The following is a 288,358-nucleotide window of genomic DNA, read 5'->3' on the forward strand; positions in this document are numbered from 1 at the left end:
GTATGCAGGTCAGGAAGCAACAGTTAGAACTGGACATGGAACAACAGACTGGTTCCAAATAGGAAAAGGAGTACGTCAACGCTGTATATTGTCACCCTGTTTATTTAACTTCTATGCAGAGTACATCATGAGAAATGCTGGACTGGAAGAAACACAAGCTAGAATCAAGATTGCTGGGAGAAATATCAATAACCTCAGATATGCAGATGACACCACCCTTATGGCAGAAAGTGAAGAGGAACTAAAAAGCCTCTTGATGAAAGTGAAAGTGGAGAGTGAAAAAGTTGGCTTAAAGCTCAACATTCAGAAAACAAAGATCATGGCATCTGGTCCCACCACTTCATGGGAAATAGATGGGGAAACAGTGGAAACAGTGTCAGACTTTATTTTTGGGGGCTCCAAAATAACTGCAGATGGTGACTGCAGCCATGAAATTAAAAGACACTTACTCCTTGGAAGGAAAGTTATGACCAACCTAGATAGCATATTCAAAAGCAGAGACATTACTTTGCCAACAAAGGTTTGTCTAGTCAAGGCTATGGTTTTTCCTGTGGTCATGTATGGATGTGAGAATTTGACTGTGAAGAAAGCTGAGTGCCGAAGAATTGATGCTTTTGAAATGTGGTGTTGGAGAAGACTCTTGAGAGTCCCTTGGACTGCAAGGAGATCCAACCAGTCCATTCTGAAGGAGATCAGCCCTGGGATTTCTTTGGAAGGACTGATGCTAAAGCTGAAACTCCAGTCCTTTGGCCACCTCATGTGAAGAGTTGACTCACTGGAAAAGACTCTGATGCTGGGAGGGATTGGGGGCAGGAGAGGAAGGGAAGGACAGAGGATGAGATGGCTGGATGGCATCACTGACTTGATGGACGTGAGTCTGTGATGGACTTCAACTCTCTCCGGGAGTTGGTGATGGACAGGGAGGCCTGGTTTGCTGCAATTCATGGGGTCGCAAAGAGTCAGACACGACTGAGCGACTGATCTGATCTGAACCAAACTGATCACATGGACCATGGCCTTGTCTGACTCAATGAGCCATGCTGTGTAGGGCCACCTAAGATGGACGGGTCATGGTGGAGAGTTCTGACAAAATGTGGTCTGCTGGAGAAGGGAATGACAAATCACTTCAGTGTTCTTGCCTTGAGAATCCCATGAACACTAAGTATGAAAAGGCAAAAAGATATGACAATGAAAGATGAACTCCCCAGGTTGGTAGGTCACAGTCTTTAAAGGGATGAAAATCAAACATTAACAATAATATTGAATGGTCATTGCACCCAGTTATGTGCCCATTATAGAGGTGGCAGAGAGGGAAGAGAGATTGTGCCTGTATTATGGGTACTGGAAAGGCATCATAGAGTAGGAAACTTCCAGGCTGTGTTTTCAAAGACTAATTCAAAATTTCAGATTCAGCAGAAGGCAATATGGGGAGATTGGAAGTAGGTATTCCAGGTGGAAGGACAAAAAAAGACATGAAAAAGTTAAAATTGGCACACATCTTATAACTAGACCTCTGTATTAGTTCCTTTTCCCAAGTCCCTATTCTTAAAACTTGCTGAAGTCCCATTTTCCTCCTAAAGAATTGACTTCTGCCTCTGAATATCAGTCCTTCCTGATAGTGGCCTTTAGAGTTCTCTGCTGCTGCCTTTCAGTCCTAGATCCTGATCTGAACGTCACTTGCCCCAGATTTCTGCATCTGCTTTCTATCTTGGATACTGATTTGCCTGAACTGAGATACTTTGTAAGTATTGAATACCAAGCCATGCCTGCTTTGTAGATCAAGCTCTCTCCAAAGTAGAAAGTTTAATTAAGGATTCAGGTGCAAGTGATTTATAAAAGAAGGCTCCCTGGAGAATCAAGTCGGGGAAGTGGGGAGTGGAGAAGGGGAAAGAAGAAGAAACCATGCAGTCGTGTGATTTCAAGTGTAGCTCAACCTGATCCCACAAGGAGCTCTGGAGTATGAATTTCAGAGGCTGTCTTATTTGGAGGCAAAGGAGTAGGGATTTTGTACCCTTCAAGCAATCAGTTATTGTCTATGGGTAGACCTGGCACTCTGTATGTTTGTGGGGACCTAACCATTAAATTAAAAGACGCTTACTCCTTGGAAGGAAAGTTATGACCAACCTAGATAGCATATTCAAAAGCAGAGACATTACTTTGCCAAAAAAGGTCCGTCTAGTCAAGGCTATGGTTTTTCCATTGGTCATGTATGGATGTGAGAGTTGGACTGTGAAGAAAGCTGAGTACCGAAGAATTGATGCTTTTAAACTGTGGTGTTGGAGAAGACTCTAGAGAGTCCCTTGGACTGCAAGGAGATCCAACCAGTTCATTCTAAAGGAGATCAGCCCTAGGTGTTCTTTGGAAGGAATGATGCTAAAGCTGAAACTCCAATACTTTGGCCACCTCATGCGAAGAGTTGACTCATTGGAAAAGACTCTGATGCTGGGAGGGATTGGGGGCAGGAGGAGACAGGGACGACAGAGGATGAGATGGCTGGATGGCATCACCGACTCGATGGATGTGAGTTTGAGTGAACTCTGGGAGTTGGTGATGGACAGGGAGGCCTGGCGTGCTGCGATTCATGGGGTCAAGAGGAGTCAGACACGACTGAGCGACTGAACTGAACTGAACTGAACCTACCAGTTACTTGCAAGTGAGGTAACTCCAGTAAACAAAGGTGAGCCTCTGAAAGTCATAGGTTCAGCAGTCAGAAGATGGTGAATGCTGGGATAAGGTGGCTCAGTGGTAAAGAATCTGCCTGCCAAGGCAGAAGAAGTGGGTTCAATCCTTGAGTCAGGAAGATCCCCTGGAGGGGAAATGGCAACCCACTCTAGTATTCTTGCTTGGGAAATCCTACGGCAAAGCCTGGTGGTCTACAGTCCATGGGGTCACAGAGGAATCAGACATGACTTAGTAATTGAACAGCAGCAAGGGAAGTACTGCAGCCTCAATTGAAGCTTCCCCAAGTGCATGCCTGTTATGCCTAGTGGGCAAGGATGCTTCAGGTATGTGAATCTCCTGGGATTTTTCCTTTCTCCTGGAATTAGCTAGGGTGTGCTGTGCCATGAGATGCCTGCATTCCTGGAAAGTTCTAGACCCTTCCAAGACGACAAAACTGAAGATGTTTTTACTGCTTCGGAGGCTAGTAAAATTTCAGATGAGCAGAGAGCTTTTGGTTTATATCAAAATACAATTCAGTGTTGAATACAGAATTTGAAACTTTAATATGCACAAAATAAAGGTAAGATTGATCTTTGGATTTGAAAAGCATAGGCTACTTCCTTATAGGTATCCAAAAGCAGGGTAAAGTATTTCCAGGAAATCTTTTTTTTTTTTTTTTTCAATTTTATTTTATTTTTAAACTTTACATAATTGTATTAGTTTTGCCAAATATCAAAATGAATCCGCCACAGGTATACATGTGTTCCCCATCCCGAACCCTCCTCCCTCCTCCCTCCCCATACCATCCCTCTGGGCCGTCCCAGTGCACCAGCCCCAAGCATCCAGCATCGTGCATCGAACCTGGACTGGCAACTCGTTTCCTACATGATATTTTACATGTTTCATTGCCATTCTCCCAAATCTTCCCACCCTCTCCCTCTCCCACAGAGTCCATAAGACTGTTCGATACATCAGTGTCTCTTTTGCTGTCTCGTACACCGGGTTATTGTTACCATCTTTCTAAATTCCATATATGTGCGTTAGTATACTGTATTTATGTTTTTCCTTCTGGCTTACTTCACTCTGTATAATAGGCTCCAGTTTCATCCACCTCATTAGAACTGATTCAAATGTATTCTTTTTAATGGCTGAGTAATACTCCATTGTGTATATGTACCACAGCTTTCTTATCCATTCATCTGCTGATGGACATCTAGGTTGCTTCCATGTCTTGGCTATTATAAACAGTGCTGCGATGAACATTGGGGTACACGTGTCTCTTTCCCTTCTGGTTTCCTCAGTGTGTATGCCCAGCAGTGGGGTTGCTGGATCATAAGGCAGTTCTATTTCCAGTTTTTTAAGGAATCTCCACACTGTTCTCCATAGTGGCTGTACTAGTTTGCATTCCCACCAACAGTGTAAGAGGGTTCCCTTTTCTCCACACCCTCTCCAGCATTTATTATTTGTAGACTTTTGGATCGCAGCCATTCTGACTGGTGTGAAATGGTACCTCATAGTGGTTTTGATTTGCATTTCTCTGATAATGAGTGATGTTGAGCATCTTTTCATGTGTTTGTTAGCCATCTGTATGTCTTTTTTGGAGAAATGTCTATTTAGTTCTTTGGCCCATTTTTTGATTGGGTCGTTTATTGTTCTGGAGTTGAGCTGTAGGAGTTGCTTGTATATTTTTGAGATTAGTTGTTTGTCGGTTGCTTCATTTGCTATTATTTTCTCCCATTCTGAAGGCTGTCTTTTCACCTTGCTAATAGTTTCCTTTGATGTGCAGAAGCTTTTAAGGTTAATTAGGTCCCATTTGTTTATTTTTGCTTTTATTTCCAATATTCTGGGAGGTGGGTCATAGAGGATCCTGCTGTGATGTATGTCGGAGAGTGTTTTGCCTATGTTCTCCTCTAGGAGTTTTATAGTTTCTGGTCTTACGTTTAGATCTTTAATCCATTTTGAGTTTATTTTTGTGTATGGTGTTAGAAAGTGGTCCAGTTTCATTCTTTTACAAGTGGTTGACCAGATTTCCCAGCACCACTTGTTAAAGAGATTGTCTTTAATCCATTGTATATTCTTGCCTCCTTTGTCGAAGATAAGGTGTCCATATGTGCGTGGATTTATCTCTGGGCTTTCTATTTTATTCCATTGATCAATATTTCTGTCTTTGTGCCAGTACCATACTGTCTTGATAACTGTGGCTTTGTAGTAGAGCCTGAAGTCAGGTAGGTTGATTCCTCCAGTTCCATTCTTCTTTCTCAAGATCGCTTTGGCTATTCGAGGTTTTTTGTATTTCCATACAAATTGTGAAATTATTTGTTCTAGCTCTGTGAAGAATACTGTTGGTAGCTTGATAGGGATTGCGTTGAATCTATAAATTGCTTTGGGTAGTATACTCATTTTCACTATATTGATTCTTCCAATCCATGAACATGGTATATTTCTCCATCTATTAGTGTCCTCTTTGATTTCTTTCACCAGTGTTTTATAGTTTTCTATATATAGGTCTTTAGTTTCTTTAGGTAGATATATTCCTAAGTATTTTATTCTTTCCGTTGCAATGGTGAATGGAATTGTTTCCTTAATTTCTCTTTCTGTTTTCTCATTATTAGTGTATAGGAATGCCAGGGATTTCTGTGTGTTGATTTTATATCCTGCAACTTTACTGTAGTCATTGATTATTTCTAGTAATTTTCTGGTGGAGTCTTTAGGGTTTTCTATGTAGAGGATCATGTCATCTGCAAATAGTGAGAGTTTTACTTCTTCTTTTCCAATTTGGATTCCTTTTATTTCTTTTTCTGCTCTGATTGCTGTGGCCAAAACTTCCAAAACTATGTTGAATAATAATGGTGAAAGTGGGCACCCTTGTCTTGTTCCTGACTTTAGAGGAAATGCTTTCAATTTTTCACCATTGAGGATAATGTTTGCAGTGGGTTTGTCATATATAGCTTTTATTATGTTGAGGTATGTTCCTTCTATTCCTGCTTTCTGGAGAGTTTTTATCATAAATGGATGTTGAATTTTGTCAAAGGCTTTCTCTGCATCTATTGAGATAATCATATGGTTTTTATTTTTCAATTTGTTAATGTGGTGTATTACATTGATTGATTTGCGGATATTGAAGAATCCTTGCATCCCTGGGATAAAGCCCACTTGATCATGGTGTATGATCTTTTTAATGTATTGTTGGATTCTGATTGCTAGAATTTTGTTAAGGATTTTTGCATCTATGTTCATCAGTGATATTGGCCTGTAGTTTTCTTTTTTTGTGGGATCTTTGTCAGGTTTTGGTATTAGGGTGATGGTGGCCTCATAGAATGAGTTTGGGAGTTTACCTTCCTCTGCAATTTTCTGGAAGAGTTTGAGCAGGATAGGTGTTAGCTCTTCTCTAAATTTTTGGTAGAATTCAGCTGTGAAGCCGTCTGGACCGGGGCTTTTGTTTGCTGGAAGATTTTTGATTACAGTTTCAATTTCCATGCTTGTGATGGGTCTGTTAAGATTTTCTATTTCTTCCTGGTCCAGTTTTGGAAAGTTGTACTTTTCTAAGAATTTGTCCATTTCTTCCACGTTGTCCATTTTATTGGCATATAATTGTTGATAGTAGTCTCTTATGATCCTTTGTATTTCTGTGTTGTCTGTTGTGATCTCTCCATTTTCGTTTCTAATTTTGTTGATTTGATTTTTCTCCCTTTGTTTCTTGATGAGTCTGGCTAATGGTTTGTCAATTTTATTTATCCTTTCAAAGAACCAGCTTTTGGTTTTGTTGATTTTTGCTATGGTCTCTTTTGTTTCTTTTGCATTTATTTCTGCTCTAATTTTTAAGATTTCTTTCCTTCTACTAACCCTGGGGTTCTTCATTTCTTCCTTTTCTAGTTGCTTTAGGTGTAGAGTTAGGTTATTTATTTGACTTTTTTCTTGTTTCTTGAGGTGTGCCTGTATTGCTATGAACTTTCCCCTTAGGACTGCTTTTACCGTGTCCCACAGGTTTTGGGTTGTTGTGTTTTCATTTTCATTCGTTTCTATGCAAATTTTGATTTCTTTTTTGATTTCTTCTGTGATTTGTTGGTTATTCAGCAGCGTGTTGTTCAGCCTCCATATGTTGGAATTTTTAATAGTTTTTCTCCTGTAATTGAGATCTAATCTTACTGCATTGTGGTCAGAAAAAATGCTTGGAATGATTTCTATTTTTTTGAATTTACCAAGGCTAGCTTTATGGCCCAGGATGTGATCTATCCTGGAGAAGGTTCCATGTGCGCTTGAGAAAAAGGTGAAATTCATTGTTTTGGGATGAAATGATCTATAGATATCAATTAGGTCTAACTGGTCTATTGTATCGTTTAAAGTTTGTGTTTCCTTGTTAATTTTCTGTTTAGTTGATCTATCCATAGGTGTGAGTGGGGTATTAAAGTCTCCCACTATTATTGTGTTATTGTTAATGTCTCCTTTCATACTTGTTAGCATTTGTCTTACGTACTGTGGTGCTCCCGTGTTGGGTGCATATATATTTATAATTGTTATATCTTCTTCTTGGATTGATCCTTTGATCATTATGTAGTGACCTTCTTTGTCTCTTTTCACAGCCTTTGTTTTAAAGTCTATTTTATCTGATATGAGTATTGCTACTCCTGCTTTCTTTTGGTCCCTATTTGCATGGAAAATCTTTTTCCAGCCCTTCACTTTCAGTCTGTATGTGTCCCCTGTTTTGAGGTGGGTCTCTTGTAGACAACATATGTAGGGGTCTTGTTTTTGTATCCATTCAGCCAGTCTTTGTCTTTTGGTTGGGGCATTCAACCCATTTACATTTAAGGTAATTACTGATAAGTATGTTCCCGTTGCCATTTACTTTATTGTTTTGGGTTCGAGTTTATACACCGTTTTTGTGTTTCCTGTCTAGAGAATATCCTTTAGTATTTGTTGGAGAGCTGGTTTGGTGGTGCAGAATTCTCTCAGCTTTTGCTTGTCTGAAAAGCTTTTGATTTCTCCTTCATACTTGAATGAGATCCTTGCTGGGTACAATAATCTGGGCTGTAGGTTATTTTCTTTCATCATTTTAAGTATGTCTTGCCATTCCCTCCTGGCTTGAAGAGTTTCTATTGAAAGATCAGCTGTTATCCTTATGGGAATTCCCTTGTGTGTTATTTGTTGTTTTTCCCTTGCTGCTTTTAATATTTGTTCTTTGTGTTTGATCTTTGTTAATTTGATTAATATGTGTCTTGGGGTGTTTCTCCTTGGGTTTATCCTGTTTGGTACTCTCTGGGTTTCTTGGACTTGGGTAATTATTTCCTTCCCCAGTTTAGGGAAGTTTTCCACTATTATCTCCTCAAGTATTTTCTCATGGTCTTTCTTTTTGTCTTCTTCTTCTGGAACCCCTATGATTCGAATGTTGTAGCGTTTAATATTGTCCTGGAGGTCTCTGAGATTGTCCTCATTTCTTTTAATTCGTTTTTCTTTTATCCTCTCTGATTCATTTATTTCTACCATTCTATCTTCTAATTCACTAATCCTGTCTTCTGCCTCTGTTATTCTACTATTTGTTGCCTCCAGAGTGTTTTTAATTTCACTTATTGTATTATTCATTATATATTGACTCTTTTTTATTTCTTCTAGGTCCTTGTTAAACCTTTCTTGCATCTTCTCAATCCTTGTCTCCAGGCTATTTATCTGTGATTCCATTTTAGTTTCAAGATTTTGGATCAATTTCACTATCATTATTCGGAATTCTTTATCAGGTAGATTCCCTATCTCTTCCTCTTTTGTTTGGTTTGGTGGGCATTTATCCTGTTCCTTTATCTGCTGAGTATTCCTCTGTCTCTTCATCTTGTTTAAATTGCTGAGTTTGGGGTGTCCTTTCTGTATTCTGGCAGTTTGTGGAGTTCTCTTTATTATGGCGTTTCCTCACTCTCTGTGGGTTTGTACAGGTGGCTTGTCAAGGTTTCCTGGTTAGGGAAGCTTGTGTCGGTGTTCTGGTGGGTGGAGCTGTATTTCTTCTCTCTGGAGTGCAATGAAATGTCCAGTAATGAGTTATGAGATGTCTATAGTTTTGGGGTGACTTTGGGCAGCCTGTATCTTGAAGCTCAGGGCTGTGTTCCTTTGTTGCTGGAGAATTTGCTTGGTATGTCTTGCCCTGAATTTATTGGCCCTTGTGTGGTGCTTGGTTTCAGTGTCAGTATGGAGGCATTTGATGAGCTCCTGTCAATGAATGTTCCTTGGAGTCAGGAGTTCCCTGGAGTCAGGGTTTGGACTTAAGTCTCCTGCTTCCGATTATCGGTCTTATTTTTACAGTAGTTTCAAAACTTCTCCTTCTCTACAGCACCATTGATAAAACATCTACATTAAAGATGATAAGTTTCTCTACAGTGAGGGTCACTCAGAGAGGTTCACGGGGTTACATGGAGAAGAGAAGAGGGAGGAGGGAGTTAGAGGTGACCCAAATGAGATGAGGTGAATCAATAGTGGAGAGAGTGGGCTAGCCAGTAGTCACTTCCTTATGTGCACTCCACAACTGGACCACTCAGAGATGTTCACGGGGTTATACAGAGAAGAGAAGAAGGAGGAAGGTAACAGAGGTGGCCAGAAGGATAAAAGGGGGGAATGAAAAGGAGGGAGACAGATCCAGCCAGTAATCAGTTCCCTAAGTGTTCTCCACCATCTGGAACACACAGAAATTCACAGAGTTGGGTAGAGTAGAGAGGGGTTAGGGAGGAGACACAGGCGACCTGGTGGAGAAAAAGGAGGGTCCAAAGGGAGAGAGAGCAGTCAAGCCAGTAATCTCACTCCCTAGTGAAAAATGGGTCCTGAAGATTGGGTCCTTAAAGGTACAAAATTGGTAACAAATACATAAAAGCAAAAATCAAAAATCTAGAGTAGAGTTTGGAATTTCAAAAATACGATGTTAAAGAAAAGAAGAAGGAAAAGAAAGAGAGAAAGAACGAACAAACAAAAACAAACAAGGTCGCGAAAATTATAAAGAAAGTACAGGTACAAAACTGATAACTAATACCAGAAAGCGAAAATTAAAAATCTAGAGTAGAGTTTGGAATTTCAAAAATACGATGTTAAAGAAAAGAAGAAGGAAAAGAAAGAGAGAAAAAACGAACAAACAAAAACAAACAAGGTCGCGAAAATTATAAAGAAAGTACAGGTACAAAATTGATAACTAATACCAGAAAGCAAAAATTAAAAATCTAGAGTACAGTTTGGAATTTCAAAAATACAATGTTAAAAAAAAAAAAAAAGAAGAAGAAAAATAAAGAGAGAAAACAAACAAACAAATACGAACAATGTCACAAAAATTATAAAGAAAATACAGGTACAAAATTGATATCAAATACCAAAAAGCATAAATTAAAAATCTAGAGTAAAGTTTGGAATTTCAGATATACAATGTTATATAAAAGAAGAAGAGAAAGAAACAGAGAAGAAGAAAAAAAAAAAGAAAAAAAAAAGTCACAGATATTATATAAAAAAAAACTATAGGTACAAAATTGATAACATATACCAAAAAGCGAAAATTAAAAATCTAGAGTAGAGTTTGGAATTTCAAAAATACAATGTTAAAGAAAAGAAGAAAAAAACAAAAACAAAAACAACAACAACAAAAAAAAACAAGGTCAAAAAATTATAAAATATATATATGTGAAGTTTGCTGAAGAAGAAAAAAATAGGGTCTTTTTTTTTTTTTTTTTGCAAAGTAATAGGTTATAAAAGTGAAAATTAAAGGAACAATAGAGGACTTAAATTTTTTTTTTTTTTTAGTTAAAAAAAAGAAAGAATGATCGTAAAAATAATAAAAATATATCTAGGAATTTTTTTTTTTTTTTTTTTTGTGGGTGTTGTGGGTTCAGTTCATTTTTGGCTAGTTCCTTGGTCAGATTTATGTTTCTCAAGATCTATAGGCCCCTTCCTATGTAGTCCGTAGTAACCACAGGGTTTTGATCTATTGCCTGTAGCTTCCAAGGCGTTTCCCTCTGTTATATCTTCTTCTGTTTGCTAGTCTCTTCAGTATCTGGTTTCCGCCCTGACTCAAAGGGCACGGTGGAGGACACTTTTTTTTTTTTTTTTAGGCTTACTTGTTCAGTCGCGCTGTGGGGATGGAGGGAGGGATGCTGCAAACAAATAACACTGGCGTGGGCTCGCAGTGCCTCAGCCACCCTGGGTCTGCCCCCGCTCACGGCGCGTGTAGCCTCCCTGTCCACACTGCTCGGACTCTAGGTTGTTCTGCCGGGAACAATCCGAGGCTGGCCCTGGGCTGCATGCACCTCCCGGGTCCAAGCCGCTCAGGTTCAGGCACTCGGGTAGTCCTCAGAGGCGCAGACTCTGTTGGGCCTGCGTTTTGTGCTCTTCCCAGGTCCGAGCGCCAATTTGCTCTTCCCAGGCGAGCGCCAATGCTGCGACTTATCGCCTCCCCGCCACTCGGTTATCTGGATGTAAAACCGGCGCACCTTCTCAGGCAGATGTTGACCGTCCAGACCCCCAAGAAGTTTTAGTTAGCAAAGAAGCCTACTTACAATTTTATAGATAATGTCTCTCTGGGGCTGCGATTGCCCCCTTCCAGCTCTGGCTGCCTGTCACCGGAGGGGGAAGGTCTGCAGCCGGCTATCTCTGTTCAGTCCTTTGTTCCGTGTGCGGGCCTGGCGGTCTTAGGTTAGGGCTGGCTTTTCGCGTGGTAGGTATCCCACAGTCTGGTTTGCTAGCCCAAATTATTTCGCTCAGATAGCGCTCAGGGTATTCAGGCCAGATTCTTACTCTCAGCGATGCAGCCCACGCCGCGCCTCCCTGCCCAGCCCCGGTTTGCTAATGGCGGATGCAGGCGTCTGCGCTGCTTCTCTGCTGGGGGAGTTACCGTAGGGCTCGCAATCTGCGAGTTTTAAATTGTTTATTTATTTTTTCTCCCTGTTATGTTGCCCTCTGTGCTTCCAAAGCTCGGCACAGATTCGGCAGTGAGAAGGTTTCCTGATGTTTGGAAACTTCTCTCTTTTTAAGATTCCCTTCCCGGGACGGAACTCCGTCCCTCCCTCTTTTGTCTCTTTTTTTTTGTTTTTAATATTTTTTCCTACCTCCTTTCGAAGAGTTGGGTTGCTTTTCTGGGTGCCTGATGTCCTCTGCCGGCATTCAGAAGTTGTTTTGTGGAATTTACTCGACGTTTAAATGCTCTTTTGATGAATTTGTGGGGGAGAAAGTGTTCTCCCCGTCCTACTCCTCCGCCATCTTGGCTCCTCCCCTCCAGGAAATCTTGTATTCAGATTTATTATGCTTCAAATTCAATCTTTCTGATTAGATGGTTTATTCTTGCTATAGTATAAAAGCAAGTATAATACAAGGGTATACAGCTCAAATAACTTTTTGCAACTTCATCCAGAATTTTAAAATATTTTAAAGCATTAGGCTTGTACTACAGAAGTGCACCAGCAGTGACAGACCGTGCAGAAGCCTGGGCTGAGAGGAGCCACCCCTCGCCCAAGGTCAGGGGTGGCGACTGAGAGGAGCTGCGGCGGCCGGGAGGAGCTACCCCACATCCACGGAGCTGTGGCTGCGACAGCGCAGGAGGGCCTAGAGGATCTACTCCACGTTCAAGGTCAGGAGGGGTGGCTATGAGGAGATACCTCTTGCCTAAGGTAAGGAGCAGCGGCTGCTCTTTGCTGGAGTAGCCGTGAAGAGATAACCCACATCCAAGGTAAGAGAAACCCAAGTAAGAAGGTAGGTGTTGCAAGAGGGCATCAGAGGGCAGACACACTGAAACCATAATCACAGAAAACTAGTCAATCTAATCACACGGACCACAGCCTTGTCTAACTCAGTGAAACTAAGCCATGCCTTGTGGGGCCACCCAAGATGGGCGAGTCATGGTGGAGAGGTCTGACAGAATGTGGTCCACTGGAGAAAGGAATGGCAAACCACTTCAATATTCTTGCCTTGAGAACCCCATGAACAGTATGAAAGGCAAAATGATAGGATACTGAAAGGGGAACTCCCCAGGTCAGTAGATGCCCAATATGCTACTGGAGCTCAGTGGAGAAATAACTCCAGAAAGAATGAAGGGATGGGGCGAAAGCAAAAACAATACCCAGCTGTGGATGTGACTGGTGATAGATGCTGGTCCAATGCTGTAAAGAGCAATATGGCATGGGAACCTGGAATGTTAGGTCCATGAATCAAAGCAAATTGGAAGTGGTCAAACAGGAGATGGCAAGAGTGAACGTTGACATTCTAGGAATCAACAAACTAAAATGGACTGGAACGGGTGAATTTAACTCAGATGACCATTATATCTACTACTGTGGGGAGGAATCCCTTAGAAGATATGGAGTAGCCATCATGGTCAACAAAAGAGTCTGAAATGCAGTCCTTGGATGCAATCGCAAAAACAACAGAAGGATCTCTGTTCATTTCCAAGGCAAATCATTCAATGTCACGGTGATCCAAGCCTATGCCCCAACCAGTAATGCTGAAGAAGCTGAAGTTGAACAGTTCTATGAAGACCTCCAAGACCTTTTAGAACTAACACTCCCAAAAGATGTCCTTTTCATTATAGGGGACTGGAATGCAAAATAGGAAGTCAAGAAACACTGGGAGTAACAGGCAAATTTGGCCTTCAAATACAGAATGAAGCACAGCAAAGGTTAATAGAGTTTTGCTAAGAATGCACTAGTCATAGCAAACACCCTCTTCCAACAACACAAGAGAAGACTCTACACATGGACATCACTAGATGGTCAACACCGAAATCAGATTGATTATATTCTTTGCAGCCAAAGATGGAGAAGCTCTATAAGTCAGCAAAACACAAGACCAGGAGCTAACTGTGGCTCAGACCATGAACTCATTGCCAAATTCAGACTTAAATTGAAGAAAGTAGGCAAAACCACTAGACCATTCAGGTATGACCTAAATCAAATCCCTTGTGATTATACAGTGGAAGTGAGAAATAGATTTAAGGGACTAGATCTGATAGACAGAGTTCCTGATGAACTATGGACTGAAGTTCGTGACATTGTACAGGAGACAGGGATCAAGACCATCCCCATGGAAAAGAAATGCAAAAAAGCAAAATGGCTGTCTGGGGAGGCCTTACAAATAGCTGTGGAAAGAAGAGAAGCAAAAAGCAAAAGAGAAAAGGCAAGATATAAGCATCTGAATGCAGAGTTCCAAAGAATAGCAAGGAGAGATAAGAAAGCCTTCCTCAGCTATCAATGCAAAGAAATAGAGGAAAACAACAGAATGGGAAAGACTAGAGATCTCTTCAAGAAAATTAAGATACCAAGGGAACACTTCAATCAAAGATGGGCTCGAAAAAGGACAAAAATGGTATGGACCTAACAGAAGCAGAAGATATTAAGAAGAGGTGGTGAGAATACACAGAAGAACTGTACAAAAAAGATCTTCGCACCTAGATAATCATGATGGTGTGATCACTGACCTAGAGCCAGATATCCTGGAATGTGAAGTCAAGTGGGCCTTAGAAAGCTTCGCTATGAACAAAGCTAGTGGAGGTGATAGCATTCCAGTTGAGCTATTTCAAATCCTGGAAGATGATGCTGTGAAAGTGCTGCACTCATTATGCCAGCAAATTTGGAAAACTCAGCAGTGGCCACAGGACTGCAAAAGTTCAGTTTTCATTCCAATCCCAAAGAAAGGCAATGCCAAAGAATGCTCAAACTACTACACAATTGCACTCATCTCACGTGCTAGTAAAGTAATGCTCAAAATTCTCCATGCCAGGCTTCAGCAGTACATGAACCATGAACTTCCAGATGTTCAAGCTGGTTTTAGAAAAGGCAGAGGAACCAGAGATCAAATTGCCAACATCCACTGGATCATGGAAGAAGCAAGAGAATTCCAGAAAATCATCTATTTCTGTTTTATTGACTATGCCAAAGCCTTTGACTGTGTGGATCACAATAAACTGTGGAAAATTCTGAAAGAGATGGGAATACCAGACCACCTGACCTGCCTCTTGAAAAATCTGTATGCAGGTCAGGAAGCAACAGTTAGAACTGGACATGGAACAACAGACTGGTTCCAAATAGGAAAAGGAGTACATCAAGGCTGTATATTGTCACCCTGCTTATTTAACTTATATGCAGAGTACATCATGAGAAATGCTGGACTGGAAGAAGCACAAGCTGGAATCAAGATTGCTGGGAGAAATATCAATAACCTCAGATATGCAGATGACACCACCCTTATGGCAGAAAGTGAAGAGGAACTAAAAAGCCTCTTGATGAAAGTGAAAGAGGAGAGTGAAAAAGTTGGCTTAAAGCTCAACATTCAGAAAACTAACATCATGGCATCTGGTGCCATCACTTCATGGGAAAAAGATGGGGAAACAGTGGAAACAGTGTCAACAGTGTCAGACTTTATTTTTGGGGCTCCAAAATCACTGCAGATGGTGATTGCAGCCACGAAATTAAAAGACACTTACTCCTTGGGAGGAAAGTTATGACCAACCTAGATAGCATATTAAAAAGCAGAGACATTACTTTGCCAACAAAGGTCCATCTAGTCAAGGCTATGGTTTTTCCAGGGGTCACGTATGGATGTGAGAGTTGGACTGTGAAGAAAGCTGAGAGCAGAAGAATTGATACTTTTGAACTCTGGTGTTGGAGAAGACTCTTGAGAGTCCCTTGGACTGCAAGGAGATCCAACCAGTCCATCCTAAAGGAGATCAGTCCTGGGTGTTCATTGGAAGGACTGATGCTAAAGCTGAAACTCCAGTACTTTGGCCACCTGATGCAAAGAGTTGACTCATTGGAAAAGACCCTGATGCTGGGAGGGATTGGGGGCAGAGGGAGAAGGGGATGACAGAGGATGAGATGTTTGGATGGCATCACCAACTCGATGATGTGAATTTGAGTGAACTCTGGGAGTTGGTGATGGACAGGGAGGCCTGGCATGCTGCAATTCATGGGGTCACAAAGAGTCAGACACGACTGAGTGACTGAACTGAACTGACATGGTAAGTAGAAAATGTGTAAAATACATGCCTAATTTTCTCTATTATATTTGTGTGAGGATTATACTAGTGATTTTCTCTCCTTTCTCTTTCTCTGAAATATTAGAAAAGTTCAAATTATGGGAGTTATAAAAATGTACACTTGTACAGCTCTATAAGATAGACAAATGATAACAATGTATTCATATGGCAGATATTTGTTGAAATCAACAACTTTCAGGCCAAATTAGAAAGCTACCATTGATTCAACCCAGTATCTGGCAGGCTAAAATGATATTCAAAATTACTAGCATGGTATGGTTACTGCTATGAACCAAATGGGTTAATTTGTGCTTCAGTTCAGTTCAGTTCAGTGGCTCATTCCTGTCTGACTCTTTGTGACCCCATGAATCGCAGCAGGCCAGTCCTCCCTGTCCATCACTATCTCCCAGAGTTCACTCAAACTCATGTCCATCGAGTCAGTGATGCCATCCAGCCATCTCATCCTTTGTCATCCCCATCTCCTCCTGCCCCCAGTCCCTCCCAGCATCAGGGTCTTTTCCAATGAGTCAACTCTTCGCATGAGGTAGCCAAAGTACTGGAGTTTCAGCTTTAGCATCATTCCTTCCAAAGAACACCCTGGACTGATCTCCTTTAGAATGGACTCGTTGGATCTCCTTGCAGTCCAAGGGACTCTCAAGAGTCTTCTCCAACACCACAGTTCAAAAGCACCAATTCTTCGGTGTTCAGCTTTCTTCACTGTCCAACTCTTGTATCCATACATGACCACTGGAAAAACCATAGCCTTGACTAGACGGACCTTTTTTGGCAAAGTAATGTCTCTGCTTTTGAATATGCTATCTAGATTGGTCATAACTTTCCTTCCAAGGAGTAAGTGTCTTTTAATTTCATGGCTGCAATCACCATCTGCGTTGATTTTGGAGCCCCAAAAGATAAAATCTGATGCTGTTTCCCCATCTGCTGCTGCTGCTAAGTCGCTTCAGTCGTGTCCGACTCTGTGTGACCCCATAGATGGCAGCCCACCAGGCTCCGCTGTCCCTGGGATTCTCCAGGCAAGAACACTGGAGTGGGTTGCCATTTCCTTCTCCAATTCATGAAAGAAAAAAAGTGAAAGTGAAGTCGCTCAGTCATGTCCGACTCTTCACGACCCCATGGACTGCAACCTACCAGGCTCCTCCATCCATGGGATTTTCCAGGCAAGAGTATTGGAGTGGGGTGCCATTGCCTTCTCCGTTTCCCCATCTATTTCCCATGAAATGATGGGACCAGATGCCATGATCTTCATTTTCTGAATGTTGAGCTTTAAGCCAACTTTTTCACTCTCCTCTCTCACTTTCATCAAGAGGCTTTTTAGTTCCTCTTCTTACCATGGTTTAAATATATTCTGTTTTTACTCTATTTCTTGGAAAATTGGTAATTTATGTACAATAATTCTTACCTAATGAGACTATTCAATTATCCAGTTTCCTGTCATTCTGGATAAGTGGGCACTGGCTATAACTTTGTTTCCATCATACCATTTGTGATGACGTCGTACTCCAATTTTGAAGATAATTTTATTTATCACACCGGAATTAGCCAATGCCTGGAAAGGTTACATCTGTAAAGTAAACATACAACACTATGGAGCCCAGTGGAGTCCACATGATTTGTTTACATTTAACATTGATTTTTTTAAAACCTCATTTCCCTGTTTTGTTACAGATGGCAGTGGAAAAAACAATAGAATCTCTGAATGAAAAAAATCCCCAGATTACTATGTTGTAAAAACGGGTCTTTGACATTTTTCCTGTTCATCTAGGGAGATGGTGACATCTACTTTGTTATCATTGCCTCTGGTGGTGGGAGTGCAGGTCATTCATGTCTTGATGCTTAGATGTTTCTTCAAACACAGAAAGGTGGCAGATAAAAGGAAGGGACACGTGGCATTGGCATGGACAGCAGCTGTCAACGGGGGGAGTGATTATACTATTTACACACGTTGGTGACTATAGACTGTTTTCCTTCATGTTCTAATTTTGATAACTTTATGCAAATAGCAGGGAATCATTAGTATTTTCCTTCTGTTCCCAACAAATGTTTGTGATACTGCTGTGAGGACAATGCTGCTTTTTGACTTACCTTGTTACATTTGGATGATACTAAAGAAAAATATTGACAATTGGTCAAACCTTTTATTACTTACCTTGGTACACTGATAGTTTTACAAGCTTACTTCAGATAGCAGAGTATGAGCAAGTTTCTAGAAATGTCTCTGGAGTTTTATTTCATAATCTTGAAATCATTTGTGGGTTGAGTTCATCAAGTCATACTTGACTTAAATGGTCTGTAATTTAAAAAAAAAACAAAAAACTTTAATATGTTCTACTTATTGGTTGGATCTTTGTTTGGTCTTTTATGCAAAGGCTAGAAAAGATTTTTCCCATTACTCCTAAAAGATATAAAGATTTAAATTAGGATTTCACAAAATATCAGATGCATTGTCACCTTTTAATAGACTCTAAATGTGGTACATAGGAGATGTTCTTTTAGCAGTTACTATGAGATATGAGGTTGGATATTGACTTATTGATACATTTTCTTATTAAAGCTGTATGTTTTATATATTTATATACACGATGTATTCTTACAAGTGTTTGCTGATATCAGAGAGCAAGCATTTTAATTTCTCTACCAAGTGAAATGTTGAAGTGAGTGAGTTCTTCTAGACCAGATTTCACTTCCCAGTTACACTGGGAGTAACTTGAGTTGCAAAAGCTACATTTTAAAGTGTTGAAATATGATGCCTAGAAGCAGGGATCACTGATGGACTTTATGAGGCTTATTCAGTATCTCTTAAGAGGCACTTGCCTTGGGAAGTAGTTAATAGCACAGGCTGTCATATCCAACTGCCTGTTCATCAGGAATTCCTCTTGGCTCCATCTATAAAATATATCCAGAATCTGACACCTTTTACCATTTCTGCCAGCACTCTTCCTGGACACCATCACCTCTCACTTGGATCGTTGCCATAATCTGCTAACTGATTACCCTGTCTCTATACTGCTCCCTGTAGGTTCATTCTCAATATAGCAGCAAGAGAAATCCCTTGAAAACATGTCAGGCAATGTCATTCCTTTGTTTAAATCCTGCACTAACAGCCCACATCACCCTGAATGAAAGCTCAAATCATTACTACGGCCTTCACGGTTCTACATGACTTGTTCTCTCTCCCCATTACCTCTTTGACCTCCTGTCCCATGAACTCTGCCTCTCCTTCCTTGTAGTCCTTCTCCATCCCCACTGACCTCCTCACTCTTCCTGCCTCATAGCTGAGATCTCTCCATCAACTACTCTCTCACTTCTATCCATTCTTTGTGCAATGCTTCAGATGTTTTATTCTCACTGAGATTGCCCTTGACCTCCTTATCTTATCCCACCCTTGATCTCTTCAACCTATTTTTTCCCCATAGCACTTATTCTGTTGACCAAAAGCTCATTTGGGTTTTTCTGTAGTTTCTTATAAATGTTAAGATGTTACACAAAAACCCAAATGAAAGTTTTGGCCAACCCAATATTATTTTTGTATCTTCCTTTATTTCTCTTCCACTAGAATATGAACTTCATGAAGAAAGGGGTTTTGACTGTTTTGTTCACTGAGCTACCCTCAGGAACTAGCACATTACAGATGTTCGATAGATGTTTGTTGAATGAATTGCTATTTTATGACAGTGGCAGAAATGAGTGCTTGGATCACTGTAATATGTGCTACCACCTTCTGTTGAAGTGTGTTAGTATCTTTGGGGGGGGGCATCAATAAATAGCTCCCCGTGCTTGGTTTAGGTCTAAAGCAATTGATAAATAAAGCTTAATTTCAGGGGAAAGAGGGCAAAAATATCACCTTATTACTGAAAGGACAGTGAAAGAACATGCATATGTCTGTAGGCAAGTCAGTTAAGTCAGTGATCTAATACTGAATCCCCCAATTAGGTGTATATATATATATATAGCTACATAGCAATACTGGACCATGGAAAATCTCTCCCAACAGGAGCAGAATAAGTTCATGGAGAGAAGAATTCCCACTCCTCAGAATAAGGAGACAGAAGGAGCTGGGCTATTCATCCAGTTTCTTTCTCCAAAGTAAAAAATAGCATGTTTTCCTTCTTGGAGGTGAGTATGAGATGGAGCAGTTGAAGTGGATATAGAAGAATGTGTGGTGAGAGTATGGAGAGAGGCTGGAAGTGTTACTCTCTTCATCCAGAAGAAAACATCAAGTATGGCAAAGAAGAATTTTCCCTGAATGATACCTGTATTATTCTTCTCTTAAAATTGTTTTTGGCTAAAAGTAATAGATTTAAGATATTTGGAATGTTACTGTTGCTTTCAGAAAACCCATGGAGATAGAAAAAAGTCAGTCAATATGCTTGGAATGGAAAGAACTGTTCAAAATGTAAAACTGGGATCTAACCCATCAACTGTCAAAGAAAAGTTAGGAGAAGGCTGTGCTGTTAAAATAAGGATCCATCAATCGTGCCACAGTTCTAGTAATATTGCCAGTGTTTTCGAATCACAGACCATTCCTTTGGGTTTTCTTCAAGGTAATGAGAGGCACATCATAAAGAAAACACAGATATATATGGGTGTTATGTCCCAAACATAGGAAATATAATAGTGCACAAAATAAATATAGTTCTTACCCTTATATGGGGAAGGTGTATAAGTAGATGTCAAGTGAAAATAAAATTATCAATAGTACCAGACAGGTATGCATATTGAAGTTAAAAGTGAGAAATAATCAATGTTTACAGATTGTTCCTCATGTTATAGGCACAGTAGCAAGTACAGGGGGTATAAAAATAAAAAACAGTCTTGCCCTTAACAAATAGAAAATTTGAAATGGAAGAGAAAAATAAGCAGAAAGTTAAAATAAAGTTTTAAATGTACTATATGTTGGCCTGTACATGGACCTTTAGTGACCCAGAGAAAGAAAACTTAATTCAGGTTTAGCTTTCAAGAAGGCTTCTTAGAGAGGCGAGTTTAAGCAATTGTATAGAAATAGCAGATGAAAAAAGAAAGTAAATTGAAAGATTTGAGATGCCCACTCACAATATAAAGATAAAGAGATGAAAACATGGAGAAAGCTAAGAGATAGATAGGATAATATGATCAATTTCCACATACGTGTAATTAGAGTAAAAGGAGGAGAGAATAGAAAGGATGAAGGAAAAGATGAAAGTGAAGACTTTTCCAGGAAAAAGTGATTGGTGCCCTCAGATTTTAAAAAGTCATATTTATTTTTGCCTCCAAGAGAATGAAATAAAGCCATGTTAAGACACACAAAGACCAAGTGTTTATCACCCACAGACTTCTGAAGAATGTACTCTCAACAATGAAGTTCAACACAGAAGAAAAGAGTGGTTGCAAAAATCATTGATAACAAAGGAGCAAGGACAAGCCAGAAAGTTTGTGTGTGAAGATCTCGGGAAAGAGAGAAGTGGAGAGAGACCCAGGGGAGAGGTAAGCGGAGGCCTGTGATGGGCTACTCTTGTCTTTCCTATGGGCTTTATCTAAAGGTTCAGGGAATGATGGAATGGTCTTAGCAAGGTAGTGACATGGTTAGATGTGCCCTAGTAAGATCCCTGCCAGGAGGGTTGAGAATGTTGGAAGGAAAGAAGGCCAATGTCATGAGGTCAGTTAGAGGTTGTAGGTGTAATTTAGATGAGAAGAAATGAGGACCTGAGTGAAAATGAGACAAGGAGGAAAGCAAGCAGATTCTGGAACTATTAAAGAGATAGAACCTCAGGACACAGGAATGATGCTATTGGGAGAAAGATAGGAAGCATCAAGGATGTAACTGTCTTGTTACAGCCATTTCAGTTGAGTCCAACTGTATTGGAGGAGCCATGGGAGGTGACAATAGGAGCACAGATAACATGAGAGTTCTTACATAATAATAAGAACTCATCAATGAATGGGTGATGAGACTTAGGACTTAGTCCTAAGCTTAGGAGAATCACTAGAGGAAGACCAGAGTGAAGGAAGATTTTAGGATGGGAGCCTTATTAGCAAGTTTACAAGGTAATGTTGTGAAGTTGCTCAGTCGTGTCTGACTCTTTGTGACCCCATGGACTATAGCCTATCAGGCTTCTCCATCCATGGGATTTTCCAGGCAAGAGTGCTGGAGTGGATTGCCATTTCCTTCTCCAGGGGATCTTCCAGAACCAGGAATTGAACTCAGGTCTCCCACATTGCAGGCAGACGCTTTACCGTCTGAGCCGCCAGGGAAGACTACAAGGTAATAAGTGGAGACCAAAGAAGAAGGCAAGTGTTAAAGGTAGAGAGAGGATGCGAGATGCCTGGTAGAATAAGGGCCTGGGGAGCCAGGAGGTAGAGTATTATATACAAGGAAGGATAGGGAAAAAGGCAGATGTAAGAAACTCACAACTCTCTCCTCCTCTGAAAGTAGCATCAGAACAATGATGAATAGATTAGTGATTCAGTGTGTGAAAATATGGGTAAATAGTGGACACATTCAGGCAAGTCCTAAACAGCATAACTAACAAAAATAAGCATTTTTTTCAAGATAGGTGCAGTAGACCTCTAGTGGTCATAAAGAATATCCAGAAATCTAATGGCCGAGAACAAAATTGGAATAAAATGTCTAGGGAAAATTTATTTACAAAAGAACAAACAAGATAAAAGCATTGCTCTACAACACTGTAGGTCCTGTTGTATGTAATCTTTGTTGTGTTCAGTTTCTTATCAATATGGTTTAATGGCATATGCTTTATGAATTCACTTTTATAATTTACTACTAAGAGTGAATGGCTTATGAAAATTAAACTAGTAATCTTTTAATTATGATTAAAACTTTAAAAATAAACCTGCAGGAATTGACTGATTACTTATGTGCAGAATTTCATGTACAAACTAGATAAGATAAAAGTATTTATTCATTTTTAAATAGAGAAAAGGAGAGACAAATATAAACAAATCAGCTCTTGATTGCCTAAGTCACAGATATGACAAAAAGAGTGAATTTAAAAACAACAGTAGAAACAGGGTTTTTAAAAAATTGAATAAAAATATACAACTATAAAAAGAAGAATAGAAAACTATTTAAATCCTTAATTTTCATAATGATATCCTGTTGGCAGATTACTTTGAGTAGGCTCAGGGAAAAATTGCTTGTTGATGTAAAATATGATTCTTTTAGGAGCCTGAGTGTTTTCTTTTCACTTTTGTAAGAATAGTTGATTTACAAAGTTTTGTTAATTTCTGCTGTACAGCTGAGTGTTTTCCAAAGGAGATCAAATTGAGTGTGTTCTCAAGTTAGGCACAATCAAATAAGATGTTTTGCACCTCCTCCAAGTTAATTAAGCTGCAAAAGATTCCAGTTTGTGAATCAGGGAAGTACTTTAGATGCCTTCTTAGATGTACTTCAGCTTTTCCATTACAATACTTTTAATCAACAATATACAGTGTCTTGGGTAGATGAAAACTATTTAAGAGTATAATTATTTGGGGGAATTGTAATCAACTGATAAGTGGTAGTGTGAGAAAGTAAGGAAATATTGAGGGTATAGATGGGTAAACTTGTCTAATCCACCTTTGCAGAACATACAAATCCAAGTTAGCAGAATTGAAAGCCTCTTAGTTCTTTGGAATTTCTTGTTTGATATGTTCAGTTCATACCACTATACTTGAGAATAACATTAATGATGTTATAATTATCTTCACACTACTTAAAGGTACCATATACAGTTGTTGGCATTCTTTACTGACTGTAAACTGCCTCAGATTTAGTCATCAGGCATCACCATCTATTAAATGTTTTGAATTTGACAGGAATAGAAGCAGTAATCTGGAAGCAAGTAAAAATGATTTCCAAGCAATACATAGACACCTACAGTATAAGTATCTTTTAAATATACAGCCGTCCACCAGACTTTTTTTTGGATATGACTCTATTTTAATCCTTGCAGTATTCTTAGGAAATAACAATGTTTTCTGTTAGATTTATTTCTTCTGCCTAGCTTTCTGCTACAAATGAAAAGATGATTCTTTCCTGTTCTAAAAAAGTTTAAATAACAAAAAAATAAAAAAGTTAAAATGTGCATTAAGAAAATTTGGCCAATGATCTTTAATTTCTGATAAAGCAAAACCATAATTGTAGGCATGCAGTTCTTTTCCTGATCATTTGTGAGACTCTGGTTTAACAAGAACCTTAACTTTAGTAGAACGAGGGGCTCAGTGCTACCTTCACCTCATGCAGAAGAGGCTGCATTGCTGCTTGCTAGTGGCGGGTGCAGGCGTCTGCGCTGCTTCTCCGCTGGGGGAGTTACCGTTGGGCTCGTAATCTATGGGTTTTAATTTTTTATTTTTTTTCCTCCCGGGTATGTTGCCCTCTGAGGTTCCAAGGCTCACCACAGACTTGCCAGTGAGAGTGTTTCCTGGTGTTTGGAAACTTCTCTCTTTTTTAAGACTCCCTTCCCAGGACAGATCTTTGTCCCTACCTCTTTTATCTCTCTTTTTATCTTTTATATTTTTTCCTATCTCCTTTCGAAGACAATGGGCTGCTTTTCTGGGTGCCTGATGTCCTCTGCCAGTATTCAGAAGTTGTTTTGTGGAATTTACTCAGCGTTCAAATGTTCTTTTGATGACTTTGTGGGGGAGAAAGTGGTCTCCCCCATCCTACACTCCTCCATCTTAGGTCCACCATCCATAGGGTGGTTTTATCCCTAGCTGTTTAAGGAATCTCCATTGTGTCTTCCATCATGGCTATTTCAATTTACATTCCCAAACAACAGTGCAAGGGTGTTCCCTTTTCTCCACACCCTCTCCAGCATTTATTGTTTGTATACTTGTTGATGATGGCCGCTCTGACCAGTGTGAGGTGATATCTCATTGTAGTTTTGATTTCTCTAATGATGACCAATATTGAGCTTCTTTTCATGTGTTCAAGGTTCTTTTATGTCACAGACTCCTCTGAAGCTCAGGAGCCCCTGGGAGGCTGCTGTACCTCCCTTGCCTGAATCCCTCTACTGCTTATCAACTGTATCGAGTGAATGACAGTCATTTTATTTTTGGCTGCATTGGGTCTTCATTGCTGCATTTGAGTTTTGTCTAGTTGCAGAGAGTAGGGGCTACTCTGTAGTTGAAATGCACAGGCTTCTCAGCACAGTGGCATCTCCTACTGTGGAGCAAGGGCTCTATGACATGCGGGCTTCAGTAGTTGCGGCGCTTAGGCTCAGTAGTTGTGGCGCACTGGCTTAGTTGCTCCGAGGCATGTGTGACCAAGGATGGAACCAGTGTCCCATATCAGATGTGTTGCCATCCAAGTCTCTGTGTCCCCTTCCTTAATGTCTACATCCAGGCTGACTGGAGGACCAAGAGAGGGGTTAGTTCAGGGCTGCAAGCTCAAAGATATGCACCATGAGGTGCCAGACGCTCATCCAGGGCTGTCCGACTCCAGGCTGCTGGAGCTTGCCGAGTCCCAACAGCAGGTGGCATGGTCAGAGAAGCAGGCTGAGGCAGAGCAGTGAACTCAGGCAGCAGCAGTGCATGAGCCCTGGGCATACTGGTTTTTTTTTTTTTTTTGATAGGTGGTTTTATTCTGTTTTTCTTCTTATGCATGTGTATTTAAAGTTCTCCATGTTGTGCCTGCAATCATATATTACATTTGTCCTTTTTTTTCTTTTTTTCCCCCAGCTTTACTGAAGCATAAATGATTAAAAAAAAAAAACTATATACTTAATGGGTACAACACAATAATTTGATATATGTGTACATTGTGATTACCAAAATCAAGCTAATTAACACTTCTGTCACTTCATGTACTTGCCTTTTCTGTATGAGAACACTTAAGATCTATTCCCTCAGCAAATTTCAAGTATAAAATATATTGTTATTAACCACAGTCACCATGCTGTATATTAGACCCCTCCAGATCTTATTCATCTTATAAATGAAAGCTTGTACCCTATGACCAACATCTCTCCATTTCTTGACTCCATATGCCCCCAAACTTGCAATAGTTCTATTCTCCTGTGAGTTTGACTTTTTCAGATTTCACACATAAGTGAGATGATGCATTATTTATCTTTCTGTATTTGACTTATCTCACTTATCATAATGTTCATCTATCTTGTAAATGGCAGGATTTTCTTCTGTTTTAAAGCTAATAATATTAATTCATATGTATTATCTCACATTTTTTTTCATCTATTCATCTGTTGACAGACACTTAAGTTTTCCCATATCTTGGCTATTGTGAACAATGCTGTGAAAACATGGAAGTGCTGATATCTCTTTGAGATACTAACTTTATTTCTTTTGGATACATACACAGAAGTAGGGTTATTAGATCATACATAGTTCTATTTTTAATTTTTTTGGAGGTTCCCATACTATTTTTCAGTGGTTGTACCACTTTATATTCCTACCAACAGTGCACAAGAGTTCTCTTTTCTTCATACCTTCACCAACACTTGTTATTGCTTACCTTATTGATAATAGCCATTCTGACCGGTATGAGGTGGTATCTCACTATGGCTTTGATTTGTGTTTCCCTACTGATTAGTGATATACCTATTCATGTACCTGTGGACAATTTGTAGGTCTTCTTTGGAAAAATGTCTACTGAGGTCCTTCACCCACTTTTTAATTGGGTTATAAGTGTGCGTGTGTGTGTGTTTTGTTTTGCTGTAGGGTTGTATAAGTTTCTTATATGTTTTGAAGATTAACCCCTATCAGATACGATTTGAAAATATTTTCTTTCATTCCATAGATTGCCTTCTCATTTTGTTGTTGTTTCCTTTCCTGTGCAGAGGGCTTCCCTTGTGGCTCAGCTGGTAAAGAATCTGCCTGCAATGTGGGAGACCTGGGTTCAATCCCTGGGTTGGGAAGATCCCCTGGAGAAGGGAAAGGCTATTCACTCCAGTATTCTGGCCTGGAGAATTCCATGGACTGCATAGTCCATGGGTTTGCAAAGAGTCGGACACAACTGAGAGACTTTAACTTCCTGTGCAGAAGCTTTTTTAGTTTGCCATAGACCCATTTGTTTATTTTTGCTTTGATTGCCTTGTTTTTGGAACATTTCCAAAAAGACATTGCCAAGGGTAATGTCATGGGTATTTTATTCCTGTGTTTTCTTATAGGATTTTTATGGTTCATATATAATATTTAAGGCTTTAACCCATTTTGAGTTATTTATTGTGTATATTGTAACAAAAGGATCCAGTATCATTTTGTTATATGTGGATACACAGTTTCCGAACACTGTTTATTAAAGAAACTACTATCCTGCGTTTCAGGCAGATTCTTGGCAGCCTTGTAAAAGATTAGTTGACTGTATATGAATGGGTTTATTTCTGGTCTTGATTCTATTCCATTGGTCTATGTATCTGCTTTTATACCAATACTATACTGTTTTGTTTATAATAGCCCACATCACCAGATGGTCAATACCAAAATCAGATTGATTATATTCTTTGCAGCCAAAGATGGAGAAGCTCTATACAGTCAACAAAAACAAGACCAGGAGCTGACTGTGGCTCAGATCATGAACTCCTTATTACCAAATTCAGACTTAAATTGAAGAAAGTAGGGAAAACCACTAGACCATTCAGGTATGACCTAAATCAAATCCCTTATGATTATACAGTGGAAGTGAGAAATAGATTTAAGGGCCTAGATCTGATAGATAGAGTGCCTGATGAACTATGGAATGAGGTTCATGACATTGTATAGGAGACAGGGATCAAGACCATCCCTAAGAAAAAGAAATGCAAAAAAGCCAAATGGCTGTTTAGGGAGGCCTTACAGATAGCTGTGAAAAGAAGAGACGTGAAAAACAAAGGAGAAAAGGAAAGATATAAGCATCTGAATGCAGAGCTCCAAAGAATAGCAAGAAGAGATAAGAAAGCCTTCCTCAGCGATCAATACAAAGAAATAGAGCAAAACAACAGAATGGGAAAGACTAGAGATCTCTTCAAGAAAATTAGAGATACAAAGGGAACATTTCATGCAAAGATGGGCTCGATAAAGGACAGAAATGGTATGGACCTAACAGAAGCAGAAGATATTAAGAAAAGGTGGCAAGAATACACAGAAGAACTGTACAAAACAGGTCTTCATGACCAAGATAATCACGATGGTGTGATCACTGACCTACAGCCAGACATCCTGGAATGTGAAGTCAAGTGAGTCTTAGACATAATCACAAACAAAGCTAGTGGAGGTGATGGAATTCCAGTTGAGCTCTTTCAAATCCTGAAAGATGATGCTGTGAAAGTGCTGCACTCAATATGCCAGCAAATTTGGATAACTCAGCAGTGGCCACAGGACTGGAAAAGGACAGTTTTCATTCCAATCCCCAAAAAAGGCAATGCCAAAGAATGCTCAAACTACCGCACAACTGCACTCATCTCACACGCTAGTAAAGTAATGCTCAAAATTCTCCAAGCCAGGCTTCAGCAATACATGAACCGTGAACTTCCTGATGTTCAAGCTGGTTTTAGAAAAGGAAGAGGAACCAGAGATCAAATTGGCAACATCCACTGGATCATGGAAAAAGCAAGAGAGTTCCAGAAAAACATCTTTCTGCTTTATTGACTATGCCAAAGCCTTTGACTGTGTGGATCACAATAAACTGTGGGAAATTCTGAAAGAGAAGGGAATACCAGACCACCTGACCTGGTTCGTGAGAAACCTATACGCAGGTCAGGAAGCAACAGTTAGACCTGGACATGGAACAACAGACTGGTTCCAAATAGGAAAAGGAGTACATCAAGGCTGTATATTGTCACCCTGCTTATTTAACTTATATGCAGAGTACATCACGAGAAACATTGGACTGGAAGAAACACAAGCTGGAATCAAGATTGCCGGGAGAAATGTCAATAACCTCAGATATGCAGATGATACCACCCTTATGACAGAAAGTGAAGAGGAACTAAAAAGCCTCTTGATGAAACTGAAAGTGGAGAGTGAAAAAGTTGGCTTAAAGCTCAACATTCAGAAAACGAACATCATGGCATCTGGTCCCATCACTTCATGGGAAATAGATGGGGAAACAGTGGAAACAGTGTCAGACCTTATTTTGGGGGGGCTCCAAAATCACTACAGATGGGGACTGCAGCCATGAAATTAAAAGACGCTTACTCCTTGGAAGGAAAGTTATGACCAACCTAGACAGCATATAAAAATCAGAGACATTACTTTGCCAACAAAGGTTTGTCTAGTCAAGGCTATGGTTTTTCCTGTGGTCATGTATGGATGTGACAGTTGGACTGTGAAGAAGGCTGAGCACTGAAGAACTGATGCTTTTGAACTGTGGTGTTGGAGAAGACTCTTGAGAATCCCTTGGACTGCAAGGAGATCCAACCAGTCCATTCTGAAGAGGATCAGCCCTGGGATTTCTTTGGAAGGAATGATGCTAAAGCTGAAACTCCAGTCCTTTGGCCACCTCATGCGAAGAGTTGACTCATTGGAAAAGACTCTGATGCTGGGAGGGATTAGGGGCAGGAGGAGAAGGGGACTACAGAGGATGAAATGGCTGGATGGCATCACTCACTCGATGGACATGAGTCTGAGTGAACTCCGGGACTTGGTGATGGACAGGGAGGCCTGGCGTGCTGCGACTCATGGGGTCGCAAAGAGTCGGACACGACTGAGTGACTGAACTGAACTGAACTGATAGTTTGAAAACATGAAATTGATGCTTCCACATCTATCATTTTCTGAATGTGATTTTAAAGGATTCATTCTCCCTTGTTGATTAGAACCATAGCAGGGCCACTATAGAAGCTATTATGTCTTTGGGCAAGTCTGCAGCATTTCTTAACATTCTGAGGACTGTCTAGAACTGACATACATGCAGCTCCAGACAACAATACATATTCTCTGGAACAATGTGATGATGTCAGCCTTTTGTTAATTATTTTTTCAATTATGAAAAACTTAGGTGAAAGTAAGAAATTCCAAGGATAGCTATTGAGGAGCTGCAGGAGATATGGATTCAATTGCTGGGCGGGGAAGATCCCCTGGAGGAGAGAATGGCAACCCACTCCAGTATTCTTGCCTGGAGAATCCCCATGGATGGAGGAGCCTGGTGGGCTGCAGTCCATAGGGCTGCAGAGTCAGACAGGATTGAAGCGACTTAACACACACACACACACACACACACACACACTGTGAGATTTCACAATGAGTAGCTGTGCATACCAGGAATAGGGAAGATAGGGAGGGCCTGGAGCAAGTTTCATGTTCGACTCAGCAGATTTCTGACCTTAGAAAAGTCAGACACTTGCAAGCAAATATCTGTTTCAGTATACAAGCATATTCATATTTGGAAATATGATGCTGTGGTCCTGTTTCTCCCTAACACTCTTTATTCTGGCAACACCTAGTTTCCTGGACCCATACTTTCATTCATGCTCTTGGTTTTGTCTTTCTCTTACTTCCTCTTCTCTCTTTCTTCTCCTTCTCCTTGTCCCTAAATAATTATGTGCTATTCCCAAAATAAGAGCAGATGGTGAGTTCAGATTTATAACTACCAGACATGGGACGTTTTTGTGTTGTTTCTTTAGCCAGCTCTCAATCTATTCACTTAACAAGCATTTGTTTGCTAATAAATGTTAATACATAGCTATTGTTCTAGAGAGGGAATGGTTAGTAAATAGTAATTTAAAAAAAGAGAGAAGAAAAAAATTCAGATACAGTCTCTACCTTCAGGAACTTTACATCAAAGTTTACAGCAAACTTTACATCCCTTCAGGAAGGGACCATTAATAATCATAATTAATAATCCCCCAATAGTTTTTATTACAAATTGATATGGGTGCTATGACAGAAGAACTCAAGTAAATGAGTGAGGGTGAGGGTGCCAAGAAAGGATTCCTTGCGAATGTGACACTTAACCTGAGTCCTAAAGTAGGGATTCTCAACCGCAATTTTGAAAATGTCTGGAGGCATTTTTGGTTGTCCCAGTTGGGTCAGTTCAGTTCTGTTCAGTCGCTCAGTCGTGTCCAACTCTGCGACTGACTCCATGAACCTCAGCACGCCAGGCCTCCCTGTCCATCACCAACTGCCAGAGTCCACCCAAACCCATGTCCATTGAGTCCGTGATGCCATCCAAGCATCTCATCCTCTGTCATCCCCTTCTCCTCCTGCCCTCAATCTTTCCCAGCAACAGGGTCTTTTCCAATGAGTCAGCTCTTTACTTCAGATGGCCAAAGTATTGGAGTTTCAGTTTCAACATCAGTCCTTCCAATGAACACCCAGGACTGATCTCCTTTGGGATGGACTGGTTGGATCTCCTTGCAGTCTAAGGGACTCTCAAGAGTCTTCTCCAACACCACAGTTCAAAAGAGTCAATTCTTCGGTGCTCAGCTTTCTTCACAGTCCAACTCTCACATCCACACATGACCACTGGAAAAACCATAGCCTTGACTAGATGGACCTTTGCAGACAAAGTAATGTCTCTGCTTTTTATATGCTATCTAGGTTGGTTATTACTTTCCTTCCAAGGAGTAAGCGTCTTTTAATTTCATGGCTGCAGTCACCACCTGCAGTGATTTTGGAGCCCGCCCCCCCCCAAAATAAAGTCTGACACTGTTTCCACTGTTTCCCCATCTATTTCCTATGAAGTTATGGGACCAGATGCCATGATGTTCGTTTTCTGAATGTTGAGCTTTAAGCCAACTTTTTCACTCTCCACTTTCACTTTCATCAAGAGGCTCTTTAGTTCTTCTTCACTTTCTGCCATAAGGGTGGTGTCATCTGTGTATCTGAGGTTATTGATATTTCTCCCAGCAATCTTGATTCCAGCTTGTCTCTTCCAGCCCAGCATTTCTCATGATGTACTCTGCATATAAGTTAAATAAGCAGGGTGACAATATACAGCCTTGATGTACTCCTTTTCCTATTTGGAACCAGTCTGTTGTTCCATGTCCATTTCTAACTGTTGCTTCCTGACCTGCATACAGGTTTCTCAAGAGGCAGGTCAGATGGTCTGGTATTCCTGTCTCCTTCAGAATTTTCCACAGTTTATTGTGATCCACACAGTCAAAGGCTTTGGCATAGTCAATAAAGCAGAAATAGATATTTTTCTGGAACTCTCTTGCTTTTTCGATGTTCCAGCAGATATTGGCAATTTGATCTCTGGTTCCTCTGCCTTTTCTAAAACCAGCTTGAAAATCTGGAAGTTCACAATTCACATATTGTTGAAGCCTGGCTTGGAGAATTTTGAGCATTACTTTACTAGCGTGGAGGTTTATATTTTTTGTCATGTGGTGTGAGTTTGGTTTATGCCTATAACAAGGACATTTTCAAAATAAAGAAAAGAATCTATTCTAAAAAAACAAATAGGTAAGGGAGTTTAAGAGGCACAAACTTCTGGTTGCAAAGTCAATGGGTCATGGGTATGAGATGTGTAGTGTGGGGACTATAATCAATAACCATGTAATGTCTTTATGTCCGGGGAGTTTGTAACTTCCTGAGTTCTGTCTTGCCACAGCAAAAGTTTGAAGTGATGGATGGACCAGTGTAACAGCTCCGTGTTACAGCTCAGTTTTATTTGTCAAGCAAAGAATACATCCTTGAGGCATGCGGGTGGGCCGACTCAAAAGACGTGAAGAGAAGAGAAAACAGAGGCCCAATATTGGCTACTCCTTTTGTATGTCCCTCCGCCAACCCCCCATCCCCAGCCTGCCCTATGTAAATTTATCTAGCCAGGAGGGCTGTTGGTTTTGCCTGAGATTTTCACTCTTGTCCTTGGACCTTGGTTTGTTCTATTTTTGCAGACTTTTCCCTTTGTTTTTTAGCCACCACCATTCTGGACTCCTTTCTTCCTATTCTAATTACCTAACATTCTCCCCTCAAGAGATGGGAGGCCCAATTCTTTGGGAATAGGGGCGTTGAGCTGTCTCTGGTGACTTCCTGATGAACTGGGGTGGCGTTGGCATTGGGCCTCCCCCTCTTGCTAGTCTCAAGCCTCAGAGTCCTTATAGCCGTGTCCATCTAAGGGTGAGTGACATTTTCAGTGGTCGGCTGTAGTTTTATATATCCTTGTTGAACTGGCACTGCATGTTGTAGCTTGTTGACCTGGGCAGAGACAAAATGGGTTAGACAATTGATAATACATGGAACAATTATAAGTAGCATCAATATGGTGATAACAAGGATTCATAGGGGCATTCAGTTCAGTTCAATTCAGTCGCTCAGTCGTGTCCAACTCTTTGTGACCCCATGACTCACAGCACGCCAGGCTTCCCTGTCCATCACCATCTCCTGGAGTTCACTCAAACTCACGTCCATCGAGTTGGTGATGCCATCCAGCCATCTCATCCTCTCTCGTCCCCTTTTCCTCCTGCCCCCAATCCCTCCCCACATCAGAGTCTTTTCCAATGAGTCAACTCTTCACATGAGGTGGCCAAAGCAAACTCCAAATTCCCCATTGCCAAGAGAAGGATCCCCAAAGAGAGATTGTAACCACCCCCAAGAACTCTCTAGCTCATTCTTTGAGATATTGTCAGATCTGAATGTTTTTCTTGAAAATGGTGAGACTTTCCTTAACTTAAGTGGAGGTATTCACCCAGAAACAACACGTCTCATTCAAGATGGCTCAAGTCCCTCCTTGTTCAGGGATCAGGAGAGCTGTCTCCTGTCTATTTTGGAGTACCACCCCTGCCAAGCTGTGTTGGCTCTTTACAGCTATCCTGAGAAATCTTATCCCCAGAAACTTAATTTTTGGGGTATTCATTAGAACTGCACTCATTTGTAGTCCTCAACAGGTATCTGAGATCTCCCAGGGGCTCACAGGTGTATTGAGTTTTCTCTTCTGTTTTCTTCCATGGCTTGACTTGTGAGTAGTGAGTCCAGGAGTCATGTCCTGGTACCTTGACTGCTATGGGGGTAGAAAGTATTACAGGGTAGGGGCCCTTCCATATGGGCTGGAGTTGAGCCTTTGGGGACCCATCTTTCCAGACTTTAATTAGGACTTGATTTCCTGGAGCATATAGTGGTGGCTCTTTAGAATCTTTTGGGTCCTGGTTGACACCCCAAAAGTGTATATCTTGTTGGAATTTCCCAGTGGCCATGGTATAAGGCCAGAGGGTTTGACCCTCTGGTCATTGACATAAATAAAAGGTCCCCATATAGCATCTCATAAGGACTAAGACCAACTTGTTCCTTAAGGGCAATATGACTGAGTGGGAGAGCTATTGGTAAAGCCTTCCGTCCCAGGGAGGTCTCCTGGGTTATCTTTTTTAATGCTGATTTTAAGAATTGGTTGGCTTTTTCTACTTTTCCTAAAGACTGAGGCCTCCAGGCACAATGGAGATAAGTAATGCCCAATGCTTTAGAGACCCCTTGGGTGACCTTAGAAGTAAATGATATCCCATTTTCACTTTGTAGTGACAAGTCTCAGAATGATTTCATGGGGCAGATTTTTTTTTTTTTTTTTTTTTAACCACCTCCTCACCCTTCTCTGCAATGTGGGAGACCTGGGTTTGATCCCTGGGTTGGGAAAGTCCCCTGGAGAAGGGAAAGGCTACCAACTCCAATATTCTGGCCTGGAGAATTCCATGGACTGTATAGTCTATGGGGTCACAAAGAGTCAGACACGACTGAGCAACTTTCACTTTTAGCCTTTTCAGTCCAGGTGGGATAGCCTCCAGTCCATCCTGTGAATGTATCTATCATGACTAATAGGTAATTATACCCTTGAGAAACAGGCATCTGGGTGAAGTCCATCTACCAGTCCTCTCCTGGGTAGGTCCCATGTTTTTGGACGGGCTGGGCCAGCTTGGGTCTTCGAGATCCTTGGGGGTTGTTTAACTGGCAAGTGGGACAAGAGGAGACCACTTCCTTATAGTCATTTGGAGGCCTGTTCCTCTGAACGACCTTTCTAGTAATCTTTGGAGGGCCTTTCGCCCTAAATGAGTGGTGGCATGTAAGGAGCTAACCAACTTCCCTTTGAGGTTCCCAGGCAGAAAAAGGAGTCCCTCCTTTTGGAACCACCCCATATGATCTTGAAAGCCCTCACTGTTAGCTTTAAGAATCTCACCTTCAGGATATGAAGGAGTTTCTGGCAAATTAGTCTGAGGAACTAAGGTGACAATCCATATTAGGTCACTGTTCTGTAATGCTGCTCTCTTAGCTGCCTGACCAGCTGTTTGGTTCCCTCGTGCCACTTCCGTGCTCCCTTTTTGGTGTCCTTTATAATGGGAGAACTGAAACCTCAGTGGGCAGATGGACTGCCTCCAAGAGTCTTAGACCAAGAGTCTAAGAATTTGATCACCATATTTGATTGGGGACCCTCAGGTGGTCAAGTGGCCCCTTTTCTTTCCAAGTAGCAGCATGTGCATGTAGCACCAGAAAGGCATAATTGGAGTCAGTGTAAATGGCTACTCTTTTTTCCTTTTCACAGCTCTAAAACTTGAGTCAGGGCTATGAGCTCAGCTAATTGGGCTGAAGTAACTGGAGGCAAAGGTTTAGACTCTATGGTCTCAAAATTGGAGACTACTACATATCTGGCTCTTTTTTCATCCAAGACAAAGCTGCTTCCATCAGTGTACCAGATTTCCCCAGGATTGGTCAGATGATCTTTTGACAATCCGTCTTGGGGTTTTGTCCAGTGGTCCAAGGTTTCTAGGCAAGAGTGAAAAGGGAGAGAGCCCTCGGGGGTAGGCAGGAGGGTAAAGAACCTCACAAGGGGATATAGTCAGGCCTGGATTTTCCATCAGCTCTACTAGATATCTGAGGATCCTTTGATCAGACATCCATAAATGGCCTCTCCCATTCAGGAGTTGTTTCACTTAGTGGCTGGTAAAAGTAGTTAGTTTGCCCCCAAAAGAGAATTTTAAAGCATCTTCTATCAGGATTGCAGTAGCTGCAAGATTTTGAAGGCAGGGAGGCCAGCCTCAGGTGGTTGGGTCGAGCCTCTTGGATAAGTAAGCTACGGACTGGGGCTCAGGTCCTAACCTTTGAGTTAACACTCCCAAGACTATTCCTTTATTTTCATGGACATAAAGTTGGAATGCCTTTTCTGGATCTGGCAACCTCAAGGCAGATGCTTGAGTTAAGGCTTGTTTTAGTATAGCCTCTGCCTTCTTTTGAGGAGTTCCCCACATCAGTGGGATTGAATCATCCTGTCCCTTCAAACTTTCATATAAGGGCTGGGCAATTAGACCATAGTTCAGTTCAGTTCAGTTCAGTCACTCAGTCGTGTCCGACTCTTGAGGTATCCAGATTCTACAATACCCAGTTAGCCCCAGGAAAGCTTGTAATTGTTTTTGAGTTGTGGGGGAGAGTAACTGGAGGATTCCTTGTACTCAGTCAGAGGACAGCCTCCTGGACCGGTGTGTAATCTGAACTCCCAGGTAAATGACCTTTGTCTCGACCATCTGTGCCTTAGCACAGGAGACTTTATATCCCCTATCTGCCAAAAAGTTTAGAACCTGAATTGCATGTTGTTGGGAACTTTTATCATCTGGAGAGCAGATTAGTAGGTCATCTACGTATTGTAATATTCTCCCATTAGGTCCCAGGTCCATATCTAGGAGATCCTGGCTAAAAGCCTTCCCTCACAGGTGGGGGCTATCTCTGAACCCTTGAGGTAATACTGTCCAAGTCATCTGTTGGTGTTTTTCTCCTGGAGCCTCCCACTCAAAGGCAAAAAGATATTGAGATTCTTTAGCCAGTGGTATGCAAAAGAATGCATCTTTGAGATCGAGGGCTATAAACCACTTGGCACTGGGCAGAATTTCTCCCAAGATTACATAGGGATTGGGTACTGTGGGATGGAGGAGAACTACAACTTCATTTATGATCCAGAGATCTTGAACCATTCGCCAGGTCCTGTCCTTTTTCTTTGCAGGGAGGGGCAGGGTGTTACATGGCAAATTGGTGGGGACCAATAGCCCACAGGCAAGGAATTTATTTATTAAAGGCTGTAGTCTTTCCTGAGCCTCTCTTCTGAAAGGGTATCGTTTCCAGTTTGGAAACCCAGTGGGATCTCGGAGGACAATGACGACTGGTTCAGCTTGGTGGGCTTGTCCAGGAGTCCCCTGGTCCCATACCTGGGGGTTAATTTTTTCTTCCCATAATTTTTGGTCCCTCCCTATTGGAGTGGGTGTAATGGGTTCCTCAGTAGTAACCAGAAGCTGTAGGGCTCCAGGGGCTAAAAGCTTCCCATCACAAGGGTGGTCCTCTGTTCAGTGAGTATATCTCTTCCCAGTAAGGGAGTAGGACACGCGGAACCACCAGAATCTGATGGGAAATTATTTGTCCATGGCAGCAACAGAGAACTGCTCAGGTGAATCTTTTTGTAATCGTTTTTCCTGTAGCACCCAAAATGGTACGGGTTTGGGAGGAGAAGGCTCCAGAATAGGAGGCCAGGACACAGTAGGTATCCCCTGTGTCAACCAAGAAATTCTTGGACCTAACTGCCACATCCAGTTGCACCCTTGGCTCCAGCCCTGTGATGGTTATCTGTGACAGAGAGGCTGGCTGGAGCGGGCTGCTTCAGTCCTGTTGAATCATCATGAAGGAAGGCTTGGTGCTTGACCTTGAGGCTCTTGAGTCCCGAGGGCAGAGTGCCAGCCAATGGCCCAGTTGATAGCATTTGTAGCAAGCCATTTTAGAAGACTTGTCGTGGTTTGGACACTCTTTGGCCCAGTGTCCCGCCTGTCTACAGATTAGGCATCTGCCTCGTGTCTTGTCCTTCAAGGACTCAGGGTTTGCCATAGGGCTTCCTTGGAGGGGGACCAGCATCTGGGCATGCCTTGTCTCTTTCCTTTTCTCAGTTTCCTGGGCCTTGGCTCCCTTTTCCTGTTCTCTGTTATAAAAGGTATTGGTAGCTGTCTGGACCATCTCATCTAAAGAGGGAGCAGGGTCCTGCTGCTGTAGGTATTGTAACTTTATCCTGATGTCTGATGCACATTGGGACAGGAATTTGTCCTTTAAAATCATCTGTCCCTTGTAAGAGTCTAAATCCAGATTGGTAAACTTTTGGAGGGCCTCTTTTAGCTTTTCCAGAAAGGCAATGGGGTTCTCATTGGGCTCATGAGTTATTGCTGAGACCCAGGTATAGCTGATTACTTTTTGCTGGGCTGCTTTTAGTCCTGCCTTTACACAGATCCAAAAATGATCCCTTTCCCAGATGTGCTGAGGGTCATTATAATTCCAATTAGGATCTGAGGAGGGGACCACAGTTTCCCCTACTGGATGTTTATTGGGTGACATGTGAAGCCCCGTAGCATACTTTCTGTTGTTTAATCGCTAAGTTGTGTTTGACTTTTTTGTGACCCCATGGACTGTAGCCCACCAGGCTCCTTCTGTCCGTGGGATTTCCCAGGCAAGAATACTGGAGTGGGTTGCCACTTCCTTTTCCAGGGGATCTTCCCAACCTAGGGATCGAACCCAGGTCTCTAGCATCGCAGGTGAATTCTTTACCAGCTGAGCCACAAGGGAAGCCCAACATAGCATACCTTCGGGCTTCCTTTAAGACCCTAGCATGCTCAGGGTCAGATAAAGTTTGATTAAATATGACCATGATGTCCTTCCACGTCAAGTCAAAGGCCAAGGTAATATGTTGGAATGTTTGCCTGGGTCATCTGTATAGCTTCTCGGGTCTTATTTGATCTGTCTTAGTTCTAAGAGGCTTATGGATCTCCTTGGTCTGAATTCTCCTCCAGTTTCAACCAAAGGACATACTAAAGTTGGCTTTTGTGGAGGGGTTGCTCCTGGATATGGGGGCATGTTTGGTTACAAGAAAGGAACACCAGGCAACTCGGGAGCCATAGGAGGTGAGCCTTCACAGGGGGCTTCCTTCTCTTGGTTGTCTGTGCCTAACACCATTTGCCTAGTAGGCGCACTTTTAGGGCATACAACAATCCCATACTTAAGACAGAGTTCCTTCATATCTTAGTCAGAAGAAATTTGGACATAGAGGATCTCCATCCATTTCCCTTGTCTTTTGCAGAATAAATCTGGCTGCAGGATGGTATTATAATTTAAACGCACATCCTCAGGCCAGTGTCCCTTGTCCCCCATAGGATACTGTGGCCATGCAGTGGCACAAAAGAATTTTAAGTGACTTCTCCTTAGGGTTAGAGGACTGAACAGCTTCTAGTTATCAAGGATGCATCTCAAGGGTGTCTGTTGGGAAGTGGATTGGTTATTTGCCATCTGAAAGACAGTGATGACAGGGAGGAAAAGAAAAAAAAAAAAACTAACAGGCCTCCTTCTATTTCCAGGGGTGGACTTCCTTAGGGATGAGTCTTTTTGATGATTATCCTACCCAGTACTGTTGCAACCTGAGAGCCAGGCATCCCCAGATCAGGGTGCAGATCCCCAGGCAGGCTGAGGCATGACAGCCTCCTGGAGACTGAATCCCAGGGCAGGTCGAGGCAGGTTGGCCTCCTGAGATTTGGGTCCCTGGGAAGGTTCAGTCATGTCAACTCCTGGGACCCCTGGACTGGCAGATCCCCAAGCATGTTGAGGTAGGACAACCTTTTGAGGACCAGATCTCTAGGCAGTTCGGGCAGGTCGACCTCCTGGGACCCCCGGGCTGGAGTTGAGTGTCCCGAAGGTCTCCAGTGTGACCAGAGCTGGATAGGATTAAGGGATTGTGACCTTAACTCATTGCTGGTTTGTCCACCATGGATGGGAATAGATATCATGATGTAAAGCAATCCAAGTCAGTGCCCTAAAACTGGGAACTTGGTGAAATAGCCATCAGACTTATCCTTTTATTGTTCTAGGGAATGTAAGTCACTGATTTCCTCCCCCAGTCTTTCATAAGAATAGTTTAGTGTGTCTCCAATGGTAAACATTTCATATCTTAGACCTACAGTAATGACAAAGGAGTAGGTTATCTGGTCCTATCAGGGGCATTCAGTTCAGTTCAGTCACTCGGTCCTGTCCAACTCTTTGTGACCCCATGAATCACAGCTCGCAGGTCTCCCTGTCCATCACCAACTCCTGGAGTTCACTCAAACTCACGTCCATCGAGTCAGTGATGCCATCCAGCCATTTCATCTCTGTTTTCCCCTTCTCCTCCTGCCCCCAATCCTTCCCAGCATCAGAGTATTTTCCAATCAGTCAACTCTTCCCATAAGGTGGCCAAAGGACTGGAGTTTCAGCTTTAGCATCATTCCTTCCAAAGAAATCCCAGGGCTGATCTTCAGAATGGACTGGTTGGATCTCCTTGCAGTCCAAGGGACTCTCAAGAGTCTTCTCCAACACCACAGTTCAAAAGCATCAATTCTTCGGTGCTCAGCTTTCTTCACAGTCCAACTCTCACATCCATACAGGACCACTGGAAGAACCATAGCCTTGACTAGACGGACCTTTGTTGGCAAAGTAATGTCTCTGCTTTTCAATATGCTATCTAGGTTGGTCATAATTTTTCTTCCAAGGAGTAAGCGTCTTTTAATTTCATGGCTGCAGTCACCATCTGCCGTGATTTTGAAGCCCCAGAAGATAAAGTCTGACACTGTTTCCACTGTTTCCCCATCTATTTCCCATGAAGTGATGGGACCAGATGCCATGATCTTTGTTTTCTGAATGTTGAGCTTTAAGCCAACTTTTTCACTCTCCACTTTCACTTTCATCAAAAGGCTTTTTAGTTCCTCTTCACTTTCTGCCCTAAGGGTGGTGTCATCTGCATATCTGAGGTTATTGATATTTCTCCCGGCAATCTTGATTCCAGCTTGTGCTTCTTCCAGCCCAGTGTTTCTCATGATGTACTCTGCATATAAGTTAAATAAGCAGGGTGACAATATACAGCCTTGATGTACTCCTTTTCCTATTTGGAACCAGTCTGTCCCAAGTTCTAACTGTTGCTTTCTGACCTGCATATAGGTTTCTCAAGAGGCAGGTCAGGTGGTCTGGTATTCCCATCTATTTCAGAATTTTCCACAGTTTATTGTGATCCACACAGTCAAAGGCTTTGGCATAGTCAATAAAGCATAAATAGATGTTTTTCTAGAACTCTCTTGCTTTTTCCATGACCCAGTGGATGATGACAATTTGATCTCTGGTTCCTCTGCCTTTTCTAAAACCTACTTGAACATCTGGAAGTTTACGGTTCATGTATTGCTAAAGCCTGGTTTGGAGAATTTTGAGCATTACTTTACTAGCGTGTGAGATGAGTGCAATTGTGCGGTAGTTTGAGCATTCTTTGGCAATTCCTTTCTTTGGGATTGGAATGATATCTGACCTTTTCCAGTCCTGCAGCCACTGCTGAGTTTTCCAAATTTGCTGGCATATTGAGTGCAGCACTTTCACAGCATCATCTTTTAGGATTTGAAATAGCTCCACTGGAATTCCATCACCTCCACTAGCTTTGTTCGTAGTGATGCTTTCTAAGACCCACTTGACTTCACATTCCAGGATGTCTGGCTCTAGGTCAGTGATCACACCATCGTGGTTATCTGGGTCGTGAAGATCTTTTTTGTACAGTTCTTCTGTGTATTCTTGCCACCTCTTCTTAATATCTTCTGCTTCTGTTAGTTCCATACCATTTCTGTCCTTTATCGAGCCCATCTTTGCATGAAATATTCCCTTGGTATCTCTAATTTTCTTGAAGAGATCTCTAATCTTCCCCATTCAGTTATTTCCCTCTATTTCTTTGCATTGATCACTGAGGAAGGCTTTCTTATCTCTCTGTGCCTTTCTTTGGAACTCTGCATTCAGATGCTTATATCTTTCCTTTTCTCCTTTGCTTTTCACTTCTTTTCTTTTCTCAGCTCTTTGTAAGGCCTCCCCAGACAGCCATTTTGCTTTTTTGCATTTCTTTTCCATGGGGATGATCTTGATCCCTGTCTCCTATACAATGTCACGAACCTCCATCCATAGTTCATCAGGCAGTCTGTCTATCAGATCTAGGCCCTTAAATCTATTTCTCACTTCCACTGTATAATCATAAGGGATTTGATTTAGGTCATACCTGAATGGTCTAGTGGTTTCCCCTACTTTCTTCAATTTAAGTCTGAATTTGGTAATAAGGAGTTCATGATCTGAGCCACAGTTAGCTCCTGGTCTTGTGTTTTGCTGACTTATAGAGCTTCTCCATCTTTGGCTGCAAAGAATGTAATCAATCTGATTTCGGTGTTGACCATCTGGTGATGTCCATGTGTAGAGTTTTCTCTTGTGTTATTGGAAGAAGGTGTTTGCTATGACCAGTGCATTTTCTTGGCAAAACTCCATTAGTCTTTGCCCTGCTTCATTCCATATTCCAAGGCCAAATTTGCCTGTTACTCCAGGTGTTTCTTGACTTCCTACTTTAGCATTCCAGTCCCCTGTAATGAAAAGGACATCTTTTTTGGGTGTTAGTTCTAAAAGGTCTTGGAGGTCTTCATAGAACTGTTCAACTTCAGTTTCTTCAGCATTACTGGTTGGGGCATAGACTTGGATTACTGTGATATTGAATAGTTTGCCTTGGAAATGAACAGAGGTCATTCTGTCATTTTTGAGATTGCATCCAAGTACTGCATTTCAGACTCTTTTGTTGACCATGATGGCTACTCTATTTCTTCTAAGGAATTCCTGCCTGTAGTAGTAGGTATAATGGTCATCTGATTTAAATTCACCCATTCCAGTCCATTTTAGTTCTCTGATTCCTAGAATGTCAACGTTCACTCTTGCCATCTCTTGTTTGACCACTTCCAATTTGTCTTGATTCATGGACCTGACATTCCAGGTTCCTATGCAATATTGCTCTTTAGAGCATTGGACCTTTCTTCTATCACAGGTCACATCCACAACTTGGTATTGTTTTTGCTTTGGCTCCATCCCTTCATTCTTTCTGGAGTTATTTCTCCACTGATCTCCAGTAGCATATTGGGCACCTACTGACCTGGGGAGTTTCTCTTTCAGTATCCTATCATTTTGCCTTTTCATACTGTTCATGGGGTTCTCAAGGCAAGAATACTGAAGTGGTTTGCCATTCCCTTCTCCAGTGGACCACATTCTGTCAGACCTCTCCACCATGACCCACCCGTCTTGGGTGGCCCCACAGGCATGGCTTAGTTTCATTGAGTTAGACAAGGCTGTGGTCCATGTGATCAGACTGACTAGTTTTCTGTGATTATGGTTTCAGTGTGTCTGCCCTCTGATGCCCTCTCTCAACACCTACCTTCTTACTTGGGTTTCTCTTACCTTGGACATGGGATATCTCTTCACAGTTGCTCCAGCAAAGCGCAGCTGCTGCTCCTTACCTTGAACGAGGGGTATCTCCTCACCGCCGCCCCTCCTGACCTTGAACGTGGAATAGCTCCTCTCAGCCCTCCTGTGCCCGCGCAGCCACCACTCCTTGGACGTGGGGTTGCTTGTCTCGGCTGCCGCCCCTGGACTTGGGCGAGGGTAGCTCCTCCCGGCCGCTGTCCCTGACCTCGGACGTGGGGTAGCTCCTCTTGGCTGCTCCTGCACTGTTGCAGCCTGGCAGTCTCGGCCACCGCCCCTGACCTCGGACGTGGGGTAGCTCCTCCACATAGCGTGGGCGGCTGCGACGGCACACATAGCATGGCTGAGAGGAGCTACCCCACGTCCGAGGTCAGGGGCAGAAGCTGGGTGGACCCCATGCCCAAGGGGCGGCAGCCAAGAAGAGTTACCCCATGTCTGAGTTCAGGGGCAGTGGCTGAGAGTGCCAGGCTGCGATGGCACAGGAACGGCTGCGAGGAGCTACCTCACGTCCAAGGTCAGGGGCAGCAGCCAGGAGGAGCTACCCCACGTCGGGCGCATTAGGAGTATTTTAATAATAAGCAGAGTTGAGCAATGTTGCCTACAACAGGGTCCTGGTGTAGGAGCTGGTAAGTGGCTTAAGAAAAAACTGATAAGAGGCAAAAGACCAGATGTTCCATAAAAGTGGAGTGGAGATTTGACCTGGGCTATGTTTATAGGTTTAAGAGAAGGGTAGCAAGGGTTTGGGCCTAAATGGCCTGCAGGGCTAATTCCCAAAGTGGCAAACATTATCCCTGGAAGCCCAATTGCCCTTGAAGGGATGCCACCAACAGATGGACTTCTAGCAGGCTTTGTGTGCCTGTCACCTACCTTAGTGGGTTCTCTGAGAGATGCTGTTGTTGCACATGTTGTAGGAAACTTAGAAGATGAAGGCCTGAATACCTAGAAGGATTGGATACTATACAGTATTTCCCTCCCAAGGGCCAGACATTTTCTGGTTGTCCCTCCAGAAGATTGTAAAGGCAACACTGTGGGCCCAGATGAGGCTCAGGAGAAGAGTATGAAACAGGAGGGAAGGCGGGCAGGGCACAACTTTTGAAAGAATGAATTAGCCCAAGGGCATAACATAAACCAATTAAAATCAAATGGGTCCAAGATAACAAGTCAAATTCAGCTAAACCTTGATCCTCAAAATCTGCAAGCTAAATGACACACCCAGAAGTGCCAGGACAGTTCCAAAGCACTGTCAAAAGGAATGGGTGCTTCCCAAATTGTTGGAATGATCCTCCTACTCATTAGCATATGAAATAACCCAGCCTTCAAAAACTGACCACACCACATTCCATGGCCACTGCACTCGCCCTCTGTGATGGCCCACAATCTTGGAATGTGCTTCTCTCTGAATCTGAACAAATCCACCTCTTACCTATCACTGTGTCTCTCACTGAATTTTTTGCAATGAGATATCAAAAGCCTAAGATTTATCATGTCCTGAAACAAGGCACCGTGGGTTTCGGCTGGGCTCGAGTCCCGGGAGAGAGGAGCTAAAGGACGAGAGGAAAAAGCAGTGGGAAAAAAGTACCAAGGAATCCCCTTCATAACCTGCCAGAAAATCTGCTAAATACCTGACCTGTTCTCAGAGTTTTCATTGGCTGGATGCTTGGCACAAAGAAGATTAAAGAAGATTAAGGACAGAAAAACCCCCATGCATTTGGGCAACAACTACTAAGTAGCCCCTCCCAGAGCCCCTCAATTGCACCCACTACCACTTGCCTATTCACGGTGGGGTGGAGTGCGGGGGATTTGAGGAAACAAGAAACCAGAGACTGGAAAGAAATTAAGATTTTGTTAGCCATATGTCCTTCCAGCCATAGGAATGAGGATCTCCTACCTTAACCAGAGGTCTTCTGAAATCTGAGACTGAGCCATGTAAGCTTTCTGCCGAGTTTATTTTTGCTGTCCCGGTTTCCAGCACACTGGGCTTCTTGTCATTTCCCCAGTGCTGGGTTTTCTTCTCATTCAGTTTCCACCACAGAAGCTTTCACTGAGTTGGGCTTCTGCTGTGCTTGGCTTCTGCCTCATGGGGGCTGAGCTGAGGTTGTTTCAACCAGGTTAAATATGAGTCACGGCACCATATACATCAGGGGAGTTTGTAATTTTCTCAGTTTTGTCTTGCTGTAGCAAAAATTTGAAACGGTGGACAGACCACTGTTACAGCTCCATGTTACAGCTCAGTTTTATTTGGCAAGCAAAGGAAAATACATCCTCGAGGCATGAGGGCGGGTTGACCCAAAAGACACGAAGAGAAGAGAAGACAGAGGCCCAATTTTGGCTCCTCTTTTTATGTTTTTTCTCCCCCCACTGAGCCTGCCCTATGTAAATTGGTCTAGCCAGGAGGGCTGTTTGTTTTACCTGAGGTTGTCACTCTGGTCCTTGGACCTTTGTTCTATTTTCACAGGTTTTTCCCTTCTTTGTTTTTTAGCCATCACCATTCTGGACTTCTTTTTCATATTCTAACTACCTAATATATACATGGTGACAGATGGTAACTAGACTAATCATGTTGATCATGTTGAAATGTACAGAATTATTGAATTGCTATGTTGTGTAACACCAGTGAACACAGCATTGTTGGTAAAATATGCCTCAATAACAGGCAAACGGACTCAGAAAAAGATCAAATTTGTGGTTACCAGAGGTGCGGGTAGTGGGGTAAAGGGGAATCGGATGAAGGTATAATAAAAATAGAATCATTTTGGATTCTCAAAATGTATATTGTCCTGGATATTCCCGTGCATTGACTAGGCTTCAATTGTTTCAGGGTGATAGCCGACAGCACCTGACAGAGAATCATTGCTCAACTTCGAATGTTGCATTAGACATTTTTTGAACACCTGGTAAAATAATTGTCTTGAATACCAGAGTTTTAAAAGAAAGAAAAAAATTCTTGGAATTTAGACACATTTCACATATCGAGATACCTACCTATCTATGACTTGGGTCATGGTGGCAGGGGAAACACACTCACTGAAACCACTCAGCTTGGCCAGGCACAATAGTAAACCATTTGCGTGAGTTATTTTATGACAGAAGGACTAGTGAGGAATACAGAACAAGCCACGATCAACTGGAAGAGTTCAGGAACGGTCAGAAGGAGATGCCATGTGTTCTACCACCTCCCCAAATCCTTCTCTCTGGCATCCATTCCTCCATCAATGCGTGTAGCACCAGGAAGCCCCCTGAGTCAGGATGATGGGCCAGAGGCAACCTGGAAACTAATCTCAAATGGAAATCAGGCACTACTAAAAAGGGACATGGATTCTGGAGACAAACAGAAATGCCCACTTTAGCCTACTCCTCAGGCTTCTCAATAGCTGGACACACACTTCTTTCAACACATGGCTTAAAACATGCTCGAGTTTACACAGAACAAGCAGACACCACACAAATAGCCCTTAAAAGCACACACGTCATCTCAGAAAACGCAATCCAAAGATTAAGTTACTGAATTCAGATTCTAAGAGCTCTGATAAAAATAAAAATCATATATAATCACACAGCTTAATGTCTACATTAACATGCTTTGTATTTGATTGACTGCAATCCCAGTGAGTCTGGTGTTTGGAAGATGAAGTAGCAAATAACTTTTCTGAACTTCCCCTTGCAGGGTATCTCAGTAGATCACTCAACTATGATCATTAGACTGTTTATTCTTCAAAGGCTTGCTTTAAAACTTTTCTTTCACTGTGTCCACTAACCCTAAACTGTTACATAATAAACTTGGCCCAATCTTCATCTGCCTGTCACATGGAAATATCCCCAGATATAGTAAATCAGAACAAAACCCTAGTCTTTGATCTTGTTATTCTGAAATGCTACTAATGTCCCACCAGTGGTTTCCTTTACAGTGGTAAGCAATAAACTTAACTTTGTTTTAGCAGCAAGTTATTTTGAGGAACTCTTTAGAGAGTGAGTGGTCGACCCCGGGTGAGGTACATTCCTTTTCTTGGGTCCAAATATAGGTTCTCATGATTCAGTAATTTATGGCTAAATAGACAGTTATCTATATGGTGCACATGTAAGAATAGAGTGGTGCAGAAGGAAAAGAGTGACTGAAGTGAAAACTTCCATTTGGAAAAGAGGAAACATCACATAGGGATGACTGGTCCCGACATCCATGGTATGGACTCTCTGACCTGTGAGTTCTTCAGTTTGCCAATCTGCTTACCTCTGGCTTGCTTATGATGTTTCTGGATGTTTCTTTTCTACAGTCCTTCACCACCATCTCTGAGAAGGGCACTGGGTTTGTTACCCCTTTCCCTTTGCTGCTTAGAGACTTACTTCCTATTAGTTAAGGAGCTTAGAGATTATATTCAGGACCTAAGAAATCCCAGGTGTGGAGCTTATTTGGCAGTAAAGTTCATTAAATGTATAGAGGCTTCCACGAAGTTTCATAGGCCAGCAGCCAAAGACAGAGATCCTGATGAGTTGAAGTCTTGACGTTCAGTTCTAGCTACCAGAGTTTTTGTGTTAACGAGCCTCCGTTTCTCTGCTTTGCTCATTTATCAGGCACTGTGGTTCTCAAAGTGGTTCCTAGGTCAGCAGCAACATCACCTGAGGAGTGGTTAGACATGCAATTTCTTGGGTCCAGACCTACTCAGAAACTCTGAGGGTAGAGCCTAGAAATCTGATGGAAAAGGCACTGGAGGTAAGATAAAGTTTGAGGCAACAGCTTTAGTGATGCTGTTTGGGGGCAATTTGAAACAATAAGATGGGAGATAAAAATGCCATTAAAATCCTCTCTTCCTGCTTCATGTGAGGGCTTCTTTTCAAGGGGAGGAAAGAGACTTTTTCTTTCTTATTAGTAGGAGCTAATTATTAATACCAGAGGCCTGGGTGGGGAACAGGAAGCAACAGCATTTTCCTGAGTCACAAAGATAACAGCTCTTTCAATCTTTCTGGATTCCAGGTATTAGACTCTCTGGCAACTGAACAGGTATCAGTTATAGTGTTTCACCAGTCAAGGTCTTATTTTCACCCTTCTGCTTTCCAATGGCAGTATCAAAACTATTGTACCTCTTTTATGTAGGAATTTATTGAAGGCCATTAAAAATAGTCAATACACTCTAACATCTTAATTTTTTCTCCATAGTTCCTTCATGCAAAAGCTTCAATACACACATAATCTGGTTCTCCAGGGTACGAATGGACAAAAACGATTATTTCCATTACCATGTATTAATAACTAGAATCTTCCAGCCACTGAATAGATGTGTCCCACTGACTTCTACCCAATCTCCTTGGCTCTGCTAAGACCACATTTTAGAGTCTCTTAATGTTAACCTGACTTCTGGTCCTAATTTCTGTTTCAAGGATCTGAGTTGCAAGCAACAGAAACCAAGTATGGCTACCTTACATGAAAAAAAAAAAAAAACAAAAAAACACAAAAACAATTGTAGAGAGAGAGAAAAGAGTTATTGAAATTAAATGGTACCACCCCCTGCTCCCTTAGTTTCACCTGGAAGCTGGGGGAAGAGAGAAGGGAATGGGCAGGATACAAGGATGATGAAGATGAATCACTGGGAAGAACAACCACTGCAGGATGGGTCAGGTCAAGGTTTTACCACCAGCAATGTGACACTAAGTCATGGCTGCTGAGATGTCCTGACATCTGCCTATAGGAACATATTCTAATGTCAGACACCTAAAATCTAAGTGCAAGGGTGAGCTTGGGGTTGAGCTAAGTGGCTCAATTTAGGTTATGTGCTGATCAATCCCTGACCAATAGGAGAAGATAAAAGAGGATCTGGGCCCTTTCATCTTTCATAATGAGTGGTGAATACACCAGAGATCATAAGATGATAAGAATAACATTAAGGAGGAGAATGAAAGCTAGGGGATAGGGGTGAAAATAATAAGTTGCCTCTGGGAGCTGAAGTGGGGCTTATAGCGCTACCCCAGAGTTTGTGTAGGAGTTAAATGACTTTATAAAATACTTAGAACAGGAACTGGCACATAATAAGCACTAGACAAAAGTCCCTGCTTGCTGTTTTATACTTTTTTTCCCCAAGGCACCATTACTGCCTTGACCATATGTTAAAGTTTTAAAAAATGATTCCATCCCACCTCACCTCCCCCCAAAAAAGTAGAGAAAGTAAATAAAACACAGTAAAAATATTTATATCCTTCCTTTCCACCGAGTAATGTAATATTAGTGGTTCAGTTCAGTTCAGTCGCTCAGTCGTGTCCGACTCTTTGCGACTCCATGAATCACAGCACACCAGGCCTCCATGTCCATCACCAATTCCCGGATTTCACTCAGACTCACGTCCATCGAGTCAGTGATGCCATCCAGCCATCTCACCCTCTGTCGTCCCCTTCTCCTCTTGCCCCCAATCCCTCCCAGCATCAGAGTCTTTTCCAATGAGTCAACTCTTTGCATGAGGTGGCCAAAGTACTGGAGTTTCAGCTTTAGCATCACTCCTTCCAAAGAAATCCCAGGGCTGATCTCCTTCAGAATGGACTGGTTGGATCTCCTTGCAGTCCAAGGGACTCTCAAGGGTCTTCTGCAACACCACAGTTCAAAAGCATCAATTCTTCTGCGCTCAGCTTTCTTCACAGTCCAACTCTCACATCCATATATGACCAATGGAAAAACCATAGCCTTGACTAGACGGACCTTTGTTGGCAAAGTAATGTCTCTGCTTTTCAATATGCTATCTAGGTTGGTCACCAAGGAGTAAGCATCTTTTAATTTCATGTCTGCAGTCACTATCTGCAGTGATTTTGGAGCCCCCAAAAAATAAAGTCTGACACTGTTTCCACATCTATTTCCCATGACGTGATGGGACCAGATGCCATGATCTTAGTTTTCTGAATGTTGAGTTTTAAGCCAACTTTTTCACTCTCCTCTTTCACCTTCATCAAGTGGCTTTTTAGTTCCTCTTCACTTTCTTAGCTAATAAATATTGTTTACAATTAAAAATGTTTTTCAGTATCAGGATTGCATATTCATAGTTCTATTGTGATAGCTTGACATGGAGGCCTGATACAGTCATCACTGGTTAATATAAAATGTCAGCAATCAGGAAGAGAAAATGATCAGAAAAGTTTTCTGGCTTTTATCTCTGCAGAATAAAATCTGTAAATGCTATCATATTAAAGAATTATTTCTTAAAACGATTTTTGGGGGAGGTTTTTTTCAGTATAAAATATTTCTATTTTGTTTACATGTAAAAGTATTATTTGAGACATGGTAATATACATGAGAGAAGGCTGGAAGAAGGGGGAAGAGGAGTGTGGAATGAGAAAGATAAAGGGAGAAATAAAGAGAGGTAACATTTGCTGACTATTGTACAACTTTCCTTTATATGAATTATCTCATTTTATCTTCCAAATAACTGGACCATTTAAATCTGAAGCACATTCTTTAAATGCAATTTTACCTGGAAGCCATTATAGCAATAAGGTAACTGTTGAGTGAATAAACAGCTTGGGATGAGCAGTTGAGGCGGTAGGTACCCTCTTCATCTTCCTTCCTAACACTCAACATTATTTAAAAATATATTATCAATTGTATATTTTAAAAAATGCTAAGCCCTGGTTTGTGTAGTTTTGGTAGAATACAGCATAACTGACTTAACTAACTCTTCAGAGATTTGTAACACATAAACTAAGTTTAAGTTCACGCGTAACTTCCATAACTGTATGGATTTTAACTTTTATCTTTGAGCTTCCCTGGTGATTCAGATGTAAACAATATGCCTGCAATGTGGGAGACCTGGGCTTGATCCCTGGATTGACAAGATTGACAAGACAACCTGGAGAAGGGTGTGGCAACCCAGTCCAGTATTCTTGCCTGGAGAATTCCATGGAGAGAGGAGCCTGGAAGGCTACAGTGAATGGGATCACAAAGAGTCAGATACTTTCACATAGAATCAAAGACTGTCTGTATCTAGTAAAGAAATTTGAAACGTGTGTGCACATGTGCACATGCACACACACATAAACACACATGCACACAGATTCAGAAACCAAAATATTGTATTTAATAGAAATTTTTAGCCTTAGCTATTATTCATGTAGCTTGGCATGCTATAGTCCATGGGGTTGCAAAGAGTTGGACATGACTTAGCAACTGAACAACAACAACATTATATATAAAAGGAATTTCATGTGTAGTTATAAATTTAACATGTGAAAATAGACTAGGTATAAGGTAAAAATGCAACTAATTTCTAAGTCCAAACACCCTTGATTTAAGATTACATGATAAATTCCTAACCATATGAAACTGCTTACTAGTTGAGATAGTTACTGATTCAGCTATTATGAACCAGTCCCTGGCAGATGTTCTCTGGTTATTATATGGTTTTAAAAATGACAGAACTAAGGTCAAACTCAGTGGCTAAAAGAGGCACCTATGAGGTTGAAAATAGCAAAGAGAATCTATACATATTACAGAAGGAGCTGCCAGTTCAAAGCACTAGAGTTTATATCATCAAGGACATAAGATTATGTTGTTACTTTCATTTGTAAAAGTAAATGAATGGAAACATGCACAAATGTTTGTTTGGTTATAGAGATATCCCACTGGGACTCCATCTCATGGACATCATTATCTTGTAAAAGAAAATTATTCCATTTGTGAATTGCAGACATGAATATATTCACAGCAAAATGTGTACAATTTGAAATTTATGCTCGGTTTTCCTGGTTGTGTGAATGTTGAGTTTTAAGCCATATTTTTCACTCTCCTCTTTCACTCTCAACAAGAGGCTCTTTAGTTCCTATTTGCTTTCTGCCATTAGAGTAGTATCATCTACATATCTGAGGTTATTGATATTTCTCCTGGAAATCTTGTTTCCAGCTTGTGCTTCATCCAGCCTGATATTTCACATGATGCACTCTGCATATAAGTTAAATAAGCAGGGTGACAATATACGTCCTTGTCACGCTCCTTTCCCAATTTTGAGTCAGTCAACTGTTCCATGTTGTTTCTTGATCTGCATACAGGTTTCTCAGGAGGCACGTAAGGTGGTCTTGTATTTCCATCTTTTGAAGAATTTCCCACAGTTTGTTGTGATCCACTCAGTGAAAGGCTTTAGCATAGTCAATGCAGCAGCAGATGTTTTTCTGGAATTCCCTTGCTATTTTCCTATGATCCAGGGGACTTTGGCAGTTTGATCTCTGGTTCCTCTGCCTTTTCTAAACCCAGCTTGTACATATGGAAGCTCTTGGTTCATGTATTATTGAAGCCTAGCTTGAAGGATTTTGAACATGACCTTGCTAGCATGTGAAATGAGCACAGTTGTATGGTAGTTTGAACATTCTTTTCACTGCCCTTCCTTGAGATTAGAATCAAAACTGACCTTTTCCAGTCCTGTGGCCACTGCTGAGTTTTCCAAATTTGCTGGCTTATTGAGTGTAGTACTTTAACAGCATCATCTTCTAGGATTTTAAATAGCTTAGCTGGAGTTCCATCACCTCCACTAACTTTGTTAATAGTAATGCTTCCTAAGACCCACTTGACTTCACACTCCAGGATGCATGGCTCTAGGTGAGTGACTATACCACTGTGGTTATATGGGTTATTAAGACCTGTTTTGGACAGTTCTTCTGTGTATTCTTGCCACTTCTTAATCTCTTATGCTTCTGTTAGGTCCTTACCATTTCTGTCCTTCATTGTGCCCAACTTTGCATGAAATATTCCCTTGGTATCTCTAATTTTCTTGATGAGATCTCTAGTCTTTTCCATTCTATTGTTTTCCTCTCTTTCTTTTCATTGTTCACTGAGGAAGGCTTTCTTATCTCTCCTTGCTATTCTTTGGAACTCTGCATTCATTTGGGTATATCTTTCCTTCTCCTTTGCTTTTCACTTCTCTTCTTTTCTCAGCTATTTGTAAGGCCTCTTCAGACAACCATTTTGCCTTCTTCTATTTCTGTTTCTCAGGGGTGGTTTTTACACCACCTCCTGTACAATGTTATGAATCTTTGTCCAGAGTTCTTCAGGTACTCTGTCTATCAGATCTAATACCTTGAATCTATTTGTCACTTCCACTGTATAATCAAGGGATTTGATTTAGGTCCTTCCTTCCTGGCCTAGTGATTTTCCCTGCTTTCTTCAATTTAAGTCCAAAATTTACAATAATGAGCTCATGATCTGAGCCACAGTCAGCTCCAGGTCTTCAAACCAAGGGACAATATAACCATCTCGAAATAAATTAAAGGAGAGATTTGGACCAAGAGGCTGCAAGAGATTCATGGTTAATACTGTAGAAGATGAACCTCAGAAGCCATCCCATGAAACACCTACATCTACCATTGAAAGAGCCTCTCACTGACTTTCCTAAGCCTCCTTATCCTCCACTGAATCCATCTTTTCTTGAAACAGCTAAAAGCATCACCTCAAAATGAAATTCTTATCATAAAATCCTACTCCTTAAATCTTTCATTGTGCTTGAGCTAAAAGGCAAACTCCTTAGTATGATTTACATTGTCCTTTTACAATACAGTTACTTCTGTGCCTGCCTTTTCTAGATCCAGGGCCTTATTATTTCTAACCCCTTTACCTGAATGTGCTTCTTCCCATTTCTTGGTGGTTTATTCCTACTTATGACTCAGCTGAATCACCACTTCGTCAGGAAATCTTTTCTTCAGTCCTCAGACCTATGAGGGAAGGGCGGGAAATAAATAAGTGCATATTTTTGTGATACTGTTTTATTAGAGAAATATGCAGAGTGATAGTGGGCTGTTATTTTACATAGAATAAGTAAAAAGTCCTTCCTGATCAAGTAGTATTTGAGCAGAGACCTGACGGGATTGGGAATAAGACTTGTGCTTGCAGCCATCTGGGGAAGAGCAGTCTAGGCTGAGGGGAAGTTGGTGCAAAGCCCATAAGATAGGACGGACTATTTGAGAAAGAACAAGAAGACACCACGTGAGGGGATCAGGCAGGTTGAGCACTAAAAGCAGACTCAGAGAACATGTGTATCATGGTGAGCAATTTGGATATTGATCTAAAAAAAGATGAAAAGTTAGATTTGAGTGAGTGAAGGGGTGAACACTGGGAGATAAGTTTAGAGAGGGAATGGGTTAGGAGTTTGGACACAATGTGGGCACGTAGAGCATTGTAAAGGTCTTGGCTGTTCCTCTGAGTACAGTGATGGCTTTGGATGGTTTAAGCAGAATAACATGATCTGGTACGTATTCTGGATGATCACTAAGCTGCTATGTTAGAATCGAGTGGGGAAGAGTAGTGTCAAGGAACCTCATCAAGTGCCTCTTGTCGCCTTCCTGAGGAGTGCTGATTGTGACTGCACAAGTGTTGTAGAGGTGCTGGTGAGTGCCTGGGAGCTGGTGTCCCATTTTCATTAGGAGGTGGTCAAGAAAGATTGCTGTGACTTATGTCAGAGTGTTCTGCCTGTATTTTTCTCTAAGAATTTTATAGTGTCCAGCCTTACATTTAGCTCTTTGATCCATTTTGAGTTTATTTTGCCTGTGATATTAGAGAATAAAGACAATTATTAAACAATTGAATTGAACCATGTCAGCAGCTAGTTTCTTACAGAAATATATGAGTCAATATGTTCCCTTATTTTCTTAAACTGAGCAGATTTGGTATTTTCTTACTTGAAACTGGAAGAGCCCTTACTCATAGGCACAAGATTTTTCATCTTTTCCCTTCAACACGAGAATCTTTTGATACTGTTTCTGGTGTTACTGCTTTAGTCACTGAGCAGTCATCGAAAGGTGACTAACTCCGATGGAATGTTTGTAAGGCTTATATTTATTTAAATTGTTTACAGGATATCCTCTTAGGACATCAGGTGCTCTAAATGTGAGTGTGGAGCTCAAGAGAAATGTCAGGTTTGAGATATAAATTTGGGTAGCACAATCATATTGGTAAGAGAAAGTTTTGGCCTTGTATGATTAAGAAGAAATAACTGAGCATGAGATATAAGGGAACTAAAATTTAATAGGGAGCTGGAAGAGAGGAATCAATGAAAAAGAGAGGCTAGTTTCAGAAGTAGGAGAAAATCCAGGAGTGAACAATAAAGAAAAAGAAACAAGAACAGAGTTCTAAGACTTAGGTACATATGATAAAAGCAGAAGATGAATGACATGGGGCTTTTTAATTAGCATTTAAATACTGGATTTGGCAACTTGGGTTAACTAATGACCTTTAAGAGAGGAGTTTTGTTAGAGCAAAGAGATAAGAAAAAAATTCAGAGGTTGAGGATAGCACAAGTGTTATCAACTGAAGTTAGATTTGGCTCAAAAATAATGTTTTACATATGGGTAAAATTTTAAAATATCATATTTCTCTGATGAATTTTAAATGTCAACAGTGATTATATTCTGCTTTAAGATCAAATTGAGATTAATTGCTATTTGATTTTGAGACCTTAAAAATAAATAGTGAATAATTTCTGTTCATCTAAAAAGTTTCTTAGCTGATTCATATAAATCAGAAAACCACTGAACTTTCAAACAATCATTTTACTTATATTCTTGCCTCTCTGTGCACACATATAAAATATCAACTAATTAAAGTCAGTGTAGTTTATGGACTGAACTACATTATGTTAAAATATTTATATATTAAAACTAAAATTTACAGCCTTAAATAATACCATTTAAGGTTATATAGTTTACTATATATGTTATTATTTACATATATGCATCCAACACTACATCAATAAATAAAAGGAGATAAAGAGTAGTTTAATGGAGAGGACTGATAATTTAGAAAGTCATAATGAAACACAGAAAAGTTAAAGATACATTTCCTTCATGAGGAAGTCAGAAAGAAGATCTCCCAGATCTGGTATGAAACTCCTTATCTTCCTACTCTACTGTGGTTGGCCATGACTTCCATCCCAAGGGTTTCTTCTCATTGTCCAGATGATTGCTGGGACTTCAGACACCAGCTGTGTATTGCAGACAAGAGGAAGGAGAAAGAACTAATAGCAAGAAAAACAAGAACATATTTAAAACCCTCTATTAAACACTATTTTTTTTTGGAAGTCCATGTAACTTATGCTTAGAACCCATTGAACTCCCCTAGCTGCCAGAAAAGACTGGGGAATGAAATATTCTAGCTGGGTGCATTGATCAGTGTCCTATTAGAGACAAAGAACAGGAGTGTGGATACTGGATAGGCAGCTGACAGTTTCTGTCTCAATGGATTATGAGAGAAAAAGGTAAAGGCACTGTATTTTCCAAAATATTCAGTAAAGATATGGAGAAGTATGTTAATAGAATTTGAAAGAATGGGAATTTTTAGGATGGGAGAGATTTGAGTGTTTTGCAGGTTGAAGAGCAGAATGCAAAACAGTAGAAAAAATCCAAACGACTCTCAAGTGATGAATGGATAGATAAAATGTGGCATATCCATAAAATGGAAAGTTATTTAGCAAAAAAAATAAAAAAGAGAGAGAAAGGAATGAAGTACTATTAAATGCTGCAACATGGATAAACCTTGAAAAAATTATGCTAACTGAAATAATCCAGCCACAAAACCCCCATATTGTCCTAATAAAGGTATATGAAATGCGGAATAGGCGAATCTATGGAAACAAACTAGATTAGGATGCTAGCAGCTGGGTGAAGGTGGAATGGAGCATGACTCACAATGGGTGCTGGGTTCCTTTTGGGGTGATGAAAGTGCTCTAAAATTGATATTGGTGATGATTGCACAGAACTGTTAATTAACTAAAACCTATTGAATTGTACTTTAAAGCAGTTAATTTTATTTAATGTCAATTATATCCCAATAAAGTTGTTGTTAAAAACAGTAATTCAAATCAAGACATTTAAGATACTTCCCTGGTTATTGCTTAGAGTTCAGTTTCTAGTTTATAAGAGTTCAGTTTCTAGTTTGTTTATACCTACATATAATAAGGTTTATATGTAAAACAAAGAAATAGATGATTTCTAAGGTTGCTTCCAGCAGTATAATTTGAATTTTATGATTATATAATTTTATCCTGAAATCTGAAGGAAATCCACTCTAATTGTGATCATTATGTGCCCAGAACTGAAGTTCTCTCTCCCTCTCTCTCTTTGCTCCTCTCTTACTATTTTGGGATAGATATTTTTGATTCATTGAGAATAAGAAGATTCAAATGGTGAAAAAAGTTGTCAAATTAGCCTTTTAATAACACTTAAAGCTCAGTACTTATTACATGAATGCAATACATTTTAATAAAGTAGGTAGAGGAATTCAAATGAAAAACACAAAAGACTTGCTCAGAGAATCTAACCTAAAGTATCAATAGATTACATCATTATTAAACTTGCATGTGTGTAAATCAAAAAAAGCAAAAAAAGTCAGTTTACTTGTATGTTTATCCATGATCACTATTTGATTTGATCTTATGGCAGGTAATTTCATAAATAAATCTCATCACACAGGGCTACTGTAGTGATCAATTTAGCTTACAAAAAGCATTCTAAGGAACATCATCAGGTGGAAGTATGTTTTAGGCAATGGCAATTTCTTTTGACTAATGGATTACAAACTGAAACTCAAATCAAATTAGTGCATTTACTGAGTATCTCTTACTGTGCTGGTGCTCAGAGAAAATAGTAAGTATAAAATCAATGGTTTTAACCTCAGGAAAATTTTTGAGTTTCTGTCTAGTTCAGAAAATCCTTGTCAAGCCCTTTTTTAATCCTTCAGGATCTATACCCCTCCTCTCTGGAGTCTTTTTTGCCCCTCACAGACAGAGATTAGTGAGTTGTATCATACCTTTATTAGTGTTTATTTTAAGTATCCATTTACATGTCTGCCTGCTTTTCCAAGTCTTCAGTTCCAGAACAGTACCTTATTATTCATTCATTTATATGACAAATATTTATCAAATACCTCTTACCATGCTAGATATACAATGGTTTAAAAAAAAGATGCAGTTCATGTTTCTATAGAACTTTCAATCTAATGGTACCTCAAAGTAAACAAGTATTGTAAATTCACTGATTTAGTAATTGCTTACACATATGCAAATAAAATGCAAATTTTTATTTTCTACAAAATATCCCACTTTTGAAATTCCTTGGCAGTCTAGTGGTTAAGGCTCTAGGCTTTCACTGCTTTCAGTCCCTGGGAACTAAGATCCCACCAGCTGCATGGAGAGGCCAACAATTCAGTTTCAAAAAAGAATCATTACACATCTGTATGTATGTATTCAATAAGCTAACATTAACATCAATGAAATTTCATAATATTTTCCATGATTTCATACAGATAGTCCCTTTAAAGGTGTATTTATTAAACAAACAAACAAACCTCACTTTAGAATATAATGATCGCTCCCTCTCTTCCTGCATAAATAACCTCTTTGACTTGTTTCAGGCTTTTTGGTATAAGTTTTCAGTCTTTAATTTTTCATCTTCTCACCCCTGCTCTAATTCTAGATAATTTCTGGGTATTTAAGAGGATGAAGTGACCTTGTGGGAACCTTATGGAGGCATATAGCGTTGTGTGAATCCTTGCTGGTTTTCTATGAAGTGTGGAATCTTATCTAGCCCCTGGCTGGTATCCACTGGCATGTGACCACTTCAGTGTGGTGTTTTTGAGACATTGTGCTGGCACCTGATCTGAAGTCAATGGTCCCAGTCATTTGCCTGCAGTGTTGAAATCCCGAAATATTTCCACATGATCCCCAGGCCTTCGTCAGCTTATTGGTCCTCTCATACTCTTTATCTTGGGTTACGTGGACACTCTGGATCCATAGATGTAGCACATGGAGATCTGGGTTTTATTTAGGTTTACCTAGCTGAGAGCCTCCTTGAGGTAATGTTGTTACTGCTTTTGGGTTGAGGTGGATGTTAAGTCAAACAATGGGCTCCTCACAGAGGCTGAGTACTCCACTAATCTACACCAGGGGGAACAGGCTGTTATCTAAGTTCCTGTATCTATCTAATTTCTTCAGAACCAGACCCTAAAGACAGTTGTCATATGTTCTTCTACCCTAAACCCAAAATAGCAAATGGATTGCACTTAGAAAAAATATCTTACCTATAAGGTAGTATCTTAACTATAATTTCAATTACATAAGTATTATGAACCAGTGTGGTAGGTTTTAACTTGTTGTGTCTGAGACAGTTATTGGTGTGGTACTCAAATAGTAATTCTCCTCATTCCTTCTACATCTTTGATTGTAAATCTTTTGTAAAGAAGATTAGTTTCTTTCCCCCATTTATTTATCTATTCACTTTGGGGGTGTTTATATCCATGTGGATGTTTATTTCATTCTTGGGTTATAATACAGTATCTTTGTTACTTATTTTATTTTTGAAAATGTTCTCATATTGACTTTGGGAACTTTTTGTTTATGCCCCTTCATTAAGGGGTGATCTTTTATTATTTACTTTTAATCAATTCCTTACTTTCTGGCATCAGAAACTGTTCCAAGATAATCCAATGTTTGCCCTGCCCCAGCCCTGGTGTCAACCAATTTTATAAGGAGCCCTGGTTCCTTTTATTAAAGAATGATAACTAGAAACCACAGTCATTGCTGCTGGGGTGACACTTCTAGTACATCTTAATGAATAGAATTCGGTAATACGTGTATTTACCTAACTCATGCCTGTAGACATATCTCTATTCTATCTATATATGTAGATATTAAAAAATCATGAATCCATTGACTACTCCCATGTCCAATCCAGTTCCACATGATTCATTCTAGCATTTCCTCTTTCCTTATTTATAACTTCTTTTGATGGTGAGAAACCCAAATCTCAGTTTCTACAATATATTTACTTATTAGTTCAACATTAGTATAAAAATAAAGTACTTTCAGAGTTGCTAAGTTGTAGAAGATACCCCTCGTCCAAGGTAAGGAGCAGCAGCTGTGCTTTGCTGGAGCAGCTGTGAAGAGATACCCCATGTCCAAGGTAAGAGAAACCCAAGTAAAATGGTAGGTGTTGCAAGAGGCATCAGAGGGCAGACAAACTGAAACCATACTCACAGAAAACTAGTCAACCTAATTACATGGACCACAGCCTTGTCTAACTCAATGAAACTAAGCCATGCTGTGTGGGGCCACCCAAGACAGGCGGGTCAAGGTGGAGAGGTCTGACAGAATGTGGTCCACTGGAGAAGGGAATGGCAAACCACTTCAGTATTCTTGCTTGAGAACCCCATGAACAGTATGAAAAGGCAAAATGATAGGATACTGAAAGAGAAACTCCCTAGGTTGGTAGGTACCCAATAAGCTACTGGAGATCAGTGGAGAAATAACTCCAGAAAGAATGAAGGGATGGAGCCAAAGCAAAAACAATACCAAGTTGTGGATGTGACTGGTGATAGAAGTAAGGTCTGATGCTATAAAGAGCAATATTGCATAGGAACCTGGAATGTCAGGTCCATGAATCAAGGCAAATTGGAAGTGGTCAAACAGGAGATGGCAAGAGTGAACACTGACATTCTAGGAATCAGCAAACTAAAATGGACTGGAATGGGTGAATTTAACTCAGATGACCATTATATCTACTACTGTGGGCAGGAATCCCTTAGAAGAAATGGAGTAGCCATTATGGTCAACAGAAGAGTCCGAAATGCAGTACTTGGATGCAATCTCAAAAACGACAGAATGATGTCTGTTCGTTTCCAAGGCAAACCATTCAATATCACAGTAATCCAAGTCTATGCCCCAACCAGTAACGCTGAAAAAGCTGAAGTTGAATGGTTCTATGAAGACTTACAAGACCTTTTAGAACTAACACCCATAAAAGATGTCCTTTTCATTACAGGGGACTGGAATGCTAAAGTAGGAAGTCAAGAAACACCTGGGGTAACAGGCAAATGTGGCCTTGGAGTACAGAATGAAACAGGGCAAAGAATAATATAGTTTCGCCAAAAGAATGCACTGGTCATAGCAAACACCCTCTTCCAGCAACACGAGAGAAGACTCTACACATGGACATCACCAGATGGTCAACACCAAAATCAGATTGATTATATTCTTTGCAGCCAAAGATGGAGAAGCTCTATACAGTCAGCAAAAACAAGACTGGGAGCTGACTGTGGCTCAGATCATGGACTCCTTCTTGCCAAATTCAGACTTAAATTGAAGAAGGTAGGGAAAACCACATTCAGGTAAGACCTAAATCAAATTCCTTATGATTATACAGTGGAAGTGAGAAATAGATTTAAGGGACTAGATCTGATAGATAGAGTGCCTGATGAACTATGGACTGAGGTTCGTGACATTGTACAGGAGACACAGATCAAGACCATCCCCATGGAAAAGAAATGCAAAAAGCAAAATGGCTGTCTGGGGAGGCCTTACAAATAGCTGTGGAAAGAAGAGAAGCAAAAAGCAAAGGAGAAAATAAAAGATATAAGCATATGAATGCAGAGTTCCAAAGAATAGCAAGGAGAGATAAGAAAGCCTTCCTCAGTGATCAATGCAAAGAAATAGAGGAAAACAACAGAATGGGAAAGACTAGAGATCTCTTCAAGAAAATTAAAGATACCAAGGGAATACCAAGATACCAAGGGGACATTTCATGCAAAGATGGGCTCAATAAAGGACAGAAATGGTATGGACCTAACAGAAGTAGAAGATATTAAGAAGAGGTGGCAAGAATACACAGAAGAACTGTACCAAAAAGATCTTCATGACCAAGATAATTACTATGGTGTGAACACTCACCTAGAGCCAGACATCATGGAATGTGAAGGCAAGTGGGCCTTAAAAAGAATCACTATGAACAAAGCTAGTGGAAGTGATGGAATTCCAGTTGAGTTATTTCAAATCCTGGAAGATGATGCTGTGAAAGTGCTGCACTCAATATGCCAGCAAATTTGGAAAACTCAGCAGTGGCCACAGGACTGTAAAAGGTCAGTTTTCATTCCAATCCCAAGGAAAGGAATTGCCAAAGAATTCTCAAACCACTGCACAAAGGCACTCATCTCACACACTAGTAAAGTAATGCTCAAAATTCTCCAAGCCAGGCTTCAGCAATACGTGAACCGTGAACTTCCAGATGTTCAAGCAGATTTTAGAAAAGGCAGAGGAACCAGAAATCAAATTGCCAACATCTGCTGGATCATTGAAAAAGGAAGAGAATTCCAGAAAAACATCTATTTCTGCTTTATTGACTATGCCAAAGCCTTTGACTGTGTGGATCACAATAAAGTGTGGAAAATTCTTCAAGAGATGGGAATATCAGACCACCTGACCTGCTTCTTGAGAAACCTATATGCAGGTCAGGAAGCAACAGTTAGAACTGGACATGGAACAACAGACTGGTTCCAAATAGGAAAAGGAGTATGTGAAGGCTGTATATTGTCACCCTGCTTATTTAACTTATATGCAGAGTACACCATGAGAAACGCTGGGCTGGAAGAAGCACAAGCTGGAATCAGGATTGCCGGGAGAAATATCAATAACCTCAGATAAGCAGATGACACCACCCTTAGGACAGAAAGTGAAGAAGAACTAAAAAGCCTCTTGATGAAAGTGAAAGAGGAGAGTGAAAAAGTTGGCTTAAAGCTCAACATTCACAACACTAAGATCATGGCATCTGGTCCCATCACTTCATGGGAAATAGATGGGGAAACAGTGTTAGACTTTATTTTTTGGGGCTCCAAAATCCCTGAAGATGGTGATTGCAGCCATGAAATTAAAGACACTTACTCCTTGGAAGGAAAGTTATGACTAAACTAGATAGCATATTCAAAAGCAGAGACATTACTTTGCCAACAAAGGTCCATCTAGTCAAGGCTATGGTTTTTCCAGTGGTCATGTATGGAAGTGAGAGTTGGACTGTGAAGAAAGCTGAGCACTGAAGAATTGATGCTTTTGAACTGTGGTGCTGGAGAAGACTCTTGTGAGTCCCTTGGACTGCAAGGAGATCCAACCAGTCCATCCTAAAGGAGACTATTCCTGGGTGTTCATTGGAAGGACTGATCCTGAGGCTGAAACTCCAATACTTTGGCCACCTCATGTGAAGAGTTGACTCACTGGAAAAGAGTCTGATGCTGGGAGGGATTGGGGGAAGGAGGAGAAGGGGACGACAAAGATTGAGATGGCTGGATGGCACCACCCACTCGATGGACATGAGTTTGAGTGAACTCCGAGAGTTGGTGATGGACAGGGAGGCCTGGCATGCTGTGATTCATGGGGTCACAAAGAGTCGGACACGACTGAGTGACTGAACTGAACTGAACCCTTGCAAGGACCCAATTTACCAGCTTTAGCAGAGACTGGCCAAGTACAGCTTACATGCAAACTCCAACTGAGCACCTGTTTAATAAATAAAATTTTATTGAAACACAGCTGTGGTCATTTGTTTATGTATTGTGTTCCAACTGCATGGTTAAGTTGTTATGACAGAGACTACTGCTTGTAAAGCCTAACATATTTACTATCAAGTCTTTATTGAAAAAGTTTGCTCAAGTCCTAAGTTAAAGCATAGTGTTAATGTACATTTTTGTGTGTGTTTAATGTTGAAGTATACAATAAAATAACGCTTTACTAAAATTACTTGGTCATCAACTTTTTGTAATTATGTAATTCCTTTGAAATACAACTAGATTTGTCACAGCCTGCATTCCTCCCCACATCTTGTTTGGTCTGACTTTTGAAAGTTAACATGCAGTAAAATTGACTCTGTGATGCTGAGGTCTTTGAGTTTTGACAAATGCAATGGCTTATGTATTTACCACCACATTTCTGTCTGGAAGTTTTTCTCCCTCCTGCCCCCAAATTCCTTGTGTTGCTTGTTTCTATTCAGCTCTTCTTTTTATCCCTTTATCACTGGCATCCACAAATCTGCTTTCTGTCCCTTCAGTTTTGCCTTTTCCAGAGTGGTGTATAAATTGAATTGTGCAAAATGAGCCTTTTTATGTCTGGCTTCTTTCACTTAGCAAAGTGTATTTAAAATCTAAACATGTTGTTGTGCTAAGATATTTACTACCCAGTCGTTTATAGAAACAGTTTGCTGACTCCTGTTGTAAAGAATAGAAATGAAAGGGAAAATATGGATAGTTTTGTTAGAGATTTGATGTAATAAGCAAAGAAAAAATTAAAGATGACTCTCTAATTTTGAATTTGGGTGATAGAATGTTTTACTTTAATAAAAATAGTAAAGCCTTATTTGATGGTTTTTCTCAAATGGCAAGATAACTTTGTATAATTTGTCATTATTCGAAGCTAGAAAAATGAGCCTTAAGTGGTCATGAGTTGGCCAAAAAACAAACCCCATAAAAATGGCAAGTGTATCTGTTCTTATTATAGTTGCTGGGGGATGGGAGGTATTCAGTAGTAGGAATCAAGATACAACCATAGAAGAAGGAGTTTTTATATCATATTGCCTTATATGATTTTCTCTGTCTAAAGAAGTGTTGTCTAGAAAGCACCTCATAAGACAACAGTGAAAGTTCTTTCATAATATATTCTATTTTTCAAATAACATATTGTCATTCTAAAATTTCAGATAGTAGTGAGGAAGTGAAAGAAATATATAATACCATATCCTTTAATATTACTACTATTAACCTGTTGGGTAATTTCTTTCTGAATTCCTTACGCATATAGATAGGAATGCATGTCATAATACTCTCCTATTAGATGATTTTCAATGTAATAATATATGGTCTAAGTATTTTTTTAATAATACTTTGTTTTACTTTACAAGTTTTTAATGATGGCATAATATTCTATTGTATACTTATGCTATTATTATATAACCAAACCATTTTTGACATTAATATTGGTGATGACTATGTTTCCACTGTTAAAACTCAAAGAGAACCCAATGTTATGTGGCAGCCTGGATTGGAGGGGAGTTTGGGGGAGAATGGATCCTTTTTTATGTTTGGCTGATTCCCTTTGCTATTCACCCAAAAATATCACAAAATTGTAAATTGGCTATTGTTCATTCACCAAGTTCTGTCCAACTTTTTGTGACCTCGTGGACTGCAGCAGGGCAGGCCTCCCTGTCTCCCACCATCTCCTGGGGTTTGCTCAAACTCATGTGATGCATCAGTGATGCCATCCAACCGTCTCATCCTCTGTCACCCTCTTCTCCTTCTGCCTTCAATCTTTCCCAGCATCAGGGTCTATTCCAGTGAGTTGGCTCTTCATTTCAGGTGGCCAAACTACTGGAGCTTCAGCTTCAGCATCAGTCCTTTCAATGAATATTCAGGGTTGATTTCTTTAAGATTGACTGGTTTGATCTCCTTGTAGTCCAAAGGACTCTCAAGAGTCTTCTCCAGCACTATAGTTTGAAAGCATCAATTCTGTGGCACTCTTACCCCAATACAAATAAAAAGTTCAAAAGAAAAATAAAAAACTCAAAGAGCACCATTCTAGGCACACATAATCATAATTTCTTCACTGTGTCACTAACATAAATTTCTAGAAGCAGAACTTCTAAGTAAAAAGATGACTTTTTTAATCATTTGTGTTTTTAAGGTTCTATCCAAAAGTAAACATATTTTTTGAACCTTTTAAACTTAGGAAGTCTGTCACTGATAATTAAAGGGATACAACAAGGTTGTTTTTGAAAAGCAGGAGAAGTAGACTAGAAGTGAGTTTGTTCACCAAAAAACTCAGTATTGAAGAAAAACAGCAAGGAAGGCATAGGCAATTAAAGATACCACTGTCAGCCTGTTTTCATTCTTTTCTGTATTTTGCATAGATTTCAGCCCTACAGGATGAAGTAAAAAGAAAGAGGAGGCATTGATGGAAACATATCAACTAATTGGGTCTTTTGTTTAATCTTTTGTTTAAAGAGGGGCGCTCTTTTGATCTCAAGAATGCTCAAAAAGAAGATTGCGCATTGTACCCATAAGCAAAAACTTTAGAGAAAGCATTAACTTCACTGTTTATCACTTATTTTGTCTCACATTTTTTATTTACATGTCTTTACCATTTTCCTGGCATATAGTTCTACTTAGCAAATACCACAATGTGCTACCAGTTTTGATTTTTTTTAATTTGGTCTCAAGATGCTCAACTAGTAAAAATTCTTTGAGAATACTATCTTTAATACTATCTTTACTATTTAGTGGGTATGTTGAAAGTTTGTTGATTGATTCATATTACCTAGATATTGAGTCTACTGTGTTCTATTTTAACAATTAAACACAGGAAGTGGAAAAACCTACCATTTAAATATATACACATGACTCTAATCTTCCTACTGTATGATTAATTTATCATCATTTTGTGGACAGAACATTTCCATTTCAAAATTGTGCCTATTTTTTAAAACTATAGTTCAAGACATATCATTTATCTAATTTCTAAATCCAGAAAGCTTACTTATTCCTTCTGCTTAAATATCTGAGATCCATCCATATCTTTCTATTCCTAAAATTATTTTTGGTACTTCTGGTATATTTTACTCTACTAGGTACTCCAACAGCCTTCTAATTTGTCTGCCAACTTCTGGCCATGCCCTTCTCCCACACATTGACTTAATTATAGCTAGAGAGACTTCCAAACAAAAATCAAATCTCATGATGTTACTCTTTTTAAGAATCTTTAATGCTTTCCCTTTGCCCTTAGAGGAAAAAGCTTTGTAGCAGGGCATTTGAGACTCATGATTCTGGTCCCTGCTTATTTTTCCACTCTCTTCAGACCTTGCTCTTTCTGTGCTCCACATTCCAGACATTCTAAAATATTGGTTAGACCCTAAATATACAGTGTCTTTTCTCTGGTGCTTTTACATTGCGGTGTATGGCTGAAATTAAGATTCAATATCAATGTTACCTTGACAACTGTAAAATTGGGAGAACCTGAAATGACCTAACCGCACAGTCCCTTCCTCTTGCCCCTACCCCTGAGTTTACTGAAACTCATGTCTGTTGAGTCGGTGATGCCATCCAACCATCTCATCCTATATCACCCCCTTCTCCTCTTGCCCCTCCTCTGACTTTTTGCTCTGTGATTCAGGCCTTCAACAGATGGTTGATGCCCCCTGCATTGGTAAGGGTGATCCTCACTCAATTTGATTCAAATGCTAGTAATCTCTTTTGGAAACAACCTCACAGATACAGCCTGAAACAATGTGTACCAGCTATCTGGGCATCCCTTAGTCCAGCCAAACTGACACATAAAATTAAGTATCAGAGGAGAGGAAGAGAGTGTGGCCACTTCCGCACCTTGTTCCAGTCCTTCTCAACATCACTTCCCCAGTAGGCTGCCAACTGTCACATCCTGAGTTGGTTCTGGAGGAAGCAAAGGAGGCATGAAAAAAAAAAAACCCAGTTGGCAGAGGCATATGTAACTTGATGTTTGGTGCCCTCTCAGTATGGCAGATTTCCCAAAGTCCATTCTTTTTCTCCTAAAATATTTTTGTGGGTTTCTTAGGTATTATCCCTTTGAAGGAGAATGAACATATCAAACTCAGCTCTTACGCTGTGAGGAATGTTCCTCCTGTAGTTGTTCTCTATGTTCCCTTGGTCTCCCAGCTACTTCTTCTTTGGACCGTATCTTTGCTCTCTTCCTGCTAAAGGCTCCTTGTTCCTTCTTGAAGATGATGTTCCCCTTAAATGATCCTTGTGTGGCTCCTTTCTCCAAAATCTGCATCTGACTTACCAGTTATGGAAAGCGTAGACTTCTGTCTTTACTCTGTGGGCTCAGGTTCAGACTTTTCCTTTGGAATTTCTGAGGTGGGAGTCAAATACCAGATGTTTACGCTCTCCAAACTTTAGTAGACAAACATTCAATTTGCCCAGCAGTACCTTGTTTAATTCATTCAGTAGCTTTGAAGTGAGGAAGAGGCACTTTTCCTCCCTACCTCAAGAGTAGGGGATAGGTAAACTGCCACTGTATTTGGATAACTTGTGCTAAAGAAATTATCTCATTTATTAGGTTTTTCCAACTACTTACATATCCCTATATTAGATAATAAACCAACAAATGCAAAAATATTTTGAACTGCCTCCTTTGCATACCCTGCATACATCATTTCACAAGATGGCTTGAAATGGAGGGCAGGTAGCATCAGTGGCTCTGTTTTCCCTTTGGGCCTGATGTCAAACTAAAGCAGATGAAGTGCCATTTTAACATCGTTTAACATTTTGTATCTAATTTTTATTTTCCATGACATTACTGTACAGTCTGTATAATCTGGCTAAGCTTTTATCTATGAAGAAATTTAATTGCAATTGACTTGCTACATTAACCAAAGATTTTAAATGTAAGTCAATCATCTGTTTAAAACTGTATTGAGTATATACTTGCTGAGCACATTCATATTCCTGTTTGGAAATAGTAATATTTTAGGTTGAATCATATATACCATGATTATTTAAAAATAAATAACCACTTATATAATATTTGTGATGTTTATTAAAATAATTCCTATCTTGTTTGGTATTTTAATTTCCACGCTTTGGTGGTAACATCAAAGGCAAGTTTTTCTTCTTTATCCTAAATGATTTTGTATTGTGAATATAAGACTCTCACATTCAGCTTCCTTCTTAATCTCAAAACAGGTCATGCAAGCATTAGGAGTCCTGATGAGTTCTCTGAACTTTTTGAAATTGATACAAAAGTTCGTGCATAAATCTACATTGTTGTAGTGCAACTTAATTTTAAAAGGACAAAGCCTTAAAACAGATAATTGAAAAAAAAATCAACCTGTATTTTGATCAAAGGAAACTGAGTGTTGTTTTTAAAAAAACCTTGTAACTATATATCAAAATAATTGTGTTTATACATTTATATTGTCATTCTACAAAGGATTTGACTTGATTTATAGAAATACATTGAGTTGAATAAAATTTTTTTAAAAAGGACTTTCAGTTTAAAATTGGAAGCATATAGTATTATTTCTCCTTCTCTAAGAAATCATAAGAAGTACATAAGAAAGATAAAATTAAACACAAATTTTTTCCTCAATAAAACTAGAAGACAGGTGAAACTCCACACTCAAAAATTGTTGCAAAGAGCTCTAAAACAGTTCTAACTGGTTCTATATTAAATTTTCTAGTCTCTTGTTAAAAATCTCAGTATGTTCATCTATTCTTGCCCCTAATTCAGTTAGCATTCTCATTACTAATGCTTTGAACTCTATCTGGTGAATTGTTTCTTTTTTATTAGTTTTTTCCCAAGAGGGTCTCTTGTGCTTTCCATTGAGACAAATTCCTCTGTCTCTTCATTTGACTTTTCTTTCTGTCTCTATGAAGTGAGGTGAAGCGGTTACCTATGTCGATGTTTATAAGGTGTCCTTATGTCAGAGCATTCCTGTAGAATCTGCATGTGCCCAGTGACTTTGGTGAGAGAGCTGGATTTGCTGTGAACACAAGTCACTTCCTTCCTCAGGTATGCTGGCAGCTGTCACCGTGGTAGGATGAGGGGCTGAGGCCTGAGCCAGTCATGAGACAGGGCTTCCCCTCTGTTCAGTGGCCATCACTACCCCAGTGGGGCCAGAATCAGGTCGTAAGTTGCTAGAGAAGAAGCCCTTGGTTCAGGACCGAGCTGATTCGGCTTCATTTACGTGTGTGCTCTTCCTCTAGCACCTCTGCCCTAGAGCAGTGCTGGAGCAAGAGGGGCTGGTGTGGGTATTCAGTGGGGGTTGGTGTACGGGCTGTGGTGGTCTGGCTGCTGTTCGAGATCCATTCTGCCTCTGATGCTCTCCCTAAGCAACAGCAGTAATGGCTGCCCGCCTCCCTGTTCAGACCTCACATAGGGTATGAGCCTCTTTAGTGTTTCAGAAGTAAGATTTTTCCTCTCTGTGGCAGCCCTTGCTGTCATGTGGAGCTGCAACATGAGACAAGCAGTGCTGGAGCATTTGCTTGGCTCAGGTTGGGGCATACCCTGTGGTGGTCCTGGAAAATCACTCAGCCACCTTCATGGTTTCAATCTGCCCTCTCTGCCCTGCTTTAGGAGAAAGAAAGCATTTATGTGCATCTCATGAGCTGAGTCCAGGCTTCCCTCAGCTCTCCTGTTAGTCCCACCAGCCCCCCAACCAGCCAAGAGGGCAGTTGGGGGAACCCAGGATTGGGGCACCCAGTATGTGGCTTGAACTTCTCACCCCCCAGGGCAGATCTCCACCTGTGTGATCTCTTCCTCTGAGTTTGTCCCTTCCCCGGGGGCCAGGTTCCGACCTGATCATTTCTCTTCCCTTCCTACCTGATTCTGTGTGGATCTTTCTTATAGCCTTGACTGTACAGGATTCTTTTTGCTTGTCTCCAGTTAGTTTTCAGTGAGAATTGTTCAATATGTAGGTATATTTTTAATGTGCTTGTAGGAGGTGGTGAGTTCTGCATCCTTCTATTCTGCCATCTTGATTCTAGTCTGGTCACACATAGATTATGTGTTTAAATCGATATAATGCAATCAAATCTTTTAATGTTTAGATAATGAATATGAAGTTTTAAAATGTTTATCTTAGATTATACAGATATGTAGTTTTTATTTAAAAAATTTTGTAGAGTTTTGAGAACAATATGAAAAAGATATATAGATTTTACTCTCAAAGGTGGCCTAATCTGGATGAAGTACATGGTCTTTCTTAAATCATCACACTGAGGTGTAGCTGCTCTGTCAGTACATGGCAGTCCTGACAGCCTTATTTAAGGAACAATCATGCCTGTGGGGAAAACCAGTTTAGTGCATGTGTATGCTTATAGAGAATATAGTTTGACTGTAGAGAGAACTGTGGCTTCCTTGTAGCCATTTCATCTACTTACCACAGATTTGTACAGAGTTGAATTTAAGCTGCTCAGTTCATGCAGACATTTAAAAATTAGTATAGAAGTGTAAATTATTTTTATAATTCTTTCTGTCATTTGAATTTGTCCCATTTTTCTTCTATAGGTTGTGTGAAGTTAGACTGAAACTGCAAATGAAAAATAAAGAATGATGTTTTAATTTTACCAATATGCTGAGGTTAGTGAGTGAAAGTCACTCAGTTATGTCCGACTCTTTGCGACCCCATGGACTGTAGCCCGCCAGGATCCTCTGTCCATGGAATTCTCCAGGCCAGAATATTGGAGTGGGTAGCCGTTCTCTTCTCAGGGGATATTCCCAATCCAGGGGTAGAACTGAGGTCTACCACATTGCAAGTGGATTCTTTACCATTTGAGCCACTAGAGAAAAGAAAGGATGATGTTTTAATTTTGCCAATATGCTGAGGTTAGTAGAAAGTGATAATTGATTAAAAAGAAACTATGAACTCATTCATGGACTGGAAACTCAAAATCTTACTTGACTAGGGTAGAGTTGAGAACCTCAAACTTGATGTAGTAGAAAAATGTTTTGTTACTTCTAGAATTAGGATGAAAATAAAATTCTAGGCAGAATCTCAATGTGTATGTATTTATGATTTGCAGTTGAGTTGTCAACTGAATTTAATTATCTCTGAGTATATTTGTACTTATATATTAGGCATTTCAAACATGCTGTTTAATTGACAGGTCAGAAAATTTCAGACTTTAAGATAAAGTAAAGCAAGGTTTGTTTGTTTTTTTTTTTTGGAAGGTGGAGGAAGGCAACTAATTGGGTGAGGTTTCCTCCTGTATCTCTGCCTTTTTCTAGGCTATTACTTTCCTACCTTCTGTGGTCAGAGGAGATGATGGTATGTTCCTGGACCATGCTTTTACTTACCAGATGTGGTAAGGGACATTCTAGGGCTGACTATGATAAAATGTATTTGGAGAGGAAAATCAAAAATATTTAAAAATTTATAGCATAAAAGTAATTTCCCAGGGAAAGATGGTGATTGTAATTTGTAATTTTAAGAGGAAGTGGGGGAAACAACAATTTTTTCAGAATGGAAAGTATAGACTAATCTGTGTGGAAGATCTATGGCAACTTGCCAAAAAGCCATAGTCTTAGATCAGAAAGAATTTAAAAGTATAAGAAGAATGAAGCTGGGGAAAACCCAGCCTGGCACAATAGCATTGAGATGCAACTAAAAGGAAATTGACTTAAAACTCAGGAGTTGAAGATATTTCTCTTCCATGATCTAGGGCACTAGGGTAAGGCACTCAGCATTCCTGGTAAATATCTCAAACTTTTTAGTTTGCAAGTCAGGGTCATTTGTGAGTTGTCTCAGCCTCTGTTTCTTGTTATTCCTTTATCAGCCAATGTGTATTCAATGAGTAGACATCCAGGGCTGCTCAGTGTCAGACCTTTGTCTAGCCCTTCCTGGCTCAGTGATGATGGTCCAGGCTCTTGAATTCCTCCTTAGACCATCCACACCAGCACTCAGAAAATGCACATACTCCTCTTATTTGATCACATGGATCACTTTGTCTATATATCTCCCCCTGATTCCTTCAGCTGGAAGTACTTGTGAAGTGAGGTGAAAGTGAAAGTGTTAGTAGCTCAACCATGTTCAACTCTTTGCGACTCCATGGACAGTATCCTGCCAGGTTTCTCTGTTCACAGAATTCTCCAGGCAAGAATACTGGAGTGGGTTGCCATTCCCTTCTCCAGGGTATCGAACCTGGGTCTCCTGCATTGTAGGCAGATTTTTTGCTGTCTGAGCCAATCCTAATCTCATTAGTATATAGACCTCATTTGGTCACTTAGGGCCCTCTGATTGAATGTTGATGCATCCCTTTTCCAGGCTATGATCTCTTGAGGAACAGTCTGTATTTTATTTTTCACAGGGTGAGCCAGCCTTGCCAATAAATACACGCAGAATAATTAACTCATAATTTAATATGTGATTATTAAATTAGTGTAATTATAAAGATAATAGCATAATTAAAATGATTAATCAAAATGGGTTATTTTTTCATGCAGATTATTGGGCCTTGAGGTCATTAATTTTAAAAAAGATACTGAGAACTGGAGAGGAAATCACAATGGGGAAGGAATTGCTCAATAATGTAAATCTGTTCATAGAAAATTATGTGAAACTCTAGGCTTGTTTACTTCTATCATATCTAGTTTTTATACTATAACCAACTTTAAATAGGTATCTGTATACTGGAATACAATAAGCAGGTTGAAAAAATAGTATTTTCTTTTTTTTTAAGACCTGGAGAACCATAGCCAATGAGAGACGTATCTTCTCATTGCTTACCAGAGTGGGTGAGAATAGCTCCTTCTATGGAACACGGGGCTCCCGTATTTTGAGGTTTTCTTTGGGAGCTGTACCATTTCATTGGCTTCCCTGGTGGCTCAGTGGCAAAGAATCCACCTGCAATGCAGAACATGTGGGTTTGATCTCTGGGTGGGGAAGATCCCCTGGAAGAGGGCATGGTAACCCATTCCAGTATTCTTTCCTGGAGAATCCCATGGACAGAGGAGCCTGATGGGCTATAGCCCATGGAGTTGCAAAGAGTCAGATACAACTGAATTGACTGAGCATGGCACAGCATACCATTTCCTCACATGTTACATTGGTGAAAGCATCTAGTATATTACTATAATATATACTCAGTAAAAAATTATTTACTTTGCTGTTGAATTACCAAATACCTCTGAAAGAATATCCTGGTTATAATCATGAGCTGTGATATAGTTTGAGTCTTGCAACCCACCTGTTGTGAACAGGTTGTGCTTAATTTAGGAGTGCAAATTATGCTATACATACCAGATAAGTCTTCTATTTTTATAGCTAGAGAAATGACAAGTCAAGTTGACAGATTTAGAATTTTTATTTCCTTTAAAAGTCAAGTTCTACTGTAAATATTGGGTGGTGGTTTTAGTTGCTAAGTCATGTCTGACTCTTTTGCAACCCCATGGCCTGTAGCCTGCTGGGCTCTGGTGTCCATGGGATTTTCCAGGAAAGAATACTGGAGTGGGTTGCCATTTTCTTCTCCAAGACAGAAAAGAAAATCTTCCAGACCCAGAGATTGAACCCACATTTCCTGCATCGCAGGCAGATTCTTTAATTGCTGAGCCACCAGGAGTTATTTGAATAATACATTATTTAATTAAATACATGACATTTAAATAATGATATTTAATTGAGCCCTTAGAAATAAGAGAAGGCTTTTAAATATTCACTTTAATATTTTTCCTAAAATTTAAACAGAAATTTAGCAAAATCTTTAAATTGATATTTTTAAACAATCTACCAGAGAATTAAGTTGGGATTTGTCAGCACAGAATGATATATCTATGTTTCTATGGGTGGCTCAGAGGTTAAAGTGTCTGTCTGCAATGCGGGAGACCTGGGTTCAATTCCTGGGTCGGGAAGATCCCCGGAGAAGGAAATGGCAACCCACTCCAGTATTCTTGCCTGGAGAATCTCATGGACAGAGGAGCCTGGTAGGCTACAGTGCACGGGGTCGCAAAGAGTCAGGCATGACTGAGCGACTTCACTTTCACTTTCATGCAGTAATACAGGATTCCCAGGTGGTTCAGTGGTAAAGAATCTGGCTGCCAATGCAGAAGACTCAAGTTTGATCCCTGGGTCGGGAAGATCCCCTGGAGGAGGAAATGGCAACCCATTTCAGTATTCTTGCTGAAAAAAAATCCCATGACAGAGGAGCCTGGCAGGCTATAGTCCATGGGGGTCACAAAGAGTTGGACATGACTGAGCACACACTCGCATGCATGCAATAATAGATAGGGAAATTACTTAAATATATTAAATTTTAAAAAAGAGGCCTGCTTATACTGAAGGAAAGAATAAAAAAGGCTGTAGTGTTTAAGTTAAAAATAAAATAATTTCTAGACTATCTCTGGGTTCAGAATGATTCCGCAGCATTTTCCCATTTGTACAGCAGATGTCGCCAAAAAGTTAAAGATGCCTGAGTAGCAAATGTTCTTTATTACACAGAAGCGGTGATCATGTATTACTTGAATCTTAGTTGTGAAAAAAAATGCTAGCAGAAAAAAACGTGTTTTTTCATAGACTATGCCCAACTTTATCAATTAAATGCAATGTTTCTTCCTATTGGATGGATTTAAAGCCCCTGAAAGAACAATGTATTGTATTTCTATTTTTCTTTTTTTTTTTTCACATCTTAAAAAATTCCAGCAATTTTTTTATATGTAGTTTGTAGGCTGTAAGAATAAAAATACCTCATTCAGTAAAGGTTAACCATCTAATAGCTATTAACCTCTGAGATTCTTAGGTGAAAGATATTAAATGAAATTTATGGCTAATTGCAATATGTTCCAATCATTGCATTTTTTTTTAATACAGTAAAAGATTCTCCCTGTACTATCAATAATGCCACATCATCATGTTAGAATATTTTTGCTGTGCAGTCAATTAAGGGTGGTTGAGAGCTGCTTCTCTCGGTTGGAGGCAGAGAAAGAGGATAAGGGCCTCCCAACTGCTTTCTCAGAGGCATTTGAGGTTACACAGTTGACACCTGCATTAGATACATATGTTTGGATCCAAAACTAGTGGGAAAATGAATGTGGACTAAAAAGTCTTTATGAATAGGCCCCTGCTCAATTTTACCATCAAGGCATGGGGCTGTAGCTACTGATGTTGATTTCCTGAAAGCATTGAGGTTGCTGAAGTTTGGGAAGTGGCATGACCTCAATCCTGCTCTTTGTTCCCTTTTTGGAGCTGTTGTCTTGGGGTCAAACAATCAGTGCAAGGTTGGAATCAGTCAGCCTCTGGTAAGTTGAGAAAGCAGCTGCTGCTGCTGCTGTTGCTAAGTCGCTTCAGTCATGTCCAACTCTGTGCAACCCCATAGACAGCAGCCCACCAGGCTCCCCCGTCCCTGGGATTCTCCAGGCAAGAACACTGGAGTGGGTTGCCATTTCCTTTTTCAATGCATGAAAGTGAAAAGTGAAAATGAAGTCGCTCAGTCGTGTCCGACTCTTTGCGACCCCATGCACTGCAGCCTACCAGGCTCCTCCGTCCATGGGATTTTCCAGGCAAGAGTACTGGAGTGGGTTGCCATGGTCTTCTCCTGAGAAAGCAGCTGGGAGGCCCTCATCCTCTTTTCTACCTCCTACCGAGAAAAGTAGCTCTCAGTCACCCTTAATTGTAAGGCAAAAATATTCTAACTTGATGATGTTGGCATTATTGATAAGGTGTCAACTGTGTAAGCTCAAATGCCTCTGGGATCCAGACAAATGACAAAAAATATTTGAATTGGTCCAGACTATTTGTTCTACCATACTACACTCCAACTCAAACCTTTGTCAACATTGTGTCTACCTGAACATAAATCTGTAAGTCAGTTTTAGCCTCCAGGTCCTTAGCTTTTGACTCTCTGATCTAATGCTTGGTTTATGTATATTTATATATATCTAGAGAGACAAATGGGAGAAGGCAGTGGCACCCCACTCCAGTACTCTTGCCTGGAAAATCCCATGGACGGAGGAGCCTGGTAGGCTGCAGTCCATGGGGTCGTGAAGAGTCAGACACGACTGAGCGACTTCACTTTCACTTTTCACTTTTCACTTTCACGCATTGGAAAAGGAATTGGCGACCCACTCCAGCGTTCTTGCCTGGAGAATCCCAGGGACGGGGGAGCCCAGTGGGCTGCCCTCTATGGGGTCGCACAGAGTCGGACACGACTAAAGTGACTTAGCAGCAGCAGCAGCAGAGAGACAAATCATTAACTTAGGTCTTTATGAAAGCAACCAAAGGATTTGTGCAGGCAGATTGAGCATTCTCATGAAGTCCATGAAGCAATTTTTAACATAATCATACAGGTAAAATTGTAAAGGATGTTATATATACAGGATAAAATTATAAAGGATATTGAGGGGAGGTCTTGTGTCTCTTTCACTTTCTCCTCTCTAAGCACCTTGAAATGATTTCTAGTTAGAACATTCCTGGTTCTGTCTATATTGCCTTTTCTGTTGTCATCAGCCTGCACTGAACTTCAGTCTCTTGTTTTAGAATCCAAAACATTGCCAATTAATTCAGTGAAATATCTCATCAAACCTTCCATACCTGAATTGATAGCACTGACCAGATATTGTATTGAATGTAATTCCATAGCACAAATGTAATTTAAGGATATGGTTTCTGAAATAAATGGCAAAATAGATTTAACTTGAAGAGCTATGTTTAACTATCTTGAGATTATTGAATTCCAATAGAACCCTGAGAAATCTTTTACTCTATTTCTCTCCCCAAATAAGTTATAACAAAATGTGGATAAAAATTAGGTTCAAAATTAGCAATATTTTCTCTCAAAGCTTTTTTTCCTTTTCCACATTTTTCTCTATTCTCTACATCTATGCAGTTTTTTCAATAGCTATTTGCACTTAATATTTACGATATGTAGCTAGAGTTGGACTATAAAGAAAGCTGCAGAGAAGGCAATGGCAACCCACTCCAGTAGTCTTGTCTGGAGAATCCCATGGACGGAGGAGCCTGGTGGGCTACAGTCCATGGGGTCGTGAAGAGTCAGACACGACTGACGCGACTTAGCAGCAGCAGCATAAAGAAAGCTGAGCACCAAAGAATTGATGATTTTGAATTGTGGTGTTGCAGAAGATTTTTGAGAGTCCCTTGGACTACAGGGAGATCAAACCAGTCAATCCTAAAGGAAATCATTCCTGAATATTCATTGGAAGGACTGATGGTGAAGCTGAAACTCCAATATTTTGGCCACCTGATGCAAAGAACTGATTCATTGGAAAAGACCCTGATGCTGGGAAAGATTGAAGGCAGGAGGAGAAGGGGACAACAGAGGATGAGATGGTTGGATGGCATTATGACTTTATGGACATGAGTTTGAGTAAGCTCTGGGAGTTGGTGATGGACAGGGAATCCTAGTGTGTTGCAGTCCATGGGGTCACAAAGAGTCAGACATGGCTGAGTGACTGAACTGAACTGAATAGAATCTTTATAAATAGCATTTGAATTATTGCCCAGTACTATTCCATCAAGTTGATAGGCCAAAATGTAGTTAATTATTTCCTATTGATAAATATATAGTTTTTTGTTTGCTACCATAAATAAATTTGCAATGAATATAGATAATCTTTCCTTTAGATTATCCTTAGGAAAATGAGATTACTGCAGATGAGATTACTGTATCAAAGGATACTACCATTGATATACTTTTTGGAATACATAGTAAAAATGACTTCTAAAATATTTATCAGTTTCTATATACACATTACCAGCATAGATAATTACCTTATTTTTATTTTGCACTCATTAAGTATAACATGCTTTCAAAATTTTCATTTTCTATCTCTTTTTTCATTTATTTGTTTCCTAATTTTTCCTTATGTTTCTTATCAATTTCATCTTTTCCTGAATACATTTTATTAGTTTTTCCTCTTTATTTATGATATATTTTATAATAAAGAAATAATAGTTCATAGGATAATCTGTTTATCTTTTCCTCTGTGGTATCTTCTCTTCTTTTTATTAAGATTGTAAATGAGACCACTTTCCTCCAAGGTCTTTTGTTAATTAGCACATATAATTCTTCCTGGCAGCTAAACTGTGGGTAATGTCCCTATTTAGTCATAAATCTCCTGGTTTTGTAGAGAAGGCATGTGATAAAAATTATCTTTAATAATTCTCATTAACTTTGAAACACTTGCTACAAATACACTATTATTTACTGTCTTAACTAATTTCATTGGGAATAACTAAAAATAAAAACTTGCTAGTAATTGGAACAATTAAAAATGCAGTAAATTTTGATATGTGCTGTGTGTATTAGTCATTCAGTCATGTCCAGCACTTTATGTCTCCATGTACTGCAGCCCGCCAGCTTCCTCTGTCCATGAAGTTCTCCAGACAAGAATATTAGAGTGGGTAACCTTTCCCTTCGCCAGGGCATCTTCCTGAATCAGGGATGGAACCTGAGTCTCCTGCATTGCAAGCAGATTCTTTACTGTCTGATGCCACCAGGAAAGCCCAAATTTTGATTTAGTGCTGCACAGTTCTGTGAATTTTAGGCTATTTTTTTCCCCTTCAACTTATTTACTTAATATTCAACTCTAAGCACCAAGGAACCACTTCTGAAAATTTTTTTTTTCTCAAAGATATAATGAAATCAATTATTGTTTTATAGAACATACAACTTGTTTTAACCAAACAGGTAGTTTTCAACCAAACAGCTAACCAGTTTCTAACTGGTTATTTAAAATGTTAACATTTGCTTTCAAGTTAATTTTCTCTTTTTTCAAAAAAGGGGCCACATGATTTAAGAATTTTTTGTTTTGTTTTTCTGGACATGGCTATCTTTAAAATATTCCAATTTATTGATGAAAGAGTGACCTATTCTTTTTTATGTAAGAATTTGGGAAGATGAGATGATATCATCAACTTCTTAAATATGAAATGTATCTACTGTACTACTCAGAATTTGGTTCAGGAAATGCTTTAAGCTGATAGGGATTTACTATAATTTGCTGAGTGTCCCCATACAACCCTTCCAACAACAGTTATTAATCTCTTAGGCTTAGTGTACTCATTCAAATAGACAAAATAAACTGAATATTTGTTTAGGTCTTCACACATTTCAGATGCAGTAAGGTTCTCTGATAGCTCAGGGAACTGCCTGCAATGCAGGACACCCCAGTTTGATTCCTGGGTTGGGGAGGTCTGCTGGAGAAGGGATAGGCTACCACTCCAGTATTCTTGGGCTTCCCTTGTGGCTCAGCTGGGAAAGAATCCACCTGCAATGCAGGAGACCTGGGTTAGAACCCTGGGTTGGCAAGATCCCCTGGAGAAGGGAAAAGTTACCCACTCCAGTATTTTGGCCTGGAGAATTCCATGGACTGTATGGTCCACGGGGTCGCAAAGAGTTGGACACGACTGAGTGACTTGCAGTGCGCTGCAGTTCATTCTTCTTGGTCTTTGTAACATCTAACTGATCTCCAAATCAAGAGATAAGAGAGCATGTATCTGGAAGAGATTTCTTAAACCTCATGATAAATCAATATCACAGACAGCAAACCACAAATTAATGGAAAGGCAAGACAGAAATCATTGTATTTCTCATTAGATCCTCTGCCTTCCACCTATTAGGATTGCTGACCCCTGTTTCACAAACCTTGATGTATTCTGAGCCCCAGATCCCATCAGCTTATTATCATGTCATTATAAGCTATTATTATTCATTCCTAGAGTGCAAATGAGTCCTCTCATTTGGACTCCAAGGGAATGACAATTTGCAAAAAATGAACACATGATTTATTTTTGCCTCATGAGTTTAAGTTTAATTTTAGGTTTTAAAAAGGAAAAGCTAAAGGGACTGGAGACTTGCTATGGTTAATTCTAATGGAACATTTCATAGTCATAGATGACAGAACCTCAGGGTCAGAAGGCATCTGAGAGTCTCCTACTCAAGTCACACTGGTCTCAGACTGTCGTGTGTGTGAGAGAGAGATCTTGTAAGGAAAACAAGGGACCAGTCTATGGGAAAGGCGGCAAACAGGAAAGGAGGATGGCAGAAAGGAATGGAGACATTCCAGCATACTGGGATCAATTTCAGTATCTTTTACTCAGGAAATCTTTGCAAAAATGTATTCCTTTGTGAGGCTCTTGTGAGACTTCTTTCTTTGGTACTGTAGTGAAATTCTTAGTGCAGTGAAAGTATTGAAGAAAACCCAGGTGATCAGAGCTTACTGGAAATACTGCACTCCTTAGATTGTCATAGAGAAGAGTGCAGGGTTAAGGGTGAAGTGACAGCTGTTTCATGCTGGCAACTTTGTTTTATTATGAAATTGCTTCTTTTTGTTTCCTGAGTGAGAGCTTCATTTGCAAGAGCTGATTCTTACAAAATGGCATTACTCCAATATTTTTCTTCAAAAATTGAAATCACTTATATCCTTTTTCCATGAGGAAGTCTTCTTAAAATGTGAAATTCATATTAAAGTAATTGTCAGTAATGTCTGCAGAATTCTTGGTAGTTCGTTGATGAAATATTCTAGGTCCATAGGAATTAAGCATTATTGTCTTTCAGGTTTTATTATACAGGAAATTCAGGGAAAAGTAGGAATGCTTTGTTTCTTTAGCAGGTACATACTTGGCCTCTCATGAATGTGACTAATAATGTATTTTCAATATAAAGCATTTTTTTTTCCAGGAAAGTGGTTTAGGGAATATACAGTCAGAAGATTTAATTCTTTGCTGGCTGTTCTTCCCATTGCAGTGTTTTAGGATAATCACTCATTTTTGCCTGTGACCTAATACTCTGTTCCTTCAAGCAACTGAACAAAATAGAACCTGGACACAATCCCCATACTTAAAAAGAATCTTGTCTTGCTTTGTTTAATTGCTTGTATGTGAAAAATCTCTTTATTTCTCTTTGGTTTTATTTACTTTCTAGATTATTCAGTTCAGTCACTCAGTCATGTCTGAATCTTTGCAACCCCATGGACTTTAGCAGGCCAGGCCTCCCTGTCCATCACCAACTGTTGGAGCTTGCTCAAACTCATGTCCATCGCGTTGGTGATGCCATCCAACCATCTCATCCTCTATTGTTCCCTGTTGTCTGTATTATTAGCCAGTAGGAAAGTTATGACCAACCTAGATAGCATATTCAAAAGCAGAGACATTACTTTGCCAACAAAGGTCCTTCTAGTCAAGGCTATGGTTTTTCCTGTGGTCATGTATGGATGTGAGAGTTGGACTGTGAAGAAGGCTGAGTGCCGAAGAATTGACGCTTTTGAACTGTGGTGTTGGAGAAGACTCTTGAGAGTCCCTTGGACTGCAAGGAGATCCAACCAGTCCATTCTGAAGGAGATCAGCCCTGGGATTTCTTTGGAAGGAATGATGCTCAAGCTGAAACTCCAGTACTTTGGCCACCTCATGCGAAGAGTTGACTCATTGGAAAAGACTCTGATGCTGGGAGGGATTGGGGGCAAGAGGAGAAGGGGACGACAGAGGATGAGATGGCTGGATGGCATCACTGACTCGATGGACGTGAATCTGAGTGAACTTCTGGAGTTGGTGATGGACAGGGAGGCCTGGCGTGCTGCGATTCATGGCGTCGCAAAGAGTCGGACATGACTGAGTGACTGATCTGATCTGAAATAGAGCAGGGCTAGGTTTCTATACTTCCAATTACTATAATCTGAATTTCTTCTACACTCTTTCCCATGGATCATTAAATTGCATTCCCAAATTTACATTCAAGCAAACTTATATCTTCTTTTTGGATCTCCATCTTTCTTTCTTGTTTATTGAAAAAAAATCTTTATCTACCTTTGTTTTTTTTTTTTTTTTTATTCTTTTTTTATTTTTTTTAATTTCAGATATACGCATGCTCCCCATCCTGAACCCTCCTCCCTCCCAACCTCCCCATACCATCCCCCTGGGCCTTCCCAGCGCACCAGCCCCAAGCATCCAGCATCGTGCACTGAACCTGGACTGGCATCTCGTTTCATACATGACATTTCACATGTTTCAATGCCATTCTCCCAAATCTTCCCACCCTCTCCCACAGAGTCCATAAGACTGTTCTATACATCAGTGTCTCTTTTGCTGTCTCGTATACAGGGTTATCGTTACCATCTTTCTAAATTCCATATATATGCGTTAGTATACTGTATTTATGTTTTTCCTTCTGGCTTACTTCACTCTGTATAATAGGCTCCAGTTTCATCCACCTCATTAGAACTGATTCAAATGTATTCTTATCTACCTTTGAACTGCTGACTTCTGCTGACCTTGAAAGATCCAGCTCATGTACAATGTCTATGAACTTATCTCTAACTGTTCCAGTCTTAAGTGATTGAACTCTCATCACTAGATGTATTTTGAGCACAAACTATGTATGAGGCATTACTCTAGGCTCTGATAGAAAATTTCATGAATGGGATGTCATTTAGGAAATGCCTTCAAGGATAAGTAGAATTTGACAGATTCTTGTTTTCTGGAAAGTTTCTGGGGTGGAGGTAAGGCAAAAGTCATATTAGTGGGGAAGTCTGCGGGCTGTTATGTTAGGATGTAGCTGATAAGCTAGTTTAACTGGAGTACAGGATTTATGAAGGGGAATAATGGGTAAAAATGCTAGAATGGCAGATTTAGGCAAGGTCATGGAGAGTGCTATGGGCTTCCCAGTGGTTCAGTGGTAAAGAATCTGCCTGCCAATGCAGTAGACACAGGTTTCATTCTTTGGTCGGGAAGAGCCCCTGGACAAAGAAATGGCAACCCACTCCAGTATTCTTGCCTGGGAAATCCCATGGACAGAGGAGCCTGGTGGGATACAGTCCATGGGATTGCAAAAGAATCAGTCAAGACTTAGCAACTAAACAATAAGAACATATATAATTATATATATTATGCTATATATAATATATATAATTATATATATAAATATAATTTTTAAAGCAATCTTAAACTTACAAACTCACAAAAAGTTGCAAGTTTGGTGCCAAGAACTTCTATTTTCCTCCACCATTTGAGAGTAACTTGTTGGCTTGAAGTCTTATCACATCAACTACTTTAGTATATATTTCATATAAATGGAGACATTTTCCTGTACAACCATCCAACATCCAAATGTAGAGGAACCATCCAAATGTGGAAATAATAACTTATCCTTAGACATCATTGTATTTTCTCCAATTTTTCCAGTAATATCCTATATAGGACAAAGACTTTGGTAAAAATCATATTTGAAGGGTATTTCTGAGTATTTCAAATACCCATGTAGTCCTGTTAAGGGGCTGTGTGCAGTGCTCCAGGAAAGACATATTTATCAGGGCCCTGAGAACCTTAGTTGGTCTCAAACCACTCAGTATTGTGTTCCCAGTGTTATCACAATATTTTCTCAGTAAAATCTATTTTATTTTTTTTGTAGGAGTTCTATCCTGATGACGTTTATAGGACACCATGTGGTTTTGACTAGACAGTGAAGCCAGGGCAAACCCGAGTGTTCTCTCTTCTCCACAGCCAGGTGATGACACCTTCCCCAAGAGGCTGTGCAGGTGAGGTGGCCTCTTGGTCAGCTCCAGCAGTCCTCCAGTGAGTCCCCATGTCTGAACTCTCATGAAGACAACACTGAAAATCCCTGCCCCCATTTAAACTGTCTGAACTCAAGGTTTGAAATTTAAAGCTCTCTGGTTTAGAATTTCTATTTAATTGAAAGTACAGAATGCTGCTGCTGCTGCTAAGTTGCTTCAGTCGTGTCCGACTCTGTGCGACCCCATAGATAGCGGCCCACCAGGCTCCCCTGTCCCTGGGATTCTCCAGGCAAGAACACTGGAGTGGGTTGCCATTTCCCTCTCCAATGCATGAAAGTGAAAAGTGAAAATGAAGTCGCTCAGTCGTGTCTGACTCTTCACAACCCCATGGTCTGCAGCCTACCAGGCTCCTCCGTCCATGGGATTTTCCAGGCAAGAGTACTAGAGTGGGGTGCCATTGCCTTCTCCAAGTACAGAATAGATATATAATAATAAAATTTTTAAAAAATGGTAAAGGGATGCTCTATATCGCCTTCATTACCACCACCCACCCCAGGCTGGCCACAGACCTATGATTCAGTATTAGTCTTCACTGATCTGTGTTCTACCCACAGGTGGGTGCTTACCTTGCAGCACCCCAAACAGATGTGTGCTTCTCCCCACTGCAGTACCTGTATTCACAGTAGGTTCTCCTCAGGGTGTTTGTCAGCCTGAAGTCATTCTGTCATTCTGTGTGTTCCGGTGGGACTTCAGATCATCCAGTTTTCTGTTTCAGTTAGAATATTTTCATCTTGTTAGTAATGAATCTTTAGGTCAGAAAGTGATTTTCATTTGGTTTTTAAGGCAAATTTTTGGAAAATTCAAGTAACGGCCATCATAGTTTAAAATGTTAACTCTGTCACAACATTGGAGTACTAACTGTATCAAGCCCCATCAGTTCCAAATCTGTGTCTCCACATTGTGATTACACTTGGCTATGATAGTTCTATTGTATTATTCTTCATGATCTTATATATTTCCTTACTTTCATCAGATTCGAGCAGAAAACGTACCTGGAAGCATCAAAAGATTCTGAGCAGAATTTCATCTGACTCTGTGGCTGTCTCCTCTCAGGGCCTCATTAGTGAAGATGTGGCCTCTGCAAAGTGGCTGCCAGGCGTCCTGCTGATTTCATTCCCTGCTGGTGTAGTTGGATCTTGATGAGGACTAGAGGGAAAACAAAGGAAAACAATCTGTGACCCAAAGCCCTTGTGTCGTTTGGGAGAAAAATGTTCCCAGTGGGACCTTCAGGACTGAGCTCCAAGGTTTGTACACATATGTTTAAATACCACTGGATTCACGTTTCAAATAATACCATTATTTTTGAAATACAAATGTGAAACATAAACTTCTGCATGTGTTTATGTAATGTGTCATGGTTGATGCAGAAAGAATAATAGGAATATTCTCATTTTACCTATATTGTAAGGGAATGATGTGCTGAACTGGGATTTATAAAGGGAAATTTAAGAAGGAAAATTTCCAGTGTAGTTGACCATTTCTTTTTCAGGATGATGGCCTTCTTATCATCCCAAACAAGTATTCCCCATCTTTTGACACTTACTAGTAGAATATTTGTCATAGCAATGAAAAATGTTGTTTGTTGTTAAAAGGAAATTTATTCCATATTGTATAAGTTCTGGTTGTAGCTTAGAGGATATCAGGCAATTTCTGGTAAGAGAGTTAACAATGTATTTCCACGGTCACTTAACGTGTGCTTAGTTGCTCAGTTATGTCCGACTCTTTGTGACCCCCATGGACTGTAGCCTTCCAGGATACTCTGTCCATGGGGATTCTCCAAGCAAGAACACTGGAGTGGGTTGCCATGCCCTCCTCCAGGGGATTCCCAATCCAGGGTTCAAATCCAGGTATCCTGTACTGCAGGCTGATTCTTTACCATCTGAGTCACCAGGGAAGCCCCACTTAATAATAGTTTGATCTTAAATTGAATATAAAATATTCATACTAAATTCTTTTGACTTATTCACTTTTTTAGTTATACCAAAAATTAAGTTGTACCTTAAGTAGATTAAAACCTTTTAGGGTAGACATTGCTATTATTGGATTTCTGGTTAGATTATTGAATTCTTTTGCTTCATATCACTGAATATAGCCAAAGTAGGAGATAACATATGGCTTAAAAATATGGGTTCTCATCCATCAAAGGATCACCTTGAATTTTACAGAAGGAATCTCTAAGAGATGAATGACTGGTTCTTCTAAGCATTATTGAATGCACTTGCTGTTAAAACATTTACTTGTAACAAATTGTGCGTGTGTATGCTCAGTCACTGAGTCATGTCCAACTCTTTGCAACAAGTTAAACCTCCTCTAAGTCAGAGTTCCATTTGCTGCCCAGTGAAGATAATAACTGGAAGGTCTTCTTTAGTGATTATACACGATCATATGAGAAAGAAAGAGAAAAAAAGGAAGAAAGTGAAGTCACTCAGTTGTGTCCCACTCTTTGTGACCCCATGGACTGTAGCCTACCAGGCTCCTCCGACCATGGGATTTTCCAGGCAAGAGTACTGAAGTGGGTTGCCATGTCCTTCTCCAGGGGATCTTCCCGACCCAGGGATCAAACCTAGGTCTCCTGCATTGCAGGCAGACGCTTTACCATCTGAGTTACCAGGGAAGCCAGATTATATGAGAAAATACCTGTAAAATTAATTTATAAATGAAACACTATACATATTTGCATGACTGTTTAGGTTTAAAATCACTGTCTACTTTTTTTCTATTAAAAAATTGAAACTAAGTACTATGCGCACAGTAACTCAGTCATGAATTTGGGACAGTGCTCTCTTGTGTGCTCACAGCCCCACCAATAGGAAGGATGCCCACCAGTAGGAAGGGATGCCTGCTGATAGGAAGGAGACTCAGAGAGCACTGAGGCCCAGAGCACTGTGGGTCGAGGGGCAAGGCAGCTGAGGGGTAGCTCATCATCTTTGTCTTCCACATAGCAATTGAAACTAGTAGCTGAAAATTAAGTGGGACATCAAACCTACTTTTGGAAGAGACATTTTTATCCCAGGGGGAAAAAAAAAAAACCCTCAGCACATTACATTGTTCTATTTCCCTTTCCTATCTTCATTTTAAAGAAAATCTGTCAGAGGATTTTGAATTTTCCTTTTAAATCCTTAACCTTTTTGATAGCTCTGTTAACAACTGCCTTTAAGACTTTCCTGGTTGTAAAACTATTCAGTAAGAAGGACACTTGAAAAAAATCAATTTGGGGAGGTATGAACATATATCTCTTGCAGAGGAGAAAAAAGTTTTCCTCTGCTCCCCTAATACCAATGGCTGGGTCTGAAAGTTAAACTGACAAAGAGAGAGGAACAGGAGAAAAGCATACACATTAATTAAAATAAGTTTTACTTGACACAGGAGCCCTCATAAGCAAACAAAGACCCAAAGAAAATCTGAGTATCATTTTGCTAGCTTTGATGAAGGGTGGGGCAGTGTGGAGAAATAGGCTAAGGAGTATGAGTTAAGTGTAGTTCCCCCCAAGTCCCAAGGGGGGAACTTGGCAAGGGATGTTCAGATTCTTCTTGGTTGTCCCCTTGTCTTCCCAGATATGAATGCTCCTTTCCCTGAGTACAGGGAGGATACCTCTCACAGGAGGGTTTTACGACATGTCAGAGGAGAAGGGTTGGAGAAATGTCAGGATGATCTTCCTGCTTTTGCTGTTTCCTCAAATTCTTTCAGCTTAAAATGTTCAACATGCCAAGGTGCCATACTTTTGTATGGCATGTGCTGAATCCCATCATTCTATTAGTAGAAGCAAGGAATTCAAGATGAAAAGGTACCTTTCTACTCAATCTTTAAGAAGGTCAGTCTCATTCCTGTCTGTTTTTACTTCTTGTCTTTGGAACATTTATTAGTTTCCTGCTGGTTACCTGTGGAGGGAGGGCTGGGAAGATGGGAGAAAAATATATATGCTTTGGTCCTCAAGGACCTCAGTTTTAGTAGAGATTGATAACAGCAGTATGAAACAGAGGACCATTAGAAAGTAGTATGTATAGTGTATTTAATTGAATTTAAGGAAGTCCTATTTTATATTTTATGGGCAATTAGTGTTAAAACACTATAAATGCAGGATTTTTTTAAATCTAAATCATAAAATAATTGAAACTTGATTTTCATATCTCTTCCTTCTATCAATAGTTTGCATATTTACTTTTTGCTATTTCCTCCCTACTCTTAACTTTTACTTGGATCTTTCAGTGATAAGAATGAACTATGCTAAAATTCCAGTGTAACCACATTTTGTTTTTCCCTTCTCCTCTTCCTCATTTTGTGTCAGAGATTTTTATTCTTTATAACCTCAAAATTGGAAAATAGGAAATGAAAACTTTTATATATCTAAGTAAATTTGATAATTTTAAATGGAGTGATAGTTCTGGATATTTCCAACACTCTTCAGTGAACTATGGAAAGGCTACTACGAAGATTTGTTTTCATTAAACCTTTGTGAAGTTTGCTTCTATAGTACTATGAAATAAAATTGTCCTTCATTGTATAAAAAGGCAAATTAATATGGGCAGAATTTAAGGCTTGTATTTCCAATTTTTAAATTAGAAAGAAAAAAAATTCCTCTTGCATTTGTAATGAATGCATACCCTTATTCTTCAAGTTCCATTTCTTTCCTCATTTATCCTAGGACCTCTAGAGAATCCCTCAGATTCTCACTTTTCCTTTTTAGCTATTGTAAAACAGCATGCCCTGTTTTTTTTTTTTTTTTTTAAACTTTACACTATTGTATTGGTTTTGCCAAATATGGAAATGAATCCGCCACAGGTATACATGTGTTCCCCATCCTGAACCCTCCTCCCTCCTCCCTCTCCATACTATCCCTCTGGGTCGTCCCAGTGCACCAGCCCCAAGCATCCCTATCGTGCATGGAACCTGGACTGGCGACTCATTCCATATATGATATTATATGTATTTCAATGCCATTCTCCCAAATCATCCCACCCTCTCCCTCTCCCACAGAGTCCAAAAGACTGTTCTATACATCAGTGTCTCTTTTGCTGTCTCGTATACAGGGTTATTGTTACCATCTTTCTAAATTCCATATATATGCGTTAGTATACCGTATTGGTGTTTTTCTTTCTGGCCCTGTTTTTGAAAAGCCTCTTTGTACAATAATTTCAAACCTGTTTTTTCCAATGGAACAGTGAATGCATTTGTGCTTTTTCTGTTCAGTTTATCTCTTGTTTACAGGTTTATGGAAAGTGAGATTATCACCATTTTCAACCCTTTCTATATTATAGTTTCCTTGATGACCAGCAGAAATCCTTACCTGATGTAGTGAATGGTGAATAGCAAGATTGGGCTGAATTAAAGTTGGGAGAAACCAAGCAGTTTCTAGCTCATTCTTGAATTCACTATTAAGATGGAAAAAAATTTTTCCACATATTTAATGTGTCAGTATAAAATATTAATCTCACAATGAAAAACTGATTTCTGGAATTTTCTTGAATTACTCGAAATTCCCTTTTCAATTAATTTAAAGAATATAATTTTCTAAAGAATCACAGGAAGTTAGGAACTTCACACTGTTGTAGTAGAGTATCAGTTCAGTTCAGTTCAGTCACTCAGTCGTGTCCGACTCTGCGACCCCATGAATTGCAGCACGCCAGGCCTCCCTGTCCATCACCAACTCCCGGAGTTCACCCAGATTCACGTCCATTGAGTCAGTGATGCCATCCAGCCATCTCATCCTCTGTCGTCCCCTTCTCCTCCTGCCCCCAATCCCTCCCAGCATCAGAGTCTTTTCCAATGAGTCAACTCTTCGCATCAGGTGGCCAAAGTACTGGACTTTCAGCTTTAGCATCATTCCTTCCAAAGAAATCCCAGGGCTGATCTCCTTCAGAATGGACTGGTTGGATCTCCTTGCAGTCCAAGGGACTCTCAAGTCTTCTCCAACACCACAGTTCAAAAGCATCAATTCTTCGGTGCTCAGCTTTTCATAAGAGGTAGTTTTTCTTACTTATATCACTCCACTTACTTATATCACTATTTACAGGAAAGGAAGAATTCTTGAAACTTCTGGGATCAGGATTAACCTCTTTTCCCAAAAGAGAAATTAATTTGGCAGGGGTTGGGGCTGAGTGCAGTTTGTAGCGTAGAATTAGCATCCTCTCAGGTACTTTTCTGTTTTCTAATGTACCATATATTTAACTGAATTATATCATAAATGCAATGATTGCAAATTCTGTAAAACCCATAATACCTTGATCACATAATTATTTTATGTGTAATGTGTGACTTACTTTCCTACAATGTTTAAAATTCCCTATTTGTTTTATTGTATTGTTGAAACAGTAACAATTAGGTACTATAAAATCTAATTGATTAATATGAGGTGAGTCCAACTAGCATGCAGTTGACAAAAAGTCCTTATATTTTTAGGAATAAAATAGTAGCACTAATTTTCAAGCTCCATAAGAGCAGGGAACATGTCTGCCTTATTCACATTTGTTCTCAGTGGATTTGGTATAGTGCCTGACGTACAAAAGCGTTGAGATAATTTTTTTGAATAATTAATAGAAGAAATTTTACTTAAAAATCATAACTAGATTTCTGTATGCTCTATAACTGGAAGGCTTTCTAACTATATATAGTCAAATAGAGCCAATATCACGCACACACATATATCTTCCAGCAGGAGTAAAATGTTGGAAGTGTTTTTGAATATGAAGAGTTTTTGTCTGCCGCCGCCGCTAAGTCTCTTCAGTTGTGTCCGACTCTGTGTGACCCTATGGACACAGCCCTCAGGCTCCTCCATCCACAGGATTCTCTAGGCAAGAATACTGGAGTGGGTTGCCATTTCCTTCTGCAGTTCTTTTCTAGAGGAGTTTATTAATCATTTTAACCTAGTTGAGATTGTTACTTCTGAATCAAAATATTAAATGAATGAATTACTTGCTTTAAAAATCACTTGTATGTATGAGATCATTAAATTTGATATTTCAGTAGCCATCATCAGCTTTTTGCATGTCATTTCCTTAGGAAATATAGAATCCATGCACAAAAATATATGTATAGTTCTCACAGCATTTGGTTAGAAACATCAATAGTGATGTTTTAGGTTTGTTTTGTCAGAAGATCTAATCAGCATTAATTTCTTTTCTTAAGATATTCCTGAGTGAACAATTTAGAAACTGATTAAAATGGATGTGTGTTTAAACTACAAGAGCAACCTTAGGAAAATTTTATGGCAAAGATATCATTAAGTTTAGCTAAAGAACCTTGGTTTTCAGGACATTTTACACTACTTTTTAAATGAGTGACCCATTAAGATTTAATTTATACCAGCTCTGCTGTGCTGTAACAAGCAGCCATTATGTCTCCAAAGCATGAAGCTAATGAAATAATGGCTATTTGGAGTTGGATATTACACGCACAGAGATATTTTTTCATGTTTAAAGCTAATTAACATGAAAGACAACTTGATAATTTTAAATGAAATGAGAAAAAAATGCAAATAATGGGTCACAATGAGGCAGACAATGGAAATTTCAAGTCATGAAGGAAAAGGAGAACAAGTATAAACCACATACACTTTTCACACTATTCTAACTTTGAGAAAAGAAACATTTTTTTAGGAAATGTTTTAACCAAGTGTTGTTAGCTGAAATGATTTATTCATCAGATAAATTCAGCATAATTCACTGTCTATTATATTATGTATGTGACTCTTGGTATTGCATTATTAGTCTAGAAATGATGCAAGAAATCCATCAAGAAAAGTGAAGAAAGTGAATTGAAATAACATTTAAGAACATTTCTCAGTATAGCCTTTTGTAGCTGGATTTTGGAAGGGGCCTTATTTGGAAAGAGCCCCTGGAAATACTGAAACTGAGAAAAAATCACAAGAAGTTTTATTTCAAACTTCTTTGCTGTAGAACTGATAGACTCATCCAAATAAAGAGTCAAGAACAAAGGTTGGAGTACCCCCGTATTCACTTATGGCAGAAAGTGAGGAGGAACTAAAGAGCCTCTTGATGAAGGTGAAAGAGGAGAGTGAAAAGCTGGCTTAAAACTCAACATTTAAAAAACTAAGATTATGGCATCTGGTCTCATCACTTCATGGCAAATAGATGGGGAAACAATGGAAACAGTGAGAGACTTTATTTCCTTGGGCTCCAGAATCACTGCAGATGATGACTGCACCATGAAATTAAGACGATGCTCCTTGGAAGAAAAGCTATGACAAGCCTAGATAGCATATTAAAAAGCAGAGACATTACTTTGCTGACAAAGGTCCACCTAGTCAAAAGTATGGTTTTTTCAGTAGTCAGGTATGGATGTGTGTTCGACCATGAAGAAGACTGAATGGTGAAAAACGGATGCTTTTGAACTGTGGTGTTGGAGAAGATTCTTGAGAGAGTCCAAAGGTGGATAGCAAGGAGATCAAACCAGTCAATCCTCCAGGAAATCAATCCTGAATATTCATTGGAAGGACTGATGCTGAAGCTGAAGCTCCAATGCTCTGGTCACCTGATGCAAAGAGCCAACTCATTAGAAAAGACCCTGATGCTGGGAAAGATTGAAGGCAGGAGGAGAAGGGGATGACAGAGGATGAGATGGTTGGATGGCATCACTGACACTATGGATATGAGTTTGATCAAGCTCCAGGAGATGGTGAAGGACAGGGAAACCTGGCATGCTGCAGTCACTGGGGCCGCAAAGAGTCAGACACGACTGAGCAACTGAACAACAACCAGTATTTACTTGGAATTTTGACACTGCTAAAGAGTTTCAAGTTCTTCTATAAATGGAAGAGAAAACTAACCATGTCCAGAAACTTGTAGCTTTCTATACTGTGCTGTACTTAGTCTCTCAGTCATGTCCAGGTCTTTGTGACCCCCCACCAGGCTTCTCTGTCCATGTATTCTCCAGGCAAGAATACCAGAGTGGGTTGCCATATCCCGCTCCAGGGGATTTTCCCAACCCAGGGATTGAACCTAGGTCTACCACACTGCAGGCAGATTCTTTACTGTCTGAGCCACTAGGGAACAGCGGTGGACAAAAGTTACCCTGGAGCCTCTGTTAAAATCAGGTTTGTGGGCTCCACCCCAGAGATTCTAAGTCTGTAGGTATAGGCCAAGAATCAATATCCCAGGTATTTCTGATGTAGCTAGTCTTCACACCACTCTTTAAGAAACACTGACCTAGAAACAAGACTAAAGTGATCAAAATAACTTTGAAGACTACCGACACTGATCAAAATGTATAAAATGAATGAGGGAAATAAAAGCCCTGTTCCAAATTCTTTTGTTGTGTCCAAGCAACAGAGGAAAGAAAAGGCAGCCATGGTGGGGAAACAGAAGCAGTTAATGAGTTTGCAAGACCTTACCTGGGACTGAAGCATACACCAGTGAAGAGAGAGTGCACAGAACACTACGAGTTAACTGGAAGAGTAGGGATACCTTGGGTGAATTAGAGATAATAATGAATATCAAGTGAGAGTGAGTGTTTGCTAAGTCACTTCAGTTGTATCCAATCTTGGCCAAACTATGGACTGTAGCCCATCAGGCTCCTTTTACCCTGGGATTCTCCTGGCAAGAATACTGGATTGGGTTGCCATGTCTTCCTCCAGCAGAGCTTCCCAACCCAGGGATCGAGCCCGTGTCTCTGCATCTCCTGCATTGCAGGCAGATTCTTTGCCACTGAGCACCAGGGAAGCCCTTGTCAGGTAAGTACTGGGAGCAAAATCTTTGATGCTTTTAACCTATTGCATGATGATCTCAGGTTTGATATAACTTATAGAAAATTTACTCTTAAAAACACTTAACTGACACTAATTTTTGTTTTAAGAAAAGGAAGTAAGTTGATATAGGGAAAGCCTTCCTGAATTGTCACCAAAAAATGTGGAAACATTTAAATTTTATGCCTAAAAATTTCATCATGTATCTTTGGCTTATTTCTTCTAAAACACACATAAATCACACATTTAAAAAAACTTACCTGCATAACATGCATAAAATAAATGCTTTTTTGACAGTTTCATTCCACATGCTTTTATAATGTTTACTTGTCTTATTTTTTTCAATACAGTATTTATTTTGAGACACAATTTTTATTTCGGGACATACAACTCACCTAGTTTCTCTTATCATTCACATCTTACATTACCAGGGCACATTTGTCAAAACTAAGAAACCAGCATGGGTATATTAGTATTAACTGGAATGGCAGGATTTTACTGGTTTTTCCATCATTATCGTATTCTGACCCAGGATCCAATCCAGGATACCATATAGTATTTAGTTGTCTTGCTTCTTCACTCTGCTCTAGTCTGTGATAGTTTCTCAGTCTTTCTTTGTTGTTCACAACTTTGATGGTTTTGAGGTGCATTGGTTAGGTATTTTGTAGAGTGTCCTTGAATTTTTGTATAATGTTTTTCTCCTGTGTAGACTGGGGTCATTGGTTTTGGCAAGGAAGATCCTGTGATGAAATGCTCTTATCATCACATCATATTGGGGGCGTGCATGCTATCAACATGATTTACCACTGATGATGTTAACCTTGATCCTCATCCAAGGTAGCATATGGCACATTGCTCCACTGTAAAGTTATTATTTCTTTCTTTCTCTATTTTATCTTTGGAAGCAAGTCACCAAGTCCACACTACATTCAAACAGTAAGGGAGCTTAAGCTCCATCTCTTGGAGGGGAGCATCCTCCCATAAATTATTTGGAATCTTTCTTGAAGAAAGATTTGTCTCTTCTTCTCTATTTGTTTATTCAGTCATTTATTTATATCTGCATGGACTCAGGGATGTTTCTTATATACTTTGGATTATAACCCAGTATTCCATTAATTATTTTTTGTCTGAGTTATTCTATCTTTCATCAGTGAAATCTCTTGCAGGTGGGTCCCTCATCCCTTTGACATGCCCCATTTTAAAAAATCTTTCCTTCCTTTTTGATCCAAGATGTTACAGGCTAACTGTGTATTTGCCTGGCTCCACCGTAGAATTAGTTGGTTTTGATTTTTAATGCCATGAAAATAAGGAGTAAATGCATTTGGTTTCCTATATATAGTACATTGTGCAAAAGCACAATTGCTTTTGGTGATAGGGATGGTAAAGGGCCAAGAACAAAATAGGATCATTTTAGGTTCATTTCCTGTCAGGACAAAATGTAATGAATACTCATTTCTGGCCTCTAGACATTGTTTGGAAAGTGACAAAAGAGAGACTTTAGGATGGATTGCACATTTTCCTTTCCCCTTCCTGTCATTAAGTAGAAATAGTTTGGAGAGAGCAAAGTGGGGAAGGGCTGTGGCTTCACCACTCAACCATCCACAGAATCAGGCATGATCTTGGTCTTTGTTCAGGAACCTCCGTTTCCACACTAAATAACACTGGCTCTAAACTCCAAAGAGCTGAGAACTATTTTCAGCAAAAGATAAAGAAGAATAACTTAATGCTTTCTTTTCCTCTCATCTCTCATTATTTCTTGATTAACATGTGCTAAAATTTCTGGGACTTTCATTATTTCAACCAGCAAATGAGTAGAATTGTCCTCTAACATCCATCTTTCTGATGTTCTTATCTTTCTCACCATTGTTGTACCCCAAACAGGTAGAGAATAATGAACAGATTCTTACTACCTTCTGGTAAGCTGGAAATTAAATTAGTGACTGAGTTTGCCTCCTTCCTTCTTCTCAAAAGTTGGGGCACGTACTGCCTAATAGGTAGTGACTATACACTACAGGCATTAGAGGTAGGGGTACATTTAAAAAGAACTGTCCTGCAATGGCTTCACTATAAATGAGGGCTATAGGGAGGTAATGCTCCCAATAGGAATTAGGAAAAAGAAGCAAGTAAATAAATGAGATAAAATAGCTCTGTATGGCAAAGGAAACCATCAATAAAATGAAAGGGAAACTTACAGAATAGGAGCCAATATTAGCAAATCATACAGTTGATAAAGGGTCAATATCAGAAAAAATATAAAGAATTAACCCAACTCAATAGCAAACAAATAAACAGTATGATTAAAAATTAGGCTGAGGAATGAAATAGACATTTTTTCCAAGATGTACAAATGACCAACAGATACATGAAAAGTGAACAACACCACTAATCATCAGGGAGATACAATTCAAAACCAAAATTAGCTATTACCTCACCCCTGTAAGAATGGTTATCATCAAAAATGACAGTAAATAAGTGTTGGTGAGGATGTGGAAAAAAGGGAACACTTGTGCACTGTTAGTGAGGATGAAAATCATGCAACCACTATGGAAAACAGCATGGAGTTTCCTCAAAAAAAAAAAAAAATAGAATAACATTATTGTTCAGTTACTGATTCCTTTCTGACTCTTTGTGACCCCATAGACTGTAGCATGCCATACTTCCCTGTACTTACTATTTCCTGGAACTTGCTCAAACTCATGTCCATTGAGTTGGTAATGTCATCCAACCATCTCATCCTCTGTCACTCCCTTATCCTCCTGCTCTCAATCTTTCCCAGCATCAGGGTCTTTTCCAATGAGTCAACTCTTCACATCAGGTGGCCAAAGTACTGGAGCCACAGCTTCAGCATCCGTCCCTTCCAATGAACAATCCAAGGAATCTTCTCCAGCATCACAGTTCGAAAGCATCAATTCTTTGGCACTCAGACTTCTTTGTGGTCCAACTCTAACATCCATAAATGACTACTGGAAAAACCATAGTTTTGACTATATGGACCTTTTTGGCAAAGTAATGTCTGCTTTTTAATATGCTGTCTATGTTTGTCATAGCTTTTCTTCTAAGTAATAAGCATCTTTTAATTTCATGGCTGCAGTCACCATCTACAGTGATCTTGGAGCCCCAAAAAACAAAATCTGTCACTGTGTCCATTGTTTCCCCATCTATTTGCCATGAAGTGATGGAACTGGAGGCCATGATCTTCTGTTTTTGGATGTTGAGTTTTAAGCCAGCATTTTCACTTTCCTCTTTCACCCTCATCCAGAGGCTTTTTAGTTCCTCTTCAACTTCTGCCATTAGAGTGGTATAATCTGCATATATGACATTGCTGATATTTCTCCCAGCAATTTTGATTCCAGCTTATGATTCATCCATCCTGGTATTTCATGTAATGTACTCTGCATATAAGTTAAATTAGCAGGGTGACAGTATACAGCCTTGTCATACTCCTTTCCCAATTTTGAACCAGTTCATTGTTCCATATCTGGTTTTAATGTTGCTTCTTGACCCGCATACAGGTTTCTCAGGAGACAGGTAAGGTGGTCTGATATTTTTGTCTCTTTAAGAATTTTCCATAGTTTGTTGTGATCCACACAGTCAAAGGCTTTCACGTAGTCAGTGAAGCAAAGTAGATGTTTTTCTGGATTTCTCTTGCTTTCTCCATGATCCAACGAATTTTGGCAATTTGATCTCTGGTTCCTCTGTCTTTTCTAAACCCACCTTGCACATCTGGAAGTTCTTGGTTCACATACTGCTGAAGTCTAGCTTGAAGTATTTTGAGCATAACCTTACTAGCATGTGAAATGAGTGCAATTGTGCGGTAGTTTGAACATTCTTTGGCATTGCCCTCCTTTGGAATTGGAATTAAAAACTGACCTTTTCCAGTCCTGTGGCCACCGCTGAGTTTTCCAAATTTGCTGACATATTGAGTGCAACACTTTAACAGCATCATTTTTTAGGATTTTTAAATAGTTCAGCTGGAATTCGATTGCCTCCACTATTATATGAACTACTATATTATCCAGTAATTTTACTTCTGGGTATATGTCCAAAGGAAGGAAAATTGCTATCTGGAATAGATATCTGCACCCCTATGTTCATTACAGCATTGTTTGTAATAACCAAGACATGGAAACAATATAGTGTGTATATGCATAAATTAATAAGTTCAAATTATTCACTCATAGCAAAGAAGGGAATCCTGTCATTTGTGACAGCATGGAAGGACCTCAGCATGGTATTAAAATAAATCAGAGAGAAAGATTTTAACTAAACTTAATGTGGTCATTATTTCAAAACATATATACATATATCTAATCATTTTGTTGTATAACTTAATCTAATGCAATGTTATAGGTCAATTATATATTGATAAAACAGGAAAACAATTTAAGAAATGCTCTGAATGTGTCCCTTAATTTATCTTACAAGAAATTTCTGTCCATGAAAGAAGCCATTTATAGTGGAAACCTCACAATGATTAGTTGGTATATTCACATGTGTAGAAAGATACATTTCAATGTCAAAATACATTTCTGAAGGTAAGGTTCTGGAGCTGCCTGAAATACAGCTCCTGGAACATTTAATTTCAATACACAGTACTTGAGACTACCAGATACTTTACCTCTAAAGATGTTGTGTCCTCTAATACTCTTTCAGTTATTCTGCTTGTGTATTAGATAAAGGCATAGTTAGGTGTTTATACTATTCTACAAAATCTGTTTCAAATTGTGGCAAACACAAACATAGAAACCAGATGGTCATTACTATGGTGCTAGTAAAAGTGACCTTTAGGACCTAAAGAAATGGACTTTAGTCTAAAATATCCCTGGGGAGATATGTCAGCAAAAAAGGAATAACAATGCACTGATAATTCCTTTAGACAAGTGATTTCCACACTTGATTCTACATTAGAGTCACCAGGGAAAGTGTGAAAAATGATGATGCCCAGTTTAAAATATCTGAGATGGGTCTAGACATTGGCATCTTTTAAGGCTTCCTAGGCGATTATAATGTATATCTAATGTCATAGAACAATAATTATTAAATTTTAGTTAACATTTTAAAATATCTGGATAATTTGTTAACAAGGCAGATTCTTGGGGCCAACTGTAGTACTCACATCTATTGATCAGCCCTGGGATTTCTTTGGACGGAATGATGCTCAAGCTGAAACTCCAGTACTTTGGCCACCTCATGTGAAGAGTTGACTCATTGGAAAAGACTGATGCTGGGAGAGATTGGGGGCAGGAGGAGAAGGGGACGACAGAGGATGAGATGGCTGGATGGCATCACTGACTCGATGGACGTGAGTCTGAGTGAACTCTGGGAGTTGGTGATGGACAGGGAGGCCTGGCATGCTGTGATTCATGGGATTGCAAAGAGTCAGACACGACTGAGTGACTGAACTGAACTGAACTCACTGATAGTGTCCAAAAATCTGCACCTCTAAAAAATAAGTCCTTAAGTGCTTGGGGTCATTGCATTATACTTAGATCTTGATTGCTATAGCTGCTTGTGATGCCAGTCAAGTCGTGATAGCAGCCAAGCCCAGGTGTCCCCTGCTGCCTGGAGCTGGCCAAACCTCCATGGAACTGCTTGGTTTTCTTTGCAAGCTCTGAACTCTTCTTATTTCACTTATGCCCTTTCACAACTGTCTAGATAACTCATCATCTGACATTCAGCTTGCTAACTTACCCATGGAATTTCTCAAATCCTCCAAGCTCCCTCTGTCCCTGTGTTTCCATGTGATTTTGTTACTGTTTTGTAAATCTTAGTATTCTTATCTATGTTTTCCATGAAACACTAAATTCCTTGAGATGACCAGCTGTGAGTTGCTCATTTTTATAGTTCTCACACCTGCCTCAATTCCTTATCATTGGGTGCTCTCAAAACTCCAAGTGTAATAGACAAAATCTTTTAAATAATTATAATATGTTGTGAAATATTCTCTCTCAATGATAAATGCAATATGCCATAGCAATCCAGATTTTTTCATCTGTAAATTAATTTACTCATGACATTTCTTCTTCCCCACAATTAGCATGAATAATTCAGAGGAGGCTATATTCTGACTAGTTGTGAATAAGAAGTTCACATGCAGTTGACTCAATTTTCCAAGCTATTGGAGAGGAACACAAGCAGATAATCCAAAAATCACTTATGTTTGTGTTTGGAATACGTTTGGCATTTCCTGGGGAATAATAAATGTGGCTTATGATCTAGGAATTTCTAATATTTCATACAAAAATTTGAAACCATATCTGTAAGATCTGATTCTCCAGAAGCCAGAAATTGCCCTCCTGTTTAGTCCTCCACACACTACCCATATGGCCTGCTTTCCTGAGAATTTCTCTAGGCGTAAGGGAACCTATTTATTGAAATAAAAAGGAACAAAAATAGGGTTAGTATTTGTGGTGTGCTTTGTGTTTTAATGTAGGACTCCTACCCCTCAAAGGTAGTGCTCTTTTCTTTCCACACATAAAAGAATATCCTGTTTATAGAAAGCCCAGAGATAAATCCACGCACATATGGACACCTTATCTTTGACAAAGGAGGCAAGAATATACAATGGATTAAAGACAATCTCTTTAACAAGTGGTGCTGGGAAATCTGGTCAACCACTTGTAAAAGAATGAAACTAGAACACTTTCTAACACCATATACAAAAATAAACTCAAAATGGATTAAAGATCTCAATGTAAGACCAGAAACTATAAAACTCCTAGAGGAGAACATAGGCAAAACACTCTCTGACATACATCACAGCAGGATCCTCTATGACCCACCTCCCAGAATATTGGAAATAAAAGCAAAAATAAACAAATGGGACCTAATTAAACTTAAAAGCTTCTGTACATCAAAGGAAACTATTAGCAAGGTGAAAAGACAGCCTTCAGAATGGGAGAAAATAATAGCAAATGAAGCAACCGACAAACAACTAATCTCAAAAATATACAAGCAACTCCTACAGCTCAACTCCAGAAAAATAAATGACCCAATCAAAAAATGGGCCAAAGATCTAAATAGACATTTCTCCAAAGAAGACATACAGATGGCTAACAAACACATGAAAAGATGCTCAACATCACTCATTATCAGAGAAATGCAAATCACAACCACTATGAGATACCATTTCACACCAGTCAGAATGGCTGCGATCCAAAAGTCTACAAATAATAAATGCTGGAGAGGGTGTGGAGAAAAGGGAACCCTCTTACACTGTTGGTGGGAATGCAAACTAGTACAGCCACTATGGAGAACAGTGTGGAGATTCCTTAAAAAACTGGAAATAGAACTGCCTTATGATCCAGCAATCCCATTGCTGGGCATACACACTGAGGAAACCAGAAGGGAAAGAGACACGTGTACCCCAATGTTCATCGCAGCACTGTTTATAATAGCCAGGACATGGAAACAACCTAGATGTCCATCAGCAGATGAATGGATAAGAAAGCAGTGGTACATATACACAATGGAGTATTACTCAGCCATGAAAAAGAATACATTTGAATCAGTTCTAATGAGGTGGATGAAACTGGAGCCTATTATACAGAGTGAAGTAAGTCAGAAAGAAAAACACCAATACAGTATACTAACGCATATATATGGAATTTAGAAAGATGGTAACGATAACCCTGTATACGAGACAGCAAAAGAGACACTGATGTATAGAACAGGCTTATGGACTCTGTGGGAGAGGGAGAGGGTGGGAAGATTTGGGAGAATGGCATTGAAACATGTGAAATGTCATGTATGAAACGAGATGCCAGTCCAGGTTCAATGCACGATGCTGGATGCTTGGGGCTGGTGCACTGGGACGACCCAGAGGGATGGTATGGGGAGGGAGGAGGGAGGAGGGTTCAGGATGGGGAACACATGTATAATTTTTTTTAAATTAAAATTGAATAAAAAAAATAGAAAAAAATAAAATAAAATAAAATCATGAAAAAAAAAAAAAGAATATCCTGTTTATGTCAACAAAAGAGTTAATGAAGCAAAATAGTTTGTGATACACTTAAGACCTTGAATGCAAGCTAAAAGAATCAGGGGTAATTTCTTGAAATGATATAGTGGATTTATATTTTTACCCATAAATATTTAGCCATTTATAAAAATATATATGTTTTTTTTTTTTTCAAAAAGAATTTTAGGAGCTCTTACAAATTGGGCAGTTTAACTTTCTTCAACATAAGTACTCAGTAGAAAAACACTGTAAATTTACAACAACATCCAGATTAGAATTAGTTACCATAGTTTCTACTAGAAGCATAAAAAAAAAAAAAATTCTTTTTTTTTATAAATGGCTAAATATTTATGGGTAAAAATATAAATCCACTATATCATTTCATGAAATTACCCCTGATTCTTTTACCTTGCATTCAAGGTCTTAAGTGTATCACAAACTATTTTGCTTCATTAACTCTTTTGTTGACATAAACAGGATATTCTTTTACGTGTGGAAAGAAAAGAGCACTACCTTTGAGGGGTAGGAGTCCTACATTAAAACACAAAGCACACCACAAATACTAACCCTATTTTTTTCCTTTTTATTTCAATAAATAGCTTCCCTTCTCTCATCTCTTTATATATGACTTCCCTGGTGGCTCAGATGGTAAAGCGTCTGTCTACAATGCGGGAGACCTGAGTTCGATCCCTGGGTTGGGAAGATCCCCTGGAGAAGGAAATGGCAATCCACTCCAGGACTATTGCCTGGAAAATCCCATGGACAGAGGAGCCTGGTAGGCTACAGTCCATGGGGTCGCCAAGAGTCAGACACGACTGAGCGACTTCACTTTCTTTCTTCTTTTTTTCATCTCTTTATATGATAGTGATATATTTTTAAAAATTTATAAAGTCTACAAAGAAGTAACTAAAATATCTTCCTTAAATCTCTGACTTTCATTGTGGATATGATCAGGCGTCTCTCTGGCAGTTACTTTCTCTCCCTTATTGGGCATATATAGGGTTCTGGGTACACAGAAGCCAAGTAGCAAAATCATATCTTGTAATTGGTTTGGAGAACTTAAAAAAAAGTTGATCTACTCAGAGGAAAACTGGGAATTTTTAGTCAATACCTAAGATGGCAAACACTCTCCCTTTGGAGTAACAGGAAAAGCACACGTGTATCCAGTTGCAGTTGGCAACCATCTGGTTACCTCAAACTGACAGATTCTTGGTGAAATCTTTTAGTCATCAAATCAAGCTATCCTTGAAGGCAGTCCTCCTCTAGGCTTTTTAGTTGTGTTAACTACTATCTATTTTGTACAACAGTTCAGTCAGTTCAGTTGCTCAGTCGTATCTGACTCTTTCGACCCCATGGACTGCAGCATGCCAGACTTCCCTATCGGTCACCAACTCCTGGAGCTTGCTCAAATTCATGCCCATCAAGTTGGCAATGCCATCCAACCATCTCATTCCTCTGTCGTCCCCTTCTCCTCCTGCTTTCAATCTTTCCCAGCATCAGGGTCTTTTCCAATAAGTCAGTTCTTTGCATCAGGTGGCCAAAGTATTGGAGTTTCAGCCTCAGCATCAGTCCTTCATATGAATATTCAGGACTGAGTTCCTTTAGGACTGACTTTGTACAACAGGCGACTTTCAGCACTTCCCTGAACTTCCTACTCCATCCAGTAGCCTGACCACATGACTCATGAGGTAAAATGAGTGATGTGGCAGAATCATGGAGTGCACTTAGGTAGGGCAGCTTGTGCTTGTACCATTACAGCTAGTCTCAGAGGGTACCGTTATTCCATCCCTGGTCCTGGAATCAGAGGACCCATGGAAAAGTTCCTCTGCCTAGAGTAAGAATGCAGATACAGTTAACATTAATGAGGAAGAAACACTTGTTATAGTAAGTCATTGAAAGTTGGGGTGGTTTGTTATTTTAGTAAAGCTGACTAATACTCTGAGGCACAGGAGCAAGTGTTGTTGTAAAATGTGTTGTAGAATAAAGAAAAGAAAAAAGTCCTGTGCCATTTAGAAAACATTTTCTGCATTTCTCTGGCTGTATAAAGGACATAATACTGGTTGTTTTTTTCCTTATGTGACTAACATCTTACAGAACCTGGGTTACCTTGTATCTTCATTTTTGCTAACTGTGGGGAAGAAGAAATCACATGAACAAATCAAATTACAGATAAGTAACAAAATCTATATTAATATGGCACTTTAAGTCCATCCTGTGGTAGGAGAAACCCTACTGTATATTATTTAATGAATCTCAAACTGGACTGTTGATTTCTTAGAAACAGGTACTATTCTAGGGACTAAACCTGTAGAGATTAAGATGACATACTTGTTGACATCAAAGAGGTCAGAGTAGGTTGTCTTATTGTTGTTTAGACATTGGGACCTGCAGTGAGACTACTGTGATGTACGAGATTGAAACACCTGTGAAAGAATATGGCATACTATATCTGTTTAGAAAAGCCAGGAAATTCCAAGAGAATCCAAATGCTAAACAATAAAAGAAAAGCTATCAAAACAGGGGCAGGGGCCAGCCTATGCAAAGTTAGGCAGTCATTAAATAATTCCACAGGCAAATGTGGGATGACAGGGAGGAACAGACATGAGCCCAACCATAGCAGACTTTATAATACTAAGGAACTGGCCTTTGTTCTTTACATAATAACATATCACTGAAGGAATATTATCAAAATGCTGACATGGACAGAATTTAGTTTTGCAAATATCTCTTTTTTGGGGGGGGAGAATGAAGAAAAAAATCTAGTATCACTAGTAAGAGGACTTTGAAAGTTATCTGTATTAGTGTGGGTAAGAAAGGCTAAGACATTGCATTAAAAGCGACAGCTGTGGGACAGAAGAGTAAACTTTTTTTAAAGGTATACTGCTGAGTTTTGTGAGAGTTGAGGTAGAAGTCACTTTCCTTAGCCAAGTAGGTATACAGAAAGTTATGTCAGATATTTTGATTAAAAAAGTGTGAAATAGCCCAAGGCAATGATTTTGGACTTGAGACTAAGAGAGGATATCATTTATTATCTCTCTGGTCTTAACTGTTAATTTTTTATGTCTTAGCTTCTCCCTTATAAAATAGATACAATAAAGTATCTTTCTTATAAGGCTGTAGTGACAGTGAAATAATATGGAGGATAAAAATATTTTAACCTTCTGATCCATATAAGGGATTTATAATATTTTGGTCATATCTTTCCTCCACTAATTCTTATTAATTCTAGAACATCAGGTACAAGAGGAAATATGGGAGATTTGGGATGAAAAATGGGGAGAGAGACAATTTCAATTTGAAAATCTAGACTCTGATTTTTTGTAAGATACTCATATGGAAGTATCTAGTAGGTAGCTAGCAATTCAAGGATATATCTAGCAGGTGATAATTTAAAAGAGACATAAAAGAAGGTACTGATGGGAAGTAGGGCATATTAAAATTGATGTCATAGTTGTACATGACATTGCCAGAGACAGTGTATAGAAATAAGAAGGGAAGAGGGACCCCAGTAAAGAAGGGACCCCCAAAAAGGATACTGAGAAGGAGCAACCTGGCAGTGAGTGAGTGAGTGGGTAACCAGCATTAAATAGTGTTTTATAAAGCAAGGAAGGTGTTTTTAAAAGAAAGGATTTAATTATAGATAAATAGGTAGAAGGATATAATATGTTGAAAGGATCAGATGTAGACAATTACAGAGACGTTAGATTGAAAGATGTTCCATGAATTAAGCAGTGAATTAAAAGTGATCAAATAGGGAAGAGTAATTTAAGATTGTTCTTTTCAGACCATCAAGGGTAAAGGGAAGGAGACTGTAAAGACTCCTGCTTGCCTGCTCAGTCGCCTCAGTCGTGTCCAACTCTTTGCGACCCCATGGGCTGTTGCCTGTCAGGCTCCTCTGTTGCCTGTCCACGGGGATGCTCCAGGCAAGAATACTGGAGTAGGTTGCCAAGACCTTTTCCAGGGGATCTTCCCCACCCCAGGATCCAACGGATGTCTCATATCTCCTGCATTGGCAGACGGGTCCTTTATCACTTTATGGCCTCGGAAGAAGCCCATAAAGATGCCTAGTTGCATCCTTTATATCAGCTTTGTCCTTTTCATTGAGGCACAGAACTCTTATATGATTGATCACAGTATCATGCCCAGTTTAATACCGGACATAAAAAAAAATTCAAGCTTCTCCGCTTCCCCTCACCGATTGGGTGGCTAGTGAGTATGATTACACGCCATTGGGCGGGGCTTCCAGGGAGCCACTTAAAAAGGCTGCCTCAGCTGGGAGTCACGTCTTTTCCCCTTTCCGGTTCTACCCTCCTGAGATGGAGGTGAGATGGCAGAAGTCAGAGCAAGCACTGTGGGACCTTGGGAAAAAAAGTCAAGAGAATCTCAGGTACGTAAGCACTAGTATTCTTGAAATCCTGAATCAATGTCACCAATGGGTTACTACTGTTATGTGAGAAGAATAATTAAGTCCTGTGGTTGTAACTCTGTTTTTAGCAGCTAGATGCAATTGTAATTGTAAAATGACCAAGTATAATATCTAGGTGACATAAGGTGAAAAGAATATGTGTATATTCGAAGCAGTGACTTAAAATCCTCTTGAGATTATTTCCTTTATATTTTTACTATTCTTCCTTCAGTAAGGAACACTGAAAAATCATGATCTGCACTTAACAGATTACACCTGGTAACCTCATGAACACCTGGACCTGATTTAAATGACTTTAACCTGGTGATCTAATGGGAGTCCCTTTGGGAGGGATGGTCGAACGTAGGAGTAGATGCTCCTCATCACTAGGAAAGGCAAATTAAAACCAAAATGAAATATGTTAGGTATTCACTAGAAGGGCTAAAATTAAAAATACTGATAGTACCATAGGTTGGAGAGGATGGGGGCAACTGGACATCTTGTAAAATATGCAGTGACTCTAACACTTGGGAATAAAGTTTGGCAGATTTTTACAAAGTTAAACTACACTTACCATCAGTTCAGTTCAGTCACTCAGTTGTGTCCGACTCTTTGCAACCCCATGAATTGCAGCACGCCAAGCCTCCCTGTCCATTACCAACTCCCGGAGTTCACTCAGGCTCACGTCCATTGAGTCAGTGATGCCATCCAGCCATCTCATCCTCTGTCGTCCCCTTCTCCTCCTGCCCCCAATCCCTCCCAGCATCAGGGTCTTTTCCAATGAGTCAACTCTTCGCATCAGGTGGCCAAAGTACTGGAGTTTCAGCTTTAGCATCATTCCCTCCAAAGAAATCCCAGGGCTGATCTCCTTTAGAATGGACTGGTTGGATCTCCTTGCAGTCCAAGGGACTCTCAAGAGTCTTCTCCAACACCACAGTTCAAAAGCATCAATTCTTCGGCACTCAGCCTTCTTCACAGTCCAACTCTCACATCCATACATGACCACAGGAAAAACCATAGCCTTGATGAGATGGACTTTTGTTGGCAAAGTAATGTCTCTGCTTTTGAATATGCTATGTAGGTTGGTCATAACTTTCCTTCCAAGGAGTAAGCGTCTTTTAATTTCATGGCTGCAGTCACCATCTGCAGTGGTTTTGGAGCCCCCCAAAATAAAGTTTGACACTGTTTCCACTGTTTCCCCATCATAGGACCAAACAATTCTAGTTTTACGTATTTACCCAAGATACATGAGTGCATGTGTTTACACAAAGAGTTGTCCATAAACATACAGCTCTATTTATAATAGCCCCAAACAGGAAACAGTGCAAGTGTCCAGCACTAGGTAATGCATACATAATGGTGGTCCATCCTACAATGGGATACCCCTACACAATGCCCGAACACAGAGGAGGTGCTGATTCCAGCCCACTCCTAAGAGATGCAGGACTCTTCTATGGGAGACTGACTGGAGGATGCCCCTTTGACCTGGCCAAGGCTTTCTTGGGGTTGCACTGCGCTGTCTGAGTATTTCTCTACCCTCTCCTCCTGCCTTCTCATTTTATTCGCTTGTATCAGAGCTGCATTGGTCTACAGGTTCTCCACACCCTGGTTTCTTCCCTTTATCCTTCACATTATTTCCCCTAGATCTATTTAATGAGGAATTATCTCTTGGCATCTACTTCCTCTGGGATACAAATTAACATAATGAGTGCCTGAATCAGAGAGTAGAGGCATGAAGGAACTTTTGGGCGTGATGGAAAAATGTTTTAGGATTTATCACTGTGGTGGTTACATGGGTATATTCATTTGTTGAAAAGTGAGTTTATTTTATTCCTAAATAAAATTGACTTAGAAAAAATAATCCCAGTGGTACCATGGCTTACTGGTCAGGTCTGGTAGTGGTTAGATAACATGTTTTATACAGACTATAAGGCAAAGGGGATAAACAAAGACCCTGGTGTTGACAAAACACATTCCTCACTTATTTAGGAGTTGCCTTTGTAAATCTTTAGGAATCATAAATCTTTTAAAGTAAAGCCTATACCATTAGGTCATGTTGGTGACTTGCTCATATGTGGGTGTAAAAAATATTAAAAGCCCAAATGGCTATAGCAGGGGCAATATTTGAATGCAATAGAGAAATTACCATGAAGTAATGGCTTTATTAAAAAAAAAAAAAAGATAATGGTTCTAGAGGTAGCTTTTTAATCTGATAATTATTTTTCCTCGTAAATCTGGAATGGCTCCTGCATTTGTAACCACTCATGGTGCAGGGTGAGAGGATGTTCTGAGATAGCATCCAGCATATGTTACAAAACACAGATATTGGAGAGAAAAGGCAGCTCTAGCAGTCTTCAGGGTATTTAAATGCCCCTTCCCTGTGCATCTTTATCCCTCAGATTGTGATTTCAAGGAGCATGATGACAGGGCTTTATCCATTCTGTTTCTGGAATCACTAGGTCACTATGGGCAAGCAATACTTTTTCATTGAATAAATTATTAAAGAATAAATAACTTTTCATCACAACCCTCCTTCTCATGGGACAGTCTTTCAAGACATAAATTGCTCATTTTCTTCCAGAGAAACTCAGTGACAGAAACTATAATGACAGGGTTGTTTTATTGGTTGTATTTTTCTTCATTTTGTCATCTATTTATTTTACTGTCTATTTTGCCATCTATATATTTATTTTATTTGTCATCTATTCTAGCAAAGGTTTAGCCTTTGCTGGAAACTAAGGATCAAAAGAGGATACCCTATTGTATTTGAGGTCAGAAAGCTTTGTCTTCCAAAATCCTGAGTGGGCATGGTTTGATGTTTCATATAATTGAATTGCTGTGTTGCTCAATCTGAATGCAATCTTTTCAAGGTGACTTTACTATAGAAGAACAATTAGAGATGTCAAAATCCATCTGATGTAGAATTTTTCATTACATAGCTTTTAAAAAATCCATAGTGCCACAGTATGAAGAAAACAATAGTTCTCTTTTTTAAAAATAACCTTTAATTTTCAAGTACATTTTGACTTAGAGAAAAGTTGCAAAGATAATATAGAATTCTAGCTCCCCTGATGTTGACATCTTTCATTACTCTGGTATATTTATCACACTAAGATGACAACCTTGGTTTGTTACTATTAACTGAGCTACATACTTTATTCAGATTTCACTAGTTTTTTCCCTAAGGTCTGTTTTCTGCTCACTACATTTTGTCATCATATTGCCTCAGTTTCCTCCATATGTGATAGTTTCTCCAGCTTTCTTTTTTTTATTTTTTAATGAACTTGTCAGTTTTGAGGAGTACTTTGTAGAGCATCCTCCAGTATGGGTTTGTCTAATGTTTTTCTCTTTGTTAGACTAGGGTCACGGGCTTTTGGGAGCAAGACCAGAGAGGTGAATTCTCATCACATCATATCAGGCTACATGTTATTACCATGATTTATTAGTGATGATGCTAATCTTAATCATCTTGTTGAGGCAGTGCTCGCAAGGTTTTTCCACTTTGAGGTTAATTCCTCTCTTTGTTTTCCTTGCTCTAAGGACGCCAGTCACTCTGGGTAGCTCACACTTAAAAGTAGGGCATTTACACCCATGGCGGATTCATGTTGATGTACGGCAAAACCAATACCATATTGTAAAGTAATTAGCCTCCAATTAAAATAAATAAATTTAAATTAAAAAAAGAGAAAAAAAAAAAAAAGTAGGGCATGATTTAAGCTCCATTTCCTGGAAATGGGAGCATTCAAATAAATTATTTGAAATTCTTCATAAGACAGAATTGTCTCTTCCCCCTCCTTTGTTCATTACATCATTTATTGATATCTGTATGGACCTGAGATATGTATTGTATGCTTTGGATTATCATCCAATACTATTGTTTTTTTGTTTTTCAAATTATTGCAGTTCTGGCCATTTGGAACTCTTTCACTCCAGCTCCATTGACAGGCCCCAATCTTTTGTTCTCTGAGCACTTTTCTTATTTTCTGACCCTTTAAGATGCTCCTGATTCATCATGTCTGTTCCCTTCCTTGGCTCTAGAAACAGCCAGCTATTTCTCTGGTGAACTCTGGTCCTTTTCACTGGAGAATGGTATCAGAATCCAAGATCTGGACATGGGATAACTGGTATTTTTTTTAAGAGCACAATTATTGAAGTTCCAACAGCTACCAATATACCGTTATCTTTATTTATGCATAGTAGCATTGTATCTATTTATATCTAATATTTAGCTAAGGGAAGAATTTTGTTTTATGTATTAGATTATTGGGGTTCTATCTTACATTATTTTTCTTTTAGTTCAGTTTATTGTTTTATTTCCTTCTAACTTCTTATAAAATGTATGGAATTATGGATTATGGTAGGCATAGTTTTGGCAGCAAGAAATGTCTTATTTTGAAAATGAAGTTATTCTGGATTAATTTTCTCCCAGTAGAGTTACACTATGGCTGTTGTGCAGAGTTCATTGGTTTGAAGAGGCTTTTTACCTAGGTCTGTTTTATATTTTTGATATATAAAGATATTTTCATTTGGTGGATTAAACATATTTGGAGTTTTGTCCTCTTTTGTTCCTGCTGTTTTATCAGAGAAAGAGCTGATCTATTGCTCAGGAGTGGACTCGTGTTATTCAAGCTCGTAGAAAATGGATAAATTCCATAATTCTGTTTTATTTACAGTAAGAAATGCAGTGATAAGTGAACTGGGATGCTTGTATCAGATTCTTTCCTATCTAATGTCTATTTAGGAAGCAATAGTACATTCAGAAGCCTTTCTGGTGAGCATGGTTCAAAATAAGGGGAGTGTCACAATTTGCTCAGTTCTTTGAAGAACAGTTGCTTGTTTTCAACCCCCAAGTTTAAATTCTTCTCCGATTTAGACTTATTTCTCCTGGTGTTTTTGTGTGTTTTTGGTCTGATTTAAATCCTGAATCCAGGCTGGGGTATCTTGTCATACTCTGCTCTGCCCCTTGCCTAGTTAGGTTCTCTCAACATTGACCACAATCTTTGACTCTTTAAGTATATTTTTGGCCTCATGTAGGTTTGAATAGCAGCTCTGTCCTTCACTCTTTCAATGGAAATGAGTTTGAGCAAACTTGGGGAGATGGTAAAAGACGTAAGCCTGGCATGCTGCAGTCCATGCGGTTGTAAAGAGTCAGACACGACATAGTGACTGAACTTCCGAAATGTAACTTTGGCCTCCTACTGAGAAATGATCCTTGTCTATGTGCCTGGTTTTGACCTCATTAACTTGGAAAACAATGCCAGGATCCACAATCCTGGCTGTTGCAGCCATACCCCAACTTGGATCACTGAGTGTCATGCTGACCTCAGACAAATGATGTTTCTCATATTATATGTGATACAGGTAATGGAGTTAACTCTTCTTATTTTTGGAGGATCATAAGCACTTCTTGCCTGAAAAATCAGTAAAAAAAAAATTAGAAATTATGTTATTGTCAAGTTTATTTTTACATCTTAGAGATTTTGTGAAAAAAATTGAATATGGGTAAACCCAATAGTTACATTTATTAATTTTTAAAACAAGACAGTTATCTTCAATTCCTTTCCTTTTCATCTTTTCCAAGCTCACATAACTTCCAAAATGTTTGAGGTGATACTCTGGTTTCAGTTTTTATAGTTTGAAGATATTCAAGTGGGAAATGTGAAAATGTGTATTTTTAAATCAATGAACCATAGTAATAAGATCTACCCTTCAGGAATTGCCATAAGTATCAATGAGTTTATACATGTAAAGTGCTTCACTCAGTGCCTTGTACACAAAGGGTGTTATTAATTATCTGTTATTATTATTAAATTTCATATTTATAAAATGAATAGTTTGTACCATATGACCTACAATGTCCTTCAGTTCAGTCACTCAGTCATGTCCGACTCCTTGTAACCCCATGGACTGCAGCACGCCAGGCTTCCCTGTCCATCACCAACTCCCAGAGCCTACTCAAACTCATGTCCATTGAGTCAGTGATGCCATCCAATCATCTCATCCTCTGTCATCCCCTTCTCTTCACAACTTCAATCTTTCCCAGCATCAGGGTCTTTTCAAAAGGGTCAGTTCTTCACATCAGATGGCCAAAATATTGGAGTTTCAGCTTCACCATCAGTCCTTCCAATGAATATTCAGGACTGATTTTCTTCAGGATGGACTGGTTGGATCTCCTTGCTTTCCAAGGGACTCTCAAGAGTCTTCTCCAACACCACAGTTCAAAAGCATCAATTCTTCGGTTCTCAGCTTTCTTTATAGTCCAACTCTCACATGCATACATGCTGCTGCTAAGTCGCTTCAGTCGTGTCCGAGTCTGTGCGACCCCATAGACAGCAGCCCACCAGGCTCCCCTGTCCCTGGGATTCTCCAGGCAAGAGCACTGGAGTGGGTTGCCATTTCCTTCTCCAATGCATGAAAGTGAAAAGTGAAAGTGAATTCGCTCAGTTGTGTCCGACCCTCAGCGACCCCATGGACTGCAGCCCTTCAGGCTCCTCCGTCCATGGGATTTTCCAGGCAAGAGTACTGGAGTGGGGTGCCATTGCCTTCTCCAATGCATACATGACTACTGGAAAAAACCATAGCCTTGACTAGACAGACCTTTGTTGGCAAAGTAATGCCTCTGCTTTTTAATATGCTGTCTAGGTTGGTCATAACTTTCCTTCCAAGGAGTATCTTTTAATTTCATGGCTGCAGTCACCAACTGCAGTGATTTTGGAGCCCTCCCCCAAAAAAGTCAGCCACTGTTTCTACTGTTTCCCCATCTATTTGCCATGAAGTGATGGAACCGAATGCCATGATCTTAGTTTTCTGAATGGTGAGCTTTAAGCCAACTTTTTCACTCTCCTTTTTGACTTTCATCAAGAGACTCATTAGTTCTTTACTTTCTGCCATGAGGGTGGTGTCATCTGCGTATCTGAGGTTATTGATATTTCTCCCGGTAATCTTGATTCCAGCTTGTGTTTCATCCAGCCCAGCGTTTCTCATGATGTACTCTGCATATAAATTAAATAAGCAGGGTGAAAATATATAGCCTTGATGCACTCCTTTCTCAATTTGGAACTCGTCTATTGGTCCATGTCCAGTTCTAACTGTTGCTTCTTGACCTGCATACAGATTTTTCAGGAAGCAGGTCAGGTGGTCTAGAATTCCCATCTCTTCAAGAATTTTGCATAGTTTGTTGTGATCCACACAGTCAAAGGCTTTGGCATAGTCAGTAAAGCAGAAGTAGATATTTTTGTGGCACTCTCTTGCTTTTTTAATGATCCAGTGGATGTTGGCAATTTGATATCTGGTTCCTCTACCTTTTCTAAAATCATCTTGAACGTCTAAAAGTTCACAGTTCTCCAAGCTTGGCTTGTAGAATTTTGAGTGTTACTTTGCTAGTGTGTGAGATGATTGTGCAATAGTTTGAGAATTCTTTGGCATTGCCTTTCTTTGGTATTGGAATGAAAACTGACCTTTTCCAGTCCTGAGGCCACTGCTGAGTTTTCCAAATTTGCTGGCATATTGAGTACAGCACTTTAATAGCATCATCTTTTAGGATTTGAAATAGCTCAACTGGAATTCCATCACCTCCACTAGCTTTGTTCTTAGTGATGCTTTCTAAGGCCCACTTGACTTCGCATTCCAGGATGTCTGGCTCTAGGTGAGTGATCACATCATCGTGATTATCTGGGTCATGAAGATCTTTTTTGTATAGTTCTTCCATGTATTCTTGCCACCTCTTCTCCTCTTCTTAATATCTTCTGCTTCTATTAGGTCCATACCACTTCTTTCCTTTATTGTGCCCATATTTGCGTGAAATATTCCCTTGGTATGTCTAATTTTTTGAAGAGATCTCTAGTCTTTACCATTCTATTGTTTTCCTCTGTTTCTTCGCACTGATCACTGAGGAAGGCTTTTTTTAAATCTCTCCTTGTCATTCTTTGGAACTCTGCATTCAAATGGGTATATCTTTCCGTTTCTCGTTTGACTTTCACTTGTCTTCTTTTCTCAGCTATTTGTAAGGCCTCGTCAGACAACCATTTTGCCTTTTTGCGTTTATTTTTCTTGCGGATAGTCTTCATCACTGCCTCCTGTACAATGTCAATAACCTCAGTCCATAGTTCTGAGGCACTCTGTCTATCAGAATTAATACCTTGAATCTATTTGTCACTTCCACTGTATAATCATAAGGGATTTGATTTAGGTCATAGGAAGGACGGATGCTGAAGCTGAAACTCCAATACTTTGGCCCCCTGATGCAAAGAGCTGACTCATTTGAAAAGACCCTGATGCTGGGAAAGATTGAGGGCAGGAGGAGAAGGAGACTACAGAGGATGAGATGGTTGGATGGCATCACTGACTCAATAGACATGAGTTTGGGTATGTTCTGGGAGTTGGTGATGGACAGGCATGCCTGGAGTGCTGCAGTTCATGGGGTCACAAAAAGTCGGACACAACTAGGCGACTGAACTGAACTGAATGGTCTAGTGGTTTTCCCTACTTTCTTCAATTTAAGTCTGAATTTGGCAATAAGGAGTTCATGATCTGAGCCACAGTCAGCTCCTGGTCTTGTTTTTGCTGACTGTATAGAGCTTCTTCATATCTGGCTGCAAAAAATATAATCAATCTGATTTCAGTATTGACCATCTGATAATGTCCACGAGTACAGTCTTCTCTTGTGTTGTTGGAAGACTTTGTTTGCTATGACCAGTGCCTTCTCTTTGCTAAACTCTGTTAGCCTTTGCCCTTCTATACTTCAAGGCCCAATTTGCCTGTTAGTCCGGGTATCTGTTGACTTCCTACTTTTGCATTCCAGTCCCCTATAATGAAAAGGACATCTTTTTTGCATGTTAGTTCTAGAAAGTCTTGTAGGTCTTCATAAAACCATTCAACTTCAGCTTCTTCAGCCTTACTGTTTGGGGCATAGACTTGGATTACTGTAATATTGAGTGGTCTACCTTGGAAATGAACAGAGGTCATTCTGTCATTTTTGAGATTGCATCCAAGTACTGCATTTTGGACTCTCTTGTTGACTATGAGGGCTACTCCATTTCTTCTAAGGGATTCTTGCCCACAGTAGTATATATAAATTCACCCATTCCAGTCCATTTTAGTTCACTGATTCCTAAAATGTCGATGTTTGCTCTTGCCATCTCCTGTTTGACCACTTTCAGTTTGCCTTGATTCATTTACCTAACATTCCAGGTTCCTATGCAGTATTCTCTTTACAGCATCGGACTTTACTTTCATCACCAGTCACATTCACAACTGGGTATTGTTTTTGCTTTTGCTCCGTCTCTTCATTCTTTCCAGAGTTATTTCTCCACTGTTCTTCAGTAGTGTATTGGGCACCTACTGACCTGGGGAGTTCATCTTTCAGTGTTCTATATATTTGCCTTTTCATATTGTTCATGGGGTTCTCAAGGCAAGAATAATGAAGTGGTTTGCCATTCCCTTCCCCAGTGGACCACATTTTGTCAGAACTTTCCACCATGACCTGTCCGCCTTGGGTGGCCCCACCCAGCATGGCTCATAGTTTCATTGAGTTAGACAAGGCTGTGGTTCATGTGATCTTGGTTAGTTTTCTGTGATTGTGGTCTTCAGTCTGTCTGCCCTCTGATCAAGAAGGATAAGAGGCTTATGGAAGCTTCCTGATGGGAGAGACTCACTGAGGTGGGGACCTGGGTCTTGTTTTGATGGGCAGGGCCATGCTCAGTAAATCTATAATCCAATTTTCTGTTGATGGGCAGGGCTGTGTTCCCTCCCTGTTATTTGACCCGAGGCCAAACTATGGTGGAGGTAATGAAGATGATGAAGACCTCCTTCAGAAGGTCCCATGCACACACTGCTCCACTCAGTGCCCCCAGCCCTGCAGAAGGCCACCGCCAACCCACACCTCTGCCAGAGACTCCTGGACACTCACAGGCAAGTCTGGGTCAGTCTCTTGTGGGGTCACTGCTCCTTTCTCCTGGTTTCTGGTGCACACAGTGTTCTGTTGTATCCTCCAAGAGTCTGTTTCCCCAGTTCTGTTTTGGATTATGTTAAAGTCATTATGCTAAAAGTAGTGTATTTGAATTCTAGCCTGAGTACTGTTATTGAGCTGTGTAATCTCTGAACACAGCTTTCCTCTGGGCTTCATGTTTCTCACCAGTTCAGAAACATGTATTTATTAAGCCCACACTGTGTGTGAGGCTTTGTGCTTGGTATTAGGAACAGAAAAATGAATAAGACAACCTCATAAGAGAGATAGGTATGGAAACAACTAAAGCATATGTATTAAGATACATCCACATTTTCTGTTTAAATAAAACAGAGTGCTAGTGATTAATCTGCCAGGGAAATAGGTGTAGGAAAAACTTAAGAGAAGAGACATTTAAGAGTTATTAGGAGTCAGACAAAAAAGTGGAAGAAAGTCATTTTGCAGTTTATTAAGGACAGCTTAAAATTTCATGGTTTTAGCCATATAACTTTTGGAGCCTTTGGAAATGGACATGGGACAAGATGCTAACAATATCAATGAACCATTAAAAGTGATATTCAGATGCTTTGAAAATGTTGAAAACTTCATAAATAAAACTTCTCACCATATAGATATTTAAAAATGCTGCTTGGGAATTTTCTTGGCCTGCAAAGAGTTGACTCATTGGAAAAGACTCTGATGCTGGGAGGGATTGGGGGCAGGAGGAGAAGGGGACGACAGAGGATGAGATGGCTGGATGGCATCACTGGCTCAATGGACGTGAGTCTGAGTGAACTCCAGGAGTTGGTGATGGACAGGGAGGCCTGGTGTGCTGCGGTTCATGGGGTCACAAAGAGTTGGACACGACTGAGTGATTGAACTGAACTGATACATTCCCAACTAGGAATATTTTTTTCTGAAATGTGGAACTCCCTTTATCATAAAGTAGCTTACCTCCACTAAGTCATTTGACTGATAGTCAAGAATAATATCTTGATTTTATCTTACACATGCATATAGCTATTAAGATACAAAAATTTTGCATCATTGTATGTAGATTCACTATACATATATGTTTCTCTCACTGTATAGATTTTTGTAAAACACAGAGCTAATATCAATATATAGTTTATCCCTCAATGATTGCTGCTTTTGTTTCAGATACTACAGAATTCACGTTTTAAAAATATAAATCTTCCTAAACCATACTTCCCCCAACCCCCCCTACCAAGTTAACCACAAAGACATCTGGATTCACAGAGATTCTAACAAAAGATAACCCAACATTTTCTCTTATCTTAGCATTGGATGTATTACCTTGGGATAGGACCTTGTCCAGTACTAAGACTGCTCAATCAAATGGATTTTTTTGGCTGGCTGAACTCACAGTCACTAAGCCGCATCAACAGAAGAAGAGACTTTGCTTCATCCAGTGACTGTATCAAATAGCTATTGTTAGGATGTAAAGGTCTCAGTCGATCAGGACTTGAGGGTCTAAAAGAATTTGATTTCTCTTTATGAGTTTTTTAGAACAGTCAGGAGAACACAGAGCCACCCTTGTTAAATAAAAGATGAAGATGACTGTAAGATCAAAGGGGCTTTTACCTCAATGGAATATGAGAGGAAGAATGGGAGTAGATCTCAGACTAATAGAATTTTAGTGTAGGAAGGGCTCTTAGAAATAGCTCAGCAAATGCCCTCAATGCACATATGAGAAAACTGAAGTGCAGACTGTTAGATGCCTTCCAAAAACCATGCATCCAGTTTTCCTCCAAAGAGTCAGAAAGTATATTTAGTGTAGGATTCAAATTCAGACATTTGACAATATTTACACATTGATTTATATAAGTACATACCAAGCTACAATAATATCACTGACATATATTCATTCCACAAATTTTAATGTGCCACAATATTTTTTTTTTTTGATCATGAAAGTATGATAGTGCATTTACAGGAGACTTGGAAAATACAGAACAAGATTACATATTGTTACACTATATATATTACAATTTTTTAAGTAGATAAATTAAGATTTTTAGTTGGAGTTTCAATATCCAACCCTCAAAAGTGAATAGAAAAAACATACAGAGAAGTAGAAGGATACAGCAGGCCTAAAAAACACTATGAACCAATTCAACATCATTAAGATTTACACAATTTTCACACAACAGTAGGATATAAATTCTACTCAAGTTCTCATACTGCGAACTAGGAGCTACTGGAACATATTCAGGGATATAAAATAAGGCGCAAAAATTTTTCATAGTCTAAAGCTATTGAGTCTGTTATCAGACTCAACAGATCATACAGAGTCTGTTCTCTTATCAATATAGAATTATGTTAGAAATCAGTATCAAAAGGTATTTGAAAATAACCCACATATTTTCAAGTGCAGTGTGACATTTACCAGGAGAGATCTTTGACTTAGCCATTGAAAGCCTCAGTAAAGTTAGAAGGCTAAAAAAACACAGAGGGTGATTGCAGAGAAGAAAGCATTTAAATGAGAAGTTAACATCAAAGATAATTTCTATAATCCTGTTCCCTTCACAGTTTAAGTAGGCTCCCAACCCCTATGCTTTTCAATATCCTTTCCCAATATCCTAGAAATTTACAGGTGTACATTTTAATCATCATTTTGGTCACTATCCATTTCAAAATAAACTGTATGATGCAGTTTAAAAATTATGGATTTTGGAGGAAATATATACATAAAATATAAGGGAAAACAGAGCTTTAGGCAAACTGGAACCAAAAAGCCTTTGGAGCTCTAAAAAATAAGTTCAGTGTATATCAATGAGAAAATAATTTTATCAGATACATTTTCAACTCCCTTCTCTCTCTCTCTCTTCCTTCTGGGACCACTATCACATGAAGATTGATATGCTTGATGTTCCAGAAAATTTCCTTAAACTTTTCTCATTTTTGAAAATTTGTGGGTCTTTCTGTGTATGTTCCAATAGAGCCATATCTATTTTTCTATCATCAGATCACTTAGCATTCTTCTGTATAACGTAGTCTACAGTTCATTCCTTCTAGTGTGTTTTCCATTTCAGTTATTGTATTCTACTGTTATGACTGGTTCTTTTTTTCATATTTTCTAGTTACTTATTAAAATTCTCAGTGTGTTTATCTATTTTCCCTAATTCAGTAAGAATTCTTGTTACTAATGCTCTTAACCCTATCTGGTAAACTGTTTCATTACTTGGTTGAAACAGTTGCCCGTGGTGGTCTTGAAGTGGTGTTGCTTACATAGGAGCATTCCTATGCAGTTTGTGTGTGCCCAGTGGCTTTGGTGTGAGAGCTGGATTCCAGGTGAACATAAGTCACATCTTTCCTCAGGGTATCTGGCGGCTGCCACCTTGGTAGGAGGTAAGACTGAAGATGAAGGAACTAGGGCCAGAGTCAGGTGTGACCTCATGCTCCTTGTCTGCTTAGTGGCTGTTACCATGCTGTCGCAGGCAGGGCTCGTCCCAAGTTGCTGGAGCAGAAGTCCTGATTGTTGGGTCCGAGCTGACTCCGTTCCCTTTAAGTGCATCATCTCCTTGCTCCCAGTACTAGCACCCTTGCTTTTGACCCTGCTTCAGGAGCAAGTACTGGTGTGCACTCCTCACATGTAGAGCTAGAGCTTCCAGCAGCCCTCCTGCTAGTCCCACCAGCCCTACAGCCAGCCATGGGAGCTATCGGAGCTATCTTCCCGTGTTGGACCCCAGGACAGGGGAGCCCAATAGGTGGCTTGTAATGCTTATTCCCCAGGGTGGATCTTCTCCCATGTAATCTCCTTTTTCCTCTGTGTCCCCTCCAAGAGGCACAGGTCCCGACCTGATTGCTTCTCTTTCCTTCCTACCCAATTCCGTGTGGCTCTTTCTTATACCCTTCTTTGTACAAGTGACTTCCTGCCAGTTTCTAGTTAGAACTATTCTACATGTAGGTGTCTTTTTAATGTGTCTGTGGAGGGAGGTGAGTTCCATGTCCTCCTATTCCGCCATCTTGATTTCCTCCCAAATTTAGATTTTGTTCTTTTAATTAGATCTCCCATGACATTAAGCTTTCTCCAAAAACGGAGTTCTGATTTAGGTGACTCTTTTCCTTCTAAACCATGATTATGAAATATTAATTATTTTCATAATTACATTCTATTTAAAGAGTCTAAGAAAAAGAAGACTGATAGTCATTGAATATGGTGGTGACAATATAAGTTCAATTGCAGTTATTAACTGAACTTTACTAATTCTGTTTTACTGTCTTTACATCTGAATAATGCTGATGAGTTCCCTTACTTCAAACGTCCTTCAAGATATTTGTATTTGTTTCTTGGGGAAAGAAATCTCAATACACTGACAGTTAAACTTGTAAAACCAAATAGTAGAAGATAATAAGTTTTCTTGAAATACTGAATTATTGAAACATTTTTTTTTTTCAGTTCACACAAAGAGTGATCATAATGTTCTATTTAAACCAACCATCTCTAGGACATAAAACATGCTCAGTTCAGTTGCTCAGTTATGTCCAACTCTTTGTGACCCCGTGGACTGTAGCATGCCAGGCTTCCCTGTACATCGCCAACTCCCAGAGCTTACTCACTCATGTTCACTGAGTTTGTGATGACATTCAACCATCTCATCCTCTGTCGTCTCCTTCTCCTCCCACCTTCAATCTTTCCCAGCATCAGGGTCTTTTCAAATGAGTCAGCACTTCAGGTGGCCAGCAGTATCAGGTGGCCAAAGTACTGGAGTTTCAGCTTCAATATCAGTTCTTCCAATGAACACCCAGGACTGATGTCCTTCAGGATGGACTGGTTGGATCTCCTTGCAGTCCAAGGGACTCTCGAGTCTTCTCCAACATCACAGTTCAAAAGCATCGATTCTTCGGTGCTCAGCCTTCTTTACACTCCAAGTCTCATATACATACATGACTACTGGAAAAACCATAGCTTTGACTAGACAGACCTTAGCATGAGATGGGAATACCAGACCATGACTTCTCTTTGACTAGACATGACTTGGTAGTAATGACTATGCTTTTTAATAGAGAAAAACATCTGGGTTGGTCATAGCTTTTCTTCCAAGGAGCAAGCATCTTTTAATTTCATGGCTGCAGTCAACATCTGCAGTGATTTTTGAGCCGCCCCCCAAAATAAAGTCTCTCACTGTTTCCATTGTCTCCTCATCTATTTGCCAGGAAGTGATGGGACCAGATGCCATGATCTTACTTTTCTGAATGTTGAGTTTTAAGCCAACTTTTTCACTCTCCTCTTTCACTTTCATCAAGAGGCTCTTTAATTCTTCTTTGCTTTCTGCCATAAGGGTGGTGGCATTTGTGTATCTGAGGTTATTCATATTTCTCCCAGAAATCTTGATTCCAGCTTGTGCTTCATCCAGCTCAGCATTTTGCATGATGTACTCTGCATATATGTTAAATAAGCAGGGTGACAAAATACAGCCTTGATGTACTCCTTTACCTATTTGGATCCAGTCTGTTGTTCCATGTCCAGTTGTAACTGTTGCTTCCTGACCTGCATACAGATTTCTCAGGAGATAGGTCAGGTGGTCTGGTATTCCCATCTCTTTGAGAATCTTCCACAGTTTTTGTGATCCACACAGTCAAAGGCTTTGGCGTAGTCAATAAAGCAAATGTAGATGTTTTTCTGGAACTCTATTGCTTATGCCATGATCCAGCGGATGTTGACAATTTGATCTCTGGTTCCTCTGTCTTTTCCAAATCCACCTTGAACATCTGGAAGTTCATTGTTCATGTACTGTTGAAACCTGACTTGGAGAATTTTGAGCATTACTTTGCTAGTTTGCAAGATGAGTGCAGCTGTGAGGTAGTTTAAACATTCTTTGGCATTGCCTTTCTTTGGGATTGGAATGAAAACTGACCTTTTCCAGTCCTGAGGCCGCTGCTGAGTTTTCTAAATTTGCTGGCATATTGAGTGTGGCTGTTTCACAGTATCATATTTTAGGATTTGAAATAGCTCAACTGGAATTCCATCACTTTCACTAGCTTTGTTCGTACTGATGCTTCCTAAGGCCCACTTGACTTCGCATTCCAGGATGTCTGGCTCTAGGTGATTGATCACACCATCGTGATTATCTGGGTCATGAAGATCTTCTTTGTATAGTAATTCCATGTTCTTGCCACCTCTGCTTAATATCTTCTGCTTCTGTTAGGTCCATACCATTTCTGTCCTTAATTGTGCCCATCTTTGCATGAAATGTTCCCTTGGTATCTCTAATTTTCTTGAAAGATCTCCAGTCTTTCCAATTCTATTGTTTTCCTCTCTTTCTAGCACTGATGAAGGCTTTCTTATCTCTCTTTGCTATTCTTTGGAACTCTGGATTCAAATGAGTTTATCTTTCCTTTTCTCCTTTGTCTTTCACTTCTCTTGTTTCTCAGCTATTTTTGAGGCCTCGTCAGACAACCTTTTTGCATTTCATTTTCTTGGGGACGGTATTGATCACTGCCTCTTGTACAATGTCACAAACCTCCATTCCTAGTTCTTCAGGCACTCTGTATATCAGATCTAATCCCTTGAATCTATTTGTCACTTCCACTGTATAATAATAAGGGATTTGATTTAGGTCATACCTGAATGGTCTAGTGGTTTTCCCTACTTTCTTCAATTTAAGTCTGAATTTGGAAATAAGGAGTTCATGTCTGGTCCACTCCTATTCTTGGTTTTTCTGACTGTATAGAGCGTCTCTCTCTTCAGCTGCAAAGAGTATAATCAATCTGATTTTGGTATTGACCATCTGGTGATGTCCATGTGTAGAGTCTTCTCTTGTGTTGTTGGAAGAGGGTGTTTGCTATGACCAGTGCATTCTCTTGGTAAAGCTCTATTAGCCTTTTCCCTGCTTCATTCTGTACTCCAAGGCCAGATTTGCCTGTTAGTCCAGGTATCTGTTGACTTCCTACTTTTGCATTCCAGTCCCCTATAATGAAAAGGACACCTTTTTTGGGTGTTGGTTATGGAAAGTCTTGCAGGTCTTCATAGAACCGTCCAGCCTCTTTAGCCTTACTGTTTGGGGCGTAGACTTGGATTAATGTGATATTGAGTGGTTTACCTTGGAAATGAACAGAGATCATTCTGTAATTTTTGAGATTGCATCCAAGTACTACATTTTAGACTCTTTTGTTGCCTATGATGGCTGCTCCATTTCTTCTAAGGGATTCATGCCCACGGTAGTAGATATAATGGTCATCTGAATTTAATTCACCCATTCCAGTCCATTTTAGTTCACTGATTCCTAAAGTGTTGATGTTCACTCTTGTCATCTCCTGTTTAACCACTTCCAATTTACCTTGATTCATGGACCTATCATTCCAGGTTCCTATGCAATATTGGTCTTTACGGCATTCAACTTTATTTTAATCAACAATCACATCCCAAACTGTGTGTTGTTTTTACTTTTGCTCCATCTCTTCATTCTCTCTCGAGTTATTTCTCCACTGTTCTTCAGTAGCGTATTGGGCACCTACCGGCCTGAGGAGTTGATCTTTCAGTGTCCTATCTTTTGCCTTTTCATACTGTTTATGGTGTTCTCAAGGCAAGAACACTGAAGTGGTTTGCCATTCCTTTCTCCAATAGACCAGTTTTTGTCAGAACTCCCCACCATGAACCGTCCTTGGGTGGCCCTACATGTGGCATGGCTCATAGTTTCATTGAGTTAGACAAGGCTGTGGTCCATGTGGTAAGCTTAATTAGTTTTCTGTGATTGTGGTTTTCAATAAAACATATTGAATGCTTTCAACGTTTCAAGCAAATTTTAGGAGCATTTCTATAATTTGATGATTATGTATAATTTTAAATGTTGCCACAATCTCTGTCTGCCCTTTTAGTGTGCCTGCTTTCTTAATATGACTAAGCTTACTGAGGTTTACAGTGAAATATCTGACATGTATCCTTTGCAAGATAGTTTTCTAATGTCCTTGGGTTCTCTGCTATGTTGAATTTTGCAGAGACAGCCTTCCACTGTTAGTGCTTATGAATCCCTCTGGAATTAGAAAGGTGGTGGGGAGAAAAAAAGAGCCAGAACTAGTTCCCTTCTGCTAAGCTTTCTTTTCAGCCCCATTACACTGCACAGTTATGTGTAGGTTTCTGAAGAATATGGGCCATTTCAGAAGGAAATTACAGAAAATCCTTCATGGTCAGGATCCTCCGTATTCTGATGTGATAGTTCTTCCTTCTTTCAAGGACAGATAGAGTTAATGGCTAGTAGTTAGTGTCCCCCAGTAAAGAAGTGTGAGGCTGTGTGACTAAACCCAGCTCATAGTTTATCCATTCCGCAAGAAAGAACATGTAATATTTATGAATTTCCAGGAAAGACTCTTTGTATGAAAGATAATATTTTATTTTTTTTTTAGTATTTCTACTAGATATTAGAATGAAAATTTCCTTGTAATGTCTCTAATGAAGTACAGGATGCACCCCCCCCCCCAAAGACTCTTGATTTCTGCTTAGACAGTCATTACGAAAAAGTGTTAGAGCATCTCCCACTTCTTTCAAAACAGTTGTCTTTCCTGCCCACAGAGATGACCCCAGGAGTGCCCCTAAGTCCAAAGTGAGCCATGCCAACTAAGAGTTCTGGGATTTTATGGATATTCTAAAGACCTTTGGCAGAAGTCAATTAGTAGCTGAACACTGCTTAGCACTCCCTTATACAGGGATTTGGAAGAGGAAATGGCAACCAAATCCAATATTCTTGCCCAGAGAATTTCATGGGCAGAGGAGCCTGGAAGGCTACAGTCCATGAAGTTGCAAAGATTTGGACAAAACTGAGCATGCCTGCATACAGGGATTCAATGAATACTGATGATGAAGCAGGTCTGTCTCTTAGCCTGGTAATGTTCATTCTATTATTACTATAATTAAAAAATTCTATCTAACTTGTATTTTCTCTTGGAAGTGCAAAGAAAAAGCATCTAAATACTTTGGTCTCCATGGAGGGCAAGGGAGTCCATCATTAATATCTTCCCCCTTCTTCTGACATAAGCACCATGTACCTTTACCCCTGCCTTCAGGTAATGTTCCTTATCCACCTTTTGTTATTGTTGTGTGAATGTCTACAGAGTATCCGGCCCACTCAGTCCCTCTTCTAATCACCAGGATGCTCATATGATCCAGTCTGACTAATCGTAACACTCCATCCCTAGAATTAGACTTGTTTATTAAAGGGTGTGTGATCAGTTCTGTTCTGTGCTAAGCCAGTACAATTCAGTTTCCTCTCTGGGATTTTATGTGACCAGGAAGAAAGAGAGAAGCCCTCTTTTCTCTGAGTAATTAACCTGGGAAAAGGTAAACCCAGAACATATCCATGATTTTTCTTCCTTTATCCTTAACTTTGGGCAAAATTGTCTACAATGTGAGCAATGAAATCAGCCCACAGAAGGGAGGATAGACAAGAGTATAGCATAAATTCCCAGTTCTACTTCATATTCCTGGCCCTGTTTGGGTTCCCTTGTGAGGCTCAATCACTCAGTGGTGCCCGACTCTTTGTGACCCTGTGGACTCTTAGCCCACCAGGCTCCTCTGTCCATGGAGTTTTCCAGGCAAGAATACTGGAGTGGGTTGCCAATCCACTTTACTCGTGCTATTAGCCTACTTGGGCTGCCATAGCAAGATACAACAGACTGGGTTGCTTAAACTACTGAAATTAATTTTCTTAAAGTTCTGCAGGCTGAAAGTCCAAGGTCAAAGTTCTGAGAGGTTTGGTTTCAGCTGAGGTCTCTCCACCTGGCTTGTAGAAGGCCACCTTCTTGCTGTGTCGTCACATGGCTTTCTCCCTCTGCATGGGCACCTGTGGTATCTCTCTCCCTCTAAGGATACCAGTCATACTGGATTGGGCCCCATCTTTATGACCTCATGTGACTTTCATTACCTCCCTATCAGCTCCATTTCCAAATATGATCATGTTAGGAGTTAGGGCTTAAACATATGACATTTTAGTTGAGTTCAGTTGCTCAGTCATGACTGACTGTTTACGACCCCATGGACTGCAGCATGCCAGGCTTCCCTGTACATCAGCAACTCCTAGAGCTTGCTCAAACTCATGTCCATCGAGTCAGTGATGCCATCCTACCATCTCATCCTCTGTTATCCCCTTCTCCTCCCACCTGAAATCTTTCCCAGCATCAGGGTCTTTTCCAATGAGTCAATTTTTCACATCAGCTGGCCAAAGTATTGGAGCTTCAGCATCAGTCCTTCAAATGAATATTCAGGACTAATATCCTTTAGGATTGACTGATTGGACCTCCTTGCAGTCCAAGGGACTCTCAAGAGTCTTATCCAACACCATAATTCAAAAGCATCAATTCTTCGGTGCTCAACTTTCTTCAGAGTCCAACTCTCACATCCATATATGACTACTGGAAAAGACATAGCTTTGACTAGATGGACTTTTGTTGGTAAAGTAATGTTTCTGCTTTTTAATATGCTATCTAGGTTGGTCATAGCTTTTCTTCCAACGAGCAAGCAGCTTTTAATTTCATGGCTGCAGTCACCATCTGCAGTGATTTTGGAGCCCCCCAAAATAAAGTTTCTCACTGTTTCCATTGTTTTCCCATCTATTTTCCGTGAAATGATGGGGCCAGATGCCTTGATCTTAGTTTTTTAAATGTTGTTTTAAGCCAGCTTCTTCACTCTCCTCTTTCACGTTCATCAAGAGGCTCTTTAGTTCTTTTTTACTTTCTGCCATAAGGGTGGTGTCATCTGCATATTTGAGGTTATTGATATTTCTTCTGGCAGTTTTGACTCCAGCTTGTATTTCATCCAGCCCAGCATTTCTCATGATGTACTCTGCATGGAAGTTAAATAAGCAGAGCAGCAATATACAGCCTTGACATACACCTTTCCCAATTTGGAACCAGTCCTTTGTTCCATGTCCAGTTCTAACTGCTGCTTCTTGACTTGCATACAGATTTCTCATGAGGCAGGTAAGGTGGTCTGGTATTCCCATCTTTTTAAGAATTTTCCACAATTTTGTGTGATCCACACAGTCAAAGGCTTTGGTTTAGTCGATAAATCAGAAGTAGATGTTTTTTAGGAACTCTCTTGGCTTTTTCTGTGATCCAACGAATGGCCATTTGATCTCTGGTTCCTCTCCCTTTCTAAATACACGTTGAACATCTGGAAGTTCTTGGATGATGAAGTATTGCTGAAGCCTAGCTTGGAGAATTTTGAGCATTACTTTGCTAACATGTGAGATGAGTGCAATTGTGCGGTAGTTTGAGCATTCTTTGGCATTGCCTTTCTTTGGGATTGGAATGAAAACAAACCTTTTCCAGTCCTATGGCCACTGCTGAGTTTTCCAGATTTGCTGGCATAATGAGTGCAGCACTTTTACAGCATCATCTTTTAGGATTTGAAATAGCTCAACTGGAATTCCATCACGTCCATTAGCTTTGTTCATAGTGATGCTTCCCTAAGGCCCACTTGACTTCACACTCCAGGATGTCTGGCTCTAGGAGAGTGATCACACCATCGTGGTTATCTGGGTTATGAAAATCTTTTTTGTATAGTTTTTCTGTGTATTCTTGCCACCTCTTCTGAATATCTTCTTCTTCTCTTAGGTCCTTCCCGTTTCTGTCCTTTATTGAGCCCATCTTTGCATGAAATATTCCTTTAGTATCTCTAATTTTTTGAAGAGATCTCTAGTCTTTCCCATTCTATTGTTTTCTTCTATTTCTTTGCATTGCTCACTGAGGAAGGCCTTTGTATCTCTCATTGCTATTCTTTGGAACTCTACATATATCTTTCCTTTTCTTCTTTGCCTTTTGCATCTCTTCTTTTCTCAGCTCTTTGTCAGGCCTCCTCAGACAACCATTTTGCCTTTTTGCATTTCTTTTTCGTGGGGATGGTCGATCATTGCCTCCAGTACAATGTCACTAACCTCTGTCTTTAGTTCTTCAGGCACTCTATCAGATCTAATCCCTTTAATCATTTGTCACTTCCACTGTATAATTGTAAGGAGTTTGATTTAGGTCAAATATGACTTTTAGGAGGATACATCTCAATCTATAACATCCCCAACACAGGAAAGTCAGTTTTTTTAATCAGGAATAAAAACCTTGTGTTTTGGGTTCTAGCTCCCACCCACACAATGAAATGCCCTGGCCTGAGTCCTGTGGCCTACTCTTTGAAGCTCTGCACTCCACTGGCCATCACTGGACAGTTTCACAAACTGTGAAGGGAGCATGGCTGGGAATGCTTCCACAGTGTCCTTTTTGATGTTTCTGCTAGTTCCCTAGTTTCTCTACCAATTCATCTATTCAAGATAGCACATCTCCCAAGGACAAGCATCATCATCATCGTTATTATCATTATATTACTACTTCTACTATTATTATTTTCTAAGAGTAAATGTAGCCCCAAAATTCTGGGGGAAAACATTTCTTCTTTTATATAGGTGCTTGCTCTGCACTTGGTATTAATGAGACCTTATTTTTAACAGTTCATTTAATTCCAGCTGGGCCTGTCAGAGTCTTGAAGACTTGCATAAGCCTTAACCTGAGTTCCTTTTATTTTCTTTGAGAAGCTTTCCAAACATTATTACATTTCAATTCCTTCCACCTTCAGCCACACATTCAAACCAGCAGGCTGTTACAAGCTAGCTTGTCATGTGGCTGTGTGCCTTTCCTCCAGCTACCGTCATCTCTTTAGGGGAAGGCACAGAATAGGCAGACAGTTAAACTTAACTAGGGGTATGGTTATGATCACAAGAGGCTCAAATGATAGAAAAAATGGGGGCATGGATGTTGCGTACATGTGCGAGGGAGTGAATACACTGCTGGACTGTGGAATCCAACCTGGAGAGAGAAGAGAAGTGAGGTGGGAAAAAAGTGATGACTGCATCAGGAGGATGGGTGGTTAAAGATTATTCAAGCAAACCACAAGGAGTAGAGGCTGGCAGGCAGAGAGGAAACTTTTAAAACTGTGTTTTTGAAAGTGTTGCAGTTATTGGTAATGAGACAGTCTAGGGCAGGGGTAAGTCAGCTTAGGTAGACAGTAAATATTTTCAGCTGTGTGGGCCAGTGCAGGAGACATAAGAGACACAGGTTTGATCCCTGGGTCAGGAAGATCCCCTGGAGGAGGGCATGGCTACCCACTCCAGTACTGTTGCCTGGAGAATTCCATGGACAGAGGAGCCTGGTAGGCTACAGTCCAAAGGGTCGCAAAGAATCAGACATGACTGAAGCGATTTAGCACGCATACACACAGGCCATAGGTATGTCTTGACAACTCAGTTCATTGTTACAGGGAACTGTTATTGTTCACTGTGAACTGTGAACCATTCACTGAAATACAGGGAACTGTTACTGAACTGTTATTGTTACTGCAAAGAAGGTAATCATAGATGATATAAACATGAATGAACATGGATGCACTCCACTTAAAAAAGATAAAATCCATCCTTAGTTTGCAGGCTGGACAAAAGCATGCAGTGGTCTGGATTTGGCTGCAGGCCAGTTTGCCAACTGTTCGCTCTAGGTTATATCCATTATATGGATATAGGTTTCATCCATTATATGGATGAAAGCGGCAGCAAGTGAAGTGTAAAACACTGGATATGAAAAGATTTGAGGATTGAAGAGTTAGAAGCCTGAATGGATCATCAGCATAGATGTTAAGCTCACTGTGCAAAATGACAGGGATTCTGTAGGAATAAACACTTGAAGCGGAGTGCTAAAATCTTCAATGAATATAGGGAGTAACCAGGTGAATGGCAGATACCTATGAAAATGAAAGGTGGTATTATGATGGCATATACTTCAAGTAGGTTTGGTTTTTTATTTGTTTTGTGTTTCTTTTTATGGCAAGGAAAGGAACATTGATCTGGAAACCATGATGGAGAGGCTGCCAACCCACTTGCCTCTCATATGAGAAGAGGGGGGACATTCCTCACCTGTGAGGCCTGTAGGAAAGGTAATGTCTTCCAGAGCATAGTCTGATTCCAACAGAAGAGAAAGTTACAGGAACATTCAGAGGACTTGAGGTTGCAAGCTTCGTGTAGATGCTGTCATGGGGGGCACGGTGAGTGAAAAGGCAGCTGCAGTGAGGGGCTGAGTAAGCGAAGGGGCTTATACGGAAGGAGGGGAGAGTCTGAGAGACTAGGAGTTCTTGTGTCAAAGGAAGAAGGTTGTAAATGCAGTGAGGCTAATATGCATGATTTCTTATGAGGAAAAGTAATAGTTAATAATTGATTCTAATTTTGGTATCCTTCTAGAGACTGTTCTCTTTGGCTGTGAGACAGGCAACATTTTGAAATGAGGTGGGGAAGCTGAGGGGCTGTTTATCCAGGAAGGTGAGGATCCCTGAGGATTTCTCTCAGCTCCTGCTCAGGTCCTGGGCATCCTTTATCATTATATTCCCAGTGGCTACTATAATTTGTGGCAATCCATCTTCATAATAAAGACAAATTCACAAACCACAATAATAAAAGGCACAATAAAGAATGATATAAGAAATGTCCAGACAAAGCAATTGAGGAAAAAAAGAGGGTGAAGTTTATTGGATTAAAAATTCAGAAAAATATATCAGAAGGTGATGCCTTTACTGAGGGCCCTGGCAGATGAATTTTTGACACGTCACCAATGGTGACTCTGATGCTGCGGGTGTAGTGACTGAGGGCATCCATGTGGTTTCATGACCGTCTAACAATAATTGCTTCCAGGGATCCCAGTTATGTCTATATGTTTTCAGTGATCAAAATGAAAAGATTTGGCCATTCCAAATTTTTGTGTGTTCTTTTGTTACATTTCCCAAGAGATAAGGTGCTAGAAATGGCCAAACAGGTAGCAACAAATTGCAAACTGTAATGATCTCATCTGCTGTCTGCTTTAAAAGGATGCTGGGGCCCCCTTGGAAAGATACGAAGGGTGGAGACAAAAAAAAAAAAAAGGAATTGAAAGATTATTTCTATTATTTCTTGAGGAAATAATTGGTATATAAAAAAAACTGCCTTCACTGTCTAGATAAGTTTTGGTGAAATGTCAGTATTGTGTAAAATGCCATGTTCGGTCAGCCTCTTCATATGTCCAATTTAGTCAGTAGAGAGCCTGAGGGCTCTTATAGATATAGAATGATTTCCTTGTGCTGTCAGAGCAGGAAAGTAATAACTCAATGCTTTCAATTTGGATTTGCTCCTTTGGTCTAGTTTTCAATAAAATTATAGCCATAGGCTATTTTTATAAAATTCCCAAGTTGGTACAAAATTACTTTAACCTTAAGAGTTCTTTTCCACACTTGGATTCACTTTACCTCAAATTTTTCTATCAGTCTAGGTATAATCTGTGATGGAAAATATTTCCTCTTCACAGATATGAACATAAATGAAGAAAGAGTTCTGAAGTCCTTCTTACAATTGACTTTTCACTTTAGAAGAATTGTTCCAAACCTGGAGTCTTCATGAAAAAAACTGAGTAATACTCACTTCACTCCTCACAAGAGTCGATGCATAAATCACCTGAAAGAAAAACAAAACAAAACTTTACCTACCTGGTTATTTATCTTCAGTATTATAGAAAAATGTTTAACTATTGTTGAGTAATACATCATCCCAAAATGTAACAGCATGAAATAATGAATATTCATTATCACACAGTTTTGAGGGTCAAGAAACTAAGACAGTGAGACATCGGGCTGGTTCTGGCTTAGAGTCTCTGGTGAGGTTGCAGATGCACTTGTGGTGGGACCTTCAGGTTTGTTGGCAGGCTTCAGGTCCTTATTGGCTGTTAGCTGGAGACTTCTATTCCTTGACACGTGGGCTGCTTCATAGGCTGCTTGAGAGTCCTTATAACATGGCAATGGCTTCCCTCAGATCAAGTGATGAGAAAGAAGAGAACCCAAGACAGAAACTAGAGTCTGCTATAATCTAATTTTGGAAGTGACCTCTGCTGTAATCTCATGGGTCACACAGCCCAACCCTGATACAGCCTGGGGGCAGTCTATACAAACGTGAGTGTCATTAGGGACCATCCTGGAGACTAGCTGTCACTAATATTAATTCAACTGAATGTTCTCTTATAAAAGAATTGCATATTTTGGTAACTACAGAAATGGAAACCTAGAGAAAAAAATAACTGAGATAATCACTGTGACCATGTTGGCCTATGCACATCTGTCCAGGGGTTTGCTTTGCATGTGTTGATCACATAATACTTACGAAACTGGTTTTTCTGATTTAATGTTTCAAATGAACTCATTCCTTCCATTACAGACAATTGTTTTATTATAAAATTTTTACTTTTTGTTCAGAAATAAGACTCCTTCCTTTCTTTATGTATAAATTACTCCCTTGTCCCATGGCACATTTTGCAACTTTAGTTCCCAAACCTGCGTTAAAAAGGGCCTGGCATGTTCCTCTGATGTCAGGGGGCTGTGTAGGCAGCAGCACACTCTGTCCCTTCAACAGTTGTTTTCCATTTTGGCAGGAAACCTTTGGTTGAGCAATAGCGACAGGATAAAGCTTTCTCACCTCTAGCCTTGGACTGGGGGTGGGGCGCTGAGGGAGTAGAAACTAAGAGGAAGGACAAGCCTAGAACAGGATAAAAAATCGGTCCGGAAATGCTGTAATGGGTCCACAGCTAAGGTGAGAGGCAGAACACACTGACCTGTGTCCTTCCCATAAGGCAGAATTAATGTCGTCCTTTGGTCTGCAGTACTGTTTCTTTGAAACCTCTGAAAGAGCCTCCCTAGGTGGCAGCTAATGTGGGGAGGGGATAGCTCTAATTCTCACCCTCTGAGTGTTAAACTTTGGTGAGTCCCTGTCTCTGCAGGTCAGGACAGGGGTGGAGTTAGTGGAGAAGCTATGGGGTATTTTGTCATTTCCCATGGATATTTGATTTTGCTCTTTGTTTCTGTTTCTGAAAAAAAATTTTTTTTCTTCCTAAAAACTCTGTTTTTTAAAAAATAACAGATATTAATACTAACCATTGACTTGATGGTGAGTTATAAGAGCTAACTTTTATTGTGTGAAGTTATTAAATGTATTTAAAATGTTAATTTAATGCAACCAACTTGGTAATACCATTATTATCACACTTGTACAGATGAGAAAAGAGGGACATAGCATATTAAGTGTCCTACCCTGAGAAACTAAGCTGGTGAGTGTCAGAGTGTGGCTCCCATGAGTATCAGAGTTTGACTCCGGAGCACGCTCACTGGCCAAGCATGATCACTTCCCCACGTGTCCTAGGTTCTGTGCTAAGCACCATGCATATATTCTCTCAGTTCAGTTCAGTTGCATCAGACTCTTTGTGACCCCATGGACTGCAACATGCCAGGCCTCCTGTCCATTACCAACTCCTGGAGCCTACTCAAACTCGTGTCCATCGCATTGGTGATGCCATCCAACCATCTCATCCTCTGTTGTCCCCTTCTCCTCTTGCCTTCAATCTTTCCCAGCGTCAGGGTCTTTTCAGATGAGTTAATTCTTCACATCAGGTGGCCAAAGTATTGGAGTTTCAGCATCAGTCCTTCCAATGAATATTCAGGACTGATTTCCTTTAGGATTGACTGGTTGGATCTCCTTGATTTCCAAGGGACTCTTGAGTCTTCTCCAACACCACATTTCAAAAGCATCACTTCTTTGGCACTCAGCTTTCTTTATAGTCCAACTCTCACATCCATACGTGACTACTGGAAAATCCATAGCTTTGACTAGATGGACATTCGTTGGCAAAGTAATGTCTCTGTTTTTAATATGCTGTCTAGGTTGGTCATAGCTTTTCTTCCAAGGAGCAAGCATCTTTTAATTTCATGGCTACAGTCACCATCTGCAGTGATTTTGGAGCCCCCCAAAATAGTCTCTCACTGTTTCCATTGTCTCCCCATCTATTTGCCATGAAGTGCTGGGACCGGATGTAATTATCTTAGTTTTCTGAATGTTGAGCTTTAAGCCAACCTTTTCACTCTCCTCTTTCACTTTCATCAAGAGGATCTTTAGTTCTTTGCTCTCTGCCACAAGGGTGGTGTCATCTGTGTATCTGAGGTTATTGATACTTCTCCCATCAATCTTGATTCCAGCTTGTGCTTCATCCAGCCTGGCGTTTAGCATGATGTACTCTGTGCAGAAGTTAAATAAGCAGGGTGACAATATACAGCCTTGATGTACTCCTTTCCTGATTTGGAATCAGTCTGTTGTTCCATGTCCAGTTCTAACTGTTGCTTCTTGACCTTCATACAGATTTCTCAGGATACAGGTCAGATGGTCTGGTATTCCCATCTCTTTGAGAATTTTCCACAGTTTTTGTGATCCACACAGTCAAAGGCTTTGGCATAGTCAATAAAGAAAAAGTAGATGTTTTTCAGGAACTCTATTGCTTTTGCAATGATCCAACAGATATTGGCAGTTTGATCTCTGGTTCTTCTGTCTTTTCCAAATCCAGCTTGAACATCTGGCAGTTCATTGTTCATGTACTGTTGAAGCCTGACTTGGAGAATTTTGAGCATTACTTTGCTAGTTTGTGAGATGAGTGCAACTGTGCAATAGTTTAAACATTCTTTGGCATTGCCTTTCTTTGGGATTGGAATGAAAGTTGATCTTTTCCACCTGTGGCCAGTGCTGAGTTTTCCAAATTTGCTGGCATATTGAGTGCAGCACTTTCACAGCATCATCTTTTAGGATTTGAAATAGCTCGACTGGAATTCCATCACCTCCACTAGCTTTGTTCATAGTGATGCTTCCTAAGGCCCACTTGACTTCACATTCCAGGATGTCTGGCTCTAGGTGAGTGACCACACCATTGTGGGTCATGAAGATTTTTTTTGTATAGATCTTTTTTCTTGTGGGTATTCTTGCCACCTCTTCTTATCTTCTGCTTCTGTTAGGTCCATACCATTTCTGTCCTTTATTGTGACCATTTTTGCATGAAATATTCCCTTGGTATCTCTAATTTTCTTGAAGGAATCTCTAGTCCTTCCCATTCTGTAGTTTGCCTCTATTTCTTTGCATTGATCACTGAGGAAGACCTTCTTATATCTCTTTGTTATTCTTTGGAACTCTGCATTCAAATGGATATATATTTCCTTTCTCCTTTGCATTTCACTTCTCTTCTTTTCACAGCTATTTGTAAGGCCTCCTCAGACAACCATTTTGCTTTTTTGCATTTCTATTTCTTGGAAATGGTCTTGATCCCTGCCTCCTGTACAATGTCACAAACTTCTGTCCATAGTTCTTCAGACACTCTATCAGATCTAATCCTTTGAATCTATTTGTCACTTTCACTGTAAAATACTAAGGGATTTGTTTTAGGTCATACCTGAATGGTCAAGTGGTTTTCCCTACTTTCTTCATTTTAAGTTTGAATTTGGCAATAAGGAGTTCATGATCTGAGCCACAGTCACCTCCCAGTCTTGTTTTTGCTGACTGTATAGAGCTTCTTCATCTTTGGCTGCAAAGAATATAATTAGTCTGATTTTGGAATTGACCATTTGGTGATATTCATGTGTAGAGTCTTCTCTTGTGTTGTTGGAAGAGGGTGTTTGCCAGACCAGTGTGTTCTTTTGGCAAAACTGTATTAGCCTTTGCCCTGCTTCATTCTGTACTCAAGGCCAAACTACTGTATTTTGGACTCTCTTGTTTCTGTGATGGCTACTCCATTTCTTGTAAGGGATTTGTGCCCGAAGTAGTAGATATAATAGTCATCTGAGTTAAATTCACCCATTCCAGTGCGTTTTAGTTTGCTAATTCCTAAAATGTTGACGTTCACTCTTGTCATTTCCTGTTTGACCACTTCCAATTTGCCTTGATTCATGGAACTAGCATTCTAGGTTCCTATGCAGTATTGCTCTTTACAGCATTGGACTTCACTTCCATCACCAGTCACATCCACAACTGGGTGTTGTTTTTGCTTTGGCTCCATCTCTTCATTCTTTCTGGAGTGATTTCCCTACTGTTCTCCAGTAGATATTGGGCACCCTCTGACCTGGGGAGTTCATCTTTCAGTGTCCTATCTTTTTGCCTTTTCATCCTGTTCATAGGGTTCTCAAGGCAAGAATAATGAAGTAGTTTGCCATTCCCTTCTCCAGTGGACCACGTTTTGTCAGAACTCTCCACCATGACCTATCCATCTTGGGTGGCCCCACACAGCATGGCTCATAGTTTCATTGAGTTAGACAAGACAGTGGTCCATGTGATCAGATTGGTTAGTTTTCTGTGATTGTGGTTGTCAGTCTGTCTGCCGTCTAATGGAGAAGGATAAGAGGCTTATGGAAGCTTCCTGATGGGAGAGACTGACTAAGGGGGAACTTAGGTCTTGTTCCAATGGGCAGTGCCATGCTCAGTAAACCTTTATTCCAATTTTCTGTTGATGGGCAGGGTTGTGTTCCCTCCCTGTTATTTACCTGGGGCCAAACTATGGTGGTGTTTGCTATGACCAGTGTGTTCTCTTGTCAAAAACTCTACCTACTTTTGCATTTCAGTCCCCTATTATGAAAAGAACAATTTTTTTGGTGTTAGTTCTAGAAGGTCTTGTAGGTCTTCATAGAACCATTCAACTTCAGCTTCTTCAGCATTTCTGGTGGTGCATAGAGTTGGATTACTGTGATATTGAATGGTTTGCCTTGGAAACAAACAGAGATCATTCTGTCTCAATGTACATATATAACACTGTGACATAGATCTTATTTTCCACAGTTTATTGATGGAGAAACCGAGGCACAGGGAAGTTAGTTATCTTGGCCAAGTTCCCTTGACTGATATGGACAGAGCTTGTATTCAAACCAAGGTTTATCTATTCTTCTTCTACTACGCATGTTCCCAGGGTAAGGGAATGATTCGTTTTATGGCGAGCAGCAGATAGATGGAGAGTACTTCACATTACTTCCATATAATACATTGCATAGAAAAAAAGGATCTTGAGCAGATTGTATCTTCTCTGTGTTGGACCTTTTGTTTAGTTGTCACATGATTTCTTGATTTTCTTATGGTTCAGTTTTAGTCATTTCAGGTCTCAGATTTATTAGTAGAAGCAATGCTTGTTTATAGAGAAGCTCTGAAGTGGGATTTTGACAGAGCAAATGTTACTTCTGATATGATGTCTAGATTTATCTGCCTAACTCAGTAAATAGTAGTATATACTGCTCTTGATACAGAATTTTTCACAGGTATGAAAATACACATGTACATACATGCAAATACATACATACGCACACAGTGAGAGCACACGGTCTTTGACTTGACTGGTAAATATGAAATAAACTCACTGACAGGAAAATCTAATTGTAAATTCTGTTTGCCTATGGATATTCAGGGGGAGGTTAGGCCCCAGAGAGAGAATAATGTTATTTTTATATTTTTAATGTCATAAAAAGGACTTTAAATAGTTGCCTGTGATTTCATTAATGAAAGAAAACATTAAGTTTCTTTGTAACAGTGTAAATTCTACAATGTATTTTGCTGAGTGGTGTGTTTTTGTGGTCATACTTACTGTCATGTCTGATGTTTGGCAACATAATACTTGAAATGAACCCAAATGACAGGAAGGACTTTCTGCACTTTTGTATATAGAGTGTATAACCTACTCTGTATGACCAAAAGTAGGCTGATGGAGGAAAAGCACTAAGAGTGTTATGTGTTTTTAAGCCACTACTTTTGTTTTCCGTGGATAAACGACATGAGGTTGAATACTTCAAGTTAGTCCTCATGGTAATTAGAAAGTTAGAAAGTGTTTCTCAGCATATTCCTGCTTTTCCTTTCTGTTTTCCTTTTCTTCTCTGGGTTCCTGACCTTTTCTTTTTTCCCCCATCACTACCATCCCCCAAATACTCCTGCCCTCCTCCCCTCTAGAGGTATATATGACTACAGATTAACCCTTGTAATGAAACCCTCTACGTTCAAGCCCTAACACTGGATCCTTTACTTGAGATGATCAACTTGACTTCTCTGATGTGCTGTCTATATTTTCAAGTTGGGAAGGATAATAATTAGTTGACAAAGTTGTAAAGATTCCCAAAAGATGCTTATGAAATGCCTGATACATAATAGCTGATTGTTAAGATTATCATTACCAAACTGTCTCCCTAAAACTACATTTCTATTTCAGAGTTATTTCTGTTCTCTTCCTTCATCAGTACTCGCATTTAATCTGTGACTTTATGTCGGATTATTGAGGAAAGAATTAGACAAACTAATTAAAATATGAACTACCAATAACAATGTGTAAATAAATTAATGAACAGTGTGAATTTGATGGGACACAGATATAAAGTTGTTAATATCTTTCTCTTACAAAATCACTTCCTTCAACCATTCTTTGTAGAATTGCCATTTCTATTCCTTAGTGTTATCTTGGGACAAATTCTATAGCTTTCCTGTCAACCTCAGTTATTAAATATCAGTTTATCTTCAGTCTAAATCTTTCTCTTCCGTGCATCAGCGCAAGACTTTTGGCTCTAAGGAGTTGGAATTGGAAAGGGATAAGTTCTGTTTTAGGGATTTTTCCTTATCCTCCCTTTTCTGAAGCTCTTTTTGTATATTGAGGACAGAGAACTGAGATGGGAGAAACAACCTGTTGAATGATTTTTAATTAGAGTTGGTTGGTCTTTTCCTCTTTTGACTGTAACAGTTGCCTTGGTGATGACTTCTGAGTGAAAAGTACCAAATACAATTCTCTCTTGGGGTGCGCCTGTGAATGCTCAGGAGACCCTGCAGCTGGCTTCTTGCTCTATTCTCTGCCATAGGAGATCTGCTGGGCATTGAACTCTTCCATCCAATTAATCTTTATGAGTTTAACTTCAGACGGGGCGGTTGTCCAAGGTGATGTAGGTTGGGAGCTGTTTTGCTACTGTCTCCCAAGGTATAGCACTTGAGTAGGCATTGTCTCATCTAGGTGTCCATTCCTGAATCCATCACTGTTTAAGAGAATTGTATTTGCGTTCTCTTTGTGTGCTTTCCCTACTTCAAAAAATGTGGCATCAGAGTTAGTTATTTGAAAAGTAAAGGAATTAAAATGACCATAACATGGATGGGAAAAACTGGAAAAATTTGGAATCAACAAAAGCTAAAATATATTTTGTATAAGTAAACCAAAATCTTAGGGACTATGTACTCTTAGAATTACTAATTGTGTCTACTCTGACAGCATGAATGCTTTGCGCAGAGAAGGAGAATTTTCCTCTTGTGGTCTTTGGGATCCTCATATTTGTGCTACCAGAAAGGTGACACTCATATTTGACATCTGGGCTACTAGAAATGCCCTAGCCATTTTACACTCCTGTCATATAGCCGAGTAAGTTTATTGGTGAAACCTTGATACCAATTATTACCACTCTAAAACAAACTGTGAGCCAGTACTCACTACCAGAAAGTTGTTATGAGAAAGTGCAATTGTACCACAATAGAACTAAAAGTATTCCATTTGTTTATTTTGTTCTTAAGAAATTAAATGTTCAGATTTCTTTTGTACAAAGTAGAATTTATTGTTATTTTGAAGAGCCAATATACCTTACTCAGAAAATGGATTACATCTCCATTACGTCAAGGGCAAGATGGAACCGTCTTTCTCCCATTAGCTAAAACTAAGAGATTTTGTTTAAAAGCAAAAGAGATTTTTGTACACTTAGTAGTCTGTGTGTGCACTGATGCTCTGACAAAGTGCAAGCACTCTCATTAAGCCTTTTTGACTCCCTTCAGTATCAACAGCTTCTTTGAAAACCACCTATCAAGCGTAGTCAGGACTTGTGATTTCCTTCGGAGTCAATAAAACTGTTAGACTTAGGGTCAGCTAGCTCTAACTACTAACCACTTTTTCACTTAGAAGATGAGTCTCCTTGTGGACAACAAAGTCTCTCTTCATGTCAGGAAGCATTACCTTCCCTTTCTCTGTTTCCTGTTTAAACTGGCAATTTTCCCTATGTCTGTACTTTTGTCAAATTCCCTTTGTCCTCTGTATAATTTATTTCCATCAGGCATTCTCTTCCAGTTGCTTTCCTGAGATTCATAAGGTATTAATGTTTGTCCAGCTGTTTTTAATAACAGCCTCAGAAATGGACACAAGCTGCTGTCCAAATGTACACCTGCTCCAAATAAGAGAGTGAGTCAGGGCTCATTGTGCAAACAGTCCTCACAGCAGCATCTTTCCTGTTGTGCAAACATCCCGTTTTTCTTACAAGTACTCTGTGGTTCATTCTTTTTCATTTTCCACACTTGGTGAGTATTGGATATTTAATTGGTAAATCTATACATTTAAAAGCTAATTTTTGACTTGTCTGAATTAACAAAATAAAAAATAGAGCTGTATACAAATCATGAGGTCTACAAAAGGTAGGAAAAATATAATTTCATCAAGTTTCAAAACCAAAAATTATTCCACATAAGCTATAAAATCAGTGTACGTATTCTCAAAAATATTAATAAAACAAAAATGTGGTTGACTTTTTCATTGTTGTTGAAGTTTTATAGATCCTTACTCTAACTCTAAAAGGGATAATTGAGAGTGTGTACATGCTCAGTTTCTCAGTTATTTCTGACTCTGGGACCCTCCAGACTGTAGACCACCAGGCTCCTATGTGCATGGGATTCTCCAGACAATAATACTGGAATGGGTTACCATTTCCTCCTCTGGGGTATCTTCCTGACTCAGGGATTGAACCCATGACTCCTGCATCAGCAGGTGGATTCTTTACGGGAAGCCCTTAATTGAGAGAATGAACTTTAATAGTGCTTTTCAAAAGTATTTGAAGGTTCTTAGTAAAATAGCTTAGGTTTCTCTAGGAATATTAAATAATTTTTAAATATAAAAATTTAGAGTTTTTCAACATAGAAACAGTCTGACATCTTAACTAGGGGAAAACAGTCTATAAAAATTCACTGGAGGTGTACTGAATACCCATTTCGGCTGAAGGTTGAGTGGTCAAATGTTAAAATCACCAAATGGCCAAGATAGATAACATACTATAGAAAAAACATGTCAAATGCAAAAATAAATCTGAAATATTATAAAAGTAAAATAATTGAAATCTTGTTATAATTTACTTAGTAGTTGTGCTTTAAGGCTTGACATTCTAAAACAAACATTTTTTCCGCAATGGCAGCTGGTAAATTGCTCCTGTGCTAATTATGTTGCATATTAGTGAGGCAGGCTTAGTAGATATTCATTTTTCTTTTCATAAATTAGGGTAGAGTTGCTTTACAGTATTGTATAACAAAGGAAATTAGCTATATGTGTACACATATCCCCTCCCTCTTGGACCTCCCTCTCACCCCTCCCCAGTCCCAGCCACCTAGGTCACCACAGAACACAGAGCTGGGCTTCCTGAGTATCCAGCAGGTTCCCACTGGCTATCTGTTCTACACCAGGCAGTGCACATACATCAATCCCAACCTCCCGATTCATCCCCCACCCTCTGTACCCAGATGTCCATTCTCTACATCTCCCTGATTTTTTTGATCATTCTTACAATTATTACCTTTAAGTCTTTCTTGGGTAGGTTGCCTGTCTCCATTTCACTTATTTCTTCTGGAACTTTATCTAGCTTCTTCTTTGCAACATGTTTCTGTCACCTCATTTTGCTTAACTTGCTTTTTTTATTTTGTAGAAGTTGTCCTTTACCTCCCAGCAGTACACTCCCCTTGTGTCACCAGACCTAAATGCTGCAATGTTTGCTCCTGTGAGGGTCTCTTTTTTGCGGCATGCTATGTGGGTGGTCTGGTAAGCTTGGCTGGCCACCTGTGTGGAGGCTGCCGGCTGCTGGTTGGTGGGACAGGGTCATGAAGTGGCTGACTGTGGAACCCATAGGGATCCTGGGGATAGTACTGGTTACTATTGGGTAGAGGCAGGGTCCAGGAGTCTCCAAACCTGTTGCTCACCCACTGATGGGTGAAGCCAGGTCCTTGAGTTAGTGCTAGACTACAGCAGGTAGAGACAGGTCCTGGAGTCTGGTTGTAGGGCCCAGTGGTCCCAAAGCAGGGTTCGATTACTGGAGGGTGGGCTGGTTCTTGAAATGGTTGGCTGCAGGGCCCAGGGTGTCTTGAAGCATGTCTTGGCTGAACATCTTATATAAGATAAGGCAGTTTATATAAGATAAGGCAACATCTTATATAAGATAAGGCAAGATAAAGCACACATGTTATCTTGATAACATGTAGCTGATTTTTGCTGAGGTCGATTTTCATTGATTTTATGAAATCGAATTTATGATTTTATGATGATTGCTAGTATCTTAAATATTCAGCTATTCACAATGAATTTAAAACAGAGGGATAGACATGTTATAAAACAACAGTAAAATATAAATATAGAATCTAGGTAGTAGATACATGGTGTCATTGTAGTGTTTTTTCTCAACTTTTTCCTTATGTTTAAATTTTTTTATAGTTAGGAAAAATAATAATTCTAAACCAATATGCCTTATACTGTATGTCAGGATCTCTGGGAAAGATACTGAGATTTGCAAACAAAAATTCATTGGGAGTGCTGAGCTACAATGCCTGGAAGGGATGGAGAAAACAAAACTGGGCACAGGGAGAAGTTGCAAAAGAGGCTTCAGCTGATCCTAAGGGGTGTTTGGAAGCTGGCATGACTCTTTAGAATACCAGTTGAGTCAAAGGGGCCAAGACCTTTGCAACCCAGTTCAACCAGTTATAAACGCATTCTGCCTGCAGGAAGTGGATATAACCTTGGATAAGACAACTTCCTTCAGTGGGGGCAACTCATGGGGAAGGACCCAGCAATGAGCCTCAGCAGTCAGTGCCTCTGGCTGCATGAAGAATGAACCACAGTATTCACTGTACCATATTCATATTTTGATGATGTTAAAATGAATGTTTATAAAGATTACCTACGTAATCAAACATTGTATGCCTTGGCTTTTGTGAACAATGCTGCAAAGAACATGGGGATGCAGATACCAATTGTTTTTTTCTTCCTTTCTTTAACTTCTCTGGATACTCAGAAGTAGGGTTGCTGGATCATATGAGTTTTATTTTTAACTTTTTGAGGAATCTTCATACTGTTTCCCATTGTAGCGCTGCCATTTTACACTGCCAACAGCAATGCACAGGAATTCCAATTTCTCTACAACAGATGATTTCTTACAACATTTTTTTTTTGTATTTGTGGTTCAGTGAACACAGATATTAATTGGGTAGCATAATTGGTAGATGCCTGGACATCCATTCTAATATATGGCTGCACTAAAAATCTCCAAGTGAACAAATATGATGGCTTTCCTTTGTACCAGAGTGTGTGTTGAGGAGCTATGGAGTTATAATTGCTACTCCAGAATCACTAATAGAAAGCTCAAAAATGTTGTAGTGATCTGTTTATGTTTTTTTAAAATTATGATGAAAAAACAGAAGCAGAACCTTGGCCTTGTATGTGAAACCTTAAAGTGAAGAGATTTGTGTGTCAGGAAATTCTGTTAATATTGTTGCTAATAGCAGGAAAAGGACATACAGTATTCCCTGATGAGACTGTCAACTGGCGCGTCCATCAAAAATAAGAGGTTTTTCTTGAGCACAGAAACAGCCCTAAGCATCATTTAAATCACTGTAGAGTAGTATGACTCAGAAGTCAGTGACTTCTGAAAGCACACGTGTTATTCCTTCGCTTCATGATTGAGTCATTGCCTAACAGAAAAGTCCAGTTAAACAAGCTGATGTTCTTGGGTGTTGCTTTTGTCTGGGAATCTCATTTGGAAATAAGTACAGGGTCACTGCTAATGAACATCACCTACTATACAATGTCCCATGTAAGATCTTTCTATCAGCACTGCTGACATTTAAACGTGGGATATCACAGTATTGGTGACCCTGGAATACACTAGAATTGAATACACTAGTTTGAAAACAGGATGCTAAAACTCAGGAGACTATGTCAACTGATAATTGCCAATTGAGATGTAGTGTTGACCTGTTGATAAAAAAGATTGCCCAAGGCACAATGAAATTACATTGGACCTTCTACCTCTCATGATGGAATAAACACTAATACATGAGTATAGCATCTCTTTGAGTATGGGAGTTATTCTTACTCTGAAATAGGGGTAAAGGAAGAGCTATTTGAAATGATGTTAATGCTAAAGTGTGAGGATGTGAATTTCCATCCCATGGCCATAATTAGTGACTGTAGAAATGGATAATCAGAAGGGACAATCAGGAACAGAGGAGGGTAGCTGCTTAGCATGAATGTTCAGGCTGAAGCCAGTTTTCAATGGGATAAATCTGAAGAACTGAGAATGACCAGGAAAGGTCAAATGCAGGAAAAATGCAATAATCATCACATGGGGAAATGTTTTTTAACTGCCTGAACATAATCAAAAGTGGGGGGTGAAAGTTTATAGGCAAGTATGGAGCTGACCACTACATGCTAAATAGTGGTTAGATGATTAGGATCTGCTTAAGATACCTCAGAAATGAGGGACGGAGGGAAAAAATTCTGTAATGGAACCTGGTGATATTGCTTATCTAAATCCTGGTTTGATAAATGCAGGGCTCATATTTAGAGTAATTTCCTTTTAATTATTGGGGAAATATAATTAAATGTAAGATCTTCTCGCAACCTAGAAACCTCTCACAAAGGTAGTAAAGAAAACAATTATTGAATAAGCATAAGAATGTAATGTACGTCATAGGCAGTCCACTAAATGGCAAAGACAGAAAGAAATATCACCCTTTTATAGAGTTAAGCAGTCAGGGCCCATTACATACATGTTCTCAAGATAAACAGTAATTAATCCTCAGGTGAGAGGCGTGACAGCACTGTTTATCACACATGGTTCTTCCTAGATTCATCTGGTAATTGGGGTGATCATCTGCACTAAATAATTGGATTCACCCAGAGGAAAAATAACTTCTCATATCTTTATTTCAGGAGATACTTTTACAGCTTGGAATTAGGCACTCACTGCAATGAGGCTCCTACCCTGCCAAAGAAACTGGGAGTTGGGCTTTATATCTTTTTATGTTTCCATTTCAAAGAGATGTCTTGCAGGTCCTCAAGGGAGACATTCTTGGTCATAAAGTTGGCAGAAGTCTTGTTCTAATTTTCAAAAGGTTTATGTACATTTTAAAGAAGAGAGAAAGTACTTACAAATGCACATTTTCTAAAGAAAATGCTCTGAGAAAAAGAAGTGAATGTAAATCTGTTCCCTTATTTTTAACAGGGAGAATTAAGCCTCTTAATTTGTATTTGTCTTTATACTACTCATCTCCAGTACCTTGCCTGGAAAATCCCATGGATGGAGGAGCCTAGTGGGCTGCAGTCCATGGGGTCGCTAAGAGTCGGACACGACTGAGTGACTTCCCTCTCACTTTTCACTTTCATGCATTGGAGAAGGAAATGGCAACCCACTCCAGTGTTCTTGCCTGGAGAGTCCCAGGGATGGAGGAGCCTGGTGGGCTGCCGTCTCTGGGGTCGCACAGAGTCGGACACGACTGAAGTGACTTAGCAGTAGCAGTTATACTACTCATAAGACACATTTCTGGCAAACTCCATCCTCTGATACAAAAGCTCTTGACATTTCTGAGTATTAGGATTACTTCTCATCATGAAAAAATTCTATAAACCATATCTCTGTGATGCTGTTTTATTCATTAAGTTGTGTCCAACTCTTTGTGACCCCATGGGCTGTAGCCCTCTAGGCTCCTCCATCCATGGGATTTTCCAGGCAAGAATACTGGAGCAGGTTGCCATTTCCTTCTTCAGGGGATCTTCCCTGATTCAGGGATCAAGCCCAGGCAATCAAACAGACTATGAATCTGGATACTCTTTTAGATCAACTTGTATTTTTTACTCTAAGTATTATCTACACTCATTTTAAAATGAACAGTATCTCTGTATACAAAGCATAATGGTTTGTCTAATTGTCGAGATATATTTCTTGGAGGGTTGTGGAGGACATTTTAGGAGCCTCTATTGGAAATGGTATACATGGTTACCTCCAATATCCCATCGTTCAGAATTTAATCCCATGGCCCTACTCAACTGTAAAAGAAGCTAGAAAATAGAAGTTAGCTGTGTTCCCAGGAGGAAATATAACTGTATTAACTCTGTCACAATAGACATATGGATGATCTTCCATAATCCTCCCTGAGAGATAAGTACTCTATCCTCATTTAGAGATTAAAAAAAAAAAAAATCTGACCCTCAGAGAGATTGAGCTACACAACCAAGATCACAAAGCTAATGATTATGTGGCATATCTAGCTTGACCACAGGTACTGTATGATTTTCTCTGTCATTTTAGGTACTGGAAATTCTAGACAGCAGCAGTCACTTCGATGAGGCTGACTTTGCTCATGATTTTATCTGTGCTTACACGTCAGTTAAGGGTGCATGTGGACCTTGGATTTGAATATTTTTTAATAGTTTGTTAACATAGTGCGAGTTTTCTTTATAGTCCAGTCCCAAAAGGAAACAGCTACCCACTCCAGTATTCTGGCCTAGAGAATTCCATGGACTGGATAGTCCATGGTGTTGCAAAGAGTTGGACATGACTGAACGACTTTCACTCACTCACTCCCAATCACTCTGTCTTCTTGGATCTTACCAATAACAGTATTTCAGTACTTTTCAATAATAAGAATAATACAACCAAACCCTTTTCTGCTTTTCCATAAACTTGGTTAACAATTAAAATCTTAGCTTATTAACTGAAGCACAATCTTGTTGATTAATGTTTCTAATTTGTTTCACTTGTGCTGCTCATTTTAATGGAGACATGAATTGTACTTGATTGTTTTCAGTTGCCAAATGCTGATTCTTCAGAATGAATTATGTCTATCAATTAAGGATAATTAAGCAGAGTATCAAAATAATAGACTCAACTTAAATCAGTGAAAGTATAAGACAGAGTTCAAAGTCTAGTCAGAATATTCATAGAAAACACAAGCAGGGGAGTATTATTTATGTGGAATCTTGGTTATCTGGTCCTCAGCTTTGTAAATCTAGAAACTGTATGAATTGGTCCCTAAAAAAAACTCATTCACCAAGTAAATTCATTAGATATTGATGAGTAAAATAATCCTAATTCTTTATTTATAATAAACTATGCTACCTTCAGTGACTGGAGCACCAATTTCCTTTATCTGGAACATTCCTTCTTCTTGCTAACACATTGAGGAAACACAGCTATAATTTTTCCATAAAATTTTAATAATTTTATGGAAAATAAAAAAAAATATGAAATGTTACTTGGTAGTTTCAAAGGGACATTTTGTCTAGGGATTAAGACCTAATAGTTCTTCCACATCACATCTAAAAACAGTAATTATTCTCTTGGGAATGGGAAGCACTTGTACATTAAGTATAAATTTCTATGCCTTGGAAAGAGTTGGATAATACGTGGCCAAATTCACGCTAACTCTTTCCACATTTTCTGAGATTTGTGTATGCCATCCAGGTCTGTCTGTTAATATAATCTTTCTTCAGAGAGGTCACAAATATTGATGAGATTAAAATATTCTGCAACCAAATTTGTTAAGAGTAGCAGTATTTTTAGTGGAAAGAATAGAATTTGAAATTAGGCAAATCTAGGATTAGGTCCGTTTAACAGTCATTCATCTGATGATTTATTGTGATGAGAACACAACATGAAATTATTTGCCTTTTGTGACTGACCACTTTCACTATACAAAACTATACAAAAAAGATCTTCATGAACCAGATAACCATGATGGTGTGATCACTCACCTAGAGCCAGACATCCTGGAATGTGAAGTCAATTGGGCCTTAGGAAACATCACTATGAACAAAGCTAGTGCAGGTGATGGAATTCCAGTTGAGCTATTTCAAATCCTAAAAGATGATGCTGTGAAAATGCTGCACTCAACATGCCAGCAAATTTGGAAAACTCAGCAGTGGCCACAGGACTGGAAAAGGTCAGTTTTCATTCCAATCCCAAAGAAAGGCAATGCCAAAGAATGTTCAAATTACTGCACAAATTGTACTCATCTCACACTCTAGCAAAGTAATGCTCAAAATTCTCCAAGCTAGGCTTCAACAGTACGTGAACCGTGAACTGTTCCAGATGTCCAAGCTGGATTTAGAAAAGGCAGAGGAACCAGAGACCAAATTGCCAACATCCACTGGATCATCAAAAAAGCAAGAGAGTTCCAGAAAAACATTTACTTTTGCTTTATTGACTACACCAAAGCCTTTGACTGTGTGGATCAAAACAAACTGTGGCAAATTCTTAAAGAGATGGAAATACCAGACCACCTGACCTGTATCCTGAGAAATCTGTATGCAGGTCAAGAAGCAACGGTTAGAACCGGACATGGAACAACAGACTGGTTCCAAATACGGAGAGGAATATATCAAGGCTGCATTTTGTCACCCTGCTTATTTAACTTACATGCAGAGTTCAGTTCAGTTCATTCACTCAATCGTGTCCGACTCTTTGCGACCCCATGAACTGTAGCAAGCCAGGCCTCCCTGTCCATCACCAACTCCTGGAGTTCACTCAAACTCATGTCTGTCGAGTTGGTGATGCCATCCAGCCATCTCATCCTCTGTTGTCCCCTTCTCCTCCTGCCCCCAATTCCTCCCAGCATCAGAGTCTTTTCCAATGAGTCAACTCTTCACATGAGGTGGCCAAAGTACTGGACTTTCAGCTTTAGCATCATTCCTTCCAAAGAACACTCAGGGCTGATATCCTTTAGAATGGACTGGTTGGATCTCCTTGCAATCTAAGGGACTGTCAAGAGTCTTCTCCAACACCACAGTTAAAAAGCATAGATTCTTTGGTGCTCAGGTTTCTTCACAGTATGCAGAGTACATCATGCTAAATACCAGGCTGGATGAAGCACAAGCTGGAATGAAGATTGCTGGGAGAAATATCAGTAACCTCAGATACGCAGATGACACCACCCTTATGGCAGAAAGTGAAGAAGAACTAAAGAGCCTCTTGATGAAACTGAAAAAGGAGAGTGAAAATGTTGGCTTAAAACTCAACATTCAGAAAATGAAGGTCATGGCATCTGATTCCACCACTTCATGGCAAGTAGATGGGGAAACAATGGAAACTGTGAGAGACTTTATTTTGGGGGGCTCCAAAATCACTGCAGATGGTGACTACAGTCATGAAATTAAGACACTTGCTCCTTGGAAAAAAAGCTATGACCAACCTAGACATCATATTAAGAGGCAGAGACATTACTTTGCCAACAAAGGTCCATCTAGTCAAAGCTATGGTTTTTCCAGTAGTCATGTATGGATGTGAGAGTTGGACTATATAGAAAGCTGAGCACTGAAGAATTTATGCTTTTGAACTGTGGTGTTGGAGAAGACTTTTGAGAGTCCCTTGGACTGCAAGCAGGTCCACCCAGTCCATCTTAAAGGAAATCAGTCCTGAATATTCATTAGAAGGACTGATGCTAAAGCTGAAAGTCCAGTACTTTGGCCACCTGATGCAAAGAACAGACTCATTGGAAAAGACCCTGATGCTGGGAAAGATTGAAGGCAGGAGGAGAAGGGGATGACAGAGGATGAGATGGTTGGCTGGCATCACCGACGCTATGGACATGAGTTTGAGGAGGCTCCAGGAGTTGGTGATGGTCAGGGGAGCCTGGAGTGCTACAGTCCATGGGGTTGCAAAGAGTCTAATATGACTGAACAACTGAACTAGTTGACTAACTTTCACTTAGCATAATGTCCTCAAGGTTCATCCATATTATTACATATTGCAGAATTTTACTTCTTTTTAAATTGATAAATAGTATTCTACTATACATATGTACTACATATTCTTTATATCTTCAGCTGTGGAACATTTAAGTTGTTTCCACACATTGGCTACTGTGATATACCTATTAGTGTAGGAGTACTAGTATCTCTCTCAGATCCTGATTTCAATTTTTCTGGATAAATACCTAGAAGTGTGACTGCTGTATCATATGGCAGTTTAATTTCTAATGCTTTGTGGAATTTCCCTATTGTTTTCAACAGCGATTGCACCATTTTTCATTTTCATCAACAGTGTGCAAGTGTTCCAGTTTCTCTGTATGTTCATCAGTATTTAATGTCTTTTTTGGTAATAGTCATCCTGACAGATGTGTGCTCATTGTGGTTTTGCTCACATTTCATGGTGACTACCCACTCCAGTATTCTTGCCTGGAGAATCCCAGGGACGGGGGAGCCTGGGGGGCTGCCATCTATGGGGTCACACAGAGTTGGACACGACTGAAGCGACTTAGAAGCAGCAGCAGCAGTGGTGTTTAGCATTCTTTCATATACCTGTTGGCCATATGTTTGTCTTTATTTAAGAGATGTATATTCAAACCCTTTGCCCATTTAAAACTTGGATTATTTGTATTCTGCTATTGAGTTGTAGGAGTTATTCATATATTACAGATATTAACCTCTTATCAGATATATAGTTTGGAGATATTTTTTCCCATTCTGTCCACTGCCTTTTAATTTTGTTGTTTCCTTTGCTGTGTATAAATATTTTAGTTTGAGGTAGTCCAACTTGCCTATTTTTGCTTTTTATTGTCTGTCCTTTCAGTATCAGATCTATGAAACTAATGCCAACCAGCGTTCATGGCCTTCTCCAATCGATAGAAATTGACTAGAGACAAGACAAGAAATTCAGGCAAAGCTTACCAGGGCCCCTGCTATAGCTGGGAGGGAATGAAAATGAACAACAGCATCCCTTGCTTGCTCACTCCCTGAGGGGGCAAGCTTGTTGCTTATATGGGTGAGGGTAGGAGTGTGTCCAGGGGTTGAGTTGGAGGAGTGGCTTAGGTGTTGTGCCCCCTCTGAAGGTGAGGGGGGCATGCATAGTACCCTGCTTTTGCTCCCAGCTTTTTAGAAGTAGCATCTGGGTTTTTTTTGTCTTTTTGTATCTTTTGTCCAAAATTTGCCCCATATGTGCATGTTGACAGTTGTTTTCAGTCTCATAGTTTCTTTGTAGGGCTTCTCTGGTGGCTCAGTGGAGAGAACCTGCAGGAGATGCAGGTTCAGTCAGTGTGCCTGGAAGTTCCCCTGGAGAAGGAAATGGCAACTTACTCTAGTACTCTTGCCTGGGAAATACCATGGATAGAGGAGCCTGGTGGGCTGTAGTACCTGGGGTTGCAAAAGAATTGGACACAACTTAGTGACTGAACAATAACATAGTTTCTTTGTATTTTTGTTGTTGGAGGAAAGGTTTGTCCAGGTGCAATCATGACAGCATTTGCAGCAAAGTGTCCCAGGTCCCAGCCTATCTCATCACCATTGCTGAGACCAATATCATGAAGATTTTCACCTATGCTTCTTCTAGTAAATTTCATGGTTTCAGGTCTTACTTTCAAATATATAACCCATTGGGGTTAACTTTTGCATATGGCATTAGATAGGAGTTCAATTTATTTCCTTCACATGTGGCTATCAAGTTTTCCCAGCACTGGAGAAAGGGACTGCCCTTTCTATGCTGTAGATATATAGCACTTCTCTAGAACCCTCAGAATTTTCTGTTGTTGGAACTTACTATAAACTCCTCATGCCTTCTTTTCCTTTTCTAGTTATCTCAAGGACCAAAGCTATTTGAATCACAACTGGAAACTACCGAGGGATTGTTCCTTCTCTGGGCTCCAGTGAAAGGCAGTGGTCATCCTTGTCATTCAGTAAGTAAGTCAGAGTAGTCTTCTTAATGTAGAATATGCTGTTTCCAGAATCTGAAAATGTGAACCAGACATTGTGTGCCTCTCTTTGGAGGATCTGAGATGCAAAATTTTCTTCTTTATTTTGAGAGGATGGCACAGCACGCCACAGACTACGAGGTGCCTGAAAACTTCAAGAGGCATAATGTTGAATATTTGCAGAGTGCATTTTCTACTCCTGGAGCACTTTTGTCTTACCTGAGCCTCTATTTTTTGTTTAATCCAGTTAACGTAATGTCATTGATACAATCGCTGATGTAATATAGTGTGGCATGTTTACATGGCTCTAGTCACTTTGGACTGTATTTTGAAAGAAACCAGATAAATTTGCGCCAGCCTTGGGGTACATGTACAGTGTTGTCCGTTCTGTTTGAATACGAACTATTTCTGATCCTACTTACTGATAGGGATGAAAAATAATGCATTCATTAAATCAGTAGCCACTTAACATGTACTGGAGGCTGTGTTAATTTGCGGTTGTATAAATTCTGTATTTGACACAGAAGTTGAAATTTGGACCTTCACTTGATTTGAGTTTCTGGATTTATTTTTGGGAGTCAGACTTTTGAATTAAGTGAAATATTATGGGGACCAGTATCTCTGCATATTTTATGTCATAAGTGTGGCACTACTCTCTTTGATTCCGTTGACAATATATTATTAATTACTATATTTACTATCTTGACCAGAGGTATAAGGGCAGTTTTAGAGGCTTCAACTTCATTTTTTCCTTTGTTATTTGTCTTATTACACAGTTTAAGGAACTAATGTAAGCATTCTACCATTTATTAACTATGTCTAGTACAATTATACATTTAGGGACTGGAGAGTAACTGTTGGGTATGACCACAAATATGAGCTGAATATGCTCCAAGATAAAGTTTATATCCTAGATAACATTATTCATATTCTACTAGGGGAGCAATAGTAGCACTTCGGTCCCCAATACCAAAGCCCATATACAAATATCTTTCAAGGTTTGGAGGTGTTTTCTTTTCTCCAGTGCATGCTTAACTAAGTTAATGGCTTTTGATTTCTTTCGGGAAGAATGGAGGAAATTACTAGTGAATATACTTATCATAGTTTTGGGTGATCCTTCCTCATAGGAATCCAGATTTTTCTTTAGTCATGAATTCTGACTCTGAGAACTGGCTTATGTCCAAAAAATAGGAATGGGATCGACTATATTTTTTCACTGAATTTTTTCTACATTAATTATGAATATTATCCAAAATACAGAGAAGTTGAAAGAGTTATACATGTACACTCTTAAGCTCATCACCTAGATTCTACAATTGATATTTTTCTATAGTTATTTATCAACTAACCATTCTGTATTCATTTCTTTATCAATGTATCAAATAATTACTTATGCTTTCACAGTAATTGGCTTTATCAGTTCCGTTAAACATTTCAGAATGTATATTCTCATCTAGGACTTATCATCTGTGTCAAGGTTGTTTTCCCAGGTATAGTTCTAAGCACTTCCATACAGTAGGAAAATAACTGTCACATTCTTTTCATTTCACCCTCTTTTTTTGTGAATGTCTACACTGTTTGAATTGTTTGACAAAGAATTTTTAAATCTTTGTACCTAGAGAACAAGAGGGGACAACAGAGTGCCGAAAACAAGTGCTGCTTTTGGTGGAGAACAAAACTTCTGGTTTAAAAGAAGATAATAGAACAATTAAGCTATTTTTTTAACTTACATTGACCAGCTTGACAAGCAAAGATCTTTTCTAGGATGAAAAAAATGTGTCTTTGTTTTCACTTGTGTTAGATCCTATTTTCTTTGATACTTGAAACATTGTTTTGGTCTATTTATTTTCTGTTTGTCAAATTATGAGAAGTAGTGAATATTAAAAAGGAAATAGTTGTGTTTCAGATCAAGCCATTTATTGATCATCCAAAGCTTGGCAATAATAAGTAAGACAGAGTAGGTCTTGATGAATTTGGGGAATTTGTCCTTTGAAGATTTTGCTTTCAGTGTAGCTTGTTAAGAGACAGGCAGCTCCTTTCTCTAAATAATATAAACCAATAGGAAAGAAACAACAGTAATATGAATAGAAAGAAAGAGATTTGTGGTGGCCTAAGTTTTATCTTTTTTCCTCCATTACCTATCATAATACTTACTCTTTCCATACACAGTTTGCTTGGGGATTTGGATACCATGGCATAGAGTAAGGATGTGGGCTTTGTACTCACTTGGACATAGATTAGCAAATGGTTTTGCTGTTTCCCAGCTGTGTATTTAAGGAACTGTCTCTCTAAAATTCTTTTTGTTTTTCCTGAAAATTGTGGGAAATAATGCATAGTTTAGAGTGTACTTTTGAAAATATTACACAGTCAGTAGCTTCTATTGTCATTAATTACATTATTTAATAGACATTGAGGAGTTATTATATTCAGACACTCTGATGTAGCTCAAAAATACAAAGTTGATAAGTCCCTAACCTAAAGATGCATGTTGTCTAAAAAAATTAAGAAAATCAATAGTTAATATACTTTTCAATAATGCCATCAGAGAAGATACTGAATAGTAAAGTACCAAAGGGACAAAATTGTGATAAGGAATAACACTCAGTCTATCTATGGGGTTGAGAAGATGTGAGAGAAATCAGTGAAATCTTTTAAGAGGAAGTAAGATTTGAGTTACTTCCTGAAAAATGACATATAGTAGGTGTGGACAAGAGAATGTTGCAGGAAAAACATCTGATATATAAAGACAAAAAAGTCAGAAGAAGTATGGCTTGTTGGGGAATTTTATGTGATTGATATAAAAGTACTATCAGATCAGATCAGATCAGTCGATCAGTTGTGTCCGACTCTTTGCAACCCCATGAATCGCAGCACGCCAGGCCTCCCTGTCCATCACCAACTCCCGGAGTTCACTCAGACTCACGTCCATTGAGTCAGTGATGCCATCCAGCCATCTCATCCTCTGGCGTCCCCTTCTCCTCCTGCCCCCAATCCCTCCCAGCATCAGAGTCTTTTCCAATGAGTCAACTCTTTGCATGAGGTGGCCAAAGTACTGGAGTTTCAGCTTTAGCATCATTCCTTCCAAAGAAATCCCAGGGCTGATCTCCTTCAGAATGGACTGGTTGGATCTCCTTGCAGTCCAAGGGCCTCTCAAGAGTCTTCTCCAACAATAGGAACAGTAATAAAGAGTGTAAGAAGTAGGCAGGATCCATGTGATCAAGGACCTTGAAACCTTGGTTAAGAAATTTCAGCTTTAAACTAGAGGCTATGAGGTACCACTAAGGAGTTAAAACAATAAAATTAGAATAATTTTAGGAAATTCACTATATGAGGATACAGGCTTGAGAAGGAACTTGGAGAAACTACTTATGATATTATTGCAGCAGTACAAACATTCTAATTTAAGGAAGTAGTATTATAAGTGTTAATTGGGGAGAAATTTACATTATATTAAAGAGAATAGATAGGACTTTATAACTAATTGAATATTGGTAATGATGGATTAGAATAAAGAAAGATTTTAATTTCTGACTTGTGGAGTAGAGTCGATGGTACCACCATTCCTTCACATAGAGAACCTAGAAGATGGCTAGATTTCAGGAGGAAGATAATGATTTTTTCTTGAAATATATTGAATTTGAAGTGTTTATGGGGCACTTAAGTGGAAAAACAAGGAAATTATATGTGTATATATATTTGCTGTATATTGATGTGCTCATGCACATAGTTCCAGAGTTTCTGAAAGGGTACAGGGTAAGAGATAAAGTCAGAATGGTGGTAAGTTACAGCCTTGCTGTATATGGGAATGCTCAGAGTAAGTTTATTTGCCTAGAAGGAGAGTGAAAGAAGTCTGGAGAATACTAACATATTAAGGCTGAACAAAGAAATAGTAGGAAGAAAGATGAACTGTTAAGGGAATTTGGAGACTAATATTTATTGTTTGTTCATTTGTTTATTCAGTGAATGTATACTGAACTCTTTCCTAGTCTGGGTTGACCCCAACTCAGAGTCTGAGATGAAAATGTGCATTCTGCAATCTAAATATTAATGGAAGTGAACCCAGAGAGCAGCAGTGAGGAAGTAGTGGAGTCAAATAACTCCAAGTCCCAAGAGTACGTTTTGAGATGGCTATTATTGCCTGTATCCAGTGCTTAATCCTCTGAGACCATTTGAGGAACCCTATGAATGTTTCCTGGAACTGTGCACTCCAGAGATGAAAAGGAGAAACATTTATCTATCGAATTCTGCCTTCCATTGGCAAGGTTTTCAACAGCTCATACTTCTGGTTTGTGGGTGTTTGAGTGTGCTCACCTGATAAACCCATATTATGGCATTAGAAAGGCCTTCAGGCAGGAATTAAGAAATAGGCCATCATGACCAAGATGAATACTGGCAAATTAAACCTGTACAAATTTGGTTTCTTGAATGGAACAGGAACTGGAATAAGAGATAGAACTGAGAGGAGAGTGGTAAGGAAAGGATTCAGTATAATCTGCTCTCTGCAGAACTCATATCCTCACTCTTGGGAGGGTTTGTCCAGTTTATCAAAATTTCCTTCAGGGTGAGGACCAGCTGTAGCTTGGTGCAGAGAAGCCCTGGGTCAGAAAGGTATGTGGCACTGGCCACTGTGGATGTTAACACATTACAGGCAGGGGAAGCTGATGGAATCTTGTGGCTGGAATGAAGGAGAGGCTGAAAGGACATGAAGTAGTACAAAGAATTTTCTGATATAAACATCTTCTATCTATATTCAGTTCCATGGTGAGCAAGATAAGAGTGTCCCTACCCTCATGTACTATGTATTCTACTGGGTGAGAGAGACAGAACATATAAAATAATTGCAGGTGCTGAGATCAGAGAACTAGAGGAATAGAGATCTTGGACCAGAAAAGTGTTTTCCTTACTCTCCATCTCCTTCACCTTTGTCTTTTCCAAACAAACACTTTTGGCAACTAGCCAAGTTTTTGTCATTCCCTTTGAATCTGCATTTCTATTATGAATCTAGCAGAGGGCTCTGGAAAAGAATTGCTTGAAACTTGAAACTGTAAAGCTATTAAATGTTGTGAATAGCTCTGAACCTTCTGGTTTTCCTCCAAAATAATCTCCTCCTACTAACAGGAAAAAAAGAAAAACAAAGCAAATAAAATGACAGAAGGAAGAGTGTCTATTTTCTTGATCACTGATGTTTTTCATTCATTTGTATTCCCAAAATAACAAAATATATATATTTAATACTATAGTGTATGTTTTATAAGGATATAAAATATATTTTATAGATATAAATGTTATATATTTATGTAACATATGTTGAGTTGACCAAAAAGTTCATTCAGGTTTTTGTAAGATGTTGTGAAAAATCCAAGTGAAATTTTTGGATTCACATCTATAACAATACATACATATATATATATATATATAATACATATACATAAAATACACATATATAACAAAATTTTCTACTGCCCTTTTACAGATTTAAACTTAGCATGCTACACACTTGGTTATGTTCATACCTTATGTCTTTAGAATTCTCAACTAATCATTAAAGTTAGTACTTCAGGTAAAATTGTTACATCACAATTGGGTTTCTAATCATTGAAGGACAACAGTGGCAGATGGAATCTGGTTTTGTGTCACTTGGTGACCCTCCCTAGTAAGCACATTTAATTATAACCCTCCTCATTTTGATTACAGTACTTTGCTAATTTGAAATTCTGCCTTGTCAATTAATGTAGCTTATGGTGTCTGTAGAAAATCATGAACCCCTGGTTATAATTTTAATTATAGCATGCATGTTGCAGATCTCAGCCAAACATCTCTGAGGATCTTCTCCTTTATGTAAAGTGTCAGGAAATTGGTCTCTTTCTTTGATTTCATATTGCCTTCTTGAGATACAATGAATACCTTTTGGTGACAGCATCCCTTTCCCAGTCTGCACAGTGAGATTCATGAACTGTACTAAGAGGTATTTTGCTAAATGCAGGCATTGAAGCAAATGTGCCATTTATAAAATGTTGTCATGACGTGGCATTTTTGAAACACTGAAAAACCTTAGTCTCTAACAAGCTAACAGAAAGGCATAAAGGCTTTTGGGAAAGAGAAAATACTTAGAATAAAATAATAAGGTTATCATTCAAAAATGTATGCAGTTACTTCTGAGATTTTCACAAGTTTAAAATTCTTTGGGAAATTACCACTGCCTTTGGATCATTAACCACCCCCCTGCCAAAAAAAAAATAATGGCAGAAAGGAAAATGGTGAGAAATCTAATATTCTTCAAATTTGAGTTTTCATGGTATTGTGATTTGATAAAAATAATATAATTTATAATGTCTTACAAACAAAATCATTTGAATATTTATCTCCAAATTTCATTTCCTACTTATTTCTTTCTAGAAGATATTTAATATATTTCAGTAGCATATTCAAGAGGCTCATAAGAGAAGTCTCACTTCAGGGATTACATATGTATGAGGCAATTATAAAGTTATGAAAGAATATTGAGAGCTAGTATTTCTGTGGTCAAACCAGAAGACACATATCATAGCATCTTGTATGAGCCCAAATGTGTTTACCAATTAAAATGTCTCTGTCATAATATTCTTTACCTGGGCTTCCCTGGTGGCTCAGCTAGGAAAGAATCCACCTGCAAAGCGGGCGAACTGGGTTTGATCCCTGGGTTGGAGAAGGGAAAGGCTACCCACTTCAGTATTCTGGTCTAGAGAATTCCATGGGCTGTATAGTCCATGGAGTCGCAAAGAGTCGGACACGACTGGGTGACTTTCACTTTCATGTTTCATGTTTCATTTGATGGCTCAGAATAAATGATGCTAGCCAGGAGTTTCACGGTATCGTGTTTAGCATCTCAGGCCCTTTAGCCAGACTCTTCTAGTCCAAATCCCAGCCCTGTCACTTATTGGCTGTGTGACCTTGGGCAATTCATTCAACCTTTTTGTGTCTCGGGTGTAATAAATAGGTATAAAAATGATACCTACGTCAAAGGTTTGTAGTGAATGTTAAACAAAACATAGTAAGCACTAAGAACAGTATAAATTCTCGAGTATTGTCTTTTACTATTTTTATTATTATTACTCATAGGCATTACTTGCAACAACTAGGTCTTTATCCCAAATACTCTTGTATCCTGTCGTGCTATGTTAGTGTGTGCTGTTGTAACACAGAGAAGGAAAGGGGGAGGGGGAGGAAGGTAGGCTGAGAACTGTGGAAATTAACATTTTCATATCAAATACGATAAATGATGTTGCTGCACCCAGCAGTCATCCACTGAGAATGCTTTCCTATGTGCCTGTATTAATTCTCTCAGTTATTGACTGATGCTTCACCTAAGTATTCATGTCATTATTTGGGAAACATGATTTTTCAGCCTTAGTAATGAGGCAGGAGACTGAGAACTCCAGGGACATGCTCACCACTGTTTTTCCTGTGCCTGAACATGTACACCAGTGACTCTTCCTGAGCGCTTAGTAATGAATCGGGCTCTAGATTAAGGGACATATTCTTGTGTACCTCCCCAGTCTCTCCCCCCAAATCTCCTTCTTCCTCAGCCTGGTTGGAAGTACAAAGAGAATCATTATTCTCACATGTCATTCACCTCCCCCACCAGCCTTCCTTAACAAGTAGGAGTTTGAAGCCTTAGGAAAGAAAAAGAAATTATTACTTAGGAAGCTGGCATTGGCAAGAAAACAAAATAATCAAAACTATAAATCACAAACAGATATGTTTAGGCTGTTATGCCTAAAACCAAATTATTCATTCAGCAGGAGCAGCAGGTTTTTATAGATAAATCATGAATTGTTCTTTGGGGTATATTGATTTAAGGGATCTGGGGGTACTTCATCTTCTCCTACCCTCTTATTCACTTGAATATACTTAACACTCTGCTCTCAGGCACCCTGAAGTTCTCACACTGCTGAAAGCTGCCACACCCATATCTTCTCCCTGATATTCCAGGCCTCTGTCTAATGAGGTTCCAAACCATCCCTCAGGATGCTATTCAGATTGTACTTCTTTGAAACTTCGTATCCTTGCCCCTGGCAAATGGAGTTCCTCTTACTCTGTGCTCTCTCTGCATTAATTAAGATATCATGGTATTTATTTCATTACACTGTAGTTTTCTGTTCACATTTATCTTTCCCCAGGAAAGTGTGTCTTGATAGTAGAGGTTGTGTGTGGTCATCTCTGTATTCCCAATGCTAGATTAGTGTCTGGCAACACAATATAGGGGTTCAATGAATATTTGAGGGATGAATCTATAGACATAGAGAGTTTCCTTTATTATTTATTCATAATAATTAAGGGGTTGGCAATATCTCTGTCAACTAGACCTCAAAATTTAAAGTTGTCTTTGTGGTTTCATTTCTTTATTCCTTATGTCAAATAAATGTTTATGTATTCATGGGTATTATTTGAATTTTTATTATGTATTCATTATATTAAATATTTCTTTATGTCTAAGTTCTCAATTTTATTTCCAGTGCCAGAGCTTTTGTTCAGATACCAACTGTCACACATGTGTAACATCAAAACAGTCACTGAACTGGTATCATTAACTCTGTCTTTCCCCATCCTGTTGATCACATGTGTTTGTGACCATTTGATATTTCTTAAATATTTACTAATCTATTGACAAAAGTCTCTAATTTCATATCTGTTTTTTAAATATGTGACAGTTGGTAAGTAAAGTTGGTATGTGTTAAGTAAACTCAAAATCTATTGTAAATCACCCTCCCATTTCATCCTTCACCTCATAGGAGACAAGTATCCATTTCTTGAATGTCTTCCTAGAGAATCTCTTTGTTTACATTTATGTGCATGTGTGTGTGTGCAGCTGTGTGTGTGTAGCTGTTTGTCGGAATTCTCTTTTTTTTTTTTCTTTAAAAATGGTAGCCTTTACACATCATTCTGCCTCTTGCTTTCTATTTTTGTTTTTTTTTACTGGTTCATATTTATTTTATTTTATTTATTTATTTTGAGAACATCTTTTCTTTTTTTTTTAACAATATTTAATTGGTTTTGCCATATATCAAAATGAATCCGTCACAGGTATACATGTGTTTCCCATCCTGAACCCTCCTCCCTCCCCGTACCATCCCTCTGGGTCATCCCAGTGCACCAGCCCCAAGCATCCAGTATCATGCATTGAACCTAGACTGGCGACTCATTTCATATATGATATTATACATGTTTCAATGCCATTCTCCCAAATCATCCAACCCTCTCCCTCTCCCACAGAGTCCAAAAGACTGTTCTATACATCAGTGTCTCTTTGGCTGTCTCGTATACAGGGTTATTGTTACCATCTTTCTAAATTCCATATATATGTGTTAGTATACTGTATTGGTCGGAGAAGGCAATGGCACCCCACTCCAGCACTCTTGCCTGGAAAATCCCATGGACAGAGGAGCCTGGTGGGCTGCAGTCCATGGGGTCGTGAAGAGTCGGACACGACTGAGTGACTTCCCTTTCACTTTTCACTTTCATGCATTGGAGAAGGAAATGGCAACCCACTCCAGTGTTCTTGCCTAGAGAATCCCAGGGACAGGGGAGCCTCGTGGGCTGCCATCTATGGGGTCGCACAGAGTCAGACACGACTGAAGCGACTTAGCAGCAGCAGTATACTGTGTTGGTGTTTTTCTTTCTGGCTTACTTCACTCTGTATAATAGGCTCCAGTTTCATCCACCTCATTAGAACTGATTCAAATGTATTCTTTTTAATGGCTGAGTAATACTCCATTGTGTATATGTACCACTGCTTTCTTATCCATTCATCTGCTGATGGGCATCTAGGTTGCTTCCATGTCCTGGCTATTATAAACAGTGCTGCGATGAACATTGGGGTACACGTGTCTCTTTCCCTTCTGGTTTCCTCAGTGTGTATGCCCAGCAGTGGGATTGCTGGATCATAAGGCAGTTCTATTTCCAGTTTTTTAAGGAATCTCCACACTGTTCTCCATAGTGGTTGTACTAGTTTGCATTCCCACCAACAGTGTAGACATTTGGATCGCAGCCATTCTGACGGGCATGCAATGGTACCTCATAGTGGTTTTGATTTGCATTTCTCTGATAATGAGTGATGTTGAGCATCTTTTCATGTGTTTGTTAGCCATATGTATGTCTTCTTTGGAGAAATGTCTATTTAGTTCTTTGGCCCATTTTTTGATAGGGTCATTTATTTTTCTGGAGTTGAGCTGTAGGAGTTGCTTGTATATTTTTGAGATTAGTTTTTGTCCATTGCTTCATTTGCTATTATTTTCTCCCATTCTGAAGGCTGTCTTTTCACCTTGCTAATAGTTTCCTTTGATGTGCAGAAGCTTTTAAGTTTAATTAGGTCCCATTTGTTTATTTTTGCTTTTATTTCCAATATTCTGGGAGGTGGGTCATAGAGGATCCTACTGTGATGTATGTCAGAGAGTGTTTTGCCTATGTTCTCCTCTAGGAGTTTTACAGTTTCTGGTCTTACATTGAGATCTTTAATCCATTTTGACTTTATTTTTGTGTATGGTGTTAGAAAGTGTTCTATTTTCATTCTTTTACAAGCGGTTGACCAGTTTTCCCAGCACCACTTGTTAAAGAGATTGTCTTTAATCCAGTGTATATTCTTGCCTCCTTTGTCAAAGATAAGGTGTCCATAGGTATGTGATTTATCTCTGGGCTTTCTATTTTGTTCCATTGATCTATATTTCTGTCTTTGTGCCAGTACCATACTGTCTTGATGACTGTGGCTTTGTAGTAGAGCCTGAAGTCAGGCAGGTTGATTCCTCCAGTTCCATTCTTCTTTCTCAAGATTGCTTTGGCTATTTGAGGTTTTTTGTATTTCCATACAAATTGTGAAATTATTTATTCTAGCTCTGTGAAGAATACCGTTGGTAGCTTGATGGGGATTGCATTGAATCTATAAATTGCTTTGGGTAGTATACTCATTTTCACTATATTGATTCTTCCAATCCATGAACATGATATATTTCTCCATCTATTAGTGTCCTCTTTGATTTCTTTCACCAGTGTTTTATAGTTTTCTATATATAGGTCTTTAGTTTCTTTAGGTAGATATATTCCTAAGTATTTTATTCTTTTCATTGCAATGGTGAATGGAATTGTTTCCTTAATTTCTCTTTCTATTTTCTCATTATTAGTGTATAGGAATGCAAGGGATTTCTGTGTGTTGATTTCATATCCTGCAAGTTTACTATAATCATTGATTAGTTCTAGTAATTTTCTGGTGGAGGCTTTAGGGTTTTCTATGTAGAGGATCATGTCATCTGCAAATAGTGAGAGTTTTACTTCTTCTTTTCCAATTTGGATTCCTTTTATTTCTTTTTCTGCTCTGATTGCTGTGGCCAAAACTTCCAAAACTATGTTGAATAGTAATGGTGAAAGTGGGCACCCTTGTCTTGTTCCTGACTTTAGAGGAAATGCTTTCAATTTTTCACCATTGAGGATAATGTTTGCTGTGGGTTTGTCATATATAGCTTTTATTATGTTGAGGTATGTTCCTTCTATTCCTGCTTTCTGGAGGGTTTTTATCATAAATGGATGTTGAATTTTGTCAAAGGCTTTCTCTGCATCTATTGAGATAATCATATGGTTTTTATTTTTCAATTTGTTAATGTGGTGTATTACATTGATTGATTTGCAGATATTGAAGAATCCTTGCATCCCTGGGATAAAGCCCACTTGGTCATGGTGTATGGTCTTTTTAATGTGTTGTTGGATTCTGATTGCTAGAATTTTGTTAAGGATTTTTGCATCTATGTTCATCAGTGATATTAGCCTGTAGTTTTCTTTTTTTGTGGGATCTTTGTCAGGTTTTGGTATTAGGGTGATGGTGGCCTCATAGAATGAGTTTGGAAGTTTACCTTCCTCTGCAATTTTCTAGAAGAGTTTGAGCAGGGTAGGTGTTAGCTCTTCTCTAAATTTTTGGTAGAATTCAGCTGTGAAGCCGTCTGGACCTGGGCTTTTGTTTGCTGGAAGATTGCTGATTACAGTTTCAGTTTCTGTGCTTGTGATGGGTCTGTTAAGATTTTCTATTTCTTTCTGGTCCAGTTTTGGAAAGCTGTACTTTTCTAATAATTTGTCCATTTCTTCCACATTGTCCATTTTACTGGCATATAATTGTTGATAGTAGTCTCTTATGATCCTTTGTATTTCTGTGTTGTCTATTGTGATCTCTCCATTTTCATTTCTAATTTTATTGATTTGATTTTTCTCCCTTTGTTTCTTGATGAGTCTGGCTAATGGTTTGTCAATTTTATTTATCCTTTCAAAGAACCAGCTTTTGGCTTTGTTGATTTTTGCTATGGTCTCTTTTGTTTCTTTTGCATTTATTTCTGCTCTAATTTTTAAGATTTCTTTCCTTCTACTACCCCTGGGGTTCTTCATTTCTTCCTTTCCTAGTTGTTTTAAGTGTAGAGTTAGGTTATTTATTTGACTTTTTTCTTGTTTGTTGAGGTATGCCTGTATTGCTATGAACTTTCCCCTTAGGACTGCTTTTACAGTGTCCCACAGGTTTTGGGTTGTTGTGTTTTCATTTTCATTCATTTCTATGCAAATTTTGATTTCTTTTTTGATTTCTTCTGTGATTTGTTGGTTATTCAGCAGCATGTTGTTCAGCCTCCATATGTTGGAATTTTTAATAGTTTTTCTCCTGTAATTGAGATCTAATCTTACTGCACTGTGGTCAGAAAAGATGCTTGGAATGATTTAAATTAACAATCTGGAGGGCTTCCCTTGTGGCCCAGCTGGTAACTAATCCGCCTGAATGCAGGAGACCTAGGTTAGATCCCTGGGTTGGGAAGATGCCCTGGAGAAGGAAAAGGCTCCCCACTCCAGTATTCTGGTCTAGAGAATTCCATGAACTGTATAGCCCTTGGGGTCCCAAAGAGTTGGATATGACTGAGCAACTTTCACTCTCTTATTCAACATGTCTGGAAGATTATTCCCTGTCAATATTTCTGGATCTGAACCATTCCTTTTTTATGAAGAAACTTATATTTTCACCCTCTTTCCAATTTTTATTGTGTTTCAACATATGTAACTGAAAATTTATCATTTTAGTCAATTCTGAGTATACATCTCAATGATATTAGGCACATTCTCCATCTTGTGAAACTATCATCATTATCTGTTTCCAGAAATTTTCATTACCACAAACAGAAACCCTGTATCCATTAGCTAGTGACTCCACATTTCCTCTTTCCCTCAGTCCCTTTATTCTACTTTCTTTCTTTATGAACTTGCCTATTCCAGGTACCTCACAAAAGTAAAACCATACAGAATTTGTCTGTCTTTGTTTGGCTTATTTCACTTAACATGTTTTCAAACCTCATCTGTGTTATAGCATGTATCAGAATTCCATTCCTTTTGATGACTAAATAATATTCCATTGTATGTAGACACCACACTATGTTTATCCATTCATCGATTGATGAACAATTGGGTTTCTACCTTTCAACTATCGTAAGTAATGTTGCTGTGATATTGGTATGCAGGTATCTGTTGGAATCCCTGCTTTCAATTATTTTGGATGTATACATAAGAGTGGAACTTCTGGATTATATAATTCTATGTTTAACTTTTTGAGCTTTCTCCTCTCCTCTCTTCCCTTCTTTCCTCCTTCCATATCTCCCACCCTCCCTCCTATCCTTTCCTACTTTTCTTCCTTCCTTCCCTCCCTCTCTCTCTTTCTCCCTCTCTCTCTTTTTTCTCTCTTTAGTCATCTAAATAGGTGTGAAGTGGTATCCCACTGTGGTTTTGATTTGCATTTCCTTAATGACACTGAATGTCTTTTCATGTTCTTATTGGCTATTTGCATTTATTTAATCATTTCAAAATTATGAAATATAATATGTATATAAAATTCTATATCACAAACTCTGTGAACCTCTATCCCCAGAAGAAACTTCTTACCTGAACTTTATGTTTATTAGTTTTCTTTTCTTTCCAGTTTTAACACATATATGTATCTCCACATATATGTATCTAATAATATCATATATAGATAATGTTTTGATTTTTATGAATTTTTTCATACTGCCTGTACTTTTTTTCTGATGTTGCATTATTTATTTGACATTATCTTCTAAAATTCATCCTTGTGGATTGCTCTAATGATGACTTATTCATTTCACTGCTCTATAGTATCCCATTGCCTAACTATACCATGATCTGTTTATCTGTTCTTTTGCCAGTTGACATTTGGGTTCTTTCTAATTTTCTTGTTATTAAAAATTATGCTACTACAAACAGTTTGTATGCAAGTCTTCAGGTACATATGTATAAAGTATATATAGGAAGGTAATTGTTATATCATGAGGCATGTTTATCTTCAAATTTAGTAGACAATGCCAAATAACTTTCAGAGTCCTTATACAAGGTTATGATTCCATCACTACCTCACATGACTTGTACTATACAGATTATAAAATACAGATGATAAGAAACACCACATATTCAATATTATATATATTACTTAAGCTGTGGTACATATACACAATGGAGTGTTACTCAGCTATTAAAAAGAATACATTTGAATCAGTTCTAATGAAGTGGATGAAACTGGAGCCTATTATACAGAGTGAAGTAAGCCAGAAAGAAAAACACCAATACAGTATACTAACGCATATATATGGAATTTAGAAAGAAGGTAATGATAACCCTGTATGCGAGACAGCAGAAGAGACACAGATGTATAGAACAGTCTTTTGGACTCTGTGGGAGAGGGCGAGGGTGGGATGATTTGGGAGAATGGCATTGAAACATGTATAATATCATAAAAGAAATGAATCGCCAGTCCAGGTTCGATGCAGGATACAGGATGCTTGGGGCTGGTGCACTGGGACGACCCAGAGGGATGGTACAGGGAGGGAGGTGGGAGGGGGGTTCAGGATGGGGAGCACGTGTACACCCGTGGTGGATTCATGTTGATGTATGGCAAAACCAACAGAATACTGTAAAGTAATTAACCTTCAATTAAAATAAATAAATTAAAAAAAAAAGAAAATCTTTAAACTTTTCTTTATGTGGTGGTTGTTCTCATGTTTTCTTGGTTTCTGTAAATATTCCAGAAATAAGTTTGGAGATACTGTGGGACTCCATATTTGTTGTGTGAAGGGTTCTAGATGTATCCATATAAACAATTAGTTACAGATGCTGAAATGTGCCAATACAAAATGGATTGGCTGATTTTTCAGTTTTCGAAGCTAAGTTGTTAGGTGCATAATGATTTTAAGTTGTTATTTTTGCTTGGTGGACTGAAGTGTCTATTAAAATGACTCTCAATCTCTGGCATTGTTTTCCGTTTTAAAGTCTAGTTTTTAATATTACGTCTTTGTCAGTTTTTAAATAGTAATTGCAATGATTAATTTTATGTGTTACCTTTTCTGGATTAAGGGATGATCAAATAGCTGGTAAAACAGTATTTCTGACTGTGTCTGTGAGAGTTTATTTAGGAGAGATTGGCATTAGTTTTAGTAGGCTGAGTAAAGACATCCACCCTCACCAGCGTGGGCAGATATTACCCTCTCTGTTGGGAGCTCAAGTGGAAGAAAAAGGAAAGGAACAGCACATTCTTGCTTTCTCTTCATGAGCTGCAGTGTCCACGTCCTACTCCTAAGAGCTCCTGGTCTAGGGTCTTTGACGTCCAACTGAGATTCATGCCATCAGGTCAGTTCAGCTGCACTGTATATACCACACACATATAAACTTCTTTGTAGTTTTAATTTCAAACTCCTTGTGGTCTTATGATATAGATATTTTTCATAAATAACACATAGCTGGATTTATTTGGCTGGATTAATTTTTACCCAGTCTTTTAACTGGAGAGTCACTGCACTTACATTTATTATTATTACTAATATATGGATTTGTTTATTTTCTGGTTACTTTACTTACATTGAATAATCAGTTTCAGTCTACATGCTAATCAGTTTTCATCTAATTCCCCTATAACTAAGGTAACATTTTCTCCAAATGATTTTAAGATCCTATTTTTATTTTTGGTATTTTGTATGATGTCACACAATGTCTAAATGTGAATTTCTTTTTTATTTATCCTGCTTGAATTTTATGCTGTCTCAATATCCTGGTTTTTGTTTTGCAACAATTCTGGAAAGCTTTCAGCATTATCTCTTCCAATATTACTACTTTTACATTGTTTCCAATATTTTCTTTTTAACATTCCAGTTAGAGGTTCATTGGAACTTGTATCACAATTCTCCATGTCTTGTAATCTCTCATTATTCTCCATTTCTTTGTTTCTCTGTGGTTTTATTTTCTAATATTCTTAGTCCTGAGCCTGTCTACAAATAATGTCAAATCACCTAGGTTAAGATGGAGTAAAGATATGATATCTAATTTTCTTCCTTCCAGTAGTTTCAATTTTCATTTTTGTTTTTTTCTCCCAGTGTAAACATTCTTAGATTTTATTCAGTATCCAAACACAGCAATATCAGATGTCTTTGTGGTTGTAGGTTTGTTGTTTTTTTTCTACTGTTATTATACATGGTGACATATTTCCTTGTGTTTTCTGTGATTTTCTTCTTTTAAATTGTGACCTCTTGTTGCAACTCTATTGGTGTGGATTCCTTTAGATTGTCATTGAGAGAGTTCTCCTAAGAGCAGTGGTTTCTCTTTATACCAGTCTGAAAGCTCTGCCACCTAGAGTATTCCTGTATCAAGTTGCATTCTCACCTGTTAAAAATGGATGGGGTTATTGAAACATCATTTTAAATTAAACTCAAGCAGATTATTATTGTTTTGTTTAAATGATAAAAATCCTCTTTTAGCTAAATAATTACAGTTATTTTAGCAGAACAGATATGGTTTAAATGTCACATAGCAAGTCTTAGATGAGGTATGGAACATCTCTAAAAATTTAAAAGATGCTTTCATAAATGTTCAGTTCAGTTCGGTCACTCATTCGTGTCCGACTCTTTGCGACCCCATGAATCGCAGCACGCCAGGCCTCCCTGTCCATTACCAGCTCCCGGAGTTCACTCAGACTCACTTCCACGAGTCAGTGATGCCACAAATGTTACATAGGTAATATTCTAACCATTTTTTACTTTCAGGAAAAAGTGCAATTTTTCCCCTATGAAATTTTTATAATTTTATAATAATTTCTACACTCTTTAAAGCCTATTCTTAATTACTCTCTTTGTATATCTGTTTATCTAGTAATTTATGATATTCAAACTAAAAGTAATTTTTATACCTTTTCAGTATAGTCAGCCAGTCTTTCACTCTGTATAGCCTGAATATAGTCCCTAGGCTGAAAAACAGATGGATTTTGTTGATTTGAAGAGAACTGCAATCTAGTGAGGGGGAAGTGACTCCAGGTTATTAAGAATAAAGACTTCAAGGGAAGCTCTAGGTGACCCCTATCCTAGTACAAAGGGAAAAGGAGAGACAGAGAACATGTGGTAGCATCTTATAAAGAAAATTGATTATAATGTGTCTACTTTGCCTAGCAAACTATTCACTGACCCATATCACAGATCATGGATTTGTCTATGGATTTTGAAATTCAAAAAAGTGGTGGCCAAATTTCAACCTCAGGAGAAAACCAGAAAACAGAAGCATTAAATGAAAAAGTGATCAGTGACTGCCAATAAGTGATGTGACCCCAAAAGAAACTCAGCTCTTTTAGCCAGCAGGCAGTGAGAGGCATCCCCAGCTGGGGGTGTCTGCAGCTGTGTTAGTTGGAGCCCTTCTGCACTCGGCTTTATTGTTTATCCTATCTGTACTGTTTCTTATTTCTTGGGGCTGACCTCTGCAGGCTCCATTTCACAAGCTCCTGAGTGGACTGCCTTCCACCTGAATTGGCTAATGCATGGTACTCATGGGTGATTGGAGGGCAGGAGAGGAGGAAGCAACTGGGCTATTTTTTTGTTTTTTTTCTCTCTCTTTGCCTTGAAGCATTTTTCTGGCAGTGGCTGCTTCTCCTTATCATTTCCAGCTCCCTCCGTACAGGCCTGCCATTTATTCAGCTACTGTTATTTGACTCTAACCTTTGTGATCTGATAATACCACCTCTTCCCTTCTCTACAGTCTAGGAAAGATAGAGGCTTTCTGATAGTAACTTCTAATTTCCTCAAAAGTTTGAATTCCAATTGTTAGCCTATTAAGATTATGCTGATCTTTTTTTTTTTCCTCTGAGAGTAATACCAGTTTATCCTTTTTTTAAACTTTTAATTTTGTATTATGATATAGCTGATTAACAATAATGTGATAGTTTCAGGTGAACAGTGAAAGGACTCAGCCATATATACACACACACACACACACACACACACACACACACACACACACACATACACATGTATCCTTTTTCTCACAAACTCCCTCCCATCCAGATTGCCATATAACATTGAGCAGAATTCCATGTGCTGTACAGTAGGCCCTTGTTGAATACCAGTATATTCTATAACATTGTTTTCTTATATCAAAACTTCTGAATTCTCAGTCCCTCCACATTTACTCTGTTCTTAGAAAAAAATAAGAGAAATTTTTGTTTGATTCTTTGATAGGATAGTGTATTTAAAACCGGGGAATATCTCCTGGAGTCCAAAAGAGAATACCATTCATGGGTACCAAAGAAGAGAGTAGAAGTAGCCAGAGAATAACTAGATCTATCGGGAATCAGAAGTTATATAGGATGAATATGAAACGAGTGGCCTGATGCTATGAAAATGATTCCAAGTACTGAGTTTGGAATCAAATGTGGGAGAATGTCATGAATGATTGCCTGGAAGAGATTTAGAAACTTTTTAATACAATTGTTAAAGGCTTCACTCCATTTACAATTATTACAAAAATATTCCCTATATTCCTTATGTTGTATTATATATCCTTGTAAGCTTGTTTTACATATTAGTTTGTCCCTTTTAATCCCTTACCTTATCCCTATATTGCTCCTCTACCACTACTTGTAGTCACTAGTTTGTTCTTGCTCTGAATTTGCTTCTTTTCTATTTACTAGTTTATTGCATGTTTTAGATTCCACATATAATTGATATTATACAGTATTTGTCTTTCTTTAGCTGACTTCTTTCACTTAGCATAGAGCCCTCCAACTCCATCTGTGTTGCTATAAATGGCAAAATTTCATACTTTTTATGGCTGAGTAGTATTCCAGTATATCTATTCATCTGTTTATGGGTACTTGGGTTGCTTCCATATCTTGATAATTGTAAATAATACTGCTATGAATATTGGGATGCATGTATCTTTTCGAATTAGTTTTTTATTTTTTTCAGATATATACCAAGAAGTGGAATCACTGGGCCATATGGTAGTTCTGTTCTCTAACACCATATACAAAACTAAACACCAAATAGATTAAAGACCTAAATGTAAGACCAGATACTATAAAACTCCTAGAAGAAAACATAAGCTTTTTGACATAAATTGCAGTTATCTTTTTTGGATCTGTCTCCAGTATTCTTGCCTAGAGAATCCCATGGACAAAGGAGCCTGGTGGGCTGCTGTCCATAGGGTTACACACAGTTGGACACGACTGAAGCGACTTAGCATGCATGCATGCATTGAAGAAGGAAATGGCAACCCACTCCAGTATTCTTGCCTGGAGAATTCCAGGGACAGAGGAACCTGGTGGGCTGCTGTCTATGGGGTCACACAGACTCGGACATGATCGAAGCGACTTAGCAGCAGCAGCAGCCTAAGGTAAAAGAAAAGAAAAAATAAACAGTGGGCCTAATTAAACTTGAATGCCTTTGCACAACACATGAAACCATCAACAAAATGAAAAGACAACCTACTGAATGGGAGGAAATATTTGCAAATGAAATGACCAAATGCCAAATGATATGATCAGCATTGGGGCTTCCCACATGGTTCAGTGGGTGAAGAATCTGTCTAGAATGCAGGAGACACAGGAGACATGGGTTTGATTCCTAAGTTGGGAAGATTCCCTGGAGGAGGGCATGGCAACCCACTCCAATATTCTTGCCTGGAGAATCCCATGGATAGAGGAGCCTGGTGGGCTACCGTCTATAGAGTCACAAGAGTCAGACATGACTAAAGCGAATGGGCATGAGCACAAGCATGATCAATATTTGCCAAATAATATGACCAGTATAATATGACTAATCATATGACCAAGTTATATATGCTAGATATTATATAAATACATGTTATATCTATCATATATAAATAGCTCATACAACTCAACATAAAAAAAAAAAGCAAACAACCCAGTTAAAAAATGGGCCGAAGAGGGAATGCAAATGGACAAGAGGCACATGAAAAGATGTTCAACATTGCTAATTATCGGGGAAATGCAAATGAAAACCACAATGAGATAGCACCTCACACCAGTCAGAATCGCTATCAAAAAGAACACAAATAACGAATTGAAAAAGGGAACTACACCCTCTCCAACATTTGTTATTTGTGTTCTTTTTGATAGCCATTCTGACAAATGTAAGGCAATGTGTAAATTGGTGGGGATATGAATTGAGGGAATGTAAATTGGTGCTGCTACTGTGGGAAACAGTATAGAGGCTTCTCAAAAAGATTCTTAAAGCAATATTTTTAAAAATTGTGGCCTATTTATAAACTAAGACAAACTGAGGCTTGATATGTTGGTGAGAGCTCAATTTAAACACCTCTCCATTATTCTGTTGAGACCCTATTCTGGTTCTACCAGGCTCTAGCATGTGATGAGTTTTAAGACAGGTCTTGGGTAAAAGACAAAGTTATCCTTGGTAAGAGTAAGACACATGGTCACATCTGACTACAAAATGGATTGGAGATTGTAACTCTATATGAGAAGCTGCATCCTGGTAACAACTCTGTATTACGGACAGGAAACCATACATTTTTGGTGTTCAGCAAATATCTTTACCACAAATTGTTATGTTACTAAGGTAGCACTGCTGAAGAATCAAAAAAGAATAATTTCATTTGGAAAATAAAGTTTTAATGTCAAATAATGACACTTCTAAAGTCATGAGTCACATGTCCAGTCTCAGAATGATTTTGAGATCAAAGGAACAATTCCCCTCACCCACAATAAACACAGAGCATCTCTATGTCTCTTCCCTTCACTCGATTTCTGTTCCAAATTAGATGGACCATGTCATGACTCAAACAGTATTGCTTCTTTTGCTTTTCTCTTCCCTTTTAAATCAGTATACACCGAGCTTCCATCTGGACAAGAAGTAAACAAAAACTATGCAGAACAAAAGTAAGAAATCCTATAAAATATGTGTGTAGTATATTAAATAGAATGGAACTTGCTATACTGTGCTAAGTTGCTCAGTCGTGTCTGACTCTCTGCGACCCCATCAACTGTCAGCCTGTCAAGCTCCTCTGTCCTTGGGGGTTCTCCAGGCAAGAATACTGGAGTGGGTTGCCATGCCTTCCTCCAGGGGATCTTCCCAACCCAGGCATCGAACCCAGGTCTCCTGCATTGCAGGGAGATTCTTTACCATCTGAGCTACCAGGAAGTATATTAAATAGAATGAAACTTACTCTAATTCTATTCGAAGTTGTGCTTTTAGATACTGCACTGATAGACTTCAAATCTGACCCACCATGCCATTTACGGCTTGGATTGTTGACTCTCTTTTTAGGAGGCAAACCAAATCAGTACCCTAGTTTTCTTCTCTACTGGTCATAGCAAGAGTTCTAATGTACCATATAGCCAAATTCTTCCAGGTTATCCTGTTCGGTACAAGTCTGAGGAAGCGGCTCTTACGTGCACATTGAATTTTCCCAATGTATTTATCTGATAGAGATAACAGTCTAGTCCCAGACGTGGGGACCAGGATATAGATCAGAAAAATCACAACAAAATTATGGTTGTGGACATATGGAGAAAGCCTAGTGGGCTTAACAGAAAGCCTAAGGTTAGTGGAAATCAGGCACACCACTAACCCTGGGTAGTTTAAACTGGGCTAAAGACAGCAAAAATTAACCCCAAGATCCTACCAGCCCGCAGAGCTAAACCTTCTGATGAAAGCATGGCCTGTCCAAGCTGGCACTGGCAAAGAACACACAGGGTAGTGCCTGGAGAATGAAGGTCTTTAAAGGCATCAATTAACATTCTAGGAATTGCTTAACATAATGCCAAATAATTTTGACATAATTGATATCTTTATCTTTTATGAAATTCTATACAACCAGGTTAGAGTAATGCATAGAAACAAAAAGTGTCAAACTCAAACAATGCTTGGGTGCAAGATAAGCTGCTTAGTTGAATTGTTGAATGTTTCAACAATTCTTACAACTACTGGTTGTGTCCAGACAAAGCCTGAGAGACCTCTGCTAATGCTTCCCTCTAAGATAAAGACCCAAAGATACTTGTAATCTTTGACATTATAGAGGAAAAATTAGTTCCTTCCCCTTCCCAAATGAACAGGCTGATTAATCATATCTTAGCATTATGGTATATGGATAAGGAAATAGCAACCTACTCCAGTATTCTTGCCTGGAGAATCCCATGGACGGAGGAGCCTGGTAGGCTACAGTCCATGGGGTCGCTAAGAGTCAGACATGACTGAGTGACTTCACTTTCACTTTCATGCATTGGAGAAGGAAATGGCAACCCACTCCAGTGTTCTTGCCTGGAGAATCCCAGGGACTGGGAAGCGTGGTGGGCTGCTGTCTATGGGGTCGCACAGAGTCAGACACGACTGAAGTGACTTAGCAGCAGCACCAGCATTATAGTAAAAGTCCTCATAAATATAAGGCCACTTTTAAAATTGTCATCTGAGTGTATATAATTGACAATTGCACATTTACCTTTATATCTTTATATCATTTTTAATTGTTATTTCAACTTACTCCCAATCTATTTTATGTACTATATACACCTTATAGCTTTTCTTGCTTTAGTTTTGGATAGGCTTTGCTTAGCTTCTTGCTACAGAAATAAACAGAAATTTACAGAAATAAAATTAATCTTTCTTCCATCATTTTATACTTCTGCTCATACTTTCTTCTGCTATTTGGTGATATACTATTTATAGAAGCATCACCAAACAACACACACATGTTTTCACCCAATTACATTTTTCTGAGATGTTAGAAATGCTAACAGTAAGTGCAAGTAAGTTGAGTTTTTATGTCTTCAAGTTATTCTAGTTCTCAGGGATTCAGTATGAAAAATTATGTTTAATTTATTCATTTATCTACTCACCCTGTTACCCCATAGAATTTAAGTGAACACTTTGCTTTATAAATGACCTAGTGCTTTATGCTTTTTTGATATGTTTGCCTCTATCTAGCAAACATTTAACATTTTTAGACACACTGACATTTCCTGATGAAATTAGTGATCCCTTACTTATTGTGGAGTAAATACTCTATGTTCCTAAAATTCAGAGTACCGATATTTACAAAAAGGTGCATAGATGTATGGACTTGTTTGTTTAGTTGCTAAGTCATGTCTGACTCTCTGCAATCCCATGGACTGTAGCCCACCGGGATCCTCTGTTCATGAGATTTCCCCAGCAAGAATATTGGAATGGGATACCATTTCCCTCTCCAGATCTTTATGACCCAGGTACTGAACCTGCATCTCCGGCATTGTCAGGCAGATTCTTTACACTGAGCTGCCTGGGAAGCCACAGATGTAAATATAGATATATGTTAATAAGACGGATATTACTCATGTTACAAAGGGGGGAGGGCACCAATTCAAGCTACATGGGTTTTACTTTCTCCATTTATAGTGATAGAAAGTGAATTAGTATACCACAATATTATGTAGGGTCTTATATAAATTTTTAATGTCCTAAATCTTATCATTAGTTAGTGCAGATAATGAAATATGCAAAATCATTTAAAAACTGATGCATAGATGAATTAATTATGTTATTCTAGAGTAAAATCTTACCCAACTTGGCAGTGTTTGTGTTTATGTTGCAAGGCAGTGGCAGAATTGAAAACCTCTGGTGAGTTTATTTTTAGGAATTCTTCATCATTCATGTCTCTAAGGAAATTTGATGGAAGATTCTAAGTATTATTGTCACTGCTATTTACTACAATGTCTTTTAAAATCTGCTTTTGAGAAATAGGATCTAAATGGTAGTTAAAAAAAAAACAAAACTGTATTTTAGAATTACTTTAGGTTTACAAATTGCAAAGGTAGTACAGAGTTCCCATATACTCCATACTGAATTTCCTCTATGGTTTACATCTGACATTGTAGTCCATAATTTATTTAGACTTCTGTAGCTTTTATCTAATGCTTTTTTGTCTATTCCAGGATCCTAAAGGATCCTACATTACCTTATCATGTCTTTTTAGGTTCCTCTTGGCTATGTTAGTGACCTCCCTTGTTTTTGATGATCTTGACAGTCATCAGAAGTACTGGTCTTATATTTGGTAGAATGTTGGAATTTGTCTATTTTTCTTACTAATAGGCTGGAATTAGGCTTTTTCAGAGGAGTAAAACAGAAGTCAAATGCAATTCCTGTCTCGTCAAGGGTACCGCATATCCACATAACTTGTCACCTTGATTTCCTGGCTGAGGTAGTATTTGTTAGGTTTCTCCACTGTGAAGTTACTCTTCTCCCCCTTTTCATATTGTAATCTTCAGAAGGAAGTCACCATGGACAGCATACACATAAGGAGTGGGGAATTGTCCTCTCTCTTCTAGAGAGTTAAGTATCTGTTATGTATGTACATAAATTATTAACAGCAGTTCTACATGGGTGATTTGTCCATTCTTCCCCATTTATATATTTATTCAATTGTTTGTTTATACCAATATGAATTCATGGATATTTATTTTATCCTTTGGGTCATAATCCAATATGATTTTACTCTTTTTGTTGCTCAGAATCTCATCTTGTATATTTCCTGCCCCATTGCTAGAATTATCCATCTCTCCAAGAAACCCTGGTTGTTTTTATAGAGAAATGGGATGAGAACCCAAGATCTGGGTACTATCATATTTTCATTGCTACTAGGGTGTCATTTCTTTCAGATCCTCTCAGCTGACAAAACAAAATATATGTGTGTATATACACATATCTAAAAATGGTTACTGTATGTAACCACATGTTTTCAGAGTAAGCTAAATAAGAACTCATACTGATTTCTAGAACTTTAAATCATTACCACATGCCTCATTCTAGCCTCTCTCATTGTATGTCTATAACCTTCCACTCCAGCCCTGAGAAAACTGGCTCCCACATTGCCATTCATTTCACTGTGAATTCCACTATATATTTGTAAACAATTAAGAAATCTTATGAGACCAGAGGGGAAGTTCTCAGGCCCTGAACTATCTGTTTATTTCAGGTCAACACATTGTGGATTGCGGTTTCAGAGTTATTAGCAGGCACCCGCCATGGGGAAAATTCCTCAGCTCAAGAACAATGCTTATGTACAATTCCTTGTCTTTAGTTTTGTCAGTGGTAAATATTTATTTACTGGGAGGTTTGTAAGCAAAGTGTTGCATATGTGGTTTGGTTTCTTTCTACTGCTTACATTAATGTGAGAGGAGAGAGAGAAATTGTAGGAATTGCTAAGCAAAAAGGAACTAAAACTTAAAGGTTGGGAAAAATCTCAGAAATGAGAAAGCAGGTTCTGGAGAGAACACCAAGAGTGTGGCAAGACGATCACTCCATAAAGAAATTACCTGTGATTCTAATCAACAATCTCAGCAGAAGCCAGAAATAGAGATGGGATTATTGTACAACAGAGACACTGCTAGTTTGAATTGAAGGGGACAAAGTTAGGAAGAAATAAAGGATGATTTTGAGACTTCTGGTATTCTCCAGGATGGGACAGTAGGGTCATCCAACTGCCAGCATGCTATATATCCTGCAAGAGAAGAGAAAAAAAATCCTATAGGCAATTCAGAAATCATCAGGGCTACCACCCGTACCACAGGCTCAAGACCAAGGACATCTCCTCTCCTTAGTTTTAAAGGAGGTGGCCCTGCAAAGAGCTGAAGCAGGTGGGGTCACTTCCTTAGGGCCCTGGGAATGACGCTGCCAGCCCCATGGTTCTGGGCGGCAAATCACTGAAACAAAGAGGTTTATTCTGAAGCGTTAAGATCTATTGGAATTTTTGCTAGGTTTTGGACCTCCTTGGGGCCCATATCCCCTTTTTTCTTTCCTATTTCTCCCTTTTGGGATGGAAATGCCTATCCTATGCGTGTGCCACCACTGTATTTTAGAAGTGTGTAACTTGGCTAGTTTCACAAGTTTGCGGTTGGAGAGGAATTGTGTCTCAGAATGAATCCTACCTTAAGTTCACCCAAATGTGATTTAGGTGATATAGAGATGGTACTCTGGACTGGAAACTGATGCTGGAATATATCGAGATTTGGGGTCTGTGGTTTGGGGTGAATGTATTTTGCTTTGTGAGAAGGACATGAAATTTGGGGAGCCAGAATGTTATGGTGTGAATTGTGTCCTGTAAAAATTTTTATGTTGTAGCCTTAACCTCCTTCCTGATTTGGAAACAGAAGCCTTTAGAGAGGTGATTTATGTTAAATATAGTCATAAAGCTGGGGCCCTTGTCTGATAGGATTGATGGCTTTATAAGAGCAGAAAGAGACACCACGGAGCTCTCTTTCTGTCTTCCCAAGGACACACAAAAGAAGGCCATGTGAGGACCAGCAAGGAGGTGGCTCTCTTCAAGCCAGGAAGAGGATTCTTATCAAAAACTGGGTTCTATTTGGTTCTTTCTTATGATTTCTCTCTTTTTGTTGAACATTTTTCATGTAGTATTTTTCTGACTTCATTGAGTTGCCTATCTATGTTCTCTGGAGGCTCATTGAATTACTTAAACATAATTATTTTGAATCATTTGTTAATTCATAAATTGCCGTTTAAGGAGGTTGGTTACTGCAAATTTATTTTGTCCCTCTAGTAGTTTCATATTTTCCTAGTTTTTGTGTTCCTTGTAGGCTTGCATTGGTATCTGCTCATTAGAAGAAGCAGTACCTCGGTCAGTCTTTTTTTTTTTCCCTCGGTCAGTCTTGACATACTGGCTTCAGTAGGGAAAGACCTTCAGCGGTTGGTGGACATGAGGATGCAGGCTGGGTGGGTATGTGGTAGCACCAGGTCTGGGAGCATACAGGTTCTGTGGGTGCTGGATTCAGGGACATGTGAGGGCACAAGTTCTGGGCATGGAAAGCACCTGATTCAGAAGTACATGTGGGCACAAGGCCAGTTTCATGTGGGGGTTCTGGGTCCAGTGAGCATCTGTTGGCACCAAATTCCAAGGATCTGCTGGGTATCTGCTGGGTGGTAGTTCATGGCTCCGGTGGTTGGTGCAGATATAATAGTTCTGGCTCTAGTAAGATGTGGCAACTTGGGCTCATGGTAACTCCAGAAGCTGGGGTTCTCATCAGTGAAAGCTGTGGGATTTCTCAGCAGCAAAGACCGTGGGAGTCCCTGACAGCGGAGCCTTCCTGTTCCCCTTTTCGAGCACAAGGGAACATGAGGCTGAAGGGACTTATCATTGAGCTGTGCCAGGCCAGGGGATGGGGTAATACAATCAAAGTCCATACGTTTCTTTTACTCTTTCCTGTATGGTTAAGCTGGGTCTTTTTCTACACTGGTCTCTGGAGCTCTCCCAGAACTAATTTTGTCCAGGAAGTTTTTAAATAATTGTTAGGGTCAAGTTTGGGACCTCCTAGTCTATCATCTTGACTTCCCTGGTGGCTCAGATGGTAAAGTGTCTACCTACGGTGCGGGAGACCTGGGTTCAATCCCTGGATCAGGAACATCTCCTGGAGAAGGGAATGGCAACCCACTCCAGTATTCTTGCCCCCCCCCCAGAAAAAAAGGGGCTCAAAGAAATATTTTGAGGCTTTTCTCATAGCTCAGTTGGTAAAGAATCCACTTGCAATGCAGGTGACCCCTGTTTGATTCCTGGGTTGGGAAGATCCGCTGGAGAAGGGATAGGCTACCCACTCCAGTATTCTTGGGCTTCCCTTGTGGCTCAGCTGGTAAAGAATCTGCCTGCAATGTGGGAAAGCTGGGTTCGATCCCTGGTTTGGGAAGATCCCCTGAAGAAGGGAAAGGCTACCCACTCCAGTATTCTGGCCTGGAGAATTCCATGGACTATATAGTCTATGGGGTCGCAAAGAGTCGGACACAACTGAGCGACTTTCGTCGTCATCATCATCAGTCTATCATCTTGCTGATGTAACTCTACCTATTTTTTCTATAGCTGGGAATGCTATGGGCAAGATACATTGCTGTATTGCCCTCACTGTAAAATTATTTCCCTACTCAGAGGTTATAGTATGTGAGAAACTGTAATGATGAATAAGAAATTCTGTTGCAGTGAGCAAGGAAAGTAAATTTGTATACAGAATACATATCTATTCCTGTGTCAAAAATGACTGCTACCTCCCTGATTGAGAGTTGAATTTCAGCCTTCTGATTACCCTGGAGATAGTTCTACATCTGGTACTTAATTTTAACCTGTGCTTTTGGGAGCTGGCCTTTGTCCCAGATCAATGGCTACTTTGTATACATGCAAAGACCAGAGTGAGTGGACTGTGAAGGAATTTGAATCTCATTATGTTTCTAGAAGGGTAGGTGATTGTGAGGGGTGTTGAGAAGAACTGGCCTCCCTTGTGAGACAATGGACAAAGAGAATCATTTGAAGTTTATGAACTCTGTGGATCATTTGAAAAATACCAGAAAGCATGTGAAGAAAAAAAAATAAGGATGGTTCTATAAAGGCAAAGCATTTCTCTATTGTTGGATGGATTTAAAAATCATTAAAAGACTCCCTAGGTTTTGAAAATAATCATTTCCCAAAGCTACTATTTTACCTACATTTTAAATCTATGGCCTTTACTGCTAAAGAGATGGTTCACATAATTATATCTCTGAATGCAGGCATGAGCATCTGCTAAGCATGGCTTGGAAATTGACAATTAGCAGTAAATCAAAGGATTCAGGCAGCCTAATGTTAACATCATCATTAAAATGAACAAGAAGATTACATTGATCAAATATGAAAAGAGTACTTAAAACATTGAATCTATGGGCTTTCCTGCAAATTATTATCTCAGAAGGCTATGTGATCATCTCTCCTTTTCAACTAATTGCCAGCACTCAGATGAGTTTATTGCTGCATTGTAATTCAAGATTTAAAGTATTAAAATAGCAGCTTGTTTAAAAGGAACTATGCTTTTTCTCTATCCAATTTTCTTCGTTTTGATCTTAGACTCTAAGACTTTAAAACATCTTAGAATCCTTAGGAAGAAACTCTTGAAAAAGAACTCTGATGATACATCTTTGGTAATGTTAATGTACTTCAAATGACCTTTCACATAAGTCTTTAAAAGTCTATGATCTCATCCTTCCATCATCATTGTTATTTAACATTGTTCTTTTAATCTTTGCCAAGGCAATAAGCAATAAGAAAGAAATAAAGAACACATCATGTAAGAAAGAAACCAAAAAGTACCACTGTTCCATTATAATATTATATAATATTCACATTGTGTGATATTCACAAATGAAGAAATTGATCACAAGGAGATCAGTTGGCTTGTACAAGGTTAATGGCTCATTAGTAAAAAATCTGGGTTAACAGAGCTGGGTTCAGAAAGAAACAGTAGAGATAGACATTTTATAACACATAGAAATGATATACAGAAGCAATAGTTTTAAGGCTAATCTTCAGGCATTTCTTTATTTTTCATTCAGTAAATTTTCTTTTGAATGCCTGCTTGTGAAGAAGTCACCGTGCTGGGCTCTGGGGAAGGCGAGGCAACCTTGGTTGATGCTCCCTCTCCCTGCTCTTGAGCTGCCTTCATTCTAGAGGTTTGCAGATGTTTAGTCAAATTAATTACTACTGTGATGAATAATTCTAGGCAGTAGGACAGAGTGCTAACAGTACAGGAGAGAGGGGCACCTGAGTTTCTTCTGTGAACTAGAGTAAAAACACAAAGCATAATCGCTTAAGCATTTGGGGAATCCAGATTTGTGTTTCTGTTTCTTTTTTTTTTTTCCACTTAATCCTTTTAAAATAAAAGACTTCCCCACTGGCTCAGATAGGAAAGAATCTGTCTGTAGTGTGGGAGATTGGGGTTCAATCCCTTGGTTGGGAGGATCCCCTGGAGAAGGGAATGACAACCCACTTCAGTGTTTTTGCCTGGAGACAGAGGAGCCTGGCAGGCTATAATTTCTGGGATCACAAAGAGTTGGACAAGACTTTAAAATATAGGAAATGATATGCTGTTACATTTATAAAATCACTGGTCATGAAGAAAAATTGCACCATAAGTTTTCTAAACTATCTTTGGGTGAACAGAGCAATATAGGAACAGAAAAATGTGATTAAAAGTAGACTCCAGATTTATTAAACTTTGGACAAACAGAGGTTTGTTTTGTCCTTGTTAGCTCTCTTAGGAATCACTTCCCAAGCCACTTTCCTTACATAGCAAGCAGGCTGCAGCCCATATGTCATGCTGAATCCTGGCCTCGCTGTGTAAGCCGTCTATAACTACACGTTGATGTCAGAAGCCACTTCCCAGGACCTGGCACAACCGCCTGTTCTGTTTCTGTGATAGTGCTCCTTGTTGCTGTTGTTTAGTTGCTAAATCGTGTCCAACTCTTTGCGACTGCATGGACGGTAGCATGCCAGGCTTCCCTGTCCGTCACTATCTCCTGGACTTAGCTCAGATTCATGTCTGTTGAGTTGGGCAAGAGGCAAACATGCCTGGGAAATCAGTGTAAGATAGATGGATGGCATTTTATTCAGATTCCAACTACTTAATCACTGGCATTGAGGATCATGTTTTTGGATGTGTAAGCAATAAGCAGTATTTGAATAAATTCAGAATAACTCTACCTGTGACGGCATCAAGCCATCCATTCTTCTACTGATTCAGAAAAAGAAATGCTACTAACATGGATACCAAGATTTAGTAAACTTCCCCAAATAGTTGAAACACTTTGCAAAATTAATAAGCTAAGCTAAGTCGCTTCAGTTGTGTCTGACTCTGTGTGACCCCATAGACAGCAGCCCACCAGGCTCTTCCGTCCCTGGGATTCTCCAGGCAAGAACACTGGAGTGGGTAATGACTGCTCTAATACTTCAAAGCATCCATACAACAAAGTATTGGTATACTACGGGCATGTTATTTTTTTAAAAAAAATTTTAACAGCAGCTTTTTTTGTTTGTTTGTTTAAAAAAGTCACGTAAATGAGGAGTAAATGTCCTCAGAACATTGGATATGTGTGTAGTTTATTTGTTTAAATATCCAGACAGCTGAATTTTCTGGAGTTAGCTGTTGAGGTTATGAAAGTCACTAGATGGCAGTACCTACTAGTTAGTATGGTATTACAGTTCAGTGTCAGGTGCTTTTTAAATGTTAAAGCAAAGGGCAGTAGGGCACTGAGTCCTACACTGAGTCCATTCAGGGTCAACTCCAGGTGACTTTGGCACGGGGAGACAGGTTTCCAAAGGTAATACTGAAGCAGTGAAAAGATGCCAGAGTTAGAGGAGTACTGCTGCTGCTGCTAAGTCGCTTCAGTCGTGTTCGACTCTGTGCGACCCCACAGACGGCAGCCCACCAGGCTCCCCCGTCCCTGGGATTCTCCAGGCAAGAACACTGGAGTGGGTTGCCATTTCCTTTTCCAATGCATGAAAGTGAAAGTGAAAGTGAAGTCGCTCAGTCGTGTCGGACTCTTAGCGACCCCATGGACTGCAGCCTACCAGGCTCCTCCTGTCCATGGGATTTGCCAGGCAAGAATATTGGAGTGGGGTGCCATTGCCTTCTCCAGAGGAGTACTAGAAGCCTCCAAATTTCCTACCAAGTAAGTCTCAGTGGATAGAATCATACTTTGTATTTGTTTGGTGTGTTATAGTTTATAAAGCGCTTTCAAAAGAATTTTTCTCATTTAATTCTCACATCAGCCTTGGGATTTAGGTAAGGGTGGTATGATTACCTTCCTCTTAGCAAAAGACTACAGAGTCTCTTTAGGCCTATAGTTTTAAAACACTCAGCCTCCTGGTAACACATAGAATTGAGGTGTACTCACTGTTCAGTCTTTTCCTTCTCTTACTGAATTTGTTATGTGATTTGAATTTCATTATAGAAGGAACTGTTTAAAATTTGTGTGAAAATAATTTGTTAGCTTTACAAAATGCAGTTCTAGTCCTGTTTTAATTGAGGGATGTCTACTGAAGGAAGCTGACTACATCTCTTTCCTTCTGGGCCAGCTCAAGTGAAGTCAGCAGTTACTAAGTGCCTACCGTGAGCAAGGTAGCATTTTAGGTGCTCGTGGTGATAAGGTGAACAAGAGGTCTTTGAGCTGCTCATGATCCTTCCAAGGAAAGAAGCAGAAAAAAATCTGACAGTAACACAATGTGATAAGTGCAATATTAACAGTTTGAGCAAAATGCTGAGGAGTACAGAGGCCTGAACGATTAATTCTGCCTAGAGGGGAAATTTCACTGAACTGCCAACATGAAAGAGATGGGGAAAAAAAAAAAAAATCAATGCTCTGATTTTAAGTCTTTTATTCTGCCTTCAAGAAATATAGGGAAAGACAACATTCAGAAAACAAATACAGTCAGATGGGAAAAAAAAAAGATGTTTCATGACTTAAAGAATGAAAATCACCTAGTTTGGAAGTTGCCCCAGGGTAATTAAATGCATTCTGGAAACTATATTAACTACAAATGGAAGCTTGTGACTTAAAATCCTTAGTGGCCCATCAAAGAGATGATGTTTACATCATATTCATCGTATTGAACCAAATGATGGATGCTACCTGTGCACTTGGGTCCAGCTCTATAAGCCCAGCCTAGTGTGTGAGCCTGACTTCATGGTATGTGTGTGAGCTAAGACACTTCCATCGTGTCTGAGTCTTTGCAACCCTGTAGACTATAGCTTGCCAGGCTCCAGACAAGAATACTGGAGCAGGTTGCCATGCCCTCCTCCTGGGGATCTTCCTGACCCAGGGATTGCACCCATGTCTCATGCTTCCTGCATTGGCAGGCATGTTCTTTACCACTAGCGCCACCTGGGAAGCCTGCGTTGGAGGTATATTGGTGAGTATTTATTAACTGGTTCCCCTAAGAAGAAAACCATTGATTTATAGCAGTTGCTAATTTCTGTGGTATAAATACACCCATTATGGTCTGTTTCAAACTACCAATATCATGTCACCAAATGCAGAGTTGGGAAATGCTGAACACAGTTGGCTCTCATGAACCAACACAAGCTGATCTGAGCAGAGAGAGCCTAGAACCCAATTACCTAGACTCCTCCTCAGGGCATACCAAAAATCACTCAACCAGCATTTCTTTTTTCCTGGCATTGCCACAAAAGAGCTATGTAAACTCAGGCAGTCACTTAATCTTTGCCATTTGATAGGCTTAAAGTCTATTGGAGTAGGAAATGGCAACCCACTCCAATATTCTGGCCTGGAAATTTCCATGGACAGGGGGGCCTGGAAGGCTACACTCCTTGGGGTCTCAAAGGTCAAACATAACTAAGCACACACATACACAACACCCACACACATACAAAGTCTATTGAGCACCCTGTGTTAGGTGCTCTGTATAACGCTTTACTGACATGTTTTAGATCCTCTGCGTAGCTCAGTCAGTAACGCATCTGCCTGCAGTGTGGGAGTTCAGTTCAGTCACTCAGTCATGTCCGACTCTCTGTGACCCCGTGAATTGCAGCACGCCAGTCTTCCCTGTCCATCACCAACTCCCGGAGTCCACCCAAACCCATGTCCATTGAGTCAGTGATGCCATCCAACCATCTCATCCTCTGTCGTCCCCTTCTCCTCCTACCTTCAATCTTTCCCAGCATCAGGGTCTTTTCAAATGAGTCAGCTCTTCACATCAGGTGACCAAAGTATTGGAATTTCAGCTTCAACACCAGTCCTTCCAATGAACAACCAGGACTGATCTCCTTTAGGATGGACTGGTTGGATCTCCTTGCAGTCCATGGGACTCTCAAGTCTTCTTCAACACCACAGTTCAAAAGCATCAATTCTTCTGTGCTCAGCTTTCTTTATAGTCTAACTCTCACATCCATACATGACCACAGGAAAAACCATAGCCTTGACTAGACAGACCTTTGTTGGCAAAGTAATGTCTTTGCTTTTTAATATGCTGTCTAGGTTGGGCATAACTTTCCTTCCAAGGAGTAAGCGTCTTTTAATTTCATGGCTGCAGTCACCACCTGCAGTGATTTTGGAGCCCAGAAAAATAAAGTCAGTCAGTCACTGTTTCCACTGTTTCCCCATCTATTTGCCATGAAGTGATGGGACTGGATGCCATGATCTTAGTTTTCTGAATGTTGAGCTTTAAGCCAACTTTTTCACTCTCCTCTTTCACTTTCATCAAGAGGCTTTTTAGTTCCTCTTCACTTTGTGCCATAAGGGTGGTGTCATCTGCATATCTGAGGTTATTGGTGTTTCTCCTGGCAATCTTGATTCCAGTTTGTGTTCCATCCAGCCCAGCATTTCTCATGATGTACTCTGTATATAAGTTAAATAAGCAGGGTGAAAATATACAGCATTGATGTACTCCTTTCTCGATTTGGAACCAGTCTGTTGTTCCATGTCTAGTTCTAACTGTTGCTTCCTGACCTGTATACAGGTTTCTTGAGAGGCAGGTCAGGTGGTCTGGTATGCCCATCTCTTTCAGAATTTTCCACAGTTTATTGTGATCCACACAGTCAAAGGCTTTGGCATAGTCAATAAAGCAGAAATAGATGTTTTCCTGGAACTCTCTTCATTTTTCGATGATCCACCAGATGTTGGCAATTTGATCCCTGGTTCCTCTGCCTTTTCTAAAACCAGCCTGAACATCTGGAAGTTCACGGTTCACATATTGCTAAAGTCTGGCTTGGAGAATTTTGAGCATCACTTTACTAGCATGTGAGATGAGTGCAATGGTGTGGTAGTTTGAGCGTTCTTTGGCATTGCCTTTCTTTGGGATTGGAATGAAAACTGACCTTTTCCAGTCCTGTGTCCACTGCTGAGTTTTCCAAATTTGCTGGCATATTGAGACCTGGGTTCAATTCCTGGGTTGGTTCAATTCAGTTCCCCTGGAAAATGAAATGGCAACCCACTCCAGTATTCTTTCCTGGAGAATCCCATGGACAGAGGAGCCTGGCAGGCTACAGTTCATGGGATCGCAAGAGTCAGACATGACTTAGCGCTATCTTTCTTTCTTTCCAGTTTTAAAGGTAGACATGATTATGTTCATTTTACAGATGAGAAGCTGAAGCTCACAGGTATTAAGTGACTTCTTTCTCATAAAATAATTAGTATGAGAAATATGAGGTGCTATGGAACTTGAAGGACTATTGTCTTTTTAGTGTAAATTAGAATGCCATGCTCTGCTCTCACAGTTTGAACTGTTGGAAGATTTGTTTTGGGAATGATATTTTCTGTATCTCTCTCTTTTACTTCTACATCCATTCTCATTCACTCTGTCAGTTGTACCATTTCTTGGGAATATGTGGTGTTGCCTAAAGACCAGTTTGTTGAAATATTTCCATTTATTTGAAATGTCATGAAAAGCTTAACTTTTACTGTTATTGCTCATGAAATACTCATATTAAAACTGAAGTTTTAATTATATTGTTTATTTTGGAACATTTATTCACTTAAAATTATGTTGCATTCAAAAAATAAAATGAGGGAGGTGGAGGGATGGATTGGGAGTTTGGATTAGCAGATGCAAACTATTTTGTATATATATATATATATATATATATATAAAACACATAAATAATAAGGTCTTACTGTATAGCACAGGGAACTATATTCAGTCTCCTGGGGTAAACCATAATGGAAAATAATGTATGTATATTAATAATTGAATCACTTCATTGTACAGTACAAATTAATACATTATAAATCAACTATACTTCAATTAAATAGATTTTTAAAAATTGAAATGCAAAAACAAATGTTTCCCATCAGATAACCCTCATTGTTAAAAAAGGCTACAAAAGTATAGGAAGAAGTAGAAATTCTGAATATTACAGAAAGACATAAAACATGGCAGTCACTCCTCTTCACATGTGTTTCTCCTGATAATTCCTTTTCTGGGAAAGATAATTTTCTTGCTCAGTCTCTCTGTCTTTCAATTTTTATTGGAAAATAGAGCAGTTAGGGGATGTGTGCTGTGCTTAGCCTCTCTGTCATATCTGACTCTTTGCGACCCCGTGGACTGCAGCCTGCCAGGCTCCTCTGTCCATCTGGATTCTCCAGGCAAAAATACTGGAATGGGTTGCTAGGCCTTCCTCCAGGGGGATCTTCGCAACCCAGGGAGCAAACCCAGGTCTCCACATTACAGGCAGATTCTTTACTGGCTGAGCCATCAGAGAAGCCCAAGAATACTGGAATTGGTAGCATATCCCTTCTCTAGGGGATCTTCTTGACCATGGAATGGGGTCTCCTACATTGCTGGAGGATTCTTTACTGGTTGAGCTACCTGTCCCCTCTATTTTGTCATAGTGTATATATGACTTTTAGAGAATTCTAGAACGTCCTTTGCTTTGACTGTGAAATGCAAGTCATTTTTTTTCTGCCTGTGACATGTCCCCAAATCATCATTTGATCATCAATAGCAGAATCATTTGGAGAGGGCAATGGCACCCCACTCCAGTACTCTTGCCTGGAAAATCCCATGGACGGAGGAGCCTGGTAGGCTGCAGTCCATGGGGTTGGGAAGAGTTGGACACGACTGAGCGACTTCACTTTGACTTTTCAGTTTCATACATTGGAGAAGGAAATGGCAACCCACTCCAGTGTTCTTGCCTGGAGAATCCCAGGGACTGGGGAGCCTGGTGGGCTGCCGTCTATGGGATCGCACAGAGTTGGACACGACTGAAGTGACTTAGCAACAGCAGCAGCAGCAGAATCATTTAATATTCATAACCAAGCCTGTTTTTATGAGTTGCAGTAGATCTTTATTCTAGGAATGAAACCTGGTGGTTCAATGGTTAGGACTCAGTGCTTTCACTGCTAAGGACCCAGGTTCGATCCCTGACGTGAAAACTAAAAACCCACAGGCTGAACAGCCATAAATACATACATCCATACCATGTCTTCCTAAGCTATTACTTTTATTATGAATTAATTTGGAATAATTCATTACTGAAAAAAAAATCATCCTGCGTTTGGTTTGTTTGCAGTGATTTGACTGAAAGAATCCTTAGTATTATTTATGACTTCCATAAACAGTCGATTATGCTATTCTTTCTGAATCTGAATAGGATGGCTTAAAGGCCCTGGGAGATCTAGCCTCAGTTACCTTTCTGATCCCTTCTCCTGCTACTCTACTCTTCCTTCGTTTCTTTTTGAACCTACTGATCTACGTGCTTTCCTCGAGGAATGCCAGATATGCCCATCTTCAGAGCATTTGTCCTCATTTTCCCTGTGTCTGGAGTGTCTTCCCCTCAGCTCTCAGAATGCCTGGTGCTCTCCCCTCCTTTCTGTCCTCACTTAGATGTAACCTCAGTGAGCCATTGACTGTTTACTTTGTTTAAAGTCATACTCCTCTCACTACAATGCTTATCCTACCCACTGCAGTGCTTTTTCCTATCATTCACCTGGCGCAGAATTTGTAGGGGCATTTGTGGTACAAGTGGATGAGTCTCTGGTCCCTTGCCCCAGTGCTTATCCATGGAGTGACACAATAGAGGCCAGATCAAATATCCTGCATACAGAGCTGGACACTTGATAGGTGAGAGATCTGGAAAAAATAATATTTCTCTGCTTATAAAGGAAGAGGCTGTCCTTCTCCTCAGAAAAGTAATGATGTCAAATTTTAACTTTAACCTTGGGCATGTAATTAAAATCTCTTCATGGGCCAGGTTCTCCCTTGTGTCTCTGCTTTTCCAACCTAAGTCTATCTTCAGGTTCCTGGCCTTCATTCCTCCTGGAAATCTAAATGCTTTAGGGAGATAGCCTTCTGTCTTCCTGGGAACCTGGGGCACCTCTAATAAGCTGTATCTGAGCAATTAACTAGATAGACTATTATGGATCTAATTCTCATGGTCTATGAGAAATCTCAGGAGGCTAAAATTCTTTTCAGCAAGACTAAGAAGTCTGGGGAAGTTTTATCCCACTTCAGAGCTGATGGTGAATGCTGGCTTCCAATGCCTTTCTCAAAGCTTGTTGTTGTGCTTTGCTGCTGATAGCCACATATGCAAGTTCTGCCCAGGGTATCTGGAAAAGTATGAATGATAATTTGTTTCCTGATCATGTTAAAATTATTGTTCAGAATTTTATAGCATAAACCTAGAACCATGCTTCCTCTACAACTCATTGGAGAGTAATAACAATACTCCTAGATTGTAATGCCTCTAAATGTTGACTGCATCTCTCCCTTCCACATTGTGTCTTCAGTTCAGTCCAGTCACTCAGTCATGTCTGACTCTTTGCAACCCCATGAACCGCAGCACGCCAGGCCTCCCTGTCCATTACCAACTCCTGGAGTTTACTCAAATTCATGTCAGTTGAGTCAGTGATGCCATCCAGCCATCTCATCCTCTGTTGTCCCCTTCTCCCGCCTTAATCTTTCCCAGCATCAGGGTGTTTTCAAATGAGTCAGTTCTTCGCATCAGGTGGCCAAAGTATTGGAGTTTCACCTTCAGCACCAGTCTTTACAATGAATATTCAGGACTGATTTCCTTTAGGATGGACTGGTTGGATCTCCTTGCAGTCCAAGGAACTCTCAAGAGTCTTATCCAACACCACAGTTCAAAAGCATCAATTCTTCGGCACTCAGCTTTTGTTATAGTCCAACTCTCATATCCATACATGACTAATGGAAAAATATAGCTTCAACAAGATGGACCTTTGTTGGCAAAGTAATGTCTCTGCTTTTTAATATACTGCTTAGGTTGGTCATAACTTTCCTTCCAAGGAGTAAGCATCTTTTAATTTTCATGCCTGCAGTCACCATCTGCAGTGATCTTGGAGCCCAAAAGAATAAAGTCTGTCACTGTTCCCATTGTTTCCCCATCTGTTTGCCATGAAGTGATGGGACCAGATGCCATGATCTTTGTTTTCTGAATGTTGAGCTTTAAGCCAACTTTTTCACTCTCCTCTTTCACTTTCATCAAGAGGCTCTTTAGTTCTTCTTCACTTTCTGCTATAAGGGTGGTGTCATCTGCATATCTGAGGTTATTGATATTTCTCCTGCAATCCTGATTCCAGCTTGTGCTTTATCCAGCCCAGGATTTCTCATGATGTACTCTGCATAGAAGTTAAATAAGCAGGGTGACAATATACAGCCTTGATGTACTCCTTTCCCTATTGGAACCAGTCTGTTGTTCCATGTCCAGTTCTAACTGTTGCTGATATGGTATATTACATTAATTGATTTGTGGTTGTTAAACTAACCTTGGATAAATTCTACTGGTTCATGATTATATAATTCTTTTTGTATATTGCTGGGTTTACTTTGATGTATTCAGTTAAAGACTTTTGTGTCTATCTTTGTAATACACACTAATTCATATCACTCTGTGGTTTTCTTGTGATGCCTTTGGTATTGATATTAGAAAGAAAGAAAGATAGCACTAAGTCATGTATGACTCTTGTGATCCCATGAACTGTAGCCTGCCAGGCTCCTTTGTCCATGGGATTCTCCAGGCAAGAATACTGGAGTGGGTTGCCATTTCCTTCTCCAGGGGAACTTCCCAACCCAGGAATTAAACCCAAGTCTCCCACATTGCAGGCAGATACTTTACCAACTGAGTTATGTGTGAAGCCCTGGTATTGGCTTTGGTTTCAGGGTAATACTGGCAACATGAAATGAGTGAAGTTTTCCCTCTTCTATTGTTTAAAATAGAGTTTGCAAAGAATATTTCTTTAAATATTTGGTAGAATTTATCAGTTAAATCATCTGGAGCTGAGCTTATTTGGGGTGTGGGGAGGAAATTTTTATGAATGATTCAATCTTTTAAGTCATTACATAACTTATAAAATTTTAAAAATTTCTTTTATTATTTTTGGTAGTCTGTGACTTTTTAAGATTTTAGATTAAAAGTAACCTTTAATCATTCTTGGCATTGCCTTTTTCTGGGATTGGAATGAAAACGTACCTTTTCCAGTCCTGTGGCCACTGCTAAGTTTTCCAAATTTGCTGCCATATTGAGTGCAGCACTTTCACAGCATCATCTTTTAGGATTTGATAGCTCAACTGGAATTCCATCACCTCCACTAGCTTTGTTCGTAGTGATGCATCCTCTTTCTGCTTTATTGACTATGCCAAAGCCTTTGACTGTGTGGATCACAATAAACTGTGGAAAATTCTGAAAGAGATGGGAATACCAGACCACCTGACCTGCCTCTTGAGAAACATATATGCAGGTCAGGAAGCAACAATTAGAACTGGACATGGAACAAGAGACTGGTTCCAAATAGGAAAAGGAGTATGTCAAGGCTGTATACTGTCACCCTGCTTATTTAACTTATATGCAGAGTACATGATGAGAAACACTGGGCTGGAAGAAGCACAAGCTGGAATCAAGATTGCCAGGAGAAATATCAATAACCTCAGATATGCAGATGACACCACCCTTATGGCAGAAAGTGAAGAGGAACTAAAAAGCCTCTTGATGAAAGTGAAAGAGGAGAGTGAAAAAGTTGGCTTAAAGCTCAACATTCAGAAAATGAAGATCATGGCATCTGGTCCCATAACTTCATGGGAAATAGATGGGGAAACAGTGGAAACAGTGACTGACTGACTTTATTTTTCTGGGCTCCAAAATCACTGCAGATGGTGACTGCAGCCATGAAATTAAAAGACGCTTACTCCTTGGAAGGAAAGTTATGACCAACCTAGATAGCATATTCAAAAGCAGAGACATTACTTTGCCAACAAAGGTCCGTCTAGTCAAGGCTATGGTTTTTCCAGTGGTCATGCATGGATGCGAGAGTTGGACTGTGAAGAAAGCTGAGTGCAGAAGAATTGATGCTTTTGAACTGTGGTGTTGGAGAAGACGCTTGAGAGTCCCTTGGACTGCAAGGAGATCCAACCAGTCCATTCTGAAGGAGATGAGCCCTGGGATTTCTTTGGAAGGAATGATGCTAAAGCTGAAACTCCAGTACTTTGGCTACCTCTTGCGAAGAGTTGACTCATTGGAAAAGACTCTGATGCTGGGAGGGATTGGGGGCAAGAGGAAGAGGGGATGACAGAAGATGAGATGGCTGGATGGCGTCACTGACTCTATGGACGTGAATCTGAGTGAACTCCGGGAGTTGGTGATGGACAGGGAGGCCTGGCATGCTGCAATTCATGGGGTCACAAATAGTTGGACACGACTGAGAGACTGAACTGAACTGAACTGAACTGAAGGCCCACTTGACTTTGCATTCCAGGATGTCTGGCTCTAGGTGAGTGATCACGTCATTGTGGTTATCTGGGTCATGAAGATCTTTTTTGCATAGTTCTTCTGTGTATTCTTGCCACCTCTTCTTAATATCTTCTGCCTCTGTTAGGTCCATACCATTTCTGTCCTTTATTGTGCCCATATTTGCATGTAATGTTCCCTTGGTAACTATAATTTTCTTGAAGAGATCTCTAGTCTTTCCCTTTCTATTGTTTTCCTCTGTTTCTTAGCATTGATCACCGAGGAAGGCTTTCTTATCTCTCCTTGCTATTCTTTGGAACTCTGCATTCAAATGGGTATATCTTTCCTTTTCTCCTTTGCCTTTTGCCTTCTTCTTTTCATAGCTATTTGTAAGGTCTCCTCAAACAACTATTTTACCTTTTTACATTTCTTTTTCTTGGGGATGGTCTTGTTCACTACCTCCTGTACAATGTCATGAACCTCTGTCCGTAGATCTTCAGCCACTCTATCAGATCTAATCTCTTGAATCTATTTGTCACTTCTACTGTATAATCATAAGGGGTTTGATTTAGGTCATACTTGAATGGTGTAATGGTTTTCCCTACTGTCTTCAATTTAAGTCTGAATTTGGCAATAAGGAGTTCATGATCTGAGCCACAGTCAGCTCTTGGTCTTATTTTTGTTGACTGTATAGAGCTTCTTCATCTTCAGCTGCAAAGAATATAATCAATATGATTTCAGTCTTGACCATCTGGTGATGTCCCTGTATAGAGTCTTATCTTGTGTTGTTGGAAGATGGTGTGTGCTATGACACATGTGTTCTCTTGGCAAAACTTTATTAGCTTTTGCCCTGCTTCACTCTGTACTCCAAGGCCAAATTTGCCTGTTACTCCAGGTATTTCTTGACTTCCACTTTTGAATTCCAGTCCCCTATAATGAAAAGGACATCTTTTTGGGGTGTTAGTTCTAGAAGGTCTTGTAGGTCTTCATAGAACTTGTTCAGCTTCAACTTCTTCAGCCTTACTGGTCAGGGCATAGACTTCGATTATTCTGATACTGAATGATTTGCCTTGGAAATGAACAGAGATCATTTTGTCATTTTTGAGATTGCATCCAAGTACAGCATTTCAGACTCTTTTGTTGACTATGAGGGCTACTCCATTTCTTCTAAGGGATTCTTGCCCACAGTAGTAGATGTAATGGTCATCTGAGTTAAATTCACCCATTCCAGGCCATTTGAGTTCATTGATTCCTAAAATGTCGATGTTCACTCTTGTTGTCATCTGTTTGAGCACTTCCAATTTGCCTTGATTCATGGACCTAACATTCCAGGTTCCTATGCAATATTGCTCTTTATAGCATTGGAATTTACTTCCATCACCAGTCAATACCACAATACCACAACGGGGTATTGTTTTTGCTTTGGCTTCATCTCTTCATTCTTTCTGGAGTTATTTCTCCACTGATCTCCAGTAGCATATTGGGCATCTACCTGAGGAGGTAGATGAACCTGAGGAGTTCATCTTTCAGGGTCTTATCTTTTTGCCTTTTCGTATTGCCAAAGAATGCTCAAACTACCACACAGTTACACTCATCTCACACACTAGCAACGTAATGCTCAAAATTCTTCAAGCCGGGCTTCAACAGTACGTGAACCATCTGAAATTCCAGATGTTCAAGTTGGTTTTAGAAAAGGCAGAGGAACCAGAGATCAAATTGCCAACATCCATTGAATCATCAAAAAAGCGAGAGAGTTCCAGGAAAACATCTACTTCTGCTTTTTTGAGTACGCCAAAGGCTTTTTACTGTCTGGATCACATAAAACTGTGGAAAATTCTTAAAGAGATGGGAATACCAGACCACCTGACCTGTCTCCTGAGAAATTTGTATGCAGGTCAGAAAGCAACAGTTAGAACTAGACATGGAAAAACAGACCGGTTCCAAATCGGGAAAGGAGTATGTCAAGGCTGTATATTGTCACCCTGCTTATTTAACTTATATGCAGAGTACATCATGAGAAACGCTGGGCTGGAAGAAGCACAAGCTGGAATCAAGATTGCGGGAGAAATATCAATAACCTCAGATATGTAGATGACACCACCCTTATAGCAGAAAGTGAAGAAGAACTAAAGAGCCTCTTGATGAAAGTGAAAGAGGAGAGTGAAAAAGTTGGCTTAAAGCTCAACATTCAGAAAACGAAAATCATGGCATCTGGTCCCATCACTTCATGGCAAATAGATGGGGAAACAATGGAAACAGTGAGAGAGTTTATTTTGGGGGGGCTCCAAAATCACTGCAGATGGTGACTGTAACCATGAGATTAAAAGTGCTTACTCCTTGGAAGGAAAGTTATGACCAACCTAGTCCTAGATACCATATTAAAAAGCAGAGTCATTATTTACCCAAGAAAGGTCTGAATAGGCAAAGCTTTGCTTTTTCCATTAGTCATGTATGGATGTGAGTGTTGGACTATAACAAAAGCTGAGCACCAAAGAATTGATGCTTTGAACTGTGGTGTTGGAAAAGACTTTTGAGAGTCCCTTGGACTGCAAGGAGATCCCACCAGTCCATCCTAAAGGAAATCAGTCCTGAATATTCATTGGAAGGACTGATGCTAAAGGTGAAACGCAAATACTTTGGCCACCTGATGCGAAGAGCCCTCTTATTGGAAAAGGCCCTGTCTGACGCTGCAAAGATTGAAGGCAGAAGAAGGGGGTGACAGAGGATAAGATGGTTAAATAGCATCGTCAACTCAATGGACGTGAGTTTAAGTAAGCTTTGGGAGTTGGTGATGGACAGGGAGGCCTGGCCTGCTGCAGTCATGGGGTCGCAAAGAGTCAGTCAGGACTCAGTAACTGAACTGAACTGACTGAACCTTTAATCAATGGGAGGTCTGCGGTTTGTTTTTTTTTCCCCAGTGTCTTAAGGTTGAATGCAAGTACATTGTTTTGAGATTTTTCTCTTTTTTTGTCACTTTGTGACTTAATTTTTGTTCATCTCAAATTACTTTCCAGTTTCCTTTGTGATTTTTACTTTGACTTATTGAGTGTTTAGGAATATGTTTTCTATCTTCCATGTAGCTGTGAGTTTTTCAAAATTCTTTAGCAGTTAATGTCTAAATTCATTCCATAGTGATCTGAGAACACGTTTGTTTGCTTTCAATAGTTTTAAATTTTGAGGCTTATTTTATGGCCTAACATGTGGTCTCATCTAGAGAATATGCAGTGTGCATTTGTAAAGAATGATATGCTCTTGTTGCTGCGTGGAGTGTTTTATAAATGTCTGTTAGGTCTAGTCAGTTTATAGTGTTGGTCAAGTCTTCTGTGTCTTTGTTGATCTACTTAGCTATTCTATATATTATTGAAAGTTGGGTATTAAAGTTTCCAGCTACTATAAATCAGGGGCTTTCCAGGTGGTACAGTGGTAAAGATCCCACCTGCCAATGCAGGAGACACAGAAGACACAAGTTTGATCCCTGCTTTGGGAAGATTCCTTGAAAGAGGAAATGACAACCCACTCCAGTATTCTTGCCTGGAAAATCCTATGGACAGAGGAGACTTGTGGGCTATATATAGTCCATGGGGTTGCAAAGAGTCAGATGCAACTCAGCACACAAGCACTACAGATGCATTTTCTGTGTCTTTAATTCTGTCAGTTTTTGCTTCATATTTTTTTGGAGGTTCTATATGTATGTACATACATACATACATACAAATACATACATCCATGTATATACATATATAGACATATATGTATGTATATATATTTCTAGTTGCTATGTCTTTCTCATGATTTCACCTCTTTATCATTACAGAATATCTTTATCTGTCATAAATTTTTCAAAATTTTAAAGTTTATGTTGTCAGATATTAGTATATATTTTACGGCTTGATTTGATTATTGAATTTTTTCCCTCATTTCATTTTCAGCCTATTTGTTTCTTCGAATTACAGGTATTTTTCTTGTAGACAGAATATAGCTGTATCTTGCTTTTTAATCCAGCATGATGACCTCAGCCTTTTGATTGGGTTGTCTAATGTGTTCTTACTGAATGTTATCATTGACATAGTTGAATTTACATCTATTATTTTATCTTTTGTTTTCTATATGTCTTATGGCTTTCTGGTTCCACTGTTTCTACTTCACTGTTTTCTTTTGTGTTAAGGGAATATTTTCTAGTGTAACATTTTAATTTATTTAATTATATTTCACAGTTTATTGTTATTTTCTTATTTTTTCTAGGGCAACCTAACTTATCAGAATCTACTTCAAACTTATACCAACTTAATTCCAGTGAGATACAGAAATTTTACTCTTTACAGCTCTAGTCCCTCTTTTTTGTGCTATTATTATCACATATATTACATTTATGTATCCTATAGATTCAACAATATCTTCTTATAATTGTTACTTTATATAATTGTATGCCTTTTAAAGAAGTTGAGGGAGGAAAGGACAGCAAAAATATATTTACAGGGTTTGTTAGGTTAACCTTTTTTTTTTTTTAACCATTTCTGGTTCTCTTCATTTGTTGCTATAGATTCAGGTTATCATTTGGTTACATTTGCTTATGTCAGTATAGCTTTGTTCCCACACAGTTTTTGTGGTGTTATTGCCAATATATTTCTGTTATAGTTCCATGACACAATTATATACATGCTGTTTACGTAATTGCTTTTGAAATCGGCTTATGGAAGAAGGTCCGTCTAGTCAAGGCTATGGTTTTTCCTGTGGTCATGTATGGATGTGAGAGTTGGACTGTGAAGAAGGCTGAGCGCCGAAGAATTGATGCTTTTGGACTGTGGTGTTGGAGAAGACTCTTGAGAGTCCTTGGACTGTGAGGAGATCCAACCAGTCCATTCTGAAGGAGATCAGCCCTGGGATTTCTTTGGAGGGAATGATGCTGAAGCTGAAACTCCAGTACTTTGGCCACTTCATGCGAAGAGTTGACTCATTGAAAAAGACTCTGATGCTAGGAAGGATTGGGGACAGAAGGAGAAGGGGACGACAGAGGATGAGATGGCTGGGTGGCATCACTGACTTGATGGATGTGAGTGAGTGAACTCCGGGAGTTGGTGACGGACAGGGAGGCCTGACGTGCTGCGATTCACGGGGTCACAAGGAGTCGGACACGACTGAGTGACTGAACTGAACTGAATGGAAGAAAGAAAAATATGCAGTTATACTATATTTTATAATTACATCATTACTTTATTGACCTTTGGTTTTTGTATGTTGATATGAATTGTTCTTTTGTTCCACTTGCTTTCAGCCTGAGCAATTTTTTTAGTACTTCTTGTGCAGTGGTCCACTAGCAATAAATTCTTTTAGTTTTTGTTTGTGTGGGAATAAATTTATTTCACCTTCACTTCTGAGTGTTAGTTTTGTTAGATATAAGATGCTTCGTGAATAGTTTTTTGTTGTTGTTGTTGTTCTTTCAGCCCTTGAGATATTATATCCCCTGCTTTTTGACTTCCATTGTTTCAAAGGTGAAGTCGACTTAGTTTAGTGTGGGTGTGGGTGGGCGGGTGGGCGGGTGTGTGAGCACACTCGTGCGCAGTTGCTTCGGTCGTGTCTGACTCTTTGAGACCCCATGGACTGTAGCCTGCCAGGCTCCTCTGTCCATGGGAATCTCCAGGCAAGAATACTAGAGTGAGTTGCAATGTCCTCCTCCAGGGACTCTTCCCGACCCAGGGATCAAACCCATATCTCTTGCTTCTTCTGCATTGGCAGGCGTGTTCTTTACCACGAGCACCACCTGGGAAGCCCCGAAGACTCCCTTGTGTGCGACAAGTCTGTTTTCTCCTGCTTTCAGGATGCCTCTTTCTTGCTGCCTACTGCTATGATCTGTCTGGATACCAACCTCTTTCTTGGATGTATAGGTTAATGCTTTTCATGACACTTGTAAGTTTTCAGTCATCATTTCTTCATTTTTTGAAGCTCTTACTCCTCCTCTCCTTTGATACTCTCATTACACAGTGTTGGTACATTTGATGTTGTCCTCTCATTCTGTGAGTTGGTTCATTGTTTTCATTCTTTTATCCTCTCTTCTTGAGACAGTTCTTCAAGTTTGTCAATTTATGTTCTTCTCTTATTATTTTTCTAATTCCTGATGAATCCTAAGACTTTTTATCCTTGTGTCTGTTAACATCCTAAGCCTGAAACCTCAGATGTCATTGGAAATGCAAAGACTTATGGCATGGATTTTTCCCAGAAACTTTACTTTTCCCAACTTTCTAATCTCCCAGGTCCTAGTAATTTCTCTCATCATGATATTAGCTCCCATCTCACTGTGGCTACCTGTTTGGCCATAAAATGTCCTGAGTGACCCTTTGAATTTGGACTTGGATCTCAGCTCTAAATGGAACCAAAATATAAAGAGAAAGCACTTTGATCTGGGGCAAGGAAGCTTTTGCCTTCTAACAACCGGCACCATCATCAGCCTAAAATTTACTGATAACCTTTGAGGGGGCTCCTTTTCCCAATAAAAACCAGATCTGGCTCACTCTATGCAGTTTATGACCCATCAAGAACATGGCACACTAGCATCTGGAGGTGTAAAACTCTGACTGTCCAACTCCATCTCTGCCAAGACTATTGAGGGTAGAATAATTTTTGACATAGTAATTCATTATTCCCTATATTTACTTATTACTATTCTCTGCCTTCAAACAGCAGTCAGACTCTAAGCTTTGGCTGATGGGAGGTTTGTGGCATGGTAGGAAACGGAATTAACATGCAAACATGGCTGTTTTTTAGAACCATCTAATCCCTCTGAGGCGATTGTGGTAGGTCTTCACTGAAGATGAGCAAGAGAACCTTGGAAGAACGCGAATCTCCTTCAGAAAAAGAGTGATTCTTTGAGATTGGGATGGTGAAATTTCTGGGCTTCTTGAATGGCAGACCTGCATACCTTGCTTCTTTTCAGGACCCTCATGTAGGTGGTAGAGAGAAGAATGGCTGTGTAATTCCCAGAGCCATTTGCTCTACACAAGGATGAGAGCAGTAGACTTACAGAATTTGTGAGACAATAAAACAATGGAAATTTACATGGTAATTAGCACAGATGCTTTACAACTCGATAGACATGAGTTTGAGTGAACTCTGGGAGTTGGTGATCGACAGGGAGGCCTGGCATGCTGCGATTCATGGGGTCGCAAAGAGTCGGACACGACTGAGCGACTGAACTGAACAGAATGCCTTGATAATGATAAAACCATGAGGGTCATGGAGAAGGCAATGGCAACCCACTCCAGTACTCTTGCCTGGAAAATCCCATGGACAGGAGCCTGGTAGGCTGCAGTCCATGGGGTTACGAAGAGTCAGACAAGATTGAGCGCTTCACTTTCACTTTTTACTTTCATGAATTGGAGAAGGAAATGGCGACTCACTCCAGTGTTCTTGCCTGGAGAATCCCAGGGACTGCGGAGCCTGGTGGGCTGCCATCTATGGGGTCACACAGAGTCGGACACGACTGAAGTGACTTAGCAGCAGCAGCAGCATGAGGGTCATTACACTAAAATGACTGAGGTTAAATTTCAAGCCAGCCTAGCCAGTTCAGGATTAAAATATGAAATCAGTTTGGGTTATTGTTAGTAAACAGATTTAGATTTCTTATTAAGATTTATTATTGCTTATTAAGATCGTAAGCTGAGATTTCTGTTTACTGTCTCGAAGTCACCCATACATGCAGCTGTCCCTGCAGTTTGGCATTCCTAAACAATCTAGATTCAGATTTAGCAAGGATCTCAAACCTTGTCAATATGAGACCTTAACTTACAGGTGAATGAATGATTGTTACTCAGTTGTGTCTGACTCTTTGTGACCCCATGGACATATCCTGCCAGGCTCCTTTGTCCATGGAATTCTCCAGGCAAGAATACTGGAGTGGGTTGCCGTTTCCTTCTCTTACAAGTGAAAGTCACTCAGTCCTGTCCGGCTCTTTGCGACCTCATGGACTGTAGTCACCGACTTCTCCAAGCCGGAATACTGGAGTGGGTAGCTGTTCCCTTCTCCAGGGAGTCTTCCCAATCCAGGGATCGAACCCAGGTCTCCAGCATTGCAGGCGGATTCTTTACCAGGGATTACTGGTAAAGAATCTTGAGCCACCAGGGAAGCCTAAGAATACTGGAGTGGGTAATCTATCCCTTCTCCAGCGGATCTTCCCAATCCAGTAATCGAACCGGGATCTCCTGCGTTGCAGGCCAATTCTATACCAGTTGAGCTACAGGGAAGCCACAGTCAAATTCCTTGTAGTTGCAGGTTTCACCACTAGAGGCCTCCCTAAAGAAGAAACATCACTTGAAGGGACTTGGTCTCCTATGGCCCGGATCCCTGAACTTGTACTCACTTGGCCAAATAAGGTACAGTAGTGGTGTTAATTGATACTTGGGAAGATTAAAAGAGAAAGAAGAAATTTAAAAAAGGTGGGGTGAGGATGAAGAAAATGAGAGAATGTGAATAAACACCTACACGTAAAGTGAATTTTAAACCCGGGACATCAGACTGTTTTATCCCATGCTACCCAGATCCTCTAGTGTTTTTGCCTTTGCTCCTGGTGCATCTTTGGGAAGAGTGGCAGGAATTTTGAACACCCTCTGAAGTAGTAATGCCTAAAGTATTCGACTCTCTCCTTTACTAGACTATAAGTGAATGCAACCTGAAACCAGGCGTGGAGTTTATTCAGAGACATGCTTGCAGTACCTACCTACCACATTTTTGAACTTCCAAGGTGGCTCAGTGGTAAAGAATCCACCTGCTAAGCAGGAGATGCGGTTGGATCCCTGGGCTGGGAAGATCCCCTGGAGAAGAAAAGGGCAACCCACTCCAGTTTTCTTGCTTGGAAAATTCCATGGACAGAGGAGCCTGGCAGCCTATAGTCCATAGAATCACAAGAGTCAGAAATGACGTAGGAACTAAGCAACACCAACCACATTTTTAGACATATAGTAGATACCTGAAATCTTGCTGAGTAAATGAAGGAGCCATATCTTCAATTGTTGTCATAACAGGGGGACAAGTTTCAGGAACTGAATAAATAAGAGATGGCAAGAAGTAACCTGCCATAGTTTTCTAAGGGACCAGGGAAACTACTTCAGTCTTATGCCTTTTCCCCACATTTTCTTGGAGACTCTGATGGAGTGTGGCTCTCCTGGGTTCAAGCCCTGGTCTTGCCACTGATGACCTTTGCAACTCTGTGCTCTCTGGACCTGACTTTCTTCTGTAATAAATGATCATGATAATAGCATTGTTATACCTGTGGAAATATGTTATGAACTAAAAATATCTTGTAGTGTTAAGGTGATATTACCACAGATAGTCAGGGATTCTTTCTCTATAGTTGAACTAAAAGACCTGATAAAACAAATATTTTTTAGAAGAATCTAAATACCCATTTGCATGGTACTTACACATACATGCACACAAACACACACACCAGCACAAGCACATATCCCATCCCCCACATCTCTTCATACCACACACACATCACAGCTCTGAAAACATTAAATTTCTTTCCATATGGCTGGCAACATCTGGTGATTAACAGTTAAATAAAATTAATGAGGCCTTCCATTTTTATTAGTTACATAGTCATCCATTGCAAGCAATAGCTTTGTTCAAAAGATCTCTGTTTTCTAATTCCCTTAAGTTTCAAGTTTCCCTGGCTGACCTGGCTTTGAACTGTGTTCCTTTGTGCAGATAAAGGGAAAGTCTTTGGCTCCCTGTAAAGGGCTAACCTTTATCTGTGCATCTCAATGCAACACTCATATCCGTCCCTGCTGTGCTTGCTGTAAATCACAGGCTCATCTGCTTTGATGTTTACTTCTTTTTATTTCTTTATTTCTTTTTTGTCTATAATACCAAGTATTCTACTTGTGTGTGTGTGTATTATGTATGACAAGCTTTTCCTGTAGTGCATGCTAATGACTTGCTTAGCTATGGGCATTTTCTTGTGGTAGCCTCATGTTTAAATTGAGAAATAATTTATATTCCACAATGCCCTGGCAACATCCATTTCTACTAATATGGAAATAGGGTGGAATTGGACATTTTCTTGTGACATATTGCTTAATAAATTATAAACGTTATCCTATCAGATCTGACAGTGGTACATAAATGACAACATAAATGACCATTTGTAATATCAGGTGGCTTATGGTTCAGCATGAATATTTATTATGATTTAATATAAATACTTAATATCCAGTATAAAATATTGTATATGTCATTACCAGTAGAATTAAATGTGCTTAAAAAAGTCATAGAGTTTAACAGCCTCACTAGGATCTTCATATTTTACATGATTGATTTTAAGGCATCATAGGTTTCAAGAGGTGACTAGCAAACTCATTTCAATTGTATTAAATTACAAAGAAAATGAATCCTTAGACACCATCTGGCAACTTATCAAAACAGATAAGAACATTTTCACACTTACTGATTCAAATGAAATGAATGCAATGTAAAAATTCTTTCTCTTAATAGATGAGATAAAAATATGCTAATTATTTTTTCTTACTTTTAAAATTCTTCCTTTGCCATCAAACAATGAATCTTATTTAACAATTCCTAGCATCCAAGAAGGTATTTTAAAATTCCCTAACTCATTACCACATTTGAGCAACTTGGCCATGGTTATGCCAGCTGGGTGATGGCACTCTGAAATCCATCATCCATCTTTCTGGCCTCTTTTCACGCACTATTCTGCACTTCCATTGTATTGAAAGCAGAAAGAGATTTAAAGGTGGGTTTACAGGTCCTAAGATCTTGGAATCTGACCAATTTTTAAGTGATTAGAATGTGTTCATGTGTGACTCAACATAATAAATAACAGCTGCAATATGTACAACACTTTATAAAGGACTTTTCACATTCAGCATAATCCTAAATTCTTATAGCCTTTCTGTGAAGCAGCTGTCAGTACTCTCATTTTCTTGGTGAAGGAATTTAAGCTCAGAGCAGTTGAATAAATTAATTGCAATCAGAGAACAAATGAAGAGCAGTGCTGCAACTCAGTCATAGGACCACTGGTTACACAGGTGATATTCTTTCCACTGCTTCATTTTTACCTTGTAATTTGGGATCATTAAAAAATATATATAGTGTTTATAATTACCTTGAGAGACTAAATGTCCTGGTAGTTACATTGAAAAGAGTCCTTGTGTCCATGTAAAAAAAAAAATGTTAAAAATATCCTGAGCCATTTGCCCTATGTTCTGAATTCTTGAGTTAGGCTTGCTGATCAGGAATTGCAGGAAGTGAAAGCATCTAGGGAAGGATGATAGTTTATCCTAGTTTGGAGGAGAGTAGGCACTTTGAATGAAGCAGCAGAAAAGAGATTAAAAAAGAAATTGCGAGGAGATGAGAGTACATCATGAGAAACACTGGGCTGAAGGAAGCACAAGCTGGAATCAAGATTGCCAGGAGAAATATTGATAACCTCAGATATGCAGATGACACCACCCTATGGCAGAAAGTGAAGAAGAATTAAAGAGCCTCTTGATGAAAGTGAAAGAGGAGAGTGAAAAAGCTGGCTTAGAGCTCAACATTAAAAAAATTAAGATCATGGCATCTGGTTCCATCACTTCATGACAAAGAGATGGGGAAACAGTGGAAACAGTGGCTGACTTTATTTTTCTGGGCTCCAAAATCACTGCAGATGGTGATTGCAGCCATGAAATTAAAAGACACTTACTCCTTGGAAGGAAAGTTATGACCAACTTAGACAGCATAGTAAAAAGCAGAGACATTACTTTGCCAACAAAGGTCCATCTAGTCAAGGCTATAGTTTTTCCAGTGGTCATGTATTGAGAGAGTCAGTTCCTAGGCAGGTTGATAGGGAGTCTAGGGGTTCCCAAGGAGAGAGGGGTCTGGAATTCTCAAGGAGGAAGAAAGGACAAACTTTTTTTCTTTCTCCACATTCCTTAGGATTATGTAACAATAATGTATCCTGCCTGAGGATAGTCTTTGGATTCAACCTTCTGTTATCTTAAAATGTTAATTATGGGAGTAGACCTGGTCTTTACAAGGATGTATCTTGCCTAAGGACAGTGTTATCTTAAAATGTAAATTATGGGAGTAGGTCTGATGAGGTCTTTACAACCTCCAGATATTCTTTGGATTATATAACTTCATTGTTAACACTTGCAAGGGGGTACTCTTTCTGCCCACTCCTGATGCCTATGTCAGAAGCTTTCTCTATCTCCTTTATACTTTAATAAAACTTTATTACACAAAAGCTCTGAGCGATCAAGCCTCATCTCTGGCCCCAGATTGAATTCTTCTCCTCCGGGGGCCAAGAATCCCGGTGTCTTCGCGTGATTCAACAACAACCTTTCATCTTGGGAGCTCGTCTGGGATCCTTCAGGACAAGGTAAGGATGCTTGGAGCTTTAGTTCTTTGTTCTCTTAGCGAACACGTTTTCTGCTGTGCTTTACTAACTCTACCGTGTGCTTGTGTGAATGAATGACAGGCCCTGCATGAAGCAAGTAAGAAGCCCTGCTCTGCGGTTCCATGGTGATCTCATAGGGCTTATGGCAGAAACCTGTCGGGGCGTTATACTGACCTGCCAGTGCCAAGAGGCACCCAATGTCTCCTTCGGGAACCAACCAGAAATGGGCAAAGCGTGTGGACCGAACTCTCCTTTCTCGGTCAGACTTTTCTGTCTCTTTGACCATTTCACAACTCCTTGGGAATTAGAAATACTAACCTAATCTATCGGATCATAGACTTTCAAGGGACTTGTGATCTATACTGTTACTGTGTACTGTGGCTTAGGTCCCAAACTTGGATTGGTAGTCAAGAAAGCGCCTAGCCTCGCTAGGAATCGAAAGTTCAGAAGCTAGATGGAGCTCTAGCTCCCAGAACATCTCTGAGGTTAAAGGTTACTCAGATTGGGACTGCAATGGGTTTTTTTCTTTGGTAACGCCGGCTCTTAGTAGATCAGAGGAGGCTGTTATACTGGTGTGGTGATGCTTGGAAAGAACATCTCAGTTTTATGTTCATGTCGGTCTTATTGTAGTCAGGAAATACTCAGGGGCGTGCACATGCACTCAGGTGATGACGAATGTTTCCCCCAGTGGTCTTAGCTTGGGAGGCATTCCGGAAGGTTACTCTGATTCACCCTGGGTGACATCAGAGGCAAGCAAGGTTAAAGGTGAAGAGCTGGACGTCAAGTAGGGATGCTATCAAGTCTACCCCGGTACATCCCCACCCCATCTCGGTGGTAGAACCAGGAGGGACAAGTACGGCGCCTACGTCGGTAAGGGACAGACTAAGTCTGACCAGGAAGGAAAAGCTTTTGGTGTAACGTCTGTCTACACCCCCATCTAGAGCAGGGAGGGATGCCTCCAGTAGAAAAAATGGCGCTGGTCGCTTTTTTCCTCTCTTACAGATGGGAGCTAACAATTCCAGCCTCACTCCTTTGAACTGTATCCTGAAAAACTGGGATAGATTTGATCCCCAGGGCTTAAAGAAGACACACCTGGTCTTCCTATGTGATACTGCATGGCCACGGTATCCACTGGAGGACGGCGAACGGTGGCCAGTTGGAGGGTCTCTTAAGTATAATACTGTTCTACAATTAGACCAGTTCTGTAAGGAACAAGGGAAATGGGTAGAAGTAGCATATATGTTGCCCTTTTTCTCTCTGTGAAATATGCCAGACTTATGTCCTAAGGGTATAGATTTGGGCGTGAAACCTTCAGCTCTCTCCTGTCCTCTTACTTTGTCCCCGTACCAGGGACTCCAAACTGGGATTCAAACTGCCCACATGGAGGTCCAAACAACGCCTGTCTCAGTACGACCTCAGACTACTCTGATTTCAGTAGAAACTCAGACCATCAAAGTAAGAGACGAGATGGAGGACAGGAGACAAAAAAGAAGAGGAAAAACAGGTTTCTCCAATCTATCCCTGGGATCATATGCGCAGAGCAGCCAGAAAGACTGAGGAACAGCCACACAAGCTGTTGCCTCTTTATGAAACACCCACGTGGAGAAATAATCAGTCTGTGAGAGTTAATAAGCCTTTCTCTTATCAAGAAATACAAAGAATCAAGGAAGATCTGGGACACTATTTAGAGGACCCAGAAAAATATATTAGAGCTTTTAAAGGTGTTACTCTGCTTTATGACCTCACTTGGAAGGATGTGATGTATATCTTGGGACAAACGCTGACTCCCGAGTCAAAGACTCGAGTTTTGGGAAAAGCGGTTGCTTATGGAGATGAATGGCTTGGTAATGAATCGGTAGGGAAGAGGGAGAACGAGATATCGGCCCTCCCCACTGGGAATCAGGCAGTCCCAACTATAGAACCAGACTGGGACGACAACACAGCTAAAGGAAGATGGGATCAGAGTCATTTTGTTAGATGTATTCTTGAAGGACTTAGGCTGGCGCGTTCTAAGCCTTTAAACTATGGCAAATTGGCAGATATAGAACAGAAGGAGAAAGAAGCTCCTGGTAAATTCCTAGATAGACTGAGAGAAGGCCTTCGCAGATTCACTGAGACTGATCCCGAAAGTGAAGAGGGAAAAATGATCTTAAAGGATAGATTTCTCACTCAGTCGGATCCAGATGTCCACCGTAAGCTATTAATACAGGCGTATGGACCAAATCAGTCTTTAGATACTCTGTTACAACTGGCTCAGACAGTCTATTATGGTAGGGAATATGAGGAAAAGAAAGAAAGGCAAAAAAGGACAAAGGAAAAGGCGGAAGCCTTCGCCATGGCTATGAAAAATGTTCGTAAACAGCCTGAGAAAAATGCCCAGAGGGGCCCAGGTGAAAAGGGATGGGCTGGCTCTTACTGTGGAAAGGAGGGGCACCTCAAGCGGGATTGCCCTCAGGCATCTAAGCCGCCCCCGGCTCCATGTCCGGTCTGCAAAGGACCACACTGGAAGAGAGACTGCCCCCAGAGGTGTAGGTCTCCCGGGTCGGACTCTCAAGACAATCAGGACTGAAGGTGCCCGGGGGTCCCCACACAAGCTCCCATCCTAAATACACCTGAGGAACCCCGGGTATTAATAATTGTGGGGGGCCAATCTGTCGATTTCCTTTTAGATACTGGGGCAACTTATTCTGTGCTTACTGAAGCCCCTGGCCCACTTTCTTCCCAATCCACTTCCGTAATGGGACTGTCTGGACGAGCCAAAAGGTATTATTTCAGTTATTCTTTATCTTGCAACTGGGATTCTTTTTTTTTTTTTTTTTTTACAGGTTTTTAATTTTTATTTTATGCAACTGGGATTCTGTGCTGTTTTCACACGAGTTTCTGATCATGCCAGAATCTCCCTCACCCCTTTTGGGAAGGGATATACTGAGCAAGGTCCATGCCTCTGTTTTAATGAATATGGAGCCCTCCCTTTCTCTCCCTTTAGTTGAACAAAATGTAAATCCTAGAGTATGGGCTGATGGAAAATCTGTGGGTCGAGCACAAAATGCTATTCCTGTAGTTGTTAAGCTCAGAGACCCACACGTATTTCCACATAAGAAGCAGTATCCACTGAAACCTGAAGTTAAGGAAGGGTTAAAACCCATCATCGAAAATTTAAAGGAGCAAGGACTATTAATTCCCTGTAACAGTCCTTGCAACACTCCTATTTTGGGTATAAAGAAATTGAATGGTAAATGGAGACTAGTTCAAGATTTACGAATAATAAATGAGGCTGTAGTTCCTTTACACCCCGTGGTGCCTAATCCTTATATTCTATTGTCTGAAATTCCCGAACGGGCCAAATATTTCTCAGTAATTGATTTAAAGGATGCCTTCTATTCAGTGCCTTTGGCGGAAGAAAGTCAATTCCTATTTGCCTTTGAAGACCCTACGCAGCCAGCTTCTCAGTTAACCTGGACAGTTTTGCCCCAGGGATTTCGTGACAGCCCTCACTTATTCGGACAAAGTTTGTCACGGGATCTACAAAACTTTAATAGCTCTGAAGCAGTGGTGTTACAATATGTAGATGATATTTTGCTCTGTGCTGAGACAGAGGAAGCTTGTTCTCGAGCCTCAGAAGATTTCCTAAACTTTCTGGCAGACTGTGGTTACAAGGCATCAAGAGAAAAGGCTCAGCTTTGTCAACAATTGGTTAGATATCTGGGCCTAATCATATCAGAAGGGACTAGGGCCATAGGCCCTGAGAGAATTAAACCGATACTAAATCATCCCCTACCTATGACTTTAAGACAATTGAGAGGAGTTTTGGGAATCACAGGTTACTGTCGCATTTGGATTCCAGGTTACGGGAAACTTGCCCCCCCTTTATATAAACTTATAGCTGAAACTCAGCAGGCCCAAACTGGCAAACTGGTTTGGTCTCCAGAAACTCAAAAGGCTTTTAAGGTTCTTCAGACTGCTCTCCTGCAAGCTCCAGCTCTGAGCTTGCCCACAGGGTCAGAATTTAATTTGTTTGTCACTGAAAGAAAAGGTGTGGCATTGGGAGTTTTGACACAACCCGGAGGGCCTCACCAACAAACTACTGCTTATCTAAGCAGAGTATTAGATGTAGTTTCACGTGGGTGGCCCCACTGCCTAAGAGTAATTGGGGCAGCGGCTTTATTAGCACCTGAAGCTTTAAAAATAATTAATGGACGAAACCTTACTGTACTGACTTCTCATGATGGGAGTGGAATATTAAATTCTAAGGTTAATATTTGGATGACAGACAGTAGGCTTCTTAAGTATCAGTCATTGTTGTTAGAAGGACCAGTAACTAAGCTTAAAGTTTGTGGAAATTTAAATCCTGCCACTTTCCTTCCTGAGAAGGAAAATGAAACACCTGATCACGATTGTTCTCAATTCCTAACTTTGAACTATGCAGCTCGGGAGGATCTAAAGGATACCCCATTAGACAATCCTGACATGGAAATATTTACAGATGGCAGTTCTTTTGTTCGGGATGGAAAGCGTAAAGCAGGTTACACCATGGTGACCGCTGAACAGGTTTTGGAAACAAAATCTCTCCCCCAGGGAACCAGTGCTCTGTTGGCGGAGCTTGTGGCCCTGACCCAAGCTCTAGAGTTAAGCAAAGGGCAGCGGATGGGCCTGATAATCTATGTGAGTCTACTTCTGCTGACTCCAAAAATCCTGAGTCTGCCGTTTGATCCTCAAGACAATGTCTTCCTGTTCTGGGCTCACTCCTATGCTGCATTCCACAATCGGTTTAACTGCTGGGTCTGTGGAGCACTCCCTTCTTGGTCAGTGGAAGGCTTCCCGTGGTGGACATCCCCACTTCAAGGAAAAGACTTTCTCCAAGTCTGTGAATACCTTCGACAACAATCATATGCGATGCCTCTTTTTCATCTGATGACATCTACCAACCCTAAAATGGACTGGTGCAACACTTTGCACTTTAACTATGGACATAATGTGACTTTTAATTTTGGTTCTGATTGTTTTGTTTTTGCTCTTTGCTCCCTACATCTATAATTGTATAACTGGAATTGTTTCTAGCCGCATGAAAGCTTTTAAGTTACAAATGGTTGCTCAAACTCCTGCTACTGCTGTAGTTTCCTCCAACTACTATTTGGGGTCCCTGGATCAGATATCCTCAATATGAGGATTAGGAGAATATGTTGCCTCACCAATTTAGGGACAACGCCCCTTGTCAGCTCGGAAGTAGTTACGGAACGAGAATGACACCCCTTTTCCCTAGGCAACATAATTCTCCTAAAAGAAAAGGGGGGAATGAGAGAGTCAGTTCCTAGGCAGGTTGATAGGGAGTCTAGGGGTCCCCAAGGAGAGAGGGGTCTGGAATTCTCAAGGAGGAAGAAAGGACAAACTTTTTTCTTTCTCCACATTCCTTAGGATTATATAACAATAATGTATCCTGCCTAAGGACAGTCTTTGGATTCAACCTTCTGTTATCTTAAAATGTTAATTATGGGAGTAGACCTGGTCTTTACAAGGATGTATCTTGCCTAAGGACAGTGTTATCTTAAAATGTAAATTATGGGAGTAGGTCTGATGAGGTCTTTACAACCTCCAGATATTCTTTGGATTATATAACTTCATTGTTAACACTCCCAAGCGGGTACTCTTTCTGCCCCCTTCTGATGCCTATGTCAGAAGCTTTCTCTATCTCCTTTATACTTTAATAAAACTTTATTACACAAAAGCTCTGAGCGATCAAGCCTCGTCTCTGGCCCCAGATTGAATTCTTCTCCGGGGGCCAAGAATCCCGGTGTCTTCGCGTGATTCAACAACAACCTTTCAGTATGGATGTGAGAGTTGGACTATAAAGAAAGCTGAGCATCGAAAAATTGATGCTTTAACTGTGGTGTTGGAGAAGACTCTTGAGAGTCCCTTGGACTGCAAGGAGATCCAACCAGTTCATCCTAAAGGAGATCAGTCCTGGGTGTTCATTGGAAGGACTGATGTTGAAGCTGAAACTCCAGTACTTTGGCCACCTGATGCAAAAAGCTGCCTTACTTGAAAAGACCCTGATGCTGGGAAAGATTGAGGGCAGGAGGAGAAGGGGACAACAGAGGATGAAATGGTTGGATGGCATCACTGACTCAATGGACATGGGTTTGGGTGGACTCTGGGAGTTGGTGAAGGACAGGGAGGCCTGGCGTGCTGCAGTTCATGGGGTCGCAAAGAGTCGGACACGACTGAGCAACTCAACTGAACTGAACTGATTGCAGTATGCTTGCCATTGTAGAATTATATAACACTCTGGCCTGTCACATATTATCATTCTTTCAGAGGTGGGAAAAATTAAGATCTAGTCTCGTAGCAAGTTTAAGGTTTTGCTGTCTATCAGACTACATATATTTTTAAAGAGTTTGGGACAAGTTCTCATATAGAAATCAAATAATAGTTTTTAATTTGCTTCTTTGTTTGTGGCACCTCTGGCCCAGTTGAAAGTTACATATATAGCAGGCATCTGACAGTGTCTTCTGGTGAATTTCTCTTGTGTAATTGGGAGACACAGTTTGTGTTAGAGAGGAATATGGCACTACTCTTGACCACCACTAGGTGTCCTCTGTCAGTTAATTCTAGTCTCTTTCTAATACATTTTCACTTGATTTCTATCCTTTTTTAAAAACAAAAAACTTCTGTAAGATTTCACAAACCAGATATGTTTTAATGACTTTTTTAAAAAAATGATCTTAGGAAAGGATGATAATGGCACAATTAAAATTGTGAGCCAACCTAAATTAACTGAAAAGGTATATGAAAATAATGAGAGATGTTCACATTCTGAAAAGAAATTTTGTGAATTATTAAAGCTTTTTTTTAATGACATAGTTTTCCAAGAAACTTCTCCAAATGGCTTTTGCTTTCTCCCTCTCTTAGCCAGTCTCTTTCCTCCCACATTTATATATTTCTCTATTCATAGAGATAAAGTAAAAGGGTCATCACCATTTAAGCTGAACTGTGTCTATTTCATGTTCTTGGCTTTGAAAATTGTCCATCATGCTATATGCTTTTCCAGAAATAGAAATAATTGGATACTGCTGTAAGTGAAAATGAAAGCACATCTAAGTATTTTATAAGAGCAAAGGATGATAAATTGACATAAGAGCTGGCTACTTATGGGCAAGTCATGTTCAGTAAGCACCTCAAAGTCGTAAGTTTTTCACATGTCACTGAAAATAATTTTAATTTATGGATTATAGGATACCCCGCTTTTTCAGAGTCTCACCTAAATATTTATTGTAACCTCAAAATTACATTGACTATCTTTGGCATCAACTCTATTTTACCTCCTTCTATTTTAATTTCAGGCTTCCCTGGTGGCTCAGAGGTTAAAGCGTCTGCCTGCAATGCAGGAGACCTGGGTTCGATCCCTGGGTCGGGGAGATCCCCTGGAGAAGGAAATGGCAACCCACTCCAGTATTCTTGCCTGGAGAATCCCAGGGATGGGGGAGCCTGGTGAGAGGATATGAAAAGTCAGTGGGAGGATGGATAGTTGCTTATGATTATTTACTCTTTTCTTTTGTTGTTTTATTTATTTTGTGTTTAAACTTTCTAAAAATTTATTTTACTGAAGCATAGTTGATTTACAGTGTTGTGTTAATTTCTGGTATACAGCAAAGTGATTCAGTTTCATATATATGTTCTTTTTCATATTTTTTCCATTATGGTTTATGAGAGAATGTTGGATATAGCTCCCTGTGCTATACAATAGGCCCTTGTTTTTCTACCCATTCTATATACAATGGTTTGCATGTGCTAATCCCAAACTCTTGATCCACCCTTCCCCCGGCCCCTTTCTCTCGTCCACCACAAATCCGTTCACTATGTCTGTGAGTCTGCTTCTGTTTCGTGCGTAATTTCATTTGTGTCACATTTTAGATTCCACATGTAAGTACTATCGTATGGTGTTTGTCCTTCTCTTTCTTTCTTTCTTCACTTAGTATGATAATCTCTAGGTCCTTCCATGTTGCTTCAGATAGCATGACTTCATTCTTTTGTATGGCTGAGTGGTATTCCAGCGTGTGTGTGTGTGTGTGTGTGTATCGTATCTTCTTTATCCATTTATCTGTTGATGGACATTTAGGGTGTGTTCATGTTTTGGCTATTGTAAATAGTGCTGCTATGAACATAAAGATGAATATATTTTTTCTTTTATTATTTTAAAATTTATTTTATTGAAGTGGTTGATTGACAATGTTGTGTTAGTTTCCAGTGTACAGTAAAGTGATGCTCTGAGGCACATGTTTATGTGTGTGTGTGTGTGCAAATATATATACATATTGTCTTTATCATGGTGTTTTGATTACATACCCTTGATTGACTCCTAAATACACCTGTTACGTAGGAAAGATGGGCATATTTTGAATCTGGTTTATACAAAATCAGAGTCCAGTCCCTTTCCATTATGTCATGTGGTGATACTTTATGGTTTTCTACAGAGAGGAAATTATAGTTTCAGTTGGAAGACTGAATAAAATTCTGTGTGCTGCATTTGTCATATCCATGATAGGAAACTTTTTCTAGTGCATCTGAATGTTTCACTATGTAAATTCATTATAGGACCTCACTATTGTGAAAACTTTATAAATAATTCATAGGATTTTCTAAACTAGCAAGAAAAACTGGATTAACAGTGTTCCAGTATAAACTACTTTAAAAGCTATTTTACTAAAGTAAACTTTAAAAAGAGCATTGTATTAATACTGTGAAGGAGATATGATATTGCTTTTGTCACTCTGCTCATAGCCTGAATATCAATATTATAGTATTAAAAAAGTTGAATAAGTCAGAAAGCCAATTTGCAAAACAGTTGTTAGCAAATTCTTTTCGTCATGTAAGAAAATGATAATAGACTGCTCCCATATGAAAAGTATACTTTCTCTTCATGTAGGGAGAGAGTTGAGAAAGGGAAAGATTGCTTTCATTTGATGTTTTCATATTTTGTTTTGGAAAAATCTTTGAGCCATTAATATTCATTTATGTTGGAAAAATTTGAGTGGTTTTTTAATTAGTCATTTTAATACATAATTACCCAACATCATGTTTTCTCCTTCAGATAAGATTAGGAAAATAGATTGGAGTTCTTATGTCTTTTGCTGGCTTATCCAATAATAGGATACTTGAAGCTATGTCTTTAACTGATCCGGGAAAGGCATTCATTTTAAAAAGAAAATCCCAAGTTTATTTTAATTTTCCCCTTTACTGCAAACTTCACCTGCCACTTTCTTTTTCACTTCTTGTTCTCCTCTGTCCTCATCCACTACTTTTACATCGATTCCAGTGACTTCTGTCTACCCAAGTCTTCCCTCCTCTATATGTTCCTGTGTAAGAACTGACATTCTTAGGACACTTCCTGTTTATCCTCCTTCCTGTTTAAAGTATTTACCTCTTCTCATTGGTGCAAATGGATTAAATTATCCATTCCAGATAATCTTGTTTGAATTTTAAGAAGGACTTATTCTCTGAAAATAGTGGACCTCATCGAAATGCTAGAAACTTCGTATACTAGTTGAATTTTTAATAGAACAGAATCACTGTTCCTGTGCGGAACGTACTTGATTTCCCACTCATCTGAGCAGCTCTATGAGACAGAAGACGCAAAGTTTAAAAAGCCAGGCACTGCTTTGTTTCATAGCTCCATCACTTACTAACTGTGTGACCAAGTGAAATTTAAGCTTGTTATGCTTAATAAGGTTACCTACCTCATAGGTGTGTAGTAAGGATGAAATGAGATAATGTGTGTAAAGTACTTCTCCTGGTGTCTCCCTCACAGTAAATGCTCAAGACATGTAAGCTATTATGATTATCATTATTCATGTTTTATCTGGAAGTACTTGGGAATACTAATGAATAGAACAGAATTCACAAGTTCAAAAAACACCTTTGTTGGTCTGGTTCAACTTGCCAAGGTTAAATAATTACTAGATTGGTGCCGCCGAAAGAAGCACATGATTTGTGTTTTCTAGTCTGGCAGCCAGGGGTTTGGCTGCAGGGTTTTCTTATTAGCTGCAGCAAATTATGCTCTGCATAATAGGATGGGGCTGACTGCTGATCTGGATGCTTGGTGCATGCTTGCCAGCGTGAAGGGAATCAGTTTTCTATCCAGTGAAAGGTAAAATTAGCTTTTGTATGGGATCTTGCATTATAAAGAACAGCACAGCTATTCACGCTGCCTCTTATTCCTGGCATATGTTAAACAAGTACTTAAATATTTCTGTTTCTGGTCCCAGTGCAATTTTTAGTGTCTATTCTTTGCCCAGTTCAAATTAATGTAAGAGTCATACGATTAACTTATAATGTAAATAGTGCCTAATTATTTTCAGATAAATGTATGTACTGTGGATTGTCATTGCAAATACCATGAACTATTTTAGTGACAGATAGTCACTCTCTTCCTAATCTCATGGTAGTGAAACAGCTGAATTCCCAGCCTTGCTTCCCTTTACTGGATCAATATATAATATTCCCAGAAAGGCACTTACACATAAGTTGTTTTCCCCATTTAATTATCCTATAAATGTGATAATGGCTACCTTGAAAAATTGACTTAGAAACATTTAAGAAAAGAGAAATGTTTGAGAAATTTTCCTACTTTCCTGGAATGGACTTGACCATTAAAAATGAGTAGAAGTGAGGAGTTTGGGGATTAGACATTAGGTTCTTGAGCCATTCTGTAGCCCTGTTGCCTGAGAGTATATCCTATTCCTAGTGAGCCCAGTAAAGAATATCTATTGACAATGATGATACCTTACCATTCAATAGCTATTTTCAAGTTAGTTGACTGATATTTCTCTGACACTGATGAAATTCCTTACCAATAGAGCTCAGAACGTGGTGTGACTTCTTCTTGGGAGCTGTGATTGTTAGGAGCAGCAGCTCTCTTCAGAGCAGTTGTTAAATATTTCAGCTACTTTCAGAAAATCAGACTAAAACACAGTTCACTGTTCTTTAAGTAGTGTAGGCTCTTTCCAGGCCTTCAGGGATATGAAATTTCTTTTTCTGTTGGGACCACAGCATTCCAAAAGGAGATTAAAATGCAACATATTATGTTATTATAGGGCAGGGGTGGGGACAGTTGTTTCTTCCTTAAATAAGAATGTAAACAGAGGAGAAAATATAAGTAAGTCCATAAAAATAAAACTTTATTTCTGATAGAATGTTCCTAATATAATGAAACACATACAAAATTAATGTTTTGACACCATCGATAAATGGTTTAATTGTGAAAAACCTTATTGTAGCAGTCTAATGGAATATATTTATAACACTGGGTAGACAAAGCCATTGAGAGATACGTCAGGTTTTCTCATCCTTATTCAGAAGGAAAACTTTTAACTCTTCTGGTGACTCTGGTTCCATTCCAGCCCTCAGTAGATTATTGATTTTTTTTTAAATGCCTTTTTTTTTCCTGCCTTGATATACTGACTCATGAAATTTTGCACTCTTTCCCTAAAGTAGCCTCTTGGGCTCAAAACCTAACCAATGATTGCATTTTGTGGCAAATCTCATGCTTGCATTTCATTCGCATACCCTGTTCTCCTTACTATCGTGCTCAGAATTAGGAGGTAAGATTCAGGTTTCTGGTTTACTTTTCAAGAGTAAAAGGGATAAAATGGTACTTATGCTAAAGCACCAGGAAGATATTGAGGGAGAAATAATTTGGTGTTCACTATGCATTTATTTCGTGAAGTGAAAGACCAGATATCTACAACAGAAGCCTCAGAGTCAGAGAGATATGGGTTCTAGCCACAGCTCTGCTACTCACTACTCCATGACCAGGACAAGTTATGTAATTCTCCTAGGTCTCACATTCTTCACATCAGAAGGAAATAGTCTCTTCAGCATTTTAGGATTCTGAGAGAAGTAAATGAGAGACTGTTGTAAAGTGCATTACAAAGTACCTACTCAATTAATTACTGTAAGTGAAAAAACAAAATATACCCTCTACCCCTAGCAAATGAAGCCGTTACTGATGAAGATATCAAAAATGAACCCCATGGCACTACAATCTCATAATAATGAACTAGAAAAACTATGCTGAGAATAAAATGGGGGTGGGGCAGAATACATTGTCTTTCACATGGTAGGCATGTAATGTTTCCCTGTTAAATGAATGAATAACCCAAGTAACAGATGAACTAAGTCTTGCAATGCTAACTGCTGCTGCTAAGTCGCTTCAGTCGTGTCTGACTCTGTGCGACCCCATAGACGGCAGCCCACCAGGCTCCCCCATCCCTGGGATTCTCCAGGCAAGAACACTGGAGTGGGTTGCCATTTCCTTCTCCAGTGCATGAAAGTGAAAAGTGAAAGTGAAATTAATTGCTCAGTCGTGTCCGACTCTTAGCGACCCCATGGACTACAGCCCACCAGGCTCCTCCGTCCACGGGATTTTCCAGGCAAGAATGCTAACTAGCTACTCTCAATTTGTCAGAGAAGACGAATGTATTTCAGGCCCAGAATTCTATAAATCAATTGGTGTGCCTTGCTATTTCTGGCAAAATACTTAGTTTTTACTTTACACAAAAATGCCAATTCCCAAAAGTGTCTGTGTAGTCTCTTCAGGCCATGAAGAACACATTACTGCACCCATTGGCCACTTACTCTACAGCTACAAAGAAAGTGAGGAAACCTCAGGGAAATCCCTTAGGCAGCCAAGGAATAGAGCCAAGGAATAGAGCAGCCGTAGTTTTCCAAAAGGAATGAAAACAATTCACTTTTTAATTTCAAAAAAAGAAAGAAAAGAAATGGCACTATAATTTTTATCTGAACTAACTGTGCAGGTTAATTTTGGTTGTAAGATGAAATAGGTAAAGATGCAATAAAACTGAAGATACAACAAAACTACCTCCACAAACGCATTTGTCTACATTTTGATTTTCAAAGAAATTTCTTCAGTGAGACTGGATTTGTCTTCACCAGATTTCGGTCCTCCTGTAGAGAACCTCTACTGCCTACCTAATTATCCATTTACTCTCATAATAAGTCTCCTATTTTTGCTCAGTTGAAACAGTTCTTTCATGCTGAACAACTTTTTTTTTTTTAAGTATATTATTTAATTCTATTGGCTTCTAATGTTAGATTTATGTAATATTCCTTATGAACAAAAGCATCATGCTGAAAGGGCAGAAACCATCTAATGAGGATCCTTGAGCTGTAGCAAAACTTCTCCTCACTGCATGCTCTGCTCACTCCTGCCCTCCTTTGCAGTCCTCTGGGGTTTCTGCCTCAGCTCCCTCTAAACTATTGGCTTTCATTACTTAAAGGGTCAGAGTGATGCCTCTTCTCAACACCTCCTGAACAGCTTCTGTTCTGTGCTAGAAGCTTTCATTTCTTTGAAGCCTCTGTGTACCATTTCTACTTGACCAACACCACAGGGAGTTGAATTATCAAAGAATCACTCCCTTCTGAGAATTGTTAAAGAAAAACCTCCCATTCTGAGATAAAATAACAGATGCAACGAGTTTCCCATTCACTCTATAGGATACTAAACAATGTCAAATTGAATTCTCTGCTGTGCGAGGTTTGGAGTGGATTTTTTTCAGTGGTGGATGGACAGGGCCCTTCCACATAATGCCAATGGAGGCAAATTTCCCGGTCCCTCTCGTGTTGTCTCTGGACTCTTCTGAATGCCAGAGTGCCTTCTCTCTCTGCCCAGGACATTCCTGATCCATTCCCTGTGGTTCATCATCAATACACTCCAGTGCTCCCTGTCAGCAGGGTTAATGTCTCATTAAAAAGGGCTGGAGGAAGGGTATGTCTTGTGATGTACCATACCATTTGTTAGAATAAACAAGTATTAAACAAATGGCTGCAAAGTGTTGCATAGGTTTTTTTTTTTCTAGTACAGTGACTTATATTCGAATATAGTTTTGAAAAACAAAGAGGAAAAGACACTGATTTGTTCAGGGTTTATTCTATGTCAAGTATTTGTTGTCTCCTTTAATCATCACCACATTCCTGTAAGATAGATATTTGTAGATCACACTTTACAGAAGAGAAAGGAGCTCCAGGGCAGGGAAGAACTTGCCTGATGTCAGACACTGGAAAGAGTCAATGCCTAACCAAGTTTTCTGGGCATTCCTCTTGTGTGCTCATTTAGGTGACTCTTCCCTTATACTAACATCATTCCAGGGGTAGAAAGATAATTCTGTCTTATAAAATTCAAACATTATGAAACCAGATTCTTGGTTACAATCTGCAAATCTGAAAAGATAAGAACATGAAACCTATAGGTAAGAATGCTGTGTTCATTCTTCTGTTAAGAATGGAATAAAAGTTGAGGACTCAGACCAAAGAGTAAAGTTGACTTTGTTCTCAGAACATTTCAGTGCAAATTGGGTTAAATGATGAATGAGAATCAGCTCTTTGGTATTTTCTTAGGAAATATGAGCACCTGTTTAATATTCTGAGTTAGTGGTTAAAGTGAGCATGTACACACACACACACACACACACACTACGTTAGAGGGGCACATCGTATAGAGTGCTGAATCCCCAGTATCTCCAAACTCCGCTCACAGGGAGTGGTAATTATGAATTTTAAGTATAAAGGCTGATGATCTAGATCATTTCCTGGTGCTACTAGATGACTGACTTTAGAAAAATCATGTGGCATCTTAGCAAGATTTTTCCTTTTATTGTAAGTGGAGATAATATAACTCATAGAAGATGTATGTGCATCAAATTGAATGCATGTATTTTTAAGCAATAGAAATCCCAACTCAAAAATGAAATTTTATCCTCATAGAATTGAATGTTCCAAGAGAAGTTCTGGCTTGAGACAGAACTTAATCTAGGACTTCATCAATATCATCAGGATTCATTTCTAGGATCTGGTTCCTTCTTATCTTGACACAAAACTCAAATATAAAAGTGGGCCTCTGGCAAATATTGACTACAACAGTTTCAAGCTCCAAATCCATATGCCCAGTGGAGAACATGTGAATTTATGCCTCAGAATTTGCACAATGGGTACTGAGGCTTGTAGTTATTGAACTGATTTATATTGCATGCATGCATGCGTGCTAAGTTGCTTCAGTTGTGGCTGACTCTTTGTGATCCTATGGATTCTGTGTAGCCTGCTAGGCTCCTCTGTCCATGAGATTCTCTAGGCAAGAATACTGGAGTGGGTTGCCATGCCCTCCTTGATTTATATCACATAAATTAAGTCACTTCAGTCGTGTCCAACTCTGTGCTACCCTGTGGACTGTAGCCTGCCAGGCTCCACTGTCCTTGGGATTCTCCAGGTAAGAATGCTGGAGTAGGTTGCCATGCTCTCCTCCAGGGGATCTTCCTGACCCAGGGATCGAACTTGTGTCTTTTTATGTCTGCTGCATTGGCAGCGGGTTCTTTACCACTAGCACCACCTGGGAAGCCCCTTATATTGCATGCTCATCCCTTAATCAATTGCTGTTGCCAGTCAATAAGATAGTCTGGGTGGCTTCAGCCATTACATTCTTAAGAGAAGACTGAGCTGAAGATACACATTTTGGAGTTGCTAGCATGTGGAGGATATTTAAACTTATGGGCTTAGATAGAATGACCAAGGGTGTGTAGATAGAGGAAGAGGAGGACCAGGGCTGAGCATAATAGTGCTTTAATACTAAGAGGTCGAGAGAGGGAAACCAAAAAAGGATAGCAAGTAGGAGCAATCAAATGAGCTATGATAAAAAAGTCAGGAGAATATGTTATTCTGAAAGGTAATTTTTTTTTTTTTGGAAGAGAATGGTTAACTGAGTCAACTATTAGGGATAGATTAAGCAAGAGTAATTTCAATAACTGAGCTGCAAGGAGGAGGTTAAAAATTGATGACATTGATACCTATGATTGAAGTGAAATAGTGGGAACAAAAGCTTGATTGAAGTGGGTTTATAAGAAAAGAGAGGTGAGAAATTGGAGAAAGGAAGAAGAGAGAAACCTTTCATGGAATATTGCTGCAAAAATGGGCAAAGTAATTAGAGTAATGGGCTTCCCTGGTGGCTCAGACTGTAAAGAATCTGCCTGCAATGCAGGAGACCCAGGTTCAATTGCTGGGCTAGGAAGATCTACTGGAAAAGAGAATGGCTACCCACTCCAGTATTCTTGCCTGGAGACTCCCATGGACAGAGGAGCCTGATGGGCTGCAGTCCATGGGGTTGCAAAGAGTTGGACACAACTGAGCAACTAACACTACCAATACTACTAATCAGAGTTATAGCTGGCAAAGAAAGTGGAATCATAAAAATATTTTTCTAAGATAAGAAAGATAAAACTATATTTAATTGATGGTAAGAACTATTTGATAAGAATGTAAAGTTAATGATGAAAGCCAGGCAGCTGCATGGAAAATTCACCTGTCCCAACTGGAGAGAAGACAGGAAGGGGGCAGGTACTGATGTACAGTTGGTTAGAGGCAGTGGCCGGGATCTATGGAAGTCTCCCTCTGACTATTTCAGTTTCTTGCTGCTGCTGCTGCTGCTGCTAAGTCGCTTCAGTCGTGCCCGACTCTGTGTGACCCCATAGATGGCAGCCCAACAGGCTCCCCCGTCCCTGGGATTCTCCAGGCAAGAACACCAGACTGGGTTGCCATTGCCTTCTCCGTCAGTTTCTTGGTGATCTTATAATCATGAGAATGGGGCAGAAGTTATTGGGAATTTGTAGAGAGGGGATAGAAAATGAAATTGTTTCTTGTTTTGTTTTTAGGACAACCCTAGGAACGCAAAGGGTGAAGAATATGATTCCCGAGTAGCATTTTAAGGGCCCACTGGCAGCTATTTTTAAGAATTTAAATTGAGTCCAGTTGGCTTAGTTGTATGTTTATCCAAGTCCCTGTTAGCTTCTTGGGTACAGGACTGGAGCTGACAGAGTTAGATTTAGTGAGGTTATGGTATTAGCCCTATAGATGAGTGGGAAGGAGACAAGGAAATCAAGGGAGGAAGAGGAGCAAGGATTTGATGCCATTTTCTTGACTTAAATGATCATCTGCTCTTACTAAAGTTACTGCAGCAATCTCTTGAATGACTTTTATCTGCATCCTGGTTCTCTCAAATCCCTTCTCTACCCTACAGCAGGAGTGATTTTTCTGAAGAACAAATTTGGGATACTCCTTTACTCAACACCATTTAATGGATCTCCACTGCCCTCAGGATGAAGTCTGATGTTCTTAATGTGTTTTCTGGGGACCTTTATCATCTGGTATTGCTTATTTTCTTAGGCTCCATTTCTTTCCACTTCTCATTATTCTTGAATTCAACCAGATATTAAAGAACTTTAGTTTTCATGCTCTTTCTAGCCTCTGGAACAATCTTCTCTCATTTCTATACTCTTCTCCTGAGTAGCTCCCAATTTTCTTCCAGATTCAACTAAAGCATAGATTCACCCCCGTGGTTTTCTCTGCAATACCAAGGCTATTTGTGGTTCTCTACTATCATTTGTTTTTACTCATAAGCTTTCTTTGAAGAATGCTTTTTTCCTATTTAAAAATGGAGAAAAAAGAAAACCTAAGAATACAGGTTAATCCTTTCACTTTGTTTTACAGAGTGCATGGTTCTGTAAATAGACTCCTCTGACGATCAGAGCTCTATAGCTTCCTCAGAGAACTTTTAATCTTAGGGTGGAGGGGAGATAGATCCAACAAGTAATTATTAAATCATGCAAGAGGTGCAATATTAGACATGCATAGTGTGTAGGTTACAATTCTAGTTTATCACCTGTTGTTCTCATGTGTTTTGATCAAACTGCGGTGGAAACTCCGTGCACAATGTGCTTTTTAGTTTCCTTTGCGTCTTCTCTCATTTCTGCTTAATGTCTAGCACTGGGTTTGTCTCATACTAGGACTTCAATAAAACTAACTTATAGCACGAGGCTTATCTACTGCTTTCTATTTCCTATAAAACAAATATTGTATGGCTATGCCTATCAAGAAAAATATTTTTTGAATCAGAATGCTTCTAAGCATGTTAAAAATTATGAAAATTAATTTGAAAGAAAATTCTTGGACTTGAAGGGAGGAGGAGTAAGAAAAAATTAATAGTACCTAAAACTGAGCTATATCCTCCAAACGTACTTTATTTATACTAATTTAATATTCACTGTGTTCCAATTCTGTCATTATTGTTATCAATACAGTTTTGCAGAAAAGAGTGCTAAAGTACAGAGATTTTAAAGAAACTTTCAGTACCCCAGAGCCAAAAAGTCACGGAGTTGGGATTTGAACCCCAGCAGCCTAACATACATACACGTGTGTGCGTGCATGTTCAGTTGTGTGACTGAGTCTTTGCAACCCCGTGGACTGCCAGGTTCCACTGTCCATGGGAGTTTTCAAGCAAGAATGCTGAAGTGGGTTGCCATTTCCTCCTCCAGGGGATCTTCCCAACCCAGGGATCAAACACACGTCTCCTGCATTGGCAGGCAGATTCGTTATCATTGAGCTACCTGCGAAGCCCAACATAAAGGCACACATGTAACCAAATTACTATAGTCTTTCCATTGAACTCCTTCAGGTCCCAGGCAACAGACCAAAACATTTTTAATGCCCTTTTTTGTTTTAGATTTACTTTTTTTTTTATTCAGAATGATTATTTCTGGTTAGAAGCAGAGACATTTTCTTGTATTTCGTATAACACTCACTTTTTACCACCTGCTTGATATTAAAATAATTTATAATGCACATGATCATATTTTCTCAGACTTCTTATAAAATTAGAATACTTGAAAACAGGACTTTTCTGGAAGAACTGAAAAGAATAATCAGAAGAAATGAATATTTAATCAATCTGGATAAAATGCAATTGCTGTATTTCCCTCAGATAAAACTCAGTAGTTTGACATACTTTCTGTATCCTGAAGTCTGTTATACAGTGATTAATGGTGAGGGCAATTTGTTTTCCATCATGTAGAAGCTGATATTAGATAGCCAGTACTCATAAGCCGACAGGCTGCTTTAAACTTTCCTTTCATAACTGGGCCAGCTCTCTGGGGAACCCAAGCTCCCTTATTTGGAGATAAATCTATGAAATGACTGATACTCACTCATACCGAAAAGGCTTTGGGGAAATCCTTTGAGAAAGTTGATCTTCCCACATGCTGCTCACTGAAAGATAAATGAGGACTGTTTTTACAAGATATTTACTTTTTTGGATGAAAGTGTATGTATACACTCACATATTAGATCTTGCTATACTTAGAGTTGGAGAAGGCAATGGCACCCCACTCCAGTACTCTTGCCTGGAAAATGCCATGGACGGAGGAGCCTGGTGGGCTACAGTCCAGGGGGTCGCTAGAGTTGGACACGACTGAGCGACTTCAATTTCACTTTCACTTTCATGCACTGGAGAAGGAAATGGCAACCCACCCCAGTGTTCTTGCCTGGGGTGGGAGGCTATTTATGGGGTCGCACAGAGTCAGACACAACTGAAGTGACGCAGCAGCATACTTAGAGTACACTATACTCACACACTTGGTCTTCCTATAGTATGGACTTCAACTCAGGTTTCAATTTTCTGCTGTTAGGACAACCCTTCATTACACATTTTCCTTATAATATTCAAGGCAGTGGCACCCCACTCCAGTACTCTTGCCTGGAAAATCCCATGGACGGAGGAGCCTGGTGGGCTGCAGTCCATGGGGTCGCTAAGAGTCAGACATGACTGAGCGACTTCACTTTCACTTTTCACTTTCATGCACTGGAGAAGGAAATGGCAACCCATTCCAGTGTTCTTGCCTGGAGAATCCCAGGGACGGGGGAGCCTGGTGGGCTGCTGTCTATGGGCTCGCACAGAGTCAGACATGACTGAAGCGACTTAGCAGCAGCAGCAGCAGCAGCAGAGATGTTTTACAATACAGTTTCACACATCGAAGGAGACAGCTACTCTGGACTTGCAGTCAGCTAAAGGGCAAAGGAAAAGCACTATTGCCTCTGAAAAGGAAAAAAGACTGAGAATGTAAGGACGATGAAGATATTTAAGGAACAAGTGGCAACTTGACAAGACAAACAGTGGTCAAAGGTGAATGAAAATTGGTGAAAAACTATTGCCTTTTGAACCATCAAAAGCATCATTTCTGCTATAAAGTCTTAATCTTGTTTAGATAAGGATTTGTCAATGAGCTCAGTGGGGAAATTTGATTTTACTTTGACCCATGGTTGGATGAGTTGCAGAAATATCTTTCAGGACAAGAAATTAAATAAAAACAAAAGCAATTCTTCTTCGATGTGGGACATAAATGTTCCCAGCCTTCATCATTTATCTTACCAAAAACAGTAAAACGCTACTTAAATTAAGAACTATAGTGAATGTAAAGATACTCTCCAGGAGAAAAAAAGAACAAACTTCTCCGCTTTACTGAATTATTACAAGAAGTCTTAACCATTATTACTAGTGTTTTCTTTCCTCAGGTATAGTCTCTTGCATTTTCAGTCTTTAAATTTCTCCATCACTGTCACAGATGTTAGTGACTGTTTGTTAATAGCTATCTCTCTCTTCTTACTAATGGAACTCTTTTTTATGTTTATTTTCTAGTTGTCATTATCCTAACGTGTGAGGAGATGCTTCAGGGAAAGCTGGCCCTTAACCCAGGGCAGAAATCTTGATAACCCAATTATGCTTATTGGATAATTATGGATTGATTAAGCCAATTTTGGTAATTTCATTACTTATTGACAATGACTGACTGAGGAGTACCGTGTGACCTTATTCAGGTCAATAAAACTGAGTCAAGAAGGCTGAGGAGACCATGGCTAGGGATTCTGAAAAAGACTTTCTAGATCTTATAGCAGCACACAAGAGATTTGTTCCCTCTTTGTTTTGCCTTTGGACATTGCTATTTGTGCATGGACTGTGTGGTATTGCTATACCATAGCAGTTAGAGCCTGCTGACAAAATGAGAAGAGCAGAATGGAAAACAGGCCTTTCTGATTTGGTTTTCCACAGTAAATCACAACACTTCATCAAAATGATTTGAGATGAGAGCATGGAGAAATAAAACCAACATCTATTATTACTAGACATAGAAAAGAATTTTCAAGTAGTTTTAAGGAATGAAAGAGGAACTACATAATGGTAGAACAAGCCAAGCTGATACATTTCGTCCTCATTTCTGCCACGGCATGCCAACATGCACTTGAACCCACCGTGTGCACTAGGAGAGTCAGAACTCAGAGACTCAGGATGCTCACAGTTTTCTTATGGCAATTCTAATTATTCTCAAAATTCTTGCTCTGTTCACAGAATCCCTCCGGGTATTTTTAAGATATAAGTACTTTTACTGAGTAGCTTGTTCCTACTGTTTTTAATAAGTTCCTCTAAATTAGCAAAATAAAACATGTGGAACTCCTTATTGGTCAAGGTCCCATCAGGAAACAAAAAACACATTGGGTTTATTTGAGGAGTTTTTAATACAAGGATCAGTTACAAAAATATCAGCAAAATGTAGGGAAACCACATGAGAGTAGATCCTCTAGGCTAGTAATATGATGCTGTTACCACCCCTAGGTTTAAGGCATAGAGCAGTCACTGGAACCCAGAGAGAAGGCCACTGGACAGGAGCTGTGACTAGAAGGGTGCAGACAGCCTTAAGTGACCCTGAAGGAAAAAGAGTGAGAGCATAAATAACTTAACCTGCTCTGTCCCTTCACTCTGATATTTTGCTGGTACCTCCTATTGACTGAATCCAGCAGCCAGGAGGCAAAGGAGCTTGTGGATCCAGTTCATGGAGGTTAGTCACCTGGAGCCCAGTGCAAGATGGAGGGGAGAGCAGGCATACCCACCACAGCCCCTCTTAGGCTGCCTCCTTTAGCAAGCCCTAATGATGTAGTCCCGAGTAGACATTTGAACATAGTGTGTATTCTGCCTGAAATGCTCCTTCATTCTCCATTTTTCTAAGTCACAGCAATCTGCATACCCCTAACCCCAGCTCCAACTGGCTAAAAATCTAGTTCAAGACTCATCATCTTACTTCCCCTGGGAAGGCAGGAGCTATTGGTGCCTAATTTTGATAACCAGCTGAACCAGTTAGAATTAAAATCAGTTGAATAAAACAGAAAACCCAATAAAAGAATAGTTAAAACATGATAGAAGTTTCTTTCTTTCTCATGCAAGTTGAATCTACTTAGGAAAACCCACAAATCTCTGGAAAGTGTCTTACAGAAAATGAATGAACTTACCCTATGTACTAGGAGTCAGAGTCCAAGCAGAGGTAGTCTGCAAAGCTTATTATCTGCTCACAATTTTAAGATGGAGAGATACTAGTTTCTACATGTAAGAGTTATTAGATAATATTGAAACTGAGTTATTTTATGTTAAATAAAACAAAATAAAAACAACAGTGGGAAAGAAGGACTTGAGGCACATGGTAATCTCATATTTTCCTCTCTCAAGTCTATACAGGAAGATAGTAAAAGAGGAATCTAATTACGTGAACTCTTTAAAAATAGCTCTCTCAATATTCCCTCTCCAGTAAGGGTAATCATTGTCCAATTATATGATTTTCCAATTGCAAGAACATTTTGAGGAATTAGCATGATGACTATGAAGAGTTTGCTAATGATGGTCAGTATTTTCCAACTAAACTTGACACTCAAGCAAGGAAGGGGCAGGAACACCAAACCCTGTGTAGTCGAAAATCCACATAAAGCTTTTGACTCCCCCTACACTTAACTCCTAAGTACCTACTGTTGACCAGAATCCATACCAATGACATAAATAGACGATTAACATATATTTTGTATGTTATATGTATTTTATAGTGTATTGCTATAATAAGCTAAAGAAAATAAAATGCTTTAAGGAAAATCATAAGGAAGAAAATATACGTTACAGGGCTTATTATTGTTCAGTTGCTAAGTCATGTCTGGCTCTTTGTGACCCCATAGACTGCAGGATGTCAGGCTCCTCTGTCTTCTGGAGTTTGCTCAAATGCATGTGCATTAGGTCGGTGATGTCATCCAACCATTTCATCCTCTGTTGCCCTCTTCTCCTCTTGCCCTCAATCTTTCCCAGCATCAGTGTCTTTTCCAGTGAGTCAGCTCTTCGCATCAGGTGTCCATTTATTGGAGCTTCAAAATCAGTCCTTTCAATGAATATTCAGGATTGATTTCCTTTAGGACTGACTGGTTTGATCTCCTTGCTGTCCAAGGGACTCACAAGAGTCTTCTCTAGCATTACAATTCAAAAGCATCAATTCTTTGGCGCTCAGCTTTCTTTATGGTCCAACTCTGACATCCATACATGACTACTAGAAAAACCATAGCTTTGACTATACAGACCTTTGCTGGCAAAGCAATTTCTTTGCTTATTAATATACTATCTAGATTTGTCATAGCTTTACTTCCAAGGAACAAGCATCTTTTAATTTCATGAATGCAATTACTGTGCACAGTGATTTTGGAGCCCACGAAAATAAAGTCTGTCACTGTTTCCATTGTTTCCCCTTCTATTTGCCATGAATTGATGGGACTGGATGCCATGATCTTAGTTTTCTGAATGTTGAGTTTTAAGCCTGCTTTTTCACTCTCTTCCTTCACCTTCATCAAGAGGTTTTTTTAAGTTCCTCTTTGCTTTCTGCCATTAGGGTGGTGTCATCTGTTTATCTGAGGTTATTGATATTTCTCCCAGCAATCTTGATTACAGCTTATGGTTCATCCAGCCCAGCATTTTGCATGATGTATTCTGCATATAAGTTAAATAAGCAGGATGACAATATACATCCTGTATATACAATATACAGCCTTGACATACTCTTTTCCCAATTTTGAACCAGTTCATTGTTTCATGTCCGGTTCTTACTGTTGCTTCTTGATCTACATACAGATTTCTCAAGAAGCAGGTAAGGTGGTCTGGTATGCCTATCTCTTTAAGAATTTTCCACTGTTTGTTATGATCCACAGATTCAAAGGCTTAGTCAATGAAGCAGAAATAGATGATTTTTTGGAATTCCCTTGCTTTTTCTATGATTCAATGGATGTTGGAAATTTGATCTTTAGTTCCTGTGTGGCTTCTAAGTCCAGCTGGTACATCTGGACGTTTTCGGTTTATGTAGTGTAGAAACCTGGTTTGAAGGATTTTGAGCATTACCTCGCTAGTAGGTGAAATGAGTGAAATTGTGCAGTAGTTTGAACATTCTTTGGCATTTCCTTTCTTTGGGGTTGGAATGAAAACTGACCCTTTCCAGTCCTGTGGCCACTGCTGAGTTTTCCAAACTTGCTGGCATATTGAGTGCAGCACTTTAGCAGCATTGTCTTTTAGAATTTGAAATAGTTCAGGTGGAATTCCATCACCTCCACTAGCTTTGTTTGCAGAAATGCTTCCGAAGGCCCACTTGACTTCACACTCCAGATGTCTGGCTCTAGGTGAGTAACTGCACCATCAAGGTTATCTGGCTCATCAAGTCCTCTTTTATACAGTTCCCCTGGTGTATTCTTGCCACCTCTTCTTAATATCTTCTGCAACTATTAGGTCTATACTGTTTCTGTCCTTTATTGTGCCCATCTTTGCATGAAAGGTTCCCTTGGTACTCTAATTTTTTGGAAGAGATCTCTAGTCTTTCCCATTGTTATTTTCCTCTATTTCTTTGCAATGTTCTTTGAAGAAGGCCTTCTTATGTCTGCTAGCTATTCTTTGGAACTCTGCATTTAGACAGGTATATCTTTCCTTTTCTCCTTTGCCTTTGCCTTTCCCTTCTCTTCTTTTCTCAACTAATTGTAAGGCCTCTCCAGACAACCATTTTCCTTGTTGCATTTCTTTTTCTTGGGTTGATTTTGGTCACTGATTCCTGTACAATGTTATGAACCTCCATCCATAGTTATTCAGGCACTCGGTCTACCAGATCTAATCCCTTGAATCTATTTGTCACTTTCACCGTATAAGCAAAAGGGATTGATTTAGGTCATACCTGAATGGCCTATTGGTTTTCCCTACTTTCTTCAATTTAAGTCTGAATTTTGCAATAGGGTATTCATGATCTGAGCTGTGGAAAATTCTTAAAGCCGTAGGAGTACCAGACCACTTTATATTACAACACTGTACAGTACTTATTGATACCGTAAGTTTACATTGTCTGTTTGCAAGATGAATTATCTATCAGTACCTATGTCAATATTGCCTTATATGATATAAAACACTGTACATATTACCAACTCTAGACATTAAAATTGAAAAGATTATGCAAAAAAAGAGAAATTGTTATTTGTTTATGGGTATAACTATTCATGCATTGACAACAAAGCCTAATGTGTTAATAATTGATATGGTTAGTTCCTGAGGGCCTAGCCAATGCACTAATGAATGAATTTTTATGATTTTTTTTTATGGCATACAGCATTACAGTCATGGGCTACCATGGTAGCTCAGTGGTAAAGAATCTGCTTCCCAATGCAGTAGACATGGGTTCGATCCCTGGGTCAAGAAGAGCCCCTGTAGAAAGAAATGGCTACCCACTCCAGTATTCTTGTCTGGGAAATTAGATGGCCAGTGGAGCCTAGCAGGCTATAGTCCATACGGTTGCAAAAGAGTTGGACACGACTTAGTGACTAGCCAACAACAATAACTTTACAGTCATATTCATAATACAATATTGGAAACATTGTTACATTAAAAGAAAACACTTACCTGTGCTGATAGGTTATTAACACTGTTTCTCTAATTATGAAAAAGACAAGCATATTGTACAGTAATATAATTCTTTGAAAGCAAAGTCATAAAACACTATGAAAACAAGCATATTGTTAGTGTTATACTAAATAACACTCACTTTATGCATATGGAAATATAGGCTATCCACTACAAGTTTGACAAATGATGTTCTATACTGTAATATTAGGTGATGATGACACGTAAGCATCTAATATGGTTCTTGCCCTACTTTACTAGATTTTCACACAAAGGTATACACATATGCATAATAAATAAGTTTATTAACTGTATGGCATTTACTATTCATTAAGCAGAAATGAATCATACAGGTCTTCATCCTCATCTGCATGTTGAGTAGCCTGAAGAGGAGAAGGGAGAGAAGCTGCTCATCTTGCTGTCTCAGCGGTGGCAGAGGTGGAAGGAGGGGCAGGAGAGGCAGACTCCGACAGTGTAACTTAACAAATACATCGTATTTTTTTTGCATTTGCATTTTAATTTCTCTAAAAATGTTTCTATGCAGTACCAATCCTTCTTTCACTGTTTGCTTTAGTTTCAGTGCCTTTATCATAGAAATGACCATGTCATAGAAGTCCAAAGCAGTCTTGAACAATCAGAACATTGCCAGATTGTCTAATGTCAATTTGTTTTCTGGCTCTGCTTCTTCTGTGTCTTCTTCCTCCTCATCTGGCTCTGGTTCCAAAGCACTCATCTCTATAGAGTCATCTTCTGTTAATTCCTCTAGTTTAGTGCCTACTAACGCTTGAATTTCTCTAAGATCCATATCTTGAAACAATTCACCTCTCACCTTTTTTTGCCATATCCACAATCTCTTTTTGTTGTTTCCTTGATCAACTCTCATAAATTCTGTGAAATCATACAGAATATCTGGACATGGTTTTCTCCAGAATGAATTGATTGTTTGGGGTTTCATGGGGTTACATCTTTTCCTGTAACGAAGATAGTATCTTCAGTGTGTGATCATTCGAGACTTTCTCATGTTTTCTCTGTTAGGGTTCTCTTTCACCATCGACAATCCTTTCTGTAGAGTACCATGCGTAGTGAGTCTTAAAGATCCTTATGACTCCCTGATCTAGAGGCTGAATTAGAGATAGTGTTTGGAGTCAAGTAGACCACTTCAGTGCCTTTGGTGTTGAATTCATGGGGTTCTATGTGGCCAGGGGACATTGTTCAACATCAAAAGAACTTTAAAAGGCAGTCCTTTACTGGCAAGGTACTTTCTGACTTCTGGGACAAAGCATTGATGGGAACTTCTTCCAGGCCAGGCCTTTTTATTGTACAGTGAGAAAGCTGTCAGCTAGCCTTTATCTTTTCTTTTCAAGGGGAAAAGCTGTTTAGGAGTTACCAGCTTTATAAATAAGGCAGTTCTGATCATGAACTTGACTGCATTTGCACATAACAGCGGAGTTAGCCTAACCCTTCCTGCCTTAAAACCTGGTGCTCAATTCTCTTCCTTATTAATAAATGTCCTTAATGGCATGTTTCTTTCCCAAAATATGGTACTTTCATCTGTATTATAAAAGGATATCAGGCAGATATCTTTTCTCTTTAATAATTTCCTTAATGGCAGCTAGGAACTTGTCTGCTGCCTTTTGGTTAGTGGAAGCTGCTTTTCCTGTTATTTTGACATTTTTAAAGCCAAATCTCTTTCTAAAATTATCAAATATTCCTTTGCTACTGTTAAATTCTCCAGCTCTAGATCCTTCATCTTTTTTTTTTTGCTTTAAGTTGTCATATAATGACTTTACCTTTATTTAAATCATATTAGAGTCTATAGGTATCCTTTCTTATAGCCATCCTATACCCACATAAACTGCATTTTTAATAAGAGATAAAAAGTCATTTCACCAAAAGTGCACTTGGGTTTTGTTTTTGTTTTAATTCTACATGTAAGTGAGATCATACAGTATTTGTCTTTGTCTGTCGAACTTATTTCCCTTGGCGTAATACCTTCAAAATCCATCCACATTGTTGCAAATGGCAAGATATCCCTGTTTTTTATGGTAGAAATTCTTCCATTCTGTGTGTATGTGTATATACCACATTTTCTTCATTCATTCATTTATCGATGGATACTTAAGTTCTTTCCATATCTTGGCTATTATAAACAATGCTGCAATGACTATGGAAGCCCATATATTAATATCTTTTCAAAGTAGTGTTTTTATTTTCTTTTAATAAATATTCAAAAGTGGGATTGCTGAATCATATGATAATTATTTTTAATTTTTAAATAAATTTCCATACTGTTCCTAGTGGCTGCACTAACTTACCTTCCCATCAGTAGTGCATGAGGGTTCCATTTTCTCCACATTCTCACCAACAGTTATTTGTTGTATTTTTGATAGTACCCATTCTAATAGGTGTGAGGAGTTATTTCATTGTGGTTTTGCATTGCATTTCTCTGATGAAGAGTGATGCTGAATACCTTTTCATGTACCTGTTGGTCATCTATATGTCTTCTTTGAAAGAAAATGTCTATTCAGAGCCTCTGCCCAGTTTTTCATTGGATTATTTGTGTTTTTTTGCCGTTGAGTTGTACGAGTCTTTGGATATTCATTGCTTATAATATATGTAATTTGCAAATAATTTGTCCTGTTTCGTAAGTTGCCTTTTCATTTTGTTGCTGGTTTCCTTTGTTATAGGAAACTAGTTGTAGTTCCATTTGTTTATTTTGATTTTATTGTCTTTGCTTTTTGGTGTCAAATCCAAAAAATCTTTGCCAAGACTGATATCAAGGAACTCACTGCATATGTTTTCTTCTAGGAGTTTTATGGTCTCAGGCCTATATTCAAGTTTTTAATCCATTTTAAGTTAATTTTTTGTTTGTCGTGTAAGAGAATAGTCATTTAAATTTTCATGAACTCTCTCACTCAATCTAGTTCTTGCTCCTCCTCTAATTCTAATTTCTCTCTTGCTTTCCCCATCCCCTCAATCTCACAGATGTCTCTTATGCCTCATATTTTGCACTATACAACATTTTCTATTAATTTATAGAAAGATAGCAATCTAGTTTCTGGAAGAAAATAGTTTGAACTATCAGCAGAAAAGAGGTTCAGTATTTAAACACTGTTCACACTTGAATGCCAATTTTACTACCTTATAAGAGTTCAAGAAAAAAGGGAGGGAGAGAGGAAAAGAGGGAGGGAAATATGGAGAATGATTGGAAAGGAGGAAGAAGAGAATGGGGGAAAGAGGAATGGGGGAGGGAAGAAGGGGGAGATATCTCATCAAATCATAGGAGATGTCTTTGTGAGAGACTGAATGAACTGATTCTGAGGATCCTGTGGCATTTAAGATTCTATGACAGAAGTTTAACTTTTTTAAAGACGTTTTAAAAATCAGTAAAGCGATAATTTTAAAAAGAAATGTAATGCTGCCTCTTTGTACTTAGAAATAAACTCAATAAAATTCTGAAGAGTTTTATTCAATTGGCAGAGACTCAAACACATTAAGCCTATCTATTAAGTGTAAAGAGAAGAGGTGAGACTAGCATTCTCACTATATTTTTTAGTGCATTTGATGCCATAATGGAAAAATATATCTCTGCACATTCATACACTGTTCTCAGGCTGGCTTAATAGACCTGAATTTAGATTACACTTGACTGTGTAGGAGTTTGCTACAGGTGTTCTGGAAAGGAAATATCCTTCTGGTTTAAATGTTAACTCAAAAATACAAAAGCCCCAGGTTTGCTTTCATATGTCACAGTGAAAATCAGCTAGAAACAGTTTTATCTGTCCTTGAAAAAAACGTTTTAAAATTGGCTCTAAAGTCTCATCTTCCAGATGGGCGGCCTCAAGCAGGCCCTACTGAGATGGCATATTAAAGACCTAAATATGCTTTCAGTCTACACACGGATCCCTCAGGTTGACAATAAATATTTAAAGAGTTGCTGGTGTGTCACGAAAACAAAGCTGCACCTTGTGTCTATGTGGGATGGTTTATAAATAAATCTGCTTTCTACTTTTTCCTGTCTAGTCATTTTTCTTTAAAGGTGCTAAACCCAGCTGCGTTTCCAAGGGCTCACCAGTGTGCTGAGCCACATGGCTGAGCTACATGGTCATCAGAAGCTACAAATAGGTGACACTTGGACTCATACATATGTTCTGTGGGTCCTGCCACTTATACACATTCCTGTTTCCCATAGAAAACATTGCTCTCCCTTGGAGACCCAGATGATACAACTCACCCAGCAGTAAGTAAGACTATAACTACATTCATTCATTCATGTGTAAACATTGTTCTAGGCACTGCTAAGTGCTGGGGTTACAAACATGAGAATGGCAAACATAATAATGATATGAACAGCTAAACAACCACAGCTGTTCACTGAGCAGCTACTTTAAGGCAGCATAGAATTTTACATCATTTAGTCTTCCCCAAAATTCTTTGAGGTGGATATAACCTCCTTTTTTATAGATATGAAATCTTAGGCCCAAAGGCAATGTTTTTATCATCCCATTCAAGGGTAGCTTAGCTGGTAAAGAATTTGCCTGCAATGCAGGAGACCCTGGTTCGATTTCTAGGTCAGGAAGTTCCCCTGGAGAAGGGATAGGCTACCCACTCCAGTATTCTTGGGCTTCCCTGGTGGCTCAGATGATAAAGAACCTGCCTCCAATGTGGGAGACCTGGGTTTGATCCCTAGTTTGGGAAGATCCTCTGGAGAAGAGCATGGCAACTCACTTCAGTATTCTTGCTTGGAGAATCCCCATGGACAGAGGAGTCTAGTGGGCTACAGTCCATGGAGTCACAAAGAATTGGACATGACTGAGCGACTAAGCACAGCACAGAGTGATAAACCATAGATCTAAGATAGAGCCTTCAAAGCAAGACATACTATATTTTTTCAAAATTAATTTTGTATAAGTCACATATTGGCTTTAAGGAAGGCCACTTGCACCAAAGATGAATTGGCACCCTATTGGATGGTGACAGACTGACCCAAAGAGGCCCCGTCTTACAGGAGAAGGATGACTGGTACATACAAAAAATAGGAGAAGGCAGAGAGGAGAGGACAAAGGGATGCTTCAAGTCTAAGTGCACAGTGAAAGGTACAGAGTAATATGAAGACGGCAATGGCACCCCACTCCAGTACTCTTGCCTGGAAAATCACATGGGCGGAGGAGCCTGGTAGGCTGCAGTCCATGGGGTCGCCAAGAGTCAGACACGACTGAGCGACTTCACTTTCACTTTTCTCTGTTACAATCTCTTTTTGAAACTTTTAAGTTCCAGAATTACCAAAGCCTTCCTTTATCAAAGGTATTCAGGATAACAGCAGGAAGATTTACTACTGTTTATTGAGTGCTAACTCTGAATTTGGAATGATAGTGAATGCTTATATACTTTATTTGACTCAATCCTGTCTGTGAGATGTCTATTATTTCTCTCATTGTTTATTGATGTTTATTGTTGTTTAACGAGATGAAGTGGCTTCCTTAAATTCATGTGGTTTATAAATGCAAAACCAAAATTTGGATCCAATCAGAGATTGTCACCACTATTCCTACTTCTTCCAATAATGCTACATAACTATTTTTAATATAATTTTATATATTGTAATTGGAGAAGAGATAATTGGCACAGAAATGTATTCAACTTGTTTTAAAATTGAGGTAAACTGCATTGGTTTCCAGTTATGACACATTGATTCCATCTTGTGTTTATTGTGAAATTATCACAACATATCTAATTAATATCTGTGATCGTGCGTGTGTGTGTTAAGTCACTTCAGTTATGTCTGACTCTTTGTGACCCTATGAACTGTAGCCCACCAGGCTCCTCTGTCCATGGGATTCTCCAGGCAAGAATACTGGAGTGGGTTGCCATGCCTTCCTCCAAGGGATCTTCCCAACCCAGGGACTGAACTTGCATCTCCTGCATTGCAGGCAGATTCTTTACTGCTGAGCCACCAGGGAAGTCCATCTGTTGACCATACTTAGTTACAATATTTTTTTCTTGTGATGAGAAATTTTTAAGATTTACTCTAACTTTCAAATATGCAAGAGTATTTTAACTGTGGCCACCATACTGTATATTCCGCATCATGGCATTTATTTTCTGATTTGAAGTCTGTACCTTTGGACCCACTTCACACACCCCCTACCCCCTGCCACTGACAATTAACAGTCTGTTCTCTTGCCTGTGAGCTTAACTTTTCTTAGAGTCCACATATACATGAGGTCTTATGGTATTTGTCTATCTCTGTCTGATTTATTTCACTTAGCATATTGCCCTTAAGTTCCAGCTGTATTTTCATAAATGGCAAGATTTCCTTCTTTTTATGGCTGAATAATATTCCATTGAGTATACATACTCATCATCAATGGACACTTGAGTTATTTCCATGCCTTGACTACTATAAATAATGCTGCCGTGAATATGGGGTGCATATATCTTTTCAAGTTAGTGTTTTTGTTTTCTTTGGATAAATACCCAGAAGTGGGAATGCTGAATCAGGTGGTAGTTCTATTTTTAATTTTTTGAGGAACGTCTATACTGTTCCACAGTATCTACACCAATTTGCATTCACACCAGTAGTGCACAAGGGCTCCCTTTTACCCGCATCCTCACCAGCTCTAGTTATTTGTCTTTTTGATAATGGCCATTCTAACATGTGATATCTCATTGTGGTTTTGATTTGCACTCCCCTGTCGATAAGTGAAACTGAATCTCTTTTCATGTACTTATTGGCTATCCATAAATCTTCTTTAAAGAAGTACTTCTTAAGATCCTCTGCCCGGTTTTAAATCAGTTCATTTTTTTGTTATTCAGTTGTATGACTTTTTATGTATTTTAGATATTGACTCCTTAATCAGATATATGACTTGCAATTATTTTCTCCCAAACAGTAGATTGCCTCTTTTAATATGTTGATATTTCCTTTGCTGTACAGACTTTCTAGTTTGATATGGTCCCATTTGTTTATTTAATTATTTATTTATTGCCTTTTTTTGCCTTCGCTTTTGGTAGTGAATCCAAAAATATTATCACCAAGACTGATGTCAAGGCATTTACTGCCTATGTTTTTTTCTAGGAGTTTTATGGTTTCAAGTATTACATTCAAGTCTTTAATCCAACTTGGGTTAATTTTTTATTTGGTGTAAAATAATGGTCTAGTTTCATTCTTTTGCATCTTTCCCAGTTTTTCCAGTGCCATTTATTGAAGATTGTATCTTCACTGTTGTATTTACTTAGTCTCTTTATCGTAAATTGACAATGTGTGCCTGAGTTTATTTCTGGGCTCTCTGTTCCTTTGATCTATGTTTCTGTTTTGGGGAAAACGTGCTATTTTGATTACTGTAGCTTTGTAATAGAGTTTGAAATCACAGAGCGTGATGTCTTCTATTCTACTTTTTACTAATCTGCATGCCCCTGAGACAGCAGCTTTAGACATGCTAGATAGGACACTAATACAGAAAAAATTGTGTTTACCCAGTTATAATAGCAAATGATACATAATTGAGTACTTACTACATGAATAGCATTGCGATCTTTTATTTAATCCCGACAAAAAGCCCATAATATAACAATTTCCATTTTTTTCTAACTTGACAATTGAGAAACTAGGAGATACTCATTTGTTTATTCCATAGATATATCAGTTTCCATAGATATATCAGTTATCTATTGTACTGTAACAAGATACCATAAATTTAGCAGCTTAGAACAGCATACATTTATTAACTCAGTTTCAGCAATCCAGATATGAGTTAGCTGAGTCCTTTGCTGTAAGGTCTCACAGGCTGCAGACCAGGTGTCAACCAGGGTCAGAGTCTAATCCAATACTCAAATGAGGATGGGTCCACCCACCAGTTCTAATGAATATTTACAAGGTTTAGTTCTTCTGGGCTGTTGGACTGAGGGTTGCTTTCTGAACACTGGGCAGAGCTCCTTTCAGTTTCTTGGCATGAGGGATTATCCGTATAGCTTCATCAAAGCCAGCAAAAGAGAGACTACTGACAAGACAGAAGTTACTCTCTTATGTAACCTAATGACAGAAATGACATTCCGTTACTTTTCTAGTATTGGTTATGTGCAAATTACTAGGTTCGCCCACACAGAAGAGGTTTAAATATCAGGTAGCAGAGATCATTGAGACGCATCATAGAGTCTGCCCAATACACACGAAAATAGTCTTGAGCACCTACTATGTGCTCAAGAAACTCATGTTCTAGAGGAGTTTAAAGTAATTAAGCAAATAGCTGAAGGTGAAAAATTAAATAATTGAGAAAGTAAGTCTGATTCTAAAACAATCAGAAAAAGGAAATAATTTGGGTGGGTATTTAAACAGTATCTAAGAGTTCTCTCATGAATAATCTATTATACAGTAACTCTGAAGCCAGTGATAAGCTAAAATTTCACATTAAAAGTTAAGATGTCATTTACATGTACTATTAGGCAACAGTGACTGTCCTATTTCAGTATATAGGGCACCTGTCATGGGTTTAGATATGTTTTGCTCAGGAGAGTGGAATGTGTTCCACCATTCTAAGCTGATGAATATAAAATTATTTATTTGCAGTTATATGTTTTCTTTTTAAAAATTACTTAAGGATTTTTTAGGATAATATAGCTGATTTCGATGGACGTGAGTCTGAGTGAACTCCAGGAGATGATGATGGACAGGGAGGTGGCGTGCTGCGATTCATGGGGTTGCAAAGAGTCGAAAACGACTGAGCAACTGAACTGAACTGAACTGATTTACAATATTACTTTCAGGTGTACAGCATAGTGATTCTAATTTATAATAGATTATACTCTGTTTAAAGTTACTGTGAAATATTGACTGTATTCCCAATGCAATACAATATATCCTTGTAGCTTATTTATTTTAAACTTAGTAGTTTCTTCCTTTTAGTCCCTTAATCAATCTTGCCCCTGTCCTGTTCCCTCACCTGCTGATAACCACTAATTTTTTCTCTATATCTGTGAATCTGTTTCTGTTTTTATTATATGTATCTGTTTTTATTATATTTTATTTTTTAGATTCCACATGTAAGATATTTGTATCTGGGTTCACTCATTACTTATTCACTTAATTATTGCTTGTCATCACCACTAGAATGTAAGCATCTTGAATGAGAGCAGGGACTGAAATTTTTTTATTTCACTCACTACTATATCACTAACTTCCTGGTGGCTCAGATGGTAAAGCGTCTGCCTACAATGCGGGAGACCTAGGTTTGATCCCTGGGTTGGGAAGATCCCCTGGAGAAGGAAATGGCAACCCACTCCAGTACTCTTGCCTGGAAAATCCCATGGATGGAGGAGCCTGGAGGGCTACAGTCCATGGGGTTGCAAAGAGTCGGACATGACTGAGCGACTTCACTTTCACTATATCACTAGATCTGAGAACAACACCTGGCATGAATAGCTGCTTAAGTTTTGTTAAATAGATGAATAAACGATTGAATTAAAACAATAGGCTTAAAATATAATATTTCATAAAATTTATTCTGTATTAATAAATATAAACTACATCATTAGGTTTTTTTCCTACATGCATACTCTCCTGTTGTATCATAGACTATTCAACCTACCCATAGTTATGTTTTCTTACCCTGAATTATCCAGATTATAAATAATAGTGTAGCAATGGTATTATACATAAATGTCACACAAACACACACCTATGTATTTAGCATAATTTTCTAGAAATGAGATTGTTAATGCAGAGTATGCTGATTCAAACAGAGTAATATATTCTATAAAAATATCTCCCAGAAATATAGTCCCAATTGATATTCCTTCTAACAGAATATGAAATGATTATTTTTTCACATCCCTGGTAAGACCTAATATTACCAGGATTTTAAAACTTTGCCAACCTGAGAAGTAAAATACAGTATGTTTTTTTTTTAAGTGTTCATCTCCTCAGTTATAAATGAATTTGTACATACTATATTTTTAAGGTAACATTTTATGTATTGATTGGTTCATTGTTTTGTCTTTAGTTAAATTGTTTGCCAGATGAATTTCAAAATATACTTCAGTTTGTTAGTACATTTATATTTCATGGTACTTTTTATTTCAATAAAATTTTTTGATTTGTTTAATAACATTCATATTTCTAATCAACAAAAAGTTCATCTTAAGCAGCTTAAAATTAAACTCATAAATGGGATCATGTGTGCTGATCAGATGTGCTTGGGAACTCAAGTTTAAGATGATGTTACATTTTTAATGTTAGCATATTTTTCTACTATAACCACCTAGGGCATTAAAAGAGCTAGGTCAGCATTTCTCAATATTTTCTATGCTCAGTCATTCAGACTACAAAACTAATTGTAGAATGTCAGGTTGAAACTTTAGGGTTAAATGAAGTAATATTGACCTAGTTGTAAGTTGTAAGTATACCAACTCATTACATTAACTTGGTGCCCTTACTTCACTAGAGGCCTGGCTAATCAGCCCACTCCTTTATACTTCTAATATTTAGATCCCCCCTTTGCTACTTAAAATCATATTGTTATATAATATTATGACTTTTAAAAACATTAGGGATCACTTCTTGCTTTCATTTCTCAAATGACATTAACAACTCACATAAGTTGAGTATCTTGATCAAGATTGTTCTGCAGCGAGATTAAAAACTAGTTCTTCTGATTTTCACACCGTGCTATGCTTACCCTCCATGAATCACCTTAGAGATATTTGCCGATTTAATTTCACCCAACTTTGTTTTCTGGAAAAAAAATAAGAGTAAAATTCTCTGGAGAGGTTGAGAAATTAAGGTATAATTCTAAAAGGAATCTGTTTCTTTGTTGATCGTAGTCCAGAATAGGGCTTCTCAGTTGCTCTATTTTCACTCTAGGAAAGAAGAGTCTCTGTATGGGAAAGAAGCAGGAATATAATTCGCATTTTTTTAAAAGTCCATCATAAAATAGGGATATTATAAATTAATCCAAATTCCAAAACCCTGTAAACAACACTAGGCTTCAGTATTATAATACAGGTGACTCAAGATATGCCAGAGAAAGGAGGGGACAGAATGTAGCTGATGAGGATGAAAGCAAGCATGAGTCAGGTGCAAAAGCAGGGGTGAGGGGAAGCTCAAACTTAACAGAAACTGGCAGTGGAGTCAAAGATCAGAAAGTCAAGCTAGATTTTTAAAATGTCTTAGGAAGGCTATCTGATCACCTGGAAGGGGAATCTGGACTTCACTGTCTCTTTTTAAAATAGTCAAAGGATGAATGCCTTGGGGAGATGCTTGGTCCTAGCAATCCCATTTTATCAACTGGGATCAACCTAAGTCATTCAGATACCAGGGAACTAATGTTGTCCCCATTTCATGGGCTTTGGAGTCAGAAAAATTCAGATTCAAACCTCATATTAACTATGTAACTATGGACAATTTGGTTAAGCAGTTGAAGTTGTATGTGTATAAAGTTTCATTTCAGTTCAGTTCAGCTGCTCAGGCCTGTCCAACTCTTTGCAACCCCATGGACTCCAGCATGCCAAGTTTCCCTGTCATTCACCAACTCCTGGACCTTGTTCAAACTCATGTCCATCAAGTCAGTGATATTGTCCACCCATCTCATCCTCTGTTATCCCTTCCCCTCCTGCCTTCAATCTTTCCCAGCATGAGGGTCTTTTCTAATGAGTCAGTTCTAATCAGGTGGCCAGAGTATTGGAGCTTCAGCTTCAGCATCCAGTGAAGTCAATCCTTCCAATGAATATTCAGAACTGATTTCATTTAGGATTGGTTGGTTTGATCTTCTTGCAGTCCAAGGGAATCTCAAGAGTCTTCTCCAATACCACAGTCCAAAAGCATCAATTCTTCAGTGCTCAGCCTTCTTTATGGTCCAAATTTCACATCCATATGTGACTACTGGAAAAACCTTAGTTTTGGCTAGACAGAACTTTGTCAGCAAGGTAGTGTCTCTGCTTTTTAATAGGCTATCTAGGTTGGTCATAACCAGATGCTTGATACCAAAATCAGATTAATTATGTTCTTTGCAGCCAAAGACAGAGAAGCTCTATACAGTCAGCAAAAACAAGACCGGGAGCTGACTGTGGCTCAGATCATGAACTCCTTATTGCCAAATTCAGACTTCAATTGAAGAAAGTAGGGAAAACCACTAGACCATTCAGGTATGACCTAAATCAAAACCCTTACGATTATACAGTGGACGTGACAAATATATTCAAGGGATTAGATCTGATAGACAGAGTGCCTAAAAAACTATGGACAGAGGTTCATGACATTGTACAGGAAACAGGTTGCAAAACCATCCCCAAGATAAAGAAATGCAAAAAGGCAAAATGGTTGTCTGAGGCAGCCTTACAAACAGCTGAAAAAAGAAAAGAAGCTAAAGGCAAAGGAGAAAAGGAAAGGCATAACAATTTGAATGCAGAGTTTCAAAGAACACCAAGGAGAGATAAAAAGCCTTCTTCAGTGATCAATGCAGATATAAAGGAAAACAATAGAATGGGAAAGACTAGAGATCTCTTCAAGAAAATTAGAGATACCAAGGGAACATTTCATACAAAGATGGGCACAATAAAGGAAAGAAATGGTAGGGACCTAACAGAAGCAGAAGATATTAAGAAAAGGTGGCAGGAATACACAGAACTGTACAAAAAAGATCTTCATGAACCAGATAACCACAATGGTGTGATCACTCACCTAGAGCCAGACATCCTGGAATGCAAAGTCAAGTGGGCCTTAGGAAGCATCACTACGAACAAAGTTAGTGAAGGTGATGGAATTCCAGTTGAGCTATTTCAAATCATAAAAGATGATGCTGTGAAAGTGCTGTACTCAATATGCCAGCAAATTTGGAAAACTCAGCAGTGGCCACAGGACTGGAAAAGTCAGTTTTCATTCCAATCCCAAAGAAAGGCAATGCCAAAGAATGCTCAAACTACTGCACAATTGCACTCATCTCACACGCTAGTAAAGCAATGCTCAAAATTCTCCAAGCTAGGCTTCAGCAGTACATGAATCGTGAACTTCCACATGTTCAAGCTGGTTTTAGAAAAGGCAGAGGAACCAGAGATAAAATTGCCAACATCCACTGGATCATCAAAAAAGGAAGAGAATACCAGAAACATCTATTTCTGCTTTATTGACTATGCCAAAATCTTTGACTGTGAATCACAACAAACTGGAAAATTCTTAAAGAGATGGAAATACCAGACCACCTAACCTGCTTCCTGAGAAATCTTTATGCAGGTCAGGAAGCAACAGTTAGAACTGGACATGGAACAACAGTTCAGTTCAGTTCAATTGCTCAGTCGTGTCCCACTCTTTGCGACCCCGTGAACCGCAGCACGACAGGCCTTCCTGTCCATTACCAGCTCCCGGAGCTCACCCAAACCCATCTCCATTGAGTCGGTGATGCCATCCAACCATCTTATCCTGTGTCGTCCCTTTTTCCTCCTGCCCTCAATCTTCCCCAGCATCAGGGTCTTTTCAAATGAGTCAGTTCTTCGCATCAGGTGGCCAAAGCATTGGAGTTTCAGCTTTAACATCAGTCCTTCCAATAAACACCCAGGACAGATTTCCTTTAGGATGGACTGGTTGGATCTCCTTGCAGTCCAAGGGACTCTCGAGTCTTCTCCAACGCCACAGTTCAAATAGACTAGTTCCAAATTGGAGAAGGAGTACATCAAGGCTGTATATTGTCACCCTGCTTATTTAACTTATATGCAGAGTATATCATGAGAAATTCTGAGCTGGAAGAAGCACAAGCTGGAATCAAGGTTGCAGGGAGAAATATCAGTAACCTCAGATACGCAGATGACACCACCCTTATGGCAGAAAGTGAGGAAGAACTGAAGAGCCTCTTAATAAAAGTGAAAGAGAAGAGTGAAAAAGTTGGCTTAAAGCTCAACATTCAGAAAACGAAGATCATGGCATCTGGTCCCATCACTTCATGGAAATAGATGGGGAAACAGTGGAAACAGTGTCAGACTTTATTTTGGGGCTCCAAAATCACTGCAGATGGTGATTGCAGCCATGAAATTAAAAGACGCTTGTTCTTGGAAGAAAAGCAATGACCAAACTAGACAGCATATTCAAAAGCAGAGACATTACTTTGCCAACAAAGGTCCGTCTAGTCAAAGCTATGGCTTTTCCAGTGGTCATGTATGGATGTGAGAGTTGGACTGTTAAGAGGGCTGAGCACCAAAGAATTGATGCTTTTGAACTGTGGTGTTGGAGATTTTTGAGAGTCCCTTGGACTGTAGGGAGATCCAACCAGTCCATCCTAAAGGAAATCAGTCCTAAATACTCATTTGGAGGACTGATGCTGAAGCTGAAACTCCAGTACTTTGGCCACCTGATGTGAAGAGTTGACTCATTTGAAAAGACCCTGATGCTGGGAAAGATTGAAGTCAGGAGGAGAAGGGAACAACAGACCATGAGATGGATGGACAGTATCACTGACTCGATGGACAGGAGTTTGAGTAAGCTCTGGAGGTTGTGTTGGACAGTGCAGCCAGGCATGCTGCAGCCCATGGGTTTCCAAAGAGTCAGACATGACTGAGTGAATTGAACTGAACTGAGGTTGGTCACAGCTTTTCTTCCAAGGAGCAAGTGTCTTTGGTTTCATGGCTGCAGTCACCATCTGCAGTGATTTTGGAGCCCAAGAAAATAAAGTCTGTCACTGTTTCCATTGTCTCCCCTTCTATTTGCCATGAAGTTATGGGATGGAACCAGATGCCATGATCTTAGTTTTTTGAATGTTGAGTTTTAAGCCAGCTTTTTCACTCTCCTTTTTCGCTTTTTTCAAGAGGCTCTTTAGTTCTTCTTTGCTTTCTGCATTAGAGTGGTGTCATCTGCATATCTAAGGTTTTTGATATTTCTCCTGGCAATCCTGATTCCAGCTTGTGCTTCATCCAGCCCAGAATTTCTCATGATGTACTCTGCATATAAGTTAAATAAGCAGGGTGACAATATAGAGCCTTGACATACTCCTTTCCCAATTTTGAGCTGGTCCATTTTTCCATGTCCTGTTGTTACTGTTCCTTCTTGACCTGCATCCCAATTTCTCAGGGGGCAGGTAAGGTGGTCTGGTATTCCCATCTCCTTAAGCATTTTCCACAGTTTGTTGTGATCCACACAGTCAAAGGCTTTAGCGTAGTCAGTGAAGCACATGTAGATGTTTTTCTGGAATTTTCTTAATTTTTTTTAATGATCTCTGTTTCCTCTGGCTTTTCTAAATCCATCTTGAACATCTAGAAGTTCTTAGTTCATGTACTTTGGAAGCCTAGCTTGGAGAATTTTGAGCATTACTTAGCTAGTGTGTGAGATGAGTACAGTTGTGTGTATATAGTTTAATGGATATATATAGAGAATTTTGCTTCCTAAATGGCACATAATAAGTGTCCAATAGAGAATATGACTGTTTCTATCACAACTCTAATTAGTTAAACTTTTAGCTTGTTTTAAAATCTTTAGTTCATGTTCGGTGGCCCTGTTTTGCTTCAGTCAGTCAATTCAGTTGCTCAGTTGTGTCCGACTCTTTGTGACCCCATGGACCACAGCACACCAGGCTCACCTGTCCATCATCAACTACTGAAACCTACTCAAACTCACGTCCATCGCGTTGGTGATGCCATCCAACCATCTCATCCTCTCATCCCCTTCTCCTCCCGCCATCAATCTTTCCCAGAATCAGGGTCTTTTCAAATGAGTTGATTCTTCGCATCAGGTGGCCAAAGTATTGGAGTTTTAGCTTCAACGGTCCTTCCAATGAACATTCAGGACTGATTTCCTTTAGGATGGACTGGTTGGATCTCCTTGCAGTCCAAGGGACTCTCAAGAGTCTTCTCCAACACCACAGTTCAAAAGCATCAATTCTTTGGTGCTCAGCTTTCTTTATAGTCCAACTCTCATATCCATACCTGAGTACTGGAAAAACCATAGCTTTGACTAGACAGACTTTTGTTGGTAGAGTCATGTCTCTACTTTTTAGTATTCTGTCTAGGTTGGTCATAGCTTTTATTCCAAGGAGCAAGCATATTTTAATTTCATGGCTGCAGTCACCATCTGCAGTGATTTTGAAGCCCCCCCCCCCCCAAAAAAAAAGTCTGACACTGTTTCCACTGTTTCCCCATCTATTTCCCATGAATTGATGGGACCAGATGCCATGGTCTTCATTTTCTGAATGTTGAGCTTTAAGCCAACTTTTTCACTCTCCACTTTCACTTTCATCAATAGGCTTTTTAGTTCCTCTTCACTTTCTGCCATAAGGGTGGTGTCATCTGCATATCTGAGGTTACTGATATTTCTCCCGGCAATCTTGATTCCAGCTTCTGTTTCTTCTGGCCCAGCATTTCTCATGATGTACTCTTCATATAAGTTAAATAAGCAGGGTGACAGTATAGAGCCTTGATGTACTCCTTTTCCTATTTGGAACCAGTCTGTTGTTCCATGTCCAGTTCTAACTGTTGCTTCCTGACCTGAGATATCTTTAAGGTCCTTGCTTATTCCAACACAATCATAAAATCATTCAGAATGAACAGGAATAATAAGACAATGGGAAGAAAAGATCCAAAAGTAAATGAAAAAAGATTACCTAAAGGGATATCTGAAAATTAATTGTTATATCAGAAAGATGTTCATTATCACTAGAGTCTGTTCTAGAACTGATCTTTCTCCCATCCTACCCCTCCCCCCAAAAAAGCACAACAGCTCTTATATTCCAGTTACTGTTTTTAGTTTTTAGCTGTGAATGTATGACCATTCAGTTCAGTTCAGTTCAGTGTGATTATTGATTTTCCTTTTTATGCCCTGCTGTAATAATTGCAGTATTTTTGCCTGGAGAATCCCCATGGACAGAGGAGCCAGATGGCTACAGTCCATGCGGTTGCAAAGAGTTGGACATGACTTGGTGACTAAACACAGCACAGTGATAGAATAAGTAATTAATAGCTTAATAGAATTAAACAGATCCCAGAAATGAATTCAAGAAAATAATATGTAATTTGAAATAAAATATTTTTCAATATTTTTTAAAGCCTATCATTATATATTTACAAAATACTTGTGAGACAACTTTTTTTCAAATGGCAGTTTTGACACAAGAATGACTACATATTCAAAAATAAAGTGATTAGCCAATTAAGAGATTAAATATTCTTTCAGAAATATAACTGGTTCATATTTGGGGTTTCAACTTATATTGTTTAAAAACAAACAGTTGGATGTATTTCTGGTAAGATGTCATCATGTAAAACATTAAAACTAATAGGTATCAGACCTTTGCACTTGAACTCATTAATGGGTTCAAGGTAAAGTTGCTAAAGTAAGCTCTGATAAACCACACAAATTTGGATATGGTGTGGGCAAAATTTGCTCCTGAGACATAATAGAACAATGAAGAGGCCGCAAGTTCTGGGAAAAGTCTAAATGTGTAGATTTCCAATTCTTTGAAATACTAAGTTTATAACCTTGGACGATTTGTTCTTATATTTTTTACATGGGAGTATAGTTCCCTTACAATGTTGTGTTAGTTTCTGTTGAGCAGCAAAGTGAATCAGCTATGTGTATATATACATACCCTCTTTTTTGGATTTCCTTCCCATTTAGGTCACCATATAGCACTAAGCAGAGTTCCCTATGCTACAGATTTGGTTCTCATTAGTTGTCTGCTTTATACATTCATTTACATGTATCAATCTCAATCTCCTAAGCCATCCCACCTCCCCCTTCCCTCTTGGTATCCATATGTTCGTTCTCTATGTCTGTGTCTCTATTTCTGCTTTGCAAAGTTCATCTATACTGTTTTTCTAGATTCCACATATATAGGTTAATGTATATTTGGTTTTCTTGTTCTTACATTTAAATAGACATGTAATGACAGCTCAGAATTAGATTAAAATATATCATGAATAAACCTAGAATGATATATGGTTACAAAAATGTTTTGCATACTCATTTAGACATCCAAGTACTAAGTACATGTTGGGGGTGGGGAGAGTTAATGTGACAATTATTAAGTACTCTATCATCAGTTCAATTCAGTCACTCAATCGTGTCCGACTCTTGGTGACCCCATAGACTGCAGCACACCAGGCTTCCCTGTCGTTTAGTAACTCCTGGACCTTGCTCAAGGTCATGTCCATTGAGTCAGTGATGTCATCCAACCATCTCATCCTCTGTCGTCCCCTTCTCCTGCCATCGTCAATCTTTCCCAGCATCAGGGTCTTTTCCAATGAGTTGGTTCTTCACATCAGGTGGCCAAAGTATTGGAGTTTTGGCTTCAGGATCAGTCCTTCCAATGAATATTCAGGACTGATTTCCTTTAGGATGGACTGGTTGGGTCTCCTTACAGTCCAAGGGACTCTCAAGAGTCTTCTCCAATACCATAGTTCAAAAGCATCAATTCTTCAGGGCTCAGCTTTCTTTATAATCCAGCTCTCACATCCATATATACTGCTGCTGCTAAGTCCCTTCAGTCGTGTCCGACTCTGTGCAACCCTATAGACGGCAGCCCACCAGGCTCCCCCACCCCTGAGATTTTCCACGCAAGAGTACTGGAGTGGGGTGCCATTGTCTTCTCCGATCCATACACGACTAGTGCAAAAACCATAGCCTTGACTAGAAAGAGCTTTGTTGGGAAAGTAATGTCTCTGCTTTTTAATATACTGCTTAAGTTGGTCATAACTTTCCTTCCAAGGAGTAAGTATCTTTTAATTTCATGGCTGCAGTCACCATCTGAAGTCATTTTGGAGCCCCCCCCTCCAAAAAAAAAAAAGTCTGCCACTGTTTCCCCATCTATTTGCCATGAAGTGATGGGACCAGATACCATGATCTTAGTTTTCTGAATGTTAAGCTTTAAGCCAACTTTTCCACTCTCCTCTTTCACTTTCATCACTTTCATTTTAGTTCTTTACTCTCTGCCATAAGGGTGATATCATCTGCCTATCTGAGGTTATTGATATTTCTCCCAGCAATCTTGATTCCAGCTTGTGCTTCCAGCCAGCGTTTCTCATGATGTACTCTGCATATAAGTTAAATAAGCAGGGTGACAGTATACAGCCTTGACATACTCCTTTCCCTATTTGGAACCAGTCTGTTGTTCCATGTCCAGTTCTAACTGTTGCTTCCTGACCTACATACAGATTTCTCAAGAGGCAGGTTAGATGGTCTGGTATTCCCTCTCTTTTAGAATTTTCCACAGTTTGTTGTGATCCACACAGTCAAAGGCTTTGGCATAGTCAATAAAGCAGAAGTAGATGTTTTTCTGGAACTCTGTTGCTTTTTCGATGATCCAGCGGATGATGGAAATTTGATCCCTCATTCCTCTGCCTTTTCTAAAACCAGCTTGAACATCTGGAATTTCATGGTTCACGCATTGCTGAAGCCTGGCTTGGAGAATTTTGAGCATTACTTTACTAGCGTGTGAGATGAATGCAATTGTGCAGTAGTTTGAGCATTCTTTGGCATTGCCTTTCTTTGGGATTGGAATGAAAACTGACCTTTTCCAGTCCTGTGGCCGCTGCTGACTTTTCCAAATTTGCTGGCATATTGAGTGCAGCACTTTCACAGCATCATCTTTTAGGATTTGAAACAGCTCAACTGAAACTCCATCACCTCCACTAGCTTTGTTCGTAGTGATGCTTCCTAAGGCCCAGTTGACTTCACATTCCAGGATGTCTGGCTCTAGGTGAGTGATCACACCATTGTGATCATCTGGGTCGTGAAGCTCTTTTTTGTACAGTTCTTCTGTGTATTCTTGCCCACCTCTTCTTAATATCTTCTTCTTCTGTTAGGTCCATGCCATTTCTGTCCTTTATTGAGCCCATCTTTGCATAAAATGTTCCCTTGGTATCTCTAATTTTCTTGAAGGGATCTCTAGTCTTTCCCATTCTATTGTTTTCCTCTATTTCTTTGCACTGATTGCTGAGGAGGGCTTTCTTATCTCTCCTTGCTATTCTTTGGAACTCTGCATCATACTGACAATAATAATGATAACAATAACAATAAAGATGATGGAAAAAGGAGAAGGAACGGGAATGGGGAAGGAAGAATAGAAGGAGGAAGAGGAAAGAGTAAGAGTAAGCAGAAATATTCAGATAGTCACTTATTTGAATAGTTTTTAATTTCTCTTGATTTTCATTGAATACTTTAACTTTTGTAATATTTAGGCATAATTGTATTAACATGGGTTCTGAACATTGTGTTAATTTGATTGGGCTGCTGTGGCAATATACCAAAATTTAAATGGCTTACCCAACAGACAATTTTTTGTTTATTTTCTCAAACATTGGAAACTGAAAGTATAAGACTGGAGTACCTGCAGTATTGCTTCCTGAAGAGACAGACCTCTCATTCTGGCTTCCAGACCACCGCCTTCTGTCTACCGTTACATGGCCTTTCCTTGGTGCACATACAGGGAAAAAGAGAGACTGAGCTCTGATGTCTCTTCTTCTGTAAGGAAGTCAGTCCTGTTGGATTAGCCCTACCCTTGGGACCTCATTTAACCTCAATTATCTTGAAGTTCAATGTCAAAATATAGTCAGATTGAGGGCGTTAGGGCTTCAATATACAAGTTTTGGGGACACACAATTTAATCCAGAATGGAGGTGGAGAACAGAAAGGGGGTTGTGAGTTACAGTGAGTATTTAGTTGCTCCTGAATCAAGGAAACTAGTTAGAAACCAAAAGAATACAGTTTTTCTAATTCACAGTATCATTTGCAAACTCCCCATTCTAACAATAATATTATTTAAAGTCTTGTCCCATGTTATTTTGTCTCATTTGTATCATTTTGCAAACACTGAACCCTTAAATACAATTTTATTTTTAATTTTACATGTTGAAGGAAATTGTAATGTCATCAAGTAAGGGTTTCTTACTGACTTCCACAGTGGACATGAATATTTACATGTACTACTTGAGAAAAGGCATTTTTGTCTCCCAATTTACAATTTTAGTTAGTGTTTATGACTGTTCCATTTATCTCCAAAAGCTGTGGTGCTACTACCCTGTCAGCCAACACTCTCATCACCATACGGAGAATGTTTGATATTAATGAAAAACCTGGAAAATCATTATGCTGATTGATTTGCTTGACTCCTGACATCAGCAGCTCTGTACACTTGAATTAATGTTTTTTGGACCAACTTTTAATTCCAAGCTGTCTGTGGGGGCTCCTTAGCCCAGGTAGCAAATATCTGTGCATGAATTGTGAACTTCAGCCAAATGGGTCCCCTTGTGATACTCAGTGTTGACAGCCTGGCTCAGTCTCTACTCCTCGGATGAAAAAAATGAATCTAATGGTTCTGACCCTCATTTTCTATTCCTCCAGGCAACTAATAACATTTTTCTTTAATATTTAATGAAGATATAGTTATTAGTACTCTTTAATTTTATAATTAGATGTAGTTATTCTTAAAGTATTTCTCCTGTTGTTTATTCTTGTTTGCCTCATATTTTACTCAACTTTAACAATACAGCAAACTGGGCTTTATCATCATCTTAAATCCAAAATTATGAAATAATTTTCTTCTTAAATATAAGTCTGTGCATTTAATGGATGTTAAGTGATCAGAATCATCAAAGGTTCAGCTCCAAATGCAGCTGACATTTTTACTGTTTTATTTACCACATAGATATATGATTCTCAGCCCTAATTATTATGGATTAAGGGAAGAGCTTTTGAGTTCATATTTAAAATTAATACATAATTTTGTTGCCTTAAATAATTTAAAAAATAAAGTTAGGATTTGCATTAAAAGAAATGTTGATATTTAAAACATCTCCCTTAAAAGTCACATTCATCTTCAAGATTCCTTAATCTTAGATGTGTTTGATTATTGTTAATCAGTCTTACAGTTATGGTTCTGGGTAGCCATAGTTAATTATATCTGCAGCTTGTGATGAGGGATATATTGCCTAGGAATCATATTATTGATGAACTGAAATATTAAGGTCTCCTATAATCTGATGGTTCAGTGAACAATGAAAGTGCCTTTAGGGCCTGTGGTCCCAAGGAAGGCAATTATTAAGGGGTGAGATTTGGGGCAGCTGACTGAAATCAAATCCAGAGACATAAAGATCCTGTCTTGTGGATAGATACTTACTGACTTGAGTTTTATAGGAAAAATAGTATTCTAAAGCTCTAATACATTTACTTATAAACTGAGCTTTTATTTGGGATATGTCATTGCCATAAAATTTAGTGTTGTTTTTGCATTAGTATGTATCAGTTCATGGTTTGAGCCATGCTACCTGCTGCCTCCTTCTCAATACTGAGCCTCAAGTGACAAAGATGCCAGGAAGCTGCAATGCCAGACTTCTGGAAGAGGCAGGTCATTATTGGTGGATGTCCTAATCATGTGGGTCATTCTCCTGCTGCCTTATTCCAGAGGCTAAAATATTTCTTCTTATGTTACAGTGATTCTGAAAACTACTCAGTGCCATCAATTTATTACGTTGCAATATAAAATTTTTCTGGTGAAGGAAATAATTTTTTAAAAAATTAGAAAATGCTAATGTGCTATGAATAAATTCTTTTTTATCAACTTGAATATGGCTGGTTCTAAGACCCTGTGTTCTTGGTCGCTCACAAAGATTGTACCGTTATTAAATTGAAACAGCTGTATGTTTTAGATCAAGGTTCTACTTCTAGCTCTTCACTGAGCCATTATATATGGTTCAGAGTAGAGAATCAGTTTAGATGTTAAGTGAGTTTTCCCACCAAGTCTTTTTACTCAATTCTGTCTCTTTATAACAAAGGTTCAACCAGCAGATGGCACTATTTTTTTCATTGAGGCATTTGCTGCAGAAATAAGCAATTAACTGCTAAAAGGGAAAATGAGTGGAATCCTTCACATTTTATTGTGAGTCTCCCCTTCAATTTATTTGTATTCAAATACCATGAAAAGATGAAAATCAACACAGATTTCCTTGTTTAAGGATGGAGAGATACTTGTTTCTGGGAATTTGTGTTTTTCAAATAATGATATAAGGAAAGACATGATAAATTTAAAAATATTAATTTGAGGACTTTGCTATCAGCCTTTAAAATGTAAAATGCATATATATATAGACATATAAATTTATAAAATTTAAAATATAATTCAGTCATATGATACAATGTGAAAATTGTTTCCTCAATGCTTTGATCAAACACAGTAAGTGTACATTCTGAAGATCTCTTCTCCCAACATAGCAGTAGATTTAACATAAAAAGTAAAAGTTATAAAGATTTAGCTACATTTAGAAACAAGACAGTGTTCATTGTGGACCATAAATGGAACCGAAACACAAAATGATAAATGAGGTAGAACCTACAGCCCTGCCAGGCTTTGGGGCCTGAAACAAGCTGACACTGCCAGGAAGCTTTGATCCTTTTGGTTAATGGAAACCAAATGTACCTCTTGTGGGATAATCACAGAACCCTGTTCTCTTCCTGAAACCGAAGACTCCTATTCAAGTGGAAAAGAGCTCAAAAAAAAAAAAAGAAAAGCAAAAAGCAAGCTGTGACTTGCCCCTGCAGCTATGGTCTGAGGAATAAGAAGGAAAAAGCCGCTTAGTCAATATCTGAGGCCACCTGTCTACGGGCTGAGTGATTGGTCTAAGATATTGTCAACATCACTGTGCACATGAGTTCAGAATCACCAATATTGTACTGGTTGCCAGGTAGAGGTAATTTTAATACCTCCAGGCTGGAAGGTTGTGGTTAAAATGGAAACTTTGGTCAACATTAGCCTGAAAATCAGTGTTCTTGATGATGTCAGGAGAAATTATGAAAGAAAGCCAACACACTCAACAATGTAAAATAATGAAACATTCTATTTTAGTTTTGGAAGAAAAGTAGGAATCAAAATTATATAATTGTTTCCAAATTTTAATAAAATGAGCCTTAATCTTGGCAATTAACCTTGAGGGCTAATCAGGATAACTAAAAGTATATCCACAGGGAAACACAGCCTAGAGAAATATCAGAATGTCAAAAATAAGGGAAAAAACCTTGAAATCTACCAAAGAAGACAGATCCCCATGAAAGAAGAACAGTTACACCTCATAAGAGCAACGAAGATGCCAGAAGACAATGATAATTGACCTTTAAAGTACTGAGAGAAGCTAATTGTCCACCTAGGATATATTGAATGGAGAATAAATGTATTTTCACACAGACAGAATTTAAAATTTACTATCCATATTTTTCTAGAAGGAATTACTCAAATGTATACTGTAGCAAGAAGATTAAATCCAAAGAAAAAGAATAGGATGTATGAAAACAACAGTAATCCTGAAAATTGGTAAAATACATTAGCAAATTCAACTGTTAATCATGAAACAGAAGAATAGCCAATCTAGGAGCTAAAAAAAACATGAAACTAAAATACTTGTCAATAATAACAGATTGGTTGGGTGGGAGGCAGAAGGTAAAGCCGAGATCCTTGTTTGATTTAGGAGGAAGATAAGAAATAATTTTGTATATCAAAGGAAAAATACTTACAGTCAGGAAATAAAGAAAAACCAGAACACAGGAAGTGAACAAAGGGCTTCAAGTTATATCTTAACCTTTTACACATTAAAAGACAAAATATATGAATTAAATATGCTAGAATATTAACATTTATTAAATGTGGGTGGTAGGTACATAGGTACAGTATTCTTTATATTATTCTCTGTACTTTTCTCAATGACAGAAATATTGCAAAATGTAAAATACCAAGGGAAAATAGAAAGAAGGAAATGTTTCATTACACCATAAATTCATTAATTCCTCCCCTTCTCAGACCCAGCTACTGAAGATTGAGAAATGAAGAATTTTCCTAATGCTAATATATTAGAGATCCCTGGAAAATAAGTTTCTGGAAAGAAATCAAGCAAAAAGAAATAAAAATGAAAGACAAAATCTGCTCAGTTTATGTAGTATACTGTCTGCTTCTTTTCAGTTTTGAAATCCTTAGTCTTCTGTTCATGTTGCATTTGTTTTAATTGATTTCTGCTAATTAAGCAGATCATCATTGGGACACTTTGTGTCACACATAAAATTATCTGCCTGCATAAGTGCAAATTAATAATCTTTTTCTAAGCACTAAATTTGCCTTAGGAAATAATACTGCAAGTATTATAACTGTGCATTGTGTGTGTGTGTGTGTGTATGTATGTGTGTGCGTATTTGTGTGTGTTTCTATGAACCAGAAAATCTTAACTGGACTACTGTGGCATTTTGAAAACATCTAAATTGGCAGTTTTATTATAAGCCTTCTCCCAAATTTAGGGGCTTACATGGATACATATGACTAGTTTGGAACATAAATACATTTAAACCTGGGCATACTGAAGGTTATTAAAGGATTATTCTTGGTAGGGGATATTATCCAATACCATACAACCTCTATTTCTAATATAAATGAGATTATTAAAATTTCAGCTTGTGTAAAACAAATTAATTATTTTCTTATAGAGGGAAAAATATTTTTGGAGGCAGTCACAAATTATGCTTGGATTGTAGACAAAGTAAAAAAGTAAAAACAAAACTACAGAAAAGCTTTGAATACCAATATGGTTTGAAGGCCTGATGGGAAAATACATATCTGGGTAAATAAATAGATTAAAAACTGTCAGTGACTTGACTCAAAATGATAGACTGAGCACACTCACTCCCCATCCTACTGACAAATCTATTCATGCAACAAAAAGGAAACAAACTTATGAAATGTAAACCTGTAAAACAAGAATGGATTTTGATACTAGGCCATAAGTTGTGAAAGAAACTTAGAAGATAGGAAACCAGTGGAATCAGCTGTTAGAACAAGGACAGAGAAAATGATGACCATAACATATGCAAATACATAGTTTTGGATGGGAAAAGGCAGTTTATCCCACAGGCTCAGAGAAATTCCATGTTCAGAGTGAACACAGACACAAAGGACCTCTAGAACAGTAGTCAGGATCATTCAGTAAAGGCTGTGTTCAAACAGATTCTGCAAGCAGGCCTTTTTTCTGCTCATGAATGTGGCATGACTGTCAGTCAGTGCAGTCAGGATAGTTTCCCTTCATGAGACAGTGTGTTCCAGGAGAGAACATAGAGAGTGGAGGGAAGACATTGAAGATCAACATTTTCAGAAGTAAGAAAAGATCTCTTTAGATGTACATTCAGATGGATATATCTTTCCTTTTCTCTGTTGCCTTTCACTTCTCTTCTTTTCTCAGCTATTTATAGGATCTACCTAGTGTTAAATAGGATCAATTAAAAGAAGAGCCATAAATATACATAATGTAGAGAAATTTTCAGAGAAGGCAATGGCACCCCACTCCAGTACTCTTGCCTGGAAAATCCCATGGGCGGAGGAGCCTGGTAGGCTGCAGTCCATGGGGTTGCTCAGAGTTGGACATGACTGAGTGACGTCACTTTCACTTTTCACTTTGATGCATTGGAGAAGGAAATGGCAACCCACTCCAGTGTTCTTGCCTGGAGAATCCCAGGGACGGGGGAGCCTGGTGGGCTGCCATCTATGGGGTCACACAGAATCGGACATGACTGAAGTGACTTAGCAGCAGCAGCAGCAGAGAAATTTTAGAACCATGATGTATCAGCTTCCTAAGGCTTTCATAACAAAGAACAGTGAGTCTTAAAGCAGTGTGTCTTTTTTTTTTTTCTAGATTAACAATTCTTTATTAGGAGTCAGGTTCTGAACAAGGTAGAAAACAGCAGCAAGAGGAGTCCAGGTAGGGGGACGAAGAGGGGGACAGCAGGCCTGGCTAGTTGGGCCACTGCCAGGGGTCAAATAGGAGCCCTGGGATGGAAGGGATCTGGAGAGGGGGGCTGGGGTCAGTCTACAGGAGAGGCCACGGATCAGCAGATGGTGTATTGTACATAGGGAACCTCAACATCCTCGCTGCTCTCGTCCTTATGGCACAGCTCAAGTACCAGTGCTGTGGTACACATGGCGGCCAAGCTTTCGTTTCCACACACAGCTTACAATCTGGGTCATCAGCTGATCCAATCATTCCTGGAGGCTGGTGACTGGCATGAAGACAGAGAAGAGCATAGACACGCCCTGGGACAGCATAGTGCTCTCGAGCTTATGCTCTATCTTGAAGTAGTCAAGGACTGTTTGAGGGTCATCTCCTCGCCGTTAGGCTGCAAACCCTGTACCTCAAAGTGATCCCACAGTGTCCACTCTTGGTTATAGTAACAAGTTTATTCTCTCACAGATTTGAAGGCTGAAAGTCTTAAATAAGTTTGACCAGGCCATGTTCTGTTTGAAGGCTCTAGAAGAGAATTTTTCCTTGTTTCTCCTGGTTGCTTGGTTGCTGTCAGTGTTTGGTGTTCCTTAGCTTGTAGATACATCACTCCAATCTCTGCCCCTATTACCATATGGCATTCTTCATATGTGTGTTTTGCTTAAATTTCTTCTTATAAATAAATCAGTCATCAAACTAATACCCACCCTAGACTAGTATGATCTTATTTTAACTTGGTAAGATATGCAGAGACCCTATTTCCAAAGATGGTCACATTCACAAATACCAGGGGTTAAGAACTGAATACATCTTTTTGGGGAACAAAATTCAACCCATAACACATCAAAATAATTTTTTAAAAGAATGAAAATCCTCCAGAATTATCATTATCACCAAGAAAAAGAGAGGTTATTTATACAGGAATAAGAATAAAATTTACAATGATCTACATCATCAACTATACTGCATGGGAGAATAAAATGAAGTAATATCTTCAAAATACTGAAGATATATAGTTTGTACCTAGAATACTATATCCCCAAGAAATATCTTCCAAGTTGAGGACAAAATAAAGAGTTTTTCAGTCATGTAAACCTTCTAAAATTTAGCCCCTTGGCAAATTGCTGTTTATTGGACCCAACTACCATTCCCATCCTCATTTCCCATAGCCTTGTAACAGCCAAGGTTGCCCACATTATATATTTCTGACCAATAATAAGTAAAATTGTTTCATGGAGTACCTGGGAAAGTTTTTTTTTCCTTGATACAGATTCTACTCTCTTGTTTTCCTCATCTTTCCTACTATAAGGCTTGTATGAGACCTGTATCAGTAGCTATCTGTAACTATGAAGAAAGGAAAAATTGCAGAAATGTTGACCTAATATTATGTATATCTGAACCAACATCTTGTAGTTACAAGACACAAATAACTCTCTATTTGTCTAAACTACTATTATATGGGTGTTTTACTTGCAGACAGGGCATTCCCAATTAATACATTACCATTAGATCCTTTGAAATAATTATTTGAAAATTTAGTCTAGCAAAAGAAAAAGAGTCTAAGAGGGAATATGATGCAAGAGGAAAACAGTGATGATCAAAAGAATTATTAAATTTATAGTTAAATATATACAAGTGTTGGTGGAATTATGAACAAATTAGTAACATTTAAAAATTTAAATCCAAGAATATTTCAGGTGATAATTTGGGAGAGTAGTAAAGGAGAGTGCAAATGGGATAATGCTTTTGATATATTTGGAGAATCAATATTAACTGTACACATGTAGAATTAAACATAGAATTAAGATGGTCACAAGAAGAATAAAAAGTCAATTATTTAACTTCTAAACCAACAAACACCCAATCAGTGAAACAAACAATACTTTGCCTAAAGTTTGTGTTGCTTGTGGTCACCTGGGTGGAGATGAAGCAATGCTGTATTTAAAGAAACTTTGTCATGTTCAGCTGTGAGTGTAAGCAACTCTACCTTGAATAAGACTTGATTATAAAGGCAGTATTTTAAAGACTTGATTATAAAGGCCACTGCTTGAGAACATTTATATTAAGTATTGTGGGATGGTCAGGGTAATCTAAAGAGGGACTTCCGATAGGGCAGAGAAGGGGAGACCCCTGTAGAGGAAGCAGGGGACAGAATGAGAAGTGCTGACAGACAGGTCAGTGGGGTTTCCCTCTCCCTATGTACCTTGGTACATCAGCAGATCACTTGGTCGGAAATAAAAGTTGCTTGGAACATCACTGAATTTAAGTGGAAGGCCTATACGCAAAAGAGGGATTCTTGCCTCTAGTAAAACTGGAGTCTTCATCTAAAAGTGTGTCTGCTCTGAGATCAGATTTGAAATACTAATAAATCCGTTTCTCCTGAGATCCTTATATCTCTGTTATGTAACCTAATTTTTAGATAGTTTTCTTCTTTCAGACAAAAGCCAGCTACAGTGGTGAGATGGGAAAACTTTGGTTTGGGCTCCTCTTCCTCAATTCATGTAACTTTCTCAGGCCCATTCCTCCAGGTGCATAGAATACTCATGCTGTCACCCCCAAGTTTGCTTTGCCTCCTGCCATCACAATTGCTTGTCCTTTGTTCATTCTCTTACGAATCCCACTGGAAGAAACCCTAACCTGTGCTGGAAGATGATAAAGGTGAATGTATGCTATCTAGTAGGGATGCTTGTGTTTTTAACTAAAGATACCTAAATGCCTGAGATCCTTGTGATGTGCCAATAAATATTTAATAAGGGAATTTCAGGTACCCAGGTAGGCTATGGCAAGGAGATTTGTAAAGTTGATTTTTTGTGTGTGTGTGATTTTTTTTAATCTACAAAAACTGAGAGAAATAGACCAAAATTTCTTTATAGTTCCTGTGGGAACTAACACTTTTGATCTGCATGATCCACGATGCATTCCCTCTAGATACACCCCTAATTCTAATGCAAAGGAGCAGGACAAAGCTCACACCTCACCTTACATAAAGCAAGCTCTAGCTACTGCTATCAGATACATAATGCAAATAGTGCCAACAGCTAAGTTTACTACCTTTTTATCTACAGGTCAAAGAAGCCACATGAACTGCCATTACAGTTTTCAGGAGACACATGAGAATACGATTCAACAGAATGCATAGCTTTGCTGCGTTACATTGGAATAGCTTTTCTTTATTTTGGGAGGGAGTCCAGAAAGGTGATAGCTGTGACAGCTCACCTGAAAAAATAGCCATCTGTTTAAAAAAAAAAAAAAACAGTTTTCAAAGGATCAGGTAGAAATATGACAAGCATGGTTAGGATTGGTATTTTTAGTAATTGTCATTCTTCTTGGAATAACTCCTTTCTGTCATTCTTCAAAGCACAGTGGATTCCATTCTTTTTATATATATAAGCACATACATTCTTATTGGGCTTTTTATAAACCATGACACATTTCTATCCAACTGCCTCCTTTTCCCATTTTCAGACTAACCTTTGATGACTTCATGATTGCTAGCAATTTAAAGTAATTCCCTGATTGACATTCTCCCTACCAAAATGGTAATTTCTCAATGACAGATGGTATCTAGCCTAAGCTCAATTATTAATTGGGGAATTCTTTTTCTTGTAACAAAAATTTGGCCCAGTCAACTGGTTATTGAGCTTCTACCATGTGTTCACATTTGGATGACAAAACAGAAAAGACTCTAATCATTCCTGAGTGTCTACTATGGCTTCAGAACTTAAAAATTAATGACTTTGCTTAAAATTCAGAGAAATGTAGCCAGCTTCCCAGTTCTAGAGATATATAGTTTTGAAGTAATGGATTCAAGGTCAGCTTCAAATCTATATAATTTGAAGACTGAGAAAAGACACAACAAAACATGCTACCTGCAGGCATAGAGAGACCCAGGTACAGAAAGCCAGGGGTGAGACTACAGAACAAAGAGAATGCCTGGCAATCCAAAAGACATCGGAAACGCAGGCAAGAGGACGAGGGTATCCCAACTGCCGGTAATTCTGTGACAGAAAATGTGGTGTACCCGGCTTTTCTAGAAGCACAGAGAAGAAAAGGGGACTTCATGGAGATTTAGATCCTGGGGCTGGAAGTAGGAGTTTATGGCTGGAAGAATGGTTTCATTGTTGGGTATGAGGTGCTCTGGACATCAAAGAAAAGCCAGGACTGAACAATACTGTCACTGAGTCTCTGGGATACCCTCTCTCAATCTCCTCATCCCGTGATAACAACCCTAGGCTCAGATTGTGTATTAACTTCCCAGCATCACAGAGTGAGCAGTGAGATTGAGTCTTTGGAGGCTAGAAAAGCAGTGTTCTCTCCCTTAGGCTGTAGGAGAGGGATGTTTCTGAAAGTTTAATTTCTTCTTTCCTAATTTGAATATCTTTTCTTTTTTTCTGTCTTCCTCTCCCCAACCAACCCCACAGCTCCCCTCCCCTTTCCTTGTCATATTGCCTTAACCAGTATATTCAGTAACATGTTAGAAAGCAGTGGTAAGAGGGGACATTTCAGCTTTATCCCCGGTCTTTGTGGGAAAGCTTCAAATTTTTCACCATTAAGTGTGTGCATGTGCTCAGTTGTGTCTGACTCTTTACAGTCCCATGGACTGTAGCCCTCCAGGGTCCTTTGTTCATGGGATTTTTGCAGGCAAGAATACTAGAGCAGGTTGCCATTTCCTACTCCAAGGGATCTTCCAGACCCAGGGATCAAACCTGCTTCTCCAGCATTGACAGACTGATTCTTTACCACTGTGCCAACTGGGAAATCCAAACTCACTCTTTGGAAACCCCATGGGCTGTAGCCCACCAGGCTTCTCTGTCCATGAGATTTCCCATGTAAGAATACTAGAGTGGGTCTCAAATTTTTCACCATTAAGTGTAATGTTAGCTATTGGGGTTTTTGATAGATACTCCTTTTCAAATTGAGGATGCTTTCTTCTGTTCTTTTATTGAGGTTTCTTAAAATTATGAATGGGTGTTGATATTGTCAAATATTTTTCCACATCTATAAATCCTCTGGAGAAGGAAACTACAACTCTAATCTTTTTGCCTGAGAAATCCCATGGACAGAGGAGCCTGGCAGGCTATAGTCGATGGGATCCCAAAAGAATCAGACTGTACTTAGCCACTGAAAAACAACAGTTGATACGATAATTTGGTTTTTCTTTTTGGCTCATTGATATAATTTATTCAGTTGCTAAGGCATGTCCAGTTCTTTGCAACCCCATGGACTACAGCACGCTAGGCTTCTCTGTCCTTCACTCTCTCCCGGAGTTTGCTCAAACTCATGTCCATTGAGTCGGTGATGCTATCTAACCATCTTATCCTCTGTACCCCCCTTCTCCTTTTGCCTCAAATCTTTGCAGGGTCTTTTCCAATAAGTGGGCTCTTTGCATCAGCTGGCCAAAGTATTGGAGTTTTGGCTTCAGCATCAGTCCTTCCAATAAATATTGAGAGTTGATCTCCTTTAGGATGGACCGGTTGGATCTCCTCGCTGTCCAAGGGACTTTGTACAGTCTTTTCCAGCACCACAATTCAAAAGCATCAATTCTTCAGCACTCAGTCTTCTTTATGGTCCACTCTCACATCTGTACATGCCTACTGGAAAAACCATAGCTTTAACTATATGTACCTTTGTCAGCAAAGTAATATCGCTGCCTTTTAATATGCTGTCTAGATTTGTCATAGCTTTTCTTCCAAGGAGCAACTGTCTTTTAATTTCGTAGCTGCAGTCACTGTCCACAGTGATTCTGGAGCCCAAGAAAATAAAATCTCTCACTACTTCCACTTATTTCCCCTTCTATTTGTCATGAAGTGATGGGACCAGATGCCATGATCTTAGTTTTTTTGAATATTGTTTCAAGCCAGCTTTTTTACTCTCCTCTTTCACCTGCATCAAGAGGCTTTTTAGTTCCTCATTGCTTTCTGCTATTAGAGTAGTGTTGTCTGCATATCTGAGATTCTTGATATTTCTCCTGGCAATCTTGATTCCAGTTTGTGAGTCATTCAGCTTGGCATCTTGATGTACTCCTTATAAGTTAAATAAGCAGGGTGACAGCATACAGCCTTTTCATATTCCTGTCGCAATTTTGAACCAATTCATTGTTCCATATCCCATTTTAACTGTTGCTTCTTGATTGGTATACAGGTTTCTCAGGAGACAGGTAAGGTGGCCTGGCATTCCCATCTCTTTAAGAATTTGCCAGTTTGTTGTGATCCACACATTCAAAGGTCACATAGCCAATTAGGCAGAAGTAGATGTTTTTCTGGAATTCCCTTGCTTTCTCTATGATCCAATGGATTTTGGCGATCCGATCTCTGGTTTTTCTGCCTTTTTTAATGCAGCTTGTACATCTGAAAGTTCTCAGTTCAAATACTGCTGAAGGCTGCCTTGAAGGATTTTGAGTGTTACCTTGCTAGCATGTGAAATGAGCACAATTATACAGTAATTTGAACATTCTTTGGCATTGCCCTTCTTTGGCATTGAAATGAAAACTGACCTGAGGAATTTGTCTGAGGAAGCTTTACAAATAGCTGAGAAGAGAAATGAAAGACAAGGGAGAAAGGTAAAGATGTACCCTACTCAATGCAGAGTTCCAGAGAATAGTAAGGAGATATAAGAGGGCCTTCTTAAGTGAACAAAGCAAAGAAATAGAGGAAAACAGTAGAATAGGAAAAATTAGAGATCTCTTGAAGAAAATTAGATATATCAAGGGGACATTTCATGCAAGGATGTGCACAATAAAGGACAGAAATGGTATGGACCTAACAGAAGCAGGAGATATTAAGAAGAGGTGGCAAGAATACATAGAAGAACTATACCAAAAAAAAAAAGATCTTAATGAGCCAGAGCCAGATAACCACGATGCTGTGATCACTCACCTAGACCCAGACATCCTGGAGTATGAAATCAAGTGGGCCTTAGGAAGCATCAGGCTTTCCTCGTGGCTCAGCTGGTGAAGAATCTGCCTGCAATGTGAGAGACCTGGGTTCGATCCCTGGGTTGGGAAGATCCCCTGGAGAAGGGAATGGCTACCTACTCCAGTATTCTGGCCTGGAGAATTCCATGGACTGTATAGTCCATGGGGTCACTAAGAGTTGGACAGGACTGAATGACTTTCACTTACGAAGCATCATTATGAGCAAAGCTAGTGGAGGTGATTGAATCTCAGCTGAGCTATTTAAAATCCATTAATATAATGAATTATATTAGTTGATTTTTAAATTACTTTTTCTTGGAGTAAAGTTGCAATATTGTGTTTGTTTCTACTGTACAGCAAAATAAAACAGCCATATGTATATACATGTATCCCCTCCTTTTGGACTTCCTTCCCATTCAAGTCAGCACAGTTCATTATGTAGAGTTCCCGGTGCTATAGAGTATGCTATAGAGTATGCTCTCGTGCATGTGTTTGGTTGTGTCCCGACTTCTTGCTACCCCATGGACTATAGCCTGCCAGGCTCTTCTGTACATGAAATTTTCCAGGCAAGAATATCAGAATGGGTTGCCATTTCCCACTCCAGGGGATCTTCCTGAACCAGGGATCAAACCTATGTCTCTTGCCTCTTTTGCGTTGGCTGGTGGATTCTTTACCACTTAGCCCCTGGAAAGGCCCCGTGTTCTCTTTAGTTATCTATATTATACATATTATCAGTAGTGTATAAGTGTCAGTCCCCCAACTCTTCCTACCCCCAATTCCCCTTTGTGTCCATATATTTGACATCTGTGTCTCTATTTCTGCTTTGCAAATAAGATCATCTGTACTGTTTCTCTATTTTCCACTTATACATGGCTGAGTAATTTTCCAACACACACACCATCTTCTTTACGCATTCCTCTGTTGATGGACATTTAGGTGGCTTCCATGTCCTGGCTATTGTAAATAGTGCTACAGTGAACGTTGGAGTTCCATTTTTATTTTTTTAAGGAACCTCCATAGTGTTTTCCATAGTGGCTCTTTCAATTTGCACTCCCACCAACAGTACATGAGGGTTCCCTTTACTCCACATCATCTCCAGTATGTATGATTTGTAGATTTTGGGGATCACTTTCAAATGTTGAACCAGACGTATATACCTGAAATAAATTCCACTTGGTCATGATGTATACATTTTTGTCTATATTGTTGGACCCAATCTGCTAATATTTTGTTGAGGACTTTTGCTTGTATTAGTCTGTAGTTTTCCTTTTCTTGTAATCTCTTTGTCTGTTTTTGGTATTAGGGTAATACTGGTTTCATAGAATGAGTTAAAAAGTACTCCATTTTATTCGCTTCTATTTTCTGAAAGAGATTGTAGAGAATTGATTAGATTTATTCCTTAGATGTTTGGTAGTATTCACCAGTGAATTCTGGGCCTGGTGCTTTCTGTTTCATCATTTATGGTTGATTTAATTTCTTTAATAGATATAGGTCTATTCATATTGTCTTGTCTTGTGTGTGTAAGCTGGTCAGATTGTGTCTTTCAAGAAACTGGTCCATTTCCTCTAGGTTATCAAATGTTGTGTATAGAATTGTTCATTATATTTTTTAACTTTTAATGTCCATGGGATCTGTAGTGAAGTCCCCTTTTTCATTTCTGATATTAGTAATTCATATTCTTTCTCTCTTTTTTCCTAATTAGCTCAGTTAGAAGTTTATTAGTATTATTGATCTTTTCTAAGAACCTGCGTTTGATTTAATTAAATTTCTCCTTGATTTCCTATTTTCAATTTTGTTGATTTCTGCTCTAATTTTTATTATTTCCTTTTTGATGTTTACTTTGGATTAAATTTGTTATTTTCTCCTAAGGTAGAAGCTTATGGTTGATTTTAGGTCTTTTTTTTTTTCCCTTAACATTTTCATTCAATGCTATGAATATTTTCTTTCTGTGTACACTTTCTTTCTGTGACTACTTTTGCTTCATCCCACAAAATGTGATGTTATGTTATTTTCATTTAGTTTAAGACAATTTTTAATTTCTCTTCAAAGTTCTCTTTGCCTCATGTGTTATTTAGAAGTGTGTTCTTAATATGTAGGTATTTGGTGATTTCCCAGCTATATTTCTGTTAATATTTTGTAGTTGAATTCCATTGTGATTTGAGAAAAGACTTTTTATGACTTCTATAATTTACATTTGTTAACATTGTTTTTGGAGGAGGGAATGGCAACCCATTCCAGTATTCTTGCCCAGAGAATTCCATGGACAGAGGAGCCTGGCGGACTACAGTTCATGGGGTCACAAAGCATTGGAGACAACTGAGGGACTAACACTAACCTTGTTTTATGACATAGAATGCTTTTCTGCCTTCTGCACCTGTCCATTTCTAATAGGGGAATGCTGCACTTGTCAACTATAATAGTTGATTTATGTATTTCTCCTTGCAGTTATATCAGGTTTTGCCTCATGTGTTTCGAAGCTCTGTTGTTGAATGTGTACATATTAAGAATTGTAATGTTTTCTTGAGAATTGGCCTCTTTTTATCCCTGACAACTTGTTAATAAGTCTTAGCATGGTTTATTTTTGTATGTAGTGTGAAAAATGTTCTACCTTCATTCTTTTGCATGTAGCTGCTAGTGTTCCCAGTATCACTTATTGAACAGACTATCTTTGTCCATTGTATATTCTTGTCTTCTTTATTGTAGATTGAAGTGAAAGTCATTTAGTTGTATCTGACTCTTTGTGACCCTATGGACTATACAGTCCATGGAATTCTCCAGGCCTGAATACTGGAGTGGATAGCCATTTCCTTCTCCAGGGGATTTTCCCAACCCAGGGATCAAACCCAGGTCTCCTGCACTGCAGGTGGATTCTTTACCAGCTGAGCCACCAGGGAAGCCCAAGAATACTGGATTGGGTAGCCTATCCCTTCTCCAGTGGATCTTCCTGGCCCAGGAATCTAACTAGGGTCTCCTACATTGCAGGCAGATTCTTTACCAATTGGGCTACTAGGGAAGCCCTTATTGTAAATTAATCGACCGGAAGTTCATGGGTTTCTCTGGGCTCTCTGTTATGTTCCATTGATCTACATGTTCTACATGATCCACCAGAACCATGTTCTTCTTATTATTGTAGCTTTATAGTATAGTCTGAATACAGATAGAATAACAACTTCATATTTGTTTTATAGGAAAGGAAAAATTCCACTCTTAGTTTTTGCAGAAAAATCAGCTGTTAGACCCATGGGTGTTCCCTCCTAATGGACACTTTATTTTCTCTTGCTCTCTTTAGAATCTTCTCTGTAACTTTTGCCATTTTAATATCTCTGTTCTCCCTATACATGGATATCTGTTTCCTTCTTAAGGTTTGGAAATTTTTCAGCTTTAATTTAATTGGATGCATTTTTCACAGCTTTTCCCCTCTCTTTTCTTTCTGGGATCCCTATAATGTGAATGATGGTACACCTGATACTATTTCAGACATCCCTTTAACTGTTCTCATTTCTAATATTTGTTTTTCTTTTTGCTTCTTATTTTGCTTAACTTTCTCTTTCTCTATGAGATTACATGAAACAGTTACCTATTCTGGTCTTGAAAGGCTGACCTTATGGTGAGCATCTCTGCATTTCATGTGTGCCCAGTATCTTCTGTGGAAGAGTTGGATTGAAGTGAGCATGAGCCATGTCTTCCCCGTGTGTGTGATGGGAGCTATCATCATGGTAGGAGGTGGGGCTGGAGGTGGAGAGTTAGAGCCAGAGCCTTGGAGAGCTGGGGCTTTTCCTCTGCTCACTGGCCAACACTTCCTTATTGATTTGGGATCTGATCCCACATTTCCAGAGCAGAAGCCCTGATGTTTGGGACCTAGCTGGCTCCATTCCCTCCAACTGTGTGCTCTCCTCTCTCTCATCCCTGCCACATTTAACTCATAGAGGAGTACAGTTAGAGCAAGAAGAATTGAATGGATACTCAGCATGGGTCAGCGCATAGACTGAGTTGGACTTGGTCCCAGTCAGTGTTCCAAGCCTCTCCCAGTGTGTTGCCTCCAGAACAGCCAGCAATGGCTGCCCTTGCTGAGTTCAGATTCTGTTTTGAGTCTGAGCTGGCTCCATCCATATGTACTGTGTAGTCCCCTCAGTTGCTGCAGCTGTCACCCTAGTGTGGAAGTATGACATGGAGCAGGAGAGGCTGGAATGAGTGTGCCTCTCAACTTAGGTTGCACACATGGATGGTCACAGGTTCAGGTCAGTTCAGTCACTCAGTCGTGTCCGACTCTTTGCAACCACATGAATCACAGCACGCCAGGCATCCCTGTCCATCACCAACTCCTGCAGTTCACTCAGACTCACGTCCATTGAGTCAGTGATGCTATCCAGCCATCGCTTCCTCTGTCGTCCCCTTATCCTCCTGCCCCCAATCCCTCCCAGCATCAGAGTCTTTTCCAATGAGTCAACTCTTCGCATGAGGTGGCCAAAGTACTGGAGTTTCAGCTTTAGCATCATTCCTTCCAAAGAAATCCCAGGGCTGATCTCCTTCAGAATGGACTGGTTGGATCTCCTTGCAGTCCAAGGGACTCTCAAGAGTCTTCTCCAACACCACAGTTCAAAAGCATCAATTCTTCGGCGCTCAGCCTTCTTCACAGTCCATCTTTGGCTGCAAAGAATATAATCAGTCTGATTTTGGTGTTGACCATCTGGTGATGTCCATGTGTAGAGTCTTCTCTTCTCTTGTGTTGTTGGAAGAGGATGTTTGCTATGACCAGTGCATTCTCTTGGTAAAACTGTATTAGCCTTTGCCGTACTTCATTCCCTACTCCAAGGCCAAATTTGCCTGTTACTCCAGGTGTTTCTTGACTTCCTACTTTTGCATTCCAGTCCCCTATAACGAAAAGGACATCTTTTTAGGGTGTTAGTTCTAAAAGGTCCTGTAGGTCTTCATAGAACCATTCAACTTCAGCTTCTTCAGTGTTACTGGTTGGGGCATAGGCTTGGATTACCGTGATATTGAATGGTTTGCCTTGGAAAGCCATGCCTGTGGGGCCACCCAAGACGGGCGGGTCATGGTGGAGAGGTCTGATAGAATGTGGTCCACTGGAGAAGGGAATGGCAAGCCACTTCAGTATTCTTGCCTTGAGAACCCCATGAAGAGTATGAAAAGGAAAAATGATAGGATACTGAAAGAGGAACTCCCCAGGTCAGTAGGTCCCCAATATGCTCCTGGAGATCAGTGGAGATATAACTCCAGAAAGAATGAAGGGATGGAGCCAAAGCAAAAACAATACCCAGTTGTGGATGTGACTGGTGATAGAAGCAAAGTCTGATGCTGTAAAGAGCAATATTGCATAGGAACCTGGAATGTCAGGTCCATGAATCAAGGCAAATTGGAAGTGGTCAAACAGGAGATGGCAAGAGTAAATGCCGACATTCTAGGAATCAGAGAACTAAAATGGACTGGAATGGGTGAATTTAACTGAGATAGATTTATATCTACTACTGCAGGAAGGAATCCCTTAGAAGAAATGGAGTAGCCATCATGGTCAACAAAAGAGTCTGAAATGCAGTACTTGGATGCAATCTCAAAAACGACAGAATGATCTCTGTTCATTTCCAAGGCAAACCATTCAAAATCACAGTAATCCAAGTCTATGCCCCAATCAGTAATGCTGAAGAAGCTGAAGTTGAACAGTTCTATGAAGACCTCCAAGACCTTTTAGAACTAACACCCAAAAAAGATGTCCTTTTCATTACAGGGGACTGGAATGCAAAAGTAGGAAGTCAAGAAACACCTGGAGTGACAGGCAAATTTGGTCACAAGTTAGGCCCTGATAAAACCCCAGCAGTTTAAGCTCTGTTTAAACAGTGTCTCCTGAGGGTAGACATGTTAAGGAGATCAGAATGCTCTGGTATATTTCAGGTTAAATCCTTGTTTCTCTTACTTCTGGAAGCATGAGGATAATTTTTTTTTTCTTTGATATTTACTATGAGAACCTAGTAGAGCTCTAAGAGGTAAAAACTCATGAAAGTGTGGACACATTTCTCCCATCCACCAATGACTTGGTCTCCTTGGAGGTTTTATTTCTCAGACTTATTCACACTGAGACTCCAACAGTTCATAATTACAGTTCAGAATTTCCTGTCTAGTCTTGGTACTGGTTCCCAAGAAGGATGCTGCTCATGGGTTTCTGTTCCAGCAAGTTCTAACTCTTTGTATTTGCCTGTCAGTCTCTCCAATTTGGCAGTGGTTTTACCTGTGTTCTCAGTTCTGTTACAGTTCTAAGTTGTTGACTTTTCAGTTTATTCGGCTTTTATCCTTACTAGGTTAAAAATTAAGGAGTGTTGTTAGGAAGGAGTGGTGCCATCCAAGCTTCTTACCTGTTGGACTGGAAATTGGAGCTCTACAATTGCCTTTGAAATGTGTTTTTCTGTTCCTTCCAATGTTAATTTTTTGCTAAGCTTTTCAAAATTTAAATATTTGGTTTCAATTTGTCATTTGAATACTTTTGGATACTCAAATATCTTTGGATGCATTTGGAGATTTTTTGCAGTTAGCCCTATTTTTCTGTTTTACAAAATTCTGCTGACATCTTTTCCAGGCTTCTATCAATTGCCACATGTTGGGAATCCTCACTAAAGCTTCCCTGCTTCTGTTTTAGTTTTGGACATTTCATAAAACCCAAACAATAAACATTTACGCTTATCAAGAGTTATTCATAACTTAAGTCTCTCAGATCACATAGATATTTCTCTTCCTCTGATTTGACATTAATATAATTCATTTGGTGACTGCTGCTTTGTTACTATTCACAAATATTTATTTAATATTTGTCATTTAACATTGTATATGCCAATGGTACTAATATTCCAAGTATATTTCAAAATTATTACTAAAAAGAATTGGCCTAATACCATTCAGTAAACATTTTTAGAGACTTTAAAAATGATTATATTTTGTTTTACATTTATTTATTTTAAAATTAATCTATAGTTTATAAATATTTAAAATTATTTGTTCTATTTTTATTCCTTATAATGGATTAAAATTTATAATAGATGTGTAATTTTTAAGTTGTTCACCTTTAACAATGTGCACACCACCCAAAACAAGAAATAGAACATTTATTTCCCACAGAAAGTTCTCTTGTGTTCTTTCCAGTCAAATGTTTTTCTTCCCAAAGCAACCACTTTAAGATTTCTGTGTTAAGAACTATAAAAAGTCTGTGATTTTACTCTTCTTGAAACCTAGTAAGTCATCCTGCCAATCTTACAGATTCTTGCAGAAGACATGATTTATAATATTAGTGAAACCATTTTGGATTCTAAGCAAAGAAGCTGTGAAAAATGATTATAGCCTTTAAAGCAAGGTTGAGGATGAAAACTCATAAGAGACAGTGAACAATAATAGAAGCCTTAAGTGAAATGTCATGGATTTTATTATAGACAAAATATCTGTGTACTCCTCTCTCCCAAATTCATTTCTTGAAATCCTAAGCCCTCAATGTGATGATGCTAGGAGACTGGGGCCTCAGGAGGTAATTGGGTCATGAGGGTAGAGTCCTCATGAATAAGATTAGTGCCCTTATAAATGAGACTCAAGATCTTGCTCAGGTTCTCTGGTTTCTGCCCTGTGAGGATGAAAAAGCAGGTCAACAGGTTGCGACCCACGAAAAGGAATCCATCATGCTCAACCGTGCTGATCTCAGACCTCAAGCCAATACATATTGGATCCTAGGCTTCATTCTATACATTCAATACTTCTAAGATCCTAGGCTTCATTCTTTGATTCTAATTCTTATTTTGAGCTACATTATTTGAAAGGCAAGTGTCCAATTTAGCATATTACAAAATGAGAAAGACATATGTGAGATAATATTATGGGTTTATATGGAAAGTTTTTCAATTTTTCACATTAGTGTAAAAGTGGTCTCTAAGTGCCTAAGGTTGACAACTGATGATGAAATCTAAGCTGAGGTGATTGTCATCTTAGAAGAACTAGTAGAGCTTGAGATTAAAGTGATCCAATTGAGTGAATCTATAATTATACTTTGCAAAAGTGCATCTCTTTCTTGACAATTGGCTTTGCAATAAATTTTCTCTAAATTTGGATTATTTTCTTTTAACCATGTTTTTAAAAAAGTAAATGTGATGTACAGAATGATACATTACAAAGCCAAGGATAAGTCTATTTCTGGAAATTGAACATAATTTTTGAATAAAAATACTTTAAGACAGCGTGAAAGAGCTAGCCTTCAAATTTTTATCGCTTTAATTCTACTCAGCACATTTTTGACCATTGAGGCAAGGGAAATGTTCTGTCTTTCTTATTAAGCTCAAGGCCTTCTTTAGTTTGTTTGGTAACTGTTGATCAGCATAAAGGATACTAAACACTGAGAACTTAGAGGATGGATAATTTTTACCCTAAAAATAGAGAATGTTAGGTAGGAAGAGGGCATCTGGGCAGCTCTAAAGCAATGGAGAGATGAATAGGCCACATTTGTGGTGGTTAGGTTTGTACAGCTGATTAAGAGATTGTTTTAAATTTTTACTATTTTAAATATGACATATCAGGTTCATGAATGTAATTACTTTCCTCTCCTAGAAAAAATTTTTTCAAGAAACCAATCATATTTCTAGTCAATTCCTGTCAGTTTGATATTTTTTGATCACAGAGAGACTACAGGGTGCCCAAATTTGATGGAGAAGAGCTATACACACATATTTGTATTTATTTGCTCATTTATTTTATTTTTCTGTAGTTTAATGATCAATTTTGCTGTCTTCGTAGTACAAAATGGGTTTCTACCACTTCGGTAAAGAATTTCAATTGTCTTTTAAGCTAAGAGTGGTCAGGTGACACAGCTCTGACCAATGATACACAAGTGGAAGTCAGTGGGTGGGGCTTCAGGAGGCTTTTTAAAGGGATATGACTTAACTGGTTTGTTCAAATGAAATAGTTATCAGAGAAATAATTTTACCATCAGAAATTCATTACCAAAGGCCAGAGGCTCTTCTTAAGAAAAAAATCAGCATTTTAAATAAAAAATCTAACAGCAAATTGGAAAGAAGAATGAAAGAGACCGGGTTGGGGTAGGGGTGGAATATCAAGTAATGGTACATACTAAGGCAGAGGATAATCCATCAGGCTTGAGGAAGTTTATGGCAAAAATGTTCTTCACTCAGAAATTCTTTCAGATAAAGAATTTTTTTTTTATCTGAAAGATAAAAGTCTTTTTTTTTTTAATCTTACTCCATTATTAATTTTTCTGTGATTTATACTGTCTTTTCCTACTGTGGTTGGAATTTGCATAGTTCAGTTGTTTTCAGAATGTATCAAAAGAATATCCTACCCTTCCCAAAGTTGTAGCCACAGTAACAATTATATTCTAGTCTGAGACTCTGTTGAATAAATGTATCTCCTTATTCAATATTGCCAAAATAGCTGAGTCCTAGCTCCAGTGTTTGATTTATGAGTTCTTTCTTCAGTTTGCATGGTCATCTGGAGGAATTTAGCCTCCTTATTCACAAAAGAGGTTATTCAATTAAGTGAAAGTTAGACATTTGTGTGACAATGATTAAATTTGGAGTTTTCCCACTGGAATACCTTTGACAGAGCCAGTTCTGCTCTAACAGCAACTGTACACTAAGGGGAATGACTCCCTGTGCTTGGTCCTTCCATGCCAGCCACCTGCATCCAGAGTTACAGTCTGTGAGGAGATGCTGGCGGAAGCAAGCAAGTCATTTCTTTTCTCTAATCTGTAAATACTGAAAGAGAACTGCTGCTTCTTCCGGTGAGTATCCAACCTGTAATTTAAGATGAGATCAGGAACTTCTTTTTTTTTTTTTAATTAAATTTTTTTTTCATTTGCTGCTTTTTTTTTTTTTTTCATTTGTTCATTCAAACCGCAACTCTTCATTTAACTCATCTATCTCCAAATTAGTGATTTGGTCTGTGGTCAGCTGAGTGGCTTTTCTGGGCTTATCCTGTGTGAGTGATCTGCTGCTGGGTTGGTTGTGGGCTGGTTGATCCAGGGTTGCCGGAGCTGAGATAGCCCCTCTCTTCATCTGAGATTCTCTCATTTCTCATATCTCCAGAAGACCAGCCTATCCTTGTCCACACAGTGGCAGGAGTCTGAAAGACAGGGTTACATGCAGGACCTCTTGAGATCTAGGCTTAGAAATGGGACACTGTCATTCCATCAAATTCTCTTCACCAGGCCATCCCAGATTTAGAGATGAGGAAAAAGCCTCCACCTTTTGTTGAGGGGAGCTAAAAATTATATTGAAAAGGACATGGATACAGAAAGTAGTGGGGATTTTATGTAACTTTTGCAAACTACCCAACTTGCCATTGGCCAAGAAGATGGTTTTCAGGTCAATACTGAAAAAATTGATCTTAGTTGAAGGCAGCAACTTAGCTGACATCACATTCAAGTAAGAGATTGCTTACATGGTGTGGGGTGTAAGCACAGAGGCAGAGAAGTGCCTACATATTGATTTCTGCTTTGTCAATGGACTTTACTTTAAGTCATGTTATTTTGTTGTTACTCTTTTATTAAGAGAAACTAAGAAATATCTTTAAAATGTGGCACATGCAACTCTATGCTTCAATCAGTTTAATTCAGTAAAAGAATTTCCTTGAAACAAGGTGAAAAACAAGAGAGAGATTCATAGACAATCAAGATTGTTTTACTACATTAGCTTCTTCGTGTTGAAAATCTGTCAAGTCTATGATTTGTTCAGATAACACTTGTTTTTGGTATAATAATGAAATTGTTGCCTTAGCCTACTGTATTCTCCTCTGTATATTATTTTGTTCAAGCAGGAGACTGTGTTGAACTGAGCCATGAAATGAATTGTATTGAACATCAACAACAAAATTGTCCTGGATGTCATCTGAATTTTCATTTCTGTTTGTTCACTTCTTTTTAGAGTTATAGCTTTGATAAGAATGTAATGTTTTTCATTAGATATTAACTCATAGAGGAAGACAACCAAGCTGAGTTAAATTGGCATAGTTTAATATAATAAAGGAATCATCAGCATCAGTAAAGTTATTCAGCACTAAACACAGATCTCCCAGTTCCATTCTTTCACAATGCAATATTTGTTAACTGTTCTCCACACATTGTTATGATGCCCAAGAGTTATTCTTTAGCCCCAAAACATTTGAGCATGTCTGAAGTGGGTAAAGGATTTGGCCAAGAGAATATCAGGGGAAGAAATTTCCAGCAGCTGGAAAGATAGAATTAGGCAAGTTCTTTGTGTTCTCTAGGAACAACAAGCTGATCACTATAGCTGGAGAAAATTGAGCTGGGAAAAAAAGGGAAGATATTAGATCAAAGAGGCAAAGTGGGGGCAAATCATGTAAGTTTAATGAGTTTGACTTTTACTCTGAGATATGGGAAGACAGTAGGATTTTGAGCAGAATCCTGGAGTGATTTGTTGTTTTTTTTTCCCAGTTTATTTTTATTGAAGTATAGTTTATTTATAATATATTAATTTCTGCTAAATAGAGTGATTCTGTTACACATATACATATATTCTTTTTCATGATAATTTATCACTTAATATTGAGTATCCCCTGTGCTGTAGGATCTTGGATCTTGTTGTTTATCCATTCTGTATGTCTTTATTTATAAAATGATCACTTTGCCTACTCTGTCAGAATAGAACATGTGTGTGTTGAGGACTGGTAGTGGATAGACAGCTATATAATAGAAGCTGGGGACACATCAAGAAGTATGTTCTCTTCTCTTAAATCCATTCTGTTTCCTTCTTCTCATCAGATCAATATATTAGAGGTATAATCTTTGCAAAGTACAATTCCAAGCCTTCTTTGCTAAAAGGTTTCAAGCTGAATTTGATCAAAAATAAACACTGTCATGAATTTAAAGGCAGGAAGAAGGGAGAACCAACCTCCCTCTTTCTGTTTGCTTTGAGTTTCGAGTGGCTGCCCCACATGTTCTGTGGTTAGTCCATGCTGGACAGACCACTCTGGTTGCTACTTGGGTTGGGTGATCTTAGCTCTTGGGTTCTAGTAACACTACCTCGAAGTTAGGGTAGCAACTGCTTGTAGTAAGTAATGGCCAGATTGTTTTAACTCTTCTGCTTGTTTCTTCAGATATTCTAACTTTTAAAAATAATTACCTGATTTCTATTAATTCCCCAAAGTAGTTTCTGTTATTCCATTGGATCTTGACTAATAGAGTGGGCTATTATAATAGGCTGAAGATAATGGTGGTGGCTCAGAAATTGGCAGTGGAAATGATGAGAAGGCATTAGAGCAAATATATATTTTGTAGGTTGATTCAGCAAGATTTCTGATAGGTTCTATGAGTTTTATAGGAGAAATGAAGAATTTAAAATAACTCTAGTGGGTTTGTCCAAGACATTAAAAATAGCATTTCTGCTTTACGCTTTCCATCCCGAACAAAAGAACTGCCATCTGTAAATATTTCCATGTCAGGATTGTCTAATGGGGTATCCTTTAGATCCTCCCGAGCTGCATAGTTCAAAGTTAGGAATTGAGAACAATCGTGATCAGGTGTTTCATTTTCCTTCTCAGGAAGGAAAGCGGCAGGATTTAAATTTCCACAAACTTTAAGCTTAGTTACTGGTCCTTCTAACAACAATGACTGATACTTAAGAAGCCTACTGTCTGTCATCCAAATATTAACCTTAGAATTTAATATTCCACTCACATCATGAGAAGTCAGTACAGTAAGATTTCGTCCATTAATTATTTTTAAAGCTTCAGGTGCTAATAAAGCCGCTGCCCCAATTACTCTTAGGCAGTGGGGCAGGTTATGCTGTGGTGACTGCTGAACAGGTTTTGGAAGCAAAATCTCTCCCCCCAGGGAACCAGTGCTCAGTTAGCGGAGCTTGTGGCCCTGACCCGAGCTCTAGAGTTAAGCAAAGGGCAGCGGATGGGCCTGATAATCTATGTGAGTCTACTTCTGCTGACTCCAAAAATCCTGAGTCTGCCGTTGGATCCTCAAGACAATGTCTTCCTGTCCTGGGCTCACTCCTATGCTGCACTCCACAATCGGTCTAACTGCTGGGTCTGCGGAGTGCTCCCCTCTTCGTCAGTGGAAGGCTTCCTGTGGTGGACATCCCCATTTCAAGGAAAAGACTTTCTCCAAGTCTGTGAGTACCTTCGACAACAATCACATGCGATGCCTCTTCTTCATCTGATGACATCTACCAACCCTAAAATGGACTGGTGCAACACTTTGTACTTTAACTATGGACATAATGTGACTTTTAATTTCGATTTTAACTTGTTTTAATGACTATGTTGCCTGCATCTGTAATTGTATAACTGGATTTGTTTCTAGCCGCATGAAAGCTTTTAAGTTACAAATGGTTGCTCAAACTCCTGCTACTGCTGTAGCTTCCTCCAACAACTATTTGGGGCCCCTGGATCAGATATCCTCAATATGAGGCTTAGGGGAATATGTTGCCTCACCAATTTAGGGACAATGCCCCTTGTCAGCTCAGAAGCAGTTATGGAACGAGAACGACGCCCCTTTTCCCTAGGCAACATAATTCTCCTAAAAGAAAAGAGGGGAATGAGAGAGTCAGTTCCTAGGCAGATTGATAGGGAGTCTAGGGGTCCCCAAGGAGAGAGGGGTCTGGAATTCTCAAGGAGGAAGAAAGGACAAACTTTTTTTCTTTCTCCACATTCCTTAGGATTATATAACAATAATGTATCCTGCCTAAGGACAGTCTTTGGATTCAACCTTCTGTTATCTTAAAATGTAAATTATGGGAGTAGGTCTAATGAGGTCTTTACAACCTCCAGACATTCTTTGGATTATATAACCTCATTGTTAACACTAGCAAGCGGGTACTCTTTCTGCCCCCTTCTGATGCCTATGTCAGAAGCTTTCTCTATCTCCTTTATACTTTAATAAAACTTTATTACACAAAAGCTCTGAGTGATCAAGCCTCGTCTCTGGCCCCGGATTGAATTCTTCTCCTCTGGGGGCCAAGAATCCCGGTGTATTCGCGTGATTCAACAACAACATTTCAAAAGGAGAAGAAAGAAAATGGTCTTTGTTCAGATGCTATGATTATATTCTGAGAAAATTCAAAAAAAAATTTTTTTTAGATACTCTTTAACAGGTTTGGGCTTCTCTGGTGGCTCAGAGGGTAAAGAATCTGCCTGCAATGCAGGAGGCACAGGTTCAATCCCTAGGTTGGGAAGATCCCCTGGGGAAGGCAATGGCTACCCACTCCAGTATTCTTGCCTGGAGAATCCCATGGACAGAGGAGCGTGGCAGGCTACAGTCCATGGGGTCACAAAGAGTTGGACACGATTGAGCGACTAATTTTTCTTTTTTAAAATAGGTTAGAAATGTTTTCTTCTATTCCTGATTTCTTAATACCATTGTGAAATAAAATTAATATTTTATGACAAGACAAGAAAAATTTAAACATGAAAAATTCTTGTCTGCCCTTTGGCCCCCTCTTCCCACATACTGTGCATTGTGTATCTGTGTTATACATGGACCAGCCTTCCCCTTCATGGAATACCACTTCAACCATAAACAGCAGCATTCTTCCAGCACCAACAAGATAACTCCTTAAAAGATAACATTCTTTCTTGATCTTGTATAGGGCCACATGACCTGCCATGATGACACTTAGATCTGGTTACCATGTAAGTTGTCAGTAATATGTCATTGATGAACATCCCTCTGTCTCAAAAAATTTATATAACTCTTTCTTGACTTCTAACAGTTCTCAGAGTTTTCTGAGATGCTCTTCCTGGGCTATAATCCTCAAATTGACTTGAATAAAGTTTTTCATTTCTTTCTCAGGTCAATTGATTTATTCTTTGTCAACATCATCAATGTGTAGTGAATTTTATTAACTGGCTTTTTTTTCTGCATCCCTTAAGGTGATTATGTGGTTTTTCTTCTTTTATCTTTTAAAGCAATAAATGCCATTAACTTTCTAAAAAAATAAAAAATAAATAAAAATAGCATTTCTATTAACTGAGATGAGAAATAAAAAGTAAGAGTAAAATGGAGGAAATCAGGAATTTAGTTTTGGACATGCTATGTTTGAGATGTCTATTACACACCTCATAGGCAATGTCAAATTTTCAGTTGGACACACATACACATACATATATGCTTCTGGTGTTCAAAAGAGGGGACCAAACTGGAGATATAAATTTAAAAATCAACAGCTTTTATAATTACATATGCAAAATTATGAGATTAGAGGAGATCATCCAAAAATGAGCATATATAAAGAAGAGAAGACTGTGAAAAGTGAATGAGAGCTACATTTACCACACCTTCAATTATTTAAAAATCTTATATATTCAGTTCAGTCACACAGTCATGTCTGACTCTGACAAAAGATGGTCCGCTGAAGAAGAGAGTGGCAAGCCGCTACTTGCCTTGGGAACCCCATAAACAGTGTGAAAAGGCAAAAAGACACTGAAAGATGAACTCCCCAGGTCAGTAGGTGCCCAGTATGCTACTGGAGAAGAGTGGAGAAATAACTCCAGAAAGAATGAAGAGATGGAGCCAAAGTGAAAACAGTGCCCGGTTGTGGATGTGGCTGGTAATAAAATACTTAGGAATATATCTACCTAAAGAAACAAAAGACCTATACATAGAAAACTATAAAACACTGGTGAAAGAAATCAAAGAGGACACTAATAGATGGAGAAATATACCATGTTCATGGACTGGAAGAATCTATATAGTGAAAATGAGTATACTACCCAAAACAATTTATAGATTCAATGCAATCCCCATGAAGCTACCAACGGTATTCTTCACAGAGCTAGAACAAATAATTTCACAATTTGTATGGAAATACAAAAAACCCTGAATAGCCAAAGCTATCTTGAGAAAGAAGAATGGAACTGGAGGAATCAACCTACCTGACTTCAGGCTCTATTACAAAGCCACAGTTATCAAGACAGTATGGTACTGGCACAAAGACAGAAATATTGATCAATGGAACAAAATAAAAAGCCCAGAGATAAATCCACGCACATATGGACACCTTATCTTTGACAAAGGAGGCAAGAATATACAATGGATTAAAGACAATCTCTTTAACACGTGGTGCTGGGAAAACTGGTCAACCACTTGTAAAAGAATGAAACTAGAACACTTTCTAACACCATACACAAAAATAAACTCAAAATGGATTAAAGATCTCAATGTAAGACCAGAAACTATAAAACTCCTAGAGGAGAACATAGGCAAAATACTCTCCGACATACATCACAGCAGGATCCTCTATGACCCACCTCCCAGAATATTGGAAATAAAAGCAAAAATAAACAAATGGGACCTAATTAAACTTAAAAGCTTCTGCACAACAAAGGAAACTATTAGCAAGGTGAAAAGGCAGCCTTCAGAATGGGAGAAAATAATAGCAAATGAAGCAACTGACAAACAACTAATCTCAAAAATATACAAGCAACTCCTACAGCTCAACTCCAGAAAAACAAATGACCCAATCAAAAAATGGGCCAAAGAACTAAATAGACATTTCTCCAAAGAAGATATACAGATGGCTAACAAACACATGAAAAGATGCTCAACATCACTCATTATCAGAGAAATGCAAATCAAAACCACTATGAGGTACCATTTCACACCAGTCAGAATGGCTGCGATCTAAAAGTCTACAAGCAATAAATGCTGGAGAGGGTGTGGAGAAAAGGGAACCCTCTTACTCTGTTGGTGGGAATGCAAACTAGTATAGCCACTATGGAGAACAGTGTGGAGATTCCTTAAAAAACTGGAAATAGAACTGCCTTATGATCCAGCAATCCCACTGCTGGGCATACACACTGAGGAAACCAGAAGGGAAAGAGACACGTGTACCCCAATGTTCATCGCAGCACTGTTTATAATAGCCAGGACATGGAAGCAACCTAGATGCCCATCAGCAGATGAATGGATAAGAAAGCAGTGGTACATATACACAATGGAGTATTACTCAGCCATTAAAAAGAATACATTGGAATCAGTTCTAATGAGATGGATGAAACTGGAGCCTACTATACAGAATGAAGTAAGCCAGAAAGAAAAACACCAATACAGTATACTAACACATATATATGGAATTTAGAAAGATGGTAACAATAACCCTGTGTACGAGACAGCAAAAGAGACACTGATGTATAGATCAGTCTTATGGACTCTGTGGGAGAGGGAGAGGGTGGGGAGATTTAGGAGAATGGCATTGAAACATGTATAATATCATGTATGAAATGAGTCGCCAGTCCTAGTTCGATGCACGATACTGGATGCTTGGGGCTGGTGCACTGGGACGACCCAGAGGGAGGGTATGGGGAGGGAGGAGGGTTCAGGATGGGGAACACAGGTATACCTGTGGCGGATTCATTTCAATGTTTGGCAAAACTAATACAATATTGTAAAGTTTAAAAGTAAAATAAAATTTAAAAAAGAAAAAGAACAATATTGGACAGGAACCTGGGATGTTGGGTCCATGAATTAAGGTAAATTGGAAGTGGTCAAACAGGAAATGGCAAGAGTCAACATCGACATTTTAGAAATCAGTGAACTAAAATGGACTAGAATGGGTGAATTTAATTCAGATGACCATTACATCTACTACTGTGGGCAAGAATCCCTTAGAAGAAATGGAGTAGCCCTCACAGTCAACAAAAGAGTCCAAAATGTAATACTTCAGTAAAATATCAAAAATGACAGAATGATCTCTCTTCATTTCCAAGGCAAACCATTCGATATCACAGTAATCCAAGTCTATGCCCCAACCACTAATGCCAAAGAAGCTGAAGCTGAACTGTTCTATGAAGATCTACAAGACCTTCTAGAACTAACACCAAAAAAAGATGTCCTTTTCATCATAGGAGACTGGAACACAAAAGTAGGAAGTCAAGAGATACCTGGATTAACAGGCAAGTTTGGTCTTGGAATACAAAATGAAGCAGGGCAAAGGCTAATGGAGTTTTGTCTAGAGAGTGCACTGGTCATAGAAAATATCCTCTTCCAACAATACAAGAAACGACTCTACACATGGACATCACCAGATGGTCTTACATATTAGTACTTCCCAGTATAATTTCCTACAATGATGTTAGAAATACTGTACATCTGCACTGATATCTGATATAGTAGCTGTATTAGTTATATATTTCTAGCATAACAAGTTATCCTACACTTGGTGTTTTAAACACTATAAAACATCCTGCAGTTTCATAGGTCAATAGTCCAAAATGGTGTCAGTGGTCAAAAATCGAAGTGTTGGCAGAGTTACATTCCTTTCTGGAGGCTCTAATGGAGAATCTACCTGTTTTGGCTTCAATGAAGCACCTGCATCCCTGGGCTCAGTTCCTCCTTGCAACTTTAAAGGCAGTATGGCTTGCTGAATACTTCTCATATCATACTACTATAATCTTTTATTCTGCCTCCTGCTTATACTTTTAAGGACCCTTGTGACTACGGTAAGCCTACCTAGATATTTCAGGCTAATATCCCTATCTCAATGTCTTTAACCTTAATTACATCTGCAAAGCCCCGTTCACCTTGTAAGGTAACATATTCACAGATTCTGGGGATTAGGATGTGGACATAGCTTTGGGGGCGAGTATTCATCCTAGCAGTGTGACCACTATTTTTATGGTGATTAGGCACTTGAAGTAAGACTAGTGCTGCTGAGAACAAGATATTTTTAAATTAAAATTTAAAGACCTAAATATGGTTAGTAGCTGTCTTTTTGGATAGCACAGATCGAGAGGACTCAGAGAGTGACTAGAATAGGGAAATGTATTGTGATCACAGATGAGAATTGAGAGCCACATATGGTTCATAGTCATTAATTTTAAATAAGACTTTAGCATGGCTGTGCATATTTCTACAACCATTGTTTAACTAGTGATGGCACCCTTACACTTGACTTGAGGAAACAGTATCAGAAAAATAACTATAAACCAATGAAGAGGAAAGTTTTGGATTCAAGAAGCAGTGATGAACAAAGGGGCCAGAAAAATGTTCATTTACCTAATAATTATTGAGGCTTCCACTCCAAATTTTAATATAATTCTTAAATGAGGATTCACAAAACTTACCTAAACAATTTCTCAAATAAATAATTATAATAATTTATCAAAATTCAAAGGGTTAATTCTTGACATTGATGGAAAAATGGATTGAAATATTTTGCTCCACATTTAAGGATAACTAATAGAATAACCAAAGAATGCTCAAACTACTGCACAATTGCACTCATCTCACATGCTAGTAAAGTAATGCTCAAAATTCTCCAAGCCAGGCTTCAGCAATACGTGAACCGTGAACTCCCTGATGTTCAAGCTGGTTTTAGAAAAGGCAGAGGAACCAGAGATCAAGTTGCCAACATCCGCTGGATCATGGAAAAATGAAGAGAGTTCCAGGAAAACATTATTGACTATGCCAAAGCCTTTGATTGTGTGGATCACAATAAACTGTAGAAAATTCTGAAAGAGATGGGAATACCAGACCACCTGACCTGTCTCTTGAGAAATCTGTATGCAGGTCAGGAAGCCACAGTTAGAACTGGATGTGGAACAACAGACTGGTTCCGAATAGGAAAAGGAGTACATCAAGGCTGTAATTTGTCACCCTGCTTATTTAACTTATGTGCAGAGTACATCATGAGAAATGCTAGACTGGAAGAAACACAAGCTGGATTCAAGATTGCCGCGAGAAATATCAATAACCTCAGATATGCAGATGACACCACCCTTATGGCACAAAGTGAAGAGGAACTAAAAAGCCTCTTGATGAAAGTGAAAGTGGAGAGTGAAAAAGCTGGCTTAAAGCTCAACATTCAGAAAATGAAGATCATAGCATCCAGTCCCATCACTTCATGGGAAATAGATGGGGAAACAGTGTCAGACTTTTTTTTGGCGGGTCCAAAATCACTACAAATGGTGACTGCAGCCATGAAATTAAAAGATGCTTACTCCTTGGAAGGAAAGTTATGACCAACCGAGACAGCATATTAAAAAGCAGAGACATTACTTTGCCAACAAAGGTCCGTCTAGTCAAGGCTATGGTTTTTCCTATGGTCATGTATGGATGTGAGTGTTGGACTGTGAAGAAGGCTGAGCGCCGAAGAATTGATGCTTTTGAACTGTGGTGTTGGATAAGACTCTTGAGAGTCCCTTGGACTGCAAGGAGATCCAACCAGTCCATTCTGAAGGAGATCAGCCCTGGGATTTCTTTGGAAGGAATGATGCTAAAGCTGAAACTCCAGTACTTTGGCCACCTCAAGCGAAGAGTTGACTCATTGGAAAAGACTCTGATGCTGGGAGGGAATTGGGGCAGGAGGAGAAGGGGACGACAGAGGATGAGATGGCTGGATGGCATCGCTGACTCGATGGATGTAAGTCTGAGTGAACTCCGGGAGTTGTTGATGGACAGGGAGGCCTGGTGTGCTGCAATTCATGGGGTCGCAAAGAGTCGGACTTTTGCGACTGAACTGAACTGAATAGAATAACCCTTTGTGACCCTATGGACTATAGTCTCCCAGGCTTCTCTGTCCATGAAATTTTCAAAGCAAAAATACTGGAGTGGGTCGCCATGCCCTCTTCCAGGGGATCTTCATGATCCAGGGATCGAACCTGTTTCTGTCTGCTGCATTGGCAGGCAAATTCTTTGCCACTAGCACCACCTGGAAAGCCGAATAGAATAATAGAAATAAGACATAGCATTTGTAATTCATTAAGAAGAACTGGGTCAGGGATATCCACTGGAGAAGGTATAAGGTGCCACTCCAGTATTCTTGGACTTCCCTGGTGGCTCAGCTGGTAAAGAATCCATCTGCAATGTGGGAGACCTGGGTTTGATCCCTGGGTTGGGAAGATCCCCTGGTGAAGGGAACAGCTAACCACTCTAGTATTCTGGCCTGGAGAATTCCAAGGACTGTACAGTCCAGGGGGTCACAAAGAGTCAGACACGACTGAGGGACTTTCACTCAGTCAAGGAGAAAGAAGTAGCATAGTTAGATTAAATACAAATAATAATAGTAATAATTTTTAAATGACAGTAAAAACATACATGGAAAATATAACACAAGATGGCAACAAAAAGTTTAAACATATTAATTAGATAAATTCCTCATTAAAGACAAAGAACATAGTTGTTTTTAAGAGCCACATTTAAAGGACACACATTGATAAAAACTAGGTGGAGGAGTTAGAAGCCAGGCAATAGATGGAGATTTCAACAGATGTGGGAGACATTCTTCCCAGTACAGGTTTGAATTCACAACGCCTTTGGGACTCTTAACAGCCCAAATACAGGTTTAATTTAAATCACCAATTAGTAGTTCCCTGAAGGCAATGGCACCCCACTCCCGTACTCTTGCCTGGAAAATCCCATGGACAGAGGAGCCTGGTAGGCTGCAGTCCATAGAGTCGCTAGAGTCAGATACGACTGAGCGACTACACTTTCACTTTTCACTTTCATGCATTGGAGAAGGAAATGGCAACCCACTCCAGTGTTCTTGCCTGGAGAATCCCAGGGACAGGGGAGCCTGGTGGGCTGCCGTCTATGGGGTCACACAGAGTCAGACACGACTGAGCAACTTCACTTTCACTTTTCACTTTCATGCATTGGAGAAGGAAATGGCAACCCACTCCAGTATTCTTGCCTGGAGAATCCCAGGGACGGCAGGGCCTGGTGGGCTGCCGTCTATGGGGTCGCACAGAGTTGGACACGACTGAAGCGACTTAGCAGCAGCAGTAGCAGCAAGATGGCAAAAGCAAAATAAACAAATCAATATTTTTGAGGTGGGGGACAGTGTTCCTAGCTGCTACCTGCCCATGAGTCTTCTAAAACAAAGCTTAAAAATTGATATGCCTTTCTATGAACCCAGATATTGCTTTTTTTTCTTTCAAGACAGAAAATACTTTGAGAAACAAATATACATAAAGATAATAGAACCCTGTGCCAGTGCCAATATTAATCAAATTAGTTTTCCCTTTCCCTTTTTTTTTTTAAATTTAATTTTATTGATTGATTTTTGGTTGTGCTGGGTCTTCTTTCCTGCACAGGCTTTTTCTCTAGTTGCAGTGCAAGGTCCCTTATGTACAATACGCCATCTGCTGATCCGTGTCCTCTCCTGTAGACTGACCCCAGCTCCTCTCTCCAGATCCCTTCCATCCGAGGGCTCCTATTTGACCTCTGATGGTGGCCCAACTAGCCAGGCCTGGTGTCCCCCTCTTCATGGTGGCTTCTTGTTACAGAGCATAGGCTTAGGCTCGTGGACTTCAGTAGTTGCAACGCATGGGCTCAGTAGTTGTGACCCCTGGGTTCTAGAGCACAGGCTTAGCAGTTGTGGTGCTAGGGCTTAGTTGCTCCTCGGCATGCAGGAGTGTCCCATCTTCCCAGACCAGGGATTGAACCCATGTCTATCGCATTGGCAGGCAGATTGTCTACTACGGAGTCACCAGGGAGGCCCAGTTTCCCCTTTCTAATGAAGAGAAAAAATGACTGTCAGGCATTTGCACAAAATCAGTAGGATCAACAATTTTAGACATTATCACTTCCTACCTTTGAAAGATCAGAATTTGCTCACACTCCTGTCTCTTCTTGCCTTTGTCATTTTTATGCTTGATATTTTTAACTCTCTGTGGTTGCCTTAGTTACTTTAAATAATATTCCTTTGCTGATCTTTCTTATGACAATAACTTCAGACAAGGATCTGAACTACTTTCCATGTTACAAGAAGACATTATTGAACCTACCATTTAATTTTCTTCTCATCTCAAGCTCTCATGTAGACACCTTCATTATTTTAATTTCAAAGGACAATAACATTACAGTTAATATATCTGCACTTAGTCAAAATTTCAGCAAAACATCCAAATTCAACAAGCTGTGATTTCATTATTATGTCTTTGTTCACTCCTGAGTCAAGTAGTATACTAGAATTTACCTTTCCTTCTCAATAGGTCTGATGCCATAATCCCTGTGACTCTAAGAACATCAAGCTCAAATGAATTTTTGATTCTCATGTTCCTTTGACAAGCCAAAATCAGGCCACATTTTACACTCTGCTTATTATCAGGACCATGTCTAGCTTCTTCTTATCAGCATCCCCACCGAATAGGTACGTCTATTACAATTGATGAAACTACATTGACACATCATAGTCATCCTAAGGCCATGGTTTACCATCATTGTTCATTCTTCGTGTTGTACTTTCTATGGGTTTGAACAACTGTATAATGACATATATATCACTGTAGTATCTTATAGAGTATTTTTACTTCCCTAAAAATCCTTTGTGTTCCTCCTGTTCATCCCTTCTTCTCCGCAGCCTCTGGCAACCCTGATGATCCTCTTGCCTCCACAGTCTTGTCTTTTCTAGAATGTCATGTAGTTAAGAGTCCAAAATCTGTAGCCTTTTCAGATTGGCCTCTTTCACTTAGAAATATGCATTTCAGATGTCCTTTTGTGGCTCAATAGCTCATTTCTTTTTAGTGCCAAATGGCATTCCATTGTCTGGATGTAACATAGTTTATCCATTTGCCTCCTAAAGGACATTTTGGTTGCTTCCAGGTTTTGGCAGTTGTGAATAAAGTGGCAGGTTCTTGTGAGAAAATAAATTTTCAACTCTTTGAGTAAATACCAAAGAGCAGGATTGCTGGATTGCATAGTACGAGTATGTTTAGTTTTGTAAGAAATGGCCAAACTATCTTCCAAAGTGGCTGTATTATTTTGCATGCCTGCCAGAAGTGAATGAGAATTCCTGTTGCTTCACATCTTTTCAGCATTTGATGTTGTCCGTGTTCCATATGCAGATTTTGGCCATTCTAATAGGTATATAGTGGTATCTTGTCTTAATTTGCATTTCCTTTATGATATATAATGTGGAACATCTTTTCATGTGCTTATTTGCCATCTGTATATCATCTTTGATGAAGTGTCTGTTAAGGTTTTTGGCCTATTTTTAAATCAGATTTCTGTGTCTTTATTGTTGAGTTTTAAGTATTCTTTGTATATTGTGGATTTAAGTCCTTTTTCAGATGTCTTTTTCAAATACTTTTTCAGTCTGTGGCTTATCTTCTCATTCTTTTGACGTTATCTTTCACAGAGCAAAAATTTTAAATTTTAATCAATTCTAGTTTTATCAATGATTTCTATCAAGGATCAATGCTTCGATGTTACATCTAAATGCCATTACCATACCCCAAATCATCAAGATTTTCTCCTATATTATATTTTAGAAATTTTAGAGTTTTGTATTTTACATTTAGGTCCAT

The 288,358-nt window shown here is 39.2% G+C and overlaps 1 protein-coding gene across 1 annotated transcript; it reads left to right on the forward strand.

Annotated features, from left to right (window-relative positions):
• The first annotated feature begins 105,433 nt into the window (after nt 1-105,433).
• LOC147370956 (uncharacterized) lies at nt 105,434-208,726 on the forward strand. The gene is made up of 6 exons (XM_086406482.1): nt 105,434-105,627; nt 115,380-115,554; nt 151,033-151,134; nt 204,742-204,842; nt 204,942-205,119; nt 205,863-208,726. The coding sequence occupies exons 1-6, from the start codon at nt 105,557-105,559 to the stop codon at nt 206,121-206,123; spliced, it is 888 nt and encodes a 295-aa protein (XP_086262608.1). The 5' UTR covers nt 105,434-105,556; the 3' UTR covers nt 206,124-208,726.
• Nucleotides 208,727-288,358: the final 79,632 nt, after the last annotated feature.

Source organism: Bos grunniens, chromosome 6, assembly GCF_055505025.1.
Source record: "Bos grunniens cultivar Pamir isolate PY7600 chromosome 6, Bosgru_T2T1.0, whole genome shotgun sequence".
Lineage (NCBI taxonomy): Eukaryota > Metazoa > Chordata > Mammalia > Artiodactyla > Bovidae > Bos > Bos grunniens.

What these genes read in the sequence shown, in the direction of transcription:
- LOC147370956 (XM_086406482.1), top strand. Translation starts at nt 105,557, where the DNA reads ATGGAGGTGAGATGGCAGAAGTCAGAGCAAGCACTGTGGGACCTTGGG. An exon ending in CTGGGATCCTTCAGGACAAG is followed by an intron (nt 204,843 to 204,941) that starts GTAAGGATGCTT and finishes AATGAATGACAG; the next exon opens with GCCCTGCATGAAGCAAGTAA. An exon ending in GACCGAACTCTCCTTTCTCG is followed by an intron (nt 205,120 to 205,862) that starts GTCAGACTTTTC and finishes CCTCTCTTACAG; the next exon opens with ATGGGAGCTAACAATTCCAG.